General features: G+C 56.9%; 3 protein-coding genes and 1 long non-coding RNA gene across 12 annotated transcripts in view; 2 read left to right on the forward strand and 2 right to left on the reverse strand.

Annotated features, from left to right (window-relative positions):
• The first annotated feature begins 293 nt into the window (after window positions 1-293).
• Window positions 294-22,525, forward strand: SREBF1 (sterol regulatory element binding transcription factor 1). Of its 4 annotated transcripts, none has more exons than XM_042967244.1 (19): window positions 294-994; window positions 13,697-14,128; window positions 14,548-14,723; window positions 14,809-14,946; window positions 15,027-15,248; window positions 15,921-16,035; window positions 16,257-16,477; window positions 16,732-16,933; window positions 17,064-17,242; window positions 17,525-17,786; window positions 17,870-18,036; window positions 18,224-18,392; window positions 18,814-18,922; window positions 19,218-19,327; window positions 19,429-19,561; window positions 19,752-19,917; window positions 20,376-20,576; window positions 20,666-20,774; window positions 21,144-21,459. In XM_042967244.1, the coding sequence occupies exons 1-19, from the start codon at window positions 904-906 to the stop codon at window positions 21,371-21,373; spliced, it is 3,432 nt and encodes a 1,143-aa protein (XP_042823178.1). In that variant the 5' UTR covers window positions 294-903; the 3' UTR covers window positions 21,374-21,459. The 4 variants fall into 4 exon arrangements, with proteins under 4 accessions (XP_042823178.1, XP_042823180.1, XP_042823177.1 ...); XM_042967243.1 differs by having other exon boundaries at window positions 295-994; window positions 14,536-14,723; XM_042967245.1 differs by lacking the exon at window positions 294-994 and adding an exon at window positions 12,077-12,175 and having other exon boundaries at window positions 14,536-14,723.
• Window positions 22,526-22,601: 76 nt separating this feature from the next.
• On the reverse strand, window positions 22,602-143,409 carry RAI1 (retinoic acid induced 1). The gene is made up of 6 exons (XM_042967242.1): window positions 143,338-143,409; window positions 104,073-104,220; window positions 33,461-39,008; window positions 29,231-29,324; window positions 24,581-24,630; window positions 22,602-24,094 (listed from the first exon to the last, which is right to left on the reverse strand). The coding sequence occupies exons 3-6, from the start codon at window positions 38,990-38,992 to the stop codon at window positions 24,080-24,082; spliced, it is 5,691 nt and encodes a 1,896-aa protein (XP_042823176.1). The 5' UTR covers window positions 38,993-39,008; window positions 104,073-104,220; window positions 143,338-143,409; the 3' UTR covers window positions 22,602-24,079.
• A 45,961-nt stretch (window positions 143,410-189,370) lies between these two features.
• LOC122233482 lies at window positions 189,371-204,559 on the reverse strand. Of its 3 annotated transcripts, none has more exons than XR_006211022.1 (4): window positions 204,472-204,559; window positions 193,778-193,949; window positions 190,095-190,210; window positions 189,371-189,793 (listed from the first exon to the last, which is right to left on the reverse strand). It is a non-coding gene; the product is annotated as an uncharacterized LOC122233482 (long non-coding RNA). The 3 variants fall into 3 exon arrangements; XR_006211020.1 differs by having other exon boundaries at window positions 189,371-189,799; XR_006211021.1 differs by lacking the exon at window positions 193,778-193,949 and having other exon boundaries at window positions 189,371-189,799; window positions 204,472-204,557.
• The window catches only part of PEMT (phosphatidylethanolamine N-methyltransferase), an 85,330-nt gene continuing 10,316 nt past the window's right edge, over window positions 204,525-279,538 (forward strand). The window contains exons 1-3 of one of the 4 annotated variants that reach the window (XM_042965823.1): window positions 204,525-204,587; window positions 220,721-220,828; window positions 270,763-270,878. In XM_042965823.1, the coding sequence (XP_042821757.1) occupies window positions 220,736-220,828; window positions 270,763-270,878 (209 nt within the window). In that variant the 5' untranslated portion in view covers window positions 204,525-204,587; window positions 220,721-220,735. Of the gene's footprint in view, window positions 204,588-204,815; window positions 204,888-205,168; window positions 205,304-213,683; window positions 213,765-220,720; window positions 220,829-270,762; window positions 270,879-279,538 lie in introns of those variants that run through there. The other 3 variants (XM_042965824.1, XM_042965822.1, XM_042965825.1) reach the window with 3 other exon arrangements.

Raw genomic sequence — 279,538 nt, forward strand, 5'->3', positions numbered from 1 at the left:
CACTGGCTCCCAAATCCCTGCCTGTACTGTCACCACAGCTGGATCTGGGAGGAAACCTGATTAAATCAGGAAGGGAAATTGTCTTTTCCAGGCTCCCTTTGGGCTATCCTCTTATCAGGAGACCAATCTGATCTAAGGAAACTGGGGGGGTGGGGGTTGCAGGCTGATCTCACAGGCCCAGCCCCCTGCCCCCCCCCCCCCCCCCCCCCCGCCATGTAATCACTAACATCCCAACCAGCCTATGGAGAAGCAGCACCAAGCTCCAGTTCCAGCTGATGAAACTAAAGCACAGAGTTGGCAGGAGAGCTCACAGCAGGTCTTTACAGCTCGCTCTATCTTGGACAGATCTGTCTTGTTCTAAAGAGCCAAATCTAGGAAGTGAGACTTGTCCAGACCCCACAGCTCACCAGCCCCAAGTCCAGAGACCTTTGGGACAGGCCCTGTCCTGGAGTTTCCACCCAGACCCCTTGCTTGGTGTTGGAGAAACTGAGGCCCAGGGAGGGCCCATTGCCTGCCCGAGCGTCCCTGCAGCAGTGGGCCAGAGGCTGGATAAAATGAATGACTGGAGGGCACACTGATGGAGGGGCCGGTTGGAGGTAGGTTTTCGAGGCTGACCCGGTAGCCTGGTCCCGGCTCTCTCCAGGTAGGGTGGGGCCGGCTACCCTAGAGGGCGGGGCCTCCCGACAGGGCCCCGCCTCCGCCCCGCCCTCCCTGCGGAGCCACAGCGGGGGAACCCAGTTTCCGAGGAACTTTTCGCCGGCGCCCGGCCGCCACCGGGGCCAGGACAGGACGCGAACGCGCGCGGCGGCGGCAGCGGGTCGGGGCCGGCGGACGCGACACTCGCTGCGAAAGTCCGTACGCGGCGGCGGGCCCGGCGGGCCGCCCGGAGGAGGCAACCGCGCCATGGACGAGCCGCCCTTCAGCGAAGCGGCCTTGGAGCAGGCGCTGGCCGAGCCGTGCGAGCTGGACGCGGCGCTGCTGACCGACATCGAAGGTACGTCAGGGGCCGCTTGGGCTCCGCGGGAGCCGGGAGCTCAGGCGGCGACCGGCCTTTGTCTCCCCGGCCGGCGCGGGCGCTGGCTCTGTACTGCTTGCGCGGGGCTTCCCCGCGTCTCTGGGCCGCGCGCTGTGGGCCTCCTTGTCCAGACCGCTCTGAGCCTCCCTGTGCCCGCCCTGGCGTGTCGGGCCACGCCTCGCCGGGTCTCTTGGAGGCTCAGGGCCGGGCACGTGCGCCTCTGAGCGTCCCGGGCCCCGCGCCGCGCAGCCGGTGAGTCCTCAGCCCAGTGTCGGCCGAGGCGGGAGCTTGAGACCTGGGCGTCGCCGAGGCCCCGCCCCTGCTCCAGCCTTGACGTCAGCTCAGGGTTACTCGCGGTCATTCCCTCCGGCCTGAGAGTTCAGCTCGGCTCAGAGCTCACGCGCATGCGCGCGGCGCTTCCTCCGGTCTCTCCTCCCTCTCCCCTCCACCCCGCCCCCGTCCGGTGCCCCTGGTCCAAGACGGGCATCGCTTCTGCAAAAATTTATTCAACATTTACTGAATGCCAGGCCGTTTCCTAGGCATTGTGCGGAGGGGGGATTCACAGACCGGCCTGGGATCCTCCTTTTCTTGGGAGCACGTAAATCCACCAGAAAAACCGCAAACGGATATTTAGTTGCAAGTTGGGGTGGAGCAGGGGTGGGGTGAGACCTCATTGAGCAGACTTTTGAGCTGAGACTGAGAGTCAGCCCCGGGCCCTCCCGGAAAGGATGTTTTCCCAGCCGAGGGCGTGGCAAGGGCGAAGGCCCCGAGTTTGAGGAGTTAAGAGGAATGCACTGGAGGTGAGGTTGGGACCGTTGATAAAAAGAGGATCCCCTGTGGGCTGGAGAGCGGACTAGGACTGAGGTTTACTCACATCTTTGAAAGCATCATTGTTTGCTTGACAGAGGAGGGGTTTGGGGACAGTGCGGCAGGTCCCATCTGGGAGGCTGTGGCCCCACTTTGTAGATAGGGCAAACCGCAGTCCCCAGCAGACTGCCCTCCGTGGTCGCTTCGCAGTTTCAGCAACACCGGCTAAAGTGCGCTGGGTCGATGGGGAACCTGAGGCCAAGAGCACAGGACTCAAACCTCCCACAACCTAGACAGACATGTCCATGGAGCCCGTGGCACCTGGGGTTACCAAAACAGGCACATCGAAGTCACCCACTCCTGTCTTACCGCAGCCTTGCATGGTAGCTCAGCTGGCTGTCAGCCTGGGGCCTTATCAGCTCCCCTTCCCCACGGGCCAGGCCAGGGGAGGGTCTGGGAGGAGAGACCCTGATTGTGGGGCTTTTCCAAAGCAGGACTTGAATCTGGACACTACTCACTTACTTTGACGTCCTGCCCAAGCTGTCTCAACCTCTGTGCCTCAGTTTCCCACCCTGGATACAAATGCTTCCCTTCCTAGGGGAGTTGGGAGAATGGAATCAGGGCAGGTGTATCCAGAGCACAGATCTGGCATAGACCTTTCTTATTGACTCATAGAAGCGTTAGGTCCTGAGGCCCAAAGGCCAGGCCCTCCCAGCCATTGGGGGCTGGGGGCAATTCGGCATCAGCTCTAGTCTGTGAGAGAAGGGGAAAACACTGGGGCCTCGTGCTGGTTGGGGCTTGACGTTTGCCTGCCACAGTAGATTTCTCAGCTTTTATCCAAACTTTCTGTCCCCCCCCTGCCACCCGCCCCCGCAAAGAGGATCTCTTTGCATTATAGAAAAATTAGAAAGTGCAGGTGAGCAAAAATAAAAAAAAAACAACCCAAATCTTCCTTAAACCCATCACGCAGAGAGAAGCTGTGTTAATTATGTGGGGGATTATTTTCTGTGTATGTCCGTATATATATATTTGTTTTTGAATGGCTCTACACTTGTGATCTACTTTTGGAAAACATCATTGAGGTACAATTTACCTGTCGTAAGATTTACCCATTTTAAGTGTACAATAAGTTTGTACATTGACCAAGTTGTGTTGACCATCACCAGTTAGTTGTGGCACATTTTCATCCCCTCTGTCTACAACTGCTCCCTGGTCCACACCCAGCCTTCCACACCCAGCCCAGGCAACCGCTAACGTCTACTTTTATAGAGAATAGGGTCCATTAGCTCACAGCAGGTTGTAACTTGCTTTGTTCCTGTATCTACAGCCAGGCAGCAGTCAAGTTCCTTGGTTTATCTACTGGGTCCCTCATTGATGGACATCCAGGTTGTTCTGTTCTTATAAACTGTACTGCAGGGGACACCCCAGGCCGGTCTTTGCTTGGATGGATCCTTCTTTAGTTCTATAGGCGGAGGTTCTGGGAGGGGAATTTATAGTCAGAGACCAGGCCTACTTGGGAGGCTGTTATCCTGGCCTTGGAGAGAGGCAGATTCAGGGTCTAGAGAGATGTGACTTGGGTGTGGGAAAGGTACGGTCTCCAGGTCCCCTGAGATGACAGAAGGTTGAGAGGTAGGCCAGGCAGGCCTCGAGTGCCTGAAAGTGTAGATGGACTGAATCTTGGAGGCAGTGGGGAGTCCTGGGGGGGATTGGAGCAAGGCGTTGCCATGCCTGGGTTATATGTCGGAAGCTTCCTCTGGCCGCTGGAGTGGGGGAATCACAACACTAACTGAACACTTACTGTATCCCGGCACCTAGCTGACCATTGGGTCCCCCTGACAACCCTAAGTGGGGTAGACTTCAGATCTTCATCCTACAGATGAGTGAGTGCCTTGAGGCACACAGAGAGGTTAAGTGACTTGCCTGAGGTCACATAGCCAGAACCTGGCAGAACCGGGATTCAAACTCAGGCTGTGGACTCCAGAGGCCACGCTCTTAACTGCTGTGCTCCTAAGAGTGGGGGTGGGGGTGGGAAGCAATAGAACCGGGAGCCCTGGAGGCTGCTCCATGTGGGGCTATGCTGGGGGCCTGGGGGTAGATCAAAGAAGGGTCAGAGGCCACGCTGCCACCTCCCTCTCCCAGCCCAGAGCAGCCTTGAGTCATGAGACGAGGACTGTCAGCAGGCAAGGGGCCAAAGGCCTTGAGCTCCACCCAGCCCTGATGCCCGGCTTTGCCAAACCCTCTGTCCTATGACGGGTTTGGGGGCGGAGCTGGCAGCATGAGCCCTTAGTTCTGTGGGTGAAGGCATTGCCTGGGCCCGGTACACCCCAACCTCCGGCGAGCTCCGTCTCCTCCCAGGGCCTCCTGTTCTGGCTCTGTGCTTTGGGGGTCCTTGTGGCAGTGGGTGGAGGCAACGGGAGAGCAGTCCTGTGCCATGTTTGGGATTGGTGTTAAGCCCCCGGCAGGTTTCACTTCTCTGATTAATTTCTCAGATCTTGTCCATGCTTTTAAATGCCGGAGAGGCAAGTGGCCGTGAGATTCCGGCAGGGGCCGGGCTGAGTAGTCACCCTGGGGGCGCTGGTTTATTTGAAGCCTTTGGTGGCACAGTTCATTCTCCCCTCTGCCCGGGTATCCCCACCTTCACTCTTTTTCATACCCCGGCAGTCCTCCCAGACAGGGTGGCCTTCCTGGATCTCACCCGTCCCCGCCCCAGCTCAGCACTGGCAGTGTTTTCTGGCGCTCTCCCGGCCCTGGGGTCCGTCAAGGTACCTGAATAAACCACAGGAGGGCCTGCCTTCTAGGTCTCAGCCCAGGCCTGTCTGGCTGTTTTCTGGCTCCAGGGCAGTCCTGGTGGAGAGAACACACCTTGGGGGCCATTCTGCCACCCCCCTCCCCACCTCTCCCCATGTTATCTCACGCCCAGTTCTTCCCCCAGTCCCACCAAGAGGAAATACAGTGCAAGACTGCTTACTGTTCAGCTCCCAGCTCCGGGCATACAACTCCTCAGTCCCCAAACAGCGATGGCTCCCCAGTGCCCCCAAGATAAGGTTCCTTTGTCCCAGCATGGTGTTCCTGACCTATAGGGCTTACCAGACCTGTCTCTTCGGGGGGATGGACAGAGGCATGCTGGGAGTAGGTTGAGGTGTCTGGGGGTTACCTCCTGTCCAATGTTCACTTCGCTGTGGACGCAAATATCCTGAGTGACCTGGTCAACCCCAGGCAGGGGTCACCGCCAGGCGGAGGACTGGGATCTGGACTTTGTCTGAACAACAGGTGCAGCTCAGTTGGGAATGGCAGCACTGGCCAGAGGAAGTATCTCTGGCCTTGTCTCTTGCCAGCCATCGGCCCCGTGGATGTGCCCTTTGATCCCCAGACCCGACCGGGATGGCATTCGTGTGACACCTATGTCCCATGTGGCTACACAGAGGGGGTTGTGTGAGGGGAGGCAGGAGAGCCTTAGAGACAGATTTGGGGCTCCCACAGGGGGGGATCTTCAAAAAAATTTTTTTTAATGTTTATTTTTTTGAGAGAGGGAGAAGGAGAGAGAGAGAGAGACATGCACGAGCAAGGGAGGCACAGAGAAAGAGGTAGAAAGAGAATCCCAAGCAGGCTCCGTCCTGTAAGCGCAGAGCCCGACACAGGGCTTGAACTCATGAACCATGAGATCATGCATGACCTGAGCTGAACCCAAGTCAGAAGCTTAACCGACTGAGCCACCCAGGCGCCCCTGAAGGGGCGGGGTGGTCTTTGAGGCTGGCTCCAGGTGTGTGATTCCCATGCTGAGTTTGGGAGGTGGCACAGGGAGAGTTTGTGGCCTGGAAAGGCCCACCCCCACCTGGAACCCTGCTCAAGCTCACCCCCTCCCCCCGAGTGACGCTCCAGCTCTCTCCCAGCAAGCCTGTCCCTCCCAGTCACATGCCAGGCCTACCCCTCCTAGGGCTCTGGGGTTCCCACCAGATCGCAGGGGTCTCAAATTCAACCCCTGCTGTGTGACCATGAACAAGTGGCTTAACCTATCTGGCCTTCAGATTTTCCTCAGTGTACTAAGAATGATGATAGAAGCATCTTCTTGTGGGTGCCTGGGTGGCTCAGACTCTTGATTTCAGCTCAGGTCATGATTCCAGGGGCCGTAGGATCGAGCCCCATGTCCGGCTCCTCACTGTGCACGGAGCCTGCTTGAGATTCTTTCTTTCTTCCTTTGCCCCTGTACCCTTCTCACGTGATCTCTCTGTCTAAACAAACAAACAAACAAACAAACAAACAAACGAAAACCTTTTCTTGGAGTTGTGGGCAATCAGCCCATTAGGGCTCAGCCCATTTAGAGCTCAGCCTCTAAATGAACTCATTTAGATCAAGGGCTTATGTAGCACAGGACACATAGTAGGCCCTCAACCAATTTTCATCCTTTAGAGCACTTAACCAGGACCCGGCACCTAATATGTTTAGCTTATTATCCAAGGATCCTATGTTGGAAGTTTCTATGGGCTGTGGTTCCAAGTTCTGAGCACCCACCATTTTTGATTCTGGCTCTCTGCTTGGGAGACAAGGTGGGGCTGGGTAAAGTGGGGAGCCTCTCACCTCTCCCCCTGCCCGATCCCCAGGGGAGCAACACCCAGTCCTCAGCTACCATTAAAGATAAAGAGACTAGGGGCGCCTGGGTGGCTCAGTCAGTTAAATGTCTGACTCTTGATTTTGGCTCGGGTCGTGATCTCACGGCTTGTGAAAACGAGCCCTATGTCAGGCTCTGTGCTGACAGCCCTGAGCCTGCTTGGGATTCTCTCTCTCTCTCTCTCTCTCTCTCTCTCTCTCTCTGTCTGTCTCAAAACTAAATAAACATTAAACAAAACAGCAGCACGTGGCCTTCGAACCAATACATCCTCTTCAGGTTGAAAACAGGCTGCAGGGAGACAACCCAAAAGGGGGAAATAGATGTACAGCACTACACAGGGGACAGCTGCTCAGCGGTAGGGGACTGCCCCCAAACTGCCACTGTCTCGGGCCCTGGGTTGGTTTTCAGCTGCCAAAATGACGAGTAGGTGCCCCAAGCCTTCACCTATGACAAGATGTCTGAAGTGGTGCTTCCTCGCACCTGGTATAGTGGCCATCTTCCGGGTCACGTTCAGGGTTGTTTGGTGTGTGCAGTTGGGAACTAGCGTGTGGAGTGACACAGAGGAGGGAAGAACCTGAGAAGGCGGCATCAGATCGCGTTTTGAAAGAGGAGCAGTAGTTTGCTAGGTAGACAAAGGCTACCGGGAAGGGCATTCCTGGCAGAGGGAACAGCCTGGGCGAATGCATGGTAGCCCTGAAGAGCTTGGCGTGTTCGGAAAGCAGACGGGGAAAGTGAGGCAGGGAGAGAGCCCTGTGGCCGGAGACCGGCAGCGGGACGGTGGCTGGCTGGCTGTACAAACCTCTGATTCTCGTCCCCTCTGTGCTCAGCCCTGTGCTGAGTGATGCCAGGGTTCGGGCCCTCCCAGGCAGGGCCCGGCCACTAATGGTGGTCAGGAAGGCCTCCGGGAGGGGGCAGTGCCAGAGCTGAGCCTTACTGAGCTTTGTGCTGCCTCCTCTTCTGTTCTTGCACACCACACACACCTCCTGACCGGATACAAGTGCTGCCAGCAGGTTGGGGCAGAGCCAGGCTGGAGCGAGGGCCCTCTCCTGTCTCTGGCAGGCTGGAGCTGACCAGTGTGGTCTCTGGGGTTGGGGGACCTGTGTTCTGAGTCCCGGATTCTCTCCTTGGCAGAGGCAGCCACTTGGACACACGGCCTCTCTCTGAGCCTTAGTTTCCTGGTCCGTCTCGAGGGCCCGTGCCCAGGTATGCTGGGGCTGCAGCCATGGGCCCATCCTCTTCCAGGAAGAGCCAGCACACATCTGCACCCCCAGGCAGCCCCGCGTGCACAAAGGACAGTCTGTCCCCGTTGCATCCATGACCAGCCGAGGTCGTGCAAACCTGCTGACCTGAATCCTCAGGAGGACCAAGGAGGCACTGGTAGGAGCAGCAGGGATGAATGGCAGGCAGAGTGTAGCCCTGGCTTCCCAGAATGTCCGGCGAGGGTCCCATCCCTGCCTCGTGCCCTTCGAGCAGGCAGAGGTGGAATGCTGCGGGCGTCCTATAAGCCCTGTCCCATGTCCTCTCCCGTGACGGTGCGGCTTTATATCCTTCACTGTTCCTCGGAGTTGTGCAACTTTGTGATCTGCATTGCACGGGACAGTTTGCAAATCCTTTTCCTGCCCATTTCCTGGAGAATTGGTGTCCTTGGCTCAGGCAACGGACAGCCTGGAATCTCAGCTTCCTGGCTGCCTCCCTGAACTCTGTCCCCTCTTTGCTCCCTTTGCTCTGGCGACACTGGCCTCCTTGCTGTCTCAGCATCATCACCCCAAGCTTGTGTCTACCTCAGGGCCTTTGTACTTGCTGTTCCTTCTGCTCAGGACATTCTTCCTCCCTCCTGGCCTCTTTCATTCAGGCCTCTACTCAGATGTTACCTCCTCAGAGCGGCTTGCTGATCACATGTGTAGCGGCCCCTCGCACTGTCTTTATGTGGCCTCTGTTTCTTCATGGTGCCCATCACCATCTGTACCCACAATTCCTCCATGTATTTGCAGACTGTCGGTCACTGGAACATAAGTTCCACGAGGGAAGGCCTTTATGCTTTGTCCCTGTACCCTCAGTCCTGGCAAAGGCCTGACACACAGTAGACACTTAAGAAAAGGCAGTAGATATCGTCAGAGAGACGACTCTGGGCTTCACAGACCAGGCCATGTGAGGGAGGTGGCGAGCTCCCTATCTTAAGAGGCTTGCGCACAGAGCTTGTTTGGGGTTCAAGGCCTCATGAAGGTTGGATGGGCTGGAGGCTTCTGTGATGATCAGATCTGGGCTCCTGCCAGTTGGTGGTATTGGGTCCTCCCAAGATTTCCGTCATGGCCTCACAGAATAAACAGGCCAGAGAATAAAAGGCTGCCCCACATCTGCCTTCCAAAGGAGGTTTCAAGGTAGAACCAGGGAGGGAGAGGGGCTCAGGTTTCCTGTTGGGCCCTGCTACAATCAGGGCAGGACTGGAGAAAGGAGAGGAAAAGGGAGGAATCCAGGCTTGGGGAGGAGGTGAGGAAGGTGAAAGATTGGAGGGGGTGCGAGATGGGCCCACTGAGGCTCAGAGTCTATGCCTCCTTTTCTTCCTTGTGTTCAAGGACATGGACCTTTGGGCCTTCTGAGTCTCTCTTTATGCCGGAAGCCTAGTGTTCAGCTCACTGGAGAAGGGCCCACCACTTGGGAGCCATGGCCAGCTTTTTGGGGCCTGCTGTCTTGGGCACTTCTCTTGCCTCGCCCTAGTCCCAGCCCGATTTACTCTGCGTAAAACAATCTTCATTAAATGGTCACGGAGCTCTGACTTGAATGTTGCAAGTAATGGGCAACTCACTACCTGCCTTAACAGTTCTAGACCATTTTATTTGCTGCAGAGGGACTAACGTTTATTGAGATCTTGCTGAATGCTGGGTGTTTCATACACTTGCTTTCTTGTTATTTTTTTTTCATTTTTTTTAGTGAACCTACAATGTTATATTAATTTCAGGTGTACCATATAGTGATTCAACAATTCTATACATTACTCGGTGCTCATCATGATAAGTGTGCTCTTAATCCCTGCCACGTCCCTCATCCATCCCCACCCCCACCCTCCTCCCCTCTGGTAACCACCAGTTAGTTCTCTATAGTTAAGAGTCTCTTTTTTGCTTTGTCCTTTTTCTCTTTGGTTTTTTTAAATTCCACATATGAGTGAAAGCGTATGGTATTTGTTTTTCTCAGGCTGACTTCTTTCATTTAGCATCACACTCTCCAGCTCCATCCATGTCGTTGCAAATGGCAGTAGTTCGTTCTTTTTGATGGCCGAGTAATATTCCATTGTATATATTCATTTTTCTTTCAGCTGTTGATGGGCACTTGGGCTGCCTCCATAATTTGGCTTTTGTAAATACTGCTGCAGTAAATACGCTTGCTCTTCTAGAACCCCACCCCTGTCACCTCTGGAGACAAGGGGTGGAGGCTCAGAGAAGGGGAGTGACCTGCCTGGGATTACATGGCAGGTGAGGCACAGAGGGAAGGCCCGCCCCGTTGGCCATGTGGGGAAGAGGTGGGCTGTAGGGCTTGCTCTCAAATTTACCCCCCACCCCTTAGCACCCAGCTTCTGCAGGAATTGGCGGGCACATTCAGCTCCAGGGGAGAGTGAGATGGGGGGCTGCTCAGGCCGCGAGTTCGGGGAAAGGCTGGCCCCTCATATGCCACCAGATGCCTTGTGACACGCAGGCCCTCTTTCCCGCTGCATCTTCGTTTAGACCGCGTCCTCTGCCCCATGGCCAGCGCCCCCTCTCAGGAGCCTTTCCTGACTCCTGCTACCCTCAGGGGGGCATTGGGTGACCATTCTCCCTCCTACCTCCTCAGGATGGAATGGGGGCAGAGCACAAAGATGTGGGAAATGGAAAACAAAAAGGCATGAAACTGTGGAGAAGGGAAGAGAAGGATGAGACAGGAAGTGGGTGTCCCAGGCCTGACACCCTCAGGGCTGGCCCTGGCCCTGGCCCTAGCCCTGGCCCTGGCCCTGCCCTGAAAAGTTTCAGGCCGGTATTTACTTGTCGGTCCTGCCACATTCTGGGCTCAAAAACTGGGGAACGTGGTAAGGAAGAACAGAGCCGTGAGGGTCTGCTTTTGAAACTTGTGCGTGGAATTCAGGCCTTGGTGTCTAACCTGTCTTCAGTCTTTCCAGCAGCAATGCTTTGGATGAGGTCACAGTCTTTCCAGCAGCAATGCTTTGTTTTGTTTTTTGGGGGGGGGGTGGTGAGAGAGGGTGTGAACACCCATAAGCTGAGGAGAGAGGGAGGTGGAGGTGCTAGAGAATTTCCTTATCCTTGGCACCCCCTCCAAAGCCGTGGAAAGATCTAGAAAGATCAGGAAGTAGATGTGTGTAAGGGAGATGAGGCTGAGTTTCCTTGTTTATAGGCTGGTGGAGAGGGAGAGAGATTGGGGGCAGGAGGGACTCCAGGCCTGAACACGCTGCCCACTCTGCCATGCCTGCCTGCCTGCCTGCCCAGGATTCAGCCACCCTCCAAGGCCGCAGGAGACAGAGACAGAGGAGGGGCAAGCCCCTGTGCTACAGTTGAAGGCTGGGGCAGGACTTGCTGGTGGTCTGTTTGGCCACAAAAGCCCAAACTGGCAACCTGGGCAGCTTGCCAGGCTCTGTTCATCTGTATGTGTGTTGAACTTTGACCTTACTCAGAAGGGGAGGCAGTCCTAGGTACCTGGTCAAAAGACCCCCAGAGCCTGTCACCCATGCCTTCTTTACCTTCTGTCCCAGGGATTAGGTTGCCTCTGGGCCTCCCAGGACCCTGCAGTGAATAAGTGAGTCAGGCTATACCTGGCGATTGCCGGGGGTGGGGGGGGTGGGGGGGTGGGGGGGGTGGGGGGGGTGAGACCTTGGGGGCCAGGGCAGACTTTGCTGACCTCCTTCCCTCCACCCCAAACCCAGATTTCTCTGCAAAAGGACATCTGTGCAGACAGACAGAGGCCTCAGGTTCCAGTATTACCTGAATGAGTAGTTTGGGATAAGGGTCTTCCTTCCTCACTCTGGGCCTCAGTTTCCCGGCTGCGGCCAGTTATTAGTCATCCATGTGCTGGGGGATGGCCCAGGAAGGGAAGGTCCCCGCACCTAAGACCAGGCGGCCCTTGGCCTTACGTCAGCGCTTCTTGGTACTGAGCGCAGCACCCATTTTCTCCTTCACTTTTCTCATTAGAGGCCCAAGGAGATGTGATCATCCCATTGTCTAGAGAAGCAAACTGAGGCCTAGGGGTGGGGAGCCGCCCAGAGTGTCAGCGATTTCCAAAGAGTGTTGGGGCATCCCTTCCGGGGGCCTCCCGGTCCCGAGCCCACTCCGCGGCGCTTCGCGGATGTGGTCGGAGCTGGGGGCTTAAAGGGGCCGGTGACCGCCAGTAACCCCGGCGGGTGTCGGCGCCGAACGGGTTAAGGGCCCGCGCCCGCGAGTAACCCCGGCCCCATTCAGTGCCGCGGGGTGAAACCCGAGCCCTAGCCGCCGTCGGGGGTGGGGCGGGGGCAGGGGCGGGGCCCTAGTGAGGCAGTGGCGCGGTCGCTGATTGGCCGCGCGCGCTCACCCCATGCCCGGCCCGCGGCCCCGGGGGGGGCGGAGCCGGCGGGGGCGGGGCGAGGCGGGGGGGCGGGGCGCTCGGCGGGCTTTAAAGCGCGGCGGAGCCCTGACAGGTGGTCTGCGGTGCGCGGAGACCGGCAGGCCAGCCGCCGGGGCGCCCCGAAGGGGCGGCGGGCGCGGGCCGCGGAGCCATGGATTGCACGTTCGAAGGTATTTTTTGGAGGACCCCCCCACCCCTTTATCACAGAGCCTCCACCTCTGCTGCGGGGTCACCACCCCCGGTTCCCTCAGAGGGGGGCGTGTGTATGCAGTGGCTGTGGAGCTCCCAATAGGAAGAGCCAGTTCCTGAGGGGGCGGAGTGCCAGTTCCCGGCTCTCACTGGAGTTGGTGGGCCACCCCCACCCCCACCCCCCCGTTACTTACCCCCACCCAGGCGTTTGGAGTGAGAGGGTGGCTTTCCCAAGTCCTCCAGGGAGGAGTCCTGCTGTCCCATCTCCCAGCGCCCCCCCACCCCGCTCCCGTGAGTCGAATCTGGGATCCCAGACCTGGATTCAGTTTTTCTTCAGGGCCTCGGTTTCACCATCTGTCAGAGGGGCTCATGAGGGCTGGGGTGAGGGCTGGAGAGCCCCGCAAGTGAAAGTGCTGTATGCGTTTCCCACCTGCATCAACACCCCTCCCCCCCGCTCCCCCCCCCCCCCCGCGGACCCATGGGGTGTTTCCATTGGAGGACCCAGGGAGACTGAGCCCGGCACCCCCGTCTCATGCTGCTGCAGCCCATGAGGAGGTCCCCTCCCTGCCTGGGCACCTGTCAGTAGGAAGGAGGCAGGCAACAGTGCGTCCCACGGGGGGCCAGCTTCCTGTCCCCCAAAACCTTGCGGCAGCCCTGCCGTGAAGGCCTTCATCTTTTCTTGTACAGACGAGGAAACTGAGGCCCGGTGAGAGGAGGCTGTTGGCCCAGGCCAACAGTGGCGAGCAGGGCCGGGAGCTCAGGCTGGGGGCCTCGGGGGCCTGCGGGGCTCCCAGGGCTGTGCTCGTGGGTCCTGCGGAGCACTTTAACCCAGTGGGTGGCTGCCCCTGCTGGGTTAGAGGGCCCCGGGCCGGCACAGCCAGGCAGCTAGTCTCCCGCCAGCTGGGGGAGAGGCTGGGGCGAGTGGCGGGGAGTGTGTCCCAGTCTGGACGAGGAGGAAGGAGCCAGGACAGACAGCGCTCGCTTTTATAGAGGGGAGACTGAATGGCCTGGTCTCGAGGCTGCCTGGCTGCAGGGTCGGTCTGGGCTTGCGCCCAGAACACGCAGGGACACGCTGGTTGGCACACACGTGGCCAGCGGCTGGCTCAGCCCCAAGCTTCGGTCTGTTCCACAGAGGAATGGGTTGGTGATGGCAGCCCTGACGTCCGCAGTGCTGGGCCTAAACCCCAATTCTGCCTCAGCGTAGGTGTGGGGCGAGTGAATGGGCCTCGTGGGACCGGGTCCCTGCAGGGCTCTGACCTTGTCCGGTTGTGGCAAGGACTGTTGGATACATACGAAGCACCAGGCATTGCTTCAGGTGTCACAGGTGCCCAAGCAATGGCTGTGTGTCTGGGGGCACGGGCTTATGTGGGTGGCTTTCTATTTCTGCATCATTGCTCCACACGTACAGCTGTGTGGACAAGAGGCAGGGAATGTATGACGCCCTGTACAGGGGCCAGCCCCTGCCCTGCTGTCACTCACACAGCCTCTTCTCCTTTCTCCAGACATGCTTCAGCTCATCAACAACCAAGACAGCGACTTCCCGGGCCTGTTCGACCCACCCTATGCTGGGGGTGGGGCAGGGGGCACAGACCCTGCCAGTCCTGATGCCAGCTCCCCGGGCAGCTTGTCTCCATCTCCTGCCACCATGAGCTCCCCACTCGAAGGCTTCCTGGGGGGACCCAAGGCGACACCTCCACCCTTGTCCCCTCCCCAGCCTGCACCCACCTCATTGAAGATGTACCCGTCTGTGCCTGCCTTCTCCCCTGGGCCTGGTATCAAGGAGGAGCCATTGCCGCTGACTATCCTGCAGCCCCCAACCCCGCAGCCCCTGCCGGGGTCCCTCTTGCCCCAGAGCTTTCCGGCCCCAGCCCCACCGCAGTTCAGCTCTGCCCCTGTGTTGGGCTATCCCAGCCCCACTGGAGGCTTCTCCACAGGTAAGGGGAGGGGGGGGGGGCATGGGGGGCGGGGACAGCAGGAGCACAGAGAGGAAGGTCTGCTGCGGTCTCGGGAGAGGAATTGGCAGACTTTAGACATTGGGCCTCTGCTCTAGTGCCTCAGACACCCCGGTACTAGCAGTCCTTGTGTTCTTGTTATTGTGGGGTGAAGCATTGCCTCCCACTCTGCCGGGGTGTCCACATCCACGCTGTCCTTCCAAAGACAAATGCCTTCCAGGAAAGCCTGTGCATCTGCATTCGAGCTCTAGGCATGGGTTGTCCCCATAGGAAATAGGCCCCGGGGAGTCATGACTCATCCAAGGCCATAGGGTGATAGGGCCCTGAAAGGTAGGTTGAAAGTGGGTTAGGGCAGCCTGTGCCCGCAGCCCCAGCCTTTATCTCTGCAGGGACCCCTCCAGGGAACACCCCGCAGCCGCTGCCTGGCCTGCCACTGGCTTCCCTGCCAGGGGTCCCGCCCGTCTCCTTGTACACCCAGGTTCAGAATGCGGCCCCCCAGCAGCTGTTGACAGCCACGGCCACCCCCACAGCAGCCCCAGGAACAACCACCGTGACCTCGCAGATCCAGCAGGTCCCGGTGAGGAGGGCTGGCCGGGTGTCAGGGAGGTGGCAGCCCCTGGTTCAGACTCCCAGCTCTTGGCTGAGGCGTCCCCCTCTCCCAGGTCCTGCTGCAGCCCCACTTCATCAAGGCGGACTCTCTGCTTCTGACGACCATGAAAACAGACGTGGCGGCCACCGTGAAGACGGCGGGTATCAGCTCCCTGGCCCCTGGCACGGCTGTACAGACAGGGCCCTTGCAGGTCGGTGGCATGGGTGGGGCGGGAGGTCAAGGGGTCTGCGCATGTGCATGCCCGGCTGGTAACCCGTACCGGCCCTTTAGACCCTGGTGAGCGGAGGAACCATCCTGGCCACAGTGCCGCTGGTAGTGGACGCCGAGAAGCTGCCCATCAACCGGCTGGCAGCCGGCGGCAAGGCCCCGGGCTCGGCCCAGAGCCGTGGCGAGAAGCGCACAGCCCACAACGCGATTGAGAAACGCTACCGCTCCTCCATCAACGACAAAATCGTCGAGCTCAAGGACCTGGTGGTGGGCACTGAGGCGAAGGTACGGGCAGCAGTTTTCAGAGGCGCTCTCTGGGGTGACCCTGGGGAAGGAGGTGACCGGAAGAAAAAAGGAGGATTGAGACTGAGCCTGGGCCGTGGGCTTTAGCCTCCCTGGACCTGGCCAGGACCAGTGATTCAGCTGCACTTCATGGAGGGAGGCTCCCCTGTGTGCCGGGGGCTAATTTAGGTACTGGGGATGCAGCAGCGAACAGACAGACAAAAAACCCTGCTCTCTAGGAACAGACGTTCTAGGGGGGACGGGGGGTGACAAGAAACAGGATAAATAAGTAAGCGTTAGAGCACGCCATATGGGGGTAGGTGCTGTGGAGGAAAATAAAGCAGGAAGAGGGATGGTGAGAGTTGCACATCTAAACCACCTCACAAAGGTGACATTACATAAGCAAAGACCTGAAAGAAGTGAGGGAGTGAGGCACGAAAACGGTAATAATAATAGCAGTTAGCCAGACACTGTTGTATGCATTTTACGTATTAATCTTGACGCCCATCCGGGGAGTTAGGTTCTCCTGGGGGAAGAGCATTCCGTGCAGAAGACATAGCAAATGCAAAGGGCCTGAGGCAGCGGTGTTGTAAAGCAGCGTCACCCACCTCGCTTAGGTGCCTACTTGCCAGGCCTGACCGGCTCCCTGTGCTGTCTCTCTCCTACCACCTGCAGCTGAATAAGTCTGCTGTCTTGCGCAAGGCCATCGATTATATCCGCTTCCTGCAACAGAGCAACCAGAAGCTCAAGCAGGAGAACCTGAGTCTCCGCACGGCTGCCCACAAAAGCAGTGAGTCCTGGCCTCACCCTTCCCTTGGCTCTGCCCACCTCCCCCGCCCCTGCCTGCCCCTTAAGCTCTAACCCTATAAGGGCCCTCAGCCCCTCCTTTGGCCCCAACTTGACCTTCAAGAGCTGGGCAACCTCCTAGTTGCCCTCTCCACAGGGCCCTAAGCTGACTTGGAGTGGGTATCCTAGCCTTCACCCCCAGCCCTGCTCCTTTCTGGCCCACAGAATCTCTGAAGGACCTGGTATCAGCCTGTGGCAGTGGAGGAAACACAGACGTGCCCATGGAGGGCATGAAGCCCGAGGTGGTGGACACGCTGAGCCCGCCACCCTCCGACGCCGGCTCGCCCTCTCAGAGCAGCCCCTTGTCCCTTGGCGGCAGGAGTAGTGGCAGTGGTGGCAGTGGCAGTGACTCAGAGCCCGACAGCCCAGTCTTTGAGGACAGCCAGGTAGGGTCCTGCCGTTCCCTCCCCCCCCTCCCCCCCCCGCCTGTCTCCCCGTGATAACATCTGAGCCCTAAGACTAGGTCAGGAAGAGGCCCCTAACATATCCCACCTCCCATTTTATAGACAGGAAAACCGAGGCCTGTAGTCATGTGAGGTCCCACAGTGAGTGTGGGTGGAGTGCTGAGCCCTTCTTCCTTGTTCCGTCCTCTCTGGGCCACTCCCGCTCTGCCCTCCCTGACCTGCCCACCACCCCCCAGGTGAAGCCGGGGCAGCTGCTGTCCCCTCACGGCCGGGGCATGCTGGACCGTTCCCGCCTGGCCTTGTGCACACTCGTCTTCCTCTGTCTCTCCTGTAACCCCTTGGCCTCCCTGCTGGCCAGCCGGGGTCTCCCCACCCCCTCGGATGCCAGCAGCACCTACTACCGTCCCGGGCGCAGCGTGCTGGGCACTGAGGGCAGAGGTAGGACAGTCCAGCGTGGGTATCTTTGGGTGAGAGGTGGGAAGGGATCCTCGGGGGGACCCGAGGCCCGTGGAGCTGGGGCTCTGGATTTCCGGGGAGCTGTGTCCCCCATCCTTCTGTCTGCCCCCAGATGGCCCTGGCTGGGCCCCCTGGCTGCTGCCCCCACTGGTCTGGCTGACCAATGGGTTGCTGGTGCTGGTCTTCTTGGCGCTCCTCTTTGTCTACGGCGAGCCGGTCACACGGCCCCACTCAGGCCCCGCCGTGCACTTCTGGAGGCATCGCAAGCAGGCTGACCTGGATCTGGCCCGGGTAAGGGGTCAGATCCTGGAGGTGGGGTTGGGGGGACTGGCCGGGGCCGGGACTTGGGCAGCCCCCGGGAAAGTGCTGGGTGCCCCTCCCCGTCCCTTCCCTGTCATGGTGAATCGGGCCCTGTCTTCCCCACTCCTGTCTAGCCTTCAGACTCCCATTGAGTGGGGGACACTAGGGTCATGGTGCACAGCCCAAGGTGGAAGGATCTTCAGAGCAGGAGGGGTATCGCGTGCTCAGATTCCCTGACACCCCTTTCCTTACCTGGCAAACCCTCATCCCCAGGGGGACTTTGCCCAGGCCGCCCAGCAGCTGTGGCTGGCCCTGCGGGCGCTGGGCCGGCCACTGCCCACCTCCCACCTGGACCTGGCCTGTAGCCTGCTCTGGAACCTCATCCGCCACCTGCTGCAACGGCTGTGGGTGGGCCGTTGGCTGGCAGGCCGGGCAGGGGGCCTGCAGAGGGACTGCGCCCTGCAGGCGGATGCCCGCACCAGCGCCCGAGACGCAGCGCTCGCCTACCACAAGCTGCACCAGCTGCACACCGTGGGTATGAAGGGTGGGGAGCCGGGCCTGAGGGGCTCCTGCCGCCCCTGCCCCACACCCCTGCCTCACGTCCTGCCCATTTTTCAGGGAAGTACACGGGCGGGCACCTGGCTGCCATCAACCTGGCACTGAGTGCCCTGAACCTGGCGGAATGCGCGGGGGATGCCGTATCCCTGGCCACACTGGCTGAGATCTATGTGGCCGTCGCGCTGAGGGTCAAGACCAGTCTCCCGAGGGCCTTGCATTTTCTGACAGTGAGTGGGTGGCGGGCTGGTGGGGACAGGGCTGGGGGCGTGTCCCTGCAGCTCTGACCAGGGGCTGCACTGGAGGAGGCAGCTGGTCGCGGGTGGGCTCCCGGGCCTAGCTCGGGTCTCGGGCCAAGGTCTGGTTTTGAGTCCCTGTCTGGGTCCAGTGTGACAGCCCAGCTCCCCTCCCCTACAGCGCTTCTTCCTGAGTAGTGCCCGCCAGGCCTGCCTGGCCCAGAGTGGCTCGGTGCCTCTTGCCATGCAGTGGCTGTGCCACCCTGTGGGCCACCGTTTCTTCGTGGATGGGGACTGGGCCGTGTGCAGTGCCCCGAGGGAGAGTCTGTACAGCTTGGCCGGCAACCCAGGTGCTCTCTCACTCCTGTGCCCATCCCCTGTCCTCCCACCTCTTCCTTTGTCCCCCGTGCCCATGACGCCCCCCGTCTGTCATTGCTGTGGAGGCTGCAGGAACGGGAAGACTGGCTCTGTCTCAGTGGGGGCTCCTCAGAAGCAAAAAGGGAGACAGAGATTTGGGGGCAGGTGGTTGATTTGGGAGGTGATCCCAAGCAAGACCATTCATTGTGCAGCAAGGAGATCAGATGGAAGGGGACAGGCTGACAGAGGCACGTTATTAAGTAGACTACACTGGCCAAGGTGGGTCATCCTATCCAGGGACAGGGGTGGGAGCATTTATCTGTCCCACCTGCATGACCAGGAAAGAGCACTTGGTGGGGAGAGGTGGACGTGGGGGCCCTTCCTCCCGCCCCGCTCACCCACTCCTCCCTGCAGTGGACCCCTTGGCCCAGGTGACTCAGCTCTTCCGCGAACACCTCTTGGAGCGAGCACTGAATTGCGTGGCTCAGCCCAGTCCCGGCCCTGGATCAGCTGATGGGGACAGGTGAGGGGCCCTCCGCTCCCCTGCAGGCAGGCGCCCTCCACGGTGAAGTCTGGGAGTGGCTACGACCAGGGCCCTGTGTGGGTGGCCAGAGCCGGGCTGCTGTCCAGCCGCTGGGTGGCCCCAGGCGCATCTCAGTTCCTCCCCGGGTCCGCTTCCGGCCCGGCTTGGCCGGAAGAGATGGCCGCACGGTACAGCTAGCACATCGGGCCGCGCTCTGGCGGGAGGTGAGGAGGGCTGGGGCCTGTCCAGGCCCCCTGCCACCTGCGCTGACTGCCAGTCCTGTCTTCTGATGCAGGGAATTCTCAGACGCCCTTGGGTACCTGCAGCTGCTGAACAGCTGTTCGGATGCCGCGGGGGCCCCAGCCTGCAGCTTCTCCATCAGCTCCAGCATGGCCACTGCCACCGGTGAGCCCCCAGGCCCCTGCCCTGTGACTCCCAGCTCAGCTTCGGGTACAGTGTGGCTGAGTTGCGGGGAGCCTCCCCACCCACACCCCTGCTCCCTACAGGCACAGACCCCGTGGCCAAGTGGTGGGCCTCACTGACGGCCGTGGTGACCCACTGGCTGCGGCGCGACGAGGAGGCGGCCGAGCGGCTGTACCCGCTGGTGGAACACCTGCCCCGCGCCCTGCAGGAGTCCGAGTGAGTCCCGGCTGGAATCTCCCGGCGCCCCCCGCCCCCCCCAGCACAGCGCTGTTCCCCCCAGCCTCTGTTCCGTGCCGTTGGGGTCACCGCCTTTTCTTCCCCCGTGAAGCCACAACCAGGGCAGTGGGGAGCTTAGTGAGGGCCTGGGCCCGGTCTGACCATCAGTCCTCTGCCCTGGCCCCAACAGGAGACCCCTGCCCAGGGCGGCTCTGCACTCCTTCAAGGCTGCCCGGGCCGTCCTGGGCCGCAGGAAGGCAGAGTCTGGTCCGGCCAGCCTGGCCATCTGTGAGAAGGCCAGCGGGTACCTGCAGGACAGCCTGGCCACCACACCAGCTGGCGGCTCCATTGACAAGGTGAGGGTTGGTGCCGGGGGCCTCGCAGGTCTGGGGGGCGGTCGCCGCCTTTCCACTCCCCGGACGTACTTCCTTGGGTTGCAGAAGACTGTGGGGTTAGCCTGACAGTACAGGGCTTGAGGCCCGGCTCGCCTTGCTTTTCTGGCTGAGGCTTGGGTCCGGGGGAAAGTGGCCACCCCTCCGCCCCCGCCCTCAGTTTCCCCACCCCCAGGAGGAGGGGTAGGGTGAGTGGTCTGGCAGAGCCCTCTTTGGAGGCTGCCCCTGTGGCAGGCGGCAGGTGTGGGGGCCTGGAGAGGCGGGCGGCCCCGCGGTGCATTGCTGTTGCATTGCACGTGAGTGAGGCGGGTGCAGTGCCTCGGCAGTGCAGCCCGGAGCCGGCCCCTGGCACCGCGGGCCCCCACCCTTCCCCTCCGAGAGCCGGAGCCCCCCCTGACCCCTGCCCTGCCCACCACCCCCAGGCCATGCAGCTGCTCCTGTGTGACTTGCTCCTTGTGGCACGAACTAGCCTGTGGCGGCGGCAGCAGCCGCCCGCGCCCACCCAGGCCTCGCAGGGCCCCGGCCCTGGGGCCCAGGCCTCCGCCCTCGAACTGCGTGGCTTCCAGCGGGACCTGAGCGGCCTGAGGCGCCTGGCGCAGAGCTTCCGGCCTGCCATGCGGAGGGTGAGTGCCCACGGGGCCACGAAGCAGCAGGTGCGGGGAGAGCCGGGGCCTGGCCTGAACCCCGACTCCCCCGGCCTCCTCGTGCCCAGGTGTTCCTGCACGAGGCCACGGCCCGGCTAATGGCAGGGGCCAGCCCCACGCGGACACACCAGCTCCTGGACCGCAGTCTGAGGAGGAGGACAGGCCCCTGCGGCAAAGGTGAGAGGGGCACCGCCCTGGTAGGGGGCGGGTCCTGGCCCCGCCTCCCCTCCCCTCCCCTCCCCGCCCAGGGGTGTGATGGATGCGGAGGGAGACTGGGTAAGAGAGGCAGAGACCAAGGGACTTAGTGGTGCTTGCCTGATGGCGATGTCCTACCTGTCAAATGCACCGGGGGCCACCGTCCTCCGTGGGATGGGCGACTGTGCACGCCTCTCTGAGTCAGTGGCACGGGACAGGCCCTGGGGAGGGGTCTGAGGCTCCGCTCGGTGCGCCTCGAGGCGCGCGGGGAGGGCGGCCTGTGGGGCGCGGACAGGCCCCGAGATCCCACCCGGCACGGCCCTGCCCCTGACGCGCGTGCGGTGTGCGCAGGCGCGGCGGCGGAGCTGGAACCGCGGCCCACGTGGAGGGAGCACGCCGAGGCCTTGTTACTGGCCTCCTGCTACCTGCCCCCCGGCTTCCTGTCGGCTCCAGGGCAGCGCGTGGGCATGCTGGCCGAGGCGGCGCGCACGCTCGAGAAGCTCGGCGATCGCCGCCTGCTGCACGACTGCCAGCAAATGCTCATGCGCCTGGGCGGCGGGACCACCGTCACCTCCAGCTAGACCCCTCGCCGGCGGCCCCAGCGCCCCGGTATCCTTCGGCCTGTGTGCCGGGACGGAGCCTCGACGGCCAAAGGCAGCGACAGAGACGGTCCACCCACGGACGGCACTGTCTCCTGGGGGGAGGGGGGGATGGAGATGGGAGGCACTCAGGTGCTTTTGCTGCCTCTTGACCTGGGAGGCCGGAGGGGGCGCGACCCCACCACCCCTACTGCGCCCCAACCGAAGAGGGAAGAGCGGCGGCCAGCATGGTGCTGACCTCTGGTGGCCGATCGGGGGATTGCAGGGGCCTGGCCGGCCGATGTCACCTCCTGGCTCTGTTCGGCACCCGGTGGCTTTTCCCCCTTCTGTCTCAGAGAGGGGTACATTTCACTGAGCTGAGGGGGGCCGACTTGGCTTTCCCAGCCAGCAAGGGGGCCCTACTCCAAGGCGCCTCTCTCCCTTCTGGAGAGACTTGTACATAGTGTAGATCGGGCGCACCAGCCTCCTGGCCTCTGAGGCTCAAGTGTTACTTTGCCTTTTGCAAACTTTATTTTCATAGGTGAGAAGTTTTGTACAGAGAATAAAAAATGAAATTATTTATAACCCGGGTTTTGTTCTTTGGGGGCGGAAGGTGTGCGCTTTTGCTGATAGAAGAGCCAGAGGGGGTCCTTTGGGTCTCCCCTCCCCACCCGCTTCCTGCCCTAGACCCAGGCAAAGGTTTCCCACCCTTATCCGCCATTAGGGACTAAAGTTTCCCCTTCGATGTGGGAGGCCTGTGGGTATGACCTCTAGGCGACCTGGATCCCTCCAATTTGTGAGCCACACGTTTGGACTGTATCAACCCTTAATCCTTAAGAGCTGCTCTGGTTTCAGCTGCCCCTTCCCACCTCCTTACTTCTACCCCTATCAGCTCTCGGGTGACATGAGAGGACGCCATGTCCTTAAGGACCTACTGTGATAGGAACTACAGACTGGTATCCCTGTTTGGGGTGTGCGTCTCCCCTCCCCCACCCGTCCCCATTTCTCTGTCTCTTGCACTTGGGGGAGTTTTGCACCCCTATGGCAACCCAAGAGCCCGAGGCCGCCTGGAGTGTGGGTGCGTGGGCGGGTGCCCTCCCAGCAGAACGGGTCAGATCCTTGACTGTCATCCATTTGTGCCCCACTGAGCCTTCCTCTCCGTCCCCACCCCCCGCCTAAAGCCTGGCCCCCTCTCCCAGCGGAATCTGGTTAGAATCCACGGGCTGCAGACTTCCAAAACAATCGTTGTATCTTTATTGACTTTTTTTTTTTCTGAATGCAATGACTGTTTTTTACTCTTAAGGAAAATAAACATCTTTTAGAAACAGCTCGATACACACAATCTTCAGTGTGAAGCAATATACTAATAAGAACACTAGTCGTCTTAACATTTACAGTCTTCATATATATTATATATATGTATATGTATACATATATATACACTATATAACGAGGCCAGATATAATACACACGTTTACCATTTTACAGTCATATGTACAGGAAGTTGCTAGGGCGGCCCCAGTCTGGGGGCTGCATCAGGCCTATCGAAGCGTGGACAGAGCTGAGGACACGGACGGACAGGCGGACGGACTGGCGGGGACTGGCTTGGGCCGGTGGTGGCTGCGCGGAGAAGGGGGGCGTCGCCGTAGCCCCCTTCCTGGCAAGGGCCCCGTGCTGAGGGACGCACGACGCAGGGCGGCGGCGACACACGGGAGAAGCGAGCATGTTCCCAACATATATACATTCTATGTAACATATATATAGAGGGGTACACAGGTTTGTACACGAATCTAGCGCTGTCTCTGCTCCCGTGCCGAGTGGGCGCTGCTGTCCCTGGAGACGGGTGGTCGTGCAGAGGGACGATCACGCATTCGCCGGAGGTGCGCTCTGGTCACCACTCCTTTCCACTGCGTTCCCAGGTCGCGCTCCAGGGGTGGGGCAGAGGGCTGGAAAGGGGACGAACAGAAGCCAAAGGGGTGCCCCAGTCCCACCCACACCCGGGGAGCCCGCATCCCCTGAGCATGGGTCCCGGACTCCCCTGGCTCTGCCCAAACCGCACGAAAAGTTTTGGCCAAGGCTGGGTGGGTGGGAAGGGCTCTAGGACGCAATTCGAAAGGTTCCTTCCAAAGCCTCCGGCCTCCTCCCCCGCCGGCCTAGTCCTCTCCGGAAAGGTTTCGGCTCCCTCCCCACCCCACCCGGCCTCGGAGCCCGGAGCCGCCCTTGGCCACTTCCTGGGCCCTTTGGACCCCCACTCCCACCCCCAGGGCGCCCAGCTGCAAGCCGCGACCGGCTGCGGTGGCGGCAGCACCCACGTGGAATGTGTGCCACGTCGTCTTGGAACTACCAGGGGAGAAGCGTGTCCCCAGGCTAAAGGGGTCTCCAATCCCCGCCGGAACTTGGGTGCCTCAAGGAGTCTGGCCGCTCCACGGGCTCCCTCTCTCCAAGCCTGGCCCGGGGGGGTGCGGGCGGGAACGCCCAGTGTTGTCTTGTTCCGGAAGCAGGCGGCTCCGGAACGTGTTTTCTTCCCAACCCGGGACCGCAAGTTTCAGCCCTAGGGGCCAGATCCAAGATCCGGAATCCGGATCAAGGATCGGCTCTGGACCCGCGCTGGGAGCAGCTCAAAGGCCCGGGGGCTGCGCAGGCGGCTCCTCTCCTTCGGCGGCGGGCGGGCAGGCGGGCTTCGGCGGCTTCTCCCGCCGTTGGGGTGGATTACAACGGCAGCCTCTGCAGGGGAAGAGACGCCAAAGCCCCCGTTACTGCCGGTGGCGGACCAGCGCCGGGAGCGAATTCCTCCCAGCCCCGCCCCTCCCCACGACCCCGCCCCCGCGTGAGGCTCCGCCCCTGCCCGCGCCGCCAGCGCCGGGCTCGAGTGTCGTTGGAGGCAGCGGAGCCTCACCTTAGGCCTGAACTTTTCTCTCCCCGCACCCTGCCACCGTCACCTCCGTGCCCGTCGTCCCGTGCCCCTGTCTGCCCTTACTGGCCCCCACCTCGGACGGCCCCCTCCTTCAGGACCTGCCTCGTCAGAAGGCGGTCTGACTAGCGCGTGCCAACCTGCCCCAAAGGCTGCGGATAAACCAGGAATAATGAAGTTTTGGAGGCGGGCAGGTGGGGGCTGGGCCCTGCTGAGGGTCCGCAGGGCAAGGGGTGGGGAGAGGGAAGGGGCTCCCCTCCAGCCTGGACACCTTCCAGGGAAGGCCTGTGGTCACCTACCTTATGTTTGGGACACTTCAAAGAAAAGTTCTCTTCGATGAATATGCAACCTGCCACCAAAGAGAAGTTTGGGTGGTTAGGACGGCGGCAGGAGTCTCATCAGGGGGCCAGGCGGGGAGGGGGGCCCAGCGCCCACGAGACCCTAGGCTACAGGGCTTTTTGCGAAAAGCAAAGCAGCCCATGCTTGAAACCCTCCCGGTCTCCGAGACCCCATCACGACTGAGCTGAGGGGCCCCGTGTGCTTTTTGTTCTCCCGGAGCCCGCTTGTCACTCCGGAGGACTTCCTGACTCCCTCCCTATGGCAGATCCCCTATGCGTGGGTCTCTCCCCTGCCCCTGCCTCACTTCACTCGGCCACGCTTGTCACTTCCTCCTACTGGTCTAGGTGTCGGTTACTTGCTCACCAGCCACTGGCACCTGTGCCGCTCAGAGCAGACGCTCAGGATACGGGCTTGTCCCTGTGGGGGCCTCGAGGGGGGAGGCAGACCTGAGTCTGGGGGCAAGGGGAAGACGGGACTGAGGTCTTGGGTCCGAGTGAATCCCAGCAGGCATCTGGGTGCCCTGGGCACTGCCCACCCTGGGGGAACAGAGAGGACGCTGAGCATGGCCAGTCCCTGATGCCCACCTCGGCCCAGGGGTGCACTCATAGCAAGCTGCCACTCCACTGCCTGATGCCACCTAGGGAGGCCCCGGCTTCTCCCCCAGGAGCCCCCAGTCACCACCCCCCTCGTCCCCTTCTGGGCTCACCCCCACCCTTACCCTGCCGGCCACTGCTCTGAACAAACCCCAAGCCCATAAATAGCCGGAGGCCGGAGCTGGCCAAGCAAGGCCTCTCCTTCCAGCACATTCCTCCTGCTCACGCCGTGGCTCTGTGCCGTGGCATCACGGCAGCGTGGTGGCTGGTAGGCAGGGCGGGGAGGGCAGGTCTGCAGGCCTGAGAACAGGGCTGGGAACCCTCCAGGCCTGTGGCTGTCTCCCCTTTTTTTTTTTCCGACCAACCGCTGCCAGAGCTGGGGAGCCTGAGACCGAAAACTGCCCACGAGGTTTGTGCACTCCAGGGCCAGCGGCTGGAGGCGGATCGTCAGTTTTTCCTCTTCTCTACGCTCCGACAGGCCAGACGCGGTGCCGGGACTGAACTCACACCTTCCAAAGAGCATTGAGCTAAAACGCCAGGCCTGCACATGTGAGGTCATCCCCGCCCCACATCCCACTTCGGGCCCTACAGGTTCCGGGTCTCTGGAAGCAGAGGGCAGGAGGTCACCACTTCCAAAACCAGCTTGCTCAGCTACGCCCCCGGCATCCACCCTGGACGTGTGGAGGGGAACCACAGGACAGGGCCAGGCCACCTCTCCTGGTGTCTGCACCTGGGGACCTGGGGACCCAGCTGACAAAGCGGCCCCGGGGCCTGAGTGTGGAAAGGCTCAGACAGACCCGTGGCTTGCTGGCTTCTGCCAGCGATTCTGAGTCACTTAGCCCCAACGAGGTGGTCCTTAATGGGGTGGAAGGGACAGGGCTAGTGAGCCAGGGCAGAACGGGACGGCCCTGATGCCCTACGGTCTGAGAGCGTGACCCAGACATCTGGAGAGCCCCACGGGCCCCCGCTTGGCAGGCCCAAGGGGTCGGGTAGGTGGAAGGTGCCAACAGAAGCCTGGGGCTCCTGTCTGTCAAACGCCGGATGGCCTCCCCAGCCTCCTCCCCTAGTTCCTCTGTCTCCCAAGCCTCCCGCTTGGTCAGGAGGGCCGTGACCAGCCCTCCCTGCCGCCCAGAGGCTCACTTGTTCTCCCAGCTTCTCTGGCTGCTGCTCCTCCAGTGCCTGGGGCTCCACCCGCTCTCCTCTGCCAGCTGCTAAGTGGCGGTGCCCACGCCCCTCCCCCCCCCCCCCCCAGCGCCCTGACGAGCCCTGGGGCTGATGGCCAGCGAGCCTCTGTCCCGAGCCCAGCTGGGACAACTTCCCTTGTACGTCTGCCGACGCCTCAAATGCAGCCTGTCCAGAGGGAAGCAGCCCCGTGTGGCAGACGGACAGACTGCCGGAAGAGCTCCAGGCCCCCTCCCTGGGCCACTATCCTCTGCGCTGTGGCTCTGTCGCTCTTCTCGAGCAGAAGAGGAATCCATCCTGTGAATCTGGGCGGGCTGGGGGACTCGGTTTGGCCAACCGTGTGGTGCCGAGCCTGGCCTGCGGGGGCACGAGAGGCCACGCGACCGCAGCCACCCAAGTCAGCGGCGAGGAGGTCCGCCAGCCGGCGGGAGCGGCGGAGCCCGCCGGCTGACCACGCCCTCGGCACAGACCACCGGGGAGTGGCGTTGAAGCCAGGAAGCCGGGCCTGGGAGAGCCGGTAGCCGACACACCTTCGGCACACCCCTGCCCTGCCCCAGACCTGTCCCCTCCAACGTGGGGAAGCTGGATGGCAGGCTCCACACCCCGTCGCCCCTCACCCTAAGGTCTGCACATTCAGTGCCAGCGGAGGCTCTGTCCGCATCAGCAGGTCTCGTCTCCCGCCGGGACAACCTCTGGCCCCGTCGGCTCTGGCTGAGCCAGTGTCTCATCTGCCCGGCTTCCGGGGCCCCTTCCCGTGGCAAGCTCTGGGGCTCTACAGAGACCCCTATCATACGGGAAATCCTTCGAAGATTTCCTTTCGAGCGGAAGCGTATTGTGTCCGGCCTGGTATATACATCCCACCGCTAACCAGCTGCGGGGCACCTCCACTGACCTGGGGGGGCCAGGCTCCAGTGGCACCTTCTCCTGGAAGTCCTCCTGGATTCCACACACACCCCCCTCCCCCAGCTCAGACAGGGGGACTCTGTCCCAAGGGACACACTCTTCGCCCTTCCTGGTTGCCATAACTTTGGGCAAAGATCATGATTTTCCTGTCTGTCTCACTCAAACGGAACGGGAACCCCCGGGAGGTTCTGAACGGTATTGGGGTGGGAGAGAGAACACAGGATGGGGAGCAAGACAGGCAAAGCAGTCGCATCCTGGTCTGTCCTGCTGTGTGGCCATGGGAAAGGCAGCCTGTCTGTAAAGGTGCAACCCGGGAAAGCACAGGGGCCTGAGGCAGGGCCTGGCACCCAGTGGGTGCTAAGTTAATCACTGTAGAAGGAGGGGTGCAACTCGGGGTAGTTATCTATTACTGGGGTAAGGCCACGGGTCTGGTTAAGTGGCTGAGTCCACACTAAAATCTGGTTCCTGCTGCCCAGAGTAGGGCTGTGGAACCGGGAAGAAGCCCCACATCCCGCTCCAGCCGGCCCCCTCCCTGCACGGTGCGAGCACCTCAGCCCTCGCCAAGGAACTGTCATCACTCAGTCCTGCGGGTGCTCCCGGGGGTGGCTTAGCTGGGGCTGCTGCTGGCCGGGGACCAAGCGGGCAGGTGGGGGCGCAGGGAGTGGTCCCCGCGGCCCAGGGCAGAGCCAGCAGGCATTCAGGTGGGGAGGAGGGGGCTCCAGGTAATGGGAGGACCTACTGGGAGACACCTCTGCTCCGTCATCCATGAGGCAGAGTCATTGATAACTTCACCCGGGTTCCAGGCTAGAGGCGGGGGTGGGGTGGGGTGGGGCGCGGGGAGCAGGGGGAGGAGGCCGCCGTCCAGGGGACTGGCCCCAAACGGGACGAGGGCTGCACTTCCCTGGGTGGCGTTCATTACTTGGCTCACTGCTCCGAGCAGCCGCAGCAAAGAGGGATGATCCTAATCTCTGTTTTACAGATGGGGAGCCCACCTGCGGAGGCATCCACGAACCTGCCCAAGTCCACGCGGTAAGAATGCCACGGGGGTTTGAATCCAGGCCAGAGCTGCCTCTCAGTGACTACGGCTCCGCCAGAAGCAGCCTCTCTCTTTGGATGAAATCGAAAGACTGTGAGCCTGGGTCTCCCTGCCTGCTCGATGAGGTTTGGGACTCCCGGATCTCTCCGGCCCATGCAGTCTGTCCTTCTGTGAGCCTGGGTCACGGTGGGTGCTCATAAACGCTCATGCGACAGATGAATGAGTAAGAGGAGAGAATGAGGTGGGTGAGGGTGCAGGGGAAGCCTGATCCTGTCTCCAGACCCCAGTGTCCTGCTGAAAACCTACAACCGTTGCCTGTAGCCAACGGGAGGGTTTTTTGTTTGTTTGTTTTTTTATAAGTAGGCTCCACGTGTGCAACGTGGGGCTGGAACGCACAACCCCGAGATCAAGGGACCTATGCTCCACTGACTGGGCCAGCCAGGCGCCCCCAATAGGAGTGTTTTGAACCCCATCTCCTCCTCCCTCACTTGGTGTTTGCTGAGGTCTGTACCTCCCATCTTTCTTTACCCAGTGAACTCCTATTCAGCCTTCAAAGACCCAGCCCCAGTACCCCTGTCTCTCTGAGGCCTGAGATCCTCCCCAGCCCCTACCACTCCTAAGCACTGATAGCTCCTGAGCTAGCCCTCCATCCTGTAATGCATGGCTCTGGGCATCCCTCGAGCAGGTGGCTCGGGACTGGTTCCTCTCTGTGGCCTTAGCATTGTCCATCATGGGTCCCAGGGGAGAGACAGCCGAGAAAATAAATTGCTGGGGCAGGAGAGGAGGGCAGCCAAGGCGTCAACTGGGGCAGGGTTCAAGGAGCGGGGTGCCCGGGTGTGCCTGGGCTGCTCAGGTGGGCCTCCAGGGCCTTCCTGTCCCCTTGGGCTGGCTCTTACCCGCATCGCTGGCACACGGGTAATGGTAGGTGTGGGTGCATCCCTTGTGACAGCACCCGATGGTGGCCCCGGCTTCTTGGCAGCTGGAACAGGTCTGGTGAGGAGAGAGGGAAGACGGGTGAGTCTAGGGCTTTATAGACAGGCTCTCCCACGGACCCCACGTCCTTTCCCCCGAAACGCTCCCTGGACATCGGTGGGAAGGAGGGTCAGTATGGGGCACAAGTGCCCCCAAGGGCGATTTTGTGGCAGAAGTCCGAGCTGTGCCTTGGACGAGGGGACCCTCTTGGGGCAGGAAAACGTCTAATCTCGTGGATAAGTATCAGGGTCTAGGCATCACACAGACCTGGGTTCAAATCTCAGCTCCGCCATTCTGCCCCACGTGACCTCAGCCGCTAACTCAAACTCTCCATGCCCCGTCTGTGCAGTGGGGACAGTGCCTCCCTTACGGGACAGTCGTGAAGATTAAATAAGAGACGCCGTGTGCCCAGCAGATGACAAGAACTCGTGAGGCCACTCACCCTACGGCTGTGGCTACCGGCCAGCACTGAGCAGGTTTGTGTGTGCGTCCTTACCCACTGGTTCCTCCCACCGGCCCTTCAGGCAGGTAACTTTCACAAACCCCATTTTCTAGATGGTGAAACTGAGGCTTCCGCTCCAGGCAAGAGTGAAGGCAAGAAGCATTGCTTTCTACCCAGAAAGACACTCTCCCGCCCTTCGATGGGCCACTCATCCTCGCCAGACCCCCGGAGAAGAGGACACAGCCAGTCCTGACATGCCGAGGTGATGTAAATCTCACGCGAGGCAGCACAGCGGCCAGCCCACTCTGCCCCACGCCCGGCCCACTTGTCTGAACAGGGACGTGGCCGGGACGGCTGGGCGATGCCAAGGAGGCGACGCAAAACGAGAAGCCTCACTGTATGGGTTGGGGAGGGCAGCGCACGGGAGGGCAGCGCAGCTGTGGCAGGACTAAGCTGTGGTTGCTAAGCTACCGACAGGTGACGGCAGCTTACGATGTGCCCCATGTGCCTGGAAGCAGCCTCCCCATAACCTTATGTTGATATGCTCGTAATTCTACCCAGGTTACCAACGAGAGCTCAGAGAGACTGATTAAACTGCCTGAGGGCACACAGCCCCTAAGTCGCCGAGCCGGGCTTTGAGCCCAGCTGCCCGGCTGGAGCACAGGCTGGCGATCACCCCCCCATACTGTTCGAGGCAGGGGCTCCATGCCAGGTCCCTGGACTAAGACAGATCCCATCCCCAGCATCTGGGGGAGACTAGGAATGAGAGTCTTTTCCCACCTTCCTGGGGAAGATGCCCAGGAATGCTCCCTCTGGCATCAAGCTGGGAGCGGGGAGGTGCAGGGATGGGGGCTGGGTATATTCTGGAACATCAGGTTTTCATACAATGCCTTTAGACGCGCGGTTTCCTTGCGGTCAGGGCGGAGATCTCCTGGGACCGTGAGGCCCCAAATTCCCTCAATTTCTGGCCCACAAGGAGGGAATAAGGCAGGACTGGGGCCCAAACCAGGGCTGCGGCCTCAGGGCTTTTGTCGCTTACAGGACAACAGGCACAAGAGCAGCCTCACGCTACCATGCCTGCACCGTGTCCCTCCCTCCCCCAATCCCGAGTGGCACTGCAGACGTGAAGAAATCAAGGGACAGAGGGACAGAGGCCTTGGGCCCTTCTGACCGTCACACCCAGGCTCTGGTCCTCTGCTCCCCCGGCAGGGCTTGTGAACCTGACAAAGGCCTCCAGGCTGGTGGAGAGAGAACCCGAGGTCCCAGGGGGTGGGCATGGTAGGGCTCAGGGACAGCAAGCCGTGTGGGGGCTCTCGGGAGGGGACAGAGAAGAAACGGGGCTGCCCCCGAGGGGCCACACGGAAGTTCTGTCCCCCAGAGAGCAAAAGTGAGGCCAAGGTAGCAACAGGTGTGCCGGGGCCTGGAGCCCTGATGCACAGGGCCCCTACTGCGTGCTGGGGAGGGAAGACCACCCCCACAGCCCCGCAACCCTGCGGCCCTGCCAGCGGGGTTTGGCCTCCTGAGGTTCGCAGGGGCCAGTGACTTGCTGGAGTCACAGAACCTGCCCTCAGCAGAGCTGCGATTCGAACCCGGGTCTGCGTCTCTCTAAGGGAGTGTGCTGCCACTGAGCTGTCCAGGCAGCAAGAGGTCTTGGCGGGGACAGGAGGCCTAGGATGCCCGGGCTATGGGAGCAGGGGGCATGGAGCCGTGCCCCTCAGAAGTCCCAGAGCCCGCCCGTCTCTCCAGAGCGTTCTGTGGCACGGTCTGCTCCTCCGGCTGGGGTGGGGGGGGCTGCCTTAATGATCCCCTCTGAGGCTCACAAGCCCTGGCCTGGCTGGACCATCTCTGGCTCGGTGGCCCTTCAGATCCCATCTGAGCTGCCTCCAGTGAGGGAGGGAGGTGCGGCCGGCGAACGGCAGGTGCCTGCTGCTGTGTGTCCTTGCCGCGGCCCCGTCCCGACCTTCCCGGGGAGGCCCCCGGTGGTGCCAGGCTACCACACCGTTTTTGGCGTAGGGCACAGCGGGCAGAGATGGGCCGACCGGGCTGACTTCCAGCTCCGGTACTCAACAGCCACGGGACACCAGGAAGGCACGGCGCCGCCGTGACCCCGGCTTCCTCGTCGGCCCAACAGGACTCGCGTGCGGGTCCGCGAGGTGAGACCAGGGCGCCCGGAACAGGCTGGGGGCACGTGGGCAGCTTACCCACCACGATGGGTGCAGGTGGCTGGGAAAAGGCTGGATCAGGCCCCGGCTCAGAGAGGCAGCACAGGCAGGCCAGAGTCGCGGGGGGGTGGGCGGGCCGTGCGTGCTGGAGGGGGGAGGCGGTGATCTGAGGGTATTACTTTTTAATGATGGGAGAGACTTGAGCCTATGTCAGACAGGTTGGGCAGGAGCCGGGAGCCAGTGAGAGAGAGAGAGAGAGAGAGAGAGAGAGAGAGAGAGAGGAGACAGGGAGAGAGGAAGACAAAGTAGCAGATGTCCTGTTGGGAACTGGGGTTGCCTCAGTCAGGCTGGAAGCCTGGGCGTGGAGAGGTCTCTAACCATGCCCCCGGGGCTGTGTAAGGTCTGGTGCAGGAAAGGAGGGGAGGCTGAGGCCCTCGGGCACAGGGGCGGGTCCCAGTGGCTGGGGGTGGGGACCCCCAGCACAGGCAGTAGGAGGGGGGGTGGGCCAAGTGGGGGAGGGGGAGGGCAAGAGCACAGGCCTCAGGAACAGAATGCTGGCCCCACCACCACGTCCCGGGCACATTCCGCCGACTGCCACCAGGCAGACCTGAGGGGGCTCCCAGATGCGCCCCCAGCTGCCTGCTCACTCCGGCCGCCCGCACCCCTCAGAAGGGAGCGTGAGGAGCAAGATCCCCCGGTAGCCCGACTGGCGGCATCACCTAGTGTGATGTGGCCCAGCCGCTATCACTGGGCCTAGCAGAGAGCAGAGGACGGTCGGCGGGCACGGAGGCCAGGCACGGCTCTGACAGTTTCACGGGCACGAACCCGCTCGGGCCCCACAGCCCCTCCGCGGCGGGGACCCACCCTGCCCGCGTTAGAGAGGAGGACACGGAGGCACAGAGGGGCTGAGCCCCACGCCCAGAGTCACACGGTGCGTGACGGGCGGTGCCGGGGTCTGAACCGAAAAGCCACCCTGCGTTCTTGCTCAGGGACCTCAGTGACGGTTCCTCAAGGAGCATTTTGTGACTGTTTCACGAGAGGTTCCCAGACCACCCGGCCCTGGGAGGGGGACGCATCCCAAACACCTCCCGAGAGGCTCTTTCCCTCGGCCCGTGCTCCACCTCAGAGGCCAAGGAGACACGTACTGGAAGGGGGGGGGCACCTGCTTTTTTTAGGCTGCCCGGATGTTCAATTCTGGGAGGCTGCCTGTTTTGGGGGGGGTGTTGGCGTGTCAGCTCATGGCACCAGACGGGGCCAGGTGGACTGGGGGTTGGGGGTGGGCGACCGGAGCCCGACGGTGGGGGTCAGGTGTGTGTATGGGGGACGGGCCGGGTGCTGAGGGGCTGAAGCTGCAAGTCCTGGACAGGGGTGGGCGAACCCGCGCTGCCTCCGTTCGACTCCACCCCCGAGCGCCTGACGCGTGAGTCTGTGATCGTGGGTGTGTTTGGCCCAAACCGTGGCACCGGAGAGATGAGGGGGGATTCCCAACTGCCTGCCTGCCTGAGCTGCGGACCCTGAGCTCCCCCACCGCACCTGGGCTGGCCTCTTACCATGTCCACGGCCACCTTCATGGCCTCCTGCAGCCCAAAGAGCTTCCCGGCTACCAGGTAGACCCCGCCCGTCCACACGGCGCAGGCCTCGTGCACCCAGTGCTCCTGGGTGTCCCCGCCAGGCTCTGCCGGCGGCTCCTTGCTGCAGTCATGCTTGCGGCTCTTGTCAGCTGGGGCCACCTCCTCGCCCCCATCCCCCCGACCGTCGCAGCAGTAACAGCTCTGCAGCCGCCGGGACAGGCCCCGGGCGCTGGTGCGCAGGGAGCCCTGCTTGGCGGCGTCGGCCGGGCCGTCGGGCCTCGGGGCTTTTCCAGGGGCGGCGGCGGCGGCGGCGGCGGCACATTCAAGGTCTTTGAGTGTTCTCTCGAGGGGCGGCGAGGCCTCCCCACAGGTGCCCTCCGGCCGCACCTTCTCCTTGAGTTTTGGCTTCTTTTTGGGGAGGCAGTGTTCGGGGTAGTAGGGCCCACAGAGGTCCCCGAGGTCCTTGAAGTTGGCCGGGTTTTGGCAGAGGCAGCAAACAAGGCAAGAGGTACTCAGGGCCTTGGAAACCACGGGCCCCAGATGCATGGTGGAGGACAGGGGCAGGGAGGGGCGTGGCTGCAGGACAGAGCCTCCGGGGAGCGTGGCCAGGGAGGCCCCGGTCGCATCCAAGGAGAAGGAGCACGAGGATGAGGAAGAGGAGGCAGAGGAGGAAGGCTTCCTGTGGGGCTTGGGCTCCTCCCCCGGGGAGTTGACGACAGTGCATATGGTGGTGAACGCGTCTCTCTTCTCCACCCGCACAAAGGGCGAGAAGGCCGGGGTGCGGCTGTCTGCTCGAAGCCGCTTGCAGGAGGAAATGTACTTGAGGCGGATTTCAGGCTCTGCGGGATCCAGGGGCAGCACCTGCTGCTGCCGCCGCCGCTTGGCGCGCCCCTTACAGGGGGAGGAGGTGGTGTTCTTGGCCCGGCCCCGAGTGAGGCGCTTGCGCTTGGAATAGCTGGCGTAGTTGGCATGGCCCGGCTGCTTCTGCGCCCTTGTCTGGGGCTGGCAGGGCCGGCCCTCAGGGGACTGGGAGGCCAGGCCCAGCTCCTCCGTCTTTGGCTTCTTGCCTCCTCCACCGGAGCTGTCCTCACCGCCCCCCTGAGTGCCATTGGCCCTGTCTCGGGGAGTCAGGAGCAGAGCCGGGCCTAGGTGGGGCCGCTTCTCCAGGGGACCTTTAGGGAGTCCGAGGGCTCCGGCCCTGCCTTTCCGGCTTCTCTTCTTAGGCGCCAGGGCAGTCCCCCCGGGCAACAGGGCCTCCGGGGACGTGAAGGCCTCAGTTTTGAAACAGTCAGTCGAGGACAGTTTCTTACTGTTCAGGAGTTTGCCTTTTAAGGATCTGTTGGTTGGATTTCTGCATAACGGGTCGGCCCCCGAAGCTGCTGGGAGCTTCTGCCCGGTGCCCACATTTAAGAGACCTTCGCCTGCCCCAACTGGGCTGCCCCCGGCGCTCTTGAGCCCTCGGTCCTTCTCAGGGAGAGATGGGCTCAGAGGATTACCAGGAGGGGCCCCCGGCGTTTTGCACGCAAACTTTTTCAGGCTGGGCGAGGTGATCTTCTGCACGATGGCCTCCAACTTCAGGCCCCGGCCCTTCCGGGGCGGCAGCACCTTGGTCTTCATGGCCCCCTGGAAGGCCGCCCGCGAGGCGAGCTTCAGGCAGGCATCCGGGGTCTCCGGGGGCGGGGGCTTCACGGCGGGCTCACCGTTGCCCTTGGTGGGCTTGGCCTTCTTGGGGGAAGACATCCTCTTGAAGAGGGTGGAGGAGTCCTCGGCTCCCTCCTCCTTCACGTCCCCCCCACCGCCGCTACGCAAAACCAGGTTCCGCTTCTTGGTGGGGACAGGCGCCATGAAGGCTGACTTCCTTTTGAGTGAGTGGAGGGGCCGATCGGAGAGCTTGCTGCCTGCCCCGGGCTTGGGGACCCTCGCCCGCTGGCTGGCCCTGCCCTCCTTCTGGGGGCTGCCGGCGACCTTGAACGTGGCGGGCAGGTGGTTGTTGGCGAGGAGCTTCTTGGTGGCACGGCAGTTGGGGAGCCGGCTCTCTGAGGGCCGCCGTCTCTTGGAGTGGAACACTTCCTGGGTTTTCGTGCGGGACCGCAGGATCATGGAGCGCTGGTCCTTGCCCGGGGTGCCGGGCGAGTCTGTTTCCTTGGTCTTGGAGCCCATGGGGCTGCTGTCGGAGGCCACGGGCAGGGCGGCCGGGTTACTGGGGCTGGATGCCGCCTTGGGTGACGGCTTGCCCACCCGCTTGCCAGACTTGAAGGCGGCTCGCTGCTTGCCCCCCAGTTTGTCTGGGGGCGCGGGGGTGGTGGTGAGGCCCGGGGGTCCAGGTGTGCGGGGCTCACTCAGGGCCGTGAAGGAGCGTGTGCACATCCTGGGGAGCCCTTCTGAGGCCCCCCGACCCGGGGCTCCTGCTCCTTCCATCTGTCCCTGGGGGGGCCCCGTGCAGGATTCGGGGAGCAGGAGGTCTTTGGGCAGCACAGGTGCCCTGCACGGGGAGTCCTCGGCCTCGGGCAGCCCCCGGTGCACCCGCCGGCTCCGTAAACTTTTGCCGCGCGGCACAGGCTCTTTCTTGGCAATGGGAGCCTCGGGCACAGCGGGCTTGTTCGGCTTCTGGGCCAGGGAGGCGTCCGGGGCCAGGGTGGCGGAGTCCCCTGGAGCCAGCGCCCCGTCGGGTCCTTCTTCGCCTGGCTTCATGTGGGACAGGGAGGACTCGAACCAACTCTGGACCTTCGACTCCGCGCCCACGGTGGGGCCCAGCAAAATGACAGACTCCCCGGAGAGGTGGCACGGGGAGCCCCAGCCGGCCTTGGTGTCCAGCACCCCCTCCACCTCCTCCTTGGTGCACATCAGCGGGGCCTTCGGCGACAGCGGGTCCTGCATGCCGGGCCTCTGCTCGGGGCTGCCCAGGAGCTCACACAGGGAGGAGTACTCCTCCTCGGCCTCCAGGTCGTCTTTCCTCCCGGTGGGTGGCAGCAGGGGGAGGTCCCCGAAGTCGGCCGCTGAGCAGCAGTGCCGGCCCTCCTCCAGCCACCTGTCGGCCTTGCCCACCTCGGGGCACTGCAGCAGCCCGCCCACCTCCTCCTTCACCCCACCCGCCTCCTCCTGCTCGGAGTCCCGAGGCACCGTGGCCTTCTCCCCGGGGGGCTCCTCCTCCTGGAAGACCGGGCAGGCCGAAGCCTCGTGGGCGTTCTCCTTGCCCACGCCATCCGAGGCCTTCCCGCCCTGCTCCAGGCCCTTGGTGAGCTCACTGGGGTGGAGGCCCCACCGGGGACAGGCGTCCCCCAGGTTTTCCTCGGGCCAGGCAAAGGGGTTGGCGCCGTCCGCGGAGCCGGCGGCGGTCGTGTCCGGGAAGCAGTCAAAAGCCGCGGCGGCAGGGTCCGACACCGCGGCCCCCAGGGTGGGCTTGCTGCTGAAGGAGAGGGGACCGGCCGTCTTCTTGGGGTCAGGGGTGGCGAAGCCCACAGAGGGGTCTTCAAACAGCCCCGGGCTGAAGTCCTTGGCGCTGCCACCCTTGTCCAGCTGCAAGGACTCGGGCAGGGCCTCCGGCTCCCCTGGCCGCGGCCACGCGTTCTTGGCCACGGAGTCCAGGCAGGCGCTGTGGTTCTCCAGCGAGAAGGGGGGCTTGCCGGCGTCCTTGGCCAGGCCGGGCGGCTCGGCCCAGGCCTTGTCGGCCTTCTCGCCGATGGCCTCCTGCAGCCCCAGGATCTCGGACGCCAGGTCCTCCTGCGCCAGGGCGCTGAGCAGCAGCCGCGGGCAGTCCCGCTCGCCCGCCACGAACTTGGAGAAGCTGTCGAGCGGCAGGCTGCTGTGCAGACTCTGGAAGGAGTCGTCGGACTTGGTGGACATGTCGTCGGGCGACGTCACGGAGCAGGTGGACACGGACTCGGGCTTGGCCTTCGAGTTGCTGTTGACCCTGGCGGGGCTGCCCCGGGCCTGGCTGCAGTAGAGGAAGCTGCGCTCCAGCGGATCCTCGGAGCCGCTCAGGTAGTCGGCCTCGGGCGGCTCGGCGTGCGTGGACTGCGGCGTGCTGCTCAGCGGCTCGGACAGCGGCGTGCCCGCCGGCTCGGCCGAGTAGCCGCTGCCCTCGGGGCTGCAGTGCTGGCTCTTGTGCTGTTCCGGGGTCCTGGACACCAGGTTCTTGACGCCCTTCTTCTGCGGCACGGCCGCCTTGGAGAGCAGCAGCTGCTGGACCGTGTTGGAGATGTTCTCCACCTGCGAGGTCAGGGCCGTGAGGCTCTGCAGGCTGAGATCCGACAGCAGGTTCTCAGGCAGCTTGTCCTTCTGCAGCGGCTTGCAGTTGCCAGCCTGGGTGTCCACCGAGCCGGCGGCGTCGGTCGGGGAGGGGTTGAGCAGGGGCATGAAGTGGCTGTGGTCGGCGATGCCGGCGGGGAAGGCCCCGGTGCCGAGCGCCTGCTGGTTGTAGGGGAAGCTCTCCAGGTTGGGCATCAGGGGCGACGGGGTGGAGCTGTAGGAGGGGGAGCGGCCCACGGAGCGAGCGGGCGAGTGGCCAGAGCTGGGGCTGAAGGTCTGATAGTACTGCTCCGGAGTCCTGACGGCCGCGTCCGGCTGGCAGTAGCCAGGGCCTTGCTGCCCGTAGTGTTGGTACTTGGCGAGGTTTTGGTAGTGGAGGGTTTCCTGGGCGTGGTGCCGGCTCTGAAGGGCCTGCTGCTGCTGCTGCTGCTTCTGTTGGTCGTAGCTGAGGCGGCCGGACTGGTAGGCGTGAAGGTTCTGGACCCGCTGCCCCGGGGCCAGGCTGGCGGTGGCGGTCAGCGGCCTGTCGTGGGGCTGGGCGGACGGTGCGGTGCAGCTCTTGTAGGAGTGGGCGCCCTGCCCGCCGCCGCCGCCGCCGCCCTGGCCCGGGGAGGAGTAGGTGGAGGAGGCGGGGAAGGACTGCGTGTGCTGGGGGAAGTGGCCGCCCTGGGGGAAGGGCAGAGGTGAGGCCATGTCGTTCTGCAGCTTCTGCCTTTGGAGTTTGGGGTACGCCAGGGGCTGCTGGGGCTGCGGCAGCTGCTGCTGGACGTGCAGGGAGTGAGTCCGAAAGGGCAGCTGGGCGCCCTGCTCTGGGTACTGCCTGCCGGGGGGCACCGCGGCCTTTTTCATCAAGTTGTCCTCATATTTGCCCACCCCCCCTGGCAGGGGCTGCGGCTGGGGGGGCGGCGGCTGGGGGGCCCCCCAAGCCTGCAGGCTCTCCTCACCCGAGTAGCGGCCGGGGTACGGGCTGCTGTCCTGCACGCTGTAGCCCGAGAAGGCCGGCCTGCCCTGCAGGGACTGCTGGGAGGGGAGCCCCTTGCTGCCCCGCGCGGTGGCCGCGGCGGCGGCCGAGCCTGCGCCGCCCTCGTAGCCCGGGTACGGCTGCGGGTTATAATAGTCCTTGGCCAGCAGCCGCTGCCGGTCACAGCTCAGCCCGGCCTGGCTCGGCTGTCTGTAATTCTCCAGGCGAGATGTCTCCTGTGAGGTCTGCTGGTAGTTCTGTTGTTTGCCATGGAAACCACACCTTTCTCGAAAAGACTGCATGACTCGGGCTGGTTATCTGTGAAAAGAGAAAGGGAGAGAGGGAGGGGGGGCGGGGAGGGGGGGGGAAGGGAGAGCGATTCAGACGGGCCATTTCCCTTCCCCTCAGAACGCCTGCCTCCCACCCCTCTCCCGCCCTGCCCTCTCCCCGCAGCTCTTAACGGTCTCCCCTTTGCCTGAGCCTCCCCACCAGCTGTGCACATATTGACAACTTCTGTGTCAGGGAGGTGTGCTCTGTAATTCCCGCTCCGACATCGCCCGCCGCCAGCTGAGCCTTGCCAAGGATGGCCACCGCTGCGGGAGGCGCCACCCCACCCTGCTCCCAGCCAGCTCCTCCCCTCCACGCCCCCCACCCCCAGCACTCCCCTGCTGGCGTAAGTAAAATCGTTTAGCAGAGCAATCCCACTCCCCTGTCCCCCCCACCCCCCCCCACCCCGGGGCCGCCTGGGTCCTGCAATCCAGTCCCAGCGCGGCAGTGTTCAAGCGTGACCCAGCCATGCAGGGACCAAGGAAGGTTTGCCCCTGCCCAGAGAAGCTACTCACCAAGGCCTGTGGAGAGAGAGAGAGAGAGAGAGAGAGAGCGCGCGCGCACACACACACACATACACACACACGCACACACACACAGACGCACAGAGACGCGCGCACAGCCCGCACGCGCGTGCACACACACACCTCCTCTATCACTGCCATGCCATCTGGAATCTGTCTGTTCCTTCTAGCAGACGTCGATTAGGGGCTGTGGAGCCATTGTAGGCATAAAACGTCCCCTTCCCTGACTCCCAGTAACGCAGGACAGCGGCACCTGCCTCCTGTTTTTGATATCATAGGTGCGTAAACAGATTACGTGGCCCAGAGTGAGGGAGTGCATGCTAATGGGGGACACAGCCGCAGTCCCTTGGCCACGGAGGAGCGCCCCACAGCTGGGTGTGACGCAGCCCCAGCCCTCCTGGTCGGCCCCTCCCGTCTCCGACTCTACAGGGTCAGGATCAGGGCACACCAGGCCAAGAGCCCATCTGGTTACTATTTTAGGGGCTCGCGCCCCTGGTGAGGTCTAACCAGCCCCAAAGCAGGATCTTGGATCAGGAAATGACCCCGGAGAAGGAGTGGGCCCTTCAGGGCAGGGCAACCGGAGTCACAAACACAGGCTGGCCCAAAGCATCCAGGCTAACGGTCCCCCTAACTGACCGGGGGCCGGGTCACCCCGGCAGACCCTCAAAGGAGGGAGGGATGGAGACAGGAGCGAGGAACGTTCCAGGCTCAAGAGAAATCACATCAAGGAGTCCGGCGTTCAGCCAGAGGCCCAGGGGGGTCAGGATTTAACCCACAACTGTGCCGCTGGTGGGTGAGCCAAGAGGCAGACAGAAAGGCCCAGGCCCCCACAGGGGCACCAGGGACTTTCCAGTTCCCAGCCGTTCATTCCCAACACCGAAAGAGGAAGGGGTGGCCTGCCGGGGGCCACAGGCTCCCAGAGTTATAGGAGGGATCAGAAATGAAAAAGAGACACAGAGGAGAGATAGACGGACGGACGGACGGATGTGCGCAGATGTGAGAACGAGGAGAGAGAGTGATGAGGAGTGGGGGATGGGGGCTCCCCCAGGAGGTCCAGCTCACTCCTCAGCTCTTCCCCTGGATCCCACTCAGATTCCTTTCTCAGTGCTGGGGCCCGGGGAGGGGCTCCATCCGGCCGAGCAGGGCCAGTCTGGGGCGGCCAGAAGCCCCCGGGAGCCCTGTTAGCACGGCCCAGGCCCACCTCCCCTGACCTCGGCAGTCAGCCGGCCCTGACTCGGGGACAGAAGGCCCTGGCTGCAGAGGGGACCAGTGTCCCACAAGGCAAGCCCCTTCCCACCGGGCCCATCAAAGCCAGCAGGCCCCTGGCAAACACAGCCCTGCTCCTTCCCTCCCGCCTCTCCCTGGATTTATCACAGGCACCCCAACAAGGAAAAGCGCGCCCGCCCTTCTGACCCACTTCAATCCCATCCCTGGCGGCTGGGATCAAACGTTACAGGGGGTGCCTGCTGTGACACGCCAACCCAGAGGAGCGGGAGGCATCGCTTGGCCCCGTGCCTCCTGACCTGACCTTCCAGAGAAGGCTGCCGGGCGGGCGGCCCCCTCCCATGCTCGGGCACAGGAAACGAGCAGGCACGCAACCGGCTGGCAGCAGCCGTCACTTTTATTCGGGTGTCACTGGCTGGCAGGCAGTGGCGAGGAAGGCCCGCTCCCGAGGACATCCTACGGCGCTCTGCCTCCCCGGCCTGTGTTTATGAGCCCGAAACGCGCAAACCCAGGACCACTCTGGAGGCTGTGCCTCGTATATCTGCACAAATTACATTTCGGCTTTTATTAGTCCCAGATCGCTCCCATTTCCTGCTGAGTGTCCTGTGGATATCATTAACATTTCTACAGCTTTTTTATGTTTTTATTTTTTATTTTTCTTCACATTCTCCAAAATGCATTACCAGAAACATTACTTAAAAAGAGAGAGTACTAGGACCAGTGTCCCGCCCCCCCCCCCCTTTAATCAGTCCAGCTGCTGCGTCTTTTAATTTAGCCGAGCCGTATTAAAGGCGGGTTTCCCAATACACGAGCAGCTGGATGCGGTGAAAGCATCTATCTCTAAGAAAAGACAGTTCAATTAAAATACGAGAAGCCCAGTGCCTGATGGAGAACGCAGGCAAAAATGCTCACCCCAACACCACCCTCCAACCCCAGGCGGCGGGAGGGGGAGAGGGAGGGCTGTGGGAACAAAGGCACGGCATCAAAGCCGATGCCATGCCGGTCTCGGGTCTCTCTGAGCCAACAAGGTCCGCTGGATCTGCCAGGAGAAAATGGGGCTCTGGCTCTTTAAGAGCTGCCTCAGGCCTGCCACGGGCTCTGTTGTTATTAATTATTATGATTATGATTACTTTTCAAGAGCACTAGGAAAGGACAAGGAGGGGGAGAGAGGCAGGCGGCAGGCAGGGGTGGGCGGCACCAGGAGGGGGGGCAGAGAGAGGCCCCTTTGGCAGAGAGATGGTGACCTCTGAACCCACCCGGGGAGGGCAAGAGGGGACAATGGGGGGAGCAGCCTGGGGCGTTCAGCCTCCGTAGGTTCAGCAGGAGGGAGAAGGGGTGGGGGTCGGGGGAGGGCATCCCCCCAACACATCCTCATGGGGCTCCCTCTGGGCCAGCCCAGCCTCCCCCACCTGCTTCTTGTGGACACTTGGTCAAGGCCTGATCTCTGAAGTTCTCGAGGGGAAGGTCAGTCTTGAGTGTCCTCTAGGCACCAGACCGCAATGCTTATGACAGAAGTCCCTTATAACAACTCCTGGAAGTTGGTTTCCCCGGCCACTGGACTGAGCGTGTCAGGGACAGGCACACTCTCGAGGCCACACACAGCACAAAGCTCGTTCAAGGACCCGGCCCTTGCAGCCAGTGCCCCAGGACTTCCTTTAGCACAGCAATGGGCCTCACTGCTCCTCCCCGCTCCATTTCCACAGCCATGAAACTGGAGGGGTGGGGGGAGATGAGCCCAGGCCTCTCCGCTCCCTGCCAAAGGCACTATAGGTCCAAGGGCGCAGGGGCATCCTTTGGCCCTGGGTGCTTCGTCTGTGCAGGTTTGCTCAGTGCATGCTTTGACTATTCTGCCCTTCTAGAGAAAAGGGTGAGGTTCAGAGGGCAAGAGACCTACCTTCGAGCCCACCCACAGCGAAGTTCCCTTTGTGGGATGCCTGCAGCGGCAGCTGCGACCAGACCAAGGGTGCACGTCCCTTCCCCTGGACCCCACACCAAGAACTCCCAACTAGAGGAAGACATCTCGGAGTGTGACAGCAAGAAGGTGCTGCCAGGGAAGGGCAGCGGTCCCCTCTGCAGCATGTGAGGCCCTGAAAACCAGGCCAGGACCCCCCTTTTATTCAGGGAGCCAGACCCACCTTAGGGAGGTCCACTCATGAGCAGTGGTGCTCACTGGCCTCCCACTATCACCATGGTAACTGCTGTCCCTGGGCCCACAGCCCCTCCAGTTCCCCAGGGCAGTCCCCCTGGTCAGGGACACGGGCACAGTGTGGGCCAGAGCGGCCACGGCCCCCACAGGGGACCTGATGGAACCCAGCTGGGAGGCTGTGGCTGGAGGTTTTCCTGAGAGCGAGGGGTGGTGGGAGAAGGGAAGGGTGGGGAGACGGAGAGGAAGAGAGAGGAAGGAAAGGAGAGAGAGAAGGAAGCTTTCTGTTTCCCAGCAGCGGCTCTGAGGCCACTGGTTCCATCCCACCCACTTATCCAAGGTTGTTTTATGACCCGGTTTCCTGATTTGTAGCTGCAGGGGAAAAATGTAAAAACCCAACCCACTCAAGGCCTGGGAACTAGGAAGGAGGAAGTTACCTGGGTCAAGAGGCTGGGGATGGGGCCGGGGGGTGTCCAGGGAGGAGTGAAGAATGTAGGACCACCTCAAGCCTCCCCATCTGCGGTGGGTAATGAATACTAAATATGAAGCCTTGATTAAAATGATAAATCACTAGCCAGGTTTCCTGCTGTCCTGTGGGGTCTATCTTGAATACTAAGGGCCTGGCTTGAACAGGGGAAGGGACGAGCTCCCAAGGAGCACACAAGACAAACAGCCCAGTCCCTGCAGGCCCCTGGGACAGGTTAGGGTCCTCGGGCCCAGGGGCTCGTTGGGAGGGAGGGACTGGAGCCAGCTGGGAGAGCCTTGCCTGGGGCACAGGGGAACGATCCTGGGGCAGAAAGAATCCCAGAGAACAAGGCAGCCCCACCTCAAAGGATGGTCTCTGGAGACCACCTCGTGTGGGCGCTCCCCCCCAACACACATGGCATGCACCCCTTCTCATGGTGGGCATCCATGTGTGCTCTCAGAAGAACCCAATCCACCATACCCCTCTACAGCCCTTGGGTGGGAGGAGCTGGGGGCTGGAGGTCCTGAATATTAGGCAAGAAGGACAAGAAACTGCCTGGAAACTGCCATGGAAGGCTGCCTCACCATGCTCTCCAGACATCAGGCGGGTCCCCAGCCAGGCTCTGTAGCTGAGACTAGGAGCCCCCCGGTGAGGCGGGGATCTCAGGGCTCTTTGGAGGAGGTCTGAATAGGGAGCAGAGGCTTCTGGACACTCCAGACGTTTGAAAAGCCTTCCCTCAAAGCCCACCAACGCGGTCTATTCCAAGGACCCAGCTGCGGAGGCCCCAGAGACCCTCCTAAGGCACTCGAGAATATCTCGTCCTCAGGGTCTAACCCACCAGGAGGTCGCCCCACCCGGCCCTGGGGCACAGGCAGGGTGTATGGAGTGTGCTAACTCCTGGAAGCTCCAGGCCCAGCTAGGAAGCCACACCACCATTTCCAGGAAGAGCCACCGCGGAAGTCCCACAGCCCAGCGACTGGGCAGCAGAAGCCAGATCTCAACTTGGGTGCCTGACTTCTAAAGCTGAGCCCCGCTCCGCACCCACACCCCACTGCCCCATGGTGTGGTTTCTGGGATGCGGTGGCCAGCAGGCCCACAGATCTGGGCCGTCGGGGGTTGGGGAGGGGGGGCACGGTCCGGGTGTGGTGAAGGGGCACATGGCCAGCCAGCCCTCCCCCACTGGGAGCTGTGGGGGTAGCAAGAAGGGATTCAGCAGCAGCTGTGCCCTTGGTACTCCAGAGCCCCCCTGGGGTGGGGAGGGCTCAACTATTCTCAGCTCCGTACTTACCAGTCTCTTGTGGACAGGAATTGTTTTTAGATCATTTTATTCACCATCCAAGAAAAACAAAATCACCACCTCTCCCCATCGTCAAAATGAGGACCAGAAAAATGGGAGGTATTGACTGCTGAGATGCAAACAGCTAAGAGGCCTGGGGTCTGGTGGCCCACACATTCAGGGACCCACAGGGGGTCTCCCAGTCTGCTCTGCTAGCCTCTCCACCAACCCCCCAGAAGTCCCTGGTCTTGTAGGCAACTGCACAGTGTGGATACGACATTGGATCTGGGTGTCTGCTGGCTTTGAGGGGAGGCAAAGGTGGCGAGAGAGAGCCCAACCTCTCACCCCAGCTTGTCCCATGTGCCCCAAGGGACTGTCACTTCCCTGCGGAAGTGGAAGCACCAAGGCCCCAAACCAGTGGCCTGTGCCGCTGTGGACTCTGTGGCTTTGGGCAAACCTTTTCGCCTCCCCGGGCCTCAGGGCCTTTGCACTGGCTGTTTCATCTGCTAGGAATACCATTCTGATATCTACATAGCTTGCTCCTCGGCTCTAAGCCTTTGCTCAGGTCACCCTCCCCGGTACCCCTCTCTGAGCACTGTGCTTGGAAGAGCACCCCTTGCACTCCTCCTCTCCTGCTCCTACCAAGTGCTCACCTCCTTTTAGTACGCCATGTGGCTGGCGGGCTTTATGACTGGTCTCTCCTCTTAGAACTACAGTTTCGTGACAGCAGGCATTTTGGCCGGTTTTGTTCGCAGCTACATCCCCGTATCCCAGAACAATAAATATTTGTTGAACGAATAATGTGTAAATGTGACATTAACTCTAGAAAATATCCAGAACAAGCAGTCGATGGCAAAACGAATGCCGGGGTGGGGGTGGGGGGGGGGGGCGGGGCACGGGAGGCTTATCGCCACAACCCCTCATTCATTCGACAAAGAACAATCTCCTTCGGGCCTGGCAGGCGATGCCCGTGAGTGAAGTGAGCAGGTGGGGACGGAGGCAAACTAAGGGTCCCGGTCCCAAAGCGAGGGGGAGCCCCACTGAACTCCAGAGCTTCTGAGTTATATTTCACATGTACATGCATTTAAAGGGAAGTCTCGCCTTTTAATATATGCTATCAACCAAGTAAAAAGTCTTGGGGCGCCTGGGTGGCTCAGTCGGTTAAGCGGCCGACTTCGGCTCAGGTCATGATCTCGCGGTCCGTGAGTTCGAGCCCCGCGTCGGGCTCTGTGCTGACAGCTCAGAGCCCGGAGCCTGTTTCAGATTCTGTGTCTCCCTCTCTCTGACCCTCCCCCGTTCACGCTCTGTCTCTCTCTGTCTCAAAAATAAACATTAAAAAAAAAAATTTTTTTTAAAAAGTCTTAACACCCGGAGTTCGGGAGAAGCCATGTGGGCTGACACCATCACAAGCTCCCAGGGGTCAAACGCTGTGTAACTGAGGCACACAGAGCTTTGCTAGGGCAGAGCCAGGGCCTCGTTGGGAGAATTTGGGCACCTCGCACGTGCTCAATGGCAGGCGCAGGAGCTCAGTGTGAAGGAATGAGAACAGGAGGAGCACCCAGAACCTTCCCCGGCCCCTGGGAGAAGTCCTGAGACCAGCACGAACCAGCGATGTCGTGGTGTCGTGGAGCCGCAGGGTAGAGCTGAGGAGCGCTGGAAAGGAGGAGCCGTGGGGGAGCTGAGGCCCCAGGGGTGCTAACAACCTTCAGGGCATATTCCATCCCAGGCACCAAATGAGGAGGCCTTGCTGCCTGCCCCGCCCCCCCCCTTGCTGGGTCCCTGCGGGGTTCCCTGGTGGCACTTATCACAGTGGCAATTACATAATTAATGGTGTAATGAGCTGTGTTACGTGTGCCTCCCCCACCAGAATGCAGCCTGATGAGGGCAGGGGCTTCTTCATCTGTTTGGTCCTAAGCCCTAATGGTGGAGACTGTCCCGAGTGGGTGCCAGTTAAACACTGCCTGGACAGACGGGCAGACGGGCAGACGGGATGGGTGAGGGGCTCGGCTCTGGGTTGAGGGCATTAGCCATCCTCACCACAGCTCTAAAGGATGCTGCCCAAAGAGAAGCCTGATGACGACAGGCCTGAAGGCCAGCCAGGACACGTGCATTAGCCAGCCAGGAAGGAAAGACAAAAAGCTCTGTACTCCAGACCTGGGTCACAGCCCCTCCCCTCTCGGGTCAGGTCCTTTTTGGCTCAGCTCACAGTGGGGTGGGGGAGAGCTGGGTGCTGAGGATCCAGAGGAAAAAGCAGCAGGGCCCCTGCCCTCCTGAGGCCAACAGACCCTCAGGAGGCTGCGCGGTGGAGAGTGGAGGTTGTCACGGGAGGCTGGAAGGAAGGGGCCATTATGTGAGAAAGGGTGAGGGCCCACCAGATGGAAGGAACGGCCTGAATGAGGCCGGAGGCAGGACTGAGCAAGTGGGGCCACTACCATGATGTCCCCTCCTCCCCCTCAGGTGGCCTGGCTGCCACAGCCAATGGTCAAATGCCCTCTGTTCTCATGGCTCCAATCCCTGGCAATCCTGCAAAGTCACCCCGATTTGTTAGCTGCCGATATGGCTGCTGGGGGAGGGGCGGTGGCGGACACTCTCCCACGTGCCTTTGGGGTCCAAGCTGGAGAGGGGTCTCTGGCTTGTTTCTGACCTGGTGCTGCCTACCTCTGCCTCCCGCCAACGAGGCCAGCTGCTAGCAGCAGTGAGCCACCAGAAGCCACTTTCCACAGAGCACGTTCTAGGTCAAACTCCCCCCCTCATTTTGCAGAAGGATTAACAGAAGCCCAGAGAGGACCAGTGACTTGTCCAAGAGGTCCAGCAGGGTTGAGATCCCTCTACAGCTCTGTGCCCCTTGGTCAACCAGAAAATGAACTCAGAGCTGGAAGCCAAAAAGAGGAGGGGTCAAGGTCTTCCAGCTGGACACCCCAGAGGAGCCAGGGAATGCGCCCCCCTCCCCCGCCTTTCCCAGCCTGGGCGGGAACCACCTCTCCCTTCCCTGCCTTTGACACCCCCTCTCCGCAGCATCCCACAGTCAGCATCCCAGTCGGGGAGGCTCAGCAAACCAGCCCCTCCCAGCCCCGTTCCACCTGGGGGAGCCAGGGAATTGGCGCCCCCCCTCCCCCCAGCCCCCAGGGGAGGAAGCCGCCTGTCAGGCCGCCACGGCGTGTCAAATCCTCTTGCTGCCTAATTGTGAGACGGCGGCGTTTAAAGAAACGCTTTTCTGGCCGCCTGCCACACCGCAAACTGCTTGGTATAATTTTATTATTAAGGAGAGAGAAAAAAAGGGAGGGGGTTGGGAGGGAGAGAGGGAGGGGGGAGGGAGAGAGGGAGAGAGGGAGAGAGGGAGAGAGGGAGAGAGGGAGAGAGGGAGAGAGAGAGAGAGAGAGAGAGAGAGAGAGAGAGGGAGGAAGGGAGAGAGGAGGAAATTGCTTAGTCCAAGTCAGCTGGTGGAGTATTCTGCTCAATGTGAAAGCGGGGACGGCTTTCCAGTTGGCAAGCTGACTTCGTTAATTGCGCATTCAGTCTCTACTTAGGGTAATTGAAACGAAGCGGGGCCCAGGTCTGACAATTAGGGTCTGCGACTAGGCCATTAACCCTTTCTGCATCCGCCCCCCACCCCCGATGGATAGCACGCACCCACTCCAAGTGGGGGTGGGTCACCGGGCACCCCCCGCGAGAACCCATTCTGAGGCTGGGGGGGGCAGGGAGCCGCGCAAGGCGGCGCGTACCGCGGCGGGGGGGGGGGGCTGCTGGGCGGGCGCCCCAGCGCGAGCAGGGTTAACGCGGTGCCGAGAGTCCGGGAGCTCGGCTACGGCCGAGCTGGGGATGGGGGAGCCGCGCTGGGTGTGTGGGGGTTGTTTGCGGCCTCGCCGCCCCTCTGCAACAGATGTTTCAGCCGTGTAAGACAAAGGCAGAGCGCCTGCTGCTGCCGGGAGAAAATCCGCAGGACTCCCTCAGGGGCAGGTAAAATTTCACCTTCTATTTGTGTTCCCCCCCTCGCACCCCCGCTCGCCCCCGCCCGGTTTCCCGGCCTCTGCGCCAATCCGGAAAGCGCCACCAAAGACGCCGCGCCGCCTCCTCCGCAGCCCAACCCGCTGACCCCAGCAAGGTCACGGCGACCTCGGGCTCCGCCAGCAGCGCGCCCGCCAGTCGTCCGCCGGCGAGGGGTGCCTCTCCGCGCCCGGCCCCCCTCCCGGGGCGCCCCCCGTCCGCGATCCGCGGTAATTGGAGGCACCGGGCGCGAGAGGAAGGGGGCGCTGCACTCGCCACGAGGCGGAGGCGGCGCTGGACGCTCCGCGCCTCCCTCCTGCCAGCGCTGGGACCCCGGGGGGCTCTGCACCCCCCCCCCCCAGCCCCCATCATTCATCTCCCTGATTCCCGCTGTATCCGCCCTCGGAAGTCAGCCGAGTGAAGCAGCTGTTCCTTGCACACTCCACTTGACCAAAGATGATGATAAATGAGGCCCGGGCTGCGTCGGGGACGCGGCGGCGGCCGCGAGGGGCGCGCAGGGCGGGGCGTACGGCCCACCGCCCCCTCCCCGCGCCTCGGAAAGGGCGAGGACGCGGAGGACAGAGGCCGAGAGGCACAATCAAAGGGCCGCGCTTCCCTCCCGGCGCCCCGCGCAGCCCCCGCACCCGGCTGCCAGAAGGCGGCGGGCGGAGGTGCGCCCGGAACGCCGGGGCCGAGGCGGAGACCTCTTCCTCGCGGCCCGCGCCGCAGCCCCGCCCCCGCCCTGCCCCCTCCCTCCCCACCTCTTCCCCTAAGGCCGCGGTCCCCACGGCGCCCTCGTCCCACACCCACCCCCCCCCCACCCCGGTGCCTCAAACCTATTAACGCTCGTAAATAATGAATAATGGAGCGCTTCCCTCCAGCCGCGCAGGCTGCGGGCGGGGGCCACCGCCAGCTGCGCCCGGGCCTGGGGAGGGGGCGCCCCCCGGCCGGGTGCAGGGGGCCCGGGCGCGCGGCCCCGCACACGTGCAGCCGCGGCGCGCAGGCGGGCACCCCGCCCCGCGGAGGAGGGGGAATCCCGCGCTGCCCTCCCCAACGCCACCTCCCCTGGAGTCCTCTGGCACCGAACGAGGCGAGAGAGCGCGCGCGAGCTTCCCAGCCGGAGAGGGTTATTTTTAACCTGCCCCCCTTTCTATATCTGCCTCTCGGGTTTGCGCGCCCGCCCGCCCGCTCCACCAGCCGAGGACGCGGGCTCCTCACCTCGCTCGGCGGCTCCGGCCTCTGAGCGCCTCCCCCGGCCCGCGGCCCCCGCCCCTGCGCGGGCATCGCGCGGCTAAATCTCAGCCTGGAAAGGACCGATTAGGAGCCGCGTGCCTTTCTGCGAAATATTGGAACCGGGTGGGGTGGGGGCGGGGAGCCCGGCGCTCTCGTCCCCTCGCCTCCCTCCCTGCTTGCCGTGACTGCGAGAGGCGGCTCCGGCGCTCCCTCCGCAAAACAGGGGGCGGCCGGGCCGGGGCGCCGAGCCCCCCTTCGCTTTTCGCCCTTCACTCCTCAACGCCCACCCTTCAGTCATCGACAAAGCTGGAGCTTCTAACACACCGACCCTCCGGCAGCGGCGGCGCCAAGTGGGGTGCCGCCTCCCCCCATCTCAGCCTCCTCCCTGAGCCACTCCAAACAAACACACCATTTAAACAGCAGCGGGTTTGCACACCAACTTCAAGGCGGACCCCGCCCGTGCCCGTGCCCAAGGCGCACCGGGGGGGCCTCTTTCCCCAGCCTGTCTCCCTCCTCTCGGGCTTTGGCCTCCGTAAGGCCCCCTTTCGTCCCTCCCTCCCACTCCCTTCCCCGTCGCGCCCAGCAGCCCAGACCCCTACCCCCACCCCCCCCCCTTCCTCTGGGGGAATGAGGCAGCAGGAAGTTCACGTCCATTCCCATTACCTTGCTCTCCAAAAGGCCACCCACCCAAACCCCAGCCTGTCCTTACCCCCAAGGGAGGGGGCAGTAGAAGAGCTGGCTGAGCTCAGAACCCCCCTCCAGGCTTTGACTGGATCAGGCACTTGACATTTTCCAGACTCTGCTCACGCCCAATCCTGGAGACCCACAGGCACAGGGCCCCCTAAGGACCCCCTCCTGAATGAGGTGGGGTAAAAGACAGCCGCTGCAAAATACAGGGGAAAACTGTGGAGGAAGTGGTGGGCTGAGAAGGAGGGAAAAGGGCGTTCCAGCGGCAAGGAGCTGCCTGGCTTAGTGGCAGGAAAGAACACAGCGTATTTGGGAATCTGAGCCGGATTTCTCTCCCCAGCTTAGCTGGAAGGTGGGGGAGGGTCCGGCCCCCACCCCATGGGAGCAGCCTCTGGCCAGGATTATGGTAAGCCTGGCAGGCCTGGGTGGGTGGGGGGGGCGCGGCGGGCAGAGGGTGTGAAGATGCATGTGGACTACAGATGTGAGGACAGCAGGTGCCACTGGGCTTATCCGATGACACCTTTGGGCCAGAAGCTGCAGCTGGGGGGCCCAGCCTGCCCTGGAGGTGAGAGAGAGGCGGCAGGAGAGAGCGGGTCCCTTAGCGCAAGCAGGACCTGGCAGGGCACAGTGGGCTTCTTAAGGGGCTTCTCCCCCCAGCCAGCCTGGATACTGAGCCCGGGGCCACCCTCACATCTAGAAAGTTCTCAGTAACCTCAGACTGTCAGCTGGGCTGTTAACAGCAGCGGCATCAGACGGCATGCTGTCTGGCCCCCTCCTATGGCCAAGGTGCCTTGATACATTTTACTTCTAACCCTCAAATTGCCCTTCTAGGAGGTGACGTCACCTCTCATTTCACAGCCGTGGAAACTGAGCTCCAGAGGGGGGAAGGGGCCATTCTGGGGACCTTTCTCAGTCGCCCTGCCTGGGCCCGTGGGTAGGGCCTCAAGCTTGTTTGTTCTGCTTCCCGGCAGCTGGGCATCAGGGAGGTGCCCAGGGGCTTGAGGGCGCAAGATAATGAGGTCCTGGTTTGCTCCTTCGGCAATTTCAGAAAACTGGTTTCCTTGGGAGATAAAAAAAGGGCAAGGGGTTGGTGTGGGGGAAACTGGAGAGAGAAGTCACAGTGCCCACCACCAACTCCCTCCACCCAGTTCCTCTGGCAGATCCAGTTACCCAAGGCGCCAGGCCCCCTACTGAGGGTTCCCAGGTGGAGGGTTGGCTCCTGGGGCTGCAGAGTTATTGTAGTGAGGCCTGGAGTCCACACAGGCCTCATTTATTCATCTGTAGCCCGAATATAAATCTTACACAGCCATGTACCATTGCGCTCTTCAAATGCGTACGGCCGTTGTGATGAATAAATTACAAATTCATTTAGGGCCTAGTGGCTCTGTGTGGTTATATCCTCCTGCCCCCAACAACAGACTAACAGCTCCTATTTTGGCATGAAAGGCGTCTCTGGCTCAGGACTGGGTGCCGAGTCGGGGGACCCCTTACCGATGAACATCTGGGACCGTGGGACCACCTTGTCCACCAGTGCCCTGGCTGCCCCCGCCCCTTTCCAGGAAGGAAGCTTCCGTTTCTGGACAAAGCTTGGATGGACAGCGTGATGCCCCCAGAAATCTCTGGGTGGGGGAGGAGCCTGGCCAGCCCCCCGGGACACGTAGCCCGGTGACCACAAGCATTGACCTTTGGGGAAAGTGAACCACCAGCCACTGCCCCAGAGGCTGGTCCGGAGGCGGCCTGGGACCGACCGCTTGCCTCAGGACGGAAAATATTTGCCTTTGGTTTTCAGCTGCCGCCTCATCCTGCCTGATTTCCCTCTCTTCCACACAGACGTGAAATGTGGAGGTGCTTAAGGGTCAAAATGAAGGGAGGGCAACCGTCAGAGTCCAGTGTCTGGCCCTTTTGAACAGCACTATTTTTCTCCCAAGGTGGAACAGAATACTTTCTGTCGCTGTCCCGTGCGCCGGTTCTCTGCACCCCGTGTTCCCTCTGCCCAGCCTCAGGCCCAGCCCCCTCGGGCCTCACCTCCAGCGGCAGCAGGCCCTGCCAGAACTCCCTCCCTGCTGGCTTCCAGTCACTCAGCATCTGGGGGAGAGAGCCTCTTCCAGCCCTACAGAGCTAACTCAGCCTGACCCCAGTGCTGTCTTGTTCTGGAAGGCTGCAGGAGAATGCTTCCTGGCATGTTCTGTGGGGCTGGTGATGGCAGGTCTCTCCTGCTCCTGAGACATGTCAGATTCACAAGGGGCCAGGCCAGCCAGCTGTGAGGGCTCACAGGCGGCTAGCTGCGTGGCTTTGGGGTGCAGGGAGGCTCATCTTCCCCCAATCCCACCCTGATTGTAAATGCCTGTGTCCTGATGCCACGCAGCTCTGGGTTCAGATCTCAGTTCTGCACTCGACCTGCTGGGTGTCCCTGGGCAATTCACTTAACCTCTCTGGGCTTCATGAAACCTGAAACCTATTTTTTTTTTTTTAATTTTTCTTAACGTTTATTTATTTTTGAGACAGAGAGAGACAGAGCATGAATGGGGGAGGGTCAGAGAGAAGGAGACACAGAATCTGAAACAGGCTCCAGGCTCTGAGCTGTCAGCACAGAGCCCGACGCAGGGCTCAAACTCACAGACCGCGAGATCATGACCTGAGCCGAAGTCAGCCGCCTAACCGACTGAGCCACCCAGGCGCCCCCTGAAACCTATTCTTACTTACACCGCACTCACAGGGTTGACGTGAGAGGGAAGGATCTGCTGTGTTTTATACGTGGCAGAACCCCAGGGTCGGGTGGTAACTTCCAGAGCCTCTGGCATTGTCCCTGGGGGGCAAGGGCCAAGTGTTGTACTCGTCTTCCAGGGAACTGTGTGTGTCTGAGACAGAGCAGGTCTTCTGGTAGGTAGGGCCTTATGGGGGATGATGTACCCCCAGAGCCAGGGAAGCTTCTGGGACTGAGCGTTAAGTCCTGTCCACAGACTGTGCCCTGTCCCCCCATGGCAGGAGGGTTGTCTTCCTGGATGGAATCTCGGTGTTTCTCATACACTACTGTGCACATCTTAGGAAGAGGCAGATTCTGCTGTGGCGGGCTGGGGGTGGGGCCCAGGATTTGGCAATCAAACAGTCATGGGCCTCTCCAGGCAGAGTGAGATCTCGGCTCTCCAACACTTCGGGTCCCGCTGAGTCCTGGAGGCGAGGCTCAGCCAAGGGCTACGGGTCCTGTCCTGTCCTCTTGAGGACCCAGTACAAGGCTCTGGCTCTGTGTCTCTGAGTTCTGCACCTCACAGCTGAGTCCCTGCAGTGGTGTGAGCCCCCGGGACCCTGCATTTGGCACCGCTTCCTGGCCACAACACGCCGCTAAAAGGCAGCTTCACACCGCGATTCCCGGCTTCCCGGGCCTCAGTGCCCCCCCCCCCCCCCCCCCGTCGGCAGAGCGGGAAGCTGGGATAAACTGATCCCACGGCTGCCATTGATGGCTCCCCACACCCTCTTCCCGTCCCAGACCCCTTCCAAAGGTACAACAGATCTCAACCCAAGCACTGACCCCAGGGGCGGACCCGAGGGGCTGCAGTCCTGGGGGACCAAAGGTCACCCAGACTAACCACAAACAGCAGCCACTTCTTCCTGGAAGCCTTTTGCGCCGGGCACTGTCCTAATAAGCACTTTGCATGTACAAACCTCACCCACAGGACAGCTCCATGTGGGGGGGGGGGGAGGGGGGTACTGTTATCACCCTTGTTTTATGGGTTGAAGACACTGCAACCCAGAGAGCTGAAACCCCACTGCCCGAGGTCACACCGCTGTGAAGGGGTGCCGGGCCCGCAGTGACTGGACTCAGATTCTCCCCAGCCTGACCCCCAACCGTACATGGGGGCCTTTGAGGATTTCCTTATGGGGAATACCCAGTTAGATTTTCTAGGCACGGAGCAGGGGTGAGCATGGCATACTGCATCCACCTGGGGATGTGGGGAGAAGCCAGTACAATCTCTGGGGAGAGTTTGGGGGCAAGACAGACCCAAATAAAAAGTGCATGCACCCTCCGCCCTGCAGTCCGGCTCCCAGCCAGGCCCAGATTCCTCCGCACTGGGCTAGGACTGTGATGTCCTTTGCAGCAGTGAAAAGACTGGAGATCCCCTAAAATGTCCGTGTGAGGGGGATGAAAGAAATACATTTGGGGAATTCCAGAGTGGAGTCTAGGGAGTGAGGAAGGGCCCCATGTATTCAGGGGGTGCAGCCTCCAAGCTGGGGAGAAAGGCACAGGGCAGAAAGTGTGCAGAGGTGCTTTGTCGCATCAAAGGGGACGGTGTATTTAAAAAAAAAAATTTTTTTTTTTTATGCCATGAGCATATAACCCTTACAAAAAGGTTTTAAAACTTATTATATGAATGAATGTCCATCCTCTGGGCTATGCAGGGTGGCTGAAGAAGCCTGGGGTTTGGGCTCCAATCTGACATGGCCCGGTCCATGCTGTTGGTCTAGAGGCCAGCAGGTCACGTGACCTCAGATTCCTCATCAGTAGGATGGCCTGAGGCTGGCTGCCGAGAGGAGTCAGCGCTCCTGCGTCCTGCAATGGGCAAGACGGGGATCATTCCCCATTTTACAGGTGGGAAACTGAGGCTCCGAGTGGTGGGGGACCAAGCCTGAATCCCCCTAGAGTCTGGATCATCACTTCTGGGGGCACCGCCTTGGGGGACACAACGTGCCCAAGCTGTGCGGGCAGCAGGGCCGCTGATAAACCACGGGCCGGCGCAGAACTCCCCGGGACCACTCCTGGTGTTGTGTGTGATTGTGTGTTCCACTCCATTTCTACCACAGTGTGCTTCCTTCAGTCATCAGAACAAAGGCAACACACATTATAAAACTTAAAAGTAGGGGCCATTCTGGGCGCTCATGGGCCCCAAGGGCGTGGCCTGATCGGGAGGCAGTCCAGGACGGTCGGGGGCCGAATCCTGGCTTAGACACACCGCTGAGCTGTGGGGCCTCAGCAGGCAACTCCAGCGCCCGTGCCTCAGTTTCCTCATCTGTGAAACAGCAGTATGAGTAAGTACCTCAGAGGGTGGGTGAGAATTAAATGAGAAAGTGGACAGTCATCCAAGCCATGCCTCGCAGAGGAGGGCCCAACAAGTGAGCTGTTATTTCTAAAGGGTAAATATTTATATAATTTTTTCTAACAGAGGGAAAGTTCAGGAAAATCCCTGACTGGTCCTAGCTGGCTTTGGAGGTGGGGCTGGGGGGTGGGGGGGCGGTGGGGAGCTCCTTGGAGTGACAAGAACCTAGCTCAGCACTCCCCCACGCACCCGGCCCCAGGAGCAGCTGGTCTCTGCCCGGGTGGGCAGGCACACTGTCCTGGCACAGGCAGGCAGTGTGGCCGGAGCAGGGCTGGCCGTCTGTGTTCCCTAGCTGGCACGTCGGGTGGAACAGACTTGGCCGGAGGCCTCTACAGCCCCAGGCCCGTGGAGAGAGGGCTCAGAAAGCCTCCTGTGTTCCACCCGGCTCTAAGGCTGGCTTTTTCCAGACCAGAGCCTCGTGAGTCTTTGGAAAGAACATCCAGTACCCAAGGCCCTGCACTGACTTTCTGTGTGACCCCAGGTGAGTCACCCCACCTCTCTGGGCCTCTGTTTCTTCCCCTGTCAAATGTGGATTGGGACAAGTACCCCCCCCACAGCGTTAAGCAAAGACCCAACAGGAAAATGGACATGCTCTGTCATCATCACCCTCGCAACTAATTTTCACGCAGTGCTTACGTGTGCAGGGCCCTGTTTTAAGAAGCAGCGTGCGTATTTTAACTCCTCTGACAGGTGAGGCAACAGAAGCTCAGAGAGGTTAGGTCACTTGGTCGAAGTCACATAGCTCGTGAGGAGTCAGAAGCAGTGTAGTAGGTCAGTAATGGGAAGTCTGACATTATCGTTATAATTCACGCTATGAAGTCAGGCCTAGGATCTGAAAGCTTCAAACTCCATTCCCGGAGCCCCCGGAGGGAGCACTGTGTTGTAGTTGGCTCTGATTTTCATGGCAGGCCCTGGGGCAGAAGTTGCTCTCTCGGCACTGGGATTTTGAGTCCCCTATTTCCCGGGTGCCCTCCATATGCAGGGCATCGACAGAGGTGCATTCTTCCCTGCCACAGCATTTTAATTCCAAGAGTAACTGTGTAAGTAATGTATAAGCATGCCCATTTCGCAGACAGCACAATTAAGGTCTGGAGGCAAAGGGAACTTCTTGGTGAGCAGCAACACTTAGACTTAAACTCGGCTCGTCTGGCTCCAAGTCCACTACTCAGGACAAGGATCCTGGGCACAAGCAAAAACAGTGGGCATCAGAGACCCCCCCCCGAAGAAGGGAGACTTTTGGACACTGCAGGGATTCCCAGAAATTTTGCTCTGTCCCATGCACTGTCCTTGGGACATCCGATCTGCTGCTTCTGGGCTTATGCCTTCACTTCACCTCACCGTGAGCCTCCTTACTAGCCACAGGTTCTGGGTGGACCATTTTACAGATGGGGAAATTGAGGCCCGCTGAAAGGCAGGGATTTGCTCCATGGCTCAGAACCACTTCCGGGTACCTATGGGCTCCTGTCACAGACCACACAGTCCCTTCTTTACCCTCACACCCCCTCCGTGTATTCATCCACCTATCCATCCACCCCCTCACTCACCCACCCTCACATCCATCCATCCATCCATCCATCCATCCATCCATCCATCCATCCATCGAAGAAGTAGTTACTGAGTGCCTCCTGTATAGCACAGACGTGCTAGGTACTGAGACAGGAGTGGGCTTTAGAGCCTCTTAGAGAAAGCCAGTAATGCCGAAACACAGGGAAGGCCCCCAAATCATACCTGAGTGGGACCAGTGGATCAGAAAAGACTTCCCAAAGGAAAGCCCTCGCCTGAGACCTGAGGTCAGTGAGGAGATGAAGAAAGGCCTCTGGAAGATGAGAGAGGGAGGGCGAAGGTAATAAAAATGTGACTGACCATGGCTTGCAAGTTGAACGTGAGTGAGGGGCAGGAGGTGAGAAACAGGCAGGGCCCACGTGGTATAGGCCTTGTGAGCCACATGAAGATCTTGGATATTGTGCGTCGACAATGGGGAGCCATAGAGGGCAAGCAAGGGAGTGAGTGACACTACGGGACACGTGTGTTGTAAGCTCCCAGTGTGGCAGTGGTGGAGAGCAGATTGGTGAATGTGGGGAGAGGGGGCCAGGAAGCTAGGACAGTTTCCCAGGGAGCAATGAGGGGTGCCAGGCCAGACAGGAAGGGTGAGATTCTAGAAATGTCAGGAACAGAGCACTTTGGGACTCAACGGCCAATTCCAAACAGTGGTGGAGAAGAGGAGACAACCCTCCGGGTTTGTCCAGAGCCCATTCTCCCAACTGTGAGGTGATCCTTACCCTCCTGCTCCCTTCAGACCCGCCCCACCAAAGCCTCTCCTGGACGTATCGCTGACCCGAGTCTGGCTCATGGCTGCCAGTGTGTCAGCGCCCGTCAGGGCGAACACCCTTAGGTGGCAGATCTCGAGTCTGGATCCCAGCGAGGGCAAGGAGGCCAGGCGGCACAGCGGCTCAGAGCGGACCCCTCCAGGTCCACATCTCCAGCCTCCTGTCCTACCCATGGACCGGCACCAGCCTCTTCCCTCCCCATCGCACTGCAGGGACAGTGTGGCATCAGGCTGTCTGGGCGTGGTGGGACACAGTGATGAAAGGCTGGTGCTGGGGACTTGGGAGGGAGCATGATTCCCATGGGAAAGGGGTACCCAGGGGCCTGGCCCCCCACAGGCCAGCTTTACTGGCAGGTAAGTCCCAGCCAGCTCCTTGGGCATCTGCCCCTCACTGCGAAACAAGCATGGACATGTGCAAACATCAGCAGGGAAACCCCCAAGCCGCCTGACCTGGTGCTTCTGCCCAGGCACTCTCTTTATTTTTATTTATTTATTATTTTTTTTCACATTTACTTATTTTTGAGAGACAGAGCATGAGCAGGGGAGGGGCAGAGAGAGAGGGAAACACAGAATCCGAAGCAGGCTCCAGGCTCTGAGCTGTCAGCACAGAGCCTGACGCGGGGCTTGAACTCATGGACCGTGAGATCACGACCTGAGCCGAAGTTGGACGCTCAACGGACTGAGCCCCCCAGACGCCCCCTAGGCACTCTCTTTATTCCTGTCCCTCCTTTTCAGGCACACATGCCCCTCAAGGACCAGACGGGCCATCAGGTCCACAGGACACACACACCCCGTCCCCTGAGCTCCTTTGTCCCTACCCCTCCCACCCTCAGACCCGCGGCTGGGAAGATGTTGTCTCTCAAACAAACTGAGTTTCGAGTTCACCCACTGTTCTCTCTCGTGGGGATCCAACAGCTAACTGGGGCCTTTGATGGATGTGAGCAAGCCAGGGGTTCGTGGACTGCATGTTTCTGGAATGAATGAGTGGGGGATGGGGGATGGGTGCGGGTGGGCGCGTGGGCTGATGGGATGGGATTCCAGCCCCAAGTAAAGCCATGGCTATTTTTGTTAGCTTCAACAAAATGCGATTTCCCTAAGGCTTACGAGAACATGGCAGGTAATTCCCGGGGTCCTAGAAGTCCCCTCTGCAGCCACCTTTCATGATACCCAGGCCGGTTCACTCAGAGGGGAGCAGCCCTGCTGGACCCCGGGCTCCTGCCTCCCCAGGTCGTGTCATCCCACATCCTCCGAAGTTCCCCTTTTTGCGCCCTGCCCCCCGCCCCTTGCGGCTCCCAGAGACCCCTGGGAATTCCCCTGACCTGTAGGTGTCCCCAGGCCGGGGGTCCCAGGGAGCCTCTCCTTGGGAGGCCAGAAGGGCGTGTGAGGAAGGAGGGGCAGGTGGCTGCCAGAGCCCGCCCGGCAGCTTTGCAGAGCTGGAGAGAGCAGGGCGTTTGTCATCTGCTGAGGACAGTGGGGATGGTTTAAGGTGAAATTTAAGCCCATTAGTGCTTGGCTAATGACATCAGCAGAACGGCGAAAATGAAGACGGCAGGGTGTGTGAGCGCCCATAAATTGTCAGAGCTGGCGCCGCCTCCGTCCTTGGGCCTGGCTCCCCGGCCCCCCGGCCCCTCCGCCCGCCTGGGCCGAGTCCCCCCCCCCCCCCCCCCATGGTCCCTGCAATGCCGACTCCGGCGGGCCCGGCCCCTGCCCCGGCCAGGCCACGCAGGCCGGGGGCCCCCGGGGTCAACATGCGGCTGGGGCCTCCGCCAGGGCGTGAGAAAGGAATCGGTCAGGGAGCCCAAGCGTGGAGGCAGCATCTTCTTAATCTCTCTCCTTTTATAACTTCTGTCTCTTTTATGCACACGCAAGGATCCCGGCTCAGCCGCTGGCATCTCTTCCCCAGGCTAATCCCTGACAGCTCTGTTTATGTCTCCCATAATTCTCCAGTTTTATGGTTTTTTTTCGGGGCCATTAAGCTCCCAGCCACAAGCTCCTTCCCCTGCCCCCGCCTGCCTTTGTCCTTGAGGCCTGGCAGCCCCACCGCCCTTTGGGAGACAGGCCGTCCTCCCCCAGCAGGTGGACAAGGACCTCGGCCAGAGGACTCACTCAGGACGGCCTGACACCACTCCCCCGTCCCTCCCATTACAGCTCGTCCCTCCTGTCCACACCAGGGTCCAGGAGGGCCCTGGGCCACGCCCACCTCCCCAATGGCGCTGGTCCTCAGTCCCATCGTTTGGCCTCTCTTTCTGGCTGACCTCTTCTCCTCCCAGAGCCCTGGCCGCCTCCTGAGGACAAAGCTCCCCCACCTCCTCGCACCCCAACCACCCCTGCAGCTCCAGACCCCTGGATCCAATACATCCTAGACATCCTAGGCCCCCTCCCGTCCAAAGACCTTGCCTTCTGCCCCATGTCCTTCTGTGGCCTGTCTCTGAGGAGGCCTCAAAGTCCTCGTCAGACCCCTCCTTCCCGCCCTCATCGCCACAGCCTAGAATCTGGCCTGATCACCTCCTGCCGGAAATTCCATGACCTAGCTCCATGCTGGGTTTCCAGGTTCCCAGCCTCAGCCCTGTATGGAGTCTCACAGGCTTGGCTCAGGGCACTCCCTTGTGATAACACCTTCAGTGACTCCTCAGTACGTTCACCTACTCAAGTTCCTATTCTCAGTATGGTGCTCAGACCTCTCCAGCCCCAGCACCCTGGGGAGAGCCGGCTCTAGCTGCCCTGCTCTGCGGTGGGGATCAGGCCTCAGCTGTCCCATCACCAGGCAGGTTCACGCCTCCTGGGCTACCCTTCCGCACCTCTGCAGGTCCATATGCAAGGCAGCAGAGGCCCCTGAGGGCCTTCCCTGACTTCCTCCCTAGATGAAGTTCTTCCCTTTCTTCATCCCACATAATCTTCCCACATAATCCCCTCATAGGACTCCTATGTCTTATGGGGTGCCTCGTCTCCTTGGACCGGGCACCTGGCTTCCTGTGTCAGTCACCCCACAAAGGCCGACATGAGATGCTTAAAGGCGGAGCCTCTCCTTGACTCCCTCTCCTTTCTGGGTACACCCCCTGTCACTCTCTCTCTGGGGCCAGCACCCCTCGGGGGGTGACCCAGCAGGGAGACAGCAGGCACCCCCTCGGGTACCCTGGCTCCTTCGTGGGGAGGCATGTGCACCTTGGGAAGACACAAGAGGTATTCCTTCTCTGTCTTTCCTCCGCTTCCTCTGTTCCCTTCTGCTGAGCTGCCTTCACCAGCCAGAGGCCCCGCCCCCCCGCCCCCCCCACCCCAGCCCGGCCACCGGGGTCCTGGATGCCCCTTCCCTGCACATGCAGGTGACCCAAGTCCCACCTGTCCTGTGATGCTGCCCTGGCCTCCCGGACACCACGTGGCCTGCTGCCCGCTCCTTTCCTCTCTCCCCGCATGTTTGGGTGCTGGAGGGCGGGGAGGGGGGCGCGCATCAGGCCCGCCTCCCCGAGATCGGAGGGAGGGGAACAGATCACCCGAACATTTCAGTGCTGGGTGGGTGTGCCGCCCTCTCCTCTTCACGTGGGCTCGGCGGCCTGAGTGCTTGGCTCGCTTTCAATCGATTCCAACCTGAGTCGTTTTGCGTCTCCCCAGTCTGTCTGGCCGCAGCTCGGCAGGCCCCTTGCTCTGCTCTGCCCTGCCCGCCCCGGCTGGCATTCCACCCAGACGGCTTCCTGCCCTTGGCAGGTTTCAAGCACGGCACCAGCAGCCCCTGGCGTGACAGTTGGAGCCCTCCTCGGCGCCTGCCTCCACGTGTGCCCTGGGGCACGGCACCAGACCTCACAGGGGAGTGTTCTCTCTGATCGGGGGTTGGGGGGGGGGGCCTGCCTGGCCAGGCTTCTACCTTGAGAATAGCTCTGAGCACAGACTCCACGTGGGGACCCAGGCAAGCCCATGGACTGCTGTGAGGAATCCTGTAAAGTCCGGGGTGAGCTCTGCGATGAGGAGGGCCCCTTCCGGAATAAAAATGCAGGAACCTCCCTGCTCAAAAAGTATGAACCTCGGGGTGCCTGGGTGGCTCAGTCGGTTACGCGGCCAACTTCAGCTCAGATCATGATCTCTCAATACGTGAGTTCGAGCCCCGCATCGGGCTCTGTGCTGACAGCTCGGAGCCTGGAGCCTGCTTCAGATTCTGTCTTCCTCTCTCTGCCCCTTCCCCGCTTGTACTCTCCCTCTCTCTCTCTCTCTCTCTCCTAAAAATAAAATAAACGTTTAAAAAAAAAAAAAAAAAAGTATGAGTCTTAAGACAGTGACGGCAAAGCACCAGACCAAGCACAGGGCATTTCTGAGCGCAGGCCCTGTGTGGCTGCACAGGTCACAGGGTCACAAAGCCGGCCCTGGCTGGGAGAAGGTCACTGTACCAGCTGCCACACCCTGGCCACGTTCCCTAGGCCCCAAGCGCTCTACGGAACACTGCGGGAAGATTGTGACTTAAGCTCCAAGTCACACCTGAGAAGTCACAGATAACATGAACCGTAATATTGATGATAGTTCCCATTTGCTGAGCACTTACTATGTGCTCAGTGCTTTGCACATATGGAGTCAGCAAACTATCACAACCACCCACTTCTACAGCTTGTGAGATGGAGATTTGGAAGGGCAACGTAATTGCCCAAGATCGCACAGTGGGAAAGTGCTGGAAGCAGGAGTGAGCCCCGGCGGCCTGGACTCCAGGGGCTGCCTCCCAACCTCAACCACAGGCCAGGCAGGGGCGCCACCCTGTGCCCACCCTGCAACAAACATCACCAGGCTCTCCCGGGGGCCGAGCCTGGAGCAGACAGACCACTGCGGCAGTCAAAACATCTACACTCCTGATGTGGGCTCTACCTCTCCTCTCCTCGTAGAGACCCAGAAACAGGCTCCGCGGAGGGCGACCAGCTCTTACAAGGTCACAGGGCGCAGCAGCACCCCCAATCCTAGTCCCCAGCAGCCCTGTTTCCAAAGACCCTTTTCTGCCCCTCGGGCAAGTGCTCACGATCCTGATTTTGTTTAACAAACTGGCTGGAAATGCACAACAATGCTTAACGCCAGTGTCTCCTCATCAGAGGGGCCTAGAGATGACTTCTATTTTCTTCTTTTCCCTCTTTCGTATTTTCTGTATTTTCTCCTGTGAGATAAGATTTGTTTTCAAAAGACTAACAGCTCTGAGTTTTTTAGAATGAACAGGGAACAGGAGTCTGTGGAAGCAAGTTGTGGTTAATAGAGAGTTACCATAGATACCGGGCAGGGATTTACATACCCCCCAAGAACTAGAGCACAGCAGACTAGTTTCGGGCCGTGCTGGTCTGGGTCCCTCTTCCCTTCATTGAGGAGGGTTCAGAAGGTTCCTCAGAATCTGGGGGCCTGGGATTATTCCTGGGTTGTTTCTGCCTGGTTCTCCAGGGAAGTCTGAATGCTCTGGATGGTGTGGGCTTCCGGGAGCTGGGAGTCTCGGTGTCACCCTGGCTGGTTATGAAGTGTGTCCCAATGTGTTCTGTCATCTTGCCTGGACAGCCACTCTGCCCTCCACTGGTCCCCACTTCTATCCCAGAGGCCTCCCTCAGACCAGAGCCTCCCGCCTCCCCCACCCCCTGCCCCCTGCATCACAGCCAATCAGATCCCCGAGATCCACAAGACCAGACTCCTGCCCCTCCCCCACAGTTGGCCCTTGCTACCTCTTTCTGGCCTCATCCCAGTGCCCCCAGCGTTCTCTGGCCACGGCCAGTGTTCAGAGACCACGGCTCACTCCTCGGACACTCCTGTCTCCGCACCTTTGCAGTCCCTTTCCTGGAACACCTGCCCTCGCACCCACTCCGTCCAGAGCAGGTGGCCATGTCCTCCTATGTCCCCAGCTCCCAGGCCTAGTGCAGTGCTCAGAGAATCCATCAACAGTCTCCTGTGCCCTTTGGAGTTGGGGCCCCCAGCGCCCCCCACGCTGACGCTGGGCCTTCCGCCGACAGCTCCGAGCCACCTCCTGCCCGGAGAGCCCCCTGGGTCTCTGGCCTGAGAAGAGCTGAGACAGCTCCTTAATAAAAGCGGGCCACAGACGCGCCTGAGTGACATCGCGCCAGGCCGAGAGGCGGCGGCTTACAGCAAAGCCTCATTTTTCTTCTTCCTGTTGGGCACTGAAACAATTTACATTAAGAGCCCCACATGTGTCTGTGACAAAGATGCATTTCTTCTCACGACTGGCCAGTGACCCCCCTCTGCTTCCCCGGGTGCCCCCTGGCCCCCACCTTCAGCGCCTGGCCCACTTCTCCAGGAGTTGGGGGGGGTCTCAGGGACCACCTCATGCCTGGGTCACCCAGACATGGGGCCAGGGGAGGTCAGCCAAAAGAATAACCACGCCGTGTCTTTACTAAAACAAAAACAAAACGAAAACCCACCAACCCGGAAGGGCCTGGGGGAGGGGCCATGCATCCAACCACATGGGTCTAAGGATCTCAGCAGAGCCTTGCTCTGGCCTCAGACAAATAAAAGGGTGTTGGCAGGATGCGGGCTGGCCGCACACAGTGGCCTCACGTGCACCCATGTAAGTTCACGTGTGAGACGGCCCCACCAAGCAGGTCACCTGTCCAGCATCGCAGACCAGGCCTACAGGCCAAGTCTGCCCAGCACTGAGGCCCCGGCTTGGGGACTCCGGCTGCAGGGCCCATGGCCTCCTGTGCTCAGCTCTTGTGAATGAGGGCCGGCCAGGCAGAGAGGCTGGGGCGAGCTGCAGGTAAGGCTCCCCAACAGTCCTGTCTCCCAATGGCCAAAGCCTAAAACCCCACTGTTCTCTTGGCTTCACGTTGGGCGAAGAACTACCCTCTCTGGGCTCCTCTATTAAGAAATGCTGCCCCAAGAGGTAACAGCAAGTCTCACCACCCTCTGAGCAAATGACCCCGGACCCTTGATCCTGTGCAGCCAGGAGCAGGGAGGAGCGGGGGGCCGGGGGGGGGGGGAGGTGCTCGACCAGTCGGGCTGCCCCGCAAGTCCCCTCTGCTGACTCACTGGATGGCCTCAGTCTTCCTGCATGTCAGGTGGGCAAGGAGGCACAACCGGACGACTTGTGAACGAGGGTGCTCCTCGCACATGCGCCTGGCAGATGTGAGTTCCATGCATTCAAATATGACACGATTATTCTTGCCTGCGTACCAGAACGTGCTATGTCACCGCATGACTCACAGTAAGGCCTACAGGCTATGGTTTGGGGCTGAGCACACAGCCCCGGGTGCGGGCCTTTTTTAATGTGATTTTAGGGGGCGCTGACTATATGTGATTTTCATCTTCTGTTCACAACACAGATGCCCCAGTTCTGTGGAAGAGGGACTGCTGGCGATGTTTCCGGATTCTGGGGTTGAGGGAGCTGAGGGCCTGGCCCATTCCTTTGTCCCTCTCCCTGCTCCTGGCCTGGGTCACTGCCTCGGTGTCTCCACAGTGCCCAGGAGACTTCTTACATACCACGAGGCCATGATAATTCCACTCCCAGGCACATAGCCAGTGGGAATGCTATGCTGGGGCACCAAACCACATGCTCTAGAATGTTCATGGCAGGTTTACTCATAAGATCCTCAAACTGTAAACTACCCAAATGCTCATCAAAGAAGGGATAAACAAACAATGGAATACTACACAGCAGTGGAAGAAAGCAGGTACCGTACTCAACACGGGCAGAATGGCTTGTTGGGTAAAAGAAATCGGGCCAACGAGGGGCGCCTGGGTGGTTCAGTCAGTTAAGCGTCAGACTTCGGCTCAGGTCATGATCTCACGGTTCATGAGTTCAAGCCCAGCACTGGGCTCTGTGCTGATGGCACAGAGCCTGCTTCGGATCCTGTCTCCCTCTCTCTCTGCCCCTCCCCGGCTCATGCAAACGTGCGCGCGCGCTCTCTTGCTCTCAAAAGCAAATAAACGTTAAAAAAGAAAAAAAAAAGAGATCGGACCAATGAGGTTGCATACGGATGAAATTCGCAAGCTGAAAAATGGGTCCTGGGCAGGCAATGCCTGCTTCGGGGGTGGTGCTGCTCTGTCGATGTGAGTGCTGGTTACATACAAGTATGTTCAATTGGTAGCAGTTCATCAGCTGTTCATTTGTGCCCTTGTCTGTATGCAAGTCAAGGAAAAGTGCAAAATGAAAACAAAGGAGACTTCAGCTTCCTTGACTCAGTGCCTCCTGGGGCTCCTCACTTGGCTTGGGACGGAGTACAGAACCCACCCTGGCCTAGGTGGTCAACGTCAACCCACCACCAGATATGTCCCTGTCTTCTCGGCCACAGGTAGCGTGTGCGTCCCCTCCCCTCAAGAAGTCAGGGTGGGCGTAGCCCGCTTTGGTCAATGGAATTCAAGCGACAGTGGCAGTGCTGCTTTAGGGGAGAGCTCCACAAGCCCACCTGCCTCTGTCTCTTTCCCTCTGTGACACGCAAGCGTTCCGGAAGGCTGCTGCTCTGTCCGCTCGGATCCCCGAGTGACAGCAGTGAGCAGTCCCTCCTGTCTGGCCACAGACACAGCACCGACGAGGAATAAACCATGTCTTAGGGTGCTCATCTTTTGGGGATGTTTGTTATGTGGCGTTAACTAGCCCATCCTGACTAGTACACCAGGCATTCAGGGTCTCTGTGGCCTGTGCCCTGACAGCCTCCCCAGCTTTGTGAAATGGAAAAGTTCTGGCTTTGAGCACGCGGGGACATCGGCTGTACGAATGCACCCTGTTTTTTCACATCCTGTGCCCCTGGCACTCCCCAGCATCCCACCCCTGCCCTGCCTCCCAGGCACACTGCCACTTGTGGCTGCTCCCCTTCTGGATCCCACGACCCCAGCCGAATCACCTTCTTTTGCTGCGGTCGGTGGGCAGTCATTATTTCCCACGAGAACAAGCAAGGAGGGAAGTAAAGACACACAGGCCTGGCCCCCCGCTCCTCAGGAGGGACCTCCAGTGAAGCTCCTGCGTGAGTCATCACAAAGCCAGGTGCCTGGTGGATCTCGAGGCCCCCCTCCCCACAGCGTCCAAGCTCTCTGCCAACTCCTGCAGCTCCACACGGCTTGTCTTACACCTCCCCTCCCTTCTCACGTTTCTACGGGACGCCACCCCCACCCGAGGGCCTCCTGCCGGCTGGGGAGAGTTGTGGGGGACAAGGAAGGATCTGGGGCCCCTTGGGGGAAACGGTGCTGCCGATTAACCTATTTTAGGTGATACAGATTGGAACCCCAGGGGAAGAACATTTTTTCCAGAAAGGCCTCCCTTTGAGGCCACGTGATAAATGATCCCAGCTCAGCACTGGCCCCGGTTCCCAGCTACAAAGGCTGCCAGGGAACCTCCCAGAGCAGCAGGGTTTCAGAGTGGCCAATCACTGCATAGTCCTGGGGGAACCTCGGCTGTAGCTTGCTCCAGCCTGGTGACAGGAGAGGGCTGAATGGGAGCTGTGTGGGCAAGAATCTGGGGGTGCACCAGGGAGCCGATCGGCCATGGAATCAAAGGCCTCCTGGACCCGCTGTGTCCCGATTCCCTTGATTCCACTAAGCTGTCTCTACCTGCTCCTCCCAAGTCCCAAACGCCCACCCAGTCACAGCTGGGAGGGCTCTGAGCAAGCACCTGTCTTCCTCTGCGCTGCCACAGGAGAGCCTGGAGACTCAGAGAGGGCGGGTGACTTGTTCAAAGTCACACAGGAAAGCTAATTAATATAGTGGGCTAGCTTTCCTGCCTTGGTGGGGGGGCTCCCTGGCTGCCAGGGGTGTAGACCTTCCCTTCAGGTCAGACTGAACCCCTTGGCTCAGCCGGCACTGCTCTGAAGCCACCCCTCTTCAGCTTCATCTCTAAACCCTTTGCCCCACATGTTCTCTAGCCACTGGCTCCCACCGGCTCCTCCTGCACATCAGGCTCTGACCCCCCCCCCCCCCCGGGGCCTTTGTGCACATCCTTCCCTCTGCCTGGGCCCCTAAATCTTCTCTGCTCAAAAGCCACCTCTTCCTGGAAGCCCTCCCTGACTGCTGGCCTAGGCAGCCCTCCACCCCTACAGCTCTTCCCACTCTCTGAGATCACTTCCCTCGTGTATGTGTTGACTCACTTTTTGTCTGTCTGCCCCAAGGATGGTGAGCTCCATGAGGCAGGGTCCTGTCTATCTTGTCAGAGCACACGGCAGGCACATGCTTGCTGAAGGGACGGTGGTGGATGCCAGCACTCCCAGTCCTGACCCAGGCGCAGGACCCGGGGCTGGGAGTGAAGCCTGGGGCTACTTCTGGGTCCTCATGTTCAGGTTCAGCCTGCAGGCCCTGGAGCACCGGAGGTCCTCCCTCCCTTCACCCTGCACCTGCTGGCCCACGTCCTGAGCCCGCTCTACCTCTCCTGCCCTCCCTTCCCCCTCAGACTCCACCGTCTTTCTCCTGGCCCTGCCCTCTGCTCATAACCCTCCCGGCCCCCCGTCACCATGGGACAATGTCCCTGCCTCCTTGGCCTGGCATTCAGGGGTGACCTCCACCCACCTTCCAGGCCCCCAAACCTCAAGCCCCAGCAGCACTGTACCCCCAGGAGCTACTTGCACCTACCAGCTCTTTCATGCCCCCCCAGCCTTTGAACACACCGGGCACGATCCTGGGGCGAGCCTGCCCCTCCTTGTCCGCCTGGCAAAACGCGAGTAGGCCTTCTTACCTCAGCTCAAGATCATCTCCTCTCAACTCTCGCTGTGACCTTCCATAGACACCTTCCTGGCTTCCCTCCCAGCCCCCCGGCTACCATCCACTGTCGCATCGGTCACTTGCCTGTCAGGACCGGCAGCTGTCTGCCTCCCGGCGAGCTGCAGCTTCTGGTCCCCTCACGGCGGCCCCGGTGCCTGGCGCACAGTAGGTGCTCAGAGAGAGCCAAGGACGCGGGCTGGTGAGTAGACCGGTGCCGTGTGACTCCAGAGGCCGAAGCCGGTAGCTGGACGTGTGCCAGGGACCTAAGACACCAGCGAGGAGCCTGCCACCCCCACTGCCCCGGGCAACAGTAAAAACAACACCTTCCACGTGCTTGCTGGGCACCAGGCACTATGCTGAGGCCACTCACACAAGGGTCTCCTCTTTCAACCCTCAAGTCAACACGGGTGTCGTCACCATCCTCAACGTAGAGATAGGTACACGGAGTACAGAGAGGACAAGGAACTAGCCCAAGGCTACACAGCCGGGAAGTGAGGGAGCTAGGACTTGAACCCAGGTCTGTTGGGACTCCAAAACACAGGGTCTTGAACTGAGAGGGGCCACTGCCATCCAAGCATGCAGTTCTAGGAGGCTCCAGGGGCTCTGGGGAAGGAAGGGCCGAGCGTCAGCGTTCCTTCCCGAACGCCTGTTGCCCTCTGACTACAGCCATAACTTGTTGCCAAACTGCTCTCCCCGTTCAGCCATCCCCCACTTCTGGGAGGTGAGGGCTTCTCCCTGGAGCCTTTTTCAGCGTGGCCCTGGGCAGCTGGGGCCTTGCAGGGTGGGCAGCGCCACCATCTGACGGCTGATGAAACCGAGGCTCAGAGAGGCTAAGGGATCTGCCCCCCGGCCACACAGCTGCATTTCCAATTCTGGCTTCTGGGAGTGGGCACTGGGCTGCGGGGGCCCTTCTCCAAGGGAGGGAAACCTGGGACCGGGGAACCAACTGAGCTGCCAACAACCCCCGGCGTCCAGAAGCTCCCAAAAGGCCAAGGGGTACTGGACACCCACACGTCCTGGGGCACTTGTCTGTCTCTCCCTCAAGCCTGGCGGCACCGTGGGGGCAGAACCCTGTCAAGGTCCCCAGACCTGCCCACACAGGGTAGGGTTCTGACCGGGAGGGAGCCCTTAGCAACTGTTAGATGACTGAATGGACCGTTGCGCGTTTACTTCCCTTCTGTAATGTTCCACGGCCCGCTTCCTCCAGGAAGCCCTCTCTGAACACCCTACCCCCCTAACCCTAATCAGTGGGAATCCTCGGTAAGCACAGACCTCACCCCAAACTCCACTTAACCCCAGGTCTAACTCGCAGATGCCTGTGGGCTCTACCCCACTTCTGCTCACTCACCTCTGGGGCTGGAGCGCTTACTTCTTCCTATAATTCTTCACTCAGCACCCACTGGGTGCTAGCCTCTGTGCTGGGTGCCGTGTGTAACAGTAGGACAGCCATGGCCTCTGCCCCGAAACAAGCACTGGACATTCTAGGTCAGCGGGGTCCCCTCCGGGTGGCTCAGCCCTTGGCAAGCTTCACCCCTGGATCTGTGAGGACGTGGGGAACTATTCCCAATGCGTTAAGTGAGAAAAGCAGGTCACCAAAGGGACGCAGAAAGAATATGATGCCACTGCTGTCTTAAAAAAATGTATAACCGTCCCTGGTTCGGGAGCAACTGGGCCCAAAATGTGACCCGGCCATTGGTAGGTGGAAAGATCCCAGGGGAGCCTTATTTTCATGAGACTCTTGTCTATTTGCTGAATTTTCCACAATGAACGTATATTATTCGTCACTAGGGGGGAACTCTGCCAATCAACGCCTCCACTTGGCTGGGCCGAAGTCTGTGTCCCGGTTTGTGTCCTGCTTTCTGGAGCAGCACAGAGCAAGTGACAGAACTCCTCATGGGAAGGGGTTCGCAGGCTCCCGGCCTGGGAGCCAGTGTTTCTCTAGGCAGTCACCCAGACCTTCACCTGGGCCCTTGCCAGCCCCAACAGCAGAGGCCTCACACGGCCTGCCTGCGTATGCTTCGGTTCCCTCAGGGGGTCTGTAGTCATCTGGCCCCTCACTGTGATGACAAGTTCCCCAAGGCAGAGACCACAGGCCCAACACGGGCCTGGGCATACAGTAAGTGCAAAATAACAGCTTGCACAGAGTGGCCTCTGCTTCACACCTGGCAAGGGGTCTCACCTCTCCAGGACAAGGAGGCCGCTAACAGCAGCCCCTGCAGATGTTAGCTAATCACCCACCGCAGCATCCCCACACTGGAACCGGACAGACGACATCTATGGTTCTCCTGCAAGCCCAAATCCGACTTTGTTCCTCCCCAGTCTAAAATCTTTCATAGCTCCCCAGCGTCCTGAAATAACCACGCCCCTCTGAGCTTTGTTATCTAAGGTCTTGCACCCTCTGAAACCTGCTCCCTCCCCTACGTCCTCTCCTCCACCCAAACAGGCCAGCCTATAAGGCACCTGCTAGTGGGTCTGCCTCACGCCCCTGGGCCTTTGCACATGCTAGTCCCTCTATCCAGAACAGGCAGACCCACCCCTATTCATCCTTCAAAACCCTGCCCAGGTTTCAGGCTCCTACGAAGAACCCCTTCCTGATCCCTTACCCTCCCCCAGATCTGGTGACTCACCCCTCCCGTTCCTGCTCTCCAAACACACATTGATTATCACACTCAATGCAATTAGGGGTTGACAAGTCTGTCTCCTACCAAACCGGACGCGACGGGGACTGGGCCTTTTTGTCTTTGTTTTAAATCCCTGGTGCCCAGAGACCGCCTGCAGACAAACAGGCACGCGGGAGCGTCTAGCTGACAGGTGGGTGAGTTGGTAAACAACATCTGCACAGCCCTTTACAGTTTACGAAGCCTTTTCCCGTCCTCTAGCTCACCAGGGCAGCGAGGAGGGAAGGCTCCCGCTGCCTTCGAAGAGCTCTGGGGGGGCCCCTTCTCTCTCCCCAGGCAGGAGCTGAGGTTCGCCGGGCACCTCCGGCCGGGCTCACCGAGAGCAGCCTGGGCCCCCTTGCAGCAGGAAGCCAACCGTTGCCCCTGCCGAGGGCCCTCCCACCCACCCCCGGGGAGGCACCGGCAGGTGCCCAGGTGGCGGCCGGTCGGGTACAGGCTCGGGTGAGGCTGCCATCCCGCCCGGAGCTGTGGGATTCCACCAGCGAGTCTTGGTAACAGTTGCTATGTAAAACGCTCGGAGGGGGAATTTACTGTCAGCGTTAATAATAGATGAAGGTTTCAGAATTTTTGATGCCTTACGTTCTAAGCCGTTTGATTTATAACGTCTCTGGAAAGGGAGAGATGAGGGTGGGGGCGAGGGAGGAGGCCCAGAGGCAGGAGCCGGGAGCTCATCCCCCTGCCCCCTTTGACAGGCCGGGAAACCGAGGCCCGAGGGGTGAAGCCAAGGAGCCGTGGGATCCAGATGCCCCGTGCTGCCCCGGTCCCTGGGAGGAGAAACTAAGTCCCGGCCCCTCCCGCCCCGCGCCTGGGGTTGTTTTGATGGATTGCAGCTTCTCCTTTTAGCGCGAGCAGGTGTATCTCAAGTAGTCTCCGGAAGCAGCACTGATGGGAGCCTGTGGCGGGGGCTGTGTGGGGCTGATTAGAGGCGCTAGGAAGGCAAAATGCAAGTCCCAACTTCCCTTCTGCTTAGCTGCAAGTGGCGGCTGTTGTTGAGTCGGGGGAAAAATAGCCTCCCTGGGAGAGCAGGCGGTGAGGCTGGGCAGGAAGCAGAGCCGTTTGCTGGGTTGCTCAGAGCCCGAGGGGCTGGGGGGGGGGGAGTGGGGGCAAGGGCATAGGGGGCTGTCCTGGAGGCGATGTGGCCACTGGGTCTGCCATTCAGTCCCCCGCACGCATGCCCGGATGGACACACACCTGAACGTGGGCTCAGGCCGCCCCACCCTGCCGTGGGGCCGCTCCCCTGCTGAGGCAACCCCCGAAATTGAGCTGGTTTTTTTAGAGGGTGCCTTCCCTTTGGACTTTCCCCACCAAGCCTCTGCCCATGCTGGTCTTTTCATCTGGAATTCTTTCCTGCCTCCTTCGTCTAACCCTGCTTGGCCTCTCACTCCAGCCTAGGAAATCTTTCCTGACACGGCAGCCCAGATGGGCTCTCTCCTCCCTGAATCCCCGAGACCCGGGTCTCTGGGCAAGAGAAACCGGGCCAGGATATCCCAACACCCAGATGACATCCCCTCACCTCCACAGCTCTGTCCCCCCAAATCACATCATCTCCCACTTACAAATGTGGGTATGTCTGGGCTCAGTGTTCTGCGTCATTCCTCAGACCCTGAACGTGTCTAGGAGCCTTCACTTACCAAGCAGATGGGAGGACCCTGCCCCTCTCCGGCCTCTGTTTCCCCGTGCAGGGAGCCGGTCCCCAGCGTTCAGCACGGGCCTAGTGTAGACCCACAAGCAACCATGGGGCCAGAAGGAGGAGAGTGACACCCCTTCCCCCCCAGACACCCTCTTGGGGCAGCACGTGAGGGCCCACAAACTCTGAAGGGCTGTGGCAATGCTGTTAATAACAGACAATAACTATGACCAGAACCCCATTCTTGCGGGTGAGCCCATCTCCCCATAGAGAGAGGCCTACTCGGACCACCTCTACAGAAACCCCCTCCCCTGGCCCCCCATCCCACCTCCCTGCTCCATCACTGACTGGCTCATCTCCTTTTTTCAGTGCCTCCCATTCACACATCAGCTTCACAAACAAGGGTTTCTGTCTGTCTTGACCACCGCTGTGCCCTCAGCACCTGGGACAGCCTGGCACATAGCAGGTGTATGACAGGGGTTAAGCTGAATGGATAAAGGAAAGAAGGAATGAATTAATGCACGAACGCATGAACGAACGAACCCCGCCTGTGTGTACAACAAGCCCTTCCTGAGCCCTCACATAAATCAGGGCTGGCCTGGGGGCACAGGGGTCAGCAGGGGGGTGCAAGGGCATGGGTATAATCACGGGCTTGCCCCACCCCGCTCTCCCTCATCCCTTCTTCATCCATTCACTCATTCACTCGTGCTGCACTCGCGCGTCCCCAGGCACCCCCTATACCCGTCCCTGTGCGAGGCATTTAAGTGTCCCAGGTTCCAGAATGCTCTCAAGTGGTGACCCTGGAGCTCCCGTCCGAAGGGGAGCCAGGGCACACAGACCCACCTACAGGCTCTTAAATAATCACCCACGCCCCAAATGGAAGCTGCTCTGGCCCTCCTGACCCTCCCAGAGTGGCTGGGACTCATGCAAGGATTGGGGCCATGGAAGGCTGTACCAGCCCCCTGCTCCCCGGTGCTGACAGGGCCGCCGTAGGCACTGTGCCTCAAGGCAGAGGCTTCTCCTGGGAGGTAAGGCCTCCTGCCTGCCTGCCTGGGCGAGACCCCGCCCCACCCCCATGTCACATTCCTCCAGGAAGCCAGCCCCTGCAGGAATTATGGGTATCACCCACTCACCGAATATTCCAAGGCCCTCCTCGGAGCCAGGCCCTGTGGGGCACATGCTGGGGACACTGAAGGAATTGGACCTGGTCCCCAGCTGGAGGGCACCCCAAGGGACACACCGATTACTGTCTTCATGGGAGAGTGTGGAGCAGGTCTGCGGTGTCCCAGGTGCCCGGTTAGGAGCCACGAAGTGACCCAGTCATATCTGAGGGTGAGGGGGGCCCAGGCTTGGAGGGATAAGCAGGGAAGAGACAGGGCGTGAGGGGTGCCCCCTTTTCTGGCTCAGGAAAGCACCCCTGTTGGTGGGGATGCTGACTGACGGTGAGTGGGAGTGCTTCCTGGGGAGGGGGCTTTAAACGGTCACGGACCCCTGATATCTTCAGGGCCCTTAGTCCCCAGAGGGCAGGGATCCCCCAGGAGGCTGTGCACAGCCTGCAGGTGGGGAGGGTCTGTGGGTGTCCAGTAGAGAGACGCCCCAGTGGAGACAGACCCCGGTGTGGAGAGCTCTGCTTCAATGCCTGGCAGCCTCCAGCCTCCCAGAGCCTCACCGTCTGGGCTCCGCTGCCCTTCGGCAGGCTGAGCTGGGCCGGGAGGTCACTGAGGGTGGCCGCCGGGGCCTTGGCAAACAGGAAATGCCAACTCACCCTTGGGAGACGGCTCCAGTGCCCGATGCTCCCCTTGGCCTCTCTAACCCCAGGCCTGTGCCTCTCCTTCCTGCCCCCGCCCCTCCCACCCCAGGCCTCCCAGTCTTGCTGTTCTGACCAACCCCACTGGCCAGGTCTTCTCCCACGGGGGTCTAGAAACAAAGGTGCCGGGAGCCTAGAGGCCCCTTAATCAGCCACTTACTCACTCACTCACTCACTCACTCACTCACTCACTCAACAAAGTTGCATTTTACACTATGCGCCAGGCCCTGTGTCTAGGGCTGTCAGTTTAGTGCTGGGCTGCTGCCAGGTTGTTGGGGGAGACAGTGCAGAAATGGGCCTGCCAAACGAGGGGGGCAGCACCATGACAACAAAGTCCAGGCTGTGTGAGCCCAGAGGAGGCCTCTAACCAGTCCAAAGGTCAGGGGAGGCTTCCAGGAGGCCGGCTGCATGCTGTGAGGTGTAGTCAGGTATGGCTTTAGCGACTTCCTCTCCCCTCCTTGGCCTCCTTTCTGTCCTACTCCAGAGGTTTTGTTCATCAAGTCTCCCCAAACAGGTAGATCTCCACTCCAAACCTCCAGCTATCTCAGGGACTCAGTTTTCCTGATGTATAGAATGGACGCGATGAAATCACTCATGTCGAGTGGATAAACATTTACATAGTAGGTGCTCTCTACCCACTATTCTTCTCCCCACTCGCTGCTGAGAGACAGGCCCAGCTGTCGTGACCAGCTTCCTATCCCAAGTGAAGCCTGTGGACAGCCCCCAACTACTGCCCAGTGAAAGCCCAGGATTATAGAAGCACCAGGAACTAAGTAAGCATTGGTGGGTGAGGGCTGCTGGGTCATTCGTTATGGCTTTAATAATGGGGTTTCCGGAAGGTCATCTAGTCAGCAATAGGGGGCACCATTTCTCCAACTTCTTCAGTGCCATAACCTGAGTTGTCATGGGAGGCAGGAGGGCTAGGGCATGCTATATGATGCCTTTGTACAAAATAGGAAAAGACACCCCACGTGCCAGGCTGCACAGCTCAGCTAGTGGAGGGCAGGCTGGATTTCTGCCAGGAGCCCTTGTGCCATATACAACCCATACAACTGTGCCCTCTGGCCCTGGTTCAGGTGAGCGTCAGCATGGAGGCCTTTTACCAAACAGGTCTCTCCTGCTTTTCAGACCACTCAAGCCAGGTGTGAGAACTTCCTGAAATCACCTGCAAAGTTTGTGTGTATGTGGGTGCGCAGCACATTTTTCTGAAGAGGACGCAGAGCTTTTTTTCCTAATTCCCAAAGGGTTCAGAGTCCCTCAAGTCTGGGCCTAAGTCTGGGCTAAAGAATGGTAGAGGGGGGTCTTGCTAGAGCCCAGGAAGGGATCTGAACGTGTTCGGGAGCACAAACATTTGCCATTCTGTTTCTCAAATATTGGATTTAAGATTCTGACCATCAAAACCACACAGGCTTGAAAAAGGGATAATTTCTGGGTCCCACCCCTGAAGATCTGTGATTTGGGGTGCCCTGGGCCCAGGAATTGCCCTGATACAAATTCCAAAACTCCTGAAGGTCTGATGTAATACTACATTGTTACTGGCTCTGCTGTGGGTTGTAGTTTTTCTTTTGGTATCGGTGCAGAGCAACGTATACACCCCAAAGTCCATCGAAACCCCCAAAAGCATATCTATGCATATAACTATTTAACTGATTTCATGACTTTAGTTCCCTTTTCATCATCAGAGTGCTGTGGGGGTAAGGCCTCTGGAGATTTGGTCATGCACACCCCATCAAGCCAGGGAAGGGCACCGTGAGTGCTCCACAAAGAAGTCAGACGGCTGGGCCTCCCAGGAGTCTCTGGCCCCAGTGTGTGCTCAGCAGCCCTCACCAGCTCACTTCTGTTTCACGCCTGCCTCCTAGGGCCAGCCCCAGGGCTCCCCATCTGGCCAACACAGTGGGCTATTCACCAAGGGCACACACCAAACCAGGCTCCTCTGGCCTGGGGTTCAGGCCAGACACTCACCCCATGGCCCGGCCTTGGACACAAGCTCTTCTGTGTCTGGGAGTGAAGGAGCATCTGTCTCCCTTTCTCCCAAGTCCCGGCATCCAGCACTGGGCCTGCCAAGGAGGCCTTGGGGGCAGCCTGATGAATGGGTTCATTCAACAATACAAATTGAGCACCTACTGTGTGCCAGGCCGTAGGCAGGACCCCCGCCCTGATGGCACTCAGTCTGGTGTGGGAGGAGGACGCACAGATAAAGGCACAACTGCAAGGGAGACAGGCTGTTAAGCAGAACCAGGCAAGCAGCCCATGTGGAAAGCTTCCTGAGGAAGAGTGAGAAACTGGCCAGGGAAAGGGAAGTAGAATGTCCAGGAACAGAGAATGGTGTGCAAAGGCCCTTCGGTGGGAAGGGGCGGCACAGGCCGGCGTGTAAGTATGGTGGTCAGCCCCCGTGATGGGTCGGCCACTAGGGACAGGTCAGCGGGGGTGGACCACCAAGCGCCGGCACAGTCGGGCCTCTCACTCTCAGACCCCGGGGGACCACAAAAAACTGCAAGAGACAGAGCCGCTGGCACGAGGCGCCCTTTGTTGGGGGCCGCCAACATGGCGCACTCACCCCCCAAACCAAGCTCCCAGGGCTGCTGTTCCGGAAGCCCCGCCCTTTTCCAGCCGCGCGCGCCCACATCGGCTTGTTAATCACGGGCCGCGCGCGCCTGAGGACTGACACGCCTCACCCCGGTGCCCCGCCCACACGTTTTAGCCCCGCCCGTTTCCGGGGCCGGGCGGGGCTCATGGGGCCGCCCCGCCCCTCCGCGGCGTGCCGGCTAATCAGGGACGGCGGCCTGGGCTGGGGGCTGGGGCCTGTGCGAACACAAAAGGCAGGAAATACAAGGCGTCTCTGGCGCTGTAACCATGACTACCTGCGCCCTCGCACCGCCCCGAGCCCTGTGGGGGGACCAGCCCTCGGCTATGACAGCAGGATGCTAGAGACTGGTAAATATCTCTCCTATGGGATGCTGGGCCGCCCCCCACCACGTGGCCGCGAGACCCTGGGCCTCTACTCCTTCGTCTGTGAAATGGGGTCACAGGGCTGAATTCCCTCGTTGATTTCACCACTTCTTGAGTGCCAACTGTGTTCAGGGGCTAGAGATGCAGACAGATTAAATACCAAAAATTCGGGGGCACCTGGCTGGGCTCAGTCGGTGAGGGCATGCGACTCTTGATCTTGGGGTGGTGAGTGCAACGCCCCACTTGGGGGTAGACTTTACTTAAAAGAAATCCGGCCCTGGGGTGGGATTATACTTTGGGGCGTGGGGAAGTTGGGGGTGGGGGGAAGGGAGACAGCCAATAAGCAAAAACACAAATAAGTAAAGCATACAGAACATTAGAAGGTGACTAAGTGCTTTGGAGAAAACAGGTTTGGAGTAAGGAGAGTGGGAATATGAGGGGGATGGTTTGTAGTTTTAAATAGGGTTGATCTGGTAAGTCTCCTCAAGAGGTGACCTTTGAGGGAAGGCTAAAGGGGAGGGGGAATCAGCTGCATGGCCATCTGTGGCGAGAGCACTGGAATCAGAGCCAGAGCCAGAACAAACAGCCAGTGCAAAGGCCCTGAGGCATCAGTGTGCCTGATGGAGAACAAGGAGGCCACTGCATCCATAGCTGAGTGAACAAGGGGAGAAGAGGAGATGAAGCCTGAGGTTACAGCAAAAAGATCCAGGCCCCTCAAGGCCTCAGCAGGTGCTCAGCCCGGTCAACATCTCCTTTTCCCTCCTCACCTTCTTCCTTTTAGGGTGTCCTTTCCTCCTCCTTCCTCTTCTCTTCCCATGCCCCCTCTCCTCCTCCATGGACTAGGAGACATTCCCTTATCAGCATAGGTCAGAAGGACCTGGGTCACTGGTCTGGGCAACAAACCTGGCTCTGGGGGTGAAGGCAGAGATAGGAGCCAAGAAGCCAGACTCCTTTAGGCTGTGTGCAAACTGTCACCTCTGCCTGGAATGCCCTTCCCATCTCTCAATCTAACAAACTACTGCCTTAGCCTTCAAGGGACAATCAAATGTCACCTCCTCCAGGAAGCCTGGGCTACCTGACTTGGTAAGATGCCACTCCCCAGAGCTGTCCTCCATAGAGACCCAATCACAGCACATTCCCCTGCAGCTTTCCTACCAGGGACTTTTGTCGTTTCTCTGCATGGGGTGAGAGGCAGGGGGCTGCTGCTAAGTGGCAGAAAGGCCCGCAGGAGAGCACCTGCCAGTCATAAGGGGCTGGAAGAGAAAACCCAAAGTGGACGGCCAATAGTTGGTAGCCACGTGTGTGCCTTCCCCTCCTGTGTGGGAGGGTGGGTCCTGTCTTACCCCACCAGTCACAGGGGGTGCCAGGCGCAGGCCTGGAGCTGGGGAGGTGGCAAGGAACAGAAGAAGCCCTCCAAAAACGGGCAGCTGAAACGACGGAAGAGTGCTGAGCCCTCAGGGAGATGCAGCCCCCATCTCAGGCAAGGGCAGAACCTTCACAGACCAGGAAAAAGGGAAGCCAGCAACTGCCGCTCAGCCTGCATATAGTTCATTTCTTCTGGACACTGGCCTGTTTACTTAAATACCTGTGGGGAGGCAGGTACTTTAAGGAAGCAGGGCAGGGTCCCTGAGTCAGCTCTGCCCCTTAACAGGTCATTTGAGCCTTGGCCTCCTTCCTCATTTGTGGATGGGGACAATAAATATAAAAATAAAAAATAAAAAATAAAAAAACCGCCTTGCAGGCTGTTATGAAAACAAAATGGGCCAACGTGAGAAAAGCTTAGAACCATGGTAAGGACCTAGTAAAGGTTGGCTGTGGTGGTTAGAGAGACCTGAACAGGAAGCTTTGGAGTCAACAAAACCGGTGTCTGGCCTCAGAGCCACAGCTGGACTACATTTCCCAGCCTCCCTTGCAAATGGACATGGTCACACGACTTGAGTTCTAGCCAATGGAATTTGAGTAGGATCTATGCACCCATTCCAGGTATGAGGACCACCCTGAGGTCGGAAGGCTAAAATATATCATCACCCCATGGGGGAAACCGTCCACCAACCAGGAACTCTTGCTGCCCTCACACACGAAGGATAAACTTCTAGAAACGTTAGGGTTTGTTCACTTACTCATTTACTCATTCAGTAAATATTTCTGAGGGCCTGCATGCCCCATATTGGGTGCTAGGGATTGGGGGGGGGGGGGGAGGGGAGTCCTGCCCTTGTGGAGCTTACCTAGTGTATAGAGGAAGGCCATCATTAATAAATACAAAGGGCAGACATACTGGGACAGGGAGGGGGAGAGAAGGGAGAATAGAGTTCTGGGTAGAGAGACCAGCAGCCGTAAAGGTCCTATGGGTGTGAGGGAACGCAGTCCACTTCCTGGCACCAAGAGGAGAGAGGTGAGGCCAAAATGATCAGTCTTCATCACGGCTCCTTTCTGAGGCTCAGTTTTCTCATCTTTGAAATGGAGGCTGGGGTGCCAGGTGGCTCAGTTGGTTGAGCATCCAACTTTTGATTTCACTCAGGTCATGATCCCAGGGTTGTGGGATCTAGCCATGCATAGGGCTCCCCACTCAGTGTGGAGCCTGCTTAGGATCCTCTCTCTCTCTCTCTCTCTTCTCCCCTCTCTCTCCCTCTCTTCCCCTTTCCTACTCACTCTCTGTCTTAAAAAAAAAAAAAAAAAAAAGGAGGCCACACTAATAACACTCTCTCACAGGGCATCTCTGGATCTCAGAAGAAAAAACACCACATGCACGGTGCCGCTGGGTGCCTGTTCATTCCAGATTATTACCAAGAGTGGGCAGAAAGGCCTCTGCCTGATGGGGGTAGCATGGTCAGCTCAGAAGGTGAGCAGGGCTGTCTCTGGGGCACAGGAGGCAGGAGCAGGGAGGGAGAGTTGCTGCTATTAAGGCTCCTGCCACGCGGGCTAAATATCAAGGATTGTCTCCAGCTGGGAGAGCCATTAGGCAGCAGCGGAAGTGCTGGCTCTCTGGGGAGGCGGGCAGGACTGTCCCTGGAGGCAGCTCAGCGAGCTGGTGCTAAGAGCGGGAACTCTCTGCTGACGGGCAGATGCTGGCCGCCATTCAGCCTCTTTGTGGACAGGGACAGTTGAGATGGGCACTGCAGGATTCGTGGAGAGGTCCAGGAGGCCCTCGGGGACTGATGTGTTGGGCATTTCCCTGATGCTCGATGCCAGCCCGACTCCTGTCTCCTGAGGTCAGAAGCAGGAAGAGATGTACCAGATCTGGGAGGGGTGCCTGTAGCCAGGTGCCTGAAGAGACACAGGCAGGCAGTGGGGAGTGCTGGCAAGGGAGGTCTGCCTAGGAGCTGGAGCCCTGAGTGAGACCAATGGAGCCCCGTGCAGTGGGACATCACCCCCAACTCACATTCCTGCTGTGGCTCCCTAGCTCTTCTGCTGCCAGCTCTCCATGACCCAAGCCCACCTCTGCTTGCTCTAGCATTACAGACCTTCATGCCCCAGCTGCTCCCACAGCCATACTTTTGCATTTGCGGTTTCTTTTGCCAGGCATGCCAGACTCACTGCCCATCCCCTTACATCTTTTCTGTCATCTTTTGAGAACCACTTGGAGTTCTAATCCTGGCTGAGTGAGCTGGCCAAGCAACCTCCCCTCTGATACTTAGCTTACTCATCGAGAACATGCGGAAGCTATTTCCTACCTCACAGGGTTGTTGGTGCAAATTAAACACGACAACGTATGTGAAAAGCACCTAATGGCACGTGGCACAAAGAAGTTATTTAAAAAGTAGACCAAAACAAAACAAAACGAAATTAACTAACAGCACTTAGCAACAGCACCTCTTCCTGGAAGGCTTCCTGGACCACATGTCCCCGTTTGGGTTGGGTGCCTTCTTGTTGGTCCCTACCTTCCTGGGCAACCTGTGGCTGGACAGCACACAGGACAGCAATGACTTATTTGGGCATCTGCCCCTGTCCCCACTAGACTGTGAACACCTTGAGGGCAGGGACATCCCTGGTGGGTGCCAGGCCACGCGTTCAGTGTTGGATGGGTAAGTGAAGAAGGGATGGATGGCATTGGCCCAACCTCATGTATCCCAAGAGCTAAAAACACAAGCTTGCCTTGCCCCTGGGAGGGGAGAGGATAAACATCTCAAATGCCCTGGAACCCCAAGATTCTCAGCCTCTGTGCCTGGGACCAGCTTGCCAGGACAGTGCTCTGTCAGCTGCCCTCTGGCTCTGCCCAGAACGGTCCTGACCTCAGCCCAGGCCCCCAGGTCCTTCCCGGGCTGCCACTAATGGCAGCGTCCAGGGATGGGGACAAGCCTACTCCATCTCCCTCATTCTCTGCCAAGCCGCCGGTCAGCCAGTGGCCAAGTGCCAAGCAGTCAGCCTGAGCTCAGAGCTGGCTGGAGAGGGGGGTGATAAAACATCCCAGGTGGCCCCAGGGGTTTGGCGAGGCGATGTATGGGGGGGGTCCACGAGCTGTCTGTATTTCTTCTAGAAACCTCAGGGGTACTGTGCGTTTACCCAAACGAGGCCACAGTGACACAAATCTAGCAGTACCCCTGCTCTGGGCCAGAAGGCTGTCAGCTCGAGGCCCTGCTGGCTATCTCCCCCACCCAAAGCTTGGATAGGCAGTTATGGATGTCTTTGATTAATAAGAAATGGGGGCAATGAATTAATCATTATGTAATAAATGCAGTTTGTTTGGCAGCCGTATCTTTCAAAAACATGGCTTGTGTGTGAGAAATAATGAAGGGGTCCCTCGATAAACACATATGGCACTCTGGGGGAGGCTACAGTTTTTGCCCCAGGAGCCCCTGTACTTGAGAGGAGGCAGTGACAGCCACGGGCACCCAGGGGGTGGTGGGAGCTCTTGACCAGAAGTCCACAGAGGGCCAGAGGCAGGCCAGGTGGCAGCAGGTGGGTGGAAATCCGGCAGAGAACGGTGGTGGTTTGTCCGAAACCCCTTAGGACAGGGGTCCTGGGCTTAGCCCACGATCTCCACCCTCCTGCCCAGCGCCAGGGACAGCCTCGCGGCTTCCCTCGTCCTGGGTCGGCTGCCCGCCTCTCTCTGAAAGGAGACGCATGAACAGATGTTTCCTTGAATCAGGAAAATAACGTTGGCTCCCAGATGGGCTGCGTCGCGGAAGAGCGTCCTCTCCCTCCCTCCCTTTGTGACAAGGTCTTTCTTTCTGGGGAGCAGCTGAGCGTCAGAGAGTGGTGGGTGGCGGTGGTGGCACACCAGCGGGGCATCTGCCGGCTCGGTCATCACCCGCGTCCCTGGAGGAGGACTTGGAAGGCACAAAGGCCTCCGCCCGCTGCTGTTTGCAACGCGGGTCGGCCAGGTGCTGGTGGAGGGCATTCTGCCCGGAAAGGGGGAATGGAGGCCTGATGGGCAGGCGCGCCCGGAGCTGAGAGCGGACCCCGGCCGGAGAGGAAGGCCACGCAGGCCCAGCCACCCCACGTCGCGCCCGCCCACGTCAGGAGCCGCACACCGTCCATTCCCGGTCCTCGCCCCAGACCCCGCCCCCTCCGCCCGCGTCCAATCGCCGCCAGCACAGCCGCTCCCACCCCCACCGCCGAGCCCGTCTCCCCCCTCTGGCCACGTCCCGGCCACCAGCGCTGCTCCGCAGCGCCCCGGACCACCGCACAAGCCTCCCGGGGGGCTCCCTGACCCTCTCACCCTCCTGCAAGCCCTGCTCGAGGGAGACCGTTTTCAAACACACACACCGGGCCAGGTCACTTCCCGGCTTAAAAGCCTTCAGTGGCTCCTATTACTTACAGAGCACAGCAGAAACTCCGGCCCAGGGGTTCGGGGCCCCGCGCCACCCGCCCTCCAGCACACACACGCTGCGCGCCGCGGCCAGGCTCTCACGGGTGGCTTCGCACGGAGGGGCTGACCCTGGCGGTCCTGCCGGGATCCCAAAGCCCGCGCGTCCCAAACCACCTCCCTCTCCCCGACCCGAATGCCTTTCCTGCTGCTCCCCTCTCCTCTCCACCTAAACACTTACCAGCGTTTGTGCAGGCCCAGTTTAAACCCCACGGGTCCTGTCAAGCCCTTCCCGACTCCCCCTCCCGACCCTGCCACCCACGGTTAACCCCTTCCTTTGTGCACCCCCTCTTGCCTCATCTTACAGCAGGCTCCCCGTCACAGGGTAATTGATCAGTTTCCTGTCAGCCTCCCCGGCAGGACCCAGAGCGCCCCCTAAAGGCAGAGCCCGGGTCTGAGTCGTCTCTAAACGCTCAGAGTTCCACACACAGTAGGTGCTCAATGAAGAATTAAGCGTGTGTGTGTGTGTGTGTGTGTGTGTGTGTGCGCGCGCGCGCGCACAAATGCGCGCTCCCCCTCCCTCGAATCCAAAGGTCCACATTAGACTAGGAAAGTAATGACTTCCAAGGAAGCCTCTGTGCAGAGAAGCTCTGACCTATTATGTTATGTACCTCCAACGTTTCTTCTCTATTTACAACGATCATCTCTCTCCTTTTGTAATTAAAAAGTGATTTTGAAGGAAAACCACAGCAAGGAGACTTAGGGGAAACCTCCTGGTACAGACCCTGTTCTGTGCAGGGGCTTGCCTCCTTGGCTGCTAACACTCATGGCCTGCCAAGATGATGTGGCCCACTTTACGGACCAGCCAACAGAGGCTCAGGGCAGGGAAGGTCATCCAGGGCAGATGAGCTGGTATTTGAACCATGGGGAACCTGAAACCCACGATACCCCAGGCTGCAGCTGGGTCTCCCCCAGACAAGTCGGCTGTCAGTGAGAAAGTGGGGCCGATCCTGGCAGTCCCACAGGGACCCCGAAATCAGCATGTACACAAGTGCCACGATTCACAAAGTCACTTGTGTCTGTAAGCAAAGTCTGTTAAGCATTCACCACGTGCAAAGGACAGTGCAGGAGACACAAAGGTGACCTATCTCACTGCCCAAACCAGAATCTTAGGAAGCAACACCTCCTGCTGGTGCCCTCACCAGTACTCAATTCGGTCTCCCTTCCCCTCCCTACCCTGGGCCCATCAGCTCTCCCACTGCCAAAAGAACCAGGCCCTGGCCAGCCTAAAAGATGTCCTTGATATTGCTGCACACTTATATTGGTTCCCAGTCCCGGCTGGCATACAGCAGTACCTGAGGGGTTTATTATAGTTCCAATTCCTGGCCACCCCCAGGGACTGTAATTCAGGCAGGCCCAAGGATGCTATGCTGGGCATTTCTGAGTGTCTCTTCCCAAGTGACCAAGCAGATGAGCCCCAGGCTGCTCCCATGTCTGTGGGCGGAAGCACAGGGGCCTGGTGCCTGGGAGCTGGATGTGGGGCAGGGACAGGGGGCTGCCTCCGTGCCTTCACGCTGAGGTCAGCCCCAGAAAGAATGCTGTGTGTGAGATCTGCTGTCCTGCATGCCCTGGCATTTCCAGTGGCATAAATCAGTCTGACAGTGCCCAGGTGTCAGCAGTGATGAGCTGCTGGGGGAGTGGGGGGCAGGGGCAGCTGGGCTCAGGGGCCTCCTCACCCCTCCGGAACCGTGGGGTCCCTGGCACACAGAAGGGGTACAAGAAACGTTTGGGGCATGGAACAGATTCCTTCCAAATCACAAAGGCTACCGCTTATCAAATGCCCGCCTGTGGTAAGTATTCTGCCTATGTGAGCTTGTTTAAAACTGGGACTGGAATGAAGGTATTTGTAACAGCAAAAGGAAGCCGTCCCTGTGTCCACCCTGCAGAGACAAGGCACTTCCAAAAGTACCTCCTGCGTGTTTCCTTTGGCCCAGGTTGAAGAGTGGGCAGGGGACGACTAAGGAGCCCCACGGCGCCCCAGAACAGTGTGTGTGAAAGGGTCCCCTGGAGGAAACCCCCAAACTGGACCTAAGGCACAGAATTCCCAGTGACAGGAGGAAGGGGTAAAGGATGAGGCCCCTGCCCTTGACTCTGGGGACTCAGGCACAGAGCTGTGGGGATAGAAACTTCCAACTTTACACACTTCTGTTTTGTCTTTAAAAAAAAAAAAAAAAAAGATTAGATGATTTTTGGCGAAGTTTGCAGTACATTCAGGGCCAGGGTTTGGGGGTGGGGGCAGGGAGTGGTGCAGGGTTGGTACCTCCTGCCAGATAGGTTATTTCAGACTGGAGAGCATGGTTTCGTGCACGCGCTCATGCATCCACTCATTCGACAAAGATCCAACGCTCTGAGCATCCTGCCGGCTACCCCAGGCCCCAGCTATAGGAATTCGTGCTTTCATTCACGCCACAAATATTTATTAAGCGTCTGCTATGAGTCTTGGGGCCTTGGTGGTGAGCCTGGAACCATAGCTTGAGGCCTGGCTGGGGGTGGACAGCCCAGGGCAGGCCGGGCAGGGCAAAGCCACGGGGCACTCCCTGCCGTCTGCCCCAATGTCCCTGCCCCTTGGGCCCTGTACAGCGTCACCGGTGGTCACAGGAGCCCACCCCCTATCCCTGAGCCGGCAGGCACCCAAGACGGGAATTATGGTCTCTACAAGAGATACTGACATGAAACTGGTTACTGCCTTTTCAGCAAACGTAATTCCTTTTTATTAGAAAATTAAAGGGTAGGACCAGCTTGCCAAAAGCCAAAAGAGCTGAAATGTGCTTTCCTAAGATATGCAGCGTCTGATAAAACGGATTTGCTTGTCTCTCTCCTTTTCCACCAACATCTCCCCTTGGCCCGTCTCTCCTCCATTCACGCCCCTTCTACTGGCACCGAAGCAATGGCCGTGAGCTTGGCCTCGGCCAGCAGGCCTATCACCTGGGAAGGGATGTGGGGAGCGTGCCTTTGTTTCCTGGCACAGGACAGGAACCAGGTGCTCCCGCTGAGCCCCACTCCCTGGGTTTCAGCCTTTTTAGAATTACCTTGGGGATTCTCTAGCTTTCCTGAGATGCAAAGGCTGCCCTTGGCTTCTGGTAAGCTGAGGGTATCATGAGGGAAAGGCAGGAACAATAAAAGATTGGGCTCCCGAGAAACAAGCTCATCCATCTGGAGACCCAGGAGCAGGCGGCTCCAGACGGAGCAGCGGAGGGAGGCGGGCAGGGCAGGGCGCTGAGGAGAGGACAGTCCCTCCGCTGCCACACAAAAAGCAACTATTCAAAACCACCCAGGGAGTTCTCTCTTATTGAAAAGTCCTTGATTCTTCCCTTTCTGCTGCAGAACTCATGAACAAGGGCCCCGTCTTATTAATGGGGTGATGGAGGGGCCTGGGAGGGAGGGTCCTCCTGCGCAGGAAGGTGGCCGAGCCCGCCCCACGAGTCATTAGAGCTGGTAACTAAGGTAACTCCAGAATCGGATTTTCTTCCCACTAATCTCTTTTTCTCTTTCCCTTTCTCCTTTTTTTCTCTGCTTCCTGGTTTGGAGGGAACCTCAGACGTTGGGGGGGAGGGGGGAGGTGGTGGTGGGGGGAAGATGGGATTGACACGTGTGAGTGCATCTGAGTGTGTGCGCGCGCCCGGGTGAGTGTGTGTGCGTGCGTGTGCATGCGGAATACTAAAATGACGACCCCGCTCTCGATGCTCTAGCGGGTGGGGAGAAGTCTCATCTCAGGTGTGCCCCATCCTTGAGCACATGCCCCCCACCCCCTCCCTGGTCTCCCTCTCTCCCTGTTCAAGGGCAAATCCATTTCCTTCACTCCCTCCTTGAGTAACAAAAGGCCAGACGGAGTCCCCTTTCACCTGCTCTGATTGAAGCCTCCGCTTCGGCATGTCTAGTAGAGGCCGCTTTGTTCTGGGGAAAATCAAGACAGGGTCTGCCCTGGAGGCCTGACAGGGTGGGCGAAGGGGTGGGGGCAGAAGTAAATACAAAAAATAGCACTGTCCCACAGGCCTGTGCTGCTTGGACCTCTCCGCCCGGGAGCTGTGGTTGGCGGAAGCCAGTTCAAATCCTAGCCGTGTGGCCTGGTGTTAATAAGTTCTTTTACTCTCAACCCATAGGAAGCCCCTGATCCAGTGTCAGGTCTCTCCCCACACTGGCCATCTCCAGGCTGAGAGCGGACGCGCCACTCTTCCAATTCGGTAGATGTGACGCATGGGGGGGGGGGGGGACAGTGATCCCAATCCTCCAGGGACAGCCGTGTTAGGGAGAAGGCACAGCGCTGGCCGCCGGGGCCCAGGGTTTCTGTGGGCGGAGAAGGAGCTGGGAGGCCCTGAGCACGGGACTGCAAAGGTCCGCATCTGCGTGTCTGCGTACCTCCTTCCCTCCTAAACGTGGCGGTCCCGAAGGATCTCCCAAGGTTCTGGGTGGGTCCTGGAGCGGCACAGGGTCTGATCCATGGAGGTGAGCGATCCCCATATCCTCTGGGAAGCCAGCTGTGGAGGGCTGCAGCTTCAGGAAGCTTCCTGCTTCCCCCCAGTGGGAAGAGGGAGTTGTTTGCACCGGTGAGGTGAGTCATGTCAGCTCTGCTGGCTCTGTGCGTGTGGGGGAGGGGCTGCCCTCTCTCTGGACCCAAGGTGACAAGGTCAGCCCAGCAGCCGACTGACGAGCTGGACTGGCGCCTGGGACCCACCCCGGGCGGCCTCTGGGGCGCCCCCACTGCTCCGGTCCCCCCAGGCCCCCACTGCCAGGAGGACCAAGCCCAGCTCCTGGCAGGTGGCGGCTCAAGGCCTCAAAATTCGCACGCAGAGGGGCAAGGGAAGCCAGTGTGGCAGCAGGAGGTCAGGGGAAAAGGCAGGTATTGGAATATGTCTGGAGCAGAGCCAGAACAGAGGTCCCCAAGCTCTGCGGGCGGAGGGGGCCACAGCCCAGATGAGCAGCAGGCATCCCGCAGCTGGGCCAAGCTCAGGTTCCAATGCCACAGGCCCCCAACGCCTGCTGCCAGGTCGTCTCCCTGCACCCTCATCCCTCCCCATCTCCCCCTGTGTCTGTCCTGCCCACCCCCACCCCACCCCCCCCCCCCCCCCCGCCCTCTAAGCAAATGGGCCACTCGTGGGCGCTGCCTTCTTCAGCCCCCTTTCTCAGCTGCTGGAGCTGACCTGTCCCTTCCATCCAGCTCCCTCTGTCCCTCTTGTCCTCGGAGGCCAGTGGTAGCCCGCTCCCCACTGAAGATGGGCTGTGAGCTTCTGCGACCCAGGGGTCAGGCAAGCTGCAGTGACATGGCCTTGCTGAGCAGAGCTCTTCCCTCAGTGGGTTTTCCAGGAGCTCTTAATGGATGATGTGTGATGCCCTGTGTGTGTGTGTGTGTGTGTGTGTGTGTGAGAGAGAGAGAGAGAGAGAGAGAGAGCGAGCGCCGTGTGCACGGAGGAGGCAGCCATCTCCTGCTCTCTGTCCCCACCCTGTCCTGACTCCCAAAGGCCTTAGTCTCCCTAGTCACAAAACCTGGCCACCCAGGGGCAGAGAAGGCCCCAGGCCGGGAGCTCCCCGACGGACATTTCTGGGTGCCGGGAAAACACCCTCCCGGTAACAACCGTGATGACAGCTGCTGCCATTCCCTGAGCTCCTACTACCTGCGGGGGGCTGGCCCGGGCCTGCTCAGGCTTAGGCACATTTATTAATAACAACAGCGCGAAGAACAGCCTGTGCTTCCAGTGTTCGTTGAGCACCTGGCAGGCATTTCAGCCCTGAAGACTCCCACGAAGCTGACCACAAACCCCATTTCCCAGTTGGGGAAGACTGAGACCCGGAGGGCAAGCACCAGGGGCTGGGGGTGGGGTGGGGAGGGTGACCACAGTTGCTCCCTTGTGATGGGAACACCGGCCTGAGTCTGGGCAGTTGTGGGTAGAAGCTGCTGGGAGCCTCTGCATTTAGCCTGAGCCCCTCAGAGCCGCCTCTCAGAAGCTCAGGAGGGGTGGGCTCTTGGCCTGTCTGGAGCCCATGGCTTTTCCTGGCTGGCCCCTAGAGTCCTCCGTTTCCACCAGCAGACAGGCCTCAGGCCCTGTGGGGTGGCAGGGACCACCCAGGTAGACAGAGAGGGAGAGGGAAAAAGGGAGGAGGGTAGGGGGAGAGAGAGAGAGAGAGAGGAAAAGAGAGAGAGGGAAAGAGGGTGTGTGTGTGTGTGTGTGTGTGTGTGTGTGTGTGTGTGTGTGTGGTGACCCAGCGCCCAGCCCGGATGCTCCGCCCAGCCTGACCGCAGCTGGGAAAACAGCCTCCTCAGCTGCCCCCACCAGCCACAGCCCACCCCACCCCACCAGGCCAGCTGCCTCACCCAGCCCTGAACCAGGAACTGGGCCTCCGCCGCCATCATGGTCTACTCAGCCGGAGTCACAGCCCCCCAGGCCAGCCCCTCAGATCCCTGCCAGATCCGGGAGGAGGCAGGGGCGCCCCTGGAAGCCCACTCCCTCCTGCTACCCTGGCTCAGAACCCCCCAGCGTGGCTGCCCCCAATTGTACACCTGCCTCAGGCCAGCCGCCCTCCGCCCCTCGACCTTCGCCCAAACCGTCAGGTGAAAGGGTCAGCTTTTTAACTGCAGTGTGGCCGTAACTAACCCTAACCCTCATCTCCCTGAGCTGCGGCCCTCCACCCCATGCCCGCCACCAGCGTTTGGGGCATGGAGGCTGGCACTGGGGGCAGGGAAGGGGGCTCCCCACCCTCCCCCACCTCACACTTCTGAGGCAGGATCACTGAGGCTGAAATTTCAATTAAGGAAGAGAAATAATTACTCCGGGGCTCCAGGCCGGCTCAAGTGCTGACAGGCCTCAATAGCCGCTTCCTGGGAGTCGGGGCTGGGGCGGGGGGTGGGGGAGGTAGCCTGGCACCCCCACGGTCAGCCTGGGCCTGAGCAGGGAGGGACCTGGACCTTCACCAGTGTTCAGCCTTGTACCCCTCTTTCCCTTCTGCTGAAGCAAGGCCAACCTCAGGGCTGCTCCAAGGTAGGGGGTGGTGGGGATATTGGCTCCAGAGAGGGTGGAGGCTCCTGGCAGAGGGGGCTGGGGAGTAAGCCTCAGATGGCTCCAAAGAAATGGAATTAAATTAAATTTAACCATTCAGTCACTGCCTGTTCCTGCAGTGAGCCTGGAGACTGCCAGGGCCCCACCAGGATCGGGGTGGGGACCCCAAGAACAGAACTGAGAGGGTTCTAGCCTCCCTTGGGGGAGGATTCCAGCACAAGCCTGAGGGAGGGGGTGGCTCTGGAAAGGTCCCCAGAAGGGCTGCTCTGCCACTCACAGGAGGAGTGGGCTTGGGCAAGGGCCTCCCCTCTGGACCTCAGGCCCATCTCCTGCACAGGTAGGGGGGCGTTCCTGCCCCACCCCCACCCCCAGGAGACCCTCTCCCATTTACTACTCCAAGAGACAAACAGCCAGCTTTAGCAACGGCCCTCTCGTCTACAGAAAACACCATCTCCAGAAATATGCCATCTTTGATCCTTTTCTGAGAATGACACATTTCCTCTCCAGACACCCTTGGTTTGAATCCAGAAATTCTCAGCTCCAGAACATTCCATCTCCAGAACGTTCCATCTCCAGAAACGTTCCATCTGATCTCCAGAAATCCTCTCTCCTCTTCAAATATGATCCGTCTCCATAAATGCCAGTGCTCTCTATAAAGGCTCCATCTTCGCTCCGAGAATGTTCCACTTCCAGAAATATCACATCCCATCTCTAGAGATGTTCCGTTTCAGCTCCAAAAATACCTCAAATCCAGAAATGCCCTATTTTATTCCCAGAAATACTCCTGCATCATCTTCAAAAACACTCCATTTCCAGAGGTACTACAGTTGATGTCTAGAAATAGTCCATTTCCAGAAATGTTTCATCTCTAGCAATGTTTGGAATCCAGAAAGGCTTTATCTTTACTCCAGAAAACGCCCTCCCCTATCTCCAGAAATGTTCAGACTTCGTTTCTCAAAATGCCCCCATTTCATCCTCACACCTGTCCCTCCTCCAGAAATGCTTTCCATCTTATCTCTAGAAACGTCCTCATCCTGTCTCCAGAAGTGCCAGGTCTCACGTTCTAAAAACATTCCATCTCTGGAAATGTCCCGGCTTGCATCTAGAAATGTCGGTGGTAGCCCCAGAAAGGCCTCCCTCCCTGTGTGGCCCAGAGGCTGCAGAAACACAGAAACCCACGTCCTTCAGGACCTTCTGGGGAGGGGCTGAGCAGTGAACCAGAGGCCTCCTCTTCCTCCTCCTCCCTTGTCCCTATGGGATGCCCCCTGGGATCTCTGCAGCCCCATGCTGGGCCTGCTATTGTGCTAAGACCTGGGCTGGCAGGTGTCAAGGTCCCCATCAGTGGGGGTGAGGATGGTTAGGGTTTGGGGTGGCTGGGAGCCCCTGAGGATCTGATCTGGGGGCAAGGGTGGTGACAGGGACCTGGGGTGGGAAGAAACGGACCAGGAAGGAGTTGGCGGGACACAGCCCCCGCCCCCCCCCCCCACACCCTGGTCACAAGCATATCCACTGGCCCACATGCACACTTGATGGTCAATACCTACAGTGCACGGAAACACCCTCAGCCCACCTCCCACCCCTCAGAGCCACACACATTACACACTCTCTACATGGAGATCCACACTCAACACTGGCAGCCCTGCTCATTCAAGTGTACAGAACACATGCAAAGGCACACACACAACACAGATACACATACAAATCCACCATCACACACACACACACATACACACACACACACACTGACAGCTATCCTCCTCATCCACATTCCCTGGGGCTCTCTGAGCCAAGTTCTGCGGACACCAAGGGGCAGAAGCCCTCTGCCAGTCCCTCAGACCAGTCTGGGTTGGCAAGACAGAGCAGCAGCCTCAGTGACTGATGCGTGCCAGCAAGGGGAGGGGGGTGGGTGGGGGTCGGGGTGGAGGGGTGTGGGGGGAGGGGATTCACGGTGCCAGGACTTGGGCTTAGAAGGGACTGCAAAAGACAGGAAAGGACATGTTCGGCATCTGCTTGCAAACCTGCTGAGAGGGGACACTCCCTTCCCCTTGGAGCAGCCACCCCCCCCCCCAGGCCACCTCTGCTAAATGACACTCTACATGACAGAAGTCCCTCTTTGGGTGGAACCAAAACCTTGCACGGTCACCTCTGTCCACAGGGCGCTGCTTTCCAGAGTCGCAAAGTCCATGCCCTGCTGAGATTCTACATGGGAGAGTCTCTTGTCTCTGTCCCTTGACGGGTGGGGAAGGAAGGGGGCCTGGAGGTGGCTGAGCGGAGGGTGGCCCGGTACCGGCACTCGCGTATGCACACTCACGTGCGTGCATGCACACTCGTACACATGCAGACACGCGATGTGCCTCAGTGTCTAAAGATCTCACGTGCAGGCACACAGGCAGGGATGCAATACACCTTCATGCCCGGGACCTACACACAGGAAGGAGGGGGTGGCCCCTGGTCTGCACCAGGTCCCGGACCCCTCTGTGGGTGGAAGCTCTGAGCCTCTAGGTGTGGGAGGGGAAAGGGGCCCCGGATCCATGATCTCTGTTCCTGGCAGCATTGGGAGCTCTGGTCTGCTCCCACAGGATGATAATTACCATTTATTAAGCCTCCCGATTTAGAATCAGCCTCAATTAACTGGAACCTCCCAAGCCCCCTTTTTGGATCCTTTGGGACCAAGGGCAAATGCTGAAAAGACCTTGAAGGTGCCCTTCAATTTGCCCTCAGCATGGGCCCCTTTGTCTACCTCCCCGCCAACTGGCCAGCTCTTGCCTACAAATGGGGCTTTTGGGTCGGTCCCACAGCCACCACCCCACTCTTAGGCTCTTTGTGTTCTGAATATTCTGTCCCTCTCTACCTAGACCTCCTCCTGTAGGAACTGAGACCTTCACTCAAAACTGTGAGGGAATAAAAAAAGCCAAATAGTTAAGCATGATCTGAATGAACACATGGTCCCAGGGTTCAAGTTGGGTGTCGACAGCTCAGGGCCTGGCCTCGACATGGTGAGGTGAGAGGGCTGCCCCCACCCCCGTATCCTAGTTCCCAGGAGCAGCGGGCTTTCTGGAGAGGCTTCTGCATTGGTATTCTCTGTCCCTCACAGCCCAAATTACACCAGCTCTCCTGGGACCCTTTTATCGCACGTTGTCGCTTCAGCAAAAGGTTATGTACGAGAACATCGAAATCCCTCCCGCATATTAACTAAAAGAGCATTTTTTAAAATGCACAGGAAAAAGCAGCTCACCTAAGAGCCAATTTTTACAGTATCTTAGATCAGAACGAGCGCTGGGCCAGCAGTCAAGAACAGGACCCTTGTCAGAATCCCACCCTCGCTGGGACCCAGGGCATGTCACTTCACCTCTCTGCCCCCCACTTCTCTCTGTCCAGTAAACATGAGAATAAAAGCCCCCACAATGGTGCTCTATCAGGGGTGCTGTGAGGGCCATATGAGTGACTGCAATGAATGAACCGTGCTATGGAACCAGAAGAGTCCAATGGGTGTCTGTGTCCAGGCCCCCCCAAGCGCGGCGGTAACAGGCAAGGAGAGTTCGATGCTTCTCCTCAAGTACTACTCTGAGCCCTTTTGCACCTCCTTGTTTTTCTCCAGGAGGCCCCCCCCCCCCCACGTGGGGCACCCTTTCCTTTTTCTTTTTTTTTCCTGCCTGGAGAATTTCTGGAAAACACTTCAAGACACAGTTTGAAATCAGTTCCTTGGTTCTGACATTTTACAGGTGAGGTTCAAAGATGTAATCTACCCAAGACAAGTGAGAGCCAGGGCCAGGATGGGAACAGAGGGCCAGGCAGGATGGAAGTGGGGGTGGGGTGGGGTGGGGGTGCAACTGGACAGGGTGAGGACCGCACAGGACCGGGCAGAAGGTGGCAGCCCATCTCAGCTCTGCCTTTAGCACCCCGTGGGCACAGGTGGGTTTCTAGTTTCAGAGAAGCAAAAAGTAGGATTTTCATGTGAAATCTCATGTTATATTTTCAACTGGTGTGCTGGACGGGGCACCTGGGTGGCTCAGTCGGTAAGCGTCCAGCTTCAGCTCAGGTCGTGATCTCGTGGTTCATGGGTTCGGGCCCCGCGTCGGGCTCTGTGCTGACAGCTTGGAGCCCGGAGCCTGTTCGAATTCTGTGTCTGTCTCTCTGTGCCCCTACCCCGCTCATGTTCTGTCTCTCTCTCTCTCTCTCTCTCTCTTTCAAAAAATAAATAAACATTGAAAAAAAATTTTTTAAACTATGCGCTGCTCAAACAGCACCCATCTGAGGGCATCACACAGCCAACAGTTTCTGGTCTGGGTTCTCAGGCCCTGGTCTCTCTACCTCTCCCTGGAAGAGGGTAGAAGGGGAGTTAGGGCTGGGCAGCAGGACTGTGGAAAGTAGGTCTTAATTTTCTAGGAGAGGGCTCTCCCCAGAGCAGCAGGGACCTCTTTGAGCCTCTGTGTGCTTTTGTGACACACGGGGATGATAACAGAGCCGGCCTCCCTCCAGCATGCAAAAGCTGAAGCCCCTTAACATCACAAAGGGCTCCGAGGGTGCAAAATTCTCAAAGGTTACTTACCTCCGCTGTCAGGATTTGCCCTACTGGCCAATCCAGCTGTTTGGGCTACAAGGAACCTTAAGATAATCCGAGCCTTTTACAGATGAGGAGATGACCAGGGGGAAGCGGCTCTCGCCTCGCATCACAGAGCAGGTGAGTAAGTGAATGACAGTGTCAGCCCTGGATGACAGACTCCTTTCAGTCACCACAGCGGGACGCATGATCCCCTTGCTCCTCCCCTAGACAGGAGACTCCAAACATGGGGAGTGTCAGGAGGGGTGCCCCGCTGGGCCTCCCCTGGGGTTGGGCAGTGCCCTCCGCACCACAAATACCCAGCAAGGAGGGCCATGCTCGGACACAGCCCTGGGTTCGTCCCCGGCTTCTTACTAGGCCAGAGGGGCCTTGAGCCAGAGTTGCCTGACTTCTCCAAGCCTCAGTTTCTTCATCTGTGGAATGGGGATGGTGGGACCTTTCCCTCCCTCACCCCGTGAAACGGGAGTGAAGACGGGAAATAACCAAGAGCTCAGGACCCAGCACTGGGGAGGCCTCGCTGAGAGAACATTCTGAATAATAGGATTTCAGGTATTATTTTATCACCCCCGACCCTGTGCGGCCCGCATCCCCCATGCTGCTCCTCCTCCTGTCCTCCCTGGGGCCCTGGGTACCACTCCTCTCTCTCCGTGCTGAGCCTTCTTTTTAGGGAATTACAATCTGCTGGGCTTTAATTACTGGTCCCGGAGGACATCCACCTCTTTCCCCAGCGAGAGGTAATCATCCCTCCCAAGACTCAGACGCCGCAGGGCTGGGCGGAGCTGCTCCAAACTGAGGCAGGAATTCGGCAGCGGGTCGGCGAAGGCTCCGTCCAAGGAGGGAGGATGCTCTCGTCCAGTTCAGGCCCCAGCACTTAGAACTGGAGGCCTCAGTGCCGAGGGAGGACAGAGGCTCTGAAAGGAGAACCGGCCGGCCAGCCAAAGGACTCACAGCCCCACCGGGTCCTTTTCTGATCATCCCTGGCTTTTCTCCTCCTTGGCTCATTCGAGCCCTGACTCCAGCTGTGTTCCCTGCCTGGAACAGCCTTCTTTTCCCACTGCCTTCAGGGTAAAACCCTTCACCACGGTCAAGGCCCCAGACTCCTTTTCAGCCTCCACTCCTGCCTCTCTGCCTCCTTGCCTCCCCCCCCCCCCCCCCCCCCCCCCCCCCGTCTTTCTAGAGCTCTCCTGGCCCTTTTGTGCCTCTGGGCTTCCCGGCAGGCTGTATAGTGACAGTCCCTCCTGTGGTCAAATGCTCCCCCTTTCAGACCCAGGGCCCATGTTTCCTCCACTGGGAGGTCCACCCTGACTCTCCCTGGACATGGCCTGAATGTGCCTCTCTGGGCTGTCAGTAAACATCCACCGAATGAAGGATTGTAGGAAATGAAACTCGACCTATAAACCAGGCTCCCACCAGACGCCTGCTGTCCCTCCCCAACCCCCTCCCCCCCCCCCCCCCCCCCCCACTGAGCCCCGTCAATGGCAGCAGCTGTGGGAACTCAGTCGTGCATGTACAAGACTGGGTCAGGCCACGGTGAGCCACACGGACAGGGTCAGGCCGACCTGTTCCAGTCGGGTCCCAGCACCCCTGTGTGTGATCTCCACGCTCCCACACCCTCACTTCTAAGACCACTAACGAGGGCCAGGGCGAGTGTGGGATGTGCACGAGGCTGGCCCTGTGCACGGTTTTCAGGGCCCTGCAGACTGAGGTTCAAGGCCAGGCACAGAGGGTGGATATAGTGCCTCCTGGATAATAGCTATTAAGCCAAGAGGCTCCAGACTGGCAGCCTGGTTGGGGAAGGGGGGGGGGTGTCTGAATTTGGCCACAGGTGGGTTGCTGGATCAGGTGACAACAGACACAAACCAGGAGATGTCATGTAAACATCGCAATCCTGCTTCCTAAGAAGGTAGGTGACAGGCACCCTGGGCTGCATCCCCACAGGCCACCCTGGCAGAGCTGAGCTGCTGAGCCCCACGAAGGCCAGACAGCCCTCACATCCTCATTAGCTTTGCCCACTGGCCCTGTGGGACTTCGAGGTTGCTGGCCCCCACATTATGCAAACATGAGTTCAGCTTCTGATCACTCCTGCAAGGTAATAGGTTTGCATTTTAAGCAGAACTTTCAATGTTTTGACCCTTTGGCAGTGACAAAAGGAGGCATCTCAGGCCCTGAGAAAGGCAAGAAGTGGGTATTTTTTGGGAAAGCAGGCACCCTATGGGTCAAAGTGCTCCTGGGAGGCGGCACCTTGCAAGGGATGACCTGGGGTAGGCATAGTGTCTCCCCCTGCTTCAGCTCAAAATGCTTTTTGTGCGATGAGTGACATCTGCGTGCCTCTCTTCCAAGTCTGACCTTGGGAACAGGGGGATGCTGACTTTTTTGGGCCCCATCTGCCCCTCTAACTCCCCATGACATCATTTCTGATCTCAGAACCCTCCCCTTGGTCAAGGTCCCCCTTAGAATGTGGAACTTGGCTCAGGAGGAACATCCCCTCCCTTTTCACAGACACTATCTTTGATAATGCACCTGCAGGGGGTGTCCAGTGAGATTCTTGGCTCCCTGAAGGTTTCTACTGAAATGACAGTCACCTCAACCCCAGACTGTCTCCTAGGAAGCATGGAATACAACATGTCTCCCACCCTACAAGCCGGCAAACCCAAGGCCCCTGTCGTGCTAACACACAGATGCCCTGAATGGACAGACGAATGCTTAATGAGGCCCTCTGTGCGTCCCGATGCTGCTAGACGTTTGAACAAACCTGACCTGGTTTTCTTTACTTTTCTGACAGTCCGGTCCGGAAAAAGCCACGATCCCCACTGCCCAAAGGGGAAACCAAGGCTCAGTGAAGAGAAAGGTCCTTGCTCGAGGCCAATGTTCTCATGTGCTTTTGGGTGTGGCTGACCTAAAGAAGGGTCTCCTCCTCTCAGAGAAGCCGGGCCTAGATGCACAAGTGTGTGGAACAAGAAGGGATAGGGCAGTGGGCCATGCTTGTGGACAGTTGGGTCCCCACAAATGCTGAGCTAAAAGGGTTTACCGAAGCACCTAGCACTTAGGAACCAGGGCAACACTTAATTCTGGGGTGTAAGCTGAGGGTCACCTGCTTTATTATTATTATGACTACTTTCTACGACAGTAGTCTTTCCAAGGCTGACTGGGGGGAGATAACCAGGTAAGGCAGAGCGTGACCAGGCCCAGGTTTTTTCCAGAAAGGTCTTGGTGGCAGATACCCAGGACTATGGGTGCACGGTATCCAGAAGGCACTGAGGAGCACCTGTGGCTGGTCTGGTGTCACACTGTCAGCCACATCACGGGGGACAGTGGGAGGGAGGAGGAAGAGGCCCTGCCCAGGATGGCGAAAGTGACAAGAGTCAGACCAGAGCTGCCCAGGGCCAGGGAGTCATCTGGCTCCCCACATGAATGGACACCACAGCCCTATGCCCTGTGCAGCTCGGATGAGAAAGGAACAATCTCAGGATGCCACGAAGGATAAGAAGGCCTGTCATCGACACCTCAGCGTCCCAGGGTCCTACAGAGGGAGGATCCCTAATCATGAGAGTCAGGGGCAGCTGGGAGCTCAGAAGTGGGGTCTGGAGCTTAGGGTCAGAGAACTGGGTCCAGCCTGGGGTCCCTAACTTCTGACTCCTTGACCTCAAGCATGTCACTTCTCTGTGAAACCTGAACCATGAATACTGACTTTCAGGATCTGTGTTAACGACAAGGCCGGTGTCGTGCACACGAGTGGGGCATCCATGAAGTCTGGGATCCTGCCAACCAGCTCCCAGGACCTCGGAGAGCACCACCTTGGGAGGTGGGGGGGGGGGGGGGAGGGGAGGAGCGGGGTGGGGTGGTGGTCTTTAAAATTCAAAGGAGAAACTCAAATCTGTCTTGGGCATATAACTCCAACACCTGGCCACTCAGTGCCCCCTCCCCAGGCGGGCTCCCCTCCCTTGGGCTGCGCCCTGCAGCCAGACCTGCCCCATTCTGCATCCTTTGGCCTCAGTCTCAGCTTTTCCCGGCCGGGGGATGTGAGCAGGAATGGCTCAATCAGGATATAATCGTTTTTAATTAACGTGCGGATCATTTCACAGGCTGATCTCCTTGGAGACCAGAGGGAAGACGGTCTTTTAAGATTTTCTTTTGCCTCCCCCCGTTCCCAGTTGAAGGCCGCCCCCCCCCCCCTTCACCCACCCAGCCGCAACCTTGAAAGCCGCACAAAAGCCTGCTGCCTGGATCCCTCTTGGGGCCATTAGGAGGAAAGTGTGTGCTCACATACAGACAAACATGCACGTGCCCAAGCTCAGGGGCACGCTCTCCCCCCGCCGGAAATGCACAAATGGGATCAGAGACTCAGAGACATATGCACACACCCACGGACATGGCACACACAGGGCTACACACAGATTCGCACATACACACAGACGTGCGTGCATGCACACGTGCCCAAGCTGGAAGACACACAGACCCCTTAAAAAACATACAAATAGGGTCCAAGGCAGACAGACATGGCACACACACACACACACACACACACACGCACACAGAGGCTGGCAGGCAAACCCACCCCCATACAAATAGGATCAGACACATAGACATGCACACACAGGCATGCGTGGATGTGTACACATGCATGGGGACATGTCCAAGCACAGAGATGCACCACAGAAATTCCCAAATAACCGACGCTCATGGGAGGGTTGTTCTGAACCTCGGTGGCCAGCTGGTGTGCTGGCAGTGGGGAAACAGAAGGTTCCTATCCTTCGATGGGAAGTCAGAGCCACAATCACCTTGTCCCCTAGGAGTGCCCATTGCCCCAGCCCCCTCCCTGGTGCCCCGCCACCTGCCCTGCAGGGAAACCCGGGAACAGAAGCCTCCCAGGTCTTGCCTCCCTGCCACGCACCTGGTCTGGATCCTTCTGATCCCAGAGCCCGGCTAACAGCTGTTTCACTCAGCCCTCACAGAGCCCACCCCAGAACATCCAGCCTTTCCTGGCGGTCCAGTGCTGGCTAGCCCTGACACCTGCCCTGGGAGTGATGTCCCCCAGTCTGTCCTCTGGGTGCCCTCTTCTTCTCTTCTTCATTTTCATTCTCCTCCTTCCTGAGCTCCCTTCCCTCTTTTCTAATCCCTCCCTCACTGATCTCCCCTTCAGTTCCTTTCTCTCCCCCCCTTTCCCCCTCCTCCCCCTTCCTCCCCAGGGGCTCTCCTGAGGTCAATCTAAGATCCAAACAAGTTGAAGATGTGGCTGGTCGTTCCCCACTCCCCCACAGTGGATATCTGTGCCAACACCTGCCCCCCCACCCCCACCCCAGCTCCTGAACAGACCCAGAGCTTGGTCTTTGGACAAGTAAGCCGAGGCGCAGGGGTAAGGGCACGACCACTGGGATCCTCTGACAGGAGCCCCACTCCTCTCACTGCACCTGCTTTGGATCCTCGACTTCTCCTTCTGGAAAATGGGATGGCAGAGAGCAAGGAGGAGTTTTGAGGAGGGGCAACACGGGAGCCCCCCGCTGGCCAACCACAGGCTAGCAACTTTGGTGACCCGATCCTGTGGGCAGGGCCAGTGTATGTGACACAGAAAGTATGTGACAGGCTTAGGAGCCTATCTGCTGCTCCAACTGGCCATTGATGCCAGGGGCAAGCTGGGGGCTTCTCTCTTGGATTCTCAGTGCCCCCACCCCTGCAATCTTTGAAATGGGACAAGGTCAGCCTAAAAGATCCCTGGGAACTCTTCCCACACGTAGAAACCAAAATGACAGATCACTAGTTGGTTCCTGGCTGCTGCAAGGCCCAGCGACTGCTGTGTGACCTTGGGACTCACTTCCCGTCTCTGGGCCCCCGGTTTCCTCCTCTGTCAAAGGAGGGGGCTCAGACAGGTGATTCACTGCCCAGGCTCTTTTCAGTTCTGACAGAAGGTTCTAGGTTGTGAGGAAGGAAGGGGAATAGTGCCCCACTTCTGGGAAAACGAGAAGCCCATTTCTTCCACTGCAGAAATGTCGGAATCTTCAGCAACAGCAACGTCATTTTGAGGAAATCATCTTAAACATCACAAAAAAGTGCTCTGTGCAAAATATATTCACTACCTCATGCATCAGGAGCATCCGGAATGTTGAACAAAAGGGGAATAGTAAGTAAATGATGGTACATCCCCCCGATTGGAAAAGCCCGAAGATATTGACCATGGTGTTTAGGAACAGTTGGTTACAAAACAGGAAAAGGCTCCTGTTAGGGCCAACCAAGAAAGCAGGATATACATCTGAATACAGAGAATGGCTACAAAGTCTTTTAAAAAAAACAAACCAACCACCAAGTCTGTAAAAAACATCAAAATATTAACATTGTCGTAGCCCACTGTCAGTAACCTTGTTTCTTTCTCTAAATTTCAGATGGTTCTCTGAACCATATTGTAAAATGTGTATATATTGAAAAGGTTTTTTTTTTTTTTAATGACTACATGTCTGCTATTGAGAAACTTTCCCCTTTCATTCATGTATTCATTCATTCATCATTGATTCATTCACTCCTGTGTTTGTCCAGCCAAAGCAGAGTGCCCATGGTGTGCCAGGCCCAGGGCTCTAAGATCTGCAGGGAATACTTCTCACCTGCAGGAAACAAATGCGTGGGCGGGGGTGGGAGGGGTGGGGGGGGAGAGGGGGTGGGTAGGGAGACAGCTACACCAAGGCACTCCCCCATAATGGGGCCCTGGGGGGTAGGGAACAGAAATCAATCTTGCAGGTTTCAGCCCTGCCTCCCCCTGGCCTCCACCAGGCCTGCCCTCAGCTCCTAGGGTCTCGGAGCCCAGCCCACGGGTCAGAAACTCACCCTTCACCGCCAACCATCCAGCTGTGGGTGGTTTAAGGGTCAAGGTGGGGAGCAGGGCAAAGTGGGGCAAAGACCCACCCCTTAGCCCACATGGTGATTCTACTTCAAGTTCCCGTAACCCTGGCGCATGGTGGCTACCTGGCTGCTGTACCCTCCCTGGGCTCTGATTTCTGCTTCCCTTGAACAAGGCACCACCCAGCCAGGCCCTGTCCCGCTGCCTGAGGCTGCTGAGAAGGGAAGCAGAGTATGGAATCTGCTAGCTCCTGTCAGCCAGTGTCACGCTGTTAGCACGTCAAAGGGTCCCACAGTGTGTCCCTGCTGTGTGGGGGCTGACAGATTTCTGGGAAGGGTTAACTCTTGACATTCCTGAACCAAGCCACAGAACAGCCTGAAAACAGTCTGCCACCCCCCCCCCCACACCCCCATCCAAGGTGCCTTGCTCCCCCCGCCCCGCCCCCCTGCCCAGGAGTCCTCTCTTTAACTAGGCAGAAGGGTTTCTTTCCCCCGCCTGGGTTGCCAGCCTGGGGTCCCCCAGCCTCCCTACTCCGGGAAGAGAAGGAGGAGCCCAGGAAGCTCGCCTGGGAATCAATTGAGGCAGATTTCCATGGACTCTTCTCGGCCCCTAGTCCTGTTCCAACTAGCCTTTCACCCGATCCACACCTTCCCCCCCAGAGCAAAAGGATCTGGGCGCTTGGAGTGACGAGAAGCTTCTGACCCCAAGACCCCTACTTTGCGTTGAGCACACCCTCACAGGCCTGCGGTCCCCAGAAATTCTCCGGTCTAGAACTCCCCTCCCATGGCCCCAGTGGGAAAAGGAGAAGTTCCCACCACTCCCCTCCCCCTTTCTTCCCCTCCCCCCTCCCCCCCCCCCAAGGGAGAGAGAGAGGCGTCCGGATCTCCGGGTCACCGGAGCGGCGTCTGCTGTGGATCGCAGAAGACAAACACTCCATCACACACTCTCTCTCTCTCTCTCTCTCTCTCTCTCTCTCTCTCTCTCTCACACACACACACACACACACACACACACACACACACACACAATCACCCTCGGGATCACCTCTGAAGCCCGCATTGTACGGGGAGGGGAGGAGGCCGAGTTGCAGGGAGGAGGTTGAGGTTGGGGGCGGGGGGGGGGGGGGGGGGGGGGTCCGACGTGCCTGAAGTCACCAGCCAATCAACAAATCCAAGAGGGGCTAGAATCCACGACCCCCGGCCGGGCCGAGAACCCCACCTTACCCCCGCCCCCTCCCCCAGCACAGCACCATCGACGTCAACGTCTCCAACCCAAACAAGCCCCTCCCTCCCCCTCCCCCTGCTCCGGGTCACCAGCCCCCAGAGAGACCCAGCTACGACCCCCACCCCCGACGGCAAGGCGCGAGATTTCATTGTCAGCCTGGCCACTCAGGCGCGCGTCAGGCGGGGGTGCAGGGCAGGGGGGCCTGTGTGGCAGGCTCCGGCGCGGGGAGTGGGGAGGGGTCTCCAGGGGAAGTGTTTGAAGCTGCTCCTCCAGCTCTGTCCAGATCCGGAAGCTGCCGGGGGAGGGAGGAAGGCGGGGGTGGGGAGAGCGCGACCTTAAGCGCTCGCAGGCGGCAAGGAGGGGCCGCGGCGGCCGGAGGAAGCGCCCGGAGGCGTCGGGGGCGCCGAGTCCCCGGGGAGGCAGCGCTCTCGGGAAGTTTCCCACCGGTTGCCTGGAGCAGGACAGGGTGCGCAGACGGCCCTCCCCGGGCTGACCGGCTCCAGCGCGCAAACTGCGAACTTGAGCAAAACTCCTTCGTCTCTGGCGTCCCTCACCTTCCCATCCGCGGCCACCAGCCCCGCCATCTCAGCCCCCTGTCGTCCACCAGTGCCACAGTCGCCAAGACCTCTCACCAACGTATTGTGGAAGAAAGGGGAGGGGAAAGTCCCCCAACACAACCGAACTGCGGCCACACACACACACACAAAAAAAAAAAAAAAAGAAAGAAAAGAAAAAGAAAAAGAAACAAACAAAAAAGGAAAGAAATTCCTTCTCCTGAGACCGATTCCCTCAACCAGCGTGGAAAACCCCCAAACAGGCAAATCTGCAACTCCAGCCAAGATCGCGGCGCGGCGGGAGGGGTGCCCGCGGCCGGCGGCCACCAGCGCCGGCAGCCCCGGGCTTGGGGCAGGTCTGAGCGCGGCGGCGTCCCGGGGGCTCCGGGAGCCCTCGCGCCCCCGAACGGCCCCCCGAAGACACAAAGCTCTGCCGCCAACAATACCTGCGGGTTCCTCCTGGATCTCCCGGGCGCCGGCGCTGCGCGTCTCGCCGTCTCCCCTTCCCCGCGCCGTCTCTCTCCTCCTCCTCCTCCTCCTCTCGCGCGCGCTCTCCCCCTCGCCTCTTCCAGAACGCGGCGGCCAGATGAGATCCTTGGGAGAAAAAAATGTGAGCGCTCGCACGATTCCTTTCTCTTCGCCCGCCGCTCGCGGCGGCACCGGGCTCGCTCCTTTCTCCCTCGCGCTCCCGCGCGCGCCGCGCCTCTCGCGCCCCGCGTTTCCTTCTCAGCAGCCCCTGCGAGCGCCCTCAGTAGCCATTATTCACGGGCCACCGGAGGACAGGAGGTAATTAGAGACCGCCCCGTGGCCGCATCCACTCTGCAAGCGCGATGCGGGCTCGGGGTGCGCGCGGGGAGGGGCGCGCGACGAGGGGGCTTGGCTGCGCGCAGCCCGCGCCCCAGACGCGGGGGAGGGGGAGGAGGAGGAGGGGGCAGGGAGGGAGGAGGCGAGGGGAGGAGTGGTGAGCTCGGGTAGGGAGCGGGAGGAGGGGGCGCCGGGGAGACGCTCCCGCGGCTCTCACCGCGGGGGCTCGGGGTCACCGGCTAGGAGGCTCCAAGGCGCTTAGGGACCGGGGGTGGGGGCGAGTGTGTGTGTGTGTGTGTGTGTGTGTGTGTGTGTGTGTGTTTGTGCGCACGCGCGCGTGTGTCAGAGATGGAAGGGGAGAGAGGGAAACGCTTTAATATTTTTCCTGTGACTTACGAGCCCGTGGGTGAGCTCTTGGCTGCGCGGTTAGGTCCGTGTGTGTGTCGATGTGGCCGTGTATTTCTGGTCTGCCCGACGTGTGAATGTCACGGGGTTTGGGGGTCTGGCTACGAGCTTGCGAGTGTCTTGCTGGGCCTCGGAGGAACTGAGTGATGCGGTGCCTGCGTGGAGTTGTGTTTGTGTGCGATCGTTTATGGAGGGTTCTGTGACTGCGTGGGTGGGACTGCGCCCATGTGGGGCTGCATGTATCCGAGGGGCTGTGTGTACAGGATCGTGTCTGCGTGGGCCCGAGTGTGCCTCAGGGGTGTTGTGTGTCTGTGTGGGTTTGTTTGCGAGTGGGATTGCGGTTGTTGGGGCTGTGGGTCTGCGCGTGGAGGGGGCGGTACGCCTGTGCAGGGCTGTGGGTCGACGTGAGGCTGTGGTGTGCGTCTGCAGGCGGTCTTGTGTGTGGCTGCGTAGGGCTGTGTTCTGCGTGCGGGTCTGAGGCCTGGCGGGCACGGGGGTCAGGAGGGGGGCTCCGCGTGGTGTCGACGATGGCACCGCCGCAGAAGAGCCGTTTAAGGCGCGAACAGGCTGCGCTGGGGTCGGGGCGCAGCGCGACGAGTAGTGGCGGAGGAGGGGCGGGTAGAGAAGGCGGAGACGAGGGGGCCTTCATCTCGCGCCCCCCCCCCCCACCTCCGCACCAGAAACGCAGCTTGGAGATCCTGGTACTTGCCGGCTCCGCGGTCCTAGAGGCACTGGGTTTGGGGGACCCTGCTGGGCGGGGGAGACGCCTATGGGCTGGTGGGGGCAGTGGGAACTGAGACTCTGGAGATCCGGAGCAGCTCACAAGTGCGCGGCGAGGGCTGCCTGGAGAGGCGGGCGGCAGCCTGGAGATGGCAGAGGACTGGGCTAAGACAAAGGAGAGCGGGGCCGGGGCCTCGAGGCGGGACCGCACCTCCAGGTCCCCCCCCCCCCCCCCCCGCGCGGCGGAGGGGCAGCCCAGCCCGCGCGCTTCAGGCTGTCGCGTGGAGCCCTGGGGCGGTGGTGCGGTGGCGCAGCCCCTCTAAGCCCCAGTCCGGGAGCCGCCTCGGGGAGCAGCTCCAGGGCCCCGGGGGGCACGGAATTACACGCCCCGGGAGGGGCCGCCGTAGCGGGGTGGGGGGGGGGGCGGGTTCTGAGCTTAGCAGGCGGACGCCAGCGCCCCGGGGCTGTGATTGAGCGCTCGCCTGGCCCGCCCCTCGCCAGGCTGCTCACCGCCCACGCAGCCATTCATTCATTCATCTATCCGTCTCTCCTTCTACCCACCCTTCCATCCAGACACGTGTCCGACCTATCGTCCGTTCACCCAATTATCGCGCCAGGGATCACACCGACGTGTCAGACCCGGCTCTCTCCACTCTCTCTCCTGCTTGCCAGTCTTGCTTGTCTTGCTTTCCTCGGGGCCCCCCCCCACCGATGCTCCCCGCTCGGGGCCCCTCTCTGTTCTGCCAAGCGGGGAGGAGTGCACCCACGACCTCTATCACACTTAGGTTTTGCTGTTCAGTGATTGCCCGACTTCCTCTATTAACCCCCACCCTGCCCCTACTAACCTCTCCATACATCCTACACTCTACTCCCGCAGCAATTATGAGCCAACTGGGTGTGGGGAGCCTTCTCCCCACCCTGCCGGCCCTCCCTGAGGTCTGGTGGCTCCTTAGAGAGGGCAGTGGCAGGCAACTGCCACTGCCTGAGCTCTTCTTAAGGCCCAGCCTCCTGTAGGCTGCGTAGAGGGGAGGGAGGAATGGGGACTAGAAGGGGTTTCATGGATTGCTGTGTGTCCAGGTCTTTGGCTAAGGGCTGTGCAGGCTTAGGGCCTGATGGCACAGAGGCCGCCAGTACCCCAGTGGCTTGAATAGTCACTCCCAAACCTACCATTGGTACAGCGTCAAGTGGGAAACCAAAAGCACAGATTCCTGGGCCCTAGCCCAGACCTAACCAATCCAAGTGCCCAGGGCCTTTGTACATGCTCTTTCCCCTGCCTAGGAATCAACAGCTTATAGCCAGGCTCGACAGTGGTCACCGGCCTGGAACGTCTTACAGGCTCCCCAGACTGCTGGGTGCATCTGCCCAGGGGCAAAGAGCCAGCCTCACTCCCATAAATGGACCCTAATGTGCCCTCTCTGGTCTTCCCATCTGTAGGACCCAGGCTACTTAGCCCCTATCTTCAATGATCTGGCCTTGGGAACCAGGGTTCTCAGTCCTGAGGCTGCGGAAAGGCAACATTAGACAAAAAACAAAACAAAACAAAAAAAAAAACACCCCAAATCCCTGCTGGGGATCACCAACCCAGCCGCAGACTGGCCTGCAACCCCTATCACAGTGCTCCCTGACCCCTCAGCCTCAGACTGTCCCTGTCACATCTGACTCAGCCACCTCCTCCATACAGCCACCCACAAGGTCAAGATTGGCAGGTAGGGTGTGAGGGTGGTAGCGTGTGCCCCCTTTATCAGGAGGGGAGGGACAGGCTCCCCTCCCCTCTCTGGTTTCAGAGTGAAGTAAAAGTCCTCACAGTCTCTGATGAAATCCCACACAGTCAGGCCCCCCCCCCCACCTCTCTGGCCTCATGCCCCTCCCCCTTACCCACTACTTTGTCTTCTAGATGGTCCTTGAATTCACCAGACACACTCTTACCTCAGGGCCTTTGCACTTGCTTATCCCTCTGGCTGCAATGCTCTTCCCCACCTTCTAATGTACCATATACTTTGTTTATTTAAGTGTTTTGCAGTTATTTTTGTCTGTGCGCTCACTGTGTACCCTCTGTACCTAGAATGGAGGCTGGCACACATTCAGTAGGTGTTGAATGAATAAATGAGTGAACGAGTGAATGAATGAATGAGGTTGACCCAAGCCTTCTTCTTGGGAGCCTATCCCAGCCCAGGGCTTTCTCTTCTTTGAACCAATAGCCCCCTTGGAGAAGAATGGGGGAAGGGGATGGAGAACATCAGGGCAAGATACATCACATGACTCATCCGAGGTCACTCAGTGAGTACTCTTCACCCATTCTGGAATCTGGGCACACGTCCTAAGGGTTTGGAGGAATAACACGGTGGGTGGATGGCTTGTCCCAAAGGAGAGCAGAGCCCTTCATCTGTCCCAGGGGTCTCTCTGTCATTCTGGGGGCAGTGTAGAAGAGGGGTCCAGATTCACATCTGCCGGGGGGGGGGGTTGGAAACCCCCAACCTGACCAGAGCCCTTCTGTAAGTGTTGTCACAGAGGGTCACCAAGACAACCCCTCAAGTGGGGACCTACTCATCTCTGAGAGGAGACACCCAGGCTGAGGGCCATCTCAGGATGCATCAAGAACACACAGGAAGACAATCTGATCCCTACTGGACTATTAGTTTCTAGGGAAACCTTGCTCACCTCTGCCTGGCACAGAGCAGGTGCTCAGTATGCATTTAGCAAACGAACGAATGAAGGAGAGACAGTGTCAAGGTTCAAACTTAGGTCTACATGGCCCCCGAACCCTTGCCTGTTCCATCAGACCCCACTGGTGGTGGTGGGGGGGGGGATCATGGTGGTAGTACCCAGCACATAGCAGGTACTTCATAAATACTGAGGGAATGACTGGCCGGGGAGGCTGTCTATCTGGCAGGTTCCCTGCTCCGGCCAGGGGTCTGACTCCACTGCTCACCACATGAGTCCTTCTCCAGGCTCAGTAGGGAGGGGGACCCCCTCATGCTTGGCTGGCAGGAGAGTTTTATGGGCCACGGTGGGAGTGCTGGGAGTGCTCACGGGTGTCAAAGGGCCAGATGCTTCCTGGGGAGGTGCGGCTGTGCTCAGGAGAGCCTGGGCCTGGACAGGTCAGCCCTTTGTTTGCCCAGTGCAATCTGGATAGAGCTGCTTTCCTGCAAAGTGTGTGTCCAAATACCATTCCAGTGTTAAATAATAAACAGGAGCCAGGGAGGAGACGCCAGGCAGGGGCCTGGGGAGAACAGGCAATGGGGTGAGTGGAGCTGCCAGATGTTAGGCTCACTGACGGGCCACCAGGGACAGGGGTTAGCCAAGGGCCACCCAGGTGGGCACAACAGGCAGGGAAGAGGGGCCTAGACTCCACCTACCAGGCTAGGCGGGTGCCACTGAGACACCGAAGTCTCATTCAAGCTCAGCCCTGATCTGGTAACCCCCAGGCCCTCCTGGCTTTGAGATGCCATGGCTCTCCGAGGAGAAGACACGCACGTCTGCAGGTCCCGGGTCAGAGGTGGGCCAGGCAGGTTGCAACATCTATCTTATACATATTTATAGAGAGTCAGGTTTCAAATCTCTACCTTTCCCTCACATCAGTCACCGTTTCAAAGACGGGGTCTCTGAAGTCCAAACAATTGACTTGTCCAAGGTCACAGAACTTGAGTGTAGCAGAAGTACTCATCCATTTGCCTGGCCGATATTTACTGAGCACCTACTATGTTCTAGGCACTGTTCTATGTGTTGAGCATTCAGAGCAAGGAACAAGACAAAGCTTCTGTTCTTTGTGGTCATGAGTCAGACAAGAAACAGAATGAATGGGTAAATTATATAGTATGTTACACTTAGGCGGAAAAATAAATAAAGCCAGGGAAGGGGACTGGGAGCATCTGGGGAAGGGCTGTGTTTTCACGTTGGGTGGTCAGGGAACTTGCACTTAAAAACATTCGAGAACAGACTTGAAAGACTGAGATAGTGGGGCGTGCAGCTATGTCGGGGGGAAAAGCTGTGCAGGCAGAGGGAACAGCTAGTGCAAAGGTCCTGAGGCAGAAGCAGGGTGAGAATTTTCATGGAACAGCACAGGCTGGTGTGGCTGGAGCTGAGTGAGCCATGGGGCAAGTGGGAACAGATGGGGACAGAGAGGGGACAGAAGCCACACCACAGGACCCTATACACCTTAGTAAGGACTTTGGCTTTTACAGGGAGTGAGATGAGGTGTCTGCAATGTTCTGAGCAGAAGTGGGACACGATCTCTTTGAGGGCCTTCCTCCTAGTATCCCCAGCAGCCGCGAAGACAACAGACATGCGGGCAGGGCAGGAGCAGGGAGGCCAGAGGTCCAGGTGGACGAGGACAGGGCCTGGCCAGGGTGCGGATCGTGGAGAGCCAAGAAGGCGCAGAATGCTGCCTTTATTTTGGAGGCGGGGCTAACAGGACTAGCTGGTGCATCTGGCCTGAGGAACCAGACGGACAGACGGAGCAGCCAGGCCTGCTGGCAGAGTGGTCTGGGGCAGGTGCCCCAGGCTAGGGGGAGGGCACTTCCTTAGGAAGGGCACAAACCTGCCCCATCTGACAGGTTAATGAACTTCATGCCAATGTGTCAGAGCAGATAGCTGAAGAGGCCCCGTTTCTATCAGATGTACTGGGAGTAGCGCCCTGCCGAGTCATTTTCCCACTCCAAGCCTCAGTTTCCCCTTTTCGGGAACACGTCAGTCCAGGGCAGCAGCCCGAGGGCCCGCCTGGCCTTCCCTCCCTTGTGGCCACTGCTGTTCTCGCAGGCCCACCAAGTGAGACCCGCTCCGCAAATCTCTGCTCCAGGGTGCATTTCTGGAGTGCCCACCAAGTGCCATTGTTGGGGGGAACAGGGGAGACGACAATGCACAAAACAGACAGACCCCCTGCCCTCGTGGTCACTAAGCAATTCCAGCCCTGTTACTTTCTGTCCCCCGCCAAAACCCTCTACCCACCTGGCACTTCCTAAGAGCTGGGCCACCATGTGAGACCGAGAGCAAAAACACTTGAGAAGATGTTTTTCTTTGAAAGCAAAGCACTTGGGCGGTTCAGCTTCTGGGGGTGGGGGGCCAGGATCATAAACCTCCAAGTCCTCTTAAACTCTCAGAACATTCCCAACACTTGGTACGCCCCCTGCCCCAAATCTCAGGGAGGGCAGTGGAGGGCAGAGGAGGGTCTGGGGTCTCCTTATTCGGGTTCCGGCCCAAGTCGGGGCAGGAGAAAGCCCTGGGGGCAGGGGGCGAGTCCTTCACAATCTGCCTTGGGCTGGTCTGCCCATCGGGCTCTGCAGACACCAAACCATTTCCTGCCTTTGATCAGCACGACCTTTGATCTCTGCTGTCTGTGGCTTTCTCTGCCATCTGTCTGTCCATCCTTCTTCACTAGGCTGTGGGAGGCCACCAGATGAGGTCACACAGCTTCAGGCTCAGACGGGGCAGACCGACCCGCTATGGGCTACCCTTCACTGGGTGTGGGCCCCAGAGGAGGAACGCTGTGCAGGGGGGCGCACACTCTCTCTCACCCCGTAGCCCCTACAGCCTCCATGCCCCGGGCGATCCAGGCTGGCGCCTGACCCCCGGGGGCAGTCACCTCCCTTTCTCAGCATCTGACTGCGCTAGAAGGTGCTGGGCTTGTATCCCTGAGCTCGGAGGAGGCGGCGAGGCCCTGCAGTCAGAGGGCGGAGGCCGCAGGCAGGGCTAAGTGGGGAGTCAGTGGGAAAAAGAGGCGAGCCGGACAGGACAGCCGGATAGACAGACAGAGGAGGGACAGGGGAAGGCAGACGGTTGAGGAGCAGGAAGTGTGTGGAGGGTGCCAGAGCAAATGAAGGGGAGAGGGGAGAGGGGAGAAGGGATGACAGGGCAACAGGGATGAAGGGAGGGGAGGGCACCAGGTCCACCAGGCAGCATCCCCTCAGCCTGGGGACGGCCTGCCCCTGCCACATGTTCTCCTGAGCAGTCCTGCGTCTGGAGGACAGCCCTTCGTTCCCGGCTGTGACCAATGCCACCAATTCCTCGCACATGTGGCCCGGCTGGGAGCCATGTGAACCTTCTTGCCTCTGAGCCCCCACCTCTCAAGCAGCTGCAGCCCAGGGCTCAAACCTGTCTTCACGGTGAGGGAGCCGCCAAGGGGCTGGGAGTCCTATCCGGTCCTCGACGTCAACACAGATGGCCCCCTGACCCAGCCACCGACCGACCCTTAGCCACAGCCACATTGGACCCTTGACCCCAGTCAGTGTGAGCCTCCTGCCCCAACTCCAGCCACAGACTGACCCCTGCCCTCTGCCACGAATGGGCTTCTGACCTCAGCCATAGTCCCTAGCCGCAGACCAACATCTGGCTCTTGCTGGGGATCGACCTGGGGCCCCAGTCCCAGCCTGAGCCTGAACCCCGATGCTGGCAGAGGCACTCTGCCATTCTGGGGACCATCCTGTGCACACATTCCCCCAGGCCACTGGGGACCATGTGGGAAGACGGAAGGGGCCCAGCCCAGAGCCGTGGTAAGAAGCACCATCAACCCCATACATGGCCCACGCCGAGACCTCAGGGTCAGGCGGTGACCGGGGGGGGGGGGGCGCCGAGGCCACTGACACTTTCCCCAAGCAGAATTCACTGGCGCGGAGCGGGAAGCCTGCCTGGGCCAGAGCGAGCAGGCCAGACAAACACACAGACATACTCAGGAACTGACAGACCGACACACACAGTCAGACCCAGCAGCCCAGCCCCTGAGATGCTCCCACACCAAAACTCACCTGCAAAGACACACGGAGCCCGAGATGCACAGGTACCAGCACATGGATGTAAAGCAAAGCCATGGAACCAGATACACGCACACACGGACTGTCCCTGCCCCTTTTCGCTGAGCCGCACGGCTTCTCTGGCCCGGGCCCAGCGGGTCCCCCGGTACCCAAGAATGGGAATGACAACAGCTCCCTCCTCTTCCTCTCCTTCCAAGAGCATGTGGAACCTACCCTGAGCCCCAGCAGCTTCCTCTGCCCCCCCGGGGAAGAGACCCCAGCAAGAGCCCAAGGATTACTCCCTCCTCCAAATTCAGGGGGGTCGTGGATGCCATTTTCTACACAGAGGGCCTGCCCCATGTCACACAGCAGACGGGGAGGGGGGCCAGGATGTGCACACACACACAGGGTCTCCTAGGTGGAAAGACACAGGCACACACGTCCATGTGTACGCACACTCACAAAATCAGAGACACGCACGTGCTCGTTTGCATGCGAGGACGTGTACTGCAGGGACCTACACAAATGTACCCGTGTAAAAGTGACACAGTGCACACGTAAGGACACACACAGACTCCTCTGTGTAAGAGTGCGTAGGCACACCTGCCTCCACACATCATTTGTTCCCTGACCCCGCAGTCTCCAGGGATGGGGACCCCAGAGACCAGGGGTCACTCTAGGTGGCTCAACCACTCCTCAGGTGCCCCTCCAGCCCCTTCCTGTCTCAACCGAGAGCTCTGTGGGCCTGCGCCCTCCCTCTGCCTGGTGGCACTGGGGATGCTGCCCCGGGGCTTCTCCCGGCCTCCAGTTCCTGACCCCAGCCAGGTGAGGACCCCCGAAGTCCTCCTGACCTCGTCCCGCCTGGACCTGGGCTGGCTACGGCATGCCCTCTGTCTTTGGCACAAGGAGGCCAACTCCCTCGCTCCTGGGGGACGACCCAGCCCTGTCACCTCCACCTGTCAGCTGTGGGAATGTGACAAGAGACCCAGGCCCTGCTCAGCTTCTCCCAGGGTGGGTGAGTCCCCAGGAACATTCAAATGGAAAGCCCTTTTCAGGGGGTGCCTGAATCTGCACAGATTGCCTCTGGAAGGATGGAGAAGAAACTGCTGATCAAAAAGGAGGGTAGGGGTGGGAGGGATGCTAATTGTGCGGTGTGAATTTTTTACCACATGAGTGTATGAGGAGGAGGAGGAGGGGCGCCGGTGGGGAGGGCAAGGAGGGAGGAGGGAGGGGTGGGAGGAGGAGGGGATTATTGTTCTAATGCTTTTCCGCCCAGTTTGGCTTCATCCCCAAATTCCCCGGCGGAACCCAGGTGACTGTGCCACGGGGCAGGGGTGGCGGGCGGGGAGGGGTGTTGACTCTGCCAAGCACCCGTGTGGAATCCTCCCAGAAATCCTCTGAGGGAGGCGTCCTTAGCCCATTTTGGAGATGTGGAAACGGAGATGTGCAGACGGGAGAGCACGAGGTCTGAGTGGCTTTGGGTGGAGCCTGAACCACTGTCCTGTCTCGGGAGCCGTTCTCATTCACCTGTTCCATCCGGGGCCCGACTCAGAGCAGTCCAGCCCGGGCACGAGTGTGGAGGAAAGGAGTCGAACCCCCGGCTTCGCACGCCTGCCTGGGTTCTGACCTCCAGGAGAGTTACCGGCTGATGCAATTGTGGCTCCCATCCTCCCCACACACCTTAAACCAGGAAAAGGGCTGCCTCTGTCCTCCCCGGTGCAAGTCCGGTCCTGCCACACCGTGGCTGTGTGTCTCTGGGCAGCTGTGCACCCTCTCTGGGCCACAGTTGCCACAGCTGGGAAGAGAGGTGATGCTTCTCTGCTCCTGCTTATTGCCTCATGGTGGGGGCAGCGGGGGGGGGGGGGGTTATGGGCCGGAAAGCAGCCTTCTAAGCTGTAATCTTTCTCCCTAAATTTGGCACATGGTCCACCGTCCGAGACCAGGAGAACCCTTCCCAGCCCGGCCCCCGAGACGAGGCAGCTACAAGGGGCTTTCACCAGACAGACTGACAGGGCCAAGAGCCAGGTCCAGCCAGCCACAAGTATGACGTCCCCCCAGCCCCGTTTCCATACATTTTTGTGGTGGGGAGGACTGCGGTCAACTTTCTTAGTCCACACCACTCCCGAAACGCGTGACGAGGGACTCACACCCAGCTGCTTCGCGTGATGTGCCTTAGGTTTTTTCACCTTTAAAATGGGAGACTGGCAGGGCCTGGGTTGTGTGTTGAGGAGGCATGGAAATGAGCACGTGAAAGTCATTATGGGGTTTGCCTCGTCGCGAACCCCTGAAAAATGCCAGCTCTGAAGGCTATTAGTCCCTCCTGGCCTACGGAGAGATGGGAGTTCTCGATCGCCGGGATAAGTATCAAGTCTCAATTTCACGGTGGTGGTCTGAACATTTAATTCGGAAATCCTACTTGGCTGTGCTGCCGGGGCGAAGGCCCACCCGCACTTTGTCCCCCGTGCTGAGTGACCACTGACATGTGCTCTGGGCCGCTAGTCCCCAAATCCCTTCACAACCACCACCCACCCCACAACCAAGCAAGGGGCCCGGAGGCCCGGTGCTGCAGACCCAGACGCTGGGGCTCAGAGAGGGAGCTTAGGAGAAGTAGAAGCAACAGGAAGACAGATTTCACCTCCATATAAGGAAGAGCTTGCTAACAGGCAGAGCTGCCCAGAAATGGAATGAGTGAACTGCCTTGGGAGGTGGTGAGCGACCCGTGGCTGAAGGCGTGCAAGGGAAAGAAGGAGGTCTCTGGGTGGAGACGGCACGCGGGCGGGCGGCTCAGACACTAGTTGGGGGAGGAGGCTGGGAGCTCTTGTCCTGTGACTTGACCAAGGCCATGTGAGCAGGAATGGAATCCCAGAAGGTCAGAGCTGGGGGCCCGGACAAGCGCTCTCCTGCTCCAAACCTGTCACGTGAAAGCCCAGCGGACAGAGGCCCAGCCCTCCCCATCAGTCCCATGCCCACCTCCCAGATCGCAAAGCATTTATTTCTTAGAAGGAAATACCTACTTTCAATTTTGAAAGCTGGAAAGTATACAAAAGTAGAAAGGAAAAACAAAACAAACAAAACCCCGAATCCCCCTCACCCTGTGACAATTCCTGTTAATATTTCCTTCCACTCTTCTCCATGGGCATCTATTTTGGTTAGAAGTCCTAGTATGCGCTAAAAATATATATATATATTTTAAGTGAGATACAATTCACATACTATACAATTCACTCTTTAAAAGTGGTTTTGAGGGGCGCCTGGGTGGCTCAGTCGGTTAAGCGTCCGACTTCGGCTCAGGTCACGATCTCGCGGTCCGCGAGTTCGAGCCCCGCGTCGGGCTCTGTGCTGATGGCTCGGAGCCTGGAGCCTGTTTCAGATTCTGTGTCTCCCTCTCTCTCTGCCCCTCCCCCGTTCATGCTCTGTCTCTCTCTGTCTCAAAAATAAATAAACGTTAAAAAAAAAAAATTAAAAAAAAAGTGGTTTTGGGGGCGCCTGGGTGGCTCAGTCGGTTAAGCGTCCGACTTCAGCTCAGGTCACGATCTCACGGTCCGTGAGTTCGAGCCCCGTGTCGGGCTCTGGGCTGATGGCTCAGAGCCTGGAGCCTGCTTCCGATTCTGTGTCTCCCTCTCTCTCTGCCCCTCCCCCGTTCATGCTCTGTGTCTCTCTGTCTCAAAAATAAATAAACGTTAAAAAAAAAAAAGTGGTTTTGGGGGCGCCTGGGTGGCTCAGTCGGTTAGGTGTCCGACTTCGGCTCAGGTCACGATCTCGCGGTCCGTGGGTTCGAGCCCCGCGTCAGGCTCTGTGCCGACAGCTGGGAGCCTGGAGCCTGGTTCGGATTCTGTGTCTCCCTCTCTTGCTGTCCCTCCCCCACTCATGCTCTGTCTCTCTCTCTCTCTCTCTCTCTTTCAAAAATAAATAAACGTTAAAAAAAAATTAAAAGTGGTTTTGGGTATATTCATGGCGTGGTACAGCTATAATCACTGATTTCAGAACATTTTCATGGCCCCCCGAAGAAACCTATACCCGTGAGTAGTTACTCCCCATGACTCCTCCACACCATAGCCCCTGTCAACCACGAATTTACCCTCTGTCTTTACATGTAAGCGCAAAGTGCTTCTTCTCAGCCTCCCTGGGCCCACCCCTGCCCCCTTCGGCCCTTCTGGCAGCCAGAGGGAGCCTGCTGAAACCCAAGTCGGATGCATCCCTCCCTCACTCCGTGCCTCCCACCTCACACAAGAGTTAAAACCAAACTTGTACCACAGCCTACAATCACCTACACAATCTGATCTCTACTACCTTGACCTCATCGCTTCCCATTCTCCCCCTCCTCCTCCTGCTCCAGCCACGCGGGCCTCCTCGGGGCTCCTCAAATGCATCCGGCACGCCCCAGCCTCAGGGCCTTTGCACTGGCTGTTCCTGCTACCTACAACATCCTTCTCCTAGACGTCTGCTCAGCTTTTCCCACCGCCGTCTCTGCAGCCCCGCTTTTTCTTCATTAACTCTTATCACCTGCCTTATCTGTCTTTCTGTCCGCTGTCTTCCCCTCCGCTAAAATGGCCGCTCCATCGCTTGGCGTCTTGTTTGCGCCTAGCATGGAGTTGCAGCTCAGTGACTATCTGGGCTGTCTCCAGTGAAGTCAGCAACATAAAAGGAACAAATGCAAAAAACCGAGCGCCCCACAGAGCAGACGTTATGAACGAGGCCCTCTGCCTGTGGACATGTGCGGTTTAAACCACACTATGCCTTTTGTTAATTGAGCCAGGAGCGTTCACATAAAAATCCAAATTCCGGTTTCTCTTGAAAACACAGATCTGGTCATCCCGGGCCGCACACCCGCGTGACGACTGTCAGCAGGCACTGAGAGGCAGGGCGTGGGGGGGGGGGTGCCCTAGGGTCCTGGCTCTGGGGTCTGAGGCCAGGCTAGGGGGCTACCTCTGCTGGGGGTGGGGGGGCCATCCCCCGGTGGGAGGCCACGAGGTCCTGCCAGGTGAATGCCTTGTGGTTCCTCAGAGACGCCCAGATGTGGCACCCTGGAGGAAGGCCTCCCCTACGGCTGCTCCCCAGCATCGGGGGCCCTGGCTGACCCCAGCCTCATCTCTCATCCACCTTTACGATTCCAGCCATGTGAGCTAGCAGCACCTGCCCGGGCTCACCAAGCTCGGTCACCCTTTGCAGCTACCGCGCCCTATGCCTGCTCTCAACTTCATCCTCGGGGCCTCACCTGACCCTGATGGCCCGTTGAGACGCCCCCCACCCCCCCCCCACACACACCACCTCCTTCTGACTGTGAGGTGGAGAACAGAGGGTGGCACCCTCTCATCCCGGCCTCCCCAGCCCTGGCAGTGCCCGGCGCACAGTAGGCCCTCAGGAAGCTTGGCTAAAGGACTAGGAGAATAGCACGCACCCTTAAGGGCTGGAGGAACGAAGGGATAACACGTGCACCTGGGAGGGTCCGGCTTGGGTCACGGTCATTGCCAGCATGCACTTGCTCAATCACCTACTGTGGGCCAGTGCGCAAAGACGGAAAACCTGGGCAGGGCCAGCAGCGGGGAGACGGGTCCAGAGAGAAGGCGGCACGGCTGGAGCCCGGGTGTGCTGCTGCAGTTGTGCGTGTGCGTGTGCGAGTGTGTGTGCGTGCCTGCTCATGCTGATGAAGGAGGGCTCCACGGCGGGCCGTGTCCGCTATTCTCCTAGGGCCTCAGTCTCCCCTGATGCAGGGCTCCCCTGATCATCACCCTCTCTGGCCCCATGGTTCAGTCCCGCCTCCCCACCCTGAAGAGGTTTTCAGGGTACTGCAGCCCTGCCTTCCCATCCATCAGGATTTTGCTGCATTCCTGTGAGTCATTCTCCAAACAAACCCCTGCGTGCAAAGGAGAGAAGGGAGCAGGGGAGGGGGAGAGGGGAGGCTGGATGCAAACCCAGCCCCGCCTCCTCCCTCTCTCCTGCTCCCTGTCGTCATCTCCGTCATCTCATCATCGTCGATGCCCCCTCCCATGCACATATGCGTCCCATCCCCTGGACCAGGAAAGCTCTGGAATAAGAGTCTGGTCAGCTTGTACCGCGGACTTGCTGTGTGACCTTGGGCAAGACCCTGCCCTCTCTGGGCCCCTGGAGAAAATGACCCTGCAGGTCTCCCCCTCCAGGATGCATAGGCTTCCAAGGCAAACTGTATCAAACGAAGCAGCGCGTGTGTGTGTGTGTGTGTGTGCGCGCGCGCGTGCATGGGTGTCCTCAAAGCAGCCTGCCCGCTGCCTCGTCTCAGTTTCCCCACCTCTGAAATGAGAGGGCAAGTCCCTGGTAGGCACAGGGGACAGGGGGCACATCTGACAGGTGCAGCTGGGCAGGGGGCCTCAGCGCGGGCAGAGCAGCTGGTGCCAACCGATCACGGAGCCCAGGCCAGCCTGGGGCCCCAACGCTGGGCCAGGGGGTCCTCCCACAGGAAGTCCCAGTCTCCTGCACTGAGGCCTCCCTGTGCAGGCATTTCCCCGGGCTGGTGGGGTTAGGGGGACTGGGCGTCTGAGTCACAGAGCCAGGGGCCAGGCCATCAGGAGTGTCTCTATGGGCAGACCCCAGCTCTGGGGGAGGGGGGGCGGGGGGGGATGAGACGGTGCTGGGAAAAGGAGGAAAAAATCCCCACACCAGCAATGAAGAGCAAAATGGCTGTGGCTGTATGCCCGTGTGTGCGTGTACGTGGGTGTGCGTGTGCATGCGTGGGCGAGTGGGGGCGGGGGGGTGGGCAGGTCCCACAGGAGACCGTGGTCGTGTGGCTCAGATGCTGGAAGCCGGTGGTCCAAATCGATAAGGACTGTGTGCAAACATCTGTGTGCTTGTACATGTCTGGACGCATGGCACGTGAGGGAAGGATGGGGGGCCGGTGCAGAGGGTCTCCCTCACATGCCCTCTCTTGGGGCTGAAGCACCCTCTGGGCTCTGTTTCTTTGTGAAAATCCAGCTTCTCAGTCACCCTCACTGCAGCCGTCACCTTTGACAGGTGGGTGTGTGCACCAGCCTGGGGGCCCTCACCCACGCGTCTCCCTGTGCCTGCGCGTCCTCAGAGCCCCAAAGCGAGCGCAGAAGTGGTCGCCTGGCCGAGGGCCGGCGAGCAGCGGGAAGCACGCCTGCGTATGTGTGACAGATTTCGGGGGGTGTGAGCGTCCACGAATGCGAGCACACGTGGCAGGGGTGTGTGGGTGTGTCTGAGCGTGGGTGAGTATGGGTAGTGCCACAGCGGGCTGGCATCTAGGGCTGTGCGTGCGAGAGGAGGTCTGCCGGGAGCGCCAGCTCCCGGACTGCCCCAGTCAGTCCCCAGCTCGGCCTCCGCCCAGGCTGAGATGCCTCCTCGGGGCCCTCGGGCTCTGTGGCTCCATGACAAAGGGGTTTCCAAAGCCCCCCCCCCCCCCCGGGGCAGCACCCACGCGTGCACAGGGGCCTCGTATCTGTGTGCCCCCTTAGGATTCAGAGCCAAGCTCCAGGCCCTCTGCCCAGACAGATGCCCTGACACACACCACTTTGAAGCTGGTGTTGGGGTTCAGGGAGCCTGGACGGGGGTTCCGCCCTGACCAAGGCCCCGAGGCAACAGGGGAGGGAGAGGCCTCCCTCCCCCCACCCCCCCCAACTCAGAATGAAAGCTGAAGTCCTGGCCACAGCCTGCAGATTGTTCACGAACCCTCTCTCCTCACACCACCCTCACACAGGCCCCTTTGCTGTTTTTGCAACACACGAAGCACGTTCCTGCCTCGGGCCTCTGCACGGCCACTCCCTCTGCCCGCAGTGCCCCATCCCCAGACCCCCCCCAGACCTCGCTTGCCTCCCTCACACATCACCTGTTCGCGAGGCCTCTTCCTGATTCCCGAAGTTAAAACTGTAGGGGCGCCCGGGTGGCTCAGTCGGGTCGGCGTCAGACTCTTGATTTCGGCTCAGGTCATGAGCTCCCGGTTCGTGGGTTCTAGCCCTGCACTGGGCTCTGCACTAAGACAGCAGAGCCTGCTTGGGATTCTCTCTCTCCCTCTCTCTCTGCCCCTCCCCGGCTCTCTCTCTCAAAACAAGTAAACGAACATGTAAACAAACAAACACCTTCCAACTCCCGAGCCCCTTCTCTGCTATTTTCCTCGTTGCACACGGTGCCTTCTAGCATACTCTGAGGTACTGTCTCCCCATAGAACAGAAGTTCCACCAGGGGAGGGGTCTCTGCTTTGTTCATCGACGTGCACCTAGAACAGTGCCGGGCACACAGTAGGGGATCAATAACCATGTGGGGGAATGAATAGCACGCCCTGTGATTCAAGAAAGGAAAGCCTCCATTTGAGTGGTGAAATCTTTAGAAACCTTACCCCTGTGGGAGTTTCAATTCTTTTTTTCTTCTGAGACAGTGCAGGGAGGAAACTTGTGCCATCCGCTCTCAGCTTAGGCCCCACCCCCAAATCAATGGTTTGCTCTGGATGAGACAGGCAGACCTCGTTTTTTCTTGAAACCATGTTCAGTCGACTAAGCAACCCCCCTTCCTGGACAGCTACCCTAGATGTTGCTTGGGCCACTGACTCTACACCTACCCCCCAAATCTTCTCGGTAGCCGTGCAGGGAGCCCCATCCACCCCACTGCTCCCCCAGGCTGCAGGTGCTGCCCACAACCACTGGCCCCCAGCCCTGGGCTCTCCCGGTCCCTGGGCTTCCTTTTCAGACCGCTGTTCAACCCTCACCCACCTAGATCCTTGGCCTGACCTCCCTCCCTCCCTCCCTCCTACGGCTGGTCTTTCATTTTACCTACGTGGCCTCCTCATCCTTCAGCCCAGAGCACTAACTAGGCCCAAGGCCAAAGTCTCCCTGCAGCCTGGCCAGACCCAGCTGCCACCCCTGCGCCTTTTCTCAAGCAGGACCCACTGCCGAGAAGGCCAGTCTGTCCCTCCGCCTGGCTCTGCGAGTCTGAGGCCCGCCCTGCCCCTTCCAGCATTCCCCACCTCTGAGCCCCACAGGGGAGCCCACCCCGTCCCCCCTGGGCCACGTGCTGTTGCTCTGCACAACAATCGTCAGCTCCCCTGGCCTACGAAACAGGTGCCCACGTGACATTTGCTGAATGAATGAATGAATGAATGAACGAACGAATGAATGATGTACACAAATGAGGAAGAAGGTGAATAAGTGAGAGTCTGAGTGGGACAATTCTAGAAATAGGTCATTCTCGAAATGGCAGTCCTTCTCTACAGCTCACTGTTCCCTTGTAGGGACCCCTGGTGTGTGTGGGAATGACATTTGAGTGACAATGATATGAACAGACCTACCTGTCAGCCTAGGCTAGGCTACCTTGCTACGACAAAACCCCCCAAATCTCAAGGGCTTGAAACAACCAAAGTTTACTTCTCGTTCACTCGTTCACACCACGCATCCAGCAGGGTGGCAGGGAGGCTCCCGCCCACTGAGCAGTCACCGCTCTGGGCTGCCAGAGAGAAAGAGAGTTCTGGCATCTCGCCGGCAGTAGTGAGATGTTCAGCCTGAGAGACACGCGCAGATCATTGGCCAGAACCGGTCACGTGACCCCGACCAACCACAAGCCGTCCAGGAAGCATGATCCCACCATGGGCTTGGGAGGATGAGGAACTGGAAGTCTTGGCCAACAGCTCTAATGACACTTCCAGAAACACCAACAACACTGTGAACAGCAGAGGCCATTTATTATTTCCTGTGTCCTGGGCACTGGGCTTAGGACTGGAAGTGGAGTTTTACTTAATACTCGTAGGATCGCTCTGAGGCCGCTGCTATGAATATTCCCATTTCCCAGAAAAGACAGCTGGAGTCCAGCCAGTGAAGCGACTCACCACGGTCACACAGCTTGTAGGTGGTAGGGCTGAGATCGGAACTCCCATCTGTGATTCCAGGCCCTTGTGCACCCCATTGCCCTGGGGTCAAGGATGGGCCTCAGACCAGAAGTCCCCTCATGCAGAAGGCCATACTGACCGTGCCTCCTCACCACTGCCACAGCACATTCCCAGACTTCTCCAGTGCCCCAACCCCCGAAGGCGATGAGGCTGGTCCCAAATGTCACTGAGAGAGACACTGAGGCTCAGAGGGACCGGTGACTGAGTCAAGGTCACACTGTTGGGCTGTGCAGGGCTGAGATGAGATCTTAAGTCTCTGTCCACGGTACTCTGAGGGTCCCCAACCATCTCAAAAAGGTTTTCTTAATGTGGGCTTATTTTTGAGAGAGAGGGAGAGACACCTACCTGGAATCAGATCCCAGCCCTGCTCTGTGATCTTAATCTCTCTGAGCCTTGGTCTTGTCATCTGTGAAATGGGGTGGCGATCAAGATTACAGCTGACATAGCCCATATCTGACACCTAGTAGGTACTCAACAAACACTGTGGCTGTTATGATCGCAGCTGGGTTTTCTTTTAGTTTTTTTTTCTTCTGTTTTTGCCCACCAATTTCCACCTCCCATCCCAAACCTGGGCCCCAGACCATGATGAACTCTTCCTGAGCTGCAGTGGGGCCTCCGTACCAGAAAGGTTATGGCTAAAGACTCTCACTCTGGCGGCCCCAAGAATGCATTCCCCTCACACAGCCCCTCCTCCCAAAGACTTTATGCCTCGAAGTTTGGTCAGAATGAGCCCCCACCCTGCACGCAAACCCTGCGTGGCATGCATACCCCCAAGCAGTGCCAGCGACTCACAACGTGGTCCGCCCCAGCAGCTCAGCCTCCAAGGGCAGCCACCCTCCTAATGTGGACAGGAAGTCAAGGCCTTCCCAGCCTCCTCTGAGCCCACCCTCTGCTAGGAAGCCCGGAGCCTCCAAGTCTCCTTACCCTTTCGCCCCTTGTCCCCCAGCTCCTGGAGCCTTTCCACTGCCTATGAATCCTACACATAGTTCCCTGCCCCAATCATCCAGTCCATAAGCATTTATTGAACACCTACTACACGCAGAGCACCAGGCCAGGCACCATAAGAGAGGCAGAGTTGAAAGGGCATGGCCCCGCGTCCCCGTGAGCCCAGAGTGCAGCAGAAACATCATATGCATTAGTGACGCTCCACAGCCCGGTGGTTACTAACACAGGCTTTGAAGTTGCACAGAGCTGGATTCGAGGCCCAATCCTGCCACCTCCCAGCTGAGAGACGTTTTGGACACACGGCATCACCCCCACTAACCTCAGTGTCTCCATGGGCAGAATGAGATGGTAACGGAATCTACCTCGTGGGTGGTGACAAGTTTCCGGGTACCAAGAGCTTTGCACAGAGCCCGGCACATAATAGGAGGTCAACCCACGTTCAGCCTCATTCCTCGCCTTGACTGGGCAAGGGCAGAGTCCCGAGGCATGCCAGAATAGACCTCCCTCCAGGCTTCCACCACCTCATTAATCAGAAAGGACTGTCCACCCGGCTAGGATGCCACCTGACGCCCCTGGCAGCCTGCCCATTCACCTCCATCTTGTCTGCAAGGACATCTGGGGATGGGGACGGAGCATGCCAAGTTCTGGCTGAAGGCCAGGCGTGCTGGGACCCCAGCAAACCAGAAGAGGCTCACCCAGCAGGCCCCACCGCCATTGAGCCCACACAAGGTCACTGTCGACACACCGCACACACGCTGCGCTCACACAGTAGGTCCACAGTAAACATCCTAGGTGGGGTGGGGAACGGGCTGAGGCTAGGTTGTGCCGTGAGATGAGGTGAGTAGTACGAGCTGGCCATGAGAGGAACTGAATTTGATGTCTCAGCAATAGGGAGCCACGGAAGGTTGCTGGCCAGCAGAGGGACTTCTGCCCACCTCCCGAGCCTCGTGCTTCCCCACCCTCTAGTAAGCTTGAGCTTTTTGTAGTTGTCCCTTACTCCCCCCACTCCGAATACGAGTCCATGTTCTGCCCCAAATCTTTGCCCCAAATGTTCTTCCCTCAAACCGTTCCCAGCCCTTCTGATTAGCTCACGCTTCTCCTTCTATGTTGAGTTTAGAAGCCTCTCCGGACCTTCCCCGTCTGGGCTCAAAGTCAGTTCTCTGCCTCCTGCAAACTGGTCCTCCCTACATTAGAGCACAAGTATTCCTTTCTCGGGCCACCTTGCCCCGACAGGAGTCCTTGGAGGGCAGAGTCCTGATCTGACTCCCCTCCGCGCCCCAGCACTGCCTGACACAGAGCAGGGCAGGGATCGGTGGTTTCCTGATGGACATCACTTTAGCCTTTAGAATTCTGTCTCTGAGATGGCACAAAGGAAGGACACAGGAGCCCATTGGGGAAACGAGGTCATTGGTGCAGACCAGAGGGGAAGAGAAATTGGGGCGGGGGCAGCAGAAAGGAGGGGCCGGTGGGCAAGGGGCAGTGCAGAAGGGAGGAGTGAAGAAGGGGGTTGGGGAGAAACTTGGAGAAACTATAGAACCAGGAGGAGCCTGCTCCTCCCGTTTTCTCCCTCTGTCTGCAGAGAGGAGATGGGGGGTGGGGAGAAGCAGGACTGAGGGAGAGACCCGGGGTGCAGGCCCCTGCCAGTGGCTCACCCCGAGGGGAGGAGCACAGGCAGGTCCCACAGAGAACACCTGGCGTCTGAGGCGTCCTGACCTATCATTTCCTACAGCCCCCAGGACCCCCAGTCTGGGCAGAGGGCCCAGGGCAGCACTGCATGCTGGGACAATCAGACCAGACTGGCCCCAAGGAACTGTCGGTCTGGGGGAGCAGGAGACACCAAGATACCCCGCATCCTGAGCCGCCCCTTCCCTCAAGAGAGGGAGCAGAAAGACAGAGGCTGCCTTGTTGGAGGGGACGGGGATGGATTTCAGGGCGGGTTGAGAGAGGGAGGAGAGGGGCCCTCGTTCCAGGCAGCAGGGACAGTTCCTGAAAGGCAAGGAAGGTAAGGCGGAGAGAGAGCGAGCCATCTGGGGGCCTCTGAGAGGTCACGCTGAACGCCCTCCAGGGCACGTGGCCCACAGCGAGCGACCACCTTTATTGTCGCCGCCGAGCACCGTGGCACCGGCCGGGTCGCGGGCAGCGGCCGTCCCGAAGGGCCTTGAATGCCAAGCCAAAGGTGGCCCGGTGCTGGGCAGCCGGCGGCGGCCGCGGGCCGGAGGGAGCGCCGCGCGATCGAACGCCGGGCCGCCGGCGGAGCAGGTCTCCGCCGAGGCAGGGCGATAAATTAATTAAATGAACCTGCCACGCCAGCCTCTCCCCACCCTGCGCCGCGCTCGGAGGATGAGCGGGGCCGGGCCGCGGCCCGGCGGAGGCAGGAGCGCCCGCCGAGGCCCAGCCGCTCCCTCCCTCCGTCCCCTCCCCGCCGGGCGCCGTTTTCCAGGTAATTAAGGCCGTCCAGGCGGGCGCGCAGCTGCTTCCGCGGCCGGCCGCGCCTCCGGCCCGGGCAGGTGCAATTAAACCCGCGCGTTCGCGGCCATTAAGCATTAATGCAGCTCATTAGCATAAGAACGAGAAGGCGCTTTGATGGCGGCAACCCCGCAGGGGCAGCGGGCGAGCGCCGGAGGGGCGGCGGGGTGCGGCCGCCCAGAGCCGGGGGCTCGAGCGGAGCCTGCAGCCCCGGGGACGAACCCCCCCCCCCCCCCGCCGCCGTGCGTCCCGACAGGGAAGAGGGGTGTAGGTCTGGCCGCGACCGCGCCCAAGTCCCAAGAAGGGGTCTTTGGAGGGCGAGGGAGGAGGCCCACCAGCGAGCGCAGGTGTCTCTCTCCCAAAGAAACAGGTGGGTAAACTGAGGCCTGCAGGTGCCATGTGACTCACACAGGGGTCCCACAACCCGGGAGCGAGAGCCCAAGTCTCAGCCCGCAAGTGGTTCCTTTATTAACAATAGTAGCAGCCCACACTTAACCCTTGTTTCTGAGCACTTAGCAGAAATTCTCTCACTTAATCCCCCACCCCCAGCAACACCCGGAGCTAGTGGGTACTTGCAATTGTGATCCCCACTTTACGGAGCAGGGAAATGAGGCTTGGGAGATGGACTCTATCTCAGGTCCCATGGCTGGTAAAAAGCCAACAGTAGGATTTGCACCAGGGCAGTCTGGCTGCTGAGGCGGGGCTCATAACCAGGAAATCACACAACAGCCAGGAGGGGTTACCAGGGAGGAGGAGGGGGCTGTGGCTAGGTGGGGGTCGGTCCGTCCCACCCCAACTGGGGGTCAGACTGAAGCCAGTGCCACCAATCATCGCCTTGGGGGAAGCAGGTTGTAATAATACAGAATTCCAGTAAACTGGAAACTGGGGGTAAAATCGTGCCCAAGGATTGATTATTCGCTGGCAATCATTTGATTTTCCCCCACAAACATTTGGTGGGCCTTCAAAATGGGTCTGGGCCAGATGCGGCAAGAGGACAACCAGTTTGCCACTTTGCCTAATGCCTGGCAATTAACAGGAATTCAAGAAACACGGGCTGAGCAAATGAACAAGTGAATGCACGGATACGTGCCTCCCTCTACAGCACTGGGGGGAGGGGGACGGGACCGGTCCTCAGACTTCATCTCTTCCAGGTTTCCTTTGGCTCAGGAGGTGGCTCTGTGAGAGCAAAAGGGCTAAGGCGAAATGGCAGGTGGGGCCTGAGGCGGCCTTGCTGTGCTGTGGCTCTGGGTGTCCCCTGGGGCAGTGCCTCGGGCATTCCAAAGTCAAGGTTGTTGCCGAAAGATGTCTTGAGGGCCTGGTGGTTAAGGCAAAGAGCACAGGAAGAGGAGACACAGGCCGCCTGAGTTCCACTCTGAGGGGATGGAGCTAGAAGGAAACTTCTGGCCCCTGAGGAGCTCAGAGAAGGTAGGCAGTTGCCAGGGGCCACACAGCAAAAAGGAAAAAACAAATCTCCTGACTCATGCAGTCCTAGATATGCCCTTAGCAGGTGTCTGGAGCAGCCTGCAGCCAAAACACAGGACTTCTCTCTCCATAAACAGCTCTGCACGGGTCTTCATGCCTCTGTCTTGGCTTGTGATGGTGTGCATTCCCATACATGAATGTATAATGACACCAGTAATTTGACTGTTCGATTACCGTCTTTTCCCCCTTGGCCACACATCCCAGGGGCAGGGATTACGAAAACCCAGATCATGGCGGATCTCAGTCCCGGAATGAAGTAGGCTTGCAAACGTACAAACAGTCACGGTGCCAAAGAAAAATGCTTGGTGTGGGCTTTCCTGCTTCCCCAAGCCCTCAGACATCCCCCCGCCCCCGACACGCATCCCCAGGCACATCCCCACACAGCTGGCTCATGGACCTGGATGGGCCTCGATGCCTCCATAGGCAGGAGAGGGGCTCAGCCCCCCTCTTCCTAACCTGACCCTGCGGCCAGCCCACCCCCTCAGCTGCTGGCGGGCCTGCAAAGGTATCTGTCCCAGGGGGGCCCTCAGCAGCCTCATTAGGAAAGTAGTGACAGACACATTAGCTGCTAAGGGTGTGTGTGTGGGGGGGGGGGTGCCTGAGGGCTGTCACAAGGCTGAAGAAAACCAAATGCCTGCCACTTCCTGGGTCACTGGGCCCCATCTGTGCCAGGGGCTGTGGCTGGGGAAGGGACACAGACAATGCCCCAAGTACAGAATCGCCCCCAGAGCTGGGACTCACCCCTGGGTCTCAGGGCCCAGAGCAGGGATCTTCCCGTCATTCTTGCTGTTCTTGCTGCCTGCCTCCTAGCTGGAATCGACTCACTGAGTGATCCTTGACAAACCTGTTGTCTCCGTGCCTCAGCCCTTACAGTCTCAATGCTCTGTGCGAGAGGAACCCAGGAAAGCTGGGAACCCATTCCCGTGTAACAGAAGAGGAAACTGAGGCCCAGGGAGGTGCTGCTCCAGAGCAGAGTACTAGAGTGGGTGCCAGGCTCCGCATTAAGGTCCTGGCTAGGCCACTAATAAGCTGCCTGGCCTCTGGACCTCAGTTTCTCCATATGTGAAACACAGGCCTGGACCACAGTGACCCTGGAGTTTCCTCTGGCCTTTGGGCCAGGGTCAGGGATTATCAGTGTCCTTTCAGCCCCCAAAGCCAGCCCTCCCTGGAGCCCGACGCACAGCTACACACAGGGGTCACAGAACTCAGACTTCCTAGGTGCCGAGTTGCTCCCGGCGCCCAGGGCTGGGGGAAAAAACAGATGCCCAGCAACCCAGTCACTGACCACTCCCTCTACCATTGATAAAAAGCAGGTGGGAAAAGTCTTATACCGCACTCCACATGCACACAGGAACAGGCCTCGCACCACAGGATATACACATGAACACAGAGACAGACACTGAGCCACATACCCAGGTTCTCTGCCCACAAACACAGACACACAAACCACACTCACACACAGAGGCGCACAGGCGCCCCTACTGTACCACTGCATGTATGGGTACCCAGAAGATGCTCTGACAAACCAACCCTCTGTCATTTCTCCAAGACACACACACACACACACACACACACACACACACACACACACACACAACCGCACATCTATCCTAGTCGCAAACACAGACACCCCCACGATACGCACAAATCACACACACAGGCACATATTCAGCAATCCAGCACAGATAGACTCATACACTTGCCTGGATGCGGCAGCCACAGGAGAACCATCACCCCCTCCATGTACAGAACCCACCCCCCCTCAACGGACACAGCCACATGCTGCACACACAGGCTTCCAAGCCCAGGAACACACACACATACACACCCATCTTGCCACTTGGTTAAATTCCACATGGCAGGCGGTGCCCAGCCCAGAAGAGCAAATCCAGATAAATAAATCATGTTCAGAGCATCAATCTCAGCCCCAACCTGGCTGCCTCTTTGCTGCAGGTAAAGCGAAAGGGGTCTTAAATATTTTATAAATGAATAAACCTGTTAAGAGAATGTAATTTACAGGGCCATTGGCTGTAGGCTCACAATTTCCCTCCCACCTCTTTTCATTTTGGAGAGCACGTGGTGGTGGCAGGTGGTGGCCACTGGGGCATGATGTCTGGTGCCCCACCCGCTGCCCTTCTGCCAGGGGTGTTATTCCCAGGGAAAGGGGCATTCTGTGATTTTCCATCCACTAAATCCAGCTGCTGCTCAGAGACAGGGCCCTGCATTCTCTTGTCTCTTTGGCTTTTTTTCCCCCCAAGCCTTGGATGCCTTTTAAATGCCAATCCATCCCTGGCAACTGTGATTTTCCAAGGCCTGTTTCACACGGGGCTTGGATGTGTTAGAACTGAACTGCTCAGGAACGGGGAAGAAGAGAAGCCCGTGCTGCAGAGATCAGTGGGGGCGAGGCCAGCTTGTAGCGAGGCCTGAAGGGCAGCCGGGCATAGGGAGGCTGAGCCTGGTGCCAGGCTCGCCACCCCCCAGGGAGAGGCTGAGGAGCTTCGGGCAGCAAAAATGGCTCTAGGATGTAGAGAGGGAACAGAAGGTGTGTTCCAGGACCAACAAGGGGTCTTTGGGTCTGAGGATGGCTGGGGCAAAGGAGGCTGGAATGAGACCTCACTGCAGCCTCATACAGCTGGGGCCAGTAAAAGCCCCTTGCTGCTGGGACCTGACTCTCAGCTAGGGCCATGAGTCTTCAGTGTCCCGGACCAGGCCAGGTGATCTCCTGGCCCGGAGCTAGCAGAACCTCCTGGCCCAAGCTGCTTTTTATTATTTTTATTATTTTATTATTTATTATTTCATTATTAGTGGCAATGAGGAAGGGCTCCTGCCTGGGGTATGCAGATGGAGAGAGGATAAACAAAGTCAGAAAGGGACCATCTAAGGGCACCTGGGTGGCTCAGTCGGTTACGTGGCCAACTCTTGGTTTTCGGCTCAGGCCATGATGTCACAGTTTGCGAGTCTGAGCCCCGCGGCAGGCTCTGCGCGGACAGTGTGGAGCCTGCTTGGGGTTCTCGCTCTCTCACCCTCTCTCTGCCCCTCCCACACACTTGCTCAAAATAAATAAATAAACTTGAAAAAAAAAAAGAGAGAAAGGGATCATCTAGCCTGGCTTTTCTGAAGTTCTCACAAGAACGTGGTTCCAGTTCTCTCAAAACTCCCACAGACTCAGGAAAAAGGAGAGTGTTACACAACTTTGAGAAAAGCAGGATATCAAATGGTATACACAGGATGAGCTATGGCATGCTTGAACAACACAAAACCAATGAACAGGGGGGCAAAGTCAAATGTGCCTAGCTTCGAAGACTGGGATTACGGGTGAATTTTCTTCTAACTTATCATATTTTCCAAAAGTCTGTAATAAGCTTGTCCTCCTTTTATAGAGGGAAAAAAGCTGCTAAAACCAGCAAGTGCCTTACAAAACCAAATATATAGAATGGTCCCATATTTTACACGTATTTATCGTATATTCTTTACCATGTGTCTAGAACAGGATGTTGACAGAGATTATGTCCTAGGAGTAGAAACATACGGAATTTTTTACTTGTTTTCCTGTATATAGATTTTTCTAAATTCAACATATTAATAACATGATAATTTCATCAAAAACAAAATGCTTAGGACTGGGAAGTTCTTTTTGATATCAAGCCTGAGTCTCTCCTGCTGCAACTGAGGGGGTCACACTGAACGTACTCACTCTCCCTCCGTGTGTGCGCACCGGGTGAGGCTTGAGAAAGGCCGAAGGGCAGCTGCCCAACAGGCACACAGCCTCCCTTCCAACACCTAAAGGCTGGCATTAAATTTTGCTTCCTGCCCAATCCAGGTAGGAGGGAACAGAGGGTCAGCTGGGTCGGTACCTCGGAAGAGACTGGGGGAAAGAAGGCGGCACTCCGGCCCTGGAGTGCCGGGTCTTAAGGTGTTGGCAGCAAAGTTCCGGAAGAGGCTGCCCCCAGGGCAGGCGAAGTGCCCGGGCTAGGGAGATAGGAATGTGTCTCCTGGCCAGACAGTCCACTGGCTGCCAACTAGGGGAGGCCCGTGCTCCTGGGCTGGAGGCAGGCCGTCTGAGCGGCAGAGTCCAGGCCTGGACGACGTGGTGCGGGCGTGGGGTGCGTCCCTGGCCCTTAGCGGGGAGGTAGGCCCGACTGACCCACGGGCAGCACCAGAAGGACAGAGTTGGAGGCCGCCGGGAGCCTGCTGCTCCGGGGCAGCGCGGCCTGGAGGCTGGCCGCTACTTTCAACTTCCCTGCCGCGGGAGTCAGCGGTGCAGCCTTCCCACGAGCCTGGCCCCGGGAGGCGCTTCCTGCTGCCCCTGACGTGGGCTTGCGGGGCTTCGGACGCAGAGCCCGGTCGTCGGACGGGCCTCGAGCCGCGGCGCCGGGATTGGAGGCCGCTACCCTCAGTCCCGGGTTCCCGGAAAGACAGCGGTTCGGCGAGGGGGGCGGAGCCTCGGTAGCCCCGCCCCGCGCCCCCGCGGAGCACGCCGGGACGGAGCGCTGCCATGGCGACGGGAGCGGGCTGCCCCGCCCCGCCCCGCCCCCCCCCTCCCCCCCCCCCCCCCCCCCCCGCGCCGCGAGGCTCCCGACCCCTCCCGGCGTCGCCGGCCCGCCGGCCGGGGCTTGTCAGGCCGGACGCCGCGGAGGAGGCCCCGGCGCGGCCAAGATGGTGGGCGCCGCGGGAGGGGAGCGGAGGGGAGGGCAGGAAGCGCGGGCGTTTGCCCTCTCGCCGCCCCCTCTCGAGGTTGAGGAGAGGAGAGGAAATGGCCCCGGAGGCGATAATCGAGCTGCCAGTGTGTCTGGCCTGACAGCTCCTACCTAACTAAGCCTTTCCCCGGAGGCCCGAGGTCTGCCCGGCCCCCAGAGGCGGGCCGAGCTGGGACAGCCCGCGCTAGGATCCAGAATTTGACATCCGTCCCCTCCCCCCACCCGCGCACCCCCCCCCCCCCCCAAACGCCCCCTCGCCCTCTCGGAAAGAAGGTCCCAGAAGGCCCCCGTCTTCCTGGCTGTGTCCCTTCCCCCAACCGAGTGCGCCAGTGAAGCGGACAGTATTTGGTTCCCCAGGTCTGGGGGCCTGAGATGCCAGCCTCTACCCACCTACACCCGAGGCATCTGTTACTGGACAGCACGGACCCCTTCCCCTTCAGTGGGGCTGCCTTCGAAGCCCCCAAAGCGCCCGCAGCTCTGAGCAGCCATCCCTGCCCTTCCAGGAGATCCAGCTGAGCTGACAGCTCCCCTAGGGAGACCCTGATCCCCTCTTACCCTGTGTTCTCCCAGCAACAATGAGGGACAAGAGTAGGATGGGAACTCACACTGACTGGGCCAGGCCAGTTTGGCCAGATGACTATCTTCCCGAGTCCTGCATGTGAGTGACTCTGCCCAGGTTCCGTGGGCAAACAAGCCCAGATCTGTTAAGGAGTGAAGTACTCCGGATGCCTGTCCACACACAGTGGCACTCCCTGCTCCCAGGCCGCCTAGCTAGGGCTGGTCCGGCTGCCTATCTCTGGCCCAGAGCAATGGCCTGGTCTCCCAGTCCCTCCTCCTCCCCACTACCACAGGCCTGGCTTCCCTTCTGAGACGCCAATCTGCAGCCACACAAAGCCCTGTTTGTTTGCTTTCTCTGCTGCTCCCCCTGGATCCGATGTCTTTCTCTGCTACCTGCCGGCCTGGCTTCCTCTCCAAGCTGCCCTCCCAGCCAGCTGAAGGGAAGGAGGGGGCGGCCATTCCAGCAAGCCCTGCCTCACAGCCACCCCAACATTCCTCGAATCCACCTCCCCAGTGCCAGGGCACCCAGCTGGGGCAGCGTGACCCACAATGGCTTTGCAGCCCCCTTGCTGCCTCTCAGAAAACGTAGGGTGCCAGCGGGGTGGAACAGGAAAGATGCCTGCAGCCAGGGGCTGGGGCAGGGGGAGGGGAGCCCAAGAGGCCCAGCCAACCTCCCCTCTCCTTTTGTGAGCAAGGCTTGTTTTGTTCGTCAATCAGGAAGGCTGCCCTGACTTCCCAGCAACCCACGGGCTGCCAGGAGATAAGGAGATGAATGGGGCCAGGAGGGCTGAACTGGAGGCGGCAGAGGGACACCCTGGTTTTATGGCCCTCCCCCCACCAGTCTTTCTGGGGCGTCCTGGGTATCCCAGGCTCTGGGACAAGAGCTTACAGGCTGCACTGGGAGCCTTACACGGTAGGTGCCCCCTCAGTGCCCATCCTGGGCAGGCACCTGAGAAGATGCCTCTACATGGTGGGCACCCCAGAGCGTGCAGCCTCGGGCACCCTCTGCAGTGTCCTGGGAAGCCTCATCAGCCTGAGCTGAAACAGGGCTTTCATAGGCAAAGAAAAATAAACACCCGCATTCCACACCACCTTCTCTACCTGCAGAGTAGGGGTTGCCCTCTCTCCCCGTTCAAATAAAGAAACCCAATACGGATACTACACAAGATACAACAATCTCTCCCGGTTCCCCTCAACCCAGGGCTCTTTTATTGCACCCTGCCACACTGGGTGGCCCAGGGCAGGTCCTAACCTCCCTGGGCCTCCCTCTTCCCCTTCCTGTCCCCTCCACGCAGAGTTTAACCCTTACAGCAACTCAGGATAAAGGCATGATTATGCTCACTTGGCAAATGACAGGAGGCCCTAAGAGAGAGAGCCACAGACACCAATTGCCCCACTCAGAATTCAGGCTCATTTCTGTCGGACTCTAAGCCCTAAAAACTTCCCACCAGGCTGCAGTATCATTTCACGGCCAGTGAAATCTGCCAAGTGGATGAGTGACCACCACGCGGAGGTGACTGAGGAGTAGGCAGGTACAGCCAGCAGATGTCGCTTCCAATGTCAGCTCTGCCACTTGCTTGCTGTGTGACCTCAAGCAGGTCGCTTAACCTCTCTGGGCTTCAGCTTCCTTGAGAATCTGTATAGGGCAGCTGATAAGGCTCAGAGAGGACAGATGCCCAGGAAAATAGCAGGCACTCATTAAATGATGGCTTTTCTTTATGATCCCTTTCAGCATCCAGAGAGACCTCCATTCCTTAGAGGAACCAGACCTCTCCACCTCTGCTTTCACCCATCTGGCCCTGTTGCCAGTGGTCCCCTGGTCCCCCCTCCCCCCACCAAGTCACGCTCTCTGGCCCTCTGGAACACTCAAGGCTAAGGCCAAGGGCTGCCAAGCTGAGCTCCCCAGGCTCCCGTCCTGCCTAGGAGATCAGGGCCTCTCTGTTTAATTAGCCAGGGTGAGGGCCCCAGGAGACAATGTCACCCTAAGGGAACAAAGCCAGCTCCGTCCACATCCTGCTGGACTCCAGAAAAGAGAACCACTCAATTAAGTCTGATTTGCCAAAACGTCTGTTTTTAGTGCTATTTCGGGCCACGGTGGGGATTTTCTGTGCTTGTCTCAAAGGTACCCTAAACCAGATTCCTTCCTACCTCCCCCACCCCTCCTGTGTTTGAAATGAAAATATGTTCTTCCTCTTCTCTCTCTTTCCTTTTTTCTGCCTCTCTTTCCCACCTATCAGAGGGATGCAAATGAGAGAAAGGGAGGAGGCCGGGCCCCCACAGGAGGGCAGCACTCCCACCCATGAGCTCTCAGCGGGGGGGGGCCCCCACAGCTCAGGCCCCCAGAGCACTGGGAGCTGTAGTTCCCTCAAACCAGGCTGCAGGGTGAGAGCGCCTACTGGAACTTTCTCTCCTCTCCACCTCTGGGAGCTTTTGCTGGGGCTGTGCCCTCTGCCTGGAAAAACCTCCCCCAAGGTCTCTCCTCCATAGAGTGCAGTTTACCTTCTTGGCTTGCAACGCAATTACAATGAAATCCGCATCTATGCAATCATGTCTTTAATGTCTGCGAACCTGCCAGACTCTAAGCTCCAAAAGGGCAGGGGCAGCATCCACTTGGTCACCGCCGTTTCTACAGGGTGGGGTCACCCGCCCTTGGCACTGTTGACATCGTGGACCAGATAATTTGTTGTGGGGGCTCTTCCTGTGCATCCTGGGATGTTTAGCAGCAGCCCTAGCCTCTACCCACTAGATGCCAGCGCCTCCCCAGCTGAGACAACCAAAAATGTCTCCAGACGTGGCCCACATGTGCCCTTGCCCCCACCTGAGAACTACAGCTCTGAGGCCTGGCACAGTGCCCTCTGAAAATGAATGAATGCGTGCTTCCTCCTTCCTCCCCCTAACAGAACAGGCGATTTTTATTTTATCTCTTTACCTATTATCATAATCATGTGCAAAATTAGTTTTCCCTATCGGACCAGAAGCTTCCAGAAGACAGGCCCATGTGACCTCAGCCGTGTATCAATGCTGACTGCCCATAACTATTCCCTGGAAAAACAACTCTCAAGGTATCAGAGAGCGCCAGACCGAGGCCTAGTTCTGGCTCCCCCTTTGCCAATGCCCTGGATGACTGTGTGACTTTGCTACGCTAGCTAAACTTCTCTGGGCGTCGGTGTCTCTCCAGTCACTGTCACAAGTCTCTGTCCTACTGGACACGAGTCTTTCCGGTGGTTTTCAATTTACATTTACATATTCTGAGAATTTTTATTATCAAAACTGGTGACACTGATAAAGCACTTTGCAATGTGCCGAGCACAGCTAAGTGCTTTAGAGGCATCATCTCATTCAATCCTCTTAAAAAGAAAACTAAAGGGGCGCCTGGGTGGCTCAGTCGGTTAAGCGGCCTACTTCGGCTCAGGTCGTGATCTCGCGGTCCGCGAGTTCGAGCCCCGCGTCCGGCTCTGCGCTGACAGCTCGGAGCCTGGAGCCTGCTTCAGATTCTGTGTCTCCCTCTCTCTGACCCTCCCCCGTTCATGCTCTGTCTCTCTCTGTCTCAAAAATAAATAAACGTTAAAAAAAAAAAAAAAAAAAGAAAGATAACTATGAAGCAGGTACTATTATTTTCGTTTCTTGATAGGTGAGGAAATAGTGGCTCAGAGCGCTGGAGGGGCCTGCCTAAGACACGCATATGTGGTCTGGTAGCCTCTGGCACCTGAGAATGTCTCCATCAGAAAACACTTTTTTTTTTTTTTAAACGTTTATTTACTTTTGAGAGAGAGAGAGAGAGAGACAGAGTGCGAGTGGGAGAGTGGCAGAGAGAGAGAGGGAGACACAGAATCCGAAGCAGGCTCCAGGCTCCGAGCTGCCAACACAAAGCCGACGCGGGCCTCGAACCCACGAACCGCGAGATCAAGACGTGAGCGGAAGTGGGACGCTTAACTGACTGAGCCACCCAGGCGCCCCTTCATCAGAAAACTGTTGGCTTCAATACTTGATCCTGAAATCTTTCCTACAGTCTGAAGCCCACCTTTCCCAGTGATTAAGGCTCTTGCGGCCTTATTCCTATCATCAGGCCTCACCCTGGGAGCCCCCTGGGTAGAGAAGGAGCTCAGGTCACCACAGAAAGGTCCAACAGAGTCCAGGAGGTGGTAAGTGCTCGTTGAAATCGGTCTGCCTTGACGGGGTTTGGAGGGCCACCCACCGCTCCCTTCCCTTCCCTTCCTGGGGCGTCATCACTCTGCTCAGGAGAGCCCAGGCTGGGAAACACTTCCCCCAGCACAGAGCCACCCTTTAAGATTCTTCAGGGAGGGAATAAAAAACAAGCAGGAGCGGGGACACCTGGGTGGCTCCGGTCGGTTGAGCACCTGACTCTTGATTTCCGCTCAGGTCACCATCTCACAGTTTTCTGAGATCGAGCCCCAACATGAGCTGGGCGCTGCCAGCGCAGAGCCTGCTTGAGATTCTCCCTCTTTCTCTGCTCCTCGCCCTCTCCCATCCTCGGCGTCTCAGAATAAACAGATCGACTTAAAAGAACACCACAAAAAAACCAACGAGGAGGAACCATTCCCTAGCACCTTCTAGGTACCAGGCAGTGCTGAATGTTACCTGCGTTAACTCACTAATCCTTCCAACAATTCTATGAGGTGGGTGCTGCCATCTTCTCTATCTTACGGATGAGGCACTCGAGCAAAGAAAATAAGTAACTTGTGCCAGTTAGTCAGTGGCGGAGCTGGGGATGGGAACTGCGGCCGCTGAACTCCAAATACAAGCGCTCGTCTGTCGGCGAGGCCGTAGGAGAGAGGCATCGCACTTGTGGCCGTGCTCCCAGCACGCTGGTGTGCAACAGGGTCTCAATGTGCGATTTGTGAATGAGTGCACGAACAAACGAGTGAGTCTGTGGTCACACGGCCACACCCACTGCCGCGGAAGTCACAAGTTGCCGGATGCTTTCTCAGAGCCCACCCACAGCGCTGGGACAGAGCCTCTCTGGAAACAGAAGCTCTGGCCAGAAAGCACGTAGAATTCTCACCTGCCCCGCTGTGTAACAAAGACCCCCGCAATCCACCTCCTCCACCGGGCTGGAAAAGAAACTTTGTTTTGGCCAGTGTCGCGGCGGGGAAGGTTTAGAGGCAACCCTGCACGGACCTGCCGTCTTTTCTGCGCGCAATCAGGAGGGGCCTGTGATTATGCCCCGTTATTATTATTTTTGATTATGCCCATCATAAAGGTGGGGGTACGGAGCCTAGAGAGGGCAGTCAGTACCCAGATTTGGCCCAGGCGGGCCGAACCCCAAAGCCTGTGTTTATGGCCCCAGGTTCAGACCCTCCCTTGCATCCCAGATCCTAAGACACCCTAACACCGGCAGCACGTTTAAAGTTTGCAGAAATTAACGCTCGCATCTTTGACGGGGGAGGGAGGTGCCGGGCCTGAAGCAGCAGCTGGAACGAAACCTTTTCCTGGTTCTCGACCAGCGCTTCTGCTGCTCCCCCACCACGCTGTCCTGTGCACAGTCTCCAAGGAGGGGGCTCGAGGAAAGGGGGCCCCAGCTCTGCTCCAGTCTGCAGGTCCTGCCTCTGGACCCCCAACCCCGGGCCTGCCCACGCTCTGAGTGAGCCCCCCCCGCCGTCCCTGTTCTGTCTGCCCCCTCCACTCGGTCCCCTACTTTCTTCATGCAGAGTTGCTGACTTGGGCTCACGCACCATCAGTCTGAAAGCAGCGGACCTTCTCCCAGTTTACAGCTGAAACGGAGGCCTGAGGGAAGAGGGGACATGTCCCCACAGCTCCTCGCCGATGGCTGCCAGCGCCCGGTCCCTGGCTGGCTGCATCTGTTTCCCCTCCCAGGACTTGCTCGTGCCCCTCCGTGGCACCCCGGGCGCCTGTTGACCTGAGCCTGACCACTTTATATAGAAGCTGGATGTTCAGGGTCCACCTGGCTCTTGGACTTGGAAGGCCCGGAAGGCCAGACCACAGGTGGTTCTTCTCTGGGGCCCAGTTTGAGCATGGGGCTGAGGCCAAAAACCCGAGGGGATGTCTGCTGAGGGAGGGAGGGAGGGAAGGAAGGAAGGAAGGAAGGATGGAAGGAAGGAAGGAAGGAAGGAAGGAAGGAAGGAAGGAAGGATGGAAGGAAGGAAGGAAGGAAGGAAGGAAGGAAGGAAGGATGGAAGGATGGAAGGAAGGAAGGAAGGAAGGATGGAAGGAAGGAAGGAAGGAAGGAAGGATGGAAGGAAGGAAGGAAGGAAGGAAGGATGGAAGGAAGGAAGGAAGGAAGGAAGGAAGGAAGGAAGGATGGATGGAAGGAAGGAAGGGAGCAAGGTTCAGTGTCAGAGGCCTAGAACTCCTGGGTACTTCCTTTGCTGATCCTGAGCATACAATTTAGCCTCAGGAGCATCTCCTTCCCCCCCTCCCTCCGCGTCTTTCTCTCTCTCCCCTGCCTTCTCTCTTCTCCTGCCTCACCTTCATCCCTGTCTCCCTCCCTCCCTCCCTCCCTCCCTCTGTCCCACACACACTATTCACTCAGAGTTGAAGAACCAGCAGAACAAAATCTCTCCTTTGCCAGTGGAGCCCCAGTCTTTGCCTCCAGCCCCTGGCATCCCCCCCACCCCGCCCCCCATCACATTCCAGTCTCAGATCCCCAGTGACCCACCCCGGCACAGGGCACAGCCCTGCCTCAAACCGTCGTCTCCTTGATCCCCCGGGGAAACAGGATGAGCCAGTTTCTCCTCAGCCCCCTCAGGGGGCAGCCTGGGGGTGCTGGGCCCCTCTCTGGCCCTGCCTGTCACTCAGAAGTCTGACAGAACAGAATCCTCTGACTAGGGCCCTGAGCACCTGCCAAGGATCTCAGGGGCCCACAGAAACAGCGTCAGGCTCTCACCCGGCCCACCGCACCTAGCCCTTCCTGCCAGGAAGCATTTCCAAGCGTCTCCCCGTGTTCCAGGCCTCGCCCTTGGCACTGGGGCTGGGAGAGGAGGGAGGTGTGCTCTCAGGCCTAGATGCTCCAGCCTGGTGGGGAGGACAGACACTGACAGAATTACCGATAATTCCATGATAAACACTATGCCACGGGTATAGACAAAGGGAGATGACTCAGTCTGCCTCACAGGTCAGAGGAGGAGGAGACAGGACGTCTGTTTTGGTCTTGGGAGGCAGGGAGGAAGGTGAAAGGCATCCTAGGTGGAAGCAGCGGCCAGGGAAATGCACGGAGGCAGGGATGTCCGTGGCTGAGTCCTGGGAAGAAGGCTGTGCTGTGGCTGGAGGGAGAGGAAGGGGCTTGAATAGGGCAGAGCAGGCGGGGGGAGGGAGGGACACACCAGGAAGGGCCCCTACAGTGTGGGAAGGACCACGGACCGGACCTGTATTCAGTCCAGCAGAAGCCCTTGGAAGTTATCTGCTGAGGTTGAGAAAGATCACTCTGGTAGTGTGGACCCCGCTGGGAGGGGCAGGATGGAGGCAGGGAGGCCAGTGAGGCCCAGCACAACCTCTTTGGCCACCATTCGTTCTGAGCTAGTTCCACCCCTCTTGGCCGCGGTACACGGGCCACGTCTGTTCCAGCCTCCAAACACTTGCTTGTGTGTTCCCTCTGCCAGGAACGCCCCTCTTCTTACTTACCTACGCTTGAAGCCCCTGCCTCCATAAAGCTCCCAACTCTGGTCAAGACTGAATCCTAAAGCCCAACTTCTCTGTCCCACCCATCTGGGAAAGAAATTCTGCAGTGGCTCCCTCCGCTCTTCTTCACGGGGGCAAGTCTTACCCAAGATGCTGCCCCACACTCTTGCCCTTATTATCCCCGTAACGCCTACAGGGTGCCTTCACCGGGGGACCCGCTTCCTGCTTGAAACCTGGCTCGAGCTCCCATGACAATGCTGGTTCCCTTGGGTATTATCTGGGTCTCAGTCACCCACCGGGCTGTGACCTTTTTGGAGGCAGGTGTACAGGGCCTCAGAAATGCTGGGTCCTTAGAAAACACCTGTTCCCTTGGGGCCGGTGAGCTTAGGCACCTTTCCCACAGAAACACTGCCCGCACTGCGCATGGCTTCACCTTGTCCCTCCCTGTGACCCACACATTAAAAGGGGGGAGGGGGCACAACCACAGGTGGCTATCACAAGCAACAAGACAGGGGCGCCTGGGTGGCTCCATTGGTTAAGCGTCTAACTCTTGACTTCGGCTCAGGTCATGATTTCGTGCTTAGTGAGTTCAAGCCCTGCATCAGGTTCCACGCTTACAGCACAGAGCCTTCTTGGGATTCTCTCTCTTTCTCTCTCTCCCTCTCTCTCTCCGCCCCTCCCCTACTCATGCTCTCTCTCGAAATAAGTAACAAAAGATAGGACACTGAGACACAGAGAGGTAAATGACTCATTCAGTGTGTGTGTGTGGGGTTGGGGGGAACCAGGAGTCAATCCAAAGCCTGGCCCCGGAGCACCTCGCCCTGTGACTTTCCAAAGACAAATGGAAAGGAAAAAGGAAGCGAAACAGTAAGAGCCTGAGATACATTTTCATTGGGGGTAAAAGAAAGCTATATACTGATATATATGATACATGTATATGTATGCGAGTAGCAAATCATCTAGAAGGATACATTCAAACTCTTAACTAAGGTTACCTGGGGGGGGGGGGGCGTTGTGGAGTATATTTATTCTATATACTTCTGGGTTATTTGCATTTTTCACAGTAAGCATGAATCCACGTGTTAGTCGAGTAATTTAAAAAGGGAGAACTTGTCAGGGCCTCAGTTTATGTGTGTGGAATGAATAGAAGCCAGATTCATTTTGTTGGACTGTTTTCTTCTAAGTCTGGGTATGACCCATTCGTGGATTGTGAAATCAATTTAGTGGGCTGCAACCGGCATTTAAAAAAAATTTTTTTTCAAATAGGCTAGAACAGAAAGTATCCGCTCAGCAAAGTAGAGGATAGAGTTATTTCACTCAACTTTTGTTTCAGTTTTAGATAGTGGGGTGAACAGAATTGTGACCTAACATGTACTTCTTCCTACTGGCAAGAGTTTGAAAACCATGGGTAGAGACTTGGGGGGGGGGGGCGTCTGAAAGGAATGGGGGAGGGGGCACCTGCAAGAGCCTCTTGGTCCGGTCTGAGTGGGTGAGTTCCAACTCTGGGAAGAAGCCAGAGGGGCCCCTGGTTCTTGGAAAAGCCCTATTTAGCCCACTCCAGAGTTGGCTTCTGGGGCCTGGATCATCTCTTGATAAGACTGCTTCCCTCCAAGGCTTTTGCCTGTGAGAGGCTTGGCCAGATTTCTGGGAACCAGCCTCCCAGAGACCAGAAGGTCTGTGTTCACTCCTCTGTGGCACCCAGAGCTCCTAAGGATGCTCCTGGGGTCCCATGTACACCCTCTGCCGTCAAACGGGCGGGGTGGGAAACAAGATTCTTTTCCAGCTTCCACATCCCCAGAGCCACATCCCAGGGAAGCCTCTGGAAACACAGCTGTGTGGTCAATCGGGAGGGGCCTCCACTGAGTCTGCAGCGAGGGCTGCCCCCACCCTGGGTGAGCCCGACCTGGGCAGAGAGAGGTCTTTATGGAGAATGGGGTGGGGGAAGGGAAGCAGAGCCCCCGGCCTGGGGCTCCCAGGGCGCTGGCGCCCCCACTTCGCAGCTCGCCTAACTCACCCCCGCCTCCCCTCCCAGGGCAGCAGACAACTAAAAAAAGATAAAATAAAAAAGAAGTAATTCCCCTGCTCTGACGTCAGCGCGAGGTTTTAACAGCCCGGCAGCGGCATGAAAACTGGATTGCAACCAGATGTAATGCCCTTGAATCGTCAACACACCGCTGCGTTGGAGAAATAAAAGCAGGAGGGGGGTGGAGGTGCGGCACTCTGCGTGGGAGGGAACCGTGCGGGTCCCGCGTGGGTCCTGGGATCCGAGCCTGCCGAAACCACGGGAAAGGCGCTGCGGGAGGGAGAGCTACGAGCGGGGCAGCTCGGGGCCCGGGTCCGCCATTCAGGCGCGCTGCCTCCCCTCCCCCAGCCCCCCAATAGCGCATTGTTACGCTCGGTTTTGTCCGTCCGGAGCCGAAACCCCAGCGCTCCCCGCCCCCTCCGCCCCCGATCGAGGGCTTCCAAGAGGGCACAGCTCCGGCCGGCACTCCGGCCCTCGGCGTGGACTCAGAGCCCCCAGAAGGGAAACGGGCTCGCTGGGAAAACGGGCGCCCCAGGAAGCTGGGGCCGCAGCGGCCTCGGGCCTGACTGATGTTTCGCTTCCCCTCCGCCCCTCCTCCGAGGCCCCCGGCGCGACCAAGGCTCCAAATGTCACCCCCGCGCCCTGACACCCCCTCGCCCCCTCCGCACTCGGCGACGCCGCCCGGCGCCCGGCCTCCACGTCTCCTCCCCGGGCCCCTGCCTCCTAGGGCGCGGGGGGCCGTGGACCCGGCCGGCTCGCCGCGCCGCTGTCCGGGGGCCCGGGGCTCACGCGTCCGGTGCCCCCGACCGTGACGTCACCCCCGAAGGGCCCGTGAGCCCGGGGCCTGGCCGCGCCGGAGCTCCCCGGGCCTTAGGGCCGTTTCCTGCCCGGTCGCGGGGCCTGCGCACAGGCCCGGGCGCCGATGCCCGCGTGGGGGCACCGCGGGGACCCCCGGCGCGCCCCATCTCCCCCACGCACGGCCCTCACCGCCCCCGGCGCCCTGCCTCCCACGCCGTGCCGCACGCCAGGCCCCGAGTCCCACACGCTCAAGTCGGCTCCCCGCCCCCCACCCCGGGCGCACTCACAAAGCTCCCCTCCCGCCCCGGCGCCGGGCGAGTGTCCCCCCGCGTCCCCACGCCCCGCGCGGCAGCACTCCGCGCCCCGGCGCACACACAGCCCCGGGCCACACGCGCCCCTCGCCGCTCGCGCCCCCACGCCACGCACCGCCCCCGGGGCGGCCCTCCGGTGACCTCGCGCACCCCCACACCACACAAAGCGGTGACCCCGCGGACCCCCACGTCGCGGCCCGCGGCGCGCTCGGCCCCCGAGCCCGCCTCCGTTCCTCACCCTGCCTCGGCTCCCGCCGCCTCGCGCCGCCCCCACCCCGGCAGCGCCCCCCGCAGCCCCCGCGCCCCAGCGCTCCGTGCTCACCTCGGCGCCCGCGCTCACTCGGGGGTCCTGGGTCTCGCGCTGCGACTTCGCGGCCCGCAGGCCCGGGCGGCCATGGGGGTCAGGGCGCGGCGGCCCGGCCGGCCGGCGGCCAGGCAGGAAGGAGGGTGGGCCGCGGCGCCCCCTCCTCGCGCCGGCGCTCGGGCGGCGGGCAGGGCGGCCTGCTCGGCTCGCCTCTCGCCCTCGCCGCCGCCTCGCTCTCCGCCTCGACTCTCCGAGCCCAGCCGCGGCGGGGGCGGCGCCCGGGGGCGCGGGGAGCGGGCGGCGCGGGGAGCGGGCCCTGGCCGCGCACCCGGCCGGGCCTGCCTGGTGTCCGCGGGTGCCGCGGGGAAATGCGATCCCCTCCGCACAGGAAGAGCGAGCGGGCGGGCGGGCGGGCGACGCGCGGGGGGAGAAGGAGAGCGAGAGCAGGAGGAAAAAAGTTCCCGGGCGGCCTGGCTGCGCTCGCTCGAGGCCCCGGGCGCCAGGTGGGCCGTGCGCGCCCCGACAGCACCCCCTGGCGGTCCGCGCGCCCCACTGCGCGTCACCCCCCTCCCCCCCCCCCCCCCCCCCCCCCCCCCCCCCCCCCCCCGCCTGCCCGCCGGCTTTGGGGGGAGGGCGCCTTGCGTGGGATCCAGGTGGAGCCCTCCCGGACTCGCACGCCCCGCCTGGGTCCTGGGGACGCCGTGGGACTGGGGGCTGGGTGAGGGCTGGAACCTCGGGCGGATTTGGACTGGCACCTTGCCCTCAGATGCTTCCAGTCTCTGGCCTGGTTCCTAGGCCAGGCTCCCACCCTCGCCCCACCATCAGCCGTCACCGTGACCTCCTCTTTACAGGGTGGGAAACATTTTTGACGTCTAAACTCAACAGGTCGGACATAAATTTCTCCACTTACTGGGTTCCCGGCACCTTGCTGGGTGCTGGGGAATCAACAGACACAAATGGTCCCAAGCTGTCAGGGAGCTAACCTCCTGTGGGGGACAGACAGACAACAAACAAATGCTTACATACGTAAAGAAGATAATTTCAGGGAGTAATGAGTCCTAGGAAGCAAATTAGCAGGTGAAGTGACAGAGAGGGGCTACTTAGCTGGAAGTGAGAGAAGGAGGCCTGAGCACAGAACTGAAAAACAGGAAGGCAGCCTGCCATGAGTAGAGCCAGGGGAAGACCATTCCCAGCAGAGGGAAGATCAAGTACAAAGGCCCTGAGGCAGGAGACAGCTCGATGTGTAAAGGGCCAGGAGATAGATGGTGGGCACACTGAAGGCAGAACCGTAAGGGAAGACCTCGGTCTTCAAGGCTACAGAGGGCCTGGTGAGGAATTTGGATGCGATTCTGGTGCCGCGGGAAGGAAGCCCTTGGCAGATTTTAAGCAGAGGAATGTTGAATAAACGAGTGAGTGAATGAGCCTGTGAACTTATAGACAATTGTTGCTCTAACGCTTTGACTCACCAGGGCTCAGGCAGAAACCCACAGACACCTGCTCTGGGAGCCTCCCCACCAGCCCCCCCAGCCTCTGGGGTCTGTTGGTCCTATGGAGGGGAGGGCAGAGCATCAGAGCTCCCAGGTGACCCGGGGCTAGTGAGGTCCCCTATCTAACCTCAGCTTCCTCATTGGTAAAATAGGCTGTAGTAGGTACAGTGCCCTTACTCTGTGCCAGATACTGTCTGTCTTTCTTTCTTTCTTTCTTTCTCTCTTTCTTTCTTTCTCTTTTTTCTTTCTCTTTCTTTTTCTTTCTTTTTCTTTCTCTTTCTTTTTTTCTTTCTTTCCTTTTCTTTCTTTCTTTCTCTTTCTTTTTCTTTCTTTCTCTTTCTTTCTTCTTTCTTTCTTTCTTTCTTTCTTTCTTTCTTTCTTTCTTTCTTTTTCTTTCTTTTTTAAGGCTTATGTATTTATTTTGAGAGAGAGAGAGAGAGCACAAGCAGGTGAGGGTCAGAGAGAAGGAAAGACAGAATCCCAAGCAGGCTCCACACCATCAGTGCAGAGCCAGATGCGGGGCTGAGACTCACGAACTATGAGATCGTGACCTGAGCCGAGATCAAGAGTCAGCTGCTTCACCAACCGACTGAGCCACGTAGGTGCCCTGAGATACTGTCCTTCTTTGTATGGGTTGTCTCATTCGATCCTGGCAGCCCTTTTGTGAGGCTGGCTCACTCATCACATTTTGTTCATGTGGCACAGAGTGGTGAAATCACCCGCCCAGGTTCCCAAGCTAACGTGTCAGAGCCAAGACCTGCACCCTTCCCACTGAGGCTCAGTCACCTATCTCCCACGGAGAGTGGCGAATGGTAAGAGCGAGGCGGGGGCTGGGTCACAAAGTGAGCTGCACCGTTTTAAGCTAGTTCTAAGCACACATTCTGGGGGGAGCTGGGGGGAGACCAACCTGGTTTCTAAATCTGGCTCTTTTGTGCCAGCTTTGGGCAGACCACTTGACTTGCTGAGTCTCGGTTTCCTCATCTGTAAAATGGGGGTCACAGCAGTACCTGCTTCCTGGGGTTGTTGAGAGGATTGAATTAAGTAAGGTGGGTGAAGCATTAAGCCCAGAGGTCAAATACCAGCTGAGTGGGAATGGCTGCTTTCATCCGTTCAGGGGCTTTTTAACCCCCACCATGGTCCACTCTCCTGCCCTCCCTGCCTTAACCTGCTTTTGGGAGAGCCCAGGGGCAGGCCTGACGCCAGGAACCTCAGTGGGAGCTGGAGGAGGCGGCCTCGCTGCGGGAAGGAGATTGCGTGGGGTCCAAATACTCAACAACTGCCATTGTCGAGCACCTACGTGCACCCGCTGCCTTCCGTATGTATTATTTCCTGCAGCTGCTGTGACAAATGACCACAATTTCAGTGGCTTAAAACAACACGCATCTACTCTTTACCGTTCTAGAGGTCAGAAGAGTCTGAAATCAGCTTCCCATGGCTAAAGTCAAGGTGTTGGGAGGGCTGGCTCTTTCTGGAGACTCTAGGGAAGAATCTGTTCCCTGTCTTTTCTAGCTTCTGGAGACCACCTGCATTTCATGGCTTGTGATGGCGTGGTGACCTCCAGAAGCTAGAAAAGGCAAGAAAACAATAGCTTCTGTTGTCCCGCCTCCTACTTCCTCCCTTGACCTTCCTGCCTCCTCTTCTATGGACCTTTGTGATTACATTAGGGACACCTGTATATTCCAGACCCTTAATTTAATCACACCTGCAAGGACACCACCCCCACCCCCTCCCCCCACCCCCGATTTTTTTTTTCCATATAAGAGAACATCCACGGGGCCCAGGGATTAAGACATGAATATCTTTGTGAGTCATTGTTTAGCCTCACACTCCATGCATTCTCTGAATTCTCCCTCATCATAACTCCTTTTACAGATAAGAAAATCATCAAGGCTCAGAGAGGTGAAGTCACTTGTCCAAGGTCATCCAGCACATGAGTTTATTCACCCGTTGCCTGTCAAGGAATTCCCAAAAGGCTTCCTGAAGGAGGTGACCTGTGAGCTGAGATCTGAAGAGTGATTTTCCCCAGTGTGTTTTAGTCAGGGGAGGGCATGGGGCTTCTCAGAAGAGAGCAGGGAACTGAACAGGGGTCACTGTCAGCAAAGCCAGTGCCCAAGAGATTTCTGCTGAGAACTGCTTCGTCATCCTTAGCCAGATGCGGTAAGAGGGCCAGGAGGGAGGGGGCCACCGTTCAACAGACTCCCAGTAAAGACGCTGTTGGTACAAGTCTCAAACTTGCAGCTTGAATGTGGAATCCAGGGTGCTGGGTTTGTTTGGACTGGAGAGGAGAGCAAAGTGTTTGAAAATCTGGAGTTGAGTACCTTTAAGGAATCTAAGTTCTTGGTGAGTTGAAATACCTGTTTTGTTTTTTCTTTTTAAGTTTATTTATTTATTTTGAGAGAAAGAGAGAGCAAGAGCAGGGGAGGGGCAGAGAGAGAGAATCCCAAGTAGGCTCTGTCACGGTCAGTGCAGAGCCCGATGTGGGGCTCGAACCCACAAATCATGAGATCATGACCTGCGCTGAAATCAAGAGTCAGATGCTCAACTGACTGAGGCACCCAGTCACCCTTGAGATACCTTTAAGGAATATAAATTCTACTTCTTGTTCTATACCCTCTTTTAAATCCCCAGATGCATTTGAATTTGGATACCCTCCCTCTTCCCAGGGGTCTTAAGACCTAGTTCTGCCTCTGTGTGGCCTTGGCCTTGGGCTACCCTTAGTTTTGTCACAGGTTGAAAGGAGACAAAGACCTCTACCTAGGGGAGGGAGAAAGACCCTTGTGGGCTGGAGGATAGGAAAAGGGGAAGGATCTTTCTCAAGATTGGATCGAGCATCCTGAGCGAATAGCCTTATTTATCATTTGCTCACTCAACAGAATACAAAGCGAGCCTTTCACCAAGCCTCAGCCTCATTGGGTAGACACCCCCATTCAAATAGCCCCCTGGTTCACACAAGGAAACTGAGGCCAGGGAGGGGAAGTACCTAGAGCAAGAAAGTACAGAGTGGGATTCGGGGGTGTCCAAGTGCCCTGCTGGAGCTCAACCGCACGGCCAGCCTCCTGTCTTAGGGCCAAAGCACCTGGGGGCTCAAGGCAGAATTTAGGATGTGCAGCAGCCTCCCATTCGTAAGTACATAGCCAGCATTTACTGAGCACTTACTATGTGCCAGGCCCTGTGCATTTTGGTCTGTGAGGTGGAGACTCACGGTCTGCATTTTGCAGATGAGAAACCAGAGGCCCGGAGAGGGGAGAGAACATTCCCAGAATTGGTCAGCTCAGTGCTTGTAGCTGTCGGCTTAGTCCGGGCATTCTTCGGGCCACTGAATTCCATCCGCTGAGTTCCATCCTGTTCTGAAACACTTCATGTTCGGGGTTTTCCTTGTTGAGATGGGGCTGACCCAGCCAGATAGATGGAGCCTCCATTTGTCAGCCACGGGGCACGAGCCCCCAGGAGTTCTCCAATATCCTTCTCACCAACTTTGTGAGATTCTACAGCTTTGGTTAAGATTTGAAGATTTCCTTCACCATCAACTTGTGTAAGTGAAACTGATGGAAAAGATGCCCACGGCAGGGGCCGGGGGAGACGTGGTGCTAAACAGCGGGGGTGGGGGCTAAGTTTGTAAGCTGTCAGGACAGTGGCAAATCTGGTCACGTTTTAACAGTTTTTACTTCCAATGCAGATAACAAACACTCAGCTGCTGGGGACCCCCATCACCTGGATTAGCTGGGTCAGCCCAGGAACGGTTGCATCGAGAATTATAGGAGGGGGGGGATAAAATTCCATCTTGTCTCAGCCATTATGGGTCTCTTTCCAGAACCTTGTCTTTTGGTGGTAATAACCCATCTACTTCTGGGATGCAGAGGTGGTCGTATGACTCAGATTTAGCCAACCAAAATGCCCTGGTTGCCTGGCCACCGTAACTGGTTCAGGAAAGGCCACAGGACCCAAGCCCTCTGGGAGTTTTGCTGGAAGCATTGAGCTTTGCCAGGCCCTCCAGGAGTTGTTAAGCCAGTTGGCTGTGGGCCTGGGAATAAAGCCAATATGGAGAGAAGCTGTCTGGAGATACACCCAGAGATACCACCTGGGCGCCTGGATCCAGCTATGCCTGAAGCTCAGAAACTCCTGGGCTTGCAGTTTCGCAAACCAATAAATCCGCCCGTTTGCATCAATTAGTGTGAGCTGATCTTCTGTTGCTTGTCTCAGAGAGAACCGAAGCTGCTTTGCCTGGAGAAGAATAATCAGGAATGTGAGAATGAGAGCAGGGCCACTATCTCCAAAGAACCGAAGGGTTGCCCTGGCCTTGTATACAGATTGTGTGGTTCCAGTGGGCAGGAGGATCTGGAGCAGGATGTTGGCTCTATGAGGAAGAACTTTCCCACAGTTAGAGCTGTTCAAAGAGGACCCCGCGCCACCTGGAGGGAGAGGGTAACTTCCTGTCTCTGGGGGTACGCAAACAGAAGCAGGATGTGATGAAAGGGACTGAGGCTGGCTAGAACAGCAATCCTGTAATTGACTATGACTCCGTACCTCAGGCCAGCTTCAGTGGAGAGCTGGAGAATACCATTTGCTCGCCATTTTTCATTGTAAAATATTTCAAAGGGCGCCTGAGCGACTCAGTCGGTTAAGCGTCCGACTTCGGCTCAGGTCATGATCTCGCGGTTTGTGGGTTCGAGCCCCGCGTCTGGCTCTGTGCTGACGGCTCGGGGCCTGGAGCCTCCTTCGGATTCCGTGTCTCCCTCTCACTCTGCCCTTCCCCTGCTCGTGCTCTGTCTCTCTTTGTCTATCAAACATAAATAAAGTAATAAAAAAATTCAAAAAGGTTTCAAATATTCAAGAAGATAAGACAGTAATTCAGCGATCGCCCCTGAATCCATTCTTGTCAGCTCAAGAAATAAAACTTTGCCAATGGAGCCTTGCTCCTGATGGCAGACCCCCACCCCCACCGTCCCCTTGCTGGTCTTTAAGCTTTTATTACATACGCACAGGCCCAAGGGACATGTAGTTCACGGGTCTCTCTTAAATCGAGGGGTGGGACTTGCCACACTTTTGGGCCCTACAGAATTTTTTGTGATTGCCAGTGGTGAAAATAAAAGCAGTTGGCCACTAAGAAAACATATATTTTCCTTCTCTCTTTCTTTCTTTTTTAATAATAGAAAAGTATTACAGGGGCGCCTGGGTGGCGCAGTCGGTTGGTCGTCCGACTTCAGCCAGGTCACGATCTCGCGGTCTGTGAGTTCGAGCCCCGCGTCGGGCTCTGGGCTGATGGCTCGGAGCCTGTTTCCGATTCTGTGTCTCCCTCTCTCTCTGCCCCTCCCCCGTTCATGTTCTCTCTCTGTCCCAAAAATAAATAAAAAACGTTGAAAAAAAAAATTAAAAAAAAAAAAAAAAAGAAGAAAAGTATTACAAAAGCAGTCCCCGAACAGTTTTTCATCTTGTGTTTATAAAAGCAACTCCATGACCCCCTCTCCACCTCCGGCGGCCCCCCCCCCCCCCGCCGCCTCCCCTGTTCTGCTGTTCGGGGCTCCCTCACCCTCAGCGCTGTGGGGGCTGAGCCGGAGATAAGGTGGATCAAGGGCTCTGCTCCTGCCCCGGGGTGTAGTAAGTGCTCAGTTATAGCACCAGTTGGAACTGTCATGCTTTTCAGGAACTGCTCCCCACCCCCAGCCACTCCCCTCAGTGGAGAAACTGTCACCCTCCTCCCTCTGCTCACCCCCTGGTCCCGGTGGTCGTGAAATCCTGACAGTTTCAGCCTTTGGTCATCCCCCGATGACAGCCTCTGGAACCGGTCTCTTGCCTTCAGTTTTAACCCCCCAACATCTGCCCTCCTTACAGTGGCCCAGACAGTTGTTCCCTTCCAGTGTGTTCCTCCCGGGCTTGCCTCCCTCCACCCCGCAACCCACCCCAAGCCTGGCTTGGCCTTTCCGTGTCCTTCCCAGCCCCATCCCTTCCTCCTCCCAGCGTCCCCACCTGCTATTCTCTCTGCACCTTTCTCTTTTTGCTCTGTCCGGGGGCTCCCTCCACACCCTTGCAGGCTCAACTCGAGAGTGGGTTCCTCCAGGGTCCGGGCGCCTGGGGGGCTCAGCTGGCTAAGCGTCCGACTTCAGCTCAGGTCATGATGTCACGGTTCGTGGGTTCGAGTCCCGCGTCGGGCTCTGTGCTGTCAGCTCGGAGCCTGGAGCCTGCTTCGGATTCTGTGTCTCTCCCTCTCTCTGCTCCTCCCCAACTTGCGCTCTGTCTCTCTCAAAAACAAATAAACATTAAAAAATTAAAAAAAAAAACAAACAGTGGGCTCCTCCAGGGTGCCCTCCCGGAGCTCCTCGGGTCAAATCAGGCCTTTACTCCCTCAGCCCGGTGCCTGGACGCTTACTGTCCCATGGAATTCTGGGTGATCGCTATTTTTTATGAGTCTTTCTTGCTCGGGGTGGAGAGTTTCTTGAGGGCAAGAGTGCTGTCCTCTTCAGGGTTTGGCAGATAGTTTTTGCACAGCAATGATTAAAAACAGTAGCATTTACTCTTCTAGGCTCTTTGCACCTACCAATTCATTTCAGCCTCATAAGGGCTCAGGAAGGGAAGTACTAAATCAGCCCATTTTACAGATGAGGAGGGGAGGCACGGGGAGGGTGTGTATGTTGCCTGCGGCTGCCGTAACAAGTCACCACTAACCTAGTGGCTGAAAACAACACAGATTCGTTCTCTTACTGTTCTGGAGGTCAGGAGTCCAGAATCCATTTCTCTGAGCAGAGCTGGTTCTTTCTGGAGGCTCCAGGGGAGAATCCGTGTCGTTTTCTTTTCAGATGCCAGGGGCTGCCTGCGTTCCTCAGCCTGTGGCCCCTTCCTCGGTCACTGCTGCTTCTGGCTTCTGTTGTCACATCTCCTTCTCCTCTTTGTCACATCTCCGGCTGCCTCTGTCTTAGACGACACTTGTGATGACATTGGGCCCTCCAGATAAGCGATTCCTCTCCCATCTCAAGATCTTTGTCTTCATCACTGCAGAGTCTCTTTTGCCATCTGAGGTCACGTGCAAAGCGTTCGGGGTTTGGGGCTGTCTTTGGGGGCCATTATTCAGCCGACACAGAAGTGCCCCCGAGTGGGGTGGGGGCATGAGTTACTTGGACCCTGATGAGGCCTCGAGGCCACTGCCAGCAAGACAGGGCACAGCCGTTCCTCCCACCTCCTCCCCATCCCCACATCCCCGGTGGTCAGCAGGGCCCAGACCAGGGTCTTTACTGAGAATTCAGTCTTTAGAATGTGCCAGGCAGTGGGTCAAACTGTTCCCATCTGTCATTGAGTCTCTACAACCATCATCCCTCATATACCCATTCTATGGATGTGCAGGTTGAGACTTACCAACAGCGGCTGGTATTTCTTGAGCATCGACTGTCAACCATGGCCGCGGCCACACCCTGTGCACCATATTTCACGGGTTCATATGCTCGGGCGGTGCTCACAGGGGCCCTGTAAGGGAGGTACTGTGATCCCCATCAAGGTACAGAGAGGAAACTGAGCTTAATGGTACGGCCACTAGTCACAGAACACTGAGGGCACTTGACGGACGAGGCTGAGCTGGGCTCCAGAGCTGCAGTCTGGAGGGGAAATGGAGGGCCGGCAAGGTCTGGTCTGGGTAGGCAGCCCCCAGGCCGCTCCCTGTCAGGTTCACGGAACAGCCACGCTGGAGCCCAAGGGTGTGCAGGCTCTGTCCAGCTGCCAGGCCTCGAGGGGGAGAGAATGCTGGTCCTGGGCTGTGGGGTGGGGGCAAAGAGAAGGTGGTGGGAGGTAAGCAATGGGGGGCTGGGGGTAGGGAGGGCGTGCAAAGTAGGGAGTGGGGGTACAGAGCCTGGGCGGGTGGAGGAGGGAGTGGGGAGTGGGGTAGAGAGGGAGGGGGAGGGGGGACTGGGGTGATGGAGGAAGGGGTGGGATTAGGAAGTGGGGAGTGGGGGAGGGGGGAGATGGGAGGTCCGGGAGGGTCGCCATAGTAACGGGAGTCCGCGCGCCGCTCTGAGGCTGAGCTGCCCCTGGGGAAGGAGATAAAATGTTTTCTATCGATCTTTGTCGGGAGAGTCATCAGTGATAAGCTCCTCCAGCCAAGACGGGGCTGGAGGGGCCTGGCTGGTGGGAGTGCGCATGACGGCTGCACACTCCTCCGCCCGTGGCACCCAGGGTGGCCACCAGGACTGGGGGCGGATCGGGAGGCTGGGCAGGGAGCCGCATTCATCGGCCCTGGCCCTCTGGCCCCTTGTGCCCAGTGGGACAGTTACACCTGGGCTGGATGCGCGCGGAGTCAGGGACGGAGGGGACGAGACAGGGGCTGGGGATCTGGCTGATGTGTGGAAGGCTGTGAGGCCGTTCTCTGTGCCCCGAGGTCCAGCCGCAGGGAACTTGTCCTTTCTCTTCCCGGGAACTGGCGTCAGGTTCGTCAGGTGCCCACCTGCGGGATGGGCAGCCACGGCTGGGGAAGGACCCAGTGGCCTCCGCTGGGGACAAACGCTCCAGCCGTCTATGCTGCCGGGGCCGGGGTCAGGGCCATTGTCCAGGGCCTCCGGGGACCGGGAGCGGCTTCCCCGCAGGACGCGTACGTGCCCGTGTGCGCATACGTGTGGGCCTCGCCGCCCCCAAGCGTACAGACGTGCGCGGATCACCTGCCCCTGCCAGTCTCCGTGGGTGTCCACCTGTGTCTATGTGGTTCCTTCGCTCCACGGGTGTTAGCGCCTGCGATGCCGGGGGCTGGGCTGGGCAGGGGTGCACCGGTGACCCAGGCAGACACAACTCCTCTTCCTCTTGGGGTCGACTTTTCGGGGTGGAGAGTCAGACAAATAAAACAGAAAAGTAAATAGGGAGACTCTGGATAATTATGTGCCAGGGACTCGTAGAGGGGGCGGGAGAGTGGGGAAGTGGCTTCTTAGTTCTGTAAGGAAGTCGTGGAGAACTAAAGAAGAACGTGCTTGGCCCTGCAAATAGCAAGTGCAAAGGCCCTGAGGCAGGAGTGTGCCGGGAAGCTTAGCCCCTGGGGGGCTGGAGTGGGTGCGAGGGCACAGAGGGTCAGGAAAGGTTTGGGTGGCCACAGCGAGGCCTCTGGCTCTGACGCTGAGTGAGTGGGTGATCTCCCTTGAGGCCCCCACAACAATCCTAGGCCGAAGAGAACAGACGTGGGCCGGGGGCAGCAGCATGGATGCCGCCAGGCCGCGGCTGCATGAGCCCAGATGGGCATCAACAGGGCCTGGTCAGGGTGCGAGCCGGGACGGTGTGAAGAGTTACCGATCCCAAATATATTTTGAAGGTAAAATTGACAGGATTTGCAGACATGGGAAGAGAAAGAGAGGCGTCCTGGGCACTCGAGAGTTTTGGCCTGAGCCACTGGCACTGTGTGTCTGTGGGCGTCTGATCATTGCTCTCAGGCCCCGCTGTGTGGGGGCAGGTGTGTGTGCACAGCCCTGTCTCATCCCTGCCGTCGCCAGGGCCTGTGGGCTGGGAGCGGACAGCAGAGAGAGGAAACCAGGGAGGGAGGGGCCATGGCAGGTGCTTGAGAAACATTTATGGGTAAAAATGGGCACTTTAGGTCTACCCCTTCTCTGGGCACCACCAGCTGGTGGCGTCTGTCCTGGAGGCCCTGAGAGGGGACGCCTCCCCAAGAGCAGAGACACTGGCTCTCACCTTCCACGTCACCTCCTTCCAGAAACCAGAGAGAATCTCACTGGTCCATTCAGCTCTCAGAATGCATTCACTTTCCTTCTCCACTCCCCCGATTCCTGTCCATCCTCCAAGAGCAGCTCAAACTCTGGTTTTTTTTTTTAAATTTTTTTAAACGTTTATTTATTTTTGAGACAGAGAGAGACAGAGCATGAACAGGGGAGGGGCAGAGAGAGAGGGAGACACAGAATCTGAAACAGGCTCCGGGCTCTGAGCTGTCAGCACAGAGCCCGACGCGGGGCTCGAACTCACGGAGCGTGAGATCATGACCCGAGCCGAAGTCGGACGCTTAACCGACCAAGCCACCCAGGCGCCCCTCAAACTCTGGTTTGAAGGAGTCTGGTGAGACACCAGCGAGGTGGGTACTGGAGTCAGCCAGGGGGTACTTAAGTCTGCCACTTGCTGCTGTGTGACCTGGGGCAAGTCACTTCACCTCTCTGAGCTGACACTTCTTCCCTGTGTAAGTAGGAGCCAAGAGCTGATAGCACCTGTCCTGTGGGGGTTGTTCAGCTGTTATCTCTGTGAGCCTCAGTTTCCTAATCTGTCAAGGAGGGCTGAGGGAAGATAAAAAGAGACACTATCTGTGCCCAGGTCACGGTACGCCTTTTCCCCACATTCATTCCTTTCTCCTGCCCTGGAACCCAGTCCTGTCTCCCCGTCTCCCCACTCTGCTTCTCTGGAACTCCCCACCCCCAATTCTAGGCGGCTCTCGTTAGGCTGTGACCACAGGCCCACCAGACCCACAACGTTGGTACCACACAGGGTCTCCAAAGGCTGTCGCTGTAAATGGCCCTGCTCGGTTACCCGGCTGGCTTTAGGAGCTGGCCACAGAGCTCCAGCTCAGAGTCCGTGTGGCTCACCGTGGCAGACTGAAAATGGCCCCCAGGGGTGCCTGGGTGGCCCGGTCGGTTTGAGCATCCGACTTTGGCTCAAGTCATGAGCTCGCAGTTCATGAGTTCGAGCCCCACGTCGGGCTCTGTGCTGACAGCTCAGAGCCTGGAGCCTACTTTGCGTTCTGTGTCTCCCTCTCTCTCTGCCCCTCCCTGACTTGCTCTCTTTCTCTCTCTCTCAAAAATAAATAGACATTAAAATTTTTTTTTAATTGAAAATGGGCCCCCAAACATACCTAAATCCTAAACCCTGGAACTTGTGGCCCAAAAAGGGTCTTTAACAGGTCTGACGTAGTTAACAGGTCTGACCTTGAGATGGGGAGATCGTCCTGGCTGATCTGGGTGGGCCCTATATGCCATCACCAGCGTCCTTCTAAGAGAAGTGACAGACATGGGGGGGGAGGTGACACATGAGGTCACACACGTTACCACAGAGGCAGAGACTGGAGTGATGCGGCGGGAGCCAAGGAAGGGCACAGCCACCAGAAGCAGGAAGAGGGAAGGAATGAATTTTACCCCCTGGAGCCTCCGGAGGGAGGGTGCCCTGCTGACCCCTGGAAGTCAGCCCCGTGATACTGATCTCACACTTCTGGCCTCCGGAACTGAGAGAATAAATGTCTGTGCTTTAAGCCACCACATGTGTGGTAATTTGTTACAGCGGCCACAGGAAACTGATACACGTACATTTTAGGATTTCTCGACTACCACCCTGAGCCCCCTCCCTGCCCGCTGCTCACCAGAGCTGGGACGTGATCGGGTAGGGTCGGTGGGTAGGTGTTCGTTCACTCCTGCAGGCCAGCGGCGGGGGCCCAGGGGCTGGTGGGGGACAGGGCGGGTGGAGGGGAGCCCAGACAATGTTGGTGTTCTGTGAGCTGCCTGACCTCAACTCGGGCCTGGGATCCCCAGGGATGCTGGGAGCAGTGGCTGCACTGGACTGCCCTGGCCTGGCCCCGTCTGATCTCTCCACAGCTCCTTTGTGGGTTGGAGTGGAGCTGAGATCCTCCCTGGGGAGGCCACAGGTCCCCTTGAGCCTCCCCAGAGGGCACAGAAAGCCGTCACCCGTGGATGCAGACGCACGCAGGGAGCATGGGAGGAAAAAGCAGCGTAGGTGGTGGCTGCCTGTGTGTCCACGCGCATCTGTGTGTGTCTGTGGGGGTGGGGCTGGTGCATGTACATATATATATGTGGGCCCAGATGCAGCCCGCCCGTACTGGTAGGGAGCAGGTGCATGTGCACGTGATAGAGGCCCAGCTGAAAACCCAGGTGTCCCAGAAAGAGCCTACATAATTTTCTTTCAATCAACTTAAATCCTGTTCTAAGCCCCCATTCTGCTGACTGGTGGAAAATTGCATCTCCGCTATTCTTGGGACTCCTTTTCCCCTCCAGAGTGATGCAAAGGTCCTGGGGCCGCACAGCCTGGCTACCACCTCTGGCAGGACCGTGGGTCAGAACAGGTAACCGACACTTCCTGGCTGGTGGAGAGACCAGCAACACTCCCTTAGACGGGAAATGCAAGGAGCCTGCCTGGAATTGGAGCGTGGGGCAGCGGTGGGTAAAAATAGAACAGAACCCAAATGAATATCCGGTATTCATCTAGAACAGTGCAGTTGTGCTGCTCCGTAGAGGTGTCGTGGCGTTAGCTACGTGTGGCGATTTGGATTTCTATTAATTAAAATGAAACACAAAAACATTTAATGCGGTGTTCCTCAGTCACATGAGCTACATTTCAAGTTTTCAGAAGCTGCGTGTGGTGAGGATGTTCTACAGAACTTGCTACAGAAAGTTCTAGCACTGGCATAAGTTCTACCCTTTTTTTTCAATTTTTTTTTAATGTTTATTTATTTTTGAGACAGAGAGGGACAGAGCACGAACGGGGGAGGGTCAGAGAGAGAGGGAGACACAGAATCTGAAACAGGCTCCAGGCTCCGAGCTGTTGGCACAGAGCCCGACGCGGGGCTCGAACTCACGGACTGCGAGATCACGACCTGAGCCGAAGTCGGCCGCTTAACCGACTGAGCCACACAGGCGCCCCAAGTTCTACCCTTTTGAAAGGAGTAATCTGCCCGTCCTACAGGTGGGGATGCTTGGACTAGACAGGCCACTCACCCCGGGGCCATCCTCTGCGTCCCTGGGGGAAGTTGGCTTCCGGAGAACAGTCCTGTCTTTGTTTAGAGGTACAGCCAGCCCTGAGCTCAGCTTGTTAAGGAGCTGTGTGGCTCCAAGCCCTGTCTCAGGCCTGATACTTCACTCCTTTGTGACTCAGTTTCCCCATGCATGAGATGGAGATTGTGACAGCCTCCTGGGGCTGCCATGTGATTTCTGTGAGTTAACATTTGTAAAATGCTCAGGACACCGCCAGGTACACAGTAATTTCCAAGTCAGAGTGCATCAGAGTGACCACTGACGCCTCGGGGCCGGGATTTGCTTAGAATCAGACTCCCAGTCTTATTCACGCTTCTAGCATTCACTTGATGAACACGTACTGAGCTGGCTTTGGGGGGGGGGGCGCTATAAGTTGTATGATGTAGATCTGGAGCTGTGGGGGCCACCCTGGGGGGAGGGAAAGTTGCTCTGAGAATAAAGTGAATCCAGAGGAAGGTTCTTGTTGATATCTGAGAGCTGGATCCAGCTGTTCCTGAAGCTGGTTTCTTTCTAGTTACGTTTGCCAATAATTTTTTTCCTGTCATTTGTGACTCAAAGACTAATCTTAAGGGGCCATCTCATCTCACCCCTTACTCCCTGATGCCCGATCCTTCTCTACAGCAGCTCTGATAGCTTGAATGCCACTCACGATAGGGGTTTCACTACTTATCAAGCTCCAAAAGGGTAGAACCAATTCTTCCACTAGTGAGGGCTGATCACTGATTGCTCCTGTCTGGAAAGGGTGTGTGCAAGAAGATGAGATGAGGGGACAGCCGGGCCGCTCCTGAAGGAGCCCTCCTGGCTCAGATACAGTGCGGGGCGGTGGAAAGAGGACCCTCATGATCTGGCAGGCCTGGGTTCCAATGATAGCACTGCTGGTGACTCACCGTGTGACCCCGAGCAAGACACTCTCCCTCTCTGATCCTCAGTTTCACCACCTGGAAAATGGGTTTCCTGGCAGCATTCATGTCAGGACATCGTGGGGGGTGGGGTGGGGTGGCAGGAAACGCGTGCAAGCTTTTGGGCACACGCCTGTGCCAGGCACACAGCAGGCATGCAAGAGTGGGGGCCACATCTTTTCTGTGGACAGTGACACTGCTCCTTCCACACACATCTGAAGGGTCTGCTCTGTGCCGTGAGGGGCCGGCGCTAGGGGTCTACAAGGAGGCCTGGGTCACTCCTGCTCTGGAAAGCGTCCACCGCGGCTATGCCGTGCATCCTTCCCCTGGCCGTGGCGTGCAGCCTGAGACACAGGAGCTGTCTGTTGTCATGGCGACGGGGGCCCACTGGAGTCCTGGGCCCGTCAGTCACCTCGGCCTGCTGCTGCGGGCACATCGGCGGGAGGGTGTGGGACGCAGGGTGTGCATAATCCGTGCGCCTGTGTGTGCGCGCAAGTGAAATTCCCGAGTGTGCAAGGCAATGCCCCTGTGTGTATGGGCGTATGGAGAGAATTCCTGTGGGCACGGAGGCCACCTGCCTGCACGTGGGAGCGTGAGCAGAATTCCCGCAGGCGTGGGGCTGGGGGTGTCGGTGTTGTGGGTGACTCCGCACGGAGGGGTGGCGTCGGAGTCGTGTGTGGTCTGGGTGTTTGGGGCGTGTATCTCTGGGATGCCGGCCCCAGGGCAGGGTGGGCGGGAGGCTGGCTCAGTGGGGAGGGATGTGGGCTCAGGTGTCCTTTGCTCCGTGTGGCCCTGGTGGGTCACTGGAGCTTTTGGAGCCCCGGAGGCACGGCAAGGTGTGAAGGGCATTCAAACTCGATAGCTCACGCAATCCTCATCGGTACATGCGTTCATTCAACACATATTTATTGAGGGCTGATGACGTGCCAGCTTCTGGGGTTACAGCGTGATCAAATTTCCCTCCCTCGGGAGTCCGGAGCCTGGTGGAAGTCGGACAAGGTCCAAGTGAGCAAATGGCAACACAGGGATGCCAGCAAGACGAGGGTGCCGAGACATGGGGGGTGAATTCTGAGGGTGGCGTGGTCAGGGAGGTGACCTTTGAGCCGAGGCCTGATGGAAGGAGGGACAAAGTCATTGGGAAGCGTTGCAAGCGGAGGGAACAGCAAAGGCAAAGGCCCTGAGGTTGGGCCGAGGTTCGGGTGCCCGTGGAACAGTCGATGTGCTGGAACCACGTGGGCTCCACAGTGAGAAGGCTGTGAGGTAGCAGGAGGTGGACGGAAGGAGAAGAGAGAGTAGGCCTGGGTAGGCTGGGGGCTTGGATGCTGGGCCCGAGGATGGGGTTTAGGGCCAAGAAAGCCTGGACAGGTCTTCACATAGGAAAGGCCCCATACGTCTGGGGACTGGTGTTGAAGATGCATGAAGGGCCCAGGAGGAGGGTGACAGTCCTCCCCTCCTGCACAGAGGGATTCTGCTCTGGCTCCCGTGCGCGCTGGGCTTGGCAAAGCGAACCTAGAACTCTCACAACCCGACGACATGAAAAGAACCTAATCAACACGAGCGAAAGATCTGCCCCTTCTCCAAAGACGTGCAGAAGGTGTGCGAGCACGTGAAGAGAGGCTCCGCGTCGTTGGTCATCTGGGAAATCAAGTCAAAACCACCATGAGACACCACGCCACCCCCACTAGGATTGCTAAAATGTAAAAATCGGATAATACCAAGTACTGGTGAAAAAATCTGGGACAATGGGAGCTCTCGTACGTTGCTTGCGAGGAGGTAAAATACCGCAGTCACTTCGGGAAACGCTCTGGCAGTTTCTTATGCAGCTAAATATGCACTTACCATATGACGCAACCCTTTTCACTTCTAGGTGTTTACCCAAGAGAAATGAAAACATATGTCCACACATATGCTCATGGCGGTTTTCTGCGTAATTGCCCCAAACTGAAAACAACCCAAATGTTCATCAGCTGATGAACGGAGAAGCAAAACGTGATACATCCATATGATGAAATATTATTTGGTAATAAAAAAGAGTGAACTCTTGGCATCACCACCGGGTACATGTAAAAAGCAAGGGTGAATCTCAGATGCGTTATGGTGCGTGCAAGAAGCCAGATCAAAAGACTAGGTACTATGATTCGATTTAGGTGACATTCTGGGGGTGTCAAGATTATAGGGACAGAATACTGGTCAGTGGTTGTCCGGGGCTGGGGGTGGGGAAAGGGTCGACCACAGGGGGCATGAGGGAACTTTCCGGGGGGTGAGGGAAGTGTTCAATGTCACAAGGGGGGTTGTGGTCAAAAGGTGTTATATATTTGTTGAAACCCACAAAACAGTCTGCTAAAAATGGATACATTTCATTGTGTGTAAATTATGCTTCACTATCTCTGGCCGTAAACCATGACCTCTGGTTCTGCTGGGCATAGGGTAGTTTCTCAATAAATATTTGATTGACTGATTTGGAAATGATTCCTGCCGAACATTGAGGTCCCTTGTTCTTTTTTTTTTTTTTTTTAATTTTACAAGTTTATTTATTTATTTTGAGCAAGAGAGATCACATGGGAGGGGCAGAGCGAGAGAGGGAGAGAGAGAATCCCAAGCAGGCTCCACACTGTCACAGAGTGGAGTCCCAGGCAGGGCTTGAACTCGTGAACTGCGAGATCATGAACTTGAACTGAAATTGAGAGTCGGTCGCTTAACTGACTGAGCCACGCAGGTGCCCCAAGGCCCCTGTTCTTAACAGGTGAGGCAGGAGTGACAAGGACATCAGGATCTTGCCGAGGAGGAGTGTGTGTGTGTGTGTGCGTGCGTGCGTGTGTGTGTGTGTGTGTGAGAGAGAGAGAGAGAGAGAAAGAGGGAGGGGAAGGTTTCTGAGGGGACTCCTGGAGACTACTGTGGTCTGTGGCTATCAGGAGCACTCTGGTTCTCCTCCTAGCACCAGGCAAGACAGGATGCACCCCTTGCTTTGAAGTCAGGGGTGGCAGGTGACCTGCTCTGGCCAATGAAATAGCAGAAGTGAGCCTGTCACTTTTAGGAAGCAACTTTGAGGGCTGGTGTGCAAGTCTTCACTTTCCCTTTTCCCTGACCTGCTGACCCCACGTCAGGACAGAGTCTTGGTCAGCCTGGACCCTGGAGTGACTCTGACATGTGGGGGTCTTCCTGCTCCCTTGGGTCAGACATGCAGCATGGGTGAGAGGAATCCCTTCCTCCCTCCCATCTTTCCTTCCTTCCTTCCTGACTATTTATTTATTTATTTATTTATTAAAACAATTTTTTTTTCAACTTTTTTTTTTTTTTTTTTTTTTTTTTTAATTTTTGGCACAGAGAGAGACAGAGTATGAACGGGGGAGGGGCAGAGAGAGAGGGAGACACAGAATCGGAAACAGGCTCCAGGCTCTGAGCCATCAGCCCAGAGCCTGACGCGGGGCTCGAACTCACGGACCGCGAGATCGTGACCTGGCTGAAGTCGGACGCTTAGCCGACTGCGCCACCCAGGCGCCCCTATTAAAACAATTTTTAAAGTATTTATTTTAGAGAGAGAAAGAGACAGAGTGAGAGCAGGGGAGGGGCAGACACACACACACACACACACACACACACACACACACAGAATCTGAAGCAGGCTCCAGGCTCCGAGCTGTTAGCACAGAGCCTGACGTGGGGCTCGAACTCACAAACTGTGAGATCATGACCTGAGCCGAAGTTGGATGCTTAACCGACTGAGCCACCCAGGCGCCCCCTGACTTTATTTTTTAGAGCAGTTTTAGATTCACAGCAAAATTAAATGGCGAGTACAGAGATTTCCCACGTAGCCTTCCCTCCAGCCTCCCCCAGCTTTGGAGTCCCTCACCACAGCAGGGCATTTGTCACAGCTGATGAACCTACATTGACACACTGTTATCACCCACCGTCCACACTTTACCTTAGGGTTCACTCTTGGTGGTGCAGGTTCCGAGGGTTCTGATCAAGGCACACTGGCATGCATCCACTCTGATGGTATCATACAGAACAGTTTCAGTGCCCCGAAAATCGTCTGTGCTCTCCGTGCTCTGCCGATCACCCTTCCCTCCTCTCCAAGCCCCGGCAGCCACGGATCTTTCTGTTGTCTCCGTAGCGTTGCCTTTCCCAGAATGCCATATAGTTGGAATCATGCAGTGTGCAGCCTTGACAGACCGGCTTCTTTCGCTTAGTAATCTGCATTTAACTTGTCCCCGTGTCTTTTCATGGCTTGAGAGCTCAATTCTGTTTAGAGCTGAATCCTATGCCAGTGGGTGGAGGGACCACAGGGTATCCATCTATTTTTGCTAAAGCACGTTTTGGTTGAGATTATGAAGAAAGCTGCTGTAAATATCTCTGTGCAGGTTTCTGGGAGGGCGTAAGTTTTCCAGTCGTGTGGGTAACGTGGTGGCTGGATTCCATGGTAAGACTGTGTTTTGCTTTGTTAAGAAACTGCCTGTCTTAGCTGGGGCTACCATCACAAAATGCCACAGACTAGGTGGTTTCAACAACAGCAATTTATTTTTTTTACTTTAATTTTTTTATTTTTTTACATTTATTTATTTTTGAGAGACACAGAGACAGAGCCCAAGTCGGGGAGGGGCAGAGAGAGAGGGAGACACAAAACCGGAAGAGGCTCCCGGCTCTGAGCTGTCAGCACAGAGCGCGACACGGGGCTCGAACTCAGGAACCGTGAGATCGTGACCCGAGCTGAATGAAGTTGGACGCTCAAATGACCGAGCCACCCAGGTGCCCCAAACAACAGCAATTTATTTTTCAAAGTTCTGGAGGTATACCTTCTTCTTGGTGTGACTTAATATGGTAGGGGTGGGGAAGACAGAGAGAGAGAGAGAGAGAGAGAGAGAGAGAGAGAGAGGAGAGAGCTCTAAGCAGTGTCTCTTCTTATAAGGATAGGAATCTACTGAATCATTTAAAGTTATCTCATTTAACCTTAATTATCTCCATAAAGGCTCTGTCTCCGAATATAGTCACATTGGGGGCCGGTGCTTTCACGTATGAATTTTGCGAGGACACAGATATCCATCCATAACACTGCCAAACGGTTTTTCCGGGGTGGCTGTACCATTTTGCATCCCCACAAGGAGGGAATGACAGTTGCCTCGCTCCACGTCCTTTTCAGCATCTGATGCCCGTGCTGTGGATTATTTACTTGTTTGTTTTTTGTTTATTTAAAGATTTTATTTTTTTAAGTAATCTCTGCCCTCAACGCGGGGGCTCGAACACACAATCCCGAGATCAAGAGTGGCGTGCTCTACGGACTGAGCCAGCCAGGCGCCCCCTCATTCTTTGGACGGCGTCTTTTGTAGAGCAGAAATTTTAAAATGTAACGAGGGCCAACCTAGCGACTCCTTGATGGATCCTGCCTCTAGCGTTGTATCTAAAAAGTTGTTGCTCAACTGTTGTTCTTTTAAGGCTTAAAAACCGCTGAGGTTTTGGGAACGCTTCCTACCACAGCATAACCTTGCTGGTCCTGACGAATGCAACAGTTAATAATCGAATTGTTGCTTGGCCTGCAGAACCAGGCTGCAGAGCTGACCGCCCAGCAGAGCTGCTGGCTCTGTTACCATCTGCACGGTGGGGGATCAAGATCTAGTCCAGGAGCCAAGTCAGGGTGCCGTTGTCACCATAGCAACCTCTCAGTACTCAGAAAGCAGCACCCTGGAGCCTGGGAGGCGGCTGCTGCAAATGCCTTCCTTGCGGGGAGAAGCCCCCCTCTCACTCCCTCCTTCCTGGTCTCCTGGGCTGGTACATCGAATGACAGCACATCGAGAGTCAATTTCCCACCCTAGCTGCAAGGGATCCAGGAACATGGGTTCAGCCTCCCAGCCTCACTGTCCCGAGAGACACAGGAGAAGGAGGTGGGAATGGGTGCGAAGGGCCACTTGACCATGATCAACACAACAGGGGGTGGGAAGGGGGGCACCGCCTTCCTGAGCCTGCGTGACTCAGTTGGTTAAGTGTCCGACTCTTGGTTTTGGCTCAGGAAAAGGAGAGGACCCGAGGCGCACAGACGGAGGCCAGGGGAAGACAGGCAGTGGTGCAGAGATTCAAGGGATGTGTCCACAGGCCAGGGAATGGCGGGAGGCTCCAGGACAACATGAAAAGGGACCGTCCCCTAGAGCCTCTCGGGGGAGCACAGCTGGGCAGCCACCCTGAGTTCAGACTTCGGGCCTCCAGAACTGTGAGAGAGAACATTTCTGCCATTTGAAGCCCCCCAAGTTTGTGTTACTTTTTTTTTTTTTTTAATGTTACAAACATTCTTTCTAATGTTTACTTATTTTTGAGTGAGAAAGAGACAGAGGGTGAGTAGGGGAGGGGCAGAGAGCGAGGGAAACACAGAATCTGAAGCAGGTTCCAACCTCTGAGCCCATCAGTAGTGAGTCTAGTGAGTCCCACATGGGGGAGGGGGGGGGCTGAAACTCACAAACTGCAAGATCATGATCTTTGCAGCTTTAACGGGCTGAGCCCCCCAGGTGCCTCTGTGTTACTTTGTTACAGCAGCAAAGGGAGTTAAAAACACTGGACCCCAGCTTTCTTTACCCAGAGGGCTGGGAGCACAGGAGCCCACGCTGGAATGATAGCCCCAGGACAGCCTGGGGGAGGAAACGGGATGTGGAGGGCGCCCCACGGAGGCAGAGAGCGCTGACCCCCCTTTGGGCTTCTACTACCCAACACCTGTCAGCCTGTGCAGGGGGTTCAGTCCAGAGACTTGTGGGGGTGGAATCTGAGGGCTGCGATGGGTCCCTGGGGGGGAGGGGGCGGGGATACATGTGAGGCCATTCCTGGGGATTGATGTGTCCTAAAGGGGTTGGTGTGCCCTGGGGTCTGCCCAGCTTGACTTTTCCCGACTTGCTGTGTGCAGATGAGCAAGTCACAGCCCGTCAGGCCACTGGGAGGACCCAGCACTATAAGGCTGGACAGGCCTTTGGAAGTCCTGAGGGCAAAGCAGGGGAGGATGGGGAAAAACATCCTGTCACCATGGCGAGATGTAGGGGAAACAGGTATTCTTCCAGAATCCTGGCTTCTAAGGCCTGGGAATTCTTGCAAGGGAAGAGAACACTTCCCTTCCCCGGTCCGAACTGAGGGTTAAGTAGGGTGACCATTTAATCTGGGGGCCAGCAAACTTTGGCCTGCCATCCTGCCCGGATTCAGCCCGCTGCCTGTTTTTATAATATAGTTTTATTGGACCAGCCACGCTCACTCGTTTACACGGTATATAGTGTGGCCTTGGTGCCACGAAACCAGGCCCGGGTGCTGTGGCAGGCACCACGTGGCCTGCAGAACTGGCCCGTGCAGAAGTTTGCCGGCCCCTGCTATAACTGACCAGCCACACGGGGCCACTTCTGAAGTGAGAGGAGGCTCAGCCATTCTGCGTAAACCGGGCTGTCCCAGAAAAGACCAGGCATGCGGTTGCCGTGGGCCACTCGGGCCCCTAGCTCCCTTTCGGTGATATTCATGGCTCTGGTTGTCAGTGCTGAGGTTAGAGGAAGGGGCTGCGTGGGACCCGCTGGCCCAATGCGCCACAGGGCCCACCGGGTCTGCCCAGACCGGGACTGAGGCCTTGGGACCTGGGTAGAGCCCCAGGAAGCCCCATTAGGAGGAAGGAAAGAGAAAGTGGGACCTACCAGTGTCTGTGGGCTGGGCACAGGCCTGGTGAGGTCCTGGGTGTTTGACTCTCTCTGCCCCCTTGGCAGCATGTGGGTCCTTGAAGGTCAGCCCACTCTACCTGCAAACGAAGTCCCTAGCCCATCATTGTCCGCCATCCTGCTGCCATCACCATCCACAGCCCTCAGGGTTGTGGTGCTTCTGTCCTTCCTGAAAAGTCCACACACAGCAGCCAAAGTGCTTAACGATTCAAACAGGCCACATTGCCCTATACCACACTGCCCACCCCATTTCCTATCATCTTTTAAAAATTTTTATTTATTTATTTTGACAGAGAGTGAGCAGGGGAGGGGCGAGAGAGAGAAAGAGAGAAAATCCCAAGCAGGCTCTGTGCTGTCAGCATGGAGCCGAATGTGGGGCTCGATCCCGTGAACCGTGAGATCGTGGCCTGAGCTGAAATCTTGAGCTGAGCTGAGCTGACACTTAACCAGATGAGCCACCCAGGTGTCCCTCTTGTCGTCCTTAAAATAAAATCCCCATTTCTCCTGCATGACCCAGCCCTGCCTACTCTCTCACCTCATCAGCCCCCACATTCCCCCTTTCTTCGCTAAGTTCATTGCTGGTTCTATAAGTTGCCGAGCTTGCTCCTGCCCCAGGCCATTTGCACGGATTGTTTCCTCTGCCTTCCTCTAGGCTGGCTCCTTCTCAGCCTTCACCTTTTAGCTCAGGTGCCGTCTTTTCAGAGTGATTTTCCTGACCAGCTTTGCTGAAGGTCTTGGAGTTCTTAACCAAAGTCTTGTTCTGATGATTTATACTTTAACTTTTATTTCAAAATTATCCATGCCTACAGCTTAAGGAGTACAGTAGTTTTAAAGGTTTATTGGGAACAACAACAGTCTCTCTTCGTTCCCTCAGTTGCCTCCTTCCCCAGAGGAAGCCACTTCTGGAACTTTTTAGCTGGTTCTTTTGCTGTTTATCTCCATGCCTCTAAATAAACTGCTCATCTTACGGCTTCTTGCTTTTTCAGCCTTTGGTATTATCTGCTGACTTCCCATTCTAGAAGATGGAGATAGGGTGCTCTCCCTCCCCCCTTTCAAAAAAAACGTGGGCTATCTTGACCCCCCACCCTCTATTAGAATTAGTTATGATTTGGGGGCGCCTGGGGGGCTCAGTTGGTTAAGCGTCTGACTTCGGCTCAGGTCACGATCTCACAGTTCGTGGGTTCCAGCCCCACGTCCGGCTCTGTGCTGACAGCTCGGAGCCTGGAGCCTGCTTCAAATTCTGTGTCTCCCTCTCTCTCTCTGCCCCTCCCCTGCTCATGCTCTGTCTCTCTCTCTCTCTCTCAAAAATAAATAAACATTAAAAAATTAAAAAAAAAAAAAGAATTAGTCATGACTTGGATCAAAGTGTCATCCAGGGAGGTACAGTGCTTGTGCTGCCCTTTAAGAAAAAATGTGTTCTGCTACAAGGAGTGTGGGCCAGCTGTGGCAGCCCTGGGCTTCAGGGCAGCATCTGGGCTGAAGTGATGCTCTCTGGGAAAGCCCTCAGCCAGTTCCTGAGCACGGGGGACGGCATGCACCGAAGCCACTTCTCCCCAGTGTGGAACTCCTGAAGCGGGCAGTCTTTGCTCTGGAGCTCCTGGTTGGGTTGGACAAGACTTTTGCAGATTTGCATGGTAGTCCAGTGACCTTGCTGTCCGGTTCAGCTTTCCTCCCTTTTTATCTCTCGCGGGCGTCACTCGCCAGCAAACTTCTGTGCTCTCACATCATCTCAGCTGCTGCTCCCTGGAGAACCTGAGCAGACACAGGCAATATTCGGTGTGGACATCATGCCCACGTGAACGCCACTTGGCATGCAGTCTACCGAGATGAAATGTGCTTCCCGGTACAGCACTTAGCGCTCCTTGCGGCTAGAACAGAGAGGTTTTGCTTTGTTTTGTATGCACTTACCGTGAACTCCACCCCCTGCCTCGGCCATTTGTCTGGACCAAATTTCGCTTCTTATATATCATGTGTGCCATCAGTTTTCTTTTGAAGAAATCTCTCCAGAGATTTCTGCCCTGCCCTACTCTGGTCTGACCACCCTTTCTGCCTGGTGCACAGCTTAGATCACTTTCCGGTCACTTCTTCCCTCTCTCCCCAGGAGGATTTCCTGTTTCCTAGGTCTGTGATTTCCCCTTTCTTGTTTTTTTTTTTCCCCCCTTTTTATTTTGGTTTTCCGCCCTTCCCAAGAAAGAGTATGTAGGAAGTACATTTATTGAGACTTTTCATGTCTGAAAATGTCTATAATCTACCTTGCTATTTGGTTTCTAGTTTAGCTGAGTATGAAATTGAAGGTTGGAAGTAGTTTGCTTTCAACTATTTCCAGAGCACTAGTCCATCACCCTCTGGCTTCTAGTGTTGAGAAGTCTGAAGTCAGTCTGATTTCTGATCCTTTGTAGGAGACCAACTCCTCTTTCCCCTCTCTGGAAGCTGTGGGAATTTCTCTTTGTCACTGATCCTCACAATGATGTTTTGATGTGACTCTTATTTTCATCCATTGTTTGGGTTCTCGGTGAGCCCTTTCAATCTGCAAAGGACAGGAAAAGCCCCATCAACCTGGAACATTTTCGTAACTTACATGATTGATGATTTCTTCCCTCTTTGTTTTCTGTTCTTACTTTCTAGAACTCCTAAAACTCAGATGTTGATGCTCCTGTACAGATCTGCTCCATTTTCTTATCTTTTCCATTTTTTATTTCATTATCTCATGCACTTGAAAAATTCAATTTTATTTTTTAACCTTACACTGATGTTTTAATTTCTGTATGTCTATGTATCTATAAATACATTTTACCAACAATATAATATATAGTATAAATATAACACATAGATATAGATATAATTTTCCTGGACCCTTTTCTGTTCTATGAAGATTCTTTTTTTGCCACATCCTGTTCTTGTTTTATTGCTGTAATTCTCTCATCTTTCCGAAGATATTATTGATCTTGTTACTCATTTTTAAAGTTTTCTTCTTCCTGCAGAGTTTGTTTCTTTTTTGCTTTTTCATGTTTATTGATATGAGTCTCTGTCTTTCTCCTCAGAGGCTTGCCCCAGATTTCTGGTGGTATCTGGAATCTTTATGAGCCTTGCTGACTCACCTCCTGCAGTCGTTTGCTGGGGACGCCATAGTGAAGTACCACAGATGGGGGGCTTCCGCAACAGACGTTTATTTCTCACAGTTCTGATCTCAGGCTGGAAGTCCGAGATCAAGGTATAGGCAGGGTTGGTTTCCCCTGAGGCCTCCGCCCTTGCCTTGTAGATGGCCAACGTTTCCCTGTGTCTTCACATGGTCCTTTCTCTGTCACGCTTGTGTCCAAATTTCCTCTTATAAGGACACCCGTCAGATTGGATAGGATGCATTCTAATGGCCTCATTTTACCTTGGTCCGGTTCCCACCACTTCATGGAACCAGCTCCCCACAGGTGGCCAGTCATCCTCTTGTTATCTGTCTGCCGGGCAGAGGCTGCTCTATCCCCATCTGGCCGAGCCTTTCTGGAGCATTTGATTCTATGGCTCACTTGTCTTTTCCCGAAATTCCACCCTCGTGTGCTTTGGTTTTCTTTCTTGCTCCGCATATTGTGGGCGTCCCCAAGGCTCTTTCGTCCTCCTTCTGTGAGGCCCAGTGACCACTTGCACCAGGATGGCAGTGCGTGGGCAGGTGGGATGCTTGTTAAAAAGCCAGATTGGCAGGCTTCATCACAAAATGTCTACACTGGAGCCTGTGGGCACGGAATCCAGGAAGCTTCCTCGTTAATCAGCTCCCTAAACGACCGTCTGGCGCACTGCTCGGTAGCCAACATTTCTTGCGTGATCGACAGGTGCCCGTCTGAGCTCTCCGTCAGTGTTGACTCATTGAGTCCTCCCTGCACACCTGTGAGATAGGAGCTAGGACCACCTACACTTCACAAACGGGGAAGGAGGCTCAGAGAGATCAAGGCCACACGGCTCCTAAATGGCAGTGCTCAGTGTTACCTGTCCTGGAATTACAAAAAAATGGCAGTACTCAGATTTGAGCCCAGGCCACGTGGTTTCAGAGCCCACAGGACAAGCCGCCCCTCTGGGTTGTCACAAAATTTCAGAGCCACTGTCCCAAGTCATCTCCTCCATCTAGCGGCCTTACTTTCTTTTTTTTTAAATTATTTTTTTAATGTTCATTTACTTTTGAGAGAGAGAGGGCAAGAGAAAGAGAGAGAGAGAGAGAGAGAGAGAGAGAGAGAGAGAGAATGAGCGGGGGAGGGGCGGAGAGAAAGAGAGGGAGACACAGAATCTGAAACAGTGGCCTTATTTCCAAATCAGATTCTTCTGGGCTGCTGTAACCTGCCCAGACTTTCCTGGACCCAGTCCTGGATGTTTCTTGGGCGCCTCCGAGCCAATACGTTAATGAACCTATGCATCTTCCTCCCAGAGTGCTCCTGCCTGGTGCTTCCCACCTGGGAGGCTGTCAGATACTGTCACCCAACCTAAAACCTGGCTGTCAGCCCGAGTCTTCTCTCTCCCCTGCCTCCCATCCTGCTGTCTGTCCCCCTGGCGCTGGCCTCTGACAGGCCTCACCTCCCCCGCAGTCCTGCTGCCCCTCCCTAGACTCGCTTCCCTCACCCTCGCAGCCCTGACCCTCTCCTTCCTCCACTCCCAGCCACTTTCCTGCTTAGGACCCACCATGGCTGCCCACTGGCACACGACTCAGCACCAAATCCCTTTCCTGGCTCTAGGGTGATACCTTCTCTCTTGCCAGCCGCTCTGCTCAGTTCTTGCAATTCCTGGAAGACGGCCTGTAGCTTCAGGCCTCGAGGCCTTTGATTTCACTTTTCTACTGCCTGCTAGGCCCTTTCTGCCTTTCTTTTCTTAAAAAAGAAAAAAAAAATTTTTTTTTTCCTTAAGTAGGCTTCATGCCCAGCGTGGAGCCCCATGCGGGGCTTGAACTCGCAACCCTGAGATCAAGACTTGAGTTCAAGAGTCGGACGCTTAACCGACTGAGACCCTCAGGCGCGCCCCCACCAAAATATTTTTTTAAAATGGAGATAATGTCAAATAACGTAAAATTTACTGTTCTGACCATTTTTAAGTATCCATTTCCCTGGTCTTTAGTATATTCGCAGTGCACAACCAACACTATCTAGTTCCAGAACATTTTCATCACCCCCAAAAGAAAGCCTGTGCTTCCCCATTGTCCCTTCCCTCCGCGTCCTGGAAACCACGAATCCACTTTCGGTCTCCGTCCATTTGCCTGTTCTGGACACTTCACGTAGATGGAATCATGCATTACGTGACCTTTTGTGTCTGTTTATTCTGCCTAGAACAATGCTTTTTTAAAAACATTTTTTAAAGTTTATTTATTTTGGGGGCGCCTGGGTGGCTCAGTCGGTTAAGCGTCCGACTTCGGCTCAGGTCACGATCTCGCGGTCCGTGAGTTCGAGCCCCGCGTCGGGCTCTGGGCTGACGGCTCAGAGCCTGGAGCCTGCTTCCGATTCTGTGTCTCCCTCTCTCTCTGCCCCTCCCCCGTTCATGCTCTGTCTCTCTCTCTGGCTCAAAGATAAATAAACATTAAAAAAAAAAATTAAAAAAAAAAGTTTATTTATTTTGAGATAGAGAGAGAACACAAGCGGGGGGTGGGCAGAGAGAGAGGGAGAGAGAGAAAATCCCAAACAGGCTCCGCACTGCCAGAGCAGAGCCAGGGGGGCCGGGGATGGGGGACTTGTTCTAACCCTGTGTGGAGTTCAGAGACTTGAGTCTGTGGCCTGGCTCTGGGTGACCGTGGACAAGCCACTCCCACCTCCAGGCTTGGCCTTCTCCCCTGTTAGTGGGGATCCCAACTCTGCCTGTGGCAGTTTCTGTGGGTGCCTGTGGTTGCTCCCCAGGCCCGCCATAACACAGCACCTCAGGCTGGGGGCTTAAACAACAGAAGCTTCTGGTGTCACAGTTCTGGAGGTGGGACATCCCATCAAGGTGTGTGTGGGGGGGTGGGGGTGCGGGGGCGGGTCCTTCTGACGCTGTGAGGGAGGGGCCGGTTCCAGGCCTCTCCCCTTGGCATGCGGATGGCTGTCTTCTCCCTGTGTCTCTTCACATTGTCTGTGCATGTCTGTCTCTGGGTCCAAATTTCCCCTTTGGGTAAGGACACCAGTCACATTGGATTAGGTCCCGCCCTCATGACCTCATTACGACTCAATGAAATTGTGACTAATGACTTAACTTGATCACCTCTGTGAAGAGACCCTGTCTCCACGTAAGGTCTCCTTCTGAGGCGCTGGGGGTTAGGACTCCAACATATGTATTTTGGGGTGCACAGTTCAACCCATAACAGCCCATACTTGCCCTCAGATCCTTGTCGCAGGGTCTGCTTCTGGGGGCCCCACTGGAGCCACAGCCCTGCTTGGCTCCCAGACTTGGGGAGACTCACGTGAGCAAATGCAGTGTCTGTGGATCATCTGCTATCCCTGGGGCCCCGGGCTCAGCACCCAGCACAGCAGACAAAGCCCGCGGCATCGTGAAGTTCATGGCCCAGGATGGGGGTAGAGTGAGGCGGGTCGCGAACATGCAACGTAGTTGTAGACAGCAAGACGTCTCTGGGAATATCAAGCAGGGAATGGGCAGGAGTGAGACGAGGGGAGGCTGTTTTAGCCTGGGGCGGTCAGGGAAGGCCTTGCTGAGCAGGTGACATCTGAGCTGAGACCCGAGTGGTAAAGATTCCAGCCTTGGGAAGTGTTGGGGGACGGGCATACCAGTCAGAGCAAACAGCTCAATGGCCGTGTCTCTGTTTCTCACTTCCCACCCCCTAAATACCAGCACTTAACACGAGGAGAGACATGCTGGGCAGAAGAACCAGGCATACGTCCCAGGAGTGACGCTGGAGGAAGCCTAGCCTGGCTGGTGGGTTTTTTGGAACTTCTGGGGGGCTGCCAGAGGGGAGAGGGGTCAGATGAACTGTTTACGGAGGTAAGAGGAGGAGCAAAGAGCACATGTGAAGAGGAGAGAAGAGGGAGAGCTTTGTGAAGAAGACGAATAGAGAGTGAGCACCCCATTTCTGGAGGTATTCAAGGCCAGGCTGGATGGTCTCCTGGCAGGACACTGGAGAGAACTCGAGAGTTGGGTTGGATGCTGGAACACCTCCAAAGTCTGGGTTCACTGTCAGAAGCACCCAGGAGGGGCCAGACCTCTGATTTTCATCTGTGACAACACCCTGGGCCTTCTCTCCTGTCCCTTTTATGAATTCAAAGGGAACAACTCTACCCTTGGCTTTGACTCTCACGGCCACCTGAGACCATTTCCCACGGCTCATGCACTACCTGTAGTGTCTTTGTCTTCCACCAGGTGGCACTGTTCACCTGGTGTTGGGACCCAGTTGCCCTTCCTTTGGCATTTTTTTGAGCACCGGCAAGGAATAGAGAGACGCCAGAGTTTCAGTTCTCAAGAATGGCCCGAGTGGGGAAAATCCTTGCAGACACCAGCCCTGCGCTCAGATGTGAGTGGCCTAGCATGTCCTCCGGAGAAGGGTCAGGGCAGATCCGAAGGCCAGTCTCAGTCCACCACCTTCTAGCCCTGAGACATTGAGCGAACCACCTCTCAGAGTCTGTTTCCCCCCGCGTAAGTGGGGAACTGGTACCATCTTGGAATTTTGCCGAGAGGAGTAAAATCAGTCCACAGTGTCTGGCCTGGAGCAGGTGGTCAATGAAACAGGACAGAGCTTGTAGACGTGTAAGGTCTGCTCGGTGGAAACTCGCAGCCCTTCCAAGTTCAGGGGAATCAACTTCTTGACGTCTAAATGATTCCCAAGAGGCTTTGGCGGCCGCCCTCCTCTTCCCCGAGTCCCTTAGTTCCACGCTGGGACCTTAGATTGCCTACAATAAACAGGTTCTTAAGTTCCTCAAAAGTGCTTGCTGTAGGGGCGCCTGGGTAGCTCAGTCGGTTAAGCATCTGACTCTTGATTTCTGCTCAGGTCATGATCTCACAGTCTGGTTTGTGGGTTCGAGCCCCACATGGGACTCCGGGCTGACAGAGTGGAGCCTGCTTGGGATTTTCTCTCTCCCTCTCTCTCTCTCTCTCTCTTTCTCCCCCCTCCCCACTTGTGCTCGTTCTCTCTCTCTCTCAAAATAAATAAATTAACTTAAAAAAAAGTGCTTACAGGAGAATGTGAAGCCTTACATACATAGTTCCATTTGCAGTGCAATTTGGTGTGGGTTCACTCAGGAATTTTTTTTTTCTTTCAGCGTCTACCTAACCTCACATCTATGTAAAAATTATTATTGGGGTGCCTGGGGGGCTCAGTCGGTTAAGCGTCCGACTTCGGCTCAGGTCATGATCTCGAGGTCCATGAGTCTGAACCCCGCGCTGGGCTCTGTGCTGACAGTGCAGAGCCCGGAGCCTGCTTCGGGTTCTGTGTCTCCCTCTCTCTCTCTGCCCCTCCCCTGCTCCCACTCTGTCTCTCTCTGTCTCTCCCAAAAATAAACATTAAAAAAAAAAACTAAAAAAAAAAAAATTTAAAGAACGATAAGCAAGGGGATGGGATGCTGTCGGATGTCGCTCTGAGGACATAAACCTGTGTCGTGGCGAGTGTCGAACGCTGGCTCGCATCCCAGACGGCAGGGGTTTGCCGCTGCTTACATTTTTTTGGTTAAAGCTGCGCATCTGACAGGGGGAGAAGCTGATGTTTGCCAGCGGCTTCTCTCCGTGGGTGTCAGAACCCCGGCGTGGGTCCTACAAGGTCACTAGTACATGAGGGTGACCCCTGGCAGGCACGTGGTGGCCTGGGAGAGAAGAGGGGAGTGGCGGGGGTGGGGGTGGGGCTGTACTGGAGGATGAAGAGCCCAGTGGCTGTGGGGCCAGGCCAGCCTCTGACCGTGCCTCCTGGACCGGTTCCCCGGAGCCTGGTCCCGAAGGCCGAGCAGGCTTGGTGCTCGGAGGCTCCACGCTCGAGTGTCTTCCTCTGTCACCCTCCAGCTGCACCTGCGGATCTTGGGCACCTGCATAGCCAGCAGCCAGAACAGTTTCTGGGGAATTGGACCAACCAGGGCAGCGATGAGCTCACTGGGGATGCCCACGGGCAAGCGCTTTGCCTGATTTCCTTCCACGCCCTTCCAGCTGCTCTGTGAGGCGTTCGTTCATCTCCCGGGGAAAGAAACGGATTTCCAGAGGTTTGGTAACCTGCCTGCGGCCAGCGGCCAGGAAAGAGCAGAGTCAGGAGTGGGGCCGGGCCCTCCTGCACGTGGAGGTGTCCTCCCGGTTCACATGGCCCCTGGCCCTTGCGTTCCCTGGGACTCTCTCAGCCCGTGAGGCGGGCAGGCTCAGGTGCCAAGGGTTCTCAGGGGGCCGGGGGTCACCTCCCAAAGAAGTCACTGCTCCAGCATTCCTTGTCTCAGGGTCTGCTTGTGAGGGGACACCCCCCCCCCCCCGCCCTGAGACACTCACAGCCCCGTCCCACGGTCCAGAACACACGCCGGCCACCTGTGCTGGCGTGCTGGAGATCGGTCACAGGGCCGCAAGGCAGCCAGGCTGGGCCTCGAAACGCCGCAAGCCTGACTGTGTGGCTCACATCATCTCTCCTCGGGGTGTCCACGGTCCTTGGACTGGATTTTCCGGAATGTGCCCAAGATGTACGGGCTCAGCGGGGCAAGTGCTCTGGGCAGGCTGGGCTGAACACTACGGTGGCGGCGGCCCCTCCTGAGGGCCAGGCCTAGCGGGGCGAGGCGCCCCAGGGCACCGAGGGACCCACCGTTCCGCAGCCCGGGAGCCCAAGGCCTGCGTCCTTCCCAGAAGTGGCTCTTGTTGACAGGTGCCGGGAGCCAAGGGCAGCCCAAGCTATTCCGCCCTGGAGTCCCCTCTTGAGGGCCAGCTGAGACCCTCCGTGCCTCTCCCTGCCGGACAATGCCTCACCACAGACAGCACTGGCCTCTCGGCTCGGCAGCACGGCCTGCTGTCCCTAGGGCATCACACTGCCTGCTCGCCGACACTGGGACGGGCGCGAGGTCAGACCCGGGACGCCCCTCCGGTGTGCATCCCACCCCCACTGCTCTCTCCCTATGTGACCCTGGCAGTCAAAGCTCCTGAGGGACGGGGGCGGGGCCCGGGGTGGGGGGAGAGCAAACACCGACCACCGTGGAGGCCACTGGCTCCCCGGGGAGCTGTGGGGGTGTTCTTCTCATTGATGTAAGGAGACACGCTCGCAGAGATAGGCGTCTCTTTTTGTCCGTATTGGAGAAAACAGATATGTAGCGTCGAAGGTGATTGCGTGGGTGTTAGAGCCGGGGGGGGGGGGGGGAGGCAAAAGTTTAAGAAATGAATCAGATGAAAATTGTTAGGTGACCAGAGGACCGTTTTCTCTGTACTCCATTGGAAGATCCTAAGAAGTCTGATGATGCCAAGCTTTGGCAAGGATGCTGAGCCACGGGAGCTCTCATCCACTCCTGGTGGGGATGCAAACTGGTGTAGCCACTTGGGGAGACAACTTGGCCTTATTTAGCAGAGTCAAGGAGATGCGTCTTTGCTTCAAGGAGTGGACCCCAGAGCAGGGCTTCTGGAGCTTTGATGTGCATGCGGATCACCTGGGAAATCTTTTCGGGAGGCAGTTTCAGCCTCAGGAGGTCTGGGTGAGCCCAGAGAGCCCGCGGACCTCTGTGCGAGTGTTCCGGAACATTCTCAGTGGCACTGCTGGTGGTAACACGGGTTAGAAACAACGCGAGTGGCACTGTTCGTGGACTGGGTGGGGGAAATCGTGGCATGGTCGCACAACCGAGTAGCTCACAGCCCAGAAGGGGGACTGCGCCTGGCCTGGGAGCTCTGGCCAGTTGGGGCAGAGCCCGATTTGGGCCAGGTCTCCCACGCCAGGGCCGGAACTTTGCTGGAGTCCCCTGGTGGGGGCGATGAAGGTGGAAAGCCTGTGGCCCTGCCAGCCAGGCTCCTGGTAACATTTGGATTTGGAACGTAACTGTGTGCTGTGTGGCTCGTGTCCAGTTCCCAGCTGGGGAGAGCGTGTGGTTGCTGACCGGAAGCTGAATGTGAGGTCTCCCAGGCCCTGGCCAAAGTGGCGAGAGAGAATTCTCCCTGAAGAACTCTCGTTCGAATCCCAGCCCTGCTGTGTGACCTTGTGCAAACCGCAGGATGTCTCTGAGCCTCAGTTTCTTCAGCTGGAAAATGGGTATAATAGTAGCTCCTCACCTCCCATGGGCTGAATGGTGACCATCCTCAGGGGCTCTCCGCGATCCCCCAGCCACCCGGCCCTATAATGGGGCCCCCATTTCTTCGCTGGCCAAGTCTAGGGGGCGCTAAAGGGCTAGGGCAGGCCCTCCAGGCTCTTGGGGCACCTTGTCCTGACCACCCTCTCCAGCCCCAGCTCTGCATTTGCACAGCCGCGGCCCGGCTCATGGAGATGGCTCACCAGGAAGCAGATGCCCCTGAACTCTCGGCTAGGTCCAGGCATGGGCAGGCCAGGGTTCACTGGGGGCAGAGGCGCCACAGCCTGCCCTCGCCCTGCTGGCCAGCTCTGAACTCAGTCAGTGGTCGGCCCTGGCTGGGGTTTGGCCTTGCCAGCTCACCACCTTCCTGTGTCACCTCCCCGTGCCTCTCTCACGGCCCCTCACCCACACTGGGTTCCTGGGCATTCCTCAGTACCTGCCGGCCCCCTGTCTGAGATCTCCGCCCCAACATCTCTGCAAAGCTGGTTTTCTTGTCTGCAGGTCTCAGGAAGGAAGAGAAGTCCGTGAGAGAGAGCGAGCCAGGGGGAGAGCAGTCGCAGCCCGAGTGACAGGAGCTGGAGAGATATCTGCGTATCTGAAAACCCAATAAATATGGAAAAGCAGGGGCCACTGAGTGCCTGGGCTGCCGCTCGGGCCTCCTGCACAGAGCATGTGGGGTGAAGCTTTGGACCCGCTTCCAGATCCCAGGAAGGCCAAGGGGCAGCTGTTTCCTCACGCGGCCATGGCAGGGCTGGGCCGAGCCTGGGCATCGAGCCAAAGTGGCCAGAGGGAACCGCGGCAGCCGGCCGCGCTCTGCGGGTCTGGAGCCGCCACGCTGGGGCAGGTCCAGGGTCGTCTACGGGGAGAGACCCCGGGCTGGGGCCGGAGATGTGGTTCCAGGCCAGCTCACTGGGTTCAACCTTCCTGTGGCCTTAACTTCAACATTTAAAATAGTTGGTTCTCGGTAGCTCTTCCTGCCCATGGGTCCTGTGCCTGTGCTTTAATAAAATCACCTTTCGCACCAAAAACAGAATAGAATAGAATAGAATAGAATAAAATCGTTGGTTCTCTAAGGGTCCTTCTTCAGCTATGAAATAGAGCCCCTGGTGTGATTTCTTGGAGGCAGTTTGAGCCTTGGCCCCATGACCGCTCTGGTAGGGAAGAAACAGGCCCCTTCTGCCTCTTGCCCCCGGAGAACCCATCATCCTGCACTTGGTGCCCTCAGACTCAGGCTTTGGTCCCTCTGGAGCCCCTCACGCTTTCTGGAGCTGTCTGTCCTGCCCTCTGCACTTCCTGGGCTGCTGTGCAGGAGTCAAGTCTTGGCGCGTTATCATCACCAGCCCGTGGAAGACCACCTCTCATTCATTTTATTGTGTGACGGGTTCCCTTGTGTCTCCAACCCCCGCTCCCGTCCCCCCCAACCAAGACTCCCACTTCAGAAAACATATTTCGGGGCGCCTGGGTGGCTCAGTCGGTTAAGCGTCCGGCTTCGGCTCAGGTCATGATCTCACAGTTGACGAGTTTGAGCCCCGCGTCGGGCTCTGAGTTGACAGCTCGGAGCCTGGAACCTGCTTCGGATGCTGTGTCTCCCTCTCTCTCTGCCCCTCCCCTGCTCGTACTCTGTCTCTCTGTCTCTGGCTCTGTCTCTCTCAAAAATAAATACATAAACATGAAAAAATTTAAGACAACTGGTATTTCATCTTTAGGTGTGTTTCTGTACTTGTAAAAATACACCACTTGGTTTTCAATTGGTGCCGTGTTACGTCTCATTCCGTTCCTTAACACTCTAACTGAGCATCACGATCTGTCCCAGGAGCCTTGGGTGCTCCTAGTTCTCTGCTTTTCATGGACACCTGGACCCACAGCCCCACCAAGGTGCGTGCATTCCAGTGGAAAGGAAAACATTCCTTTCCAGTCTCCGTGGGATGGGCATCAAGGTGGGATCACAGAGCTGGGAGAAGGATGGCTGGTTAAGAGTAGTGACGGTTCAGCCTCTGGAACAAGGTCGATCCCACCTCACAGCAGAGCAAAGGAGGGGCCCAGTGAATTCAAGATCCAACTCTCAAAAAGTAAAACTGCATATACCGTGTCCAAGAGGTAAAGCTAATAGGAGTAAACATTGGTTGATAGCTTTGTGATCCTGGGGTGGGGAAGATGAATCGCAAATGTCCCAAACATAAAGTGTGTTCCCATGCATGAGAGAGAGAGAGAAAGAGAGAGAGGGAGAGAGAGAGAGAGAGAGAGAGAGAGAACATGTGTACAAAGGAGAGAGCAGTGAATTTGATTACATAAGAGTGAAGGATTTCTGTCTCATGAAGGACACCACACACAGAAATTAACAGGCAAATGGCAGACTGAAAGCAAAAAAAAAAAAAATCTTAAAGGTTTTATTTATTTCAGTAATCTCTACGCCCAACGTGGGGCTCAAACCCACAACTCTGAGGTCAAGAGTCTCATGCTCTTCTGACTTGAGCCAGGCAGGTGCTCCGAGAAAATAGTTTTGATAATTGAAACCAACAAGGACATATGTTGCTGAAAGAAACTAAAGGAGATATAAACAAATGGAAAGGCACTGGGTGTTCAGGGGTTGGGAGGTTTAGTATTGTCAGGATGGCTTAGTTCTGTCAAGCTTGCAGATTTAATGCAATCCCGATCCAAAGCCCAATAGCCTTTTTTGCAGACATGGAAAAGCCAATCCTCAAATTCATATGGAGATGCGAGGGGCTCTGATGAGCCAAAAATACTCTTGAAAAAGAAGAGTAAACTCACCGGATTCACGCTTCTTGATCTTACACCTGATAACAAAGCTCCATCAATCAACTCTGTGTGGTATTGGCACAGGATAGTCATGTAGACCAACAGAATGGAACTGAGAGTCTGGAAATAAACCAATACGTCTGTGACCAGTTGATTTCTGACAAGGTGCCAAGACCATTCCATGGGGGAAAGAACAGTTTCTTCGACAAATGGTACAGGGATGACCAGATGGTCACATGCAAAAGAATGAAGACGGGCCCCTACCTCACACCATAGACAAAAGCCAGCTCAAAATGGATCAAAGGTCTAAACTTAAAAGCTAAAACTATGGGGCGCCTGGGTGGCTCGGTCGGTTAAGCGTCCGACTTTGGCTCAGGCCATGATCTCACGGTCTGTGAGTTCGAGCCCCGCGTCGGGCTCTGTGCTGACAGCTCAGAGCCTGGAGCCTGTTTCAGATTCTGTGTCTCCCTCTCTCTCTGCTCCTCCCCTGTTCATGCTCTGTCTCTCTCTGTCTCAAAAGTAAATAAACGTTAAAAAAAAATTTTTAAAAAGAAAAAAGGAAAAAAAAAGAAGAAAAAAAAGAAAAAAAAAGCTAAAACTATAAAACTCTTAGGTGAAAATATAGGAAGAAACCTTCGTGACTTTGCACTTAGCAAAGGATCCTTAGATATGATGACAAAAGGAAAAGGAGATAAATTTAATGTCACCAAAACCAAAAACGTTTGTATATCACAGAACACCGTCAAGAAAGCAAAAGGACAGCCTACGCAATGGGAGAAAATATTTTGAAATTATATTTCTGACAAGGGTCTGGAATCCAGAATACATAAAGAACTCCTGTACGTCATGAACAAAACAACCGACCAATGCTAACAGTGGGCCAATGATTTCAAAGTAGATATACAAGCAGACAACAAGCACATGAAAAGATGCTCCACATCATTATTCATTAGGGAAAAACAAATGAAATACCACGATGAAATACCACATCACACCTACTAAGATGTCTGTAATTAAAAAAAAAAAAAAAAAAAAAAGGACTAGATGAGGCCCGTTTCCTATTTGGCACTTTTTTTTTTTTAATAAAATTTTTTTTTTAGCGTTTATTTATTTTTGAGACAGAGAGAGACACAGAGCGTGAACAGGGGAGGGGCAGAGAGAGAGGGAGACACAGAATCCGAAACAGGCTCCAGGCTCCGAGCCATCAGCCCAGAGCCCGACGCGGGGCTCGAACTCACGGACCGCGAGATCATGACCCGAGCCGAAGTCGGCCGCTTAACCGACCGAGCCACCCAGGTGCCCCATCCTATTTGGCACTTTTAAGCAAATGGATTCCTAGGGTCATTTTGTTCTGACTTGGGCCTCTCGCCCGAGTGAAGTGTCGCCTTGGAGGGGACATCTCAGGGGTGTTGGGGGGCCCTCCAGCGGAGGGGCCTTCTTCCCTCAGGGGAGCAGAGGCGGAGGGAACTTCATGTGGCTTAGCAGGAAGGCGCTCTCCCTGGAACCTGGGAGGGGAGGGTGTTGCCAGGGCCCACGGCCCCTCTGCCCTTTTGCCCCTTTCCTCCCCTCAATTCTTCTTCCCGGGCAGAGGAACCCCGGGGGGTCAGCCGGAGTGGGGGGAAAGGTGAGGCAGAGAGGGCAGTGCCTGTAGCCAAGCTCGTCCCCACCAACAGTGGCTGCCTGCCTGGCAGGATTTCTCTGGGTGACGGCAAAGGGCTGTTTGTCATTCTTTCCCTTTTTCTGTATTTTAGATACTTTGCTTAAAGAGGAAGAACTAAAGAGGCTTAGGGTGGATATTTAGAGGGTTGTGAAACTCGGCGAGGCTTCTGTGTGTGAATTTGCGAGTGTGTGAGTGAGTGTATGTTAGTGTCTCCCCTCGGCTCCCCCAGAACGGGGACGGGGATCATGACAAGGGTTATCGTAGCCCCCAGCACCTAGGATCAGTCAGGGACCCTCCACACACACCCCCTGCCCCTTCCAGCAGTCCCAACAGGTCCCCACTTTGCAGAAGAGGAAACGAGGCTCCGAGAAGCGAAGTGACTTGCCTAAGGTCGCACAGCGAGCCAGCGGCAGAGCTGGGATTTGAGCCAGGCCTGGGGCTCTCCTGACCTGCCCCGCGAAGCTGCCCGAAGGGCAGGTCATGTTTACGCGGCCTCCACTGCAGATCCCTGCTGCGCAGTGCCCAGCCCCGATGACCCGACATGCCAGCCCAGCCCTGGGAGGTTCTCTGTCTGTTGGCCCCAAGGCTGAACAAAGCAGGGGTCCTCTCTGACCTGAGAGTCGGGTCCTGCGTGCACAACTCGGGGAGCCTCCCGCTGCCCCAGAGGACGTGGTGACATAGCACGGCTCATCGATGGCTGTGGTGTGTGTGAGCCAGCTGGTTGTGCCTCAGAGTTGACATTTCCCTGGCCGAGCTCCTCTTCTTAGAAAGAAAACACGGGATGTAGGGCAACTCCAACAGCTGTGTTTAAATGCCAGACTTCATTTGACCTTCAGAAGCAGAGAACGTTGTCCTGTTTCTCACAAACATTCCCATCTCTTCTCAAGGGAGCCCCGTTACTTACAAACACGGCAATTCTACAATGACCATGACTGCCAGGCAGCATTGTGCACGTGGTGCACTGCCTAACTCCAGGCAGAACACCAGTCTACGTAAAAGTACCCTTTTTCTGTTGCACAGTGCTCAACCTGTGCAACAGTGCCTGGTGGCCCTGAGCCTCCAGAAATATTTCCGCTGGGTAGACAGGTGAGTGGGTCCCCTGAAGCTTTGAGAGGGCGGGTGTGCTTGCCTTCTTGTCGATATGCGTCCCCTTGAGCAGGAGAAACTGACCAGTTCCACAAAAGGGACCTGGAGGTGGATGGCCCACCCTCATTGATGAGCATTGCGTATGTCCCCAGCACGATGTCTCACTTACCTTCCCCTCCCCCCACATTCCAGCGGGCCCAGACTTGGCTTGTGTTAAAAGTCTCCGCAGCAACCCTTCCATATCTGACTCTTAATTTCTTGGGGGGGGGGACTTCGATGTACTCGCCCCTGTGTCTTCTGTCTCCTCTCCTGGTCTCTGCCATCTCCCTCCGCCACCGCCATTGTCCGGGTTGCTCAGATCCCGAGCCCTGAGTCCTCCCTGACTCCGCGACGTCCCTCCCTGCCACGGCCCAGGTCAGAAAGTCCTGGTGGTCCTGCCTCCTAGATACACTTGGGTCCCCTCCTTCTTCACCTCCCTACCTCCTGCGTGTCCAGGCTGGCCAGCATCCCTCACCTGATGGGGGCTCCAGCCTCCTTCTGGCCTCCCTGCCTCAACGACGCCCCGCTGCAGACCCTTCTTTTCCCTGTGGCAACCAGAGGGGCCTCTAAGAAATTAAATCGAGAGAAGCCAGACCCCAAAGGCCCCGTACTGTATGATTCCTTGTATATGAAACGGCCAGCAGAGGCCGATCCACAGGGACAGAGAGCAGATGGCTGGTTGCCAGGGGCTGGAGGGAGGGAGGATGGGGAGTGACTGCCCAGGGGTTCGGGGCTTCCTTTCGGGGTGGTGGGAGTGTTGTGGAACCAGGTAGAGCACAACACCGAAAGAACGAGATGCTCCTTCATCTGCATACTTAAAACATTGAATGGTGGGTTTTATGTTATGTGTGTTTTACCACAATCAATACAGAGTTTAATCAGATGTGGTTGCCCTGGGTGGCTCCCCAGATGCCCTCACAATAACCCCAAATTCGGTGTCAGGCCCCCAGGCTCCAGAGCCTCCCCTGCCCCTGGAAGGCTCATCCTCTGCATATCCCCGGGGTTCCTCCTCCAGGCCTCTGCGTGGTTTCCCCTCCCCCTTTCCTCAGACTTTCTAGGGCTGCCTCTTCCCCACCTTTGAGGTTGCACCCCTGCTGACTCCTGAGTGCCTGGGACCGAGTCGGGGGTCTTTGTGGTCTGGATGAACGGAACATACCAGCTGGGTGGGTTCCTCTTGCCCCATGCGGCTTCTGGCCGCTGGCTCGCAGGGGCCTCTGGCCAGCTGGTCAACCCTCGCCCTCCTGCGGGCCCGCCAGAGCTGAGCCCTGAGCACGGCCTCCTGGGAGCCCGGCTTCGTCTTTGCCCCTCAGAATCCTTTCTTCTGCCAAAAGATTCATCCCTTTGGCACGAGCAGCGTTGGATTCTGCCTCAGTGCTTTCTGCTTCTGCAAATCCTCCGGGCTCCCATGCCCCTCCCTGCTAATACCCGTGCCCTTGAGAACTTTCGACTTCTTCTGGCTTCGGGGAGGGGTTGTCCAGAGAACCAGAATCACACCCAGCGCTTGGCACACACCACGGGCTAGACCACGGGGTAGGAAGGGCAGCACCGGGCTTGTTCTGAAACGTCCCTACCTGTGTAGCGATGGTTCCTAAGGTGAAGGTCAGGAACGTCTGTACCTTGTCAGCTGCTATGGCTGCCTTGAAACGCCCTCAAAACTTTACCCGAAAGTCACCTTCTCAGTGAGGGGACCTTCCTACTTAAAATTGCACCCCCCCATGCCCTCCCTGCCTCATTTTTCTTCAGAACCCTCATCACCATCGATGAACGGGGCAGAGGCTTTCCTAGGCCATAACTGCCTTGTCTGAATTGTTGGGGCGATGCTCACAGACGGTCAGAGAGCAGCCAGCCCGCCCCCCTTGGCTCCTCAGGGCACAGTCCTGGCTGGGCCTCATCCTTCCTCTCCAGGACCATCGACGGCCCTTGCCCAGCTCCCTGCTCTGGCTTCTCGCTTCCAGACCTCCCTTGGAAGGGGCTGCCCAAAGGCAGACCTTAGCACTCCTCGGCTTAGCACTGACCGGGTGGCTTCTCAACTTCCGCACCGCTGACACTGCGGGCGGATAACCCCCTGTTGGGGGAGCTGCTCTGACCATTGTAGGACGCCCAGCATCCCTGACCTCAGCCCCTGAGATGCCAGGAGCACCCGCCCTTGTGACAATTAAAAATGTCTCCAGATGTTGCCAAACATCCCCTCGGGGCAGAACCGCCCTTGGCCAAGACATCACCTTTTCTCTTAGGGATAATTTCAAGCAGATACAAAATCAGGGAGCACAGGGTGAAGAACCCCCGGGACCTGTCACCCAGCTGCACAGTTGTCAACCCCTGGTCAACCTTGTTCCATTCCCACACCTACCCAACACTCTCTTTATTACTTTGAAGCAAATCTCAGACATCGTATTAGTTTGTCTGCAAATGTTTTGACAGTTCCCTCTAGAGAACAAAGACTCGGGGCACCTGGCTGGCTCATTCGGCAGAGGGTGCGGCTCTTGAACTCGGGATCATCAGTTCAAGCCCCATGGTGGGTGTAGAGCTGATTTAAAATAAAATAAAACAAAATAATGGCGTGTCTTCTAATCTATGGGCTTCTTGTTCATCTCTTTGATCCCTTGCAATTTATCTGTTGGAGAAACCACCTCTTGACCCCCCAGAGTCTCCACGGTCTGGATTTTTCCTGGCTGCACGCCTGTGGTGGCGTTTGGTATGTTCTTCTGTCTCCTGTATTTCCTGAAATTTGGTGGTTGGGTCCAGTGCTTACGCAGACTCGGGGTGGATTGTTTCTGGCGAGAAGGGTTCGGAGGCAATGCTGGGTTCTTCCATCAGGAGACGCACAGTCTCTGGTTTTCCTGTCTCTGATGTCAGCGGCTGCCTGCCTTAAGCCCTGGCAGGCTGCTTCTCCAGCTGCCCGGTGCCTGCCTCGGCCTGCCCCGGGCTTGTTGCGGGACCACACCGCTTGCCTGCGAGATGTTTCCCGGGCTGCCGGGGTGGGGTGGAGGTGGAGGCAGGCTCTCAGAGGCTGTGCCTGCTCTCCCCAACATCGTGGGCGCCTTAGCTGGGCAAGCAGGTCTCGTGCCTTGAAGGCCGTGCTGTGCACCACGGGAAAACTCTGTGGCCAGGACTCTATCTCCCAGAAGTCAGAGGTGAGGACTTCTCTCCCAGCCCTCGGGCAGTGGTGGTTTCACAGGTAAAGGGGAGAGAGAGGGCACCGGGGCAGCAGCTACAGCTGGGTAATGGGACGGGGGGTAGCACACAGGCCCCATCTGGGACCCGAGACTGGTGGAATGCTGTGGGCCCAGGAGGGGCAGTGGGCGGGCCTGCCTGCTCTCGCTGGATGCCGGGCTGTACCCCTCCCTTACGTATCAAGGCACCTAGAGACTTTAGTCTGAGCTCCCTGCTTTGGTGGGAGGACTACACAAATCTGGGTGCTGGGGGATAAGAAGGGAGAGCTCTGCTGGGCTGGGTGTCTGAGGACCTCTCAGAGGGAGCGACACTTGACCTGCATCTTCAAGGACATCTTCTTCCTCTGGACACGTCGTCCGTGTGCAGTGGGGCCCACAATAGAGATGTGTTTAAACGCTTTTGTCTCCCCAAGGCGGTCAGCCTGCAGCGGGCACTCACCGTGTGGGAATGGTCTGGAAGGGTCCAAGGGAAGAGGAAGCCACCGTGGGAGTGGGTGACAGCCACAGAGGTGGGTGGGAACTAGCGAGTCAGGGCTCCTAACACCACCTCCCGTGGGTTGCCCTGGAGGACCCACTTTACGTGGATTGTTTTATCATAAGAACCCTATGAGAATGGAAGTATTATTGACATTTAACAGACCAGCAAACTGAGGCACAGAGTGGTCAGTGATTCACTCTAGTCACGCAAGTGGTAGAGGCGTAAGTCAAACCCAGTTCTGGGTGATTCTAAAGGTGTAGAAAATGTAACTGACTGTGGTTCCTTAAGTAAGTCAGGGATCAATTGTCACCTAAAAGATGACTGGAGGTGGGGTCGAGGGCTGGCTTGGCAGTTGCACAAAATCATCAGAGCCCCAGGCTCCACCGTCCTCAGTTTATGGCTTCCATCGCCAAAGTCACCTCATAGCCCAAGATGGCTGCTGGAGCTCCAGCTGTCTCATCTGTTTTATAGGCAAGAAGAAGAAGAAGAGAGGAGAAGGAGCACAGACCTTCCTCCTACTCTAATTGGCTCTTTAAAGAGGGTCTCTATTAGTCCCACTCAACAGCTTCCAGATCATTGGCTACCGCAGCTCCAAAGGAGGATGGGAAATGCAGTCTTAGTTGGGCACGTCGCTGTGCAAAGACCAGCGCTCTGTGAGTGAGGAAGAGGGAGATGATATTATAGGGCCTCCCTCCCCACCTCACCAGTCCCCAGGGGAGCCATTTTCCACGCCTCCCAGTTTCCCCGGAGCAGCGTGTCCCAGGACGCATGTAATCCAGACCCACCGATGGGAGTCACTTGAGGCTTTGAAAGTCATTCAGCCCTTGTCTTCTGGACTGCTTTGCTGGGGGACGCAGGCCCAGAGAGGCATGTCCTGGGCCGTGTGCTGCAAGATGAGGTGCCACAGTCTCACCGCTCGTCCCTGGCTTTGCCTGTGGTCTCCTACGGGGGACCCGCGGCGCCGTCTGATGCGCGTAGAATCTGTTCTCGTTTATTACGTCGGTTGGTGGTTTCGAGCGTGTGGGCTGGTGTCAGAGAGACCCGGCTTCGGCCCTTGGCTCCGCCTTTCCCTGGTTGCATGACCATGGGCAAATGTGCTTGCTTGTTCGTGAATTTTCATCCCCTCGCCTGTGAAACGGGCATCACGATTCTGCCACACGTATGTCGAGGGCTTATTTGGCACCAGCCCTTCTGAATGCTCCATGGACACTAATATGCTGAGCCTCGCCAGTGGGCCTGTGAGATAGGGACGGCTGTCATTTCCATCGCATAGGTGAGGAAACTGAGGCACGAGGAGTTTAAGTACAGCGAGGGAATCACCAGGCTGGGAGAGAAACCTTATCTGACCGGAGCTCACTGATGTCTGTGACGGGCTCCATTTATAACCTTGTGCATAGTAGGTACTTGGCACACGTTGGCTAATGCTACCCTGTTGCCCAGTCCCCTGGCCTTTGGTGCCCACACTTGGCTAAACGTTGTCTGCCTGGCTCTTTGTGGTTCCATTCGTTCCACTGGCTGTTTTTATTTCTATTTCCTTGGAATTCTGGATTCTAGATGTGCGTCTCAGTGGTCATTTGCAGCACGCACGAGAAGACCAGGGCTTTGGGGCGATGTGACAGCTTCCCAAATGGGAGTAACTGGGAACGCGATGTTTATTCTGCAGAAACCAGTGACCCAGCTGCCTTCCCTGGGGGAGTGGCCCATGGGCTCTTCTTCCGTAGCTTTGCCAGGGTGACTGGGATGGTCTCTGCTGGGAGAGGCCATGCCAACAGGGTGTCATGTCTATGCTGAAGGCTTACTGGGAAGAAGCACCAGGACAGGGCAGCAGGCAGATGTGGGAGAATAGGGATGGGAGCCACGAACTCTCCTGCCATTATTTCTTCACAGAGCCTCGGGCCTGGAGAACACCAGGCCTGGTGGCCCTCTCAGCCCTAGGACAATGGGACTTTCTGACAACAGCCCCAGAAACAGGACTGGGGATTGAGGCAGACCCCGCCGACCGACTTCCTAATACCTATTCTGTTTGTGCTGGCAAAACATCGCTTGGCTTTTTAATCAAAAGAGCCAGCCATGACCATTCTGTCACCAAACGCTCATGCTGATCATGTGACCCAGGCAATCAGTCCTGAAGTAGAAGGTCTGCTCGGGGCATTTCTGGGAAAGCTTTTGCTCTCTGGACGAAAAGAGGCAGGTGTAGTTAGCATGGCCCGTGACCTTTCCCCGTCCTTGGACTTGTCTTGTATCCAAGTGTGAGGACTAGGGCCGTGGCACAGCCATCTTGTGACTCTGAGGCCAAAGCACAAGGATGGAGGGTGAATTATATTAGGGAAGGTGGAGTCACAGTCCCTGATCCTAGCAGCTGCTTGCTTCTGGTTGTGTTATGTGAAAAAGAAAAAGAACCCCCTGCCTATTTGTTTAAGCCTCTATCGGTTGGGTTTTGTTTTTTGCAGGCGAATGTGTTCCTAACTGATACCGAAGTGAAGGCAGAGGGTGGGTTGGGCCAATCAGGGACCCTGCGTGCTCAGAGAGGCTCATAACTGCTCCTCAGGACTGCTGTGTGCTAAGGCCTTTACTGGGCCTTGGTGACATCCGGCAAATCGGGCCCAGACCCTTCCCTCTAGGGGGTCATGGTCCATCAAAAAAGAGGACACAGATTGTTCATTGGTACAGACTGTTGTACAATGCTCCGGGTATAAGAAATCCCTCCCCTTTGCAAAGTCAGATGAAACCCTACTCGAAGGCCCACATACCAAGCTTGGCAAAAACTACAATTGCTCAGGATCACCGGGGAGCTTAGGGCTTGGTCAGCCCTAAAAAATCGAAGGGGACCTTTGTGTTCGGCCTTTCACATTTCTGCGGACCCGGTCTGGTTTTCGTTAAATAAGATTAGCTGCTATAACGAGGAAACCCCGAAGTCTCAGGGTACAGCACCATGAAGATTTATTTCTTGTTCATGTGAGTTGGGTGTGGGCTGGTGGGAGCTGGTGAGCACATGGGGGTCAGCTTGGTGCAGCCTTTCCGTCTTGTGGCTCTGCTTCCTCTAGGTAGGTCTTCGGGGTCCTCTCATTCAGCAGGGAGATGGGGAAGGAGAGATGAGGCCGGCACATAGGAGGGTCTTTAGCCTGGGAGCGATGTCATCCCTTCCTCTCACGTTCCGTTGGCCGGAACTTGGTCGCGTGGCCATCCCTTACAGCAAGGGAGGCTGGGAGATGGAGTCTCGTTGTGTGCCCAGAGATACTGTGGACACCTGTCGGCCCTCAGAGGTGATGGCCAGCGGTCTCCCTTCGTCATCTCGCCAAGCCCCTGTCTACAGCTATTTCTCCTCACAGAGCAGCCAGTCAAGGCCCTTGGAGCACCTGTACCTTCCCAACATAAACACCTGAGCATGGGCCATCTCCAGGAAGCCCACTTGACCGGGGAAGGGCCCTCTTCTCTGGAGCCACCCACACCTGGGGTTAGAACAGGTTTCTCAACCTCGGCACTATTCTGTTTTGGGTTAGATGGCTTTTGGTGGTGGGGGTATCCTGCACACGGTAGGATGTGAGCAGCATGCCTGTCCTCCACCCACAAGATGTCCATAGCACCTCCCAGCTGTGACAACCAAGTCTCCAGGCGTTGCCCAATGTCCCTGGGGGTGTGTATGTGGCAAAATCGTACCTGGTTGAGAACGCTGCATTAGGAGATGCCAGAACTTTAGATAAAAAAGGCTGCCTTCTCCTTGGTGGACGGCTGAGGTGCAAGGAGGGAGAGGCACACGTTGTGTCCTGGCATGTCTGTGGCAGCAGAAAATAAAACCAAGATGGCAACTCATTTACCAGAAAATCATAGTTAAAATAACAACGAGATGAGATCAACATTGTAACGAGGTCTCTGTCGGGCTGGGCGTGTTCCAAAGGCAGGACCGTCAGGTCAGCTGCACGGGATCAGGGCGCTTTTCAAAGGAGGAGACACTTCCACCAGGTCACAGGCTCTCTGTCCCTATTGTCCCCGTACAGGCCCACTGTACCACTGGTCACGCTGCAATGATTTGCTTCTTCTCTAAACCCTGCCTTTTGTCCTACTGTGTCCCAGTGCTGTGCACATAGTAGGTGCTCAGGCTACTGAATGAATGAAGCAATCAATCGATAAATGAAGGAACTGATCCAGCACAAGAAGATTGAACTTTGGTCTGTGCAGTAAGGAGCCACTGCAGGGTTTTGAGCAGGGGAGTTGCCTGCTGTTGGGTGGAGGCAGGGAGGCCAGCTGTGGTGACTGTTCAGGTGGGAGCTGATGAGGGCCGAGAAGAGCTCTTTCAGAGAAACAGTTGTTGATGACTGATTCGTTGTGGCAGGGAGGGAGAGAGGGAGGAGAATGGGTGGTGCAGAGAATGGGGGCCTAGGGTCACGGACTAGGAGCGGAGGGGGCTGGAAGACCACACACCCCCTTGTGGGGAGGAGTCCAGCAGGTGGGAGAGTCTGGGGTCTGAAAGGGAAGTTCAACTGAGCAATGGAAAATTAGGAGTCATTCACGTGTAGTGCCTGCAAGAACAAACACGTGATTCTACTTTTCGGAAGCTGGCTGTAGCTGTTTCTGCAAACACACAAGGCAGTCGCAGCCCTGATGTTCTGAGAAAGAGCACCTTTCCTTTGGAAGAATAGTCGAAAGAGCTCTTGGCTGGGTTAAAGGTCTTGGGGGGGCGCCTGGGTGGCTCAGTCGGTTAAGCGTCCAACTTTGGCTCAGGTCACGATCTCGTGGTATGTGAGTTCGAGCCCCGCGTCGGGCTCTGTGCTGACTGCTCAGAGCCTGGAGCCTGTCTCAGATTCTGTGTCTCCCTCTCTCTCTGACCCTCCCCCGTTCATGCTCTGTCTCTCTCTGTCTCAAAAATAAAATAAACGTTAAAGGTCTTGGGTTTGCCTGGAAGCAAGGTCGAAGGGGGAGAAGTGCTCCATTTCCCCCAGAGATGGGGAATGGGTGTGTGTATGTGAAAACGCCGGAGGGCAGGGGCAGGCCGTTAAGAGACAGGGTTTCCTCAGAGACAGGGGCTGACACCCTTGAGAAGCTGAGATGGCCAACATTCCGTTTGAAATGACTCCTCCTGTGTAATTACCCTTTACGTTTGAACTCCATAATAGAAAGGTAAATAACCCAATTAGAAATGGGCAAAGGATCTGAACAGGCATTTCTCCAAAGGAGATAAACAGATAGCTGACAGCACAGGAAAAGATGCTCAACATCCTTAGCCGTTAGGGAAATGCAGATCAAAACCACAAGGAGATACTGCTTCACACCTAGGAGGAGGGCGAGTATCAAAAAGACAGAAACAAGGGGTGCCTGGGTGGCTCAGCTGGTTAAGTGTCCAACTTCAGCTCTGGTCATGAGCTCGCAATCTGTGAGTTCAAGCCCCGCGTCGGGCTCTGTGCTAACAGCTCAGAGCCTGGAGCTTGCTTGCTTCAGATTCTGTGCCTCCCTCTTTCTCTGCCCCTCCCCCGCTCATGCTCTGTCTGTCTCTCTCTCTCAAAAATGAGTAAACATTTTTAAAATTAAAAAAAAAGAGGCAGAAACGAACACGTGTTGTTGAGGCTGTGGAGGAGTTGGAGCCCTCACGAACTGCTGGTGGGAATGTAATATGGTGTAGCCACTGTGCAAAACAGTCTGGAAGTTTCTCAAAAGCCTCAGTATGACTCAACAATTTCACTGCTAGAGAACACCCAAGAGAAATGAAAAGGGAATCCATTAAAAAAAGAAACAAATAAAACCAATCAACCCGTACATGAAACGTCCACGGCAGCATTATTCACAACGGCCAAAATACGGAAACAACCCAGTATCCATCAACGGATGAACGGATGAACGGAATGTGGTATGGCCATACGGCGGAATATGATTCAGCCATAGAAAGGCATGAAGTACTGATACGCGCTCCCATGTGGATGGACCTCAGAAACGTTATGCTAGAAGACATCCGGATGGCCAACAGGCACATGAAAAGATGCTCAATGTCGCTCCTCATCAGGGAAATACAAATCAAAACCACACTCAGGTATCACCTCACGCCAGTCAGAGTGGCCAAAATGAACAAATCAGGAGACTATAGATGCTGGAGAGGATGTGGAGAAACGGGAACCCTCTTGCCCTGTTGGTGGGAATGCAAATTGGTGCAGCCGCCCTGGAAAACAGTGTGGAGGTTCCTCAGAAAATTAAAAATAGACCTACCCTATGACCCAGCAATAGCACTGCTAGGAATTTACCCAAGGGATACAGGAGTACTGATGCATAGGGGCGCTTGTACCCCAATGTTTATAGCAGCACTCTCAACAATAGCCGAATTATGGAAAGAGCCTAAATGTCCATCAGCTGATGAATGGATAAAGAAATTGTGGTTTATATACACAATGGAGTACTACGTGGCAATGAGAAAGAACGAAATATGGCCCTTTGTAGCAACGTGGATGGAACTGGAGAGTGTGATGCTAAGTGAAATAAGCCATACAGAGAAAGACAGATACCATATGTTTTCCTCTTATGTGGATCCTGAGAAACTTAACAGAAATCCATGGGGGAGGGGAAGGAAAAAAAAAAAAAAGGTTAGAGGGGGAGAGAGCCAAAGCAGAAGAGATTCTTAAAAACTGAGAACAAACTGAGGGTTGATGGGGGTGGGAGGGAAGGGAGGGTGGGGGATAGGTATTGAGGAGGGCACCTTTTGGGATGAGCACTGGGTGTTGTATGGAAACCAATTTGACAATAAATTTCATATATTGAAAAAAATAAATAAAAATAAATAAAATTAAAAAAAAAAAAGAAAGAAACGTTATGCTGAGCAAAAGAAGCCAGACACAAAAGGTCACACGTGTTGTGTGATTCTTCCAAAAGATGCGAATCTGTAGAGACAGAAGGTAGGTTAGTGGCTGCCAGGGGCTGGGGCGGGAACGGGGCGCAGGGTGACGGCTACGTGGGGTGATGGAAATGTTCTGGAATTAGATCGTGATGATGGTCACACGGCATTGTGAATGTGACTAAAAACGACTGACCAGTATACTTTAGAATGGTTAAAATAGTTCTTTGAGGAAGATGGGGTGGCAGCTGCAGCAGAGGCGGGGTCACCTACTCCTGCCCCTGCCTCCCTTCTGTTCCCTCTCCCCGAGGAACGAGGAATGAGGAACCGGTCAGTCAGGAGGCCACAGCATGGCTTCCGCTTCTTGAGATAGTGGAAAGACAGCCGCGGAACCAGAGGTGGCGGATCACCAAATTAGGATGACCCTGAGCAGCCATAACGTAAAATCTTTGGAGAAGGTGTGTGCTAACTTGAGCAGAGGTGCAAAGGAAAAGAATCTCACGGTGAAGGGACCAGTTTGAATACCTACCAAGGCTGTGAGAAACACTGCAAGAAAAACTGTCCGTGCTGAAGGTTCTAAGACTTGGGATCTTTGCCAGATGAGGACCCACAAGCCACTCACTGGTTGACATTGTCCTGCGGCTGCTCGGCAGACATAACCTCCATCAGCAGCGAGCCAGCGGTCAAGGTTGAAGTGACCACTGCAGGTGATTTAAGCGGCATTTCTCATACATCGATTACCGATTGTTAAAAAAATAAAATAAAATAAAATGGTTAAGGGGCACCTGGGTGGCTCCGTTGGTTAAGTGTCTGACTCTTGATTTTGGCTCGGGTCATGATCTCATGATTTGTGAGTTCAAGCCCTGTGCTGGGCTCTGCTCTGACAGTGCAGAGTCTGCTTGGGATTCTCTCCCTCCCTCTCTCTCTGTCCCTCCCCTGTTCGCACTCTCTCTCTCAAAATAAATAAATAAACTTTAAAAGAAAGAAAGAAAAGAAAATGGCTGATAAAATGAAGTTTATCTCGACACAAAAAAATTTCTTAAAGTAGGTTCCATGCCCAGTGTGGGGCTTGAACTCATGACCCTGAGATCAAGAGCTGCGTGCTCCACCTACCGAGCCACCCAGATCCCCCCCGCCAATATTTTCTAAGTATATGGGAAGTCTCTGTACTTTCTGCTTACTTTCCCCGGAAAGCTAAAAGTACTCTAAGGTGTATTAATTAACAAAACACACAGAAAAACACGAGGTGGCCATGAAGGGTAGGAAAGCTGTAGCCTTGGGCCCCGTGGCACCACCTGCAAGCTACTAGGTGTGGGGACCCCTCCCTGTGCATCTACCGTTGTCACCGCCAGCCTGCACCTCCCTGGCCCCGCCACGGTTCTCCCCTTCCTCTTTCTGAATGACTGAGCTTCCCTTTGGTCAGCAGAGGCTGCCTACAGAGAGCTGGTCAAAGGGCTTGTTTGTTGCCTTTGACCCTCATGACAAGCCCGTGAGGAATCGAGGGTTGAGGGAGGTCAGGACATTTGCCCAGGATCAATGAGTGGTTAAGTGGCAGAGCCTGGCCGGGCGGGACCGCGGGTGTGTCCGGTCCCAGTGTGCACAGGAGAGGGGCGTTGCCGTTGGGTCAGTTCCCAGGCAGCCCCTGGACAGCAATGCCCTGAGTCTGGAGACAATACACCCACTGGCCTGGAGACACAGAAGCACACTCACACATTCTGACACGTGGACGTATACTCCCCCCTGCACGGATCACACCTACACACACCCGCTGGCACCGAGATACAGGCAAACACACATGGACACACACCTGCACTCACACTGGAACAGTCGCATCCACGTGTGAACTAGACACGCACTCGCACAGATGCTGAAGCACATTCGCCCACCTGGAAACACACACACACACACACACACACCGAAACGGACATTTATACCTACACAGTGAGACATAGACCCAGACAACTCGTACACACACAGACACGCACAAACGCGGAAACACAGACAGACCCAAACAGTAACACACTCCCATGAGGGGCTGGGCTCGGTAGCTGGGCTCCAGCCTGCAATTTAAAAGTGCTGATTACCTAAGTCCTGGGCTGGAGGAGGGGGAAACAGGCTGGCTCTGAGTTTCCCGTGGCCTGTGGGTCACTGTGACCCGGCACTTAGCCATCTGGTGCCCAGGCAGCCGGCTCCAGCTGCTCTCACTGGGGAGAGTAGGAAGCAGGGAGAGGGCAACTCGGGGACCAGGGCGGAGTGCTCCTAGGGGCCGCTCCCCTTAACCTAGGGCCACGTCTCCTTCCAATTGCTTAACCTCAGACTGTCAGAGTCCTTGAGTGTGGCGGTTACTGAATCCTGACGGTCACGGCTAACGGTAACAGCAGCAGCAGTGACAGCATTACTGAAGAGCATCGATTTGCTAAACACCTTCTGTGCGCCAAGCACCGTGCTGAGAGCATTACCACCTTCGATCCTCACAACAAGCCTAGAAGATCAGTACTAGCCTCGTACCATTATGCTGATGAGGACACAGAGGTCTGCAGAGGCAAGACACCCCGCCCAAGCTGGTCTTAGAACCCAGGTTGTATCAGTCAGCTCTTGCTACAATAATGCTGCATAACAAACCAGCCCGGACGCAGGGGCTTACGGAGAGCGTTTATGCTCCTGTACGTGTCTGCAGGTTGGCTGGTCTGGTGTGAGCTGGTCTCCTCCATGTTGGTTTGTTCTGGGGCCCAGGCTAAAGGGGCGGTGGTCACCCAGGATTTGTGCTCCTCATGGTAGGTCACCAGAGCACCAGAGGGCAGAGCATACCGCACAAGCCCATTTGAGGGCTCTGTTTATGTTATGCCCATTCCCGTTCCATTAGCCAAAGCAAGCCGCCTAGGCCCAAAGTCAATGGCGCGGGGAAGTCTGCTCTCCCCACAACGGGAGGGGAAGAGTGAGGGCGAATACCCGCTGAGCAACAATTCAATCTGATGCTCAGGTTTAACTCCGAAACCCCGGGCTCGCCACCCGTATGTGACATTGCCTCCGTGGGCGGATAGCCTTGCACAGGATGGGACATTAAGGGTCAGGCTTCCTGAGGGTGGAGGTCCTGGCTCCGACACTTCCTGGCTGTTGCTTAAGCTTTCCGGGCCTCACTTTTCTCATCTGTGTGATGGGTTGTGTGCAGTACCAATGGGATGATGTAGATCAAGTGTTTGCCAGGAGGCCAGCACGTGGGGAGCCTTCAGCAGACAGCAGCTGATGTTACTGGCTGTTGTCTCTAGCCGTTCTCACCTGGGGGCCGCAACCCCCTTCCCAGAGCCATCTGGAAATGTTTGGGCGGGGGGTGGTATTCCAAAGCGAGGGCCGGGGACACTCCATGTTTGCAAGACCCGCTCACACCACAAAAAGTGGTCTCGCTCAAATGCTGAGCGCCCTCCTCCGGAAACCGGACAGATTCTCACGCGGGCACTTGGTGTCACAGATGGAGAGATCGAGGCCCGAGGAGGGGTGGGGGCTAGACCGGGAGGTGGCCTTGGGGTTCCTCGGTAAATACAGCGAGTCAGCTTGCCGCTGGGATGCCATGTAACAAGGACGCATGGAGCAGGCAGCGGGGGTCACTGGTGAGGGGGTGGGATGACAGCTTTCCCCAGGGGTGGCCCCACCGGAACTCAGCTGTACCGGCGCTACTCTCCTGAACCGGGCTGCCAAGCCCCAGATTTATGAAAACAAGAACAGGCCAGCGGGTGACGACACGCACACCTCTGCGGAGGAGGGATCAGCCGGTCACAGCGATCAAAGCTCACGGCCCCAGGATGGGCAGCGACACCACCACACGCGGCCAGGGGGGGGGGCGGGGGGGGGGACGCAGCCGCACTTCGGTGACGTCCTGGCCGCCAGAGGCACAGCCTCGGGGAATCATGGGAGACAAAACCCACCCGAGGGGCAGTCTGCAAAATACCCTGTGTTCTCCCAAAGTGTCAGTGTCGTGAAAGACAAGGTCAGGCGAAAGGAATGTTCCACATCAAAGCCGGTGGAAGGCAACACGTGGTCCTGCGCTGGAGCCTGGATCTGATGAGAAAACGCACCAGGAAGGATGTTTTCGGGATGTTTCGGACAATCGGTGAAATTCGAATGTGACCTATATGTTGGATATGATCTTGTAGCAATAATACACTTCCTGATTTGGGTCACAGTCTCGAGGTTTCGTAGGAAAACATCTTTGTTCTTAGGAAATAGCCACTGAAGTATTTAGCGCGAAGAGTCTGCAGTTTACTTTCAAATAGTTGATAAAGAAAAAATGATTACATGTGGGGTGCTTGGGTGGCTCAGTTGGTTAAGCATTCGACTTCGGCTCAGGTCATGATCTCACTGTTCATGAGTTCGAGCCCCACATCAGGCTCTGTGCTAACAGCTCGGAGCCTGGAGCCTGCTTCAGATTCTGTGTCTCCCTCTCTCTCTGGCCCTCCCCGCTCATACTCTCTCTCTCTCTCAAAAATAAATAAACGTTAAAAAAACAATTACATATAAACAGACAAGGCAAATGCTGGGAAACGATAATAGGTAAACCAAGGTATATGGGTTTATTGTATAATTCCTGCAAGTTTTTGGGGGGTTGGGAAATTTTCCAGGTAGAAAAGTTTTTAATCACTTAAAATGTGCAGCAGTCTGGTTCGTGTCATTAAGAAGTTCAAGAGATTGTTAAAGAGTAAGGCTCATGTGTCTTTTTGAAAGAAGGCACAGGAAGTGCATTGGTAAATAGTGCAAATAAAACAGTATTCTAATCAGAAAGAAAAGCACTTGGGGAAAATGCCCCAAATTGTAAATAATGGGAGAAAAAAACCAAATTAAGTAAGGTATAATTATTCAACTATTAAATCAATGTAAATATGTTTGGAATAATAATATTCGCTGCGGGCAGGTCAGGGAAATGGAAACTTCACCCTTCTGCAGAGGCACAAAGCCTTATTTATTTTTTATTGAAGTATAGGTGATGCATGATGTTGTGTTAGTCTCAGGTGTATGACATCGTGATAGGACAAGTCTGTCCATGTGCTGTGCTCACCGCCAAGTGTAGCGACCGTGGGTCACCACCCATCGCTATTTTTTTCAACACTACGGACTGTATTCCCTATGCTGTGCCTTTTATCCCGGTGACTTCTTCATTCCAGAGCTGGAAGCCTGTATCTCCCCCTCCCTCTTCACCCCCTTTGGCTCATCCCCCCCAACAGCTCCCTCTCCCCTCTGGCAACCATTGATTTGTTCTCTGTATTTATGGATGTTTCTGCTTCTTGTTTGTTGGTTCATTTGTTTTGTTCTTTGGATTCTGCATATAAGTGGAACCATATGGCCTTTGTCTTTCTCTGTCTGACTCATTTCTCTTAGCAGAATGCCTTCTAGGTTCATCCATGTCGCTGCACTCCTTGGGAAAGGAGTTTGGCTGTCTGGACCCTTTGCCTCTGGGGGTGAATCCTAAGGAAATAATCCTAAACCAGACTTCACGCATTAAGATGACCCGTGTGCCCCAAGAGGCAATGTCTTTGCTGAGGCCTCTCAACCCTCAGTTCTCATTGCTTTCCAGCCTCCTTCCTCGGTGCACCCCTGCTGAGATTTCCAAGTCACCTTCTAGCATTTGGGGCCACGACTGCCTGTTCCTGTACCCGTGGCAGCCCCTGTTTGCCTCCCCAGCACTCAGTAGCGCTCAGAGCTCCGCCCCCACCCCCACCAGAGTGTTTCTGGAACCAAGCCAATAAATGGGAAATGCCATCTTCTCCTAGAGTCCAGTCACTCGCCATTCCCCGGCCACCGTTGCTTGATTGGGGTGGGTCACCTGACCCAAAGGTATAGTTCTCACACCCTCAGCCACCTGGATGGACACCTGGCTCGCGTGGAAGCAACTGGATCTCATTTCTGAGGTTTATTGTTTTTTAGGATTTTATTTTTCAAATGTTTAATTTTGAGAGAGAGAGAGCGAGCGAGCAGGGGAGCAGCAGAGACAGAGGGGGACAGAGGATCCGAAGCAGGCTCCATGCTGACAGCCCGATGCAGGGGCTCAAACCCATGAACTGTGAGATCACGACCTGAGCTGAAGTCGGACGCTCAACCGACTGAGCCACCCAGTCGCCCCTTTTAGGATTTTATGTTTAAGTAATCTCTACACCCAATGTGGAGCTCGAATTCACAACCTGGGGATCAAGAGTCGCCAGCCAGGTGTCCCTCATCTTTGGGGTTTAAAAAACAAACGTATTATCTAATTTCCAGACGTTGGGAGATGTTCCAAACATTGGGATTTGCTTGCTAGCTTAATCCCAGTGTTTAGGAAAATAAACTATGTGATTGGAATCCCTTGAAATCTGTTGAGATTTGCTTTATGCCCCAGCATATGGTTGATTTTGGCAAATGTTGTATATGACCTTGAAAAGAATATATGTTCTGCACTTGCTAGAAGGACATTTTTTTTTTTTTTTTTTTTTAAGTAGGCTCCACGCCCAACATGGGGCTTGAACTCACGACCCTGGGGTGGAGTCAGGTATTCTACTGATTGAGCCTGCCAGGTACCCTGAGGGCCATTTCTGAGGAGATCACGGTATAGAGCTGGCTCGTCATGTTTGAAAATGTAGCCCCACAGGGTTTTTCCTGCTTTTCCCCTCAGTTACCGAGACAAATATTTTAACCCCACAAGATATTTTTATTAGTTTCACCATCTAACTTATTTTATTTTTTATTTTTAATGTTTTTAATTTTTTTTATTATTATTTTTTTAACGTTTTATTTATTTTTGAGACAGAGAGAGACAGGGCATGAACGGGGGAGGGGCAGAGAGAGAGGGAGACACAGAATCGGAAGCAGGCTCCAGGCTCTGAGCCATCAGCCCAGAGCCCGACGCAGGGCTCGAACTCACGGACCGCGAGATCGTGACCTGAGCCGAAGTCAGACGTTTAACCGACTGAGCCACCCAGGCGCCCCTAATGTTTTTTATTTTTGAGAGAGAGAGAGAGAGAGAGAGAGACAGCAAGCGAGCATGAGTGGGGAGGGGCAGAGAGAGAGGGAGACACAGAATCCGAAGCGGGCTCCAGGCTCCGAGCTGTCAGCACAGAGCCTGACGCGGGGCTTGATCTCGAGAACTGTGAGAGGGTGACCTGAGCCCAAATCGAGTTGGACGCTTAACTGACTGAGCCACCCAGGCGCCCCCCTCTTTGTTTCCATTTTTGAGGGACGACTTCACTGGACTCAAATTCAGTTTGGGCCTTCCTTTACCCAGTGATTCATTTGGTACATTTGACGAGTGCCTGACCGGTGCTGGGTGTGTGCCAGGTGCTAGAGATCCAGTGGTGGCCAAAGCAGGAAATGCCCTTGCTCTCCAAGAAGAGGAGGGAAGGGTGTGCCTGACAGGGAACAGGAGGTGCAAAGGCCTGGGGCTGGAAGCAACTGAGAAGAGGTCAGTGTGGCTGGAGTACAGACAGCAAGAACTGAAATGGCGGGGCCATATGGGACCTCTGGAGGCCATGGTGAGGACTAATGACTTACCTCAGTCCTTAGAGGAGTAGTCAGGCTTCTTAGAAAAGATGAAGCTTTAACTGGACCTTGAAGGGTGGATGTGATGGAAAGAAACAGAGAAAGGAGCAGAAGCACGATGTGTTTTGAGCATTGAGTATTTGGATAAGTGCTGATCCTGCGCTGGATCCTGTGCTGGGCTTTTTTATGTCGTTTCCTCCGTCCTAGGGAGGCAGGGTTGCACGGTGGTAAAAGGCCAGGGCTGGCTTTGGGCTGGCTGGCTTGAAGCGCATCACTTACTCAGCTGTCTGCCTGTGGGCCAGTCCCTTCCCCAGAAGTTGGTTCCCTCATTTGGAAAGCCGGAATAACACTCCCCGCCTCACAGGGCAGTTCCGAGGCTTAAGCTGAGTCTGCAGCTTTGTAAGAGCTTGAAGAGCTTGGCTGTTTGTTTTAATTGGTAGAGTTTTCTCTTCTGCTGAGCATCAGAGAGGGTAAGTCACTTGCCCCGGGCCCACAGCCAGAAAGTTGGGGGGGAGGGGGACTTCGAGTCTCACTTGCTGCTTTGATTTCCTACTCACAGATCCCATCCCTCTCCGCTTTCCATGGACAGGGTCGCTGGGGCCCAGAAAAGTGGTTTGCCCAAGAACACCCCAAATGTGGGAGTGGTAGAACCATTCATTCATTCATTCATTCATTCATTCCTTATTGAGTGCCTGCTTTATGCCAGGCATGATCGAGATGCCACGGAGAGAGTTGTGTATAAAAGGGATAAGAATCTCCATCCTCGTGAAGCTCACATTCTAGCGAGAGGGACAGACACTACACAGAATAAGTAAACTAAATCAATTTGTTAGATGACTATAGGGGCTGTGGAGGGAAATAAAGTTGGGAAGAGGATGGAGACTGGAGGGGGAGGTTGACATGTTCATAGAGCAGAAAGGTGATACTCGACCTGAAGGAGGTGAGGGAGGGAGCTCTGAGGACATTGAGGGAGCAGGATTCCAGGCAGAAGGCGCAAGGCAGCGTGTGCAAAGGCCCTGAGGCGAGGGTGTGCCTGGGGTGTTCCAGGAACCACAGAGAGGCCAGCAGGAAGGCAGGGGTTGTCTGCTCTGTGGACGCTGAGGGGTCAGGGATGCCCTGCTAGTACCCACTCCTTGCTGGCCTTCAATGGATGGATTCAGGTGAGCCCTCTCCTCAGCCATAGGAGGTCGCTGGGAGAGAGGCTCCTTCCTGAGCCTGGGGAGGAAGGGAGGGTTTACTCATTACCACTAGCACTGCCCTGCCCCAGCTCCCACCCCGGCTCCCGCTGAACCTGCTCCTCTCTGGTTCCTGGACACTCCTCGGGCACAGTGGGGACAGGGGGGCCTGAATACAGGAGGGAGGTATTGGGCATTGTGGCTATGACTCCTCATTACCCTCCTGTTTTTATTTTTATTTATGTATTTTGAGAGAGAGTGTGTGCGCGTGGCGGGGTGGGTGGGGGGGCGTGGGGTGATAGAGGGACAAAGAGCGAGAATCCCAAGCAGACTTCATGCTCATCGATAAGCCTGACACAGAGGCTAGATCTCATGACCATGTGATCATGACCTGAGCCGAAATCAAGAGTGGGATGCTTAACTGAACCACCCAGGCGCCCCATCGTCCTGGTTGTAGACAGCATGCATGAGGTCTCCAGTGCATGACGCCATTCCCGCCCCCCCATCCCTGCCCCCACCCCCCTCCCCAGGCTGTCTGCTCTGCTGGCTTCTCACCCCCTCTCTTCCTGGGAACTCAGTGGGCCTCTGAGCTGGGCTGGCCCTAGACCCCAGCATGTCCATGAGGGTAATGAATGTGATCTAAGAGCTGAGCCTCCGTTATATACAGAAGAGGCAGACAAACATTTGTTGAGAACCCACGGCATGTTGGGTGCTTTTGTGCTTATTACCGACGCTAATCCCCGTGTCAGTCTTGCTCAAGAGATATTATGCCTATTTTGTGATTCAGAATAGGGAAAGGCTTCAGTTTTACCCAAAGTCACCCAATATGCAAATGCTGATTTTAGTAATAGAAGTCCATTTTAGTGATTACTGGGAGCCACGCAGCCAGATCCAAGGCCAGGTGAGGGTAGGGAGAGGAGGGGAAGGCAATGACGAAATGAAGAAGTGGCTTTTAGTTTTGATCTCCTTTTGTAGCAAGTGTCCAGCCACTGGCCAGCAAGGTCATCAGCAGATGTTTGCCCTGGAGCCGACTAGGAGATGTTGTGTGATAAATGGCTTCCCATATCTGAGGAGTAACCAAGGGGCAAAGAGAGATAACCCCGAGGGTGGAAAAGAGCTCTGTTTGTTACCACTTCAGGAAGGGTGACTTTGGGTTTGTATCATTAATACACACCCTGTTCAACAGTGGAGCGGGCTACTTTTGGAAGTGATGAGTCTCCCATCACTTGGGGCATGTAAACAGAAGTGGCTTTTCTATTTGCCAGGGATGCTGAGAAAAGAATATTCCAGTGAGAGAGGTTGGCCTGGATGATTTCTGCAAGCTTTCAGACCTGGGAGTTTTCCAATGGTCGGGCAAAGCCTTCTGCCCCAAACTATCTTCCGCAGGAGGCTTTTGATCTGAACAGCCCCAATCACATTTGAATCTGCAGTCTGGCTTCTCTATGCCTGGGTGTTTTCTTTTCACAGAAGGTGGCAGGGGGTGGATTAGGGGTGGAGGAGTGGATTTTTCTAGTTGCATCAGCTCTGGTGTGACCTCTGACATTTACCTTTCTTTGTTCCCAGATAAACCAAACACACACAAACTAATTTTTCTGGCTTCATAAAACAACCAGAGCAGCCAGGTAGGTCAGGAGAAAACTGGAGCTTCGGCAAAGTAGACAGGTGGTGGGGGTAGGGGAAAGGCCCTTAGGAGCACTCCACCTTGGCAGGCTCCCCAGAATGGACTCTGGGTCCGGGAGGCCCTGCCTGGACACCCCGAGGAAGAGAGCCCTCCCGACTCTTGTAACTAACTGATCAGGAGGCAAACCAGCTTTTGAGCACCTGTTGGGTACTCAGCTCTGTTGTGGCCAGTGGTAATTAAGTGCTTCCCGTGGGTCAGATCATGTGTGCTGAGTTTCACCGACATGTATTTCCCTTTTCCTTTGGAGGAAACTGAAATTTGCCCATAGTCATACAGCTAGTGCATGCTCCAAAGCCAGCGTCCTTCCTGCCCTTCCTGCCCTTCCTGTCTTGTTGGTGGACCTGCTCCATCCTAAGGATGTGGTCAAGGTTGGGACTAGGTGTAAAGCAGTCAGCACAGGGGCAAGCACACCAGGGCTAAGGGGGAGAGAAGCAAGCCACCCAAATCAGGAAGCAGCTGGCCTTGCAAACGTCCTGCGTGGGCTGGCAGCTTGCTGGGTGACTGCACAAATCTCTGGGAATCTGAGTCTATTTCCCTATATACGTAACACCCGGCTACAGAAGGGGCTCTCTGGGACCTGACCATCTAAAACCCCACCTACTTTTCTAAACTTCCTTCCCATTCTAGTGGGCACCTCCTCCACCACCACTCCACAGATCATCAGCCCTTTCTGGATTCCTGAAATATCCCTAGTCCTGTCCAGTCTCCTGGCCTTTGCACATACTGCCTCTCTTCCCAATTGGTCCTGCCCTCACACTTCACATGTCTTGCACCTTCTCCTGTGTTCAGGCCTCCCTCAAGGGATTCTCAGGCACTTTGCCTTGTCATCATCTGACCCAGCCCCCAGTTTCCTTCCATCATAGAACTTACCCAAGTTATAATCCGTTATTCATGTTTTGTCTCTTCCATTAGGAAACAGTGAGGGCAGGGACCTGTGTTGTTCCCTACTGTACCCGCAGTACACAGACAAGTTCAGCAAGCGCCCGGTGAGTGTACCAGAGAATGAATGAACAAAGAAGTGGAGGAGGTGTCTCTGACCGAGCCAAAGAACAGGGAGGCCGCAGGGGCGGGGGCCCAGGGTCCCGAGGAGTAGCCTCTGCTGGAGGCTACAGAGTGTGCTCGTCCTGTACCGCCTCTGGGCGAAAGCAAATTTCAGAAGGGGGCAGGGGACCCCGAGCCTGGGCCAAAGTCCAAGTCCGCAGGGGGCTGCGCAGGAAGCTACTTATACCTAGGACCCGCAGCCGCCGCCTCCGAGCCCCACCGCCAGCCAAGGACAGGGAAGCCAGGTCAGTTGCGGGCCGGGTGCGGGAGCGGGGACCGAAGGGTCTAGGCGACAGCCGCCTCGGAACTGGCAGTCACTGCGGCGCACGACCCTGGGACGTATAGCTCTGGGCTCCGCGAGATGCCGTCGCGAGCTCCAGGAAAGTGGCGCTTCGCGAGGACAGGAGACTACATTTCCCAGAAGGCCGGGAGGAGTTGGGGTCACAGGCAAAGCGCCCCGGGCGGCAGAGCTTCCCGGCACGACAGGGCGGCTTCGGGCGGGGGGCTGGGGGCGAGTTGGCGGCGGCCGCGAGGCCCCGGCGTAGGCTCTCTAGAGGCGGCCCGGCTGAGAGCATCTGGCGGCCCGGGAGCGGAGCCTATGAGCAGCTCGGTGGCGGAGCCGGACTGCTGCGGAGGCTTCGGCAATGTTGACTTCAGACAGGTACTGATCGGGCCGCGCGGCTGGGGAGGCGGGGAGAGGGATCCCGCTGCCAGGTGGGTCTTCCGGGCTCTGCCGCCGCAGCCAACGCCCGGTGGGCGGGGCCACCCGTTACCAGGCAGCGGGGGCGGGGCGCGGTGGGGGCGGGACTGCGCGCTCGGGGGCGGGGCGCTGGCGTGTGCGCGCGTGCGCGCGTGCGAGAGGGATCGTGGATGTCACAGAACGAGTTCCTGAGATTTTGTGTGGGGGGGCGGGGTGTGTGTGTGTGTGTGTGTGTGTGTGCGCGCGCGCGCGCCTCTGGGATTGTGTGGTCAGTTGCCCCAAGAGTGTGTGCCCTGAGTGTGAGTGTGTGGGACTGGGACTGGGCGTGGAGGCGTGTGAGGGAGGCCACGCAGGTGTATTTGGGAGTGTGCGTGGTGGCAGCATGTGGCTGTGTGGGACATGGGAGGCCCCTGCCGCAGTTGCATCCCCCCTTCCCCGGGCTGGAGGCCAGCTCTGCAGCGAGCGGAGTTAAGAGAAGGGTTTGCACCCTGGCATCTCCACCCCCTGGCGCTGAGCCGGCTGCAGAGCGTCGCCTCCTTCCCGGGTGGATGGGTGGAAAGAGTTTACAGCCTTTCAGTGTTGTGCTAGGATGGGGTGGGATGGGCCCTGCTGGCTGGAGACCCAGCTGCCCGAGTCAGCCCCTTTGCAAAGTTATAGGCCAGAGAGTTTGTGTGTTCTTGCTGTCTCTCCCCAGACTCCCCCTTCTAATGGCTGTTCCTCTCCAGGGTGTTCCCTCCTGTCAGAGCAGCTTCCTTTCCACCTTTCCACCTTTCCACCTGTTTCACTTGTCAGCCACTCTCTAAGGAGCCCGGGAGATGTGCCTCTGCCCCAAGCGGCCTTTCTTTAATCTAGAGCATCTTCCCCCCTTTATTCATTCACTGATACAGCCAGTCTTTGAGAACTTTGAGAGGCAATAAGCCCAGAAGCATTGAACCTTCTCTGATGGGGGTAAAACTGGTCAATGTTTTAGAGAGTAGCTGGTGGAGAGGTGGGATTGAAACCCCTATATCTGTGAGGAGTTGACCTGCAATCTGAGACCCGAGTGATAAGCCAGCGGGGCCAGATGCCGTGGGTGGAGGGACAGCAGGGCAAAGGCCTTGAAGGGGGGGAGTATTTGTTCATCCAACAAAGAGCAGGCTAGCATCTGACCCTGAGAGAGTGCAGGATGACTTCAAGTGGATAGGTGGCCTCATGAGGATGATGTTATCCCATGGAATCCTTATGCTCTTTTTTTTTTTAATGTTTATTTATTTTTGAGAGAGAGAGAGAGAGAGAGACAGAGCGTGAGTGGGGGAGGGCAGAGAGAGAGAGGAAGACACAGAATCGGAAGCAAGCTCCAGGCTCTGAGCTGTCAGGACAGAGCTGGACGTGGAACTCAAACTCGTGAACTGCGAGATCATGACCTGAGCCACGGTCGGACACTCAACCAAGTGAGCCACCCAGGTGCCCCCTTACGCTCATAAACCGTAAATGGCCATCCAGGGATCTCTGGGCCACATGGTCCGTGGTGGGACTGCGATTCTTGTGTTCTGCCTTAGCAAGTGTTAGGAGTTTGGAATGCCAGAGGGACCTGGCTTAGGGGGCGGATGCTTCCTGGATGAATGACTCCGGGTGGAAGGGTGGGTCGCCATTGACCTGAGGTGGGACGTCTTTGAGCCAGAGGCCACCATGGGAGGGGGCATGCTAGGGTGCTGCCGGCTAATCTGAGCAAGGCCTGTGTTCTAGACCTGGCTGCAGGGGTGAGAATCAGCCACGGGGAGGGGATGATTAACTGTGTGTGTGTGGGAAGGGCTTTTCCGCTCTCTCCCTTCCAGAGCTTGGTGGGGCTGTGCGGTCGGAGAGAACGGGGAGTGTTTCCAGGGACAGGTCAGGGTGACCCTAGCTGACTAAAATTCAGTTTTTTCCACTGCTGTTGATACAGATAAGCTTCCTGTTACCGAAGGATTTTTTTCTTAAACACGACAACAACACAACATTACTATGTATTTGTCTTGTGGTAGTTCTCCTCCTTCAATCAAAATCTCTCTTTTTTAATGTTTATTTTTTATTTATTTTGAGGTGGGGAGGGGCAGAGAGAGAGGGAGAGAGGGAATCCCAAGCAAGCTCCACACTCAGCAGGGAGCCCGATGCGAGGCTTAATCCCATGACCCTGGGATCGTTACCTGAGCCGAAATCAAGAGTTGGATGCTCAACCGACTGAGACGCTCAGGCGCCCCCCAAAATCTCTGGTTTTAATCAGTCCCTGGCCCAAGTGAGCACCAAGGTTTCTCTTCACTCCATGGACATCTGTGCTAGCCCAGCACCATCCGATAGAAATAAAATATGTCCCGTTTATCATTTAAGCTTGTCTAAGGGGCACTTGGGTGGCTCAGTTGGTTAAACGTCCGACTTCAGCTCAGGTCATGATTTTGAAGTTCATGGGTTCGAGCCCTCCCATTGGTCTCCGTGCTGACAGCTCGGAGCCTGGAGCCTGCTTCAGATTCTGTGACTCCCTCTCTGCCCTTCCCCTGCTCAGCTCTCTGTCTCTCTCTCTCAAAAATAAAATAAACGTTAAAAAAAAAACAAACAAACTTGTAGCCACATTTTAAAAAGTAAAAAGAGGGGCGCCTGGATGGCTCAGTCAGTTAAGTGCCTGACTCTTGGTTTTCGGCTCAGGTCATGATCTCATGGTTCATGAGTTCGAGCCCCCTGGTGGACTCTGTGCTGACAATGCAGAGCCTGCTTGGGATTCTCTCTCCCTGTCTCTCTGCCCCTCCCCCACTGGTGCCCTTTCTCTCTCTCAAAATAAAATAAATAAACTTAAACAATAAAAAAAAGGGGCGCCTGGGTGGCTCAGTCGGTTAAGCGTCCGACTTCAGCTCAGGTCACGATCTCGCGGTCCGTGAGTTCGAGCCCCGCGTCGGGCTCTGGGCTGATGGCTCAGAGCCTGGAGCCTGCTTCCGATTCTGTGTCTCCCTCTCTCTCTGCCCCTCCCCCGTTCATGCTCTGTCTCTCTCTGTCCCAAAAATAAATAAACGTTAAAAAAAAATTAAAAAAAATAAAAATAAAAAAAAAGAAATCAGTGACGTTACTTTTGACAGAACATTTTATTTAGCCTAATACCTGAAAAATATTATTTCGTCATGTGGCACACTGCAGGTTCTCAATAGCCACCTGTGGCAGGTGGCTGCCGTATTCGACGGAACAGGGCAGCCCTTGGGTACGACGCTCTTAACCAGCTAGTTTTTGTGCCTGTTCCAGCTGGTACGGAATGTTGGTTTTGTTTTTAAGTTCAAAAAGTCCCTCGTTGGGATGAGGAGTTGACCTGCTGTGACCTCACCGATCAAGGTTGTTCTTGGCCCTCCCTACCCTCCCTGCCATGGGATGCCAGAGCCTTGCTCCCCAGCCTGCCAGTTTGCTGTTCACAGGCAGGGATGCCTCCAGGACTCAGCAGATGGCTCCAGTGGGGCCTAAGGGTCCCGGCTTCTTGGAGAACCCAGTGTGGCAGGGCACAGTCACATGGGAGCCTCTCATGCCCTTTTCCTTTTTTTAAAAAAAAAAAATTTTTTTTTAAACGTTTATTTATTTTTTGAGACAGAGACAGAGCATGAACAGGGGAGGGGCAGAGAGAGAGGGAGACACAGAATCTGAAACAGGCTCCAGGCTCTGAGCTGTCAGCACAGAGCCCGACGTGGGGCTCGAACTCACAGACCGTGAGATCATGACCTGAGCCGAAGTCGTACGCTTAACCAACCAAGCCACCCAGGCGCCCCTCTTATGCCCTTTTCCATACAGACTCACCTGCTCTCATGAGCAGATGGATGGTGTCAGGTGTCAAGAGACGTGCTTCAGTTTCTGGATCTGTAAAATGGGGGCAACAGTTGTATGGTCGTCATTTGTGATACAGGAGCCCGAGTAAACCATTGGAGACAAAATCCCTGTGGCAGGTGTGGGATGTCTTGACTGCCTTTCGGGGAAGATGCTTGCCTGCAAAGAAATTGTTTTTAAAGAATCTTTTGATGGTGGGGCACCCGGGTGCCTCAGTCATTTGAGCCTCTGACTCTTGTTGATTTCAGACCTGACCCAGGGTCGTTGGATCAAGCCCCGCGTTGGGCTCTGCACTGAGCGTGGGGCCTGCTTAAGATATTCTCTCTCTCTCTCTCTCTCTCTCTCTTTCTCTCTCTCAGCACCTGGGTGACTGAGTCCGTTAAGCATCTGACTCTTGGTCTTGGCTCAAGTCATGGTCTCTCAGTTCGTGAGTTCGAGCCCCACATCGTGCTTGCTGCTGTTAGCGTGGAGCTTGCTTGGGATTTCTGTCTCTCCCTCTCTCTCTCTCTGCCCCTTCCTCACTCATGTATGCACTCTCAAAAATAAATATTTAAAAAATTAAAAAAAAAGATTCTCCCTGTCAAATGAAATTTTTAAAAATCTTTTGATGCTATTACTTTGTTTAATTAAATATCAGTCCATTTTATTGGGTGACTTATTTTGTGAAGTTCCCGAGGACATACTTTTTATCTTCAGTATTTTGGATTAGTCAAGACAGGAGGGTTGGGGCTTTTTTCTGCCCCCATTGTAACCTTGGAGAAGTCATTTAAACTCACAGAACCTCAGTTTCTTCTGCTTCTGTTGAAATGATCATGCAGCTCTTCCTTATTTGGCTGCTAATGTGGGAATCACATTGATGCTTTGATTGTTGAACCAGCCCTGCATTCCGGGGGTGACTCAGGATCCTGATGTGTTAATCCTTTGTATATGTTGCTAGATTTGCTTTGCTTTGTTTTATTGTTCAGGATTTTGGTGGCTGTATTCATGAGGAGTATGGTTTGTTGTTTTCTTGTGGTGCCTTTGTGTGGTTTTAGTATTAAGGTAATGCTGGCCTCTTAGTGTGAGTTGTGAAATCATCCCTCCTATACTGATTTCTGGGGGAAATTGTGTGGTTTTGGTGTTATCTCTTCCTTAAATGTTAGTAGAATTCATCCAATGAAACCATCAGGGCCTGGAGCTTTCTTTTTTGGAAGGTTTTTAAATGTGAATTTATTTTCTTTAGTAGATATAGGGCTATATCTTGAATGAACTTTGTTGGCTTATGTCTTTCCAAGATTGGACCATTTCATCTGAGTTGTTGACTTATGGGCATAAGCTCCTTTATTACCCCTCTAATGTTTGTGAGGTCAGTAGGGGAGGCCCCTCTTGTGTTCTCGGTATTGGTAATTTGTGCCTTCCTTTTCCCTTGGTCAATGTAGCTAGAGACATTTTTTCCCAAAATACATGTTTTGGGTTTGATTTTTTTTTTCCTCTGTGTATTTCTGTTTTCAGTTTGATTGATTTTTGCTTTTATTTTTTCCTTTTGCTTGCTTTGAGTTTAATTTGCTTCTCTTTCTCTATTATGTTAAGAGTGAAGCCTATGTTACTGTTTTGAGCCTTTTCTTTTTCATCAAGATAACACTTATCTCTTAGCCCTCTGGCCCGCAATTTCTGATATTGCATTTTCATTTTCGTTCAGTTCAAAATATGTTAAAATTTCCCTTCAGACTTCCCCTTTTTTTTTTTAAATTTTTTTTTTTTCAACGTTTTTTATTTATTTTTGGGACAGAGAGAGACAGAGCATGAACGGGGGAGGGGCAGAGAGAGAGGGAGACACAGAATCGGAAACAGGCTCCAGGCTCCGAGCCATCAGCCCAGAGCCTGACGCGGGGCTCGAACTCACGGACCGCGAGATCGTGACCTGGCTGAAGTCGGACGCTTAACCGACTGCGCCACCCAGGCGCCCCCAGACTTCCCCTTTGACCCATGGATCATTTGGAAGTGTGTTCTTTAGCAAATATCTGTCTGTTATTGATTTCTAGTTTAATTCTGTCATGGTTCAGGAGCATTCTTTTATGCTTTCTGATTCTTTTATTTATTAAAAACTTTTTTAAGTTTACTTATTTATTTAGAGAGAGAGAGAGCACAAGTGGGGGAGGAACAGAGAGAGGGAGAGAAAGAGAATCCCAAGCAGGCTCCACGCTGTCAGCACAGAGCCTAAACCACGAGATCATGACCTGAGCTGAGATCAAGAGTCAGACGCTTAACTGACCGAGCCACCCGGGTGCCCCCTGATTCTTGGACATTTAAGATTTGTTTTACAGCCCGATTTGGTCTGTCTTGGTGAACGTTCCCACGGGCCTGGGAAGAATGTGTTTTGCTGTTATCGTGGGACGTTCTATGAACGTCAGCTAGGCCAAGGGGTTGACAGTATTGTTCAGGCCGTCCTCGTCGCTACTGATTTTCTCTCCTGCTGCTCCTACCTGCTCCCTCCTGCTTCCTAGCTGCTCCCTCAGTTCTGAGAGAGGTCTCCAACTGTCACTGTGGATTTGTCTGTTTCTTCTTTCAGTTCCGTCGGTTTTTTCTTCATGTGTCGGCCTCAGTTTTTAATCTGCAAGATGGGCATGTCTCACAGTGTTGTCGTGTGGACTGAATAACACAGTAATAATAACATCGATCCGACTGTGCCAGGTGCCAGACACGGTACTAAATGCTTTCTTCGCATTATCTCATTTAATCCTCCTGACAGTCCTGTGAAGGAGGCACCGCTACCTCAAAGCTTATGGAGGGCAGGATACCTGGGTGGCTCAGTCAGTTTAGCACCAGACTCTTGATTTTCTCCTCAGGTCATGACCTCACGATTTGTGAGGTCGAGTCCCGAGTGAGGCTCTGTGCTAACAGTGTGGAGCCTGCTTGGGATTCTCTCCCCCCTCTCTCTGCCCCTTCCCCCACTTATTCACGCTCTCTCTCTCAAAAGTAAATACATAAACATTAAAAAAAAACAAAGTTTACCAGGGCTCGTGGGGGGTGGCTCAGTCAGTTGAGCGTCGGACTCTTGATTTCTGTTCAGGTTACCATCTCATGGGTTCGTGGGATTGAGCCCCCACATCAGGCTCTGCCCTAGAGTGCGGAGCCTGCTTTCGCTGTCACTCTTTCTCTGCCCCTCCCTTTCTCTCTCTCTAAAAAAAAAAATAAATAAACACGAAAAAAAAATAAAACAAACAAACAAACAAGCAAAGCTTACTGAGGGCACTTGACTTGCCCAAGCTTATGAAGGGTTTGTGGAGCCCGACCAGGCTGGGATGCACCGTGTCTTAGGACTGTGCTCTCTGTCCTGCCTCATTAAAGCCACGGCTGGGTGCCCGGTAACTTCCCAGTGAAGGTCAGCTGGCTTATTGTCATGATTACTCTTAATATATGACACTTATTTAAATAAATGTACTCAGCAGCATCGGCCTAGTGGGGTGTGTCCCGGGCCCTTGAGGGTGAACGGAAGAAAAGGGGTCTGCAGCTCACGATCACGTAGCGGAGTTGAGAGGGCGCCCAAGGTGAGGCGAGGGCCTTGAGAAGCCCGGGACCCGTGGATGCCACTCCCAGGCCTGGGGCTCACTGATGAGGGTGCACGGGAGCCGCCAGAGCGGTTTTGCACTTGGCCCGGGACACACGAGTTGAGTGAAGCACGAATGAACATCTTCCCCCTTCCTGAAAGGAGTTGCGGATTTGGGGGAATTAGAGCAGCTGCTGGCCATTTCTTTTTGTTGTGGGATTTAGGAGCGCTTCAAATGCCAGCTGGGGGCTACCTTTCTTGGATCCGTGTCCCCTCTCTACCTTTTCCTCAGGATGACTGTATTCCCGGAGGGCCTCTCCAGAAGAGGCGAGATGTCTGCCAGCAAAACAGAGGGAGGGGACAGAAGAGCGTCAGCCTTAGAAGCACCCTCTGCACCTCGTACTCTGATACTCGTTCTCTCCTCTGCCCAGAATGTGACCTTGGGGGCGAGGGGCAGTCTTGTCACCCCTACGTCATCAGAGAGAAACCCTGGGCTGAGACTGGTCACGGAAGGCCTGCCCAAGTGGTCCTTCCTGGAGGGTGGGGGTACCCTGACCCCAGCCCAGATTGTGAGCTGCCCGGAGACCTTCTTCTGAGCCAGATGCACCCCCCGACCCTGCCCCCGCCCCATGCAGAGGAGCTAAAACGCGGTTGGGAGCCTGCCTGAGTATAAAACTTCTTTGAGGAAAAAGACTCCAGCACATTCATTCTTGTGTCAGACACAGGGCTCTAACCAAAAGCTGCCCAGTAAATGTTGCCTGAATCGACCGAGAACGCCAGGGGCCCGCGGGGTCCCCCGGGACAGGCAGCCCCCACCCTCACCCCGCTCCTCCTGCCCTTTGCTGTCTGTGGTGTGTGGATCCCACTTGCGATCGATGTGACTTTGACTCTCTGGGCCTCTACTGTTTGTTTGGATGTCACAATGTGACCCTGGGTGCTGTTGACCCGCGGCGAATCCTTCCCTGAAGTGTCCTCAGAGCCTGTAGGCAGTACAGTGAAATTGCCATGAGCCGCTTCCTTGCCGACTCGTAGCGTTTCGGGAGCGGAGCCCATTTGTCCGTGACCTGAGTGGAATTCTTCCGAGGTTGGGTAGGTAGCGCCTCTCCTCTGTTCAAACACAGAGGTCCGCAGTCTGTGACCTTGGAGCCGAGTTCCATTCTTAGAATCAGCCGGTAGAGAAAGCCAGGATTTTTGCTGCTTTAACAAGATTGGGGCAGGGACGGGAGGGGTGCGGGACCCTCCCCTTAGTCAAGGCTGCCCACTTGTGTGCAGGGGTGACCGAGGGACCAGGGACCCAGGACGCTCCTGATCTGCTCAAGTGTGACCCGGGGTGTTTTGTTCTTTTCTGCTGATCCAGTTTTAGGAGGGAGGTCCGCCCTTTCAGGTGAGTTTTGGGAAGTGACGACAATCAGGAAAGGACCTTCAGGTCTCTGGAGTGGGAAGCCAGAAGGGCCTCCCCTCTGCTGCCCGGAATACCCCTGTGGACCATTAGTCATTCTCCCCTGCTGAGCAGGCCCTTCTCCAGGCAACGCAGATCCCCCACTCTCCAGGTGACCGAGGTGACTGGATGCTTCCTTCCCAGCAAGACAGTTTGACCCCAGGGCACGGAGACCTGGGTGGGAGCCGAGGTTTCGGTTTTAACCCGTTCAGCCCTAATTGGGGGATCCTGCTTGATGTTACCTGCTGCCAGCTTCGGCAGGTGTTAGCTGGTTAACCTTTCAGTACCTCAGTTTCCCTTCTCTGCTTCAGCTCCCACAAAGGGTGAAAGAAAGAAGCATATTTCTCCTGCTCCTCTGCTGTGTCTCTTTGGGAGCGTTCAAGACTTTTGTCCTTGCCCCACCGGCAGCAAGCAGTGGCTGAGCACTTCTGAGTCCCAACAGAAAGCCCCAGTTTCTGTCAGGAATCCGGAAGGGCTGATCTGGCCAAGGCCTGGCTCTGCTCTCCTCCTGTGATCTGGGAGCTTCTCTGAGCCTTTGGCTTTCTTATCTGCAAAGTGGGCATTACGATACTGCTTGCCGGGATGAGGTATGTGAACTTTAAATAAATGCTCTTTGATTGTGGTACCTGGCATCGTGAAGGTTCTTGAAGGAGGTCTTGGTCCTCGGACCGCCGCCCAGAGTAGGGCCTCCCTAGTAGATGCTCAGAAAGACATGGAGTTGAATCCTTAAAAATATCTGCCGCATTTCCAGAGGACGTTGTTTTCCCCCAAGGGCCTGGTGGGGAAATAGGGGACACAGTTCCCAGTTCCCAGGCCGAGGCTCTTGCTCACTTTCCTCCCTGGGGAGGTGTAATTTACACGCAGTGAAATGCCCAGACCTTAGCGCCCAGTTGGAAGGTCTGACACGCAAGCTCCTGACTGGCTGTCCAGGCTCCAGTTGAGATGGGGAATATTTCCATCACCCCAGAAAGTTCCCTGTGCTCCTCCCAGTCAGTGCCCCACCTTGCTTCCCAGGCGGTCACAGTCCAGGTGGCTGCGCCTTCTTAGGCCTGCACCTGAACCACCGGTCCGGCTCTCTCCTGCTCAGTGTCCCCAGGCCTGGGTTTCCAGCCGTGACGCCCTGGCCATCGTCTGCACCCTCTCTCCAGCTACCTGGGACTCTGCTCTGTACCTCACGCTTTACCCTCTTTCCTCTGGCTTGGTCACGCTGGCACAGGGTCAGCCCGTGGGACGGGCGGCTCCACGCTGAGGGCATGCCAGGTTTGCCTGGGACTTTGGGATTTCTTGTCCTCAGCCAGCCACTAGCTCGCGGCAAAAAGTGATGAGGAGCTGGGAATCCCAAGGCAGCGCAGGCTGTGTGGGCATGGAACGGGGCCCTGAGAATCACACCCGCAGATAACGCAGTTTGCCTATCCTTGAAATGAGGATGCTGACGATGGCGGGGGAGAGGGCTGGAGGGAGGACCGTGGGAGAGGATATTTTACTTCTCTGTACTTCGTGAGAATAGACCACTGCCAGCTGCAGACCCTGACTGTTGTTCTTTTCATTGTCATGAGCAAACGCTGCCTTAACTGTGCTGGAGGGCAGGCGAACAGGAGCAGAGGGTTCTGGCTTAGAAGAATAGTGGCCCTAAAAGGGAGTCTGGCTAACAATAAAATCCTTGTCTGTCCCGTTGCCGTATGAATTCCCGTGGGAAGTGTCTGCTCTTGTGAAAGCTAGCAAGGGTGAAAAGTACATTTCACGTGTCAGGTGTGCTGGCCCTAAGCTCCGCTGTTTGATGATTCAGAGGGCAAGCCTGGGTCTTAGAGGACCTTTTGTGGGCAGCCGTGGGTGGATGGATCGTGAGGACGGCTGGCTTATAGAGTTGATAAATGGGGTGAGTAGTATCTGGAGGGGACGATGGGTAGTGGAATTCAGGGAAGGGGGGGTCAGGGCTTCAGAACTCCTAGTAATCCCTGGTGCTACACACACCTCCCACCCAGCTGTACACCCTAGGGATGGGCAGGCCCCACCCGGGGAGACTGACCTGTCTTGAAGAGATCCCATCCCTGGGGTTTCTGAGAACCTGAGAAAGCCCTACCCCGCCCCTGGTCTGGCCAAACCACCTCCTGCCAATGCCTGTGAACACTGCTTGATTTCCCAGTGTAAAAGATGCCGTAAAAATATTTCCGAAGCGCGGCGTCTGGGCGGCTGGTGAATCTGCGGCCTCAGAAGCAGAGGGATCCGCCGGCCGCCTGCCGGCTGTCCACCGGCAGAATCTCCACGGTGGCCATTTGGGCAATTTCCTGCCTTCAGTTTGAAACCAGGAGGGAGGGGATCGGAGTCCCAGGAGCACAGGCAGCTGAGCTGGAGGGCCCCTTAGGGATGTACCTTTAGCCCCTGCGTTTTGCTCGTGATGAAATGAGAGCCACTCGTGGAAGATACAGAGAGGGAGGAAAAAAATGGCCCTTAGCCTGGAGGAACGATTATGCTATAGGGACAGATGACCAAATCCTCATAACAGGGTGGACACTAAGGGCACAAAAGAGAGGGCCATGGGTGAAGTTAGAGGAGAGGCTCCCACTGGGTCTTGAGGGATGAGTAGGAGTTTGCCTAGAGGTGTCAGAGGCGTGGAGAGTATTTCAGACATGTGCAGACCCATGGTAAAAGGGTCTGGAGCAAGGTGTTTGGTGTGAGTGATAGGGTGGGGCAGGAAGGGTGGCAGGTGAGATGGACGCAGGGGAGTTCATCGCCTGTCAGTGAGCGCTGGGATGGGTGAGCCCAGGGCAGGGGAGGAGGCCTGGGGATCAGAGCATGGCAGGAGGTGAGGCATGGGAAGCTGGCTGGGGCTAGAGTGCCCCAGCCTGAGGGCAGTGGGATCAGTGGGGTCAACGGACATATCGGAGTCATGGACGAGAGGGGAGAAGGGTCAATGACGGGCAAGTTGTGGCCGGGTGTTGAGGGTTGAGATGGGGACCGGGGAGGAGGGGCAGTGAGGCAGGTGCTGCTCCGTAAGTGGCTGAGCAGGCCCAGAGCAGCAGTCTGGTGGCTCCCCAGACCAGCTCTCCTTCCATCCCCCCCCCCCCCCCCCTGCAACCCCACCCTCAGCCCCATCACAGACTCTCAATGGGCGGGTCCTTCCAGGCCCGGGTGCTTGATGAATGTTTCTTTTCACACAGAAGACAAGAACGCCCTTTGGTTCAGTCCCAGGTTCTAGAGGCTTTGGGGCTGAGGTGTGCGTGTCTCTCTCTAGGGTGGGCAGCCTGTTTTGAGGCCTGTTCTGGCTGTTTTGTCCTTCATGAGTGGCTCCGCCTCTCCTGGCGTGTGCTCCAGGGCAACTTGGAATTTCTGTCATGGCCCGAGGCTTCATGAGGGGCCCGCCCTGAGAGCTTGGTACTGGCGCAGGGGGACCTCTGACCTGGGAGCAGACGGAGGAGGAAGCTGGAAGGCAGGCCAAGGGGTTTCCCGCCTCGTGGGTGTTGGCAGCGCCCGGGGTGCCCAGAGGCTGTGGTCGCTGTGAGGCCAGGGTCTGTTTGAATGTCACCCTTCCCCGTTCTCTGAGTGGGTCCTCCTGCGTCATTTGTTTATTAATAATGGGCTTGTGTGCCCGTGTGGCCACTTTGCCCCTCAGTCACCTTATCCACGTGTTTACTTAGTGGTGCCTTTGTGGCTTTGCTGGTTCATTCATTGGGTTCATTCATTCTTAGCTTTGCCCTTGGCCTCGTAGAGGTGAAGGTTTGCCCTTGCCTGGGAAGGATGTGCCGGGCCGCGTCCTCCATGCTCAGTGACTTTCCAGAATCTTCCCACGCCACACTCTTGGGCACTGTCTAGATGGCAGGCTGAGTTAGGCCGGGAGAAGGGGGCTCGGTGAAGCAAGAGTTGGAGTAGAGGGGGCTGCTTGTCCTCCAGGGCTGGGTGACCTGTGGGGCCGACCAGGTCAGGAGCATTGCCTACTCAATCCCCAAGAAAGGTAGAGACAGAGATATTCCTTGAAAGGATACTATTAGGATCCCCAAACGAAGCGAAACAGAACAGAAAATACCATCAAAGCCAACATTATGAGGGGCACCTGGGTGGCTCAGTCGGTTAAGCAGCCGACTTCGGCTCAGGTCATGATCTTGCGGTCCGTGAGTTCGAGTCCCGCGTCGGGCTCTGTGCTGACAGCTCGGAGCCTGGAGCCTGTTTCAGATTCTGTGTCTCCCTCTCTCTGACCCTCCCCTGTTCATGCTCTGTCTCTCCCTGTCTCAAAAATAAATAAATAAAACGTTAAAAAAAATTAAAAAAAAAGCCAACATTATGACAACGCTGTCACTCTGATGGACTTAGACTTATTTTACAATTTAGGCTTATTTTTACTTTGATTTGACGTGGAGAGTCACCATACTTTCAGTGCATTGGCCCTCAAGTCCTTTCTAAAAGCAGAAAGAAAAAGTCCAGAGAGTAATGTAGGGATACAGCAAATACCACTCGAAATTGGAAGTGTCCTACTATCTTTTTTTTTTGATATTTATTTATTTTTGAGACAATGCAAGAGACAGAGTGCAAGCAGCAGAGGGGCAGACACAGGGAGACACAGAATCTGAAGTGGGCTCCAGGCTCCGATCTGTCAGCCCAGAGCCTGACGCGGGGCTCAAACTCATGCACCATGAGATCATGACCTGAGCCGGAGTCGGACGCTTCACCGACTGAGCCACTCAGGCGCCCCTATCTTTTTTTTTTAAGTTTTTATTTATTTATTTTGAGACAGAGAGAGAGAGCGTGCACCACCCCCCCCAAGACACACATGAGTGGGGGCGGGGCAGAGAGAGAAAGGGAGAGAATCCCAAGCAGGCTCCACACTGTCAGTGAAGAGTCTGATGCAGGGCTTGAACTCATAAACTGTGAGATCGTGACCGAAGTTGAAATCAAGAGTTGGGCTCTCTACTGACTGAGCCACCCAGGCCCCCCCTACCTTTTTTTTGAAGAAAGAAATCAGTGTTCCAAGTGTTCAGCTCTTCTATCTTCTTGTCCCCAGAGGCAGGATGTCGCAATTCTGCCCGTGGGGGGATGCACTGGGGCCGTGCCTGGAGACGTTTTTGGTTGTCGCAACTGGGGAGAGCTACCAGCACCCGGTGGGTGAAGGCCAGGGGTGCGATTTGAACACCCTAGGGTGCAGGGACGGCCTCGCCACAGAAAGTGATCCTGCCCCAAGTGTCCACAGTGGAGGGCAGGAGACCCCGCCACGGATGTGGCAAATAGTGTGAATGTGTTAGCATGTTGCATGCCAGTCTTTTTTTTTTTTAAACACACGCACAGAAAGAACATTTAGCACCATGTGGTTTGTGTTATTTTCTAAACGTGTATATATGCTGTGGGAAATCTACAGCTCTCTTTATTCATTTGACTTTTTTTTTTTTTTTTTTGAAATTTGTTTAAGGGATCTCTCCACCCAACATGGGGCTCAAACTCACGACCCCCAGATCAAGAGTCGATGCTCCCACTGACTGAGCCAGCCAGGTGCCCCTCATCTGACATGCTTTTCTTTAATGTTTATTTTTGAGGGAAAGAGAGAGAAAGACAGGGTGTGAGCAGGGGTGAGCAGAGAGAGAGGGAGGCACAGAATGCGAAGCAGGCTCCAGGCTCTGAGCTGTGAGCACAGAGTCCCATGCGGGGCTTGAACTCACGAACAGTGAAATCAGGACCTGAGCTGAAGTTGGACGCTTCACCGGCTGAGCCCCCCAGGCACCCCAGCACATGTTTTGAAGAACATCACAAGTCAGGGCGCCTGGGGGGCTCAGTCGGTGAAGCGTCCAGCTCTCGATCTCAGCTCAGCTCTTGATCTCAGGGTGGTGAGTTCAAGCCCTGCGCTGGGGTCCATGCTGGGTGTGAAGCCTACTTAAAAAAATATATATGTCACAAGTTGACACAAACGGCTAGTTTGTTTAAATTCTGTAGTTTCGCTCCGTTAGGAATGGGCCACCTTCCATTTATCCTTCTTCCACAGGTGGACAGCTAAGTGGTCATGCTTTTCATGACAGGCGTGCCAGATGGAAACATCTTTGCACATGCGCTTTGCACACTCCTGGGCGTATCTCTGGGACAGGGGCTCGGGAGTGAGATCGCAGGCAGTAGGAACACAGCTTTCAGTTCACAACTTCCTCAGCGCTCAAGACTATCTGTCGTCAGGTTTGGCGAGAGGAGGCTCATTAATGTTGCTTCAGTTTGCATTTACCTGATTGCCAGCCCCTCGGCTTTGCTCCAAAGCCCTCTGCACGGTCCCAGTCACAGCACCTGGTGACCCAGACATTGGTCCTGGCGGGGTCACTCCCCCTGCAGGGTGCTGGCTGCTCATCCTCTCTCAGAGCCACCGATTTCCGGGCACAGTGTCCCCACACTCTGCTCTGCTGCTGCAAGCCCGGCCACCCTTCGACAGGGCACCACACGGCTGATTGGCTTTCGCCTTTTATCTTCTGTTTTATGATTACACAGTAGTAACCTTCGCTGGACTTGCCTGTGCCCGCGCCTCCCGGCGTGTTCCCGGAGGGTAACTTTGTTTCCGAGTTCCGGAGGCTTGTCACTCCTTGTCCCGCAGGTGGGGGCCGGCGGGGACTGGGCAGGTCTCCTGCTGACGCTGGCTGTGTCCCTGCAGGCAGACCTCTGCGTTATGACCCGGCTGCTGGGCTACGTGGACCCCTCGGATCCCTGCTTTGTGGCTGCCATTCTCACCATCACTTTCAACCCGCTCTTCTGGAATGTGGTAAGTACCCTGCGCCCATATTATCAGGGCCAGCTGCACGGACGGACAGATGGATGGCTCTTCCCTCCCCACGTCTGTCTCTGCCAGCGTGGAATCGTCCTTTCTGTTTCCCCATCAGTCTCAGAGCCCGGGTAGGGGATGCGGACCAGGGAAGCCCCTCATTTTGGGGATCCCACAGCATCCCGACAGCGACAGCCCTGGGCTGCTGTGGGCTGGGCCAGTGGGGCTGTCCTGTGATGCGGCTGCCCAGCTGTGCCCGACGATCTCAGCCTTCTCCTCGGTGAAGTAGACGGCCTCGGCTTGGGGGCTGCCTTTCTCCTCTGCCATGCTTCGCAGGGAAGCCGCTTTCTTGGGAATCCTCGCCCCCTCGGATGTGCTCCAGAAACATGATTATTTGTCCTGAATGAGGCTTCCTGCAAAAGGGTTCGCACATCGCTGGACTTTGTGTGCTGGGTGGCAGTGAAAACAGGAGACAGAGCAGCACCCAGTTCTTCTGTGGGCCCAGGGGACGCCCAGGGGACGCTTGGAGCACGGAGAGCCGGGTGGGACCAGGCTGTGTGGGAAGGGGGCCCCGAACCCTCTGAGGAAGGTGTGGGAATGCAGGACAGTCTCTCCTGCTGTAGTTTTTCTCTGAGATGCCTCCTCCCCTGCCAGGATGTGGGGGAAGCTCGTGGGGTTTCTGGAAGCATGGAAAGGGACGGCAGCGGTGCCCCCTGAGGCTCCTGCCCTGTGCCTGATCTCGGGTTTGCTGATGCAGAGCCACGGACATCGTGTGATCACCCTTGAGGGTAGCCTGAAGAATAAGGCCAAGCTCAGCATTAGCAACACGCTGTTCCAGACTGTTTTCATTTCAGGTGACCACTTGGTCCCAGGGGCAGAACAGGACATGTTTTTCATCTGGTTTATGAGTTAGGTCTTTTCTCTATCTGGGGAGGTCGGAGGTGGGTGGGAGCGGGGGGTGGGGTGGGGGCGGGGCTGCTCATCTCAAGGAGGCCGCATTCGGAATGTTCTGTCCCTCCTCTGGCCGCCCTGAACACGCTGGGCCCACCCTGAGGTGGTTGGTGGCGGCCCCCGGCTGAAGGCGACCTGAGGGGCGGGATGAGCTCTGAGGGCTTGCTTTGCCTAAAACCATTCCTCGGGCCTTCGGGGACCCCCGCCACACCCCACATGGGACCGCCTCCCTGTTCATTTCTGCTCTCCGTTCCTTCTCTGCCACTCACCGTCTCCACCCCCCAGCTTTCCTCCGGCAGCACAAGACAATGAAGGGTAAAAAGGGTATGTGGCAGGCTGGAAAATGGCCCCCGAAAGATGTCCACACCGCAATCTTTGGAACCTGTAAAGGTTTACCTTGGATGGCAGAAAAGGGGAGCTCTGCAGGTGTTAAGGATGTCTGGATGGGGAGATTGCCGTGGATTGTCGGGGTGGCCTGAAATGTAGTCACATGTGTCCTTATAAGGGTGGGGGGCAGAGGGAGATGTGAACACACTGGCTTTGGAGACTGAGGTGATACGGCCACCAGCCAAGGAAGGCGGGGCCACTGGTGGGGAAGGCGGGGCCACCAGAAGCTGGCACAGGCCAGGACTGGATTCTCACCTAGAGCCTCTGGGAGAGTGGGGCCCTGCTGGCTCCTTAATTTGGCCTAGAGATACAGATTTTGGACTTGTGGCCCACGGAGCTGTGAGAACGTGAATTCCTGTTGTTCTAAAGCACCTGGTTTGTGGTGATTGGTTACAGCAGCCGCAGGAAACTGGTGCAGGATATGAGACAGGTTGTTGGTCCCTGCGAGAAGAACCTGCAGTCGGCTAGGAGTGTGCAGTGCTCTCCCCTGTTCACCGTCCTCCCCCGGAAGGCCTGGCTTTGACCGCCAGTCCCACTGGCCTCCCCGTGCTGGGGGCTCGGCTCGCCGGCCTGCTGGGTGCGCAGTGGGTCCCCGGGACACTTTTTCATGCACAAGCCCCTTCCATTATTTCCCGCTGGGCCTTCCAACAGTGTGGTTTTGCAAGTTCATTTTGAAGTCACTTGGTGGCCCACAGCCAGGTTGAGGTGCTTAAGATTTGCGAGGCAGGCAGCCCGTGTCTGTGCGCTCGTCATAAGGCTTGTTTCTTTTGTCGTAGTGTTTGATTTGCCTTGTTTCTGCAGAAGTTGTACGCTGGCACAGTGTGTGGTCATTAGCGGGAGGGAGAGCTTTTCGGTCGGTTCAGAATGGGAGAAGTTATGGAAACATATTGTGGTTTAGCGGGCTGCCGCTGGCTGGGCAGTGGGAACGGGACCGGGAGGCTGGAAGAACTGGTCTGAGTGGGACCCCAGCTCTGTGACACCCTGGGGACGAGAATCCCAGCAGTAAGGGAGGTCGCACCTGTGAAAGCCTTTGATGAGCATTGATTCAGTCCTCCCTCCCCGTGCTTGGCCATTGTGCTGAGTGCGGTTCACGCAGGATTTCAGCTGATTGTCACAGCAAAGGCTATTATTATCCCCTTGGGAGACCAGCCTCCAAGAGGTCCACTCATCTCTTACTTACTGATGGCCCACTGCATGCCAGGCGTGGGCGGCACACTGCCCTGGTTCTAAAGGAACCGACGTTCCAGGAGGCAGACACCGTGTGGGTAAAAACACGCACTGCATACAGCAGGATGGGGCTGGGGGGGGGGGGAGCGATGAGGCAGGGAAAGGGGGAAGCTGGTCAGGGCAGGGGTGACCTTTAAGCAGAAACCTGCCCTCGTGTGGGAGGGAGCCCTCGGGTATCTGGAGAAGAGGAAGCAAGTGCAAAAGTCCTGGGTGGTTTCAAGGCTGGAATCCGACAGAGAGAGCGTGGAGGGCGGCAGGTCAGGGAGGGGGCTGGCCTAACAGAGCAGGCCTTGTAGGCCGTGGGCAGCATGTGCGATGGTTTCTGAGTGGGGAGCCGTGGAATGAATGGCCTGATCTGACTCCGGTTTTCTAGGCTGGCGTGGGCTGGTAAGCGCAGATGAGGGGTGAGGGTGGGCCGAGGGCGGGGCTGGAGGCTGTCACAGCGCTTGCGACCCAATGGTGGCCTGGACCAGGGTGGCACCAGCGGGAGTGGGAGAAGTGGTCAGAGTCTGGGCATGATTTGAGAGCAGGAAGAGTCAACGGGATTTACCCTGGTTTGGTGGGGAAGTGCAAGAGAGTTCTAGCTGGGACCTAAGAAATAGGTATTTGGTCTTCAATCTGGCTCACAGCTCCCCGAACCCTTGAAATTTCCTAGGTGCTGAGTGTCATCAAGGTGTCTTGTGTGATGTTAATGAGGTGACTTATTAATGACTTATTAATGAGGTGACTTATTAATGAGGTGACTTATTAATGACTTATTAATGAGGTGACCCCCCCACACCATCCTAAGGACTGGGGAAGGGTGCAACCTTGCCAGAGGAACCAACCACCTGACCTCCGGGGAGGGGGGAGGAGCTGGAGGTCAGTTCAGTAGCCAATGGCTACCAAATAATGTAATCAGTTGCCTCTGTAACGCAGCCTCCATTAGAACCCGAAACGATGGGTTCCAAGAGCTTCTGGGTTGGTGAGCATGAAGATGTGGAGAGAGTGGCATGAGAGAGCGTGGGCACTCTGCACCCCTTCCCCGTCCGCGCCCCCCCCCCCATTCATCTTTTCCTCTGGGTGACAATTCGTACCCTTTAGTATCCTTTGTAATAAACTGGCCATCAAGCAAATAAAATGGTTTCCTGAGGTCTGTGAGTTGGGCAGATAGTGTCAGACTTGCGTTGAATTGTAGGACCCCCCTCCCCCGCTCGCCCGGCAGCTAGCGTCAGAGAATTGGTTGGATGTGTGGGTACAGACTTGTAGAGGGCATGGCCACGTGGGACAACCTAGGGGCTGAGGGCCGTGGGGAAGAGACCTCTGTTCTGCCCGTGCCTGGGAGATTCTCGGTGGGGACGCAGGCCTTGAGGGTCTGGAATTCAGGGCAGTGGAATGGCTGGGGTTGGTGATGATGTCTGGAGTCACAGAGGGTGGCCGCCCAGGCCGAGCCTGGCCTTGGCTCCGGGCCTTCCGATTCTTCCATGGCCCACTGTCTGCCTCCCCGGGGCTGTAGCTCCTTGAAGAAGCTACGCCATTGGCTGGAGGGGCCTGCCCACTTGTCAGTGTCGCGGGTAGATGCGTAGGCACATCCTCCCCACCGGCACTGGCCCCGGGCCCATCTCTCTCTTCTTCCCGCCCCCTTCTCTCCCCGCAGAGGACTCTTTGTTGCTTCTGCCCTCTCCTTGTTGAAGCTTTGGGGAAACCAACACTATTGACCTTCACCGTTTCTTGAAACCCTGTGCCTCACACTGCTTTTCTGGCTCGCTCGGCTGTTCCTTGTGAACAGCTTTTCCTCTGCCTGTCATTCATTCATTCATTCATTCATTCATTCATTCATTCATTCCACAAACGTTCATAGCACACAACAAACTGTGTGCCAGGCACTGCGCGAGCCTGCGGGACCCAGGGAATAAAGCTGCCCGGTCTCCATTGTTAGAGGTCACAAATAGGTTTGTAATTAAAATGGTGAAAAGGTCAGGTGCTGCAGAGGGACTAATTGGGGCTTTTCCCAATTAGTCATCTCGGGGCACCGGGACCTGTGGCTCCACCTGGGCATGTCCAGGCCCAAAAGAGAGCTTGCTGTTTGAACTCTGGCCAAGAACCTCCCTGTGTGCTCCCCTACCAGGGGCCCAGGGCAGAGATCCAGGGGCCGGCCTTCACTCCTCACTGTCGCCCACCCGCCAGGACCTGTCCTCAGCCGTCCACTTGCTCGCCCGGTCAGCACTGTGGCCTTCCAGCCAGGTTCCCCGGCACCCCCTGTGCCTTTCCAGCCTTCCACGCCGCACGCTCCCTCCTTTGTGAACGAACACAGGCCAGGGCCCAGGGCCAAACCACCCAGTGCCCCAGCTCTCAGTTGCTTAAAGGTGCCCCACACCTTGCAGCAGAAGGTGTGAGCCCGTTCCCCGGCCCCTGGAGCCCCTCTGCTGGGCATCCCGTTGTCTGCACACTCAGTCATCCTGGTCCCTGCCCTTCCCTGGTGATTCAGCCTCTTGCCGGGGGCTTCTTGCGTACCCCGTGCCACCTCTTCCAGGCAGTCGTCCCTGCTTCTCACAAACCCCCTCCCCAGCCCACCCTCCGGGTTAAGGTTGCCAACACTGGCACTGTTGACATTCTGGGCCATCCTCTTCTCGGTGGGATGTTTAACACTGTCGCCTGCCTCTACCCACTAGGTGTCCTGACAGCCTCAAATGTCTCCAGATGTTGCCAGGGTCCCTGAGGGGCACGGTTGCCCTGGTTGGTCTGAGTGAGGCAGCCCTTTGTGTCCCCTGCATGTGTCCTGTGTTCCCTCTGGTGTCACTGCTTCCCCTGGGCCTTCCCCTTGGCCTGAGTGTTCCAAGAGAGCCGGAGCAGCCCCCGCCTTGCTCCCCTGTCCCCCCAACCCTGGCCTGTGCCCGGCACCGTGTGCCATGAGGAAGGGCAGAGTTTCTGCTTCACCTCTCCGTGTGTGCGCCCAGCGCTGCCTGCACAGACCTGCAGCCAGTGTTTACTGGGTTCTCAGCAGCTGGCCTCTTCCCCAGTTTTCTGCCCTGGCATCGGAGGAGGGGGCGTCTCCATCTGTGACATTTGCATCTGCGTACTGAGACTCTGCAAAGGAAGGGATCTGGGGTGGTGGGGGGAGTGAAACACAGTGGGCCCAGCTATTCACGGCATCTCGGTAGAGATAAGATAGACGAAGCCTTGCGCCGGTCCAGCTCTGGGAACTCCCTCCAGAGTCAGAACGCAGCGAGCCAGTGGCAGGTGATGATGAGGTAGCCTTGAGCCCTCTCGCTGTTTACAAAAGAAAATGGTTTGCAGGCTTTGGTGTCTTAACTATTATCGAAGGCAGATTGCTTTGTCACGGAAGTCAAAGCTGATTGAGCCTATCAGCATGTTTGGACCTGTGCTAAACTCTCGCCCTTGGGAGAGCTACAGGGGCGTTACTATTGATCCGGCTGGGACGGCAGGTGGGAAGGGGGACCCCCGACCAGCCTGGCCCAGCTTTCTGCTCCTCTCGGAGTGCCTGCTGCCTCACACCCAAGCCTGCTTGCGGGCTTTCTCCTGCCTGAGACCCACCACCCATCCTTGCAGGGTCCACGCGCAGCGCCCCTCCCGCCCCCTCCCCCCCAGAGCCCCCCACGACCGGCTGTCCCACACTGCGTCCCAGCCTCAGACTTCTCTCTCTGAGGGTGGGATCTACAGCCTGTGTCTAGGGCAGCCGGCATCTGCAGGACGGCCAGCCTGCCTGTTGGCCAGGCCTCTCCTGGGTTTGGCCTTGAACTTACTGCATCCCCAGAGCCTGTCAGTCCTGGGTTGGGCACCCTATCTGCAGAGGGTGAGTGTGGGAGGAGGCAGCTCTTCCTCTCCAGGAAGTAGGGGCACTGGCCATCTAGCCGGTGTGGGGTGGGGGTGGGGGGGTCCCTCCGCAGAGGGATGTTTTGTTGGCTCAATACCTGAGCTGGCGGCCGGGGACTTTGGACGGAGCCAGAAAGGCAGGACGGTAGGTGGCGCTGTGGGCAAGGCGAGCGCAGAGCAGGGCAGGTGGGCCTGCCGCCTTCAGTGTGCCTTTGCCTTGCTCCCTCATTTTCTGGTTTCAGAGCCCCAGCCAGCAATCCGTTGGTTAATTTCAGGCGCCCCCGAAGACCCCCATCGGTGCCAGGGAGCTGACCCTGAAGACGCCGCTGGGCTGAAGCAAGGGCACCAGCCTGGCCCTTGGGAGGTAGTTCACACCCCACTCTGGGCCTTGGTTTCTCCATCTGTGAGGTGAGGACCCTCAGCTGAGGTCCTATCGAGCTCTGAGACACTGTGACTCACCCACTGTACCAAGTGCTGCCCTGGAATGTCCCTTTGCTGGGTCCAGGGGAAGCAGACGTCCCTGCCCGCTTGGAACCTGCTCTTGGGCCACTGAGGTGAGGGCGTTTATCGGCAGTGCGATCTAAAAGTCAGGGCTTGACTAATGATAAAGCTTGCCGGTAGAGACAGATCTGGAAGAGAGGAGACGAGAGAGGGGTTGTGAATCTCCCGGGCTTGTGAGCTGCATGGGGCCTGCTGAGGTATGGCTGGGCTTTCTAGACAAGTGGCAGGGGTGAAGGGTGGGGGCAAGAGTTGAGAAGACCCAAGAAAAGGGGGTGTGTATGGAGAGAAGGTGGACAGATGGGCCTGGGGCCCCGGAGGCAGGACCCTGAACACTGGCTTGCAACCCCGATTGTCTGCTACAGGCTGGCAGTGAGTGTGTGTGTGTGTGAGTGTGTAAGTGTGTGGCTGTGCACGTGAGAGTGTGTGAGTGTACATGAACGTGTGTGTGTGTGTGTGTGTGTGTGTGTGCATGTCATCCAGACAGGCTGGGGAATTGGGACAGGGCGTGAACCCAGACTGTCTGAGACCCTCGCCCCCACCTGGCTTTGAGAGCTGGCTCCCAGGGCATGGCCATGTACTCACTGGGCTCTGAGGCTGTGTTTCCGGATCTGAAAACATCTGCCTCTGCCAGGGTGCGTCTTGCCTTTGTGGGAATGCTGAGCTGGGCCTGCTGGTATAGCCCGTGGCACGGGAAGGGCCTTTCACTGCGCAGAGCTGGCTGGCTGGCTGGACGTGACTGAGACCTTGGCTCCTAGAGCCAAGAGAGCACAGAACTCTGGTTGGCCAGCCACTTGTCTCTTATGACTGGTGTCACCTGGGACACCATAGCCCTCCCCCAGCCCTGGCGCTCTCCCTGTCCCTGCCTGAGCTATGCTCAGAGCTGGATTCTGCAGAACTAATGGCATGTCAGGTCTTGGCTCCATGGCTGGGGAGGTCAGCTCCTTGTCACCAGGGACCCCTGCTTTGCCCCTCTAACATCTCAATGTCAGCTCAAGTGCAAGATGCCCCATGACGTGTGTGTGTGTGTGTGTGTGTGTGTTCTTTTCTGAGCCAGGGAGTAGATGGGTGTTTTTAGCTGGATGAAGTCCTGGCCACCCCCTGCGGCCCCATCCCTGTCCGAACGGAGAGCTGCACTCGTCGCTCTGTGGGGCTGCGGGCAGTGGCCTGGCGGGGGAGCGTCGTGACATTGGCCATGTCTAACTTTAGATTCTCTGTGTCTGAGCAACGTGGTGATGAAGTGCATATGGCGCCTCGAACTGGGTCAGCTCACAGTCTTTGCCGGGATCCCTTGGAGCGACATAGTTAAGAGCAGAAGTGGGAAAAGCAGAAGGAGGCTGTCTCCTACGTGAAGCCCGGGTGAAACACTGGTGGACCCAGCTTTCTGCAATGACCTCATCTTTGCTGTCAGCTACCTGATATTCTGGAGATGCCATTTGAGTTTTCTTACAAATTCCGTGCCGGGTGGGGGTGGGGGTCCAAGCACTTTTTCCATTAATGATTTGTTTTTCGTTCTGGACTTTGTGGCTTTGTGAGGACATCAGGCACTGTTAGTACGTGTGGGATTGAAATGGGCACGTTGGAAAGGGCTCCTGGCTGAGTGGCTTGGGGAAGGGGACATCCTGGGATCCTTCCCTCATGGAGGGGTCCAGGGCAGAATTTTATTACCCTAGCCTTTCCCGGGTATTCTGTGCCAGCCTGCCCTGAGCCCTGAGCCCGAGCAGACAGGGCTAACCATCCCCTCTGTGGCTCTCCCGCCCAGCTGCACTGCTCGCCCACATGCCCTGTGCATTCATGTTTCGCCTCCTCCCTCAGACTGAGTGCTCCTGGAAGTGGAGGGCGGCGTCTTGGAGCTCGAGACAGGGTCTAGCCCAGCGCTAGAAGGGGTGGATGGAAACGTGTCCTTCCTTCTTCGAGGGTGAGCTCTGAGTAGCCCGGGGAGTGGTGGGCCAGGCAAGGTCATGCCTTCCTTTCTCCATCTGTGAGGAGGGTGGCAGGTCCTGACCCCACTAATGCCCCCGTGAGTGCCCTGTCGGGAAGTAATGAGATGCAGCCATGAGCGGTTTAGCAGCCTGGGAGCTGGCCTGCCGGTGTTGTTGGCTTTGCCTCCTTCCCGGGTCTTCTTCTGAGGCCGAGATTCCATGGAAAATTTCCAGGGCTTGAGTTTTTTGTCTCGTTTTATTGCTAACTTGCTCTGTGACCGGAGAAAGTCACTTTGCTTCCCTAGACCTCAGTTGCCTCATCTTAGGTCTGGGGGAGCAGCCTTTGCCCGATTTCCTTGCCATCTGGCAGCAAGGCTGTTGGGGAGGGAATGGGTGCAAAAGGGTTTGGAGGCATGAAGTGTCCGGTGTCATATTTGGCTCGAAGGAGGGGCAGCCGTGGGGGCTGTCTGGTCGCAGGCACACCCAGAAGAGCTCTTGCATCAGTGGAAACTCCCAGGGCCTTTATCCTTCCAGCCACTTCCCCAAGCTTTAGGCCAAGTGTTTTCACTTGTTCCAGAATCTCCTGCCCAGAAAGTTTCCATGGCCTACAAATACCCCTTGGAGAGGGAGTTCTAGAGCTGGTGACCCCTTCCTTGTCCCCAGGAGTCAGGAATCAGCCAGGGAGAGACTTTGATTCAGAAGATGAGGGGGATGCACGTTGCTGGCCAGTGCTCTGGGGCCACGCCTCACCAAGCGGTACCCGCAGGCTCTCCTACGTTGTTGGGTGCCTCTGCCTTGCTGGGGAGTTCCGGTTCACCAAGTTGCCCGAGAGGCGGCCCCACTCTTGCCACCTTTGTCTCCGATTCCTGCCCTCCTCCTTCCCTGTCTTGGCACAGGGAGACTCAAGAGGGCTAAGATGGGAGGTGGTCAGGCGCCGTGACCAATGTGGGGTTTGGGTTCCAAAGCCCCTGGGTGATGCCCCGTTGCATTTCAGGGAAGGCTCCCATGCATGTGTGCCTGCTGGACATGGGATAACAATTGTAGTTTGTTCAACGAGGGGATGGTATAGGCCTGGGGTGCTGGGCTCCTGAGGGCTCCTGAGGTTTTGGTGGTCCAGGGAGCCTGGACTGACTGGGAGACACCGAGGTGTGCACTGGGCAGGGGACAGAGATCATGAAGAGAGGCTGGAACCAAAGCTGAGCAGCTGGTCTGGAAGTCCTGGGTGGAGAAGAGTGGAGAATCCAGGCCAACTGTTGGAAAATGGGGAATTAGGAAGGGCCGGGGGGTGGGGGGCGGTGGGGAAGGCAAGGAGCAGAGGGTGGGAGGTGGAGCCTATGCAAATGTCCCAACGGTAGTTTCCGAAGTCAGGTGCCTCTTGTCCGGGGCTCTAACCCCGTACAAGGCTCTGCAGGTGTTTAGGTGGTCACCCCACCTGCTTACACATCTTTGTTACCTTTCACTCTGTCCCAATGCCCCTGCTTGCAAATGCCGCTTGGTGGGCCCGCTCGTGCCGGCTAGGTGTGCAGAGGCCTCTGCTCTCACCCTCCTGGCCACTGCGGCACGACATTTGAATTGATTCCCAACTGGCCGGGAAATGGCACACACAGCAAGCGTGAGGTTCTCCAGCCTTCCAGGGCTGTGCTCACAGGCAGAGGATCATGGAGTGAGGACCGTGAGGATGCCAGCCCTTCGGCTTCATGACTGGGGAGGGGGGGGGGTGTTATCCTTCAGGGTCATCCTGTGGCTTAGATGGGAATACAGCTTGGTGGGCGGGTGACACTCCGGGCACGTAATAGGCATCAGTCCCTTTGCCTTGAGTCCCCATCTGTCCGCCCATACGGCAGGCAGAGCTGTCATGGGCATTACATGATTAAGAGGCATGAAGGGGATTTGTAAGCAATAAAGCAAAGTACGAGCAGAAGGAGTTAGGTGATTTATAATAAACATACATTTGGTCTTCATTCCTGTTCCTGGCACAGGCTTCCTAAAGCCTTTGAATTTCCTAAGCGATGAGAGCCGCAAAAAAAAAGTCTCTGTTATGTTAATGAGGTATCTTATGGGAAGTCCCTGGGTCACCTAAGGCTGGGTACCAGTGGAGCCAACCCTGCGTAGACAGTTGGAACTTCCAGTCCCATCCCCGACCTCCCAGGAGGGGAGAGAGGCTGGAGATTGAGTTCAATTCCAGTGGACCATGCTTTGATCTCTCATGCCTGTGTAATGCAGCCTCCATAAAGACCCAAAAGGGTCTGGAGAGCTTCCCCAGGTTGGTGGACATGTGGAGTTTAGGGGAGAGTGGCGGCCTTGGGGAGCATAGACGTTCCACACCCTTGGGGTGGGTGGTTCAATCAATTAAACCTCCAGCTCTTGATTTTGGCTCAGTTCACGATCTCACGGTTCATGGCATCGAGCCCTGGGTTGGGCTCCGCCCTGGCATGGAGCCTGCTTGGGATTCTCTCTCTCGCTCTCTCTCTCTGCCCACCGCCCCCCCCCCCCAATAAATAAATAAACGTTTAAAAAAAAGAATCTTCACACTCTTTCCCCACACCTCTCTCTCTGTATCTCTTCCCCCTGGCTGTTCCTGAGTTAATATCCTTCATAATCAACTGGTAATTGTGGAAGTGAATTTTTCTCTGTGAGCTGCCCTAGCAAATTAATCAAACTGGGGGAGGAGGAGGTGGTCACTGGACCCCCTAATTTATATGCATCGGTCAGAAGCATGGATGACCACCGGACTTGAACTTGGCATCAGACGTCAGGGGCAGTCTCGTGGGATGGTTATCCGAGTTAATTGTTTGATGGTCGTGGGAAAAGCACACATATAGGAGGCTACTGTAACTTTTAGTTTTATTTGCTCATGAAGTTTTTTCTTTGATTATTTTTTTTAAATTTTTTAACATTTTTTATTTATTTTTGAGACAGAGAGAGACAGAGCATGAACGGGGGGAGGGCCAGAGAGAGAGGGAGACACAGAATCGGAAGCAGGCTCCAGGCTCTGAGCTGTCAGCACAGAGCCTGATGCGGGGCTCGAACTCACGGACTGTGAGATCGTGACCCGAGCGAAGTCGGACGCTCAACTGACTGAGCCACCCAGGCGCCCCTTCTTTGATTATTTTTAAGAGTTGATGTATTTATTGGGGGGGGAGGGGGGATCTTAAGCAGGTTCTGCGCTGTGCGGCTCAATCTCACAAAACATGAGATCAGGACCTGAGCCAAAATCGAGCTGGACACTTAACTGACTGAACCACCCAGGCGTCCCTATTTGCTCATGAAGTTTTAATTGCCTTTTTGACCATGCCTCTATTTCAGGCCCAGACTTGCCCCTTCTTCCTGAGGGGGGGGGGGGTCTGCTCTTCTCCCTCCAAAAGCCTGGGACTTCTCGAGTATCCTGGTGGCGAGCACGGTGGGTCACAGAGCCCCAGTGGTGGTCACATCACCGTGGGAGGGGTGAGGTGAGGGGAGAGGGTTTGCCCAGGGCCGCTGAAGTGCTGAGACCCGTCCCCTGGCCCCCTGCCTGCCATACCCACAGGAACTCATATGGATCCCGGGGAGGCCCAGAAGCCCCTGCTGTCCAGGAAAGCCTGTACCCTCCTGCCTGTGCCCACCCCTTCCCACCCGGCCTGGGCTGGATGCCATCAGTAGGGTGTGACTCATTACCAGCCACCGGTTCTCGAGGTCTGTGTGCCTGCACGAGGCTAGGCGCAGGGTGGGTTGGTCTCCCCGGAGGCGCCCCAGCAGTTCCAGGGTCAGATGTATGCTGAGGGCCCCGGGGAGCCCCAGAGGACGTGCTGCCCCGGGAAAGGCAGCTTGAGCTGGGCCGTGGTTCACTGCCGAGGAAGGGCGCACATCCGAGTTCTTTCCCACCCCGTGGGACCACCTGTGCTGCCTCTACGACCCTGCCTGCCTGCTGAGCAGAGCGTGGAGCCCCCCTCCCCACTTGTGCCCAGAGGCGAATGGCGGTGACCTTGACAAACACGTAGGAACCCTTAACTGTGTGCCCCATCTCCTGCAGGATGGCAGGCTGAGCCGGCCCCTCAGCTTTTCCCCTGTTTCTGCGAGAAAGACCGCTCAGCCTCAGCGGACCTTTTTATAAGGCGTCCGAGGCACTAGTGCCTTCTCGAGGCTTTCTTCTCTTAGCGATGAAGAACATGGGAGAAGGGCGTTGGTACTGTCCCGAGCAGACACCTCTGTGTTCTGTTCTGTAGAATCTGTCTCTGGTCAAGTAGGTAGGAATCTTGGGCGTGGTCACAGAGGAGGTGGGTAGGGGTGGGCACCTGCCCCGGTCAGCCAGCTGGTTGGATGCGGTGGCCCTGCTCTGCGTCTCCCCACCAGTCTTCGAGGGTAGGGACCAAGAGACGGTGGCCTACAGTGAAGGGGCAGAGCAGCCCTAGGTAGGAAACAGTGCCGTCCGCGGAGGGCACCGCCCCAGATTCTCCAGAAGCCAAAGCTGAAGACCAGAGAGGTTGCTTGGCCTGCCGTGGTCGCACAGCTGTGGGAGCAGAACTGGGCCTGGCAGCTGGGGCTTCTGCTCCTGCGCATTACCCTGCTGCCCCCATCCCGTCCCCTGGAGGGCCTGCATGGTGCACACACAGCCCTCAGTGGCAGCATGGCCTGGCCTGGATGAGGCAGAATGCTGGGGCTCTGCTGGCGGGAAGAGGCCCTCAGAACACCTGCTGGGATCTTGCCCTGCGGCCCCCCTGCCCCTGGAGCCTGGGGTGCTCGAGTGTATCCTGCACTGACTTCTCGGCAGCTCGGCTTCTGGGCTGCTGTAGACGCTGCCCGTGTCAATATTATGACCGCACGTGGATTTCCTGTGGGCAGGGCCACAAGTGCGTGGCCATGAAGGCCAGCCACCTGGAAGGGAAGGCTCTGCTGGGGTACGGCTGACACAGGTGTCCTCGTGGCCCGTCCTCGGTCTGCTCAGCCTCAGGAGCTCAGGGCAGTCATGTCCCCCTCCCCTCTCCTCCCACCAGTCCCCCTGGCCCATCTTGCCGGGCCAGGGAGGGGTGGGGTGTGGGTTTCTGAGCATATGAACCTGTCTCGCTGATGATACCTCTTAGCTGAGGGACCTGGGCAAGATTTCTGGCTTCTCCGAGCCTTGGTTTTCTCATCTGTAAAATGGGTACAGTAGTCAGGGCCTCAAGGGTTGGACCAGAAGGTAGGTAGAACAGTACCTGAGCCAGCTCAGCGGCTCTCTCTTTCTTACTGTCCCCTTTGTGCCTGGCAGTTCTTCGAGGCCTGGTGGCCGGGAGCTTCTGTTGTGGAGCTGTCCTGCGGCTTTGTGGCTTTCGTCCTTTGGGACGGGCTCAGGCAGGCCTGCAGGGGCCTTCCCACCCAGCTTGGGAGGCGATGGCCTGGTCCAAGTCATGACCGGCTACTGACCGCACGACCTCAGGCGAAGTCCTCAACCTAAGTTCCGTGCCTCGGTTTCTTCATCTGTGAAACAGGTTCACTGTAAGGTTCTGTCCCAGGGTTGTGGTGAGATGAGTGAAGTAATCCACGTGCAGAACGCAGGGCAGTGCCAGGTGCAGAGTCAAAGCCGGATAAGTGTGAGCTGTCGTCTGGGTCCCGTCTGACGGCTGCCGGGGAAATGCTAGGTGACTGGCCGGCATGCTGGCCCTGCCAATCACGTGATGTGACCATGGGGCCTGGAGGAAGGGGCAGGGAATTGTTTGTAAAGGACGGAAGAGATGGGAAAGCGTGCACACAAGTTCTGGCCTTTGCCGGTCACATCGCTCGTGGCCGCCGGGTCCCTGGCCTGTGCCCAGCTGGGCCCAGGCTGCAGGGCCCATGGAGATGGCCGGTGACAGGGCAGTTCCAGAGTGGGGAGGGCGAGTGTGCGGGAGCACGGGGCGGTGTGAGTGGAGGAGAGGTGGGAGGAGAGTGGGCTGCACCTCATCCGAGGCTCGGGAAGGTCGGGGGTGGTAATGGGAGCTGAGGCTGGATGGGTGGTCTCGGGGGCCTTCCGGGGAGTTTGTACCTGCGCTGGGGTGGCAGGGAGCCGATGGAGGCGGGGAGGCATGACGCCCACTGGATCTGTGGGCACGTCAGAGACCCCGGCCCAGTCCCTGCGTTGTTCCTGGCTGTGTGTGGCTTTGTGTCAGGGCCTGCTTGGTCACAAGGCGTTGATGCCTGCACCTGGGGGCTCTGCACCGTCGTCCTCCTCCTGGCCCTTTTCAGTCCTGCTTTAGGCAAGCGTAGCGTGGTTGACAGGGCCGTGGGGCTGCATAGACCTGCCTCTGCTCCTCAGTTTCCTTGGTGAGGAAACATACGCATCAGGGGTAGGGCCCAGGGCCTGGTGGTCCACAGGTGGGGGTGGCGGGGTTAGGGGACCGTCACGCGGGGCTTGCCCTTCCCAGGCGTGGCCAGGCCATGTGCCCAGGGGTGCGATGTTGGAGCCTTTCCCTGCTGAACCCAGGGCCTGCCCGCTGGGCTCTGTTGGATACCTGCTGGTCACCGTTTGGACTGGCAGTGGTGGTGTGGGGGGTGTTGCACAAGAGACTCGTCCCGATCCTGGCCATCTGGGAGCCTTCCAGCCTGGGCCAGCTGTGTCTTTGCTGTGATTGGCCACGAGGCCGGGTCTTGGCAGGTCTGGCGAGACATCAGGTGAGCTAGAGCGACCAGTAGGGCTCCAAGGCTCTGACGATCCAGGAGGGCCACCCGGGCCCCAGGAGCGCGTGGGTGAGGGAACCTCGTTGTGCGGTTCCAGTCCAGCCATGTACTGACCAACTGGCAGCTGGGATAGGCTCATCCACTCTGAGCCGCAGTTTCCCCATGTAGAAACTGGGGGAGGTAGGCTATAGTACAGTCTTTTTTTTTTTTTTTATGTTTATTTTTGAGAGAGAGAGAGACAGTGGGGAAGGGCAGAGAGAGAGGGAGACACAGAATCTGAAGCAGGCTCCAGGCTCCAAGCTGTCAGCACAGAACCCGATGCGGGGCTCGAACTCACGAACCATGAGATCATGACCTGATCTGAAGTCTGATGCTTAACCGACTGAGCCACCCAGGTGCCCCTATAGTACAGTCTTTTCTACTTCTATGTATTTGAGGCTGTTCTCTGGCTCTATCCTGTGCCCCGGGTTTCCTGGGGATCCTAGCCATGGCTCGCAGGCAGGCCTGAATGTTCACCCCACTCCAGAGCCCCAAATATGCCATCCAAACTGCCTCCCCACCCACCATGATGGCCCGTCCACCCTTCATGCCTGTGACACTGGCTTTTGGGCGCTTCTGAGGACCCACTGTTGTGTGAAGGGCCAGAGGCCTATGGCAAGGAGGCTAGCCCTGAACTGCAATCTAGCTAAATGTTCTCCATCCCTCACTCACACCGGGCTCCTGGCCAGTGGACCCCCTTTCCCAGCAACTTCCTGCCACGGAGTGCCACTGAGGGGCGAGCGTGGCCTTAGATAGGCTGCCTGGGCTCCACTCCTGGTCCTGCCGGCCCTGAGCAAATCACTTAGCCCCTCTGAGCCCCTCGGCTCTCTCTGCCCTGCTTGACACCCCACGGGCCCTGGGATGCTGGTGCCTTGACCAAGGGCTACCTCCCCCAGGTCCCCGCCCCGAGGGAACCCCTGCCAGTCCTGGACCTCTGCCTCTGCCCGGGTTGGGGAGTGTGGCCCGTCGTGGCACCCAGCTCCCGTAGCACCGCTGTCTGCTCCACTCTGCCCGCCGCCCCCCACTGCCCACCCTGCAGTCCTGCTGAGGTTTGCTTCGCGCCCTTCATCCCGCAAACGCTCTCAGGGGACTTGCTCCACACAGCTCTGGGAGCTGGCAGGTGTTAGAGACAAATAGGAAGCCAATTCTAGAGCCTGATGATGAACCCACGGTCTGCTATGTTCTGCTAGAGCATCCCTGTCACAGTTCCAGAACGAGACTGCTGGAAATGACTTTCCCGTGGCCATGGCCTTCAGGGCTCCTGGGCCAGCCCCCGGCTCTCTTCCTCCGGGTCTTTCCATGTGCATCACCAGCCTTGGTCCAAGCGCCATTTTTTATTTTTCATTTCTGGTCGGTCTGCTGTGTGCATTTTCATAAGCACCCCATGTCCTTTGCAGAATGAAGCATGGGGTAGGGACAAAGGCCAGCAGAGCCCAGTGCGGGGCTGTTGGGCTTGGGGCTCAGTCTGAGGCGTGGTCTCCACGCAGGGGAAGCCATGGGAGGAGCGAGCCCCCCTGCATGCGTGCGTCCCCACGAGGGGAGGGCTGGTCAAACCGACAGGCTCCACAGAGGTGGGGGTCAGAGGGGTCGGTGAGCGCCAAAGGCTCCGGGGGCAGCCAGGGGTCCAGCGAGACGGAGGAGGGATGCGGGGTCCGAGATGTAGAGCTCTGGTAGGGCCCTGGAGACCTGCTGGGGCTGTAGGCTTTTCCAGGTCTTTTCAGCATCCTGCTTCCTGCTGAAGACAGAGTCTTGGTTTCTGTTTCCCTGGGAGAGGTGGCAGCCCATGGGCCGTGGTGACAGCATAGTCTACAGAGGCTCTCACTTCCCCTGTTAACAACACCACCAGGGGCTTTCCCTGCAAACGAAGGGCACCTCAGCTCTCTTCTTCAGCTCGGGAGGCCTCTGGAAGGAAGGAGGAGGCTTTGGACAGCACATAGGAATCCGCCGGAAGGCAGGCTCTGTCCCGGAACAGTCCCGGCCGTGGCTGGTACCCCAACCAGACCCTTCCCTCGGGACTTTCCTTTATTACTATTATTATTATTTTAATGTTTACTTATTTTTGAGAGAAAGAAAAACAGAGTGTGAGCGAGGGAGGGGTAGAGAGAGAGAGGAAGACACAGAATCCGAAGCAGGCTCCAGGCTCTGAGCCGTCAGCACAGAGCCCAACGTGGGGCTCGAACCCGCGAACTGTGAGATCATGACCTGAGCCAAAGTCGGATGCTTAACCGGCTGAGCCACCCCAGTGCCCCTATTAGTATTATTTTTTAAAGTTTATTTATTTATTTTGAGAGAGACAGAGACAGCACAAGTGGAGAAGGGCAGAGAGAGAAGGAGAGAGAGAATCCCAAGCAGGCTCCATACTGCCAGCACAAGAGCCCGACGCGGGGCACAAACCCCGAACCTGCGAGATTATCACCTGAGCCGAGACCAAGAGTCGGATGTGTAACTGACTGAGCCACCCAGGCTCCCCCCTGGGGGCTTTCCTGTCTGGGCAATGGGGGTCGCAGGGCTGGGAGTCCAACGGCCCGATGACTGTGTCGTTAACTTGAAACAGACCTGGCCCTATTATCGGGAATCACGGTCTGGGGGAGGCTCCTTACCTGCCTGTCACCCCCCTTGTCATTTCCCTGCCCCACTGCCTGGGCAGGTGGTGTGATGTGCGGCCCATGTGTCCTGTCTTCTCCCCGACAAGGAATGTGTCAGCTGCTCATGGCTGAGCCCTACTTCCCATTGAAGTGGCCGGTGCTTAGAGGCCTCATATGTGAAATGAGTAAGCCAGACGGTCTAGAGAGGGTGCTACAGACACGTTTTCAGAGAGCCTAACGCAGAACAGACTGCCCCAGCTGTGGAGGACACACATCAATGGAGGGCAGCTCAGGGTCTGACTGGGCCCTGGGGTCGTCATGACAGGCATGGGCGGTCAGCATGGACAGGCCGCCATCCTCGGGGCCGATGAGGCCACATCAGCCTTCAGAGAAGCCGGGAGTGCTCTCTGAATGGCACCCCAGTACAGGTCCTGCAGAGGCCAGAGGAAAGGGGGAGATTCAAACACTCGGCTGTAAATAAATGTCTCCTCTGCCGGACCTTAGACACGGGGCCCCTGCCCTCTTTTGTGATGCATGCCTAGAAGACTGGTTCTGGAAAAGTTCTTCCTCACTTTTCAGAAGAGGAAACTGTCCTGGGTGGAGGGCACTTGTCCAAGGGTGTCCCATGAGCCAGTGGCAAATGGGTGCCTGGGCCTTTGTCAGTGCTGGGCTGTCCTGGCGCTGGAGGAGGTGGTCCCTCGCCGGGCTGCTGAACAGGCTCCCTCTGGGGGCAGAAGCCACGTGTGCTGCAGCTCTGTCCTCCAGCCCGTGCCTGGCCCGTCTGCCCCTGTACTTCCCTCCCAGTGCCACCTTCTCTTCCTAGATGTCACCTTTCTTCTTGGAGAGATGGTGGGGGGTACACCCGGGGTGGATCCTAGCTCTGCCACTTACCGGCTGGCCTCAGTTTCCTCCTCTGTGATATGGGCATAATGAGCCTATCTGCTTGTTGGGTCTCTGAGAATTCAGTGATTTGGTCCCTGGGCGGGGTTTGGAAGGGTGCCCGTTTGCACTCTTGCAGATGCGTGCTGTGGTCACATCCCCAGATGGCACAGCGGCTGTGCACAGTCTATCAATGTTGGGTGAATAAATGCATAGACATATGCCTCCCGCCCCCTCCCCCCTCCCCCCAGCCCAGCCGCTTTCACTTCCGTGCTGTCGGTTCTTGTAAAAAAATCTGCTGACCCTGCACTGGTTGATGATGATACAGTCTTGCAGTGAAAGGGCTCCATTTGCTGGGGCCCAGCTGGAGGCGAGCTTCCCGCACCCCTGCTGGCAGAGCTCCCCACCTGCCAGAACATGCTTCCCCACAGCGCCGCATTTATGCCTCTGGAGCCCATGGCAGCTAGCTCAAAGGCAGGATGGGGCAGGATGTAAATGCCTAGGATGTTTACATCTGTCGGTGCCTTCGTCGACCGCCAAGCCCTTCACTTGTTTTCTGGAGGAGGGAGGCCTGATCCGGCACCCGTAGCAGGTGGCAGAGGTGGAGGGGTCCGGGCCCCTAGTGCTGTCCCCTCACACTAAAAGCTGAGCACCTGCACGAGCTGTGACTTCGAGAGAAACAGACAAGAGGAGAGAAGAGAGGAGGCGTTGAAGGCGCCTGGCGTTGCCGCAGCTGGCAGGGTTCTGCTGCGAGGCCCCTTGGCTTGGCCTGTCAGTTTGAAGGTTTCATGCCCCCTCCCCCAGGAGCCTCTGACCATCCAGGCTGGCGTAGCCCCCGCCCCCTGGCAGGGTATGTGCTGCGTGGAAGGGACAGCGGGAGGAAGAACCAATTCTCCCCAGTGTACCCCATCCCCTGCTGCAGCAAGGATATGACATCTTTCAAGACAGGCAAAAGCAATAAAGGGGAACGGATAGGTAGCCACAGAAGAAGGATCTAGATTTTGCTAGACTTTCCAAATAGACGTGCAGGGTTGGGATGGTTCGTGGGGCCTCACCTTGCTGAGCTGCTGGCCGTGAAGGATGCTGCGGAGGGCCCACGTGATGAGCTGAGCGGGGTTAGCGGCAGGGGCATCCACGGGCTTAAAAGACGCATGATTAGAGGGGCTCCAGAGGGTGAGGGAGGCGGGAGCATGATTTCATTTGAGGCGTCCCTCTGAAACAAAACCCAGGTGGCAACTGGGAATGGCGGTCTCCCGTGCACATTAGCCTTCTCTCTCTCTCTCTCTCTTTCTCTCTGATCCTCACGGCCTCCAGGGATAATTACAGGATAATTATGGGCGAGAACATGGAAAGAGCAAGCGCTGCCTGCATTCCAGAAGCTAAGCGCTGTGAGCCCAGCTGGAGACCTGGGGGGCCTCTCCCCAACTGCCAGGTGGCTGACGGAAGGGCCGGTCTCCCTCTGTGGGGGCTATCGGAGCCCTGGCCCCCTGTTCTCTGGCTGCAGATCTGAGCCATGGCCCGTGTGGAGGGTGGCTTCTGGGTCCCCAAGAGCCTGGTGCTGGGGCCCCCGTGAGGGGATCTTACAGCCTTTCTCACCCCCAGCCCACCAGGTGCCTTCACACCTGCATGGAAACCTGCACGCTGGTTACTTTGAAGAATGGGTTGAGCTTGGGGTTTCTGGAAGTGGTGAGTGGGGGCGTCGGACCCTGACTGTGCCTCCCGGGTGAGGACCCTTTAGCATTGCCCCTGGCGCGTAGTGGGACAGATATTACTCCAGCCTGTGCCGGGCTGGAGCAGTGTGTTCAGAAAACACTGTTCCCTGAGCACGGATTTGACACCTTCCGCGGTCAGACTGAGACAGCCCCCCTCTCCTGGGGAGCTTGGAAAGTCAGGTGTGAGATCCAGTGGCCTAATTTTAGACCTTGGGTCTCCATGTCAAAACAGCAGCAGGATAATTAAAAGAAGAAGAAGAAAGAAAGAAAGAAAGAAAGAAAGAAAGAAAGAAAAGAAAGAAAGAAAGAAAGAAAGAAAGGGAAAAAAGAACAGAATGACAGGCTGGCCTTGGATAATTAAAAGAAGAAAGAAAGAAAGAAAGAAAGAAAGAAAGAAAGAAAACAAAGAAAGAAAGGGAAAGAAAGAAAGAGAGAAAGAAAAGAACAGAATGACAGGCTGGCCTTGGATAATTAAAAGAAGAAAGAAAGAAAGAAAGAAAGAAAGAAAGAAAGAAAGAAAGAAAGAAAAGAGAAGAAAAGAAAAAAGAAAAGAAAAGAAAAGAAAAGAAAAGAATGACAGGCTGGCCTTGGATAATTAAAAGAAGAAAGAAAGAAAGAAAGAAAGAAAGAAAGAAAGAAAGAAAGAAAGAAAGAAGAAGAAAAGAAAAGAATGACAGGCTGGCCTTGGATAATTAAGAAAGAAAGGAAAGAAAGAAAGGAAAGAAAAAAAGAAAGAAAGAAAGAAAAGAGAAGAGAAGAAAAGAAAAGAATGATAGGCTGGCCTTGGATAATTAAAAGAAGAAAGAAAGGAAAGAAAGAAAGAAAGAAAGGAAAGAAAGAAAGAAAGAAAGAAAGAAAGAAAGAAAGAAAGAAAGAAAAGAATGACAGGCTGGCCTTGACCCCTTGTTAATTATGAAGCAAGCACATTTCCACCAGGGACAGGAGGCCTCACCCAGGAGGGCTGCCGTCCATTCCCGCCCGTGGGGCCTCGGGGGTACCCAGACCCCTTTAAAAACCAATCATGCATATGTTCTTTCTGAAGTCCCTCCTCTCTAGCACAGACGGGCTAATGCAACTGTGTCATCATGATGCGGGTCCTGGAGCTAGGATGCGGGCCCCTCTGCACACGGCCCCAGACGCTACCCTTTTTCAGGACCACGTGCCTGTTCCAGTGTTTCTGACCCCTGTCCGCCCCTGCTTCTCGCCGCCTGCGGTGCACCTGTCCCGTCTCCCTCCCGATCTGCCGCTTTCCTGCTGTTTTGGGCAGCCACGCAGTCAGGCTTGTTAGACTCATGTGTGAAGCAAAAGCACGTCAACCCGAGGCAGGAGTCAGCGTTCCCCACGAGCCCCCGGTTTGGACGGGTGAGGGCCCTGGGAGTGGACACCTGCGCAAAGCTGCATACCTTGGTTGACCTTGAAGATCAGCCATCTGGGGTGGCCACCTGGGGTCCCTGCCTTACCTGACATAGCCATCTGCCCCTCACCCCTGGGGACAGGGTCAGTTTGTTGTCTGTAGTATCCCCGCAGTTATTGTGTTTAAAATTGTAAGTGTACGTGACACATGCACATGATAACAATTCAAACGGTGCCCAGGGGCATAGGGTAAAAATGTCTCCCTTGAACTCTGTTCCCCGGCCCTCCCTTCTGGGAGGTTCTCTGTGCGGAGAAACTCTCTTTCCTACAAGGGTGGCCACCTTCTTTTCCTTCATAAAAGCGGAGCTTGCTGATCTTAGAACAGTAACAGGAACTGGGGCGCCTGGGTGGCTCAGTCGGTGAAGCGTCCGACTTCGGCCCAGGTCGTGATCTCGCGGTCCGTGGGTTCGAGCCCCAGGTCGGGCTCTGTGCTGACAGCTCGGAGCCTGGAGCCTGCTTCGGGTTCTGTGTCTCCCTCTCTCTCTCTGCTCCTCCTCGTACTCTCTCTTTCTCAAAATAAACGTTAAGCGTTTTTTAATAAAACAAAAAAAGAAGAGTAATGGGAACTAATGTTGTGTTTCTTCAGCACTAGGCCCTGTTCTACCGAACTCTTCGAGCAGCTCTTGGCGCACTTGGAGATTTTCACTTTCCTGTCCATAGATCTACGATATTCTTTTCCGTTGCTACGCAGGATTCTGTCGTATGGGTGTCCTGTAATTTATTCGTCTCCCTCCTGGACTTTCACCACCGTAAACGGTGCTGTCGTTACACATCCTTATCCTGCTCATTTGGTCACACGGGCAAGTACATCTCGGATCTGCGTTCAGTGGAACGGGGGTCCAAGAACCAGTGTGGCCGTGACTGTGACGGAGATTGGCAGGGAGGCGAGTGCGTGAAGGCCCAAGCCCCCGGGGCTCAGAGCAGACCTCCCCGGTGGCTGGTGCGCCTGACCTCTGACCCCTGAGTGCCACAGGAGACCCTAACCGCTGTCCCAGCCGTGCGTCTGCGCGTCCAGCGGGGGCTCGTGTTTAAGCTCAGTCTGCATGGCAGCACAGGGAAGCTGTACGAGGTCGTCCCCAGAGGGACCGGGCCAGACAGACGTTGTGCTGTTCTGTCTCGTCCTCCCTGCGGGTGACAGAGAACCGAAGACGTCCCCGTCCTCGGAGGTCACGAGAAATGTTCCGGCGGGGTGGGTGATTAGCACAGAACACAGTATCTTGAACCCAGGCTGTACCCTGCGAGAAGAGAGAGTCCTCGTGCTCAGTGCTCTGTCCCCTCAGCTGTCAGGCACTTTCAGGGACAGTCACACCGCTGTGTGAAGGGGATTCGGTTACCTCAGGACGCTGCTTTTTTATGTTCCTCGCTGCGATTGGGTGGAGTTGCTCACCTCCCTGAGCTCACACTGGCTCCCCGCTTCACAGCCTCCGGGAGGGTGCGTGGGCATGGTTTGGGGGCACAGGGACTGGGGGGCCACGCGGGCTCAGTGTGGCCGTGTGGCGGTGACGGGGACACGGCTCCCTCCCATCTGCTGGGCAGGAAAGCTGACCATCCGCTCACCCAGCAGAACAGAACTGCTTTTGCCCAAAGAATGGCTGAAATGTCTCCGCTGCTGTTGTCACCAGTAGGCGGTGGGTCCGGGAGGTGACCACCTCAGAGGAGCTGGCCGGAGGCACGCGGGAACCCTGGGCTGACATTACAACTTATCCAGGAATCTGAAAGTATTGAGAATAAGACGTTATTTAAAAATGCCGTGGCTGTTTGTCACTGCAGGGGGTCCGTCCCACTCCTGGTCAGTAAGCCTTCTAGACAAATGTCACTGAGTTTGGGCGTGTGTTTGGCCTGTGTCACCTCTGCATTCCACTGCCTGCCATGGACTCTGGGACAAGTTTGGACACGGGCCATGGGGCCTCTGGGTCCCTCGAGGGCAGGGGCGAGATGATCCCCAGCCCTGCTCAATGCTTCTAGGAATCCTGCTCCCGCCCCCCTCACCCCCCAACCCCAGCCCGCGGGGCTCCCCGTCCAAGGTGCCGGTGGCCCTTGCAGGTGTGTGCAGTCCGACCAACTCCTGAGTCTTCCGTCTGTGGACTGTGGGTCCTGACCTCCCGCAGAGGGTTCTTGTGAGGATGGGGGAGGTCGATGACGCCCTCACTGCCTGTCTCTCTCTGGGTTTCTTTGGTTCGGCTCATGTGTTGGTGCTTCTGATTCCGTAACACTCTCTGGAGTTCAGGTGTCCTTTCTTTTAGGGCCTTTGTCTGCCCCCTTCACCCCCCCACAGCCAGTTTCCCTTGTCACCGCATTTGCAATTCTCTCCCTCCAGCTCAGTCACTGATTCGCATGATTTAGACTTGTCCCTCCCGAGTACCGCTGGCTTCTGTCGTGAAGACACCTCACCTTGCTAGATACCAAGTCCGAGATCCAGAACAAAACCTTTGCGCCTGCTCTGTCCCCACCCCTCTTCCAAAGCCCAGGCACTGGGGGGGCCGGGTGACCCTGGCACTCTCACTGCCCCAGATTTGGCTGTGAGGGCTTCAGGCAGTGCGGACACCCGGCAGGAAAGCAGGGCGGTCGGAGCAGGACAGAGAGCGCCATTCCATGTCTTCCTGCCTGGAGGAACCTTCTTTCTGTGCTCTGTGTGGGTCTCGTTTTTATCTTTCAGGCCACGGTGTGAGGGTCGCCCTGCCAGGGAGGCTTCCTCGACACCCCCAGCCCACGCTATTCTTTCTGCCAGCACCCATTCTCCGGAGATCGCCAACTCTGGCGATCCACCCCGGAGGCCTTCTGAGGGCCACGCCTGGCACGGGCCGGTACCCCGGAGCCGCCCAGGGGACAGACCCGCAGGCGGGAAGGCCGAGGCTGGCCCTCGCTTGCAGCTGAGTCTGGGCTGGTTCGTAAATACTCGCGCTGTCATCAGCAGGCGTGAACCAGCATTCGGTGCTCCTGCCTGGCAGAACTGTTTGCTGTGGAATCAATTCTCTCGAGTCTCTGCCGTCGCTGCTTGTATTAACAGCGAGCTGCTAATAGGGAACATTAGGTGCCACCCGATGGGGGAGCCGAGCTTTGCTGTTAAGGACGCTTGGAGCCACAGAGCGGTGCTCAGCTCGGGGGGGGGGCCCCCGAGAAAGGCCCAGGCTTCCCGAGCCTCGTCACCGGATCGCCCAGCTTCATCCTGCAGGTCGCTCAGACTCGTGCGGAGGCCCAGTCCGCTCCCCACCTCCTCTCTGTCCTTTAAAAGGAGATGGGGGGGGGGGAGAAACTGAGCCCGGTGGACAGAGGCCCGGGTCGGCATGCAGCAAATGAAATAATCCCGATTCAGCTTTGATGGCAACTGTGAGGGTAAAGAGACGGCCTTCGCCGGCACGTAAGCTTGGCAATTACCGGGAAGTAATTGGGCGTCCGTGGACTGCTCCAGATTGTGAGCACCATCAGGCCACCGAGGGCCACGCCGTCTGATCAGAGCCCGGTTCAGCCTTCCCGCCTGAATGGAAGCCACTCCTCCCTCTTATGCCCAGACCCCTCCCCCCCAGTGGTAACAATTGTAGCTGTTCACCTCCCCCCCCCCCCCCCCACACACCCCAGGATGAACAGTGGCTTCCTCTGGGGCTGGTTGGCTTTGGAGCATCTCTGTGCTGTGTCCATGAGCAAGGGGCTTGGTGGGCTGGACAGCGTGTATGTGTGTGTGTGTGTGAGAGAGAGAGAGAGAGAGAGAGAGAGAGAGAGACAAGGCTGCTGCATGCTGCTGTTCACAGCCCTGCAGATGCCGTATCTTTGTCTTTCTCTGTGCCCTTAGCAGACTTAGCAAACATTAGAAGTGCTCTGGGTTGCTTAAATCCTATTACGCCCAGCGCCCCCTGGCCTGGCCAGGGGAGGTTGTCACCAGCTTGAAACCTGCTCCTGCAAATGTCCTGGGGAAGGCCTTGCTGTGCCTGAGAGGGAGCCCAGGCCGTTTGAATGCGCACCTGCTGGGTTCAGGACTGCAGAGCCGGCACCGCGGCCGGAGGGAGAGTGTGGGCTGGGCTGGCCAGGCCAGGGTGGTGGCCATGGTGTCCAGCACATTCTTGCCCCTACCTTGGCTGCGGCACACGCTCTTCTCCCCCGATGCTGTCATTTCCTTTCTTCCCCCGTGACTGGGCCACCGCAAATGCAGAAGTGGCACTCAGCTTGGGCACTCAGCACGTCGGGGATTCAGCCAGTGTCCGAGTGCAGGGCACCTGGGAGGTTTGGGGAGGAACAAGGCATGGCCCCCTTTCCCAGGGTTCAGAGGATGCTTGAGGAGGTAAGGTGGGTATAGATTTCAGGGCCCAGAAGTTGCTATGCTGTGAGCAAGGCACAGGCAGGTGGCCCGAGGGCTTGGAGGGGACAGAGCAGCCGGGCCACAGGCACAGACCCCCTTCGTTGGGGAGATTTTGGTAGGAAAAGGCAGGCAGGAGAGAGATAGGGTTCTCAGGCAGGGGCAACTTTTTTAATTGACAGATTTTAAACGTATACAGCAGTGGAGAGAACAAACCTCCCGACGCTCACCTAGATTCCAGAACATCTTGCCACATTTGCTGAAGTCATGAGTGCAGTGACACGTGTCCCCTCATCCTTTCATTGTAGCGTCTCTGAAACTGGGGACATTTCCTACCTCAGCGCAACTTCATTATCACAAGAGAGAACATTTTGAGCAAAAGTTGGGAAGCAGGCAGGAGTAGGGTTTGTTCTCGAATGGAATGGATGAATGAGTCATTGGATGTACCCAGCCCCTAGGCCTTGCTGTCGAGAGTCTGGTGGAGGAGCTGAGGCCAAGACCCAGGACGCAGGACAAATGGTGTTGCTCCCCAGGCCAGTGGGAATGGCTCCTGGGGACTGGACCCGCCAGGGATGAGGTCACCAGAGGAGGGTCTAAAGCTTGGCCGGCTGCACAGGTGTGATGTTGGCAGGCAGAGGTCAGGGACAGCTCTTCTCGGTGGCAGGAATGGTATGAGAGAGTCATGGAATCCAGGTGACATGGATGTGCTGGGGACACGTGCAGGTGCACGGCCTCTTGGGGTGAGCTGGGACGCCAGGACCGTGTAGAGCTTCATGGTGGTTGCATCTGACCTTTTGAGGGTCCCCCCGGGGGTGGGTGAGGTGTCTCAAAATGCTTTAGATGGGGCTGTAGCCTCATGGCTTGCACCCATGGCTGAGGTCCCACTCGGCGCACTCAACGTGCCCGGGAGAGTCGGGCTTTCCGGGGGGTACGGCCTGGCAGGGGACTGGAGGACGTGCGGGTCAGACGGCCCACTGTGGAAGCTGAGGACACTGAGTGGCCCTTTGGAGTGGAAAATGCCCCGTGGGGTTAATGAGGGCCCGGGGCCAAGGTGGGCTCACTCAGGAACAGCACAGGTGTGGTCACCTGTCGTTGCCTGGATGCAGCCTTCCAAAGCACGTACATTTCTAGCTCCCTTGTCGCAAACGCCGGAGGCGGCAGTGTGGTGGCTCAAGCTGCCTGTGTTTCTGCCCCAGTCTCAGGTGGGGGTGAAGTTCCTGTCCGGTGGGAGAATGCTCTTGGCACCCACGCCTGCTGGCCAGCAGTGAAGGAGGCAGCCCCGTTCTGCTGTCGTTGACGGACCTGCGGGACGTTGGAGCTGGTGGGGATGTTAGCCTAACCCCCTGTCCTTTACACACAAGGAAACCGAGGTTGTGATGTGTCCCGGCAAATCGGGGGGACCCAGCCCGAAGGAGAGCTGTCCTGGGAGCTTACTGATTGGAAACATAGGTTCTGGATTCAAGGCTGGGCTTTACTACTGCTCAGCTGTGTGGCTTTGGCTGAGTCACTCGCCCTCTCTGTGCCTCTGTTCCTTTATGTGTCAGATGAAGTGCTTTTCTCACAGATCGTGGTGAGGACTCTGGGGGACAATCCCTGGACGGTATGCTGCACAAAGCAGGGCCTCTGCTTCTCCTGAACCCTGTCCAGTGCTCTCTCCAGCCTCTAGGCCGTTCCCAGAAGAGGCATTAAGACTTCTCCTAGCAAGGCTGAGTAGCTGAGTTCCTTAAAGCTGGATCTCTCAGCTCTCCCCAGCACCCTGGTGGCAAAGCTTCATGTTGTTACAAGCAACTGACAGTCACTAGGGTCGCCTTAAATCACGTGCATGGTTAAGCTCAGAGGTCGAAAGAAGGCATGAGCTTGATTTGGCCTCTGCCACAGGGACCGGCCTTGAAGTATTTGTCAGGGAGGTGCCGCTGCTGTGTTCTGAGCGGAGGGGCCCTGGGCCGGAGGTGGGGAGCACCGTCTTCCGCGACTGCTTCAAAGGACCGCCACCTCTAGAGGCGGAGCATCTCGGGGGTTGTCCCTTCACGGTGCCGTGGGCCTGGTAGAGAGCCATGACGCTGTGTTCGGGAACGGCCGGGGCGATGCCATGGAGCTTTCTGGCGGTGAAAGCGGTTTCGGGGTTGAGTCAACAACCGAGTGGGAGTGTGAGGTCCCTCCGAATGCTGGGGCAGCATAGCCCTTCTCGGCAATCCCCGGGGACGCGGTGAAAATGCAGACTGACTCGGCGGGTCCGGGGCGGGGCCTAAGAGTCTGCATTTCTCAGAGGCTCCCGAGGGATGCCCGCACTGTTGGTCTGCGTTTGAGGAACTGGATTGGAGGCGGCGAGGCCGGCCTCCGAGGGAAGGCAGCTGGAGAGGAGCACAGGCGCGTGTCCAAACCCCTTCTGGCCTCAGGAGGCTCCAGAGAGGGCAGCATCTCTGAGGAAAGGAAGCGGAGACCCCTACCCCGCCCCCCCCCACCATCGCTTCCCAGTGTGGCCTGGTGGCCTTGGGCCCTGCCCCCCTTCCCCCGACGGCTGCACACAGGCCCGGCCTTGGCTCAGCCTTCGTTCACGCTCAGTCCTCGCCCCCTCACCGCCTGCTGAGGGTCGGACAAACGGACGTGGACCAGCCACAGAAACCTGAGAGGCCACGCCCTCGTCTTTCTTCTTTCGTGAAAGACAAGCCCAGCAGAACGCAAAGCCCCTGCACTCGACCTGTTTGTGTCCTTGGTACGGCGCGGCCCGTTCTCAGAGACAGGCCCTGCCCAGCTCTGGGCGCCCTGGGAGGTGGGTAGGTCGTGGCAGGTGGGGTGGCAGGGTGAGGCCCGGAGAGGTAATGTGGGGGCCACGGTGAGGTGAGCGTGCTCAGCCGGGGTCACCCGAGCAGGCCAGCGTTCTGCGGGCTGTGTCATGTCGGTCCACGGAGACGGGGCCCCTTTTCCTGGATTAACTTCTAGGGAGCTCAATTAGGCAAACCACTTTCCTCAGCCCGGGGCTTGCCTTAAAGGATAACAAGATTAGCTGCACCTTTCTGGCTCAGACACTAATATTCTAATATTCACTAATGGGGCTTCACTGGCCCTGAAGCACCTTCTGGAAGGCAGCGCTGGGCAGGTGGGGGCCTGGGTGCTGGGCCCCCGTGGCCACGGCCCATCGGTGGGGCTTAGAGCCAGGGTGGGCGGCCCATTCCTCTCCGGGCAAGGGGCTCAGAAGAAATCCTTCTGGGGTTGCAGACCAAGCTGGCGGCCTTGGGCACAGTCCTGGCCCCATCGCTGCACTCTTGGGCAGGTCACTTCCCCTCTCTGAACCTCACAGTCCTTGCCTGGAAAATGGGCACATAAACAGTTCTCGCTGGAGGCCTTGAGAATATGTGCTGGATTCTGCTTTTTCTGGGGCCAACTTTTCGAGACCAGTGAGTGGCCTTCTGCTGGACGCCACCTCTGTCCTGCTCGCTGGGACTGGGGACCAGGCTCCTGCTCCTGGGGATGAGAGCCTGCCCACACTCCCTCCCTTCCCTCCCCCCCCCCGCTGCTGCTGAGGCCTGGCGATCACAGGGGCACCCGCAAGTAGGCAGACAGCTCGTCGTCACTGGCCTGCTAAGTGGGTGACAGGCAGCTGGCCACGAGGAGGGGTGCCCAGCAGCCACAACCCTGGGGAGCTTCCGAGGGCTCCTCCCGGATGGTGGGCAGCTTGGGCTGTGGGGAGGCATGGAACTAGGGGTGGGAAGTGGGTCTGAGGCTGAGGGGCTCAGGCCTGTGTCCCCTCCGCCCACCCTATAAGCCCCCCCATGGCTCCCTGCCTACCCTCCTTGCAGGCCGCTTGCCTGCATCCTCCGTGCCCTCCCCGCCTGCGGGCTGGGTCCTCCACCGGACTCCTCCTCACCCCTTTCCTTTCTGTCTTGCCTTCAGGTCTCAGCTCAGATTCTTTTCCACGATGGGGTCTCTGTCCCCTCCGCCCCCCCCGCCCCAGGCCTTCGCCCCTCGCAATCTTGTGCCCCCGACGTGCTCCTGGGCCTTGGGCTGTGGAGTGTGGGCGCTCTCCCGAGCGGTGGCTGTGTTCCCCGTCACCCCTGTGCCTGGCCCACGTTTCCTGGCCGCCCCTCTAGGGACTGGCACTGCAGTGGAGGGGACACAGCTGCTGCTCAGTAGCCGCAGCAGGCCACAGGGCGAACGAAAACAAAAGCACGTGCACCGCCAACCCTGTCTGCAGCAGCTTTGTTTACAAGAGCAGAGTCCCGTGACAGCCGAGTGTCCCTCGGCCGGGGAGCGGATAAACCAAACGTGGCCCATCCACCCATGCCACGGATCCCTTCCCTCACAGCCTCGGAAAGGAGCAAAGCACTGAGGCGCAGGCACCGGGTCGGTGGAAAGGTCCCCGCCTTAAAAAATAAATTAAAAAAAAAAAAAAAAAAAAGAGGGCACCTGGGTGGTTCAGTCGTTTGAACATCTGGCTTCGGCTCAGGCCATGACCTCATGGTTCCTGGGTTCGAGCTCCGAGTTGGGCTCTGTGCTAACAGCTCAGAGCCTGGAGCCTGCTTCCGATTCTATCTCCCTCTCTCTCTGCCCCCCAGCCCCACCCCTGCTCATGCTCTCTCTCAAAAATAAATAAACATTATAAAAAAAAAAAAAAGAAAAGGGCGCCCAGGTGGTGCAGTTGGTTAAGCGTCTGACTCATGATTTCGGCTCAGGTCATGATCTCACGGTTCGTAAGTTCAAGCTGTGCTATCAGCATGGGGCCTGCTTGAAATTCTCTCTCTCCTTCTCTCTGCCTCTCCCCTGCTTGTGCATCTCTTTCTCTCTCTCTCTCTCTCTGTCAAATAAAGAAAACTTTTTAAAAAATTTTTAAAAAGAAAAGAAAACTGCCCTCCGAGGAGGTTGAGGGGGTGGGGGTTAGAGACTACGTGGTTCCACATGTAGGACGAGGGGGCAGAAAACAGGTCAGTCATTGTTGGGGCAGGAGTGGGAGAAGGGCCTGACTGCGAAGGGCACAGGGAACTTTCCAGGGTAATGGAAGTGTCCTCTGTCTTCATTTGGCTGTGGTTGCATGACTGTATGTGTTTGTTGGAACTCAGAACTCTGCATTAACAAGGGTACATTTCTTTCTTTTTTTTTTTAAACGTTTTTTCATTTTTGAGAGACAGAGAGAGACAGAGCACGAACGGGGGAGGGGCAGAGAGAGAGGGAGTCACAGAATCCGAAGCAGGCTCCAGGCTCCGAGCTGTCCAGCACAGAGCCCGACGCGGGGCCCGAACTCGCAAACCGTGAGATCGTGACCTGAGCCGAAGTCGGTTGTCTCACCGACTGAGCCACCGGGGTGCCCTAAAAAGGGTACAGTTCTATTGTATGTGAGTTTTAGTTTTAAGTCTATAAATCTGACCTAAAAAAAACTCTCTTCTAATTAAAACTAATATTATTTCCAAAAAAAAAAAACAAAAAACCAAAAAACCAACAAAGAAAAAAGGCTGGCTGACCGTAACTGTTAATATCATTATAGCGATGTTGATGTTGATGTTGATGTTGATGTTCCACACCTGGCCCCACCTAAGATTCCCAGGAAAGGCCCCAGCTGCGCTTGAAACCCTGCGTCTCCAGACAACCACTCTGGCCTCCAACCAAATACTTTCAAATTTCCTTTCTGAGTCAGGCTGAAGTCCGTGTAAATATTGACCAAAGAAGGCAGACTAGATTTTGCACTGTGTTTGCTTAGTGGTTGGAGAGCCACTCCGGGGCTATTTTTCCAGCAGCTTTGTACAGGTGGGCCTCGCTTTATTTGAAATAAATTAAAAAAAAATTTTTTTTAACGTTTATTTATTATTGAGAGACAGAGAGAGACAGAGCACGGACGGGGGAGGGGCAGAGAGCGAGGGAGACAAGACACGGAATCCGAAGCAGGCTCCGGGCTCTGAGCTGTCAGCACAGAGCCCGATGCGGGGCTCGGACTCATCAACTGCGAGATCAGGACCTTAGCCGAGGTCAGATGTTTAACCTACTGAGCCCCCGAGGCGCCGCGATTTGAAATACATTTTTAAAAAGATCCTAAATGAAGCATTGTAAGTGTGGTAGGAAAATGCATCTATTTAGATGGATCTCATAGTGGATCTTTTGATAAGGTAATTACCTCTTCCTACCCCTTTAGTGTATATATTAAGTAAAATTTAAAAATAGATTTTTGGTCTGCTTAAGCGAGGGCTGTGTTTTTGAGATATAGAAGTCCACCTTTGCCCTGGCCCCGGGCTCCCCGGGACACATGGTGGCCGTCTTCTTATGAGAAGCCACATGGTGTGTCGAGTGAGTGACAAGAGTTCCAGGGGCTGTCTCACGGTGAACTGGGTGTCCTCCCTGCTTCCTGTCAAGGTGGGCACAGGTGGCATTCCTTTAGTGTCCTCCCTCTGCCATGGTGCAGGGATGGACAGGGAGAGCAGATCAGACGGGGTGGGCTACCCTATGGGTTCCTGCAGCCAGGCTGTCCCCTCCTGAGAGCAGACTGGATGCCAGGATGAGGTCCCACCCAAGTCACGGCTGTGTGACCGTCTTCCAAGTCAACAAATGTGGCTCAAGCCCCCTGGAAGGCAGGGTGGCGGGAGGGGCCCAGCGCTCAGCCCCGTCCATGTCCCAAATGCAGCAGGCTCCATGGGAGTGGGTGGAGTGCCTTGTTCAAGGTCCCACTGCAGGGTCCGGATTTGAACCCAGGTTGTCTGTCCTCCCCACCCTCCCTGGGCCAGGGCTGCAGCCCTTCAGAAGGCTGTCAGCTTCTCAGAGGAGCAGAGCCTCAGGGCTTTCCTTTCCTCCCTCCCACTTCCCCCTTTCCCCAGACAAATATCAGGGCGGGAGAGGTGGCCACGAGGCAGAACGTGGTGACTTGTACAGTGATGCCGTTGGGGGCCAGTGCAGGGAGAGGGCTCCGGCATCTGCTGGTCCCTGGGGCGGCTTGCGTCTCCCGAGTGGGGTTGGATGTGGGGAAGGGCAGGTGTTTTGGGTGGACGTGCCCTTCCCTGGCCAGGTGACTTCTGCATTTGGCCTTCGTCACCCTGAGGGCATGGGGTCCGGGGACCTGCAGGGATGGGGTCTGCCCTCTTGGGGCTGTCAGCAGCAGGACTAGGGGAGGCAGAGGACCCAAGGCCCGGGAACAGGAAAAGTAGCCAAATAGAGTGTCGCTGTCCAACCCCGGGCTGTTCCAAGTTCTTGTCATGGGAGCTAGGCAGGCAGCAAGGGTTCTCACCTCAGAGCTGGCCCGCAGGGACTCCCTCTTTCCTTCCTTCTTTTTTAAAACGTTTTTTCTAAATATCTGTTTTCTCTCTCTTTTTAAAAATTGTGTTAAGCTGGCGGGGCGCCTGGGCGGCTCAGTCGGTTAAGTGTCTGACTTTGGCCCCGTATCGGGCTCTGTGCTGACAGCTCAGAGCCTGGAACCTGCTTCAGATTCTGTGTCTCCCTCTCTGTGCCCCTCCCCCATGTGCACTCTGTCTCTCTCTGTCTGTCTCAAAAATAAACATTAAAAAAAATTGCGTTAAGGGGCGCCTGGGTGGCTCAGTCGGTTAAGCGGCCGACTTCGGCTCAGGTCACGATCTCGAGGTCGGTGAGTTCGAGCCCCACGTCGGGCTCTGTGCTGACAGCTCAGAGCCTGGAGCCTGTTTCGGATTCTGTGTCTCCCCCTCTCTCTGACCCTCCCCCGTTCATGCTCTGTCTTTCTCTGTCTCCAAAATAAATAAACGTTAAAAAAAAATTAAAAAAAAAAAAGAAAAAAATTGCGTTAAGATGCACGTAACAGGAAGGTTACCATTTTTGCCACTTTTTGGGTGTACAGTTCATGGTATTAAAAACGTTCGCCCTTCTGCTTTCTGTCCCTGAATTTGACGATTCTAGGTACCTGAGATAAGTGGAATCGTATGGCGTTTGTCCTGTTGGGTTTATTCACTTAGCATCACGTCCTCAAGTGTGTTCATCCACGTTGTAGCGCATTGCAGAATTTTCTTCCTTAAGGATGATGAATATCCCACTGTATGGATATACCACATTTTGCTTATCCGCTCATCAGTCAGTGGCCCCTTGAGTTGCTTCCACATGTTAGCTGTTGTGAATGACATTATGAACTCTTTAAGATCCCACTTCAAATTCTTTTTTTTTAATTTTTTAAATCTTTATTTATTTGAGAGAGAGAGAGAGAGAGCGAGCACCAGTGGGGAGGAACAGAGAGAGAGGGAGACACAGAATCCGAAGCAGGCTCCAGGCTCCGAGCTGGCAGCACAGAGCCCAACGCGGGGCTCGAACTCATGAACTGAAGTCAGACGCTGAACCGATTGAACCACGCAGGCTCCCCTGGGGTGCGAGTTCTTGACAGAGAGTGACAAGTGTCCCGGGCCCCCACGTGGGACCAGGGGTGCTGGTTGTCTCCCAGGTAACTCTGGGGACTTTGGACTTGGCTTAAGTATTTAGGGGAAGCCAAGGACAGAGGCTTGGAGTCCACGTCGGGGAGAGGGTGCCGTGAAGGTGACTCCTGGGTTTGTGGCCTTCGGGGGCCAGGCATCCACGTGTATACCCCTCATAGGGCTGCTGTGTGGAGTCACCCGCAGGGGACAGGAAAGCAAGTGTCCACCACCTTCACGAGCGCTCGTCCCACACAGGGGAGACTGTGTCCTAGGCGCCGCGGTCATGTGGGGAGAGAGGACTCCAGGACCCGCAGCCACTCGCTAAGCCAGACCCGTGCCAAGGTCTCACGGACCTGGAGGGAACGGTGGGGTGGCCCTCCCCCCAGGGACCTCACCCTTAGCGTCCTGTTTAGCGACTTTCGTCGTTAGTTTTCTTTCGTGAATCACGCTTCCTGTTGTAACCTAAGAAATCACTGCCTTAACCAGAAGTCATAAAGATTTTCTAGTACGTTTCCCTCCACAACTTTTATAGCCTTGGGTTTTACGTTTAGATTTATAACCCATTTTGAGGTCATTTTTGTACCTGAGGTCTGAGTTCCGCTTGGAAGTTCACTCTCGCCTGTGACTTCCAGGCCCGCCTGTTGCAACGCTCTCCTTTTCCCACCCAGTTGCCTTTTGCACTTTGCCACAGATCAGTCGACCTTAGATGCGTGGGTTTATTTCTAGACGCTCTGTTCTGTGCCGGCGATCTATTCGTCTGTCTTTACACGCGCTGTCTCGGTTACTGCTGCTTCATAATCCAACTGGAAATCTGGTCGGGTTAGGCCGTTCTAAGGCCTTTGCATTTCTATCTGATTTACAGTCAGGTTGTATCAATTTGCAACAAGAAGGCTGTTGGGATTTTGTGGGGTGGGGGTGGGTCGTAGAGCAGAGGAGAGCTCTGACCTCTTAGCGACACCGAGCCTCTGGGCCTGGGGACACTGTGTCTCTCTCTCCACGTGTGCGTGCCTTAAATTCTCTTAGCAATGCCTTGCCACCTTCAGTGTGCCTGTCTTGCATCCGTGTATAGATCCTATCAGCTTTTCCTCATAGGTGGTCACGTGTCTGCCGGGAAAGATGTTTCACTCCTTCCTTTCTGATTTTTAAATTTCCTTTCCTTTCCGATTGAGCTAGCTGACACCGTCAGTCCAGCGTTGAGTAGGTGGCGGAAGTAGACGGCTGTCTTGTCTTGTTCCTGATCTAAAGGGAAAGCTTTCAGCGTGGTGTGAGCCGTGGGCTTTGCGTCAAGGCTCTTTGTCAGGACGCGGAAGTCCTTACGTTCCTGGCGTGCCCGAGTTTTCGTCGGGAACACGTGTTGGATTTTGTCGAACACTCTTTTGTATCTGTGAAGGTGATCATAACGTTTTTCTTGTTTGTTTGGTGTATGTGGTGGATTTCATTGACTGGTGCAATTTTCAATGGCCAACCCAACTTTTCATTCCTCGGAAAAATCCCACTTGGTCATGGTGTATTATTCTTTTGATGGGTATAGTGCCAGTCAGTTTATGTACTTTGTTTTTCTTTTTTTAAAAAATTATTTATTTATATTCGAGAGAGAGAGAGAGAGAGAGAGAGAGAGAGAGAGTGTGCATGAGCGGGGGAGGGGCACAGAAAGATGGAGACAGAATCCGAAACAGGCTCCAGGCTCTGAGCTGTCAGCCCAGACCCCGACTCGTGGCTCGAACTCACAAACCAGCAGATCATGACCTGAGCTAAAGTCGGACACTTAGCCGACTGAGCCACCCAGATGCCCCTATACTTTTTTTTCTTGAGTGAGCATTGGTAATTTGTGTTTTTCAAGGAATATATGCATTTTTTTTCTAAGCTGTCAAACTTATTGGTATAAACCTGTTCACATGTTCCTTTATTTCCCTTTTAACATCTGCAGACTCTGTCGTGATGTCATCTCTCTCATTCTATTGATCATTTGTGTCTTCTTTTTTCTCCATCAGTCTGGATCGAGGTTTTATTGGTCTTCACAGGAAACCTGCTTCGTTTCACTGACTTTTCTCTAATGTTTTTCTAATTTCTATTTCATTGATTTCCACTCCAAAATTACACTGACGTGGTTTCTATTTTCTCTCCTTTGTCTAGTTTCTTAAGGTGGTTGAGACTAATGATTTCAGACTTTGTTCTCTTTCTTTAAAAAAATTTTTTTTTAAGTGTATTGATTTATTTTGAGAGAGAGAGAGAGCACATATAGGGGAGGGGCAGAGAGAGAGGGAGAGAGAGAGAAAGAGAGAGAGAATCCCAAGCAGGATCCGCACTGTCAGCACAGAGCCCGATGCAGGGCTTGAACTCATGAACCATGAGATCATGACTTGAGCCAAAATCAAGAATTGGACGCTTAACCGACTGAGTCACCCAGGTGCCCCTCTTCTCTTTCTGATAGAGATGTTCGGTGCTATAAATTTGACCCAAGTGCAGCTGTAGTGCTGTCCCACAGGGTTTGTTATGGTCGGTTTTTATTTTCATTCAGTTCAAAAATCTTTCTAATTTCCCTCTTGGTTTCTTGTTTTTCCCATGTGCTTTTTTGGAAATGTGCTACTTAGTTTCTAAACGTTTGGGAATTTTTTTTAGAGATCTTTATGTAATTAATTTCTAGTTAATTCCATTGTGGGCCTAGAACATACTGTTATGTCCTCTTGGTTCATTCTGACGAAATCTTCTTTATCCTGGTATGAATGTTTGCCCTGAAACTTACTTTGTCTGATATTAATATAATATGCTGACTTTCTTTTAAAAAATGATCTATTTGCTTATTTTAAAAATTCCAGTATAATTAACATGTTGTGACAGGCACCGAGTAATCGACAGAATTGTACACCTGAAAATAACATAACACTCCAGCTTTCTTTTGACCAGTGTGAGCCTGGTGTCTCTCGTACCATGGTTTTACTTTTCAACCTTATAAGTAAAGTATATTTCTTGTAGCCACCATATAGTTAGATCTTGCTTCCTCCCCTCCCCCTCCCCAATCCAATGATCTGTCTTTAATTGTGATGTTTAGGCCATTAACATTTAATGTGATTATTGATGTGGTTGAGTTTAAATCAGTGTCCTCCATTCCTTCATGTCTGGTGTCTGGAAATCTATTGTGTATTTATCTGTTTTTTGGTTGTTTCATGTGAGAGGCTAAACTCCACCCATCTTGACTGGAAGTAGAGAGGACACCTATAATATCTTAATATTATGTAATACTCATCCCATGTTCAGATTTCTCTGATTGTCTTAAAAGTATCTCTTTACAATTGCTGTGTTAGAATGGGGATCCGAATAAGAACTACCTTGCATTTGGTTGCGTTCTTAAATCCCTTATAATCTAGAGTAGTATCCCATCCCTTCTTTCTATGTCATTTATTTATTGACGAAACGGAGTCATTTGCCCAGCAGACTTTTCTGGGTTTGGGTGATTATATCTTTGTGATGCTTTTAAACATGTTCTTCTGCTTTAACATGTTCTTTCCTATAAATGGATAGATCTAGAGGATCCTTTATAGAATGTGCTGCATGTTCGTTTGAAATACATGAGGTTGCCAGTATTGGACTATTTGCCCTACTAATGGCCCTGCTGTTGAGCCTCATACTTCCTGTTGCATCGTGTCTGGGAGCCCCTCTTCGAGTGACAGAGATTGGCCAGTGGATTCCAGAGGTCATCCTGGCCCTCCACTGTCAAGAGCCCCCATGTTTCCTGATGGTTTTCGTCGTATTGCATGTCACCTGGGTCCTTATCTCATTTAGGAGTTGCAAAATGGTGGTGTTTTCATCCTGTCACTCTTCTTGCATTTATTAGCTGTGATTCTTCTGTACATAGAAACTTTTCCTCATCAGTGATTTGGTTACCCTGAAATGAAGCGCACTTAGCAACGGCAGGATGAATGCTTAATTTTTCCCCTTTTAAAAACCAAGTTTCAGAATACTGTGTCAGTGTCCTAGTAAGCTCCAAAGAGATTGATGATTTCTCTGTGTGTGTGTGTGTGTGTGTGTGTGTGTGTGTGTGTGTGCATATATTTGACATATTTCAACTTGAAGTTTTCGTCAGTGTTCTGACATTTCTGCATGCGTCTTTGTCAGTTTCTATTCCCACATTCAACATCTTGTACGTTTCCTATTATAGACTTGGAATTGGCCTTTGAACCAAGAAGCTCTGGTGACTTTTAGTGGAAAATGATATTTAGAGACCACAATCTGGATGCTACAGGTGCTCATTGCAAATGGAGAGGCGTGTTTTGTGGATCAAGCTAGGAAAAATGAAGTTTTTAGAAAGAAATAAATCATAAGTTCATACTGGTATTCCTACTCTGAAAGTTTTTGCTTAACTTTAGAGATTTTATTTTTGTATCTCTTCTCTTATAGGGGAAGTCTGGCTCCTAAATATGTTAACATAATTCATATATAGTCAAAATAACAATACCTATATTATTGCTAACAATATGTTTACTGGATGCAGTTTAGAGTTTCTTTCTGGGCTTTTTGTCCTCAGGCTATTTTATTGCATGAGGGAGGATTGGTCAAAATACTATGTTTTCTCTAAATTTTTTTTTAAGTTTATTTATTTATGAGAGATATAGAGACAGCATGAGTCATGGAGGGGCAGAGAGTGAGGGAGACACAGAATCCGAAGCAGGCTCCAGGCTCCGAGCTGTCAGCACAGAGCCCGATGCGGGGCTCGAACTCACGGACCGTGAGATCGTGACCTGAGCCGAAGTCAGACGCTTAACCAACGGAGCCAACCAGGCACCCCCAAAATACTGTTTTAAATTGCTTGAAAACAATTTCATATATAGTTAGGTCCCTTTATTTTGTTTTTTGATTTTTAGTGATTGCTTTGTTTTTATAAAACGTTAAATGGTCTCACGCTCAGGCAGGAGACCTTCTGTGTGCCACGGGCCCCTCAGGTGTGACGGTCGTGCTGCTGGGTTGAAATTTTGCAGGTTGCCTGGGGGTGGCGGCCAGTATCAGGTTAATAAAAAGCTTTGTGCCCCGCCTTCCAGAGTATGGCTCGGGGACCCTCTCTCAGGCAGTCAAGTCCAGAAGTGAATTCACTGCAAGGGGGAAAGTCCCGGATGTACCTCGGAATTGATTTATTCACTGAAGAAACCGGTAGGCAGTGTCCAGTGAGCAGGTAATGACTGCATGAGGTTGCGGGCAGCACTGAAAGGGCGTGTAGCTATGGAAGCCATTGGATGCGACCCTGTGCCGCTGGTTCTGTGTCGTGGAAGGGTGGCTGGCCCAGGCTTAGGGTTCCAAGGACTGAGAGGGTGCTCTGGTCAGATGGGGGTGGGGCTCACAAAGGAGCCAGGGCTGTGTGCACCTAAAGGACCAGGTAGAGCTGGGTGTCAGGGAAGGGCAGATGTGAGCAGCCCAGGGCTCCCCGGGGCTGGGTAGCCTTGCCTTCCTCCAGGGCCTTTGGACCCTCCCCTCTTCATGGACCCTCCCCCCTTCCCCCCCCCCCCCCCCCAACCAGCTTCCAGTCAGTGGCTTCCCGTCCCTCCTGGCCCTTCCAAGCCCTTGCTCATTTCTACTTAAGTTTGTTTATTTATTTTGAGAGAGAAGGAGAGAGAACGAGAACAAGGTGGGGAAGGGCAGAGAGAAGGAGAATCCCAAGCCGGCTCCACACCATCATCGCTGAGTGACGCAGGGCTTGAACTCATGAACCGTGAGATCATGGCCTGAGCCGAGATCAAGAGTCTGACGCTTAACCGACTGTGCCACCCAGGCGCCCCGCCCTCGCTCAGTTTTAGATGGAACCGCCTGTGTGGGCCCCACGGAGTCCGTCTATAGGACGGGCAGAAGCAGGTCAGAGAGAAGGTCAGAGAAGCTGCTCACCAGTCATGTTGGCTTGAAGGCCTCTGAGCTTTCGTACATTCACGCATTCATCATTCACGAACCCCAGTGGTCACTGGGGTCCTTTCTGTGCCGGACACAACACTAGGTACAGAGAGAGGTGGGATGCCATTCGGACGGTTAAGCCAGGCCCGAACTTCCTCAGTGAGCATGTGCCAGGAGTTCAGAGGTATGAGAAGGTCCTGGTTGTGGCTGGGATGATCTGGGACATTTGGCTCAACTGACTGAGCCATCAGCCTTTCTTCATCTGCATGGTGGTGGCCTGTCAGGCCGACAGCCAGGCCTTCTTTAGGTCTTTCAACTCCCCACCCGCCCACATCAGAATGAAAACAAACAGCATTGCTAACATCTGAAAGTTTGCCACGCTCCAGACGTGTGCTCCTAGCGTTCTGTGTGCATTAACTCACTTCATCCTCAGAGCAATGCTGTGCGATAGTGTATTATGTGATCGTGCACAGCTCCACCGTGCAGGTCAGGAAACTGAGGCAGAGAGAGGGAACGTGATCTGCCCTCGCTCGTGTTTGAACCCAGAACCCGATGCTTTTCGCCGGTGTCCTGTCCCGTTGGCCGCCATGATGAATGCTTAACAGTTGGTCATCTAGTGAAAAAGCCTCTATCTCACCTCAAATGGTGTATTTCAAAAATCCACCCTCAGGGGCCCTCACTGCAAGGACATGTAGGAAATTTGAGAGGCAGGTATGTGTCCAGAAAAGGTCCTCATCAAGTCGGAGAGATGGCTCTCGAGGCCCCAGCGTGGACTCTGAGAGTCTCCTCCCATGGCCCTTACTTTTGTCTGTGGACTCCCAGAGGAAGGGGGGGCAGGTGCTGGTGCTTTCAGTGACTGAGGCATCCTTGGCTTTAATTATCATTATGAAATTACACATTTTACACGAAAACAGGCACCATTTGTTATGAATGACTTTGTATGGCTTTCTCCCCGTTTTCACTTCAAAACATTCTACTGTCTAACACCACATCTGGTCTATAGTAGATCCCCAGTCAATTTGGATGAATTGGTAGATGGAGGCGTGAAGGAGTAGATGATGGATGGGGGTGGGTGTGTGGATAGGTGGGCGGATTGAGTGGAAGGATATTTCTTTTATTCTTTTGTTTTAGAGAGAGAGAGTACGTACAGGTGCCTGAGTGCATGAGCTGGGGAGGGGCACAGGGGGAGAGAGAGAGAGAGAGAGAGAGAAAGAGGGAGAGAGAGAGTCTTAAGCAGACTCCATGCTCAGCCTGATGTGGGGGTCGATCCCACAACCCTGGGATCATAACCTGAGTCGAAATCAACAGTCGGACGCTCAACCAACTGAGCCACCAGGTGCTCCTGAAGGATGCTTCTCATAGCCTTCCAGAGCTGGAGACTTGCCCTGGTCTGTCTGAAAACACATCCCAGGGGCGCCTGGGTGGCTCAGCCGGTTAAGCGGCCGACTTCGGCTCAGGTCACGATCTCGCGGTCCGCGAGTTCGAGCCCCGCGTCGGGCTGTGTGCTGACCGCTCGGAGCCTGGAGCCCGTTTCGGATTCTGTGTCTCCCTCTCTCTCTGACCCTCCCCCGTTCATGCTCTGTCTCTCTCTGTCTCAAAAAAAATACATAAACGTTAAAAAAAAAAATTGAAAACACATCCCAGATGTCCCTCTCTCTATCCCTTGTGGCCACAGCCCATCTTCTCAGCTGTTGTCACCCACACCCACTGTGTTCCCAGTGAGACACTCAGACAGTCACAGGATGCTTGGCAGGTCCTGGCACCCCCTGGTTCTAGCAGGTGCCACTGGCCTGCCAGCATCCCCGAGTAAGGATCTCCCGAGGACGCATTCTTATCTGGCCCCGGGCAGAGCAATCATGGAGATCTTCTATAATCTCACAACTCTCTGTGGTAGGCACTCTTCATATTTCAAGCGGAGGGAGTGGCTCAGGGGCACGCGGTCTGTAAAGAGCCCATGGCTCTCAGGCCTGCTGAGCTTGGCAACGACCTTGATGGTTTACACACACAGGACTTCCAGGTCGAGAGTCACTGACGTTCCTAGTTTCACGCTCGCGCCTCTGCTCCCTGGGCCTTAAACCCAGCAGGCTTTGGGTCTGAGCGGGAGGGACAACGTTGCCGTGCGATGCTGTGGCTCCTGGCTGAAACACATCACATTGTCTCAGGGACTTGCTGAAAGCAGAGTTCTCCTTCCCTGTGGACGCCGATGAGGGTTATCTTTGCAGCTAAGAGGGCCGTCATTCTCAGGGGCACACGGCGGGCCGGGCTTACACGCTGGAGGCCTGACGTCTGAAGTCACCGTGGTGTGCCTGCTGGAGGCCGTGCGAGGGGTCCTGGCGCGTGGGCAACACACACAGGCACGGCCCTGGCGTGCGCCTTGTGTAACTCTGTCCACACACGCGCAGGCTGCCAGCGGCCAGCAGCTCACCTGCATGCAGCCCGCCGCGCCCCGGACCGCCGCGCCCGCCCCATCTGCCCGGAAGTAGGCCGCGCAGCCTCTCGAAGGGTTGCTGTGCGCGGGCAGGCCCGCCGTGGCCTCCTTGTCCAGATTTTTCACCTCAGACCGGATGCCAGGCTTTTAACGGGAAAACTCTGCATGGTGAACTGTTGTTGGGTCACAGGTTTTTAAAGTTCCGTGAGTTTGACCCAAACGCTTCTTGGGCTGCCAGTTGCAACCTCTGTCTGAGCCACCGGATGCTGCTGCAAGGGATACCGAGAACGGAGCCCCGGAAAGTGGCAGAAAGAAGCGTACACCCTATGGGGAGGTACGGGGGCTCACTTCTGGGGACAGACTTTGGAGCTGCCTCCTTTCAGGCCAGACCCAGCATCGTCATCAGCACCATCGGTGGGGGGGAGGGGGTGGGGCGCAGGAGTATAAAAGATGCCAAGCTTGTTCCGGGGGCCAGAGACACAAGGGAGAGACAGTCTCTTCCACCCGGACGAGGCTATAGGGCTGGCATGCTTTCATCCATGCTCTGGTCTGCCCACCATCCTGGGAGGTGGAGAAGGGATTTACTACCTTATTTTTTGTACTTCACAGCTGAGTCGGTTAAGGTAGAGCCGCGATTTGCCTGCAGACGCACAGCCGGCTGGAGGGGGGGGGGGGTCAGGAATTGTGACTTGTGTCCCTGGATTTCCATCCCCTTCCATTCTTGCTCCACCCGCCCACGTCCTGTTTCTTCTGCCCCGGCACAGAGCCTGCGGGACACATTTGCAAAAAAAAAAAAACAGAAAATGAATCAACACTTTGGAAGGCTTCCCCGTTACAGAGCTGAGCCTGGTGACCCTTGCTCAGGGGTGTGGGAGAGGCAGGGTTGCCAAATGTGGCAAACACAAGCACAGAGCCCCAGTTCAGTTTGGGTTTTAGGTAAACAGCAAAGGCAACATTTGGGACAACCGATGCTACAGATTATTTGCCGTTTATCTGAAGTTCAGATTTACCTGGGGGGCCCTGTGTTTATCTGGCAACTTCAGGAGGAGGGAACGTGGGCATAGACTAGGGGAGGGCTGGGAACGCCCATCTCCATTTGGGGGATTCTGGAAACCTAGAAGACAAGCAACGCCAGGAACGGTGACAGCAGAGCGTTTGGTCATTCTGCCTCCTGTGCCTACGCCCACCGGTCCAGCCCGCGGGACAGTGACCTGCGTCATTCTACAGCTCGGCCCCTGGCGTCCAGCCCCCTGCAGTCGAGCTGCGCTGACTGCTTCCGGCCTCTTAATTGGATGAAGTGTGCAGCTGGGCGCCCGAGGAAGGGAAGGTGGGGTGGCCAGGCAGGGAGGCAAATTAACCTTGGCTTCAGCAAGGCCACTGGCTGCTGATTTATTGATTGCCTTGAAATAACAGCCCAATCTAACACAGGCTGACCGAAAGGCAGATAGTAGTTATTCATAGGACTCCTCGTTTCCTCTTTCCCACATTGCCTGGTCCCGGGGTCTGCCACTTTTGGTTATTAGATTGCTCAGAAAGCACATTTATTACCCCACCGTTCCCCAGGTGAAGGGGCGGGTGTGGAGGGCCACCTGGGAGATCAGAGGTGGCCATGTGGTCCCCAAAGGGCCTTCGGAGGAAAGACGTCCCATCATCCCCAGAAGAGCCAAGGCCTGGCAGAGGGTCCAGCCTGGGAGTCCAGAAGCCTGAGTACTCGTCTAGGCCCTTCCCAGCCCTCGGTTTGCAGGGCTGAAGAATGGACCCTCTTCCTGGTCACCCAGGAGGGTGCTATGGTTATAGAAGTGAGGAGTGTGGGCTCTGGGCCGGGGTCCGTTGTGCATCCTGGACACATCCAGTGAGCCCCACAGAAACAGGGGAGCGTCCCCTCCTTTATTATTATTTTTTTAAATGTTTATTTATTTTTGAGAGAGAGAGAGAGAGAGGAGAGAACGCATGCATAGGGAAGGGGCAGAGAGAGAGGGAGACACAGAATCCAAAGCAGCCTCCAGGCTCCGAGCGGTCAGCACAGAGCCGGACGCGGGGCTCGAACTCACGGACCGCGAGATCATGACCTGAGCCGAAAGTGGACACTTAACCCACTGAGCCACCCAGGCAGCCCAAAAGGCCCCTCCTTTAGAGGCTGAACTCAGGACCCCGTGGTGTCACACGTAGAAGAGTCTGCCAGGGTATGTGACACTGACAAGCCATTCTCGTCTGACCCTAGAGCTCAGATTCAACAAGGATTGGATTTTTTAAAAGCAGCTCTATGGAGGTATAGTATACATACTCTAAAATGCACTCATTTCAGGTGTACAGTTTGAGTCTTGACCAAGGGGTGTGCCTGTGTAACCACCACTCTGATCAAGATATAGAACATTCCCTTCCCCACACGCCCTCTCCTCCAGTCCAGCGCCCCCACGTGGCCTCAGTGCCCAGCCCCCAGCCCCCAGCCCCCAGTCCCCAGCCCTCATCCCAAGCCCCAGCCCCCAGCCCCAGCAACCACCGCTCTGACATCTGTCACTAGAGCGGGTTCCGCCTGGTCTAGAACCTCGTGTAAATGGAATTAGGCAGAAGACACTCTTTTGCATCTGGCTCCTTTTGCTCAGCGTATGGTCGATGACAAGCGTCCCTTTGCACGGTAGGATGTGCCAGTGGCCCACGCTGTGTCTGTGCAATCCGTACGGTGGGTGGCGGGTTTCTGGGAGGCAGAGCCATCCCCAGGAGCACAGAATGCCACCTGCTGCCACTTCCATCCTCCTTTTGCAGCTGGACAAACAGCTCCCGAGAGAGAAACGCCTCCCCGAGCGTGGAGAACACGCTGGGCAGTTCTGAGTCCAGCATGCAGTGTTCCCGATTCCCCGTCTAGCGCTTTCCAGACTGGGCTTGCTGGGAGGGTCACAAGCCCCTCAGCTAGAAGTACGTGACCCCTTATGTAATTTCTAACAGATTTCCATGGCCTTTTGGAAGCATAATCCCATCGACCGGGAGGAAAAAAATCAATGGCCTTTAAAGCGGTAACCTTAAAAATCGCATACAAGGAACGGATGTGCCAAAGATCGCAGATTTGAACCACAGCTGGCTAACTGGCAGGGTGGAGAGAGGGGCCTTCCCTGGATACAAGGAGCCCAAGGGGTCATTCTGCTGCTCCTCTTTCTGGCTGTGTGACCCCACCAGTGGGAAGCCGTGGCTTCCTCATAGGTAAATGGACCATATATCACCCACCGCAGGCTCATTTTGGGGGTTAAGCGAGCTCAAGGAAAAGCACTCAAAATTGTGAGATGCTTGAATTCATGGTTATTGTGATTTTTATCATTAGCCTCTTGGCATTCCCCAGGGTTCTGGGATGGTCACCAGCCCTCCTCCTCCCACCAGAGCTCCCTCTGCCCGGGTGTCCTGCCCACCCTTGTGGCTTGAGTCTGGAGTTCATGTTTTTTTTTTTTTTTTTTAACGTTTATTTATTTTTGAGACAGAGAGAGACACAGCATGAACGGGGGAAGGGAAGAGAGAGAGAGGGAAACACAGAATCGGAAGCAGGCTTCAGGCTCTGAGCCATCAGCCCACAGCCCGACGCGGGGCTCGAACTCGCGGACCGCGAGATCGTGACCTGAGCCGAAGCCGGACGCTTAACCGACTGAGCCACCCAGGCGCCCCTGGAGTTCATGTTTGATGCCAGGCTGCTTCCTCTGGCCAAGGACACCTCCGTCCACTTTTCCGCCGGGCAGTCACGTCGAAAGGGCTTCTCTTTACCCCTTGGTCTGTGCCCCTTGGTCGGCTGCTTTGGAGGGTGACCGTGTCTTCCAGGGGGACCTTCAGCAGGAACCCTGTGCAGGCCACACAACCTGTCTTGAAGTCTGACCACCCCAGACACCCTCTGGATTTAGTGCAAATCTGCCTGGCTGGATTTCGTTCTATGGGATCAGGCACACAGATGGAAACTCTACTCCATATTGCTATCTTGGGAGACTCTGAGCTTCCTGAGGGCCGGCCTGGCAGTTTACTGAGTCTTTGAGCCACGGCTGTACTTGGTGCAGTGCTGAGCACACGTCAGTTGGTTGAGCTGGGTTGAATCCTACAAGGCGAAGTGCTTTGTCAACATAAAAGTCTTTTGTGCATAAGAGAACATTATAGGGGCGCCTGTGTGGCTCAGTCAGTTAAGCGTCCGACTTCGGCTCAGGCGATGATCTCGCAGTTTGTGAGTTTGAGCCCCGCGTCGGGCTGTGTGCTGACCGCTCAGAGCCTGGAACCTGCTTCGGATTCTGTGTCTCCTCCCCTCTCCGCCCCTCCCATGCTCATGCTCTGTCTCTCTCTGTCTCTCAATAATAAACTTAAAAAAATTTTTTTAACTAAAAAAAAAAGGACATTATAAAGCAAGTGAAGACTACAGAATGGAAGAAAATATTTGTGAATCATGTATCTGATAAAGGGCTGGTATCCAGAGTATATAAAGAGCTCGTACAGCTCATCAACAAAAAGATAGTCAACCCAATAGAAAGAATGGCAAAGGACTTGCACAGACTTTTCTCCAAAGAAGACACACAAACGGCCTGTGGGTGTTCAATGTTATCATTATTTGGGGGATTTCAAATGGTGTGACTTTCACGCCACTAGAATGGCTACAGTTTTTTAATTTTTTATTTATTTATTTTTTTTTAATTTTTTTTTTTCAACGTTTTTTATTTATTTTTGGGACAGAGAGAGACAGAGCATGAACGGGGGAGGGTCAGAGAGAGAGGGAGACACAGAATCGGAAACAGGCTCCAGGCTCCGAGCCATCAGCCCGGAGCCTGACGCGGGGCTCGAACTCACGGACCGCGAGATCGTGACCTGGCTGAAGTCGGACGCTTAACCGACTGCGCCACCCAGGCGCCCCGAGAATGGCTACAGTTTTTTTTAAATGGAAAATAGCAAGTGTTGGTGAGAACGTGGAGAATCGGAACGCTTACACACTGCTGGTGGAAATGCAACATGGTGCAGCTGCTGAGGAAAACATTCTGGAAGCTCCTTAGCGAGTCAAAAATAGATTTACCCTATGACCCAGGGATTCCACTCCCAGATACGCACCCGAGAGAAGTGAAAACGCACGTCCACACCAACTGCTGCATGCATCTTCACAGCAGTGTTATCCATAGTGGCCGAAGGGCAGAACCAACCCAAATGTCCATCCCCTGCTGAGTGGATGAACCCAGTGTGGTCTGTCCACACAAGGGGATATCATTCGGTCACGAAGTCACATGCCACAACGTGGATGAGCCTCAAAAACATTATGCTAAGTGAAGTAAGCCAGGCACAAAAGGTCGCAAGGTTCTGTTTATGTGAAACCTCCAGAAGAGGTAAATCCACAGATACAGAAAGTAGATTCGTGGTTGCCAGGGGCTGGAGAAGGGGGTGCAGGGTGATAGCTAATGGGTACAGGGTTTCGGTGTGGGGTGATGGACGTGTTGTGGAATTTGACCCCGGTGATGGTTGTACAACTGAAAAGCACTTTGAGTTTTATCTCAGAAAATGTTTTTAAAAATCTCGAAATGGCCATGAGAAGTATGAAGTCTGACCCCGCGCCCCCCGTGGCCATCTGCAGGGCACTGAGTGGTGCACTCGCAGCCCCTTGAGCGCTCAACCCTTCCTGTCCGAATGAGGCCCCAGCTTCCCGTGGGGTCAGCAGAGGCCGCCTGCCTGGAGCCGGACAAAGGGTTTGTTTATCTTCTGGGAGAATTGAATACTGATGGCAACAGTGGATCTGCAATCGAGGGGAAGGCCCAGGAACCACCTCACTTACCTCCTTCCCGTAAACTCCAGCCTACACCCTCTCCCTCTAGCCTTCTACCACCCAGGAAATCTGAGGACAGGAGCCGCCTCCTCTAGGGAGAGAGTCAGAGAGTCAGTGGCCTTGATCTGCTAGTCACTGTCTCACTGATTAGTTGCCAGGAAAGACAGATTCGTTTGGGAAGTGGAACTGGGCAGCAGACAGAGTCATTGCTGAGGCCATGATGGAGATAATGGCCCCACCAGCCCCCAGGATCTGGTCCTCCTGTAGGATCCCAGGACCACAGAGGGCCCCCTGGACCTTCAAGACCCTCCATATGTCACACACACACACACACGCACACACACACACACACACACACACACACACACACACACATTCAGGGCCCAGGTGGGTGACCGGCTCACATAACCAGAGACCAACCACCTTGACTCCCAGCCACTTCCCCTGCAGCATCCCCTGCTGTGTATTTGCCTTTTTGCACCGCCCCCGCGCCCCACCCCCACCCCCCACCGGGCAGCAGGTGCAATGGAAGTCCAATGGCAGCATGTGTGCGGAAGGAGGCTGGGGTCCTGGAGACAAGCAGAGCCGTCTGTTCATTGCACTCCGCTGTTAGCTGTTGAAAGTTGAGAGTCTAGATAGGATCCGTTTGAAAAACTACAATAAGGATTCTGTGGCTAAAATTAAAGACTCGCAAGTCTGTGCCTCAGGGGGCGCTGGGGAAGCAGAGGTGAGGGTGCGGGTTGCCCCAGGGGTGAGAGCGCCCTGCAGGCGGGGCGTAGGCGCTGGGTCTGTGATCCCCCCTCAGCCTCCCTTCGTTCGCCAGCTCCTGTGTGTGTCTCTGTCCGGCTGCTCCTTCTCTGTTTCCGTGTCATGTGCCGAGACTGTCGGGAATGTGTGTGGCGGGACGCTGGGTCTGGAGCAAGGCCCAGAGGCTGGTCAGAGCCCTGCTCTGGCTGGCGTGCGTCTTCTGATCCAGGTCTGGTTTTGCTGCTCGATGGGTTTGTTGTGTGCTTCCAGAAGGCCCTTGTGGTCCGTCCAGACGGGCTGAGATCCACACGCAGCCGCTGCGTGCAATTCTCCCTCCTTGGAGTGGGGGCTCCAGGGCTTTAGAGCACAGAGAGACCTGCTCCCCGCTTCCCCCTCGGCCCCGGGATTCTCCCCAGTGAACATCTTATGTTGCCTTATTCTCTCCTCTGCACCGTTTAGGTGGCGAGATGGGAACAGAGAACCCGCAAGCTGAGCAAGGTCTTCCGATCCCCCTACCTGGCCTGCTACTCCCTGGGTGCTGCCATTTTGCTCCTGAACGTGCTGCGCTCGCACTGGTAAGCGCTTCCCGGGCCGACCGGCCGGATAAAGTCCGTTTCCATTGGAGGCATCCAGGGCACCTGAGGGGGCAGCCCCTGCAGGCAGTGTTACGCGGGTGGGTGCATCCAGATGCGGGGAGCGTTGCGTCCGAACGCAGTCACCCCCTCCCTCTCTGGGCCATCAGACTCCCATCCGCAGAGGAGTCCTCGTGGCCCCAGGAAGGCGACAGCGCCACATGCCTGGGGTGCAGGCACGGAGGAGCACCGCGGACAAGGCCAGGTGGTCCCCAGTCTCAATGTGTAGACCAAGCTGCTGCAGGAGTCCCCTCCAGGAAGTGTCAGGGCAGAAGGCAGGTGACACTTGGGGACTGGGCCTCACGCAGGCTTTTTATAGCAAGCTGCTCAGCTCATGTCTGGACCTGACGTGTTACCTTCCTGCCAGGAGAACTCATTCCAGATGATAAAGCGCTGCCCTCGGGCCTGGTGGCGGGAGCTGGTGCTGATGCTCAGACAGGAGGCGCGGTGCCCTGCAGGCCACCCCTGAGCCCGGGGTCCTACCTCCACTGCTCTGTGAGAACCGCTGTGGGCGCCACACTGGCTCGTGGACTGAACATGGCCCGTGCGGTGCTGGAAAAAATGAGCGATGATGGCACAGGAGAATTGCAAGGTCCGACTTGTCATGACAGATCAGAAGCCCTGGTGGCCCCGGCCCCCACGTGGGAGCGATCACTGGGGAGCCGAGTGGCGGCCGCTCGCCACGTTCCCCACGCCCTGCCTCCCCCTGTGGGCCCTGGGGAGAGGGATGGCTATCCCAAGGGTCCTGGTCTTCAGAGAGGGCGTGGCCCCTGCCCTGGATTAAATGACACTGGAGACACTTCTCCAGAGAGGCCTTATTCCCCGCACAGAGGGGCAAGGGGCTTGGCTCGAGGCCCTGCCTAGGGTGCCTCCAGGCCTGCATGGCCCGTGTGTTGACCAGCTTCCAGGCCCTCTGACCCCAGGGAGCGTTTTCACATTTGTAGTCTCTGAGCAGAGAAGGGTTCCATTGTACAGACGAAGAAAGTGAGGCTTGGCAGGAAGCAATGGTTTGTTCGAGGTTTTCCAGCTCACGGAGCCTGATGTGGGCGGGAGACCAGGCTGCATCACGCTGGACAGCAGCTTAGGGAGAAAAGACCCCATTCACTTAGGAGGTCACACTGCCAGTGCGACCTTGGGCTGGGCTCATGGGTGTAGGAGGGGTCAAGGGAGGGGGGTTGGTCCTATTTGCCTACCCTTGCTGAGTGGGGTGTCGCCCCTTAAAATAGAAGGGGGCCCTGGGCTGCCGTCAGCTGGGCAGGACTCAGTAGCACGTTTGAGCCCAAGCTGAGAGACCAGGCCCCCTCTGGCAGATGGGGGGCTTGCTTCTCTGTGAGCCCTGCCCCAGGGCTGCTCTCTGGATTCCAGGCACACACTCCCGGGGCCGGGAGGAGGGCCGGTCACTGTGGTGAGGCCGAGGAAGGGTAGAGGGCTGGAGAGAACTTGCCCTTGTCCTGGCTCCCTGGTCTCAGTGCATGCTGGGTCCCCACCAGGGCCTGCACGTGGCCCGGGGAGGGCTTGGGCCCCACGGCCCTCAGCCCAGAGGCAGCAGACCAGGTGTCTCCAGAAGCATCCGTCAGTGCCCTGAATTGCTACTATCCCTGAGCACCAGGCTCGGGCAGCCGTGCTGGGCTCCTACCATGGCTCCTCACGCTTCACCCCAACCCTTTGGGGGTGGGTATGGGAGCCCACGCGTCAGCTGGGGGCCAAGGCTGGTGAGCGGTTGAGCCAGGAGGCAAACCCAGCTAACTCGGATGTGCTGGCCCCTCTCAGGGAGCCTGTGTCTCAGTGCCGAGTTCCCATTTTCCTGCCCACCTTGGTAACGGAGCCTCTGTCTCACCCCTTGCTCAAGCCGGTAACTTGGGAGGCATCCTTAATTGTTTGTTGTTATTTCCCTGCTCGGCCCAGCAGCACACCTAGGATCCCCCCTGGGGATCTATCCTGGATCTACCCTGGGATCTGGACTTGGGATCTATACCCTGGGTCCACCTCTGAGATCTACCCTTCTCCCTTCTTGCCTCTGGATTACGCGGCATGGAGGCCCTCGGGGATCCTGTGGGGATGGGCATCGACTTGTGTCAGCCCTGCCTAGCACCCCCATCCCGCTCCCCTGTGCGGTAAAGAATGACACCCGGTTTCCTCATCTGGCCCCGGCCGTGTCTGGGTCACCTCCCCCCTCCCCCTGGCAGGGCCCCTTCCCTGACTCTTCCTGCTGCCTCATTTCTGTCGGGTCTGGCTCTCCTCCTGCCTTAGCTCCCGGCATCCATAGCACCTCCCAGCTGCACCCTATGTGTGGAAGCCCCAGTGCGACGACCCGCTCCAGCCACTTGTTGGTCTCCGGGGCTCAGAGGGCTCAGAGGGGCTCAGTGAGCACTCAGGCTCAATGCAGAGTGGACCGAGCCTGCCCTGGGAGGCCGGCTGAACCCTGACCCCGGAGAGAGAGGCCACAGGACGGCTCCGAGGCTCCAGTGCAGCCTGAACACTGAGGAGTGCACCAGACACGTAAACGAGTTGCTCGCTCCTTCTCTCCCCTGGGCCTCACTCACTCTGCTGTGGTCACAGTGCCAGGGTTACAGAGAGGTCTGGGTTTCCCTCCCACCGCGCTCACCCATGGGGACGTGGCTGCCTGGGGTGCTGGGGGCGGGGAGAGAGGGTCTGGCCCAGACAGCCCACTCTTGCCTTGACCGGCAGGTGACCACAGGGCTCCTATGAAATGGGGGGCCTGCCTCCGTCACCTGCACATGCACCCCCGGTGATCCTTCGGTGTCCCTGGCCTGGCTGGGCACAGGCTCGGGTGGGGTGGCCCGTGGGGTTAGGTTGGGGAAGATTGTGGGGTCAGGCCACACCTGTGATATGGTAGGAAAGAGGGAGCCAGGAGGGGTTCAGAGCCCGGGCAGTGAATTCACGTACCGGGTCGGGTTTTCAATTTGCAAGGGGCTACTTTGCCCTCCTGCGCTAACCTCTTTCATTGTGCAGCTGAGACGGACGTCCCTTTGGGTTCCCACTTGGAGGGATGCTGAAGCAGGGAGAGGGAGGGAGAGGGGAAGGGATGTGGGGAAGGGAGGGGAAGGGGTGGGGGGAAGAGAGGAGAAGGGGCGGGGGGGGGAGGGAGGGGAAGGGGTGTGGAGGAAGGTGCCCTCCCAGCAGAGAAGCTGTGCAGGCGGCAACAGCCAATTCGTGTCTGCTCCGGTTACGAGACCCGCACTCCCCGTTGGCTGCTGGGCATGTTCGGGCCTCCTGTGCTGCCCACCAGCCTAACTCTCCTGTGGGGTTCCTCCCTCAATTACTCGGAAAACTCAGCCGGCAGGGCGGCCCGAACAGGCTCCTTCCTTGTTCCGCAGCCCCGATCGTGGCGCAGTCCAGCCTTGTTGGCTACTCTCCAGCTTAACTGATTTTTCCCTTTGTTTTCTTCCCTGAGGAGCCTTTGCCCAGAGGGCCTGCAGACACTCTCACCCTTCGGAATGAATGAATGAGTGAATGGATGAATGAATGAATCCCATACCCTCTCTGTTCTGTCTCCCAACTAGTTGTCGAACTAGTTCAGGGGTTGGCAAACGGTGCCCCAAAGGCCCAAGCCCACTAGCCACCTGCCTTTTTACGTCTCACGAGCTCCTCTAGGTGCAGGTGGAATCAGACGGTATTTCCTCTTTTGCGTCTGGCTTATTTCATTTAGCGCAACATCCTCAAGGTTTGTCCCTGTTGGAACACGTGTCAGAATCTGCTTCACAATGCTAAGTGAAACGAGCTAGACACAAGGACTAACGGTGCCTGATTCCGCTCATATGTGGGATCTCAAAGCATCCAACTCATCGAACCAGAGAGCAGATGTGTGGGAGCCAGGCCCTGGGAGTGGGGGAAGTAGGGGGACATGTTGGTCCAAGGGGACAAACTCTCAGTTAGAAGATGAGTAAGTCCTGGAGATCTAATGCCCAGCATGAGGACTATATGCTTAATTCCGTCTCGTATACTGGAAAGTTGCTAACAGAGTAGGTCTTAGAAATTCTCTCTGTGCGCACACACACACACACACACACACACACACACACGACCACTATGTGAGGGGACGGAGGTGTAACCCACCTTATTTTGCTAATCATTTTATAACACGCGTACATGAAGTCATCGCGCCGTGTGCCTTAACCTCACGCGAGGGGATATGTCAATTCTGTCTCAGTAAAACCAATAAAAAACAAAAGGATTCTCAACTTTTTTTTAAAGACTACCCTTCCTTCTTGAGGCTGAATGATATTCTCTCATAAGCAGACACGATGTGTTGTGTACCCATCTATCCGGGCACGGACTCTTGGGCCACTGTCACCTGTCGGCTCCCGGACTCGTGCTGCTGTGGACGTGGGCCAGCCCTGCCCTTGATTCTTCCATACCTAGAAGAGCATACGGTAGTTCTGCGGTTGACTTTTCTGGGGAACTGCCACACCGTTTCTCGCTGTTTGAGCTTCCCACCAGCCTTGTTTGAGGTTTCTAGTCTCTCCACACCCTCACCAGTGGTTGCTATTATTATTTCTTGATAACGGCCGTCCCTTTTTTTTTTTTAATGTTTATTTATTTTTGAGAGAGAAGGAGCACAAGTGGGAGAGGGACAGAGAGAGAAGACGACACAGAATCCGAAGCAGGCTCTGGGCTCCGAGCTGTCAGCAGAGAGCCCCACGCGGGGCCCGAACCCACGAGCCGTGAGATGGTGACCTGAGCTTAACCCACTGAGCCACCCAGGCGCCCTGATAATGGCCATCCTTAAGGGTGTGGACTGTTTTGATCTGTGTCCCCTGAGCGTTTTTTCACGTGCTTATTGGCCATCTGTCTATCTTCCTTTGAGAAATGTCTATTCAAGTCCTTTGCTCATTTTTAAGTCAGGTTGTTGCTGTTGACTTGTATACACAGCTTCATTTTAAATGGTTCTATAAGTGTCTACATGGTATCCCAGGTTTTGCCTCTCGGCCTACAAAGCTGAAAAATATTTATTTTCTGGCCTTTTGTGAAAAAGTTTGTCAGTCCCTGGACTGGTGGGTGACTAAGATCCCTTCTAACTCAGATCCATAACTGTGTGATTTTCCGTGTCAGGTGTCAGCAAAGTTTTTCCGTAAGGGCCAGATTATAAGTATTTTTGACTCTGAGGGCCATGCGGTCTCTGTTGTAACTACTGGAGACAACCTGTCAGCATGTAAAGAGTTGAGTGTGACTGCATTCCAATAAAACTTTATTTACAAGCACAGCCAGCGGGGCCAGATTTGGCCACAGGCTGTGGTTTGCCAGCCCCTGCTCTCCATGAAAGGAAAGTCCCATTGCCGCCTTTGGACATCCAGGTCCACCTGGAGGATGACGTCTGGGACCCTGGGAGACGGTGGGAGTCAGAGCAGCCTGGGGGAGGGGCAGGTGCCCTGGGTGGGCCTCAGCTCTGCTCTCGATGGGCTGGCCTTGAGCAGGTCACTGAGGCCGGGTTGGTCTCCTGTCTGAAACGGAGAAGGAGTCCTTGATCCTCTCCCAGGAGGGGTCACCCGTCCCTCACTGACCGGCTCCTCGCCGAGGCTGTGGCCAAGCAGGGGATCCCGGGCTGGGGCAGTGACGGTCAGACCTTCACGCTTCATTCTAGGCAGCCAGTAGGAAGTAGGAGGATCTGTGATGCCTGGATCAGGCAACTTCTCCGGCAAGAGCTAGAAGGCCCCAGGTCCCTGGTCTCCTGACAGGGGTGCCTCCTTCCTGCAGGCCCCCAGCCCAGCACTGCGGGTTCCTAGGAGACCAAGCAGACAGGGCCACCTTCAGACGTGTATACACCAGCAAAGACCTCTCTGGCTTATTCTTGCATCCGGGGCCTGGGAGAGCTGGGAGGAAGTCCCGCCGTGTCCAGCTTCTTATAGATGATAGCTCCTCAGCTCTCCCTTCTCCCTGGCTTCTCGGTGCTGGTGTTGGTGTGGCCCGGGATCTGTCTTTCGGGCCATGACTTTTCTCTTGGTTGGACTGGCCACCCCAGAAAGTTTCTGGGAGGAGAGAGAGGATGCTCACAGGCAGGACTGTTTTCTGTTCACCTTCCCCACCAGCAGGCTCTTTCTTTCCCCTCTGGCCCTTCTCCCACTGCCCTTCCCTCTGCCAGCTTGGTGATCGGGTGGGTGGGGCTTCCAGAAAGGCTGGTGAGAATCCTGGCAAGACCAGCTCCTGCCCGTAGCCGACAGCCCCCCCACATTATCCCGAGCACCCCTTTCCACACATGGCTTCATTTGATTCTTCGAGATGTGTTCTCTTTTTCTTTTGTCGTAAAATACACATAGCACGACACCTGCCACTTAGCCATTTTAGACTGTATACAGCTCAGTGACGTTTAGTACACTCGTAATGTTGCACAACCACTTTTGGCTAATTCCAGAACTTTTTCACCCCGAACGAAAACCCTGTACCCATGAAACACACGCCCCCTCCCCCCCACCTCACCCTAGGGCACTGGAAAATCTGAATTTGCTTTCCGTCCCTATGGATTTGCCTGTTCTGGACATTTCCAATGTGTCTGTTCTTATCTGTGTGGAAGCCACAGCTTCCGTGGTCGGGGCGGGGCGGGGGTGGGGGGAGAGCAGCAGTGAGGCAGGGTGGGGGGCAGAGAGCACATACAGCACGTGCACGCAACTGAATGGAGCTCAGATCACGTGGCTGTCAAAGCCCTGGGCAGGGGTGGCAAGAGACCACTGAGCAGCGGGTCTGCTGGGTGGTCAGGGCCCCGTGGCCGCTGATGGGGGGCAGGGGGGAGGGCCAGGCATCCTCGTCAGCCGGCCTGCCCCAGCCGGGCAACCAGAAGTGGTCTGGGGGCCTCGGACAGGATGAGTAGACTCCTTATCTGGAGGCCATTAGCGCTGACCTGCTTGTGAAGGACAGGGAGGCCTGACGGGCTGGGGGGCCTCTGGTGAAGCCCCCTCCCTGCCGGCTGCATCCCCTGCACAGCCAGTCTCAGTGGGAGCCTGGTGGCCTGGAGCCAGGGTGGCAATGTGTGGACAGCCAGGCGGGGCCCGGGCTCCCCGGGGCTGGCACTACAATTGCCTACCTTCCGCCAGGATCGCGGCCTCACGGCAGATGTGCAGGTGCACAGGGCCTCAGAGGGCCTCAGGTATATTGATCAGTCACTCAATGGAGCTGTATTCCAGGACCCTTCAGAATTGCCCGAGGTCTGGTGACAACAGGGACATGAAAGTATGGGGACAGCGGAGCAGGTGACTTCCACTCGCAGCGTGGGGCGCACCTCCAGCAGAAACGGGGCTGGCGCCGGGGCCAGGGCGCCTTCTCCCCCTCCGTGTGCTAGTTGCCCCGGGGGCAGGTGCACGGCGTGCACGGACTGGCCAGATTGGTGGGTGTCAGCACGTGTGCCTCTCTGTCCCTGTTGCCATCTGTGTGCCAGTCATTCCTGAATCCAGGGCCCTGCTGGAACCGCTCACAGGACGTGGACAGGGCAGGCCCGACGGGCGAGTGGCCACGCAAAGGCGCCAGCAAATGGGGCAGATGGGGACCGTTCACTGCAGCGGAGGGCTGCCAGAGGGTTCCGTGAGAGTGCGGCTGGAAAATGGGGTGGGGCCTCCCTGGGGCTCCCGGGCTGCGGGAGGACTCAGATCCCTGTTGCTGTAGGGCCGCGGTGCTCGGCTCCTAGTGTCCCCACTGCTGCCGGGAATGTGGTCCTCCCCACGGCACGGTGCTCTGACTTCTTCCAGGCCAGCGGGAAAAAGTCTCTTGGACTTCCCTCTGCCCTCCAGGCCCTCTGTGAAAGGTTCCCCAGTACATCCCCACTTGACCAGGGTAATCTCCTTTCCAATGAACTGTAATTACATCTGGAAATGCCCTCACTTAGCCCCATCAGGAAGTGATGCCTTGGTGTTCGGAGGGCAGCCCACACCCAGCGGGAGGAATTCTGCGGGCCGGTACTGGGGAGCCCCTTGGAGGCCTGCCCACCCCGTGGTGGAAAGGAGTTCTAGGCGGCGGGAACAGGAGGGGCAGGTGGGGTCAGCCTTAACTCTGCAGGCTGGGGAAGGGCCTTGGTTAGACGTGGGATATGGAGTGGAGGTTCTCCAGGAGGAGGAGGCTGGGGCAGGAGGCAGGTGGAGACGGAGGCCAGAGCTGGGGAGGAGCCAGAGGTCCACGCAGACTCAGAGTCCTGTGATTGGGCAAGTGACTGACGTGGGAATGAGGGGGTCCCCTCAGACACCTTTCATCTCGAATGCCTAGAGTTCTGTCGTATCCTGCCTGGGCCCAGGGGAGCTGTGGGTGGGGCCTGTGTCGGGACCTTTGGAAGCAGAGACCTGAAGCCCCTCAGTGCAGGTGGGAGAGCTGGAGAACTGGCTGCTGACCAGGAGGGGGGCCGGGGAGTCTGGGTTAGGCTACTCTGAGGCACACGGGGCCTGGCTGTTGGATTTCGAGGACGCTGCATCTCAACAGGGTAGGTCCAGATATTGGGGTCAAGGCCCAGGTAGTGGGGGCCGAGGACCTCCAGCTGGCAAAAGCAAAAATAAGGCAAAAATAGGGCCCTGCTCCCAGCACAACCCCCCGCCCACCCCTCTGCTCCCTGAGGCCCACTAAGAGGCTGGTTGTCGCCTGGGCTCCTCCCCTGCCCCACCCCCCCAACC

This window comes from Panthera tigris, chromosome E1, assembly GCF_018350195.1.
Source record: "Panthera tigris isolate Pti1 chromosome E1, P.tigris_Pti1_mat1.1, whole genome shotgun sequence".
NCBI classification, from domain to species: Eukaryota; Metazoa; Chordata; class Mammalia; order Carnivora; family Felidae; genus Panthera; species Panthera tigris.

Bases quoted from the DNA above. Each gene is read 5' to 3' on its own strand.
- RAI1 (XM_042967242.1), bottom strand. From the start codon at position 38,992: ATGCAGTCTTTTCGAGAAAGGTGTGGTTTCCATGGCAAACAACAGAAC. The intron at 29,325-33,460 runs GTAAGAGGCCAG...TCTCCTCACCAG, and splicing joins TGAAGGTGGCCGTGGACATG to ACCTGTTCCAGCTGCCAAGA. The intron at 24,631-29,230 runs GTAAGAGCCAGC...CTTTGGTGGCAG, and splicing joins CCCGTGTGCCAGCGATGCGG to GTTGCATATTCATCGAAGAG.
- SREBF1 (XM_042967246.1), top strand. From the start codon at position 904: ATGGACGAGCCGCCCTTCAGCGAAGCGGCCTTGGAGCAGGCGCTGGCC. The intron at 17,787-17,869 runs GTATGAAGGGTG...CCCATTTTTCAG, and splicing joins GCACCAGCTGCACACCGTGG to GGAAGTACACGGGCGGGCAC. The intron at 18,923-19,217 runs GTGAGGGGCCCT...CTTCTGATGCAG, and splicing joins GGATCAGCTGATGGGGACAG to GGAATTCTCAGACGCCCTTG.